This window comes from Misgurnus anguillicaudatus, chromosome 24 (genome assembly GCF_027580225.2).
Source record: "Misgurnus anguillicaudatus chromosome 24, ASM2758022v2, whole genome shotgun sequence".
Lineage (NCBI taxonomy): Eukaryota > Metazoa > Chordata > Actinopteri > Cypriniformes > Cobitidae > Misgurnus > Misgurnus anguillicaudatus.
The window spans coordinates 49,175,598-49,463,955 of NC_073360.2; the positions used below are offsets into that span (position 1 = coordinate 49,175,598).

Consider the following 288,358-nt stretch of genomic DNA (forward strand, 5'->3'; position numbering starts at 1 on the left):
TAAATAAATCACACAGTTAATATAAAAATAAACTGATGAAGTTAATTTCCTTGTAAATCTCACTGATGTGTTTCAGTAAAAAACAAACAAACTAAAATGAAAATGTCCATAAACACTAAATGATGACAGGAAGAGAAACAAATTCAATTCACTGTAGATTTGATCTGTGTGTGAACAAACTGTCTGTATCTGTTCTATACAGGTTGTATAGTTGTAATATCACAGATGAAGGTTGTGTTGCTCTGACTTCAGCTCTGAGATCAAACCCATCACACCTGACACATCTGGATCTGTCTGATAATAAACTAAAAGATTCAGGAGTGAAGCTGATCTCTGATGTACTGAAGAATCCTGACTGTAAACTGGAGATACTGTGGTAAGATCATCCTCTCTGATAGTCACACATGTACTGAGGTTTAGTTAAACATAAACTGTATGAAAAAAAACACACTAAAATGTTATCCGTAAAATAGACTTTTAATTAAGTTATCAAATTGTCAGTAATATAGACGAAGCGGGTATCCCTCTCTATTTATCCACCCTCCTTATCCCGTTGTGCCGCTTCTTGACATGAGTTTAACGACTTTTAAAAATGATGATATACACTTTTATACTAATGGTAAGGTACTTAACAATCAGAATTGACTGGCAAGCAGCTGCAGTATTTCTGTTTAATGTGGTATTGCTTTAATGTTTTCAATAAAAAGCAACCTAGTTAGATAGAGAATATGGTCTGAGAAGATCCAGCAGCTCCATAATGAGTTGTCTTGGGAGGCAATTTTTTATTTTTATTTAGCCACGTCAGGCAAAATATCAAAAGGTTTAAGGGTTGGCAAATAAAAAAAATTGTTTCGGAGTTACCGGTGTTGTGTGGAAGTCTGTTCTCTATGTTTTCCTTTAGTGTAGTGTTTTTATAGCATTTTTATCACATTATACGTTTATTCTTTATATACATTGAAAGTTTTAATGGCTACTGAGATGTATATGTGTGCATTTATGTAATGTTTCTTGACTGTTCTTGATTGTAAGTCAATTATTTTTACAGTATGAATCATATTATATGTATAATATATATTTATTATGTATGGAAACATAACAGTTTTAAAACAAACAGTAGAGAAAAAAAGAGCTATATGTTAAAAGGCATAAAACTGTCAAATATGAAATATTTAAAAAATTGTATAATAGAATACATTATATTATTGCTTTTTTGTATAACCAATTGAAATCTTTAATCTTTCTAAATAAATTATAAATGTAACGTGATGAAAACGCTATAAACATGGAGGGAACAGACTATAATGAGGAATAAACACCGGCGCCGTCTTTGATTCATTAGTTCTGATACCAAATAAAGTCAACTGCATAAATAGTCCTTTATTCATTGCAAACATATTTTATTAAGTCTTAAAATGTCCATAACATAAAATCATTGTCAGCATACCATAGTTTGACTTCTACTGCGCTGCACTGATTTCTAAAGACTGCTGCACAGTGGCGGCGATAGCGTTTTGCCCTCAAACAACGCTAAGAGAGAGCTTACGAATGGTCCAGACCAACCTTAAGAAAATGTGACTTACAGAAGATATACTTAGCGTACGAACGTTTTGGGAAACGTGCCATAGAGTTAAGAGAGAGGTTAAGAAATAGGTTAAGAACTACTTAGTGATAAGAACGTTTTGGGGATCTGGGCCCTGATCAGTAAGCAGATACATCAGCAGTCTCATGAATAATTATGATGTTGTGTTGTTAGATTTCCCCTACACACCTGACTGACTTAACCCTCTGGGGTCCGACCATTTTGGGACACTCTCAGAGGTTCTGACATGCTCTTACATTTGGTCTTTTTTCAGTTGCTTTAAAACATAATAATGGCAAGTGTCTCATACCACTGTGTTCAGCACAAACTGGGCTAAAATATTATATGAGCTACATGTATGTACATGTTTGTATTTTTGAGAGAAAAATGTTTATGCGTGGTTTTTAAAAAAGCAAAATTTTTAAGTCACTGATATAAGTCCACAAAACCCATACTAAACATGTTTTAACAAGACTTTACTAAACATAATCTAGTAGTCTAGAGTTTTTTCTTTAAAATGATGTGACAATCACCATGCCTACTTATTCACATAAAACAATGTATTCATTTAGAAATTGTAAGACACTTTTTGTTTAGACGGGCTGTATGCGAGAAGGATTGATTGACAGCTAGCAAACAAAGGCTCGCATAATGAGCTGCATAATAATGAGGCAGGAATGTGAGAATGAACTACAGTGAAGAATGTGAGGACAAATGTATACATGTTTGTTTGAGGTTTATTAAGTTAACAATATAATTAAAATAGAAATGATGGTTAGTAGGACATTTTAAGTTTATTTGGAAACATACCCTATTCCTAAAACTTTGTATAAACTAAGAAACTGATACACAACAGAGCTGTAAACTTCATGTGGCTTATGTTACCGTATAACTTTATGTCCAAAAAGTGTTTTTCCACTTCATAGTTTTGTACTGATGAGAGAGATGCAGACCTCTAAGAGAGTTATAAACAGCTGTTAGCATAAATTGTCCACAGAAATACCCTTACTTATATAACTGATGGGTAAATGTCACTGATACTAAGTTACATTCATATACTATCTTGTACATAAACTTAATCTCAGATAAACATCTGCAGCAATTAATATAAAAAGCTGTTTTCAGATGACTGTTTTCAGATGCAAATCCCCTTATCGTCTAGCTCCTGTTTTAAACGCGTTTCTGTAAGCGAGTATGAACTTTAAAAACACATCGCAAATGGATGTGCGCGAGCTCGCGTCTCCGTGTAAACAACGCGGAGCTTATAATAAACGGTGTCGCGTGTAAAGCGCAATGTATGAAAGTACCTTGCATGTAAACAATATGGAATCATTTTACAGCAAATCCCGCAGTGCAGCATCAGTCAAAGTTGCCATGACAGATACGAAAGTGAATAACTGTGTCTTAACACTGTACAACATGTAACAGATATCCGCCATTATGGGAGGTCACGCGTACTCGTTTGTAAATAAGCATGTAAACATGGAATCATATTACAGCACACACTTAAAAGATACAGCAGTTCAGGCTTACTGAAAGTTGCCACGAAGGATATAAGTGAATAACTGTGTTTAACACTGTTACAGCATGCAACAGTGAAATCCGCCATTACGTGAGATCGCGTCCGTTTGTAAACAATGCGAAACTTTTTCAATCCGAAGCGTGTAGTCTGCTAAGGTTGCTTAACGTTACTGTATGTAGGCTGAACTGCACAAGCCATGAGCATACTAAGTTACATGATAGCAAATATAAATGGTATAAATTAACTGTTAACGTTACTTACTTCTAATCCAGCAGTGCGTTCTCCATTGTTCTTCTTAGGTAACGTTAAAGATAAATGCTTCTCTTCCTCAATGTCCAGACATAAATGAAGATATTCCTCACGTGTGTGAATAAAGTTTATAATCCAAACATGCGGTAAAGTCTTTAAATCTGATCAAACTTTACGCTTTGCTTGTTATGGTTGAACAGCTCGTGTCTTCATTACCATGTCAACAGCGTGTGGGCGTGACCAAATTAAAGATAATGAAGTCAGCCAGGAAAAACGGTACTCTCTTTACTTCAATGGAGATTACATAAACTGGCAATATTTGTTTTCGATTATATTTAGCTTGTTTAAAAGTAGACATTTCAGGCTTTCTTTGGATTTGTGTATCATGCTTGTGTGACGAGTATTCACGGAGTTTCAATTGATTTTTGTAACGTGTTTTGAGAGACAGCTGGCGGAGACAGAAATGTCTGGATGGACACCCTGTTTATTTTCTTTATTTGACAAAAACACAAAGATCTGTTGTTATTGTGAATGAACACATATTAAAGAAGACCCTTTACCGTTTCAGATGATGTCAAACACGTAAGTGTATGATTATTAATGATGGAGTATTTTAAGTTGATTCTGCCATGATAAGGAAAAAACACGTCAAAACGCGGCCCCGCGTTTTTGGACCCCAGGGGGTTAAAGAGCCACACAGATCCAAAATCGAAACTAACCTTTATTGCAGTGTGTCGTGTAGCTGTCCATCAATGTAAACAACGTGGAAAGTAGTTGAACCAAAAAGTGCACGATTAATAAAGTTATTGGCTTCTAAAGCAGGGAGTCGACTCTGAATCGCTGAAACGAGTCGTTATAGGGAGTGAGTCTTCTTCCTGATATTATCCACGTCACACGAACTTATCCACGTCACATGAGATACTAATCTCCGCCTACAGCCTTGCCTGCGGGAGAAACGAAAACTATAACCCGCCCACAGCTAGCTGGTGTGTGTGAGTGTAAACATCAGCTCACGCTGTTTTCAGCTTTTGTTGTTTTCACTACCAAAGGAGACTTTTTCAAGGAGGGATATTCTAAACGTGTCTGGCTGTGAAGAATCAGTGGTTAAAATTAATTTTTAACGGAGGGATTTAGACGTTTGGCAATGCACGATGGTTCAGTACCCACTTTATTTGGAACAACATGCGTCTCCTAACCACAACCTGTAAGTATGATTATAGCTACATACTTGCTTAAATGAGTGTAAAATGTCTATAGTCGTTTTCATTGCTTGGATTAATGGTGAATGATATCGTTGTTTAAACTCTAACTTATATACTGTCAGAGTCACGATAGCAAGCGGTTTTGCTATGACCTGGTTAGTTTACATAAATGCTTAAATGAGTGTAAAATGTCTATAGTCGTTTTCATTGCTTGGATTAATGGTGAATGATATCGTTGTTTAAACTCTAACTTATATACTGTCAGAGCCACGATAGCAAGCAGTTTTGCTATGACCCGGTTAGTTTAGATAAATGCTTAAATGAGTGTAAAATTTTTAGTTTCAATCGTCGTTTGTATTGTTTGGATTAATGATGAATGATGTTGTGTGTTTAAACTGTTAATTTACTGTCAGAGAGTCACGTTAGCAAACGGCTAATGCATGCTTATTTACGGTTTTGCTATGACCCGGTTAGTTTAGATAAATGCTTAAATGAGTGTAAAATGTTAGTTTCAATCGTCGTTTTTATTGCTTGGATTAATGATGAATGATGTCTATTGATGTTGACAATGTCTTCTCAGTAAATCATGTTAGCACGAGGTCAATACATGTTGCACTGTTGTTGGTCTGTGCCACCGATCTGTGGTCTGTGAGACTGATCTGTGATCTGTGCATTGTGTGCAAAGACACTCTGTCAGTTGACCAATCAGAGCAGAGTAGGCTACTGAAAGGTGGGGTTTAGGCAGGCTGAGTCGTTGAATGGCTTCACACGAATCGTTTGGGGATCTCTGAGAAATGGGGTAATTTTAAATTTATATTTTGAGAAAATTACAGTGTTTTTTGACCTTGCATGCATTTAACCTGTTGTCCGGGACTTATAAATAGTGATAGGATGCTTAAAATTGTCATCTTACTGGCTCTTTAAGTTACATAACCATGTAGACAACACACACAAGACATTTATCCTCACCGGGTGTCCACAGAAGACAAACACCGAAGAGTCACACAACATTTTGTCCATTATATGAAAAATAAATAAAAAATTAAAAACTATGAAAAAAAATTATTCTTTGATGCATCATGATGTGGACGATTCTGAATAAATTCACAAATGTCAAGAATTGATTCTTAAAAGTTATTTTACAAAATAATAACGTGACGTTATCAGAACCAAAAGGCGGAACTCAACTGCTGGAGGGGTGCTGCACACGGACAGCTTGAGAGCGCGCACATCACGAGCACCCACAGCAGAGCTTACACGAGCAGTAGAGAAAGAAAAAACAAATACATCTACACTGTAAAAAAAATCCGTAGAAATTGCAGCTGAGTTGCCGGTAATTTACCGTAGATTTAAATTTATGTTATTTACTGGCAACATTTTGTTCAAAGTTAAATGAACATTTAACATTTACAAGTCTTTGTCTTTACAGAATAAAACTAAAAAACAGCATCAAGCAAAACATTCTGGGAAACAAAATCTGAAGCAAAAAAACAGAAAAAGGTTGATGATGATTTCTGGTTCCCAGAATGCTTTGCATGAGGCTATTATTGTATAGTTTTATTCTGTAAAGATAAAGACTTGTTAATATTTAAAATTTATTTAACTTTGAACAAACTCTTGCCAGTAAATAACATAAATGTAAATCTACGGTAAATTACCGGCAACCCAGCTGCAATACAGTAACATTGAAATTTTTACGGACTTTTTTTACAGTGTAGCCCTATTTGACTAATTCTTAACTGCAAGAAAACAAAATACATGTTGGGATGATCTTCATCTGCCTTTTCTCTGTTCAGTGAGCGTCAGGAAGAAACAGTGACTTTCATTTACAAACTCATCTGATGTACTAATAGCGTTTCCAAAAACCTGCCGCTTAATGTTTAGATCTAGATAAGAACATGAATATACTTCTGTAAAAATATGCACATCATTTGATATTCAGATGGAGGTGCTGGGTGGCTGCATTAGATAAATACAGTAATACTGCCAAAATCACTGTGTATAATGATGATGATTAGACAATACAGTTACACATCGATATGCTGGTTAACATATTAATAATATATGTTGATTCTGAATCGATTCATGAGGGTCCAAATGATTCCCACCCCTAATGAACACAAACACTTGAGGAAATAAGATCATGTGTTCAACCTGACAGACTCCAGTCAATGTCTTTGAATATGATTTAATCACGACCGAATCCTCCTCATCAGAAAGAATACAAGAGTTTATATAGGATAGATACAAGACAAAGTCACATCATTTATCTCTAATATGATTTATTCTTCATATCTGCAATTCAGAAACTCCTCTCTGTTGCCATGCAGACAAAAACTAATTTAACTTTCTTGATAACCTCAACTTTAACAAGTCATGGGGTTTAAATTAAAATCATTTAACCACACAAAGTTCCTCTATTTCAACACATTTTGTTGTCAAAAGCATACAGTACAAATGTTCAAACCTGTAAGGAAAAGACTTGTTAATTAAAATTGGTTATGATTCATTTCAATTTCCTTCACAACGTGCAACAAAACTCCTCTGTTAAAATGTCAGAAAATGTAGTTTGGTGTTTCTTTGATGAAATCTTTGCTGATATTATTGTGTATGAAGAGTTTTTCTCCTCGTCGTGTTGTTTTTATAAAGATGATTAAAAACATTGATCCATCATTGACACTGACACACACATTAATAATGTTTTTATAGATTGAGTGAAATTGATCTTTAAACACACTGTAACATCTTTAAATGGTAGATCAGAGTTATGTTATCTCCAGCTGATATTCCTCCTGTAATAGAGGAAGATTTTTACATCAAATACCTGATGAGAATTACAAGTGTGAGTCATGAACTCAATACAGATTTATGAAGAAATGTTCATGTGGTTTAGGACATCTAACACTAATAGTTAGCTGTGTGATGGATTTATTTGACATTTAAACACACAGTGTCTCAGTTACTGAGGGATTGAAAGAGGAACATTACATGAAGAGATGGAGGTTAGAGATTTGTGGACAAACTTTGTAGTTTTGTATCATTCACATAAAGTCTCTGTTCTCTACAGGTTGAAGTGTTGTGATATCACAGATGAAGGTTGTGTTGCTCTGACTTCAGCTCTGAGATCAAACCCATCACACCTGATAGAACTAGATCTGTCTTATAATTATCTCACAGATTCAGGAGTTAAGTTGATCTCTGATCTAAAAGATGATCCACATTATAAACTACAGACAGTATGGTGAGTAGAGCTCATTTAAATAAATGTTTAAAGTAAACTCATGCAGTGTCATTTAAATCCTAGAGTATAAATATTAGAAATAAATGTAAATTGATCTGCTGCTGTTATAGTCTGTGTATCCTTTAAACCCAACAAACAAAAAATATGAAGTGTACATGAACAACACTTGATGCTTTGTCAGATCAACACAATAAGAATTCAATCCAATGTCTGAGTCTGTTTACTAACTGTGATGTTGAGTTTGTTCACTCCAGGATTTAATACTGTGATCTTACTCTTCTTACACATTATATATGATGTTTGTTAATGGGGTTTGTTTGATAGGTCGACACCTCTATAGTTATACACACCTGACTAGATGTTCATCTTAAACTCTTTTTATAACAACTTGGTTTTTATTTCATGTTTTAAGCATTATTTATCAAATCATCAGAATACAGACAGAAATAACAACACAAACACAATATATACACAACAGATAAACACAAAGTACAGATGATAAATGATAGAGATGAAGATTAGAAAAAAGAAGAGAAAGTCAACTCTTAAAATCTGATGGACACTTCACACAACTCTCTGTCGAGCTTTGACATTGATGCTGTTTCTCTTTATTTCCACGACTGTCAACCTCCAGGACTTTTAAAATAAAGCATCACCTTCATTTTCTTACTGTTTGTGTGTGAACTCATAAAACTGTCAGTGTGTCATTATATTATACTACATACATATCAATACATTCATCTCTTACATTGACATCAAATATTCAGAGGAAATAGATGAAATGTGTTTTTGTATTGTTGTAGCTCATGTGTATGTGATAAACAGATTGTTGACATGTTTATTATGTTGAAGATTTCATTTCTATCACTGACTGACAGCACTAATAGTTTGTTTTTCTATCTCTTCATCTGACACTGATGATGATCTCATATCTGATTGACTTTCTCTTTCATTTTTTATTTAGGATTAATTATCAGAACGTTAAAGATGTCTGATCTTCAGTATGATCTGATGGTGAATAAGAAGACACAATAGTGACATCACTTCCTCTTAACTGTATGAGTTGATTATTCAGTACAGGATCTGATCTGTGACTTTATTCAAATCTGACTTTGAAGTGTTGGAGGTAAATCTTCATCCTAACTCAGCTTCTGTCTACACATTTCCTATAAGAGCGATTTATCAGTCAGTGTAAGAGGAGCAAGAAATCTCATAGGATCATAAACTGAAGTAAATACTGACAAGATTCCTCTTCTTCTACACTGTTGGGGTTTTTAACTTCATCTTAAACTGAAATGTGTTCAAGTTCAGCACAACATTGAAGACTCACAGCTCATTTATCTCTAAATCCAAATATTGGACGTCTTTGCTTTTGTGTTCTTCAGGATCTGACTGCAGGACTTTTTGATGATTATGTGATCAATTACAAAAAAGTTGAGACACTGAATGAAATGTAAATAAAATCACAATGCAATCATTTTTAAATCTTATAATAACAGAAAAGAAATCAAATGATTCATCTGATATTACTGATATTAATTGTGTTGTATGTCGTCCTGATTGCAGTCCTACTGATGACCGTAAAGATGAAATGAGAGTAATTTACAGTTTCAATACAGTGACATAAAGTTTAATAAAATGATAAACTTGACATTTCAGCTTTGGTCTGTCGCTGTTGATTATCTGTCAGACGCTTTCTGAACGACAGAGTCAAACTGCGCCATCTAGTGGACAAACACAAACTTTATAATAAATTTACAATAAAACACAACACATTCTATGCCTAATTCAAAATAAATGTAAAAACAAAACAGTAAATTCATACTCAGTGAACAGTACATTCGGTCATTATTATAATTTGTACAATCTTGAGGTAAAATCCTGAACTCCATCAAAGGCGTCTGAACGTCAGGTGTTGTTCAAAAATGACCGCTGAGGCGCTTTGGAGGCGAAGTTAGAAATTAATCTGCAAAGTTTTCAGGAACAGATCACAGTGAAAGAAGTGTGAGAAAACCAAACACAAATAGATGATGAACTTGAACAAAGGAGAAATCCTGTCAGAGAGAGGAAAAGTTCAGGTTATTTAAGTGATTTATGTTTGTAGTTTTCAAGGTGATGTAGCTGACATTAATTATTATTACAAACTTGTATGAAATGAACCTTAAACATACAAAGAAGCTGAAACATCAGAGAAGACAGATGAGTGAGTTAAGATTATAGATGAAGAGATGAAGTCATTAAAGGAAAGTGTAACATTTACTCTGATCAGTCTACATGAAGATAAAGAATTATTGAGGGGTAAGTGTGTCTACACTATTAAGAAAAACAGCGATGAACAGACAAATACAAAGCACAATATGATGTCAAAGGTTAAAGTCAAGAGAGAGATGTGAACCATGACGAGACTTTTACTACAACTGCCAGAATGACGAGATACTGAAACAGAAAACAGTTCAGGAAAATATGATTGTTCATCAAATGGATGTAAAGGCAGAATATTTACACGAGCCAATAGAATGACATTTATATGAAACAACCAGAGGATTACGAGGTAAAATCTCAAAGTAATACAAAACTGGTGTATAAACTGAAAAAAAGACTCACTGTATGGACAGCTGATATAATTGATAGAAGAAGTACTACAAGTTACTGCATTAACATGAACAAAAATGATCCATTAATCTCATGAAGACTAAAAGACAGTCTACTGTTACACTGTCCACATGTGAAGCTGAGTTTATGACATTAACTGTGACTGTACACGAGTGTTAGAAAACATTGATGGACTGAAATATCAATCTAGAGTTTATGAAGACAATCAGGGTGTCATAGCGTCAGAAAAAAATCCTGTAAACATGTGGACATTAAATGTCATTTTGTGAGGTCTGTGATAAAGGAGGACAGAATTAGTCTGAGATACTGTCCAACTGATGATATGATTGAAGATATACTAACAAAACCAGCAACAAACATCATGAAATTTAACTCATTTATGTTTGCTGTATGAATTTTCTTCTGTCGAAATGATCAAATAGAAATGTGAGTGTTAAGATTTATAAGTATTGTGCTCTCATTTATATTTAATTTGTTTAACTTTTATTTTTTTGAGCCAGCCAATCACATTGCAGAGTGTATGTCATGTGACCTAATCAGTGACTGAATGAATGCAGATGTTTCTGTTTAAATAAAGTACGCCAGTCAAAAAGAGAAACTGGTTGATGTGAAACAGTATTTTGTGTTGTCTGTGTAAGTTACTCTGTTAACAGTAAACTTGTATTTCTGCACTCTCACACTAACATTTTCTACAGCATACTACACTTCTTGACACTCTTGTCTGTTAATGCTGAGAAATTTGCTCGTGTCGATGGTGCCGGTCGGTGATCAGACCCACACTCTGTGTCTGAGCTGTGATACGAGACAGAGCTGTGATCAGACCTCATATCTGATCATGTGACAGTCTTTGTGTCTGTAACGTCTCTCCTTACACACTTACGTGCTACAACCTGCAGGTTAAGGACACAGGTGCTCTTTCCTATGATGTTTGACGCAGTGCACTGATACAGGCCGGATGTGCTGGTGCTGATGTTTCTCAGTGTCCCTGCATCTGATCTGAGAACAGCACCATCAGTTATCTTATACATTTCATTCATCTGTACATTCAACACACACTTTAGATTTCAGTGGAGAAAATAAAGAAACTGTGAATAATGTTTCTATTGTCTATGACACACTGCAGAATAACTGTAATAACACAAATGTCCTGTAGGTGGCAGTGGAGGCGGAGTTTTCTTTACATCTTTTAATGTTTAATGTCTGATAATGATCTTGATATTTTGTCTTTTTATTCAATGACATTTTTATGTTAGCACAATTATATTTTATCTACAATTAATCTTTTAAACTAAAAGTGTGTGTTTTCTAAGATCTCGTTGTGTTTATTAAACCAAACACTTGATAAAGTTCACACTATGATAAATACATGAATGTAAATGTAGTTCACACAAATATTAAAATATCACTTAGTCTACATTATATTAAACTCATATGACTTTATTAGGCTTACATTAAACAAAAGAGGAGTAATTTTGATTTGAGTTGAATTATTGTTAATGCTGATGTGCTCTTTGTTTCATGCAGTGAATGTAAACATATTGACTCACATTAATGATTAAGTCTCGTTTATAAATTAAATCTGTTAAATTATTAGTAATCAGATGTTTAATGTTTGTTTACTGTCAGCAGAGGGAGAAACACCTCAAACACTTCCTCATACAATAGTGACGTCACAGATGAAAGTGAAAGTAAATTGTTTCGTGTTTATCTTCCGCCATTTTAAACAGGTAGAGTTGATTTCTTAACATATCGATGATTAAAGTGATTAATATAACATGTATAAACAGCTTTACATGTATTTTGTGTGTGTAGTTGATGTAAAAGTTGTAGTATTTTGAGAAAGTGAATCCAGTCAGATTGTGATGACAGCGAGTGTTCAGGTGAGATGAGACGCTTTTCACTTCCTCATTCATAGTTTCTTTAAAGGACAGATTCACTCTTTTAAATTCAATCATTTCTTATCTTAAAATTACTGTCAACAAGTTGATCTATCAATATTTACAGTCGTGGAAAACATTAAGAGACTCCAACATTATTTTCAGTTTTCTTTACTGTTTATAAGTTTGTTTTTAAGTAAACGATAATTTATGCTATTTTTCAATAATGTTAAACATTTATTTGCAGAAAATTTAAACAAAATGGTCACAATAACAAAAAGATGTAATGGTTTTGAATATAATCAAATCAAGATTACATTAATTTTTAATCAACACAATAGTAATGTTTTCACTTGTATTTCGGGAAGAGTTTAAAGATGAATATTTAAGGAATAACTCAGATTTTTAATGACATCTTTCATGTTTCTTGCTATGAGCTCAGTCTTTTACATTGTTGTACGTTTTCATTCATAATTTATTTAAAGATTTATTAGTTTATATATATATATATTTCTTTTTTGCATTATTTATTGAAAGTTTTGCACTGTCTCTGATTCTTAATTTAATTTGTGTTAATATTGTGTTAATGTGTTAATGTTGTGTAGTTGTGTTGATGACGCAGTTGTTTCTTCAACACATTTCATTTATCTGAATTATAATGTCTGTTTATTCACTTTGATTTTAAGTTTATTTTGTGTTTGAATGTTATTTTCATTCAGTATCCGTTGTGGAGATCAGATTGATCAGATTCACCTCTGCAGCTCCATCATGGATCAAACACAAACATCAACACATGAAGATTTTTCTCCAGGATGCAGGTACTTTATATAAACACTTCATTAAATAACATTTATATTATAGGAAAATACTTAAGTGTTGTTTTTAATTATGATAAACTTCAAAACATAACAGTAAGTAAGCAATAAGGTACGAGAGGCTGTGCTGTATCGTGAATAAGTAACGGCTGACGGGCGTTGTTTAGGCACACTGCAACCCCTTCAGCCGTTACTTATTCACGATACAGCACTTGCCTCGAGTACCTTATTGCTTTTATAAAACGGTTACCACACAATATTAAAGTAAAATCATATTAGTGCAACTTTCATGAAGTTAAAACAATAAAAGCATTCCTTCCGCTAGAAAAAATAGTCCCTGACTGCGAACAACAACATGAAAGCTCAAATAAAAACAACAAACTGTTCTCAGACCTTAGCCGTTTCTCAATACCAAGTACGCCAAACTCGGACTCGTGTCCTTCGTAGTTCGAACTTGCAAGTTCAGACTCGGAAGAACGAACTCCTGATGCGAAATGCATTCTGGGAAACTTCGCTGTCGTCATAAGTCCACACAAGTCTCCTCTGATGCATCCTCGATAAAATGGGCGGATCAAGAACACATCTGGGGATTTTATGTAAACTTGCGCTTGATGCAAACTTTAAATTGGAACAGTACTTGGGCCGGGACTGATGACGTTTCACAAGTCCACAAGAACGCAAGTACAGACAAGAATGCATTTTGAGAAACGGCCTTTGTCTCATTATATGTTTATGTGTTGCTAAGGGTGTTGCTAAGGGCGCAGTGATATTAACTGTTGGGTGAAGCGGTCATAGCAGTGTTTTATCGTGAATAAAGCACACCTATTGACCAATCAGAATCAAGGATTGGAACTAACCGTTTTATAATGTAATTTAAAGTATTAAATCTGTTGTGTGTTATAGTTCAGATCATCAGAAGAGATCAGATTCAGAGTTCAGTTGTGTGTCTATGAAGAGTGATTGGTCTATGGGTCATCCATTAAAGTTTAATAATGAAGAGACAAGACCCGCACACAGGTATAAAATAACTTTACTACTATTATTGTAGTTTGACATTTTTACACTTGTTTATTTTGTGAAAGAGATTAAAAATGATTCTTTATTATCAGACATATTAATGCAGAGAGATACATCTGTGTCTTTGTATTAAAATAGTGTAATTGAATAGATCATATGAAAGGTTGTATTAGTAAGTTACATTCACAACAGTGTAAAAACTGTAGAGTTAATAAAGTCATGTAAAAAATCTAACTAATATTAAAGTGTAAAGTGATTCTTGATTCTCATTCTTGCCGTTCAGACGAATCAGAACAGAATCTGACTGTCAATCTGAGAATCAACTACAAGAATTCAATGCAAACATGAGTCCTTGTTTCAGGTAAATCATATAAGTTTTTGTTTAAACATTTTACAAACCATTATTATGTCATGTGTCTTAAGATGCAAACACAAACGTTAACTCTTTTTTACTCTTACAGGTATTTGTGTAATAATATGATATATTCATTTTTACTTTACAGTCATGAGTCTAATCTTGCTGAAGTCCTGAACACATTCAGATCAAATCTGAGGAAGAAGTTTGAGTGTTTGTATGAGGTAACATCAAATAAGAGAAACCCAACACTACTGAATGAGATCTACACAGAGCTCTACATCACAGAGAGTGAAAGTGGAGAGATCAGTAATGAACATGAGGTGAGACAGATTGAAACACAATCCAGAAGAACAACAACAGAGGAGACACCAATCAAATGTAATGACATCTTTAAACCTTTACCTGAACAAGACAAACACATCAGAAGTGTGCTGACAAAGGGAGTCGCTGGCATTGGAAAAACAGTCTCTGTACAGAAGTTCATTCTGGACTGGGCTGAAGAGAAAGAGAATCAGGACGTCCACCTCATATTTCCACTTCCTTTCAGAGAGATCAATTTGATGAAGAACAAAACACTCAGTCTTTTAGATCTTCTTCATCTTTTCTTCCCACAAACTAAAGAAATGGAAATCTTCAGTGATGAATATAAAGTGTTGTTCATCTTTGATGGTTTGGATGAGTGTCGTCTGTCTCTGGATTTTCACAGCAGTGTGAGGTTGTGTGATGTAAGTGAATCAACCTCAGTGGACGTGATGCTGACAAACCTCATCAAGGGGAATCTGTTTCCGTCTGCTCTCATCTGGATCACCTCCAGACCAGCAGCAGCTGATCTCATCCCCTCTGAGTGTGTTGATCGAGTCACAGAGGTACGAGGATTCACTGATCCACAGAAGGAGGAATACTTCAGGAAGAGAATCAGTGATCAGTGGCTGGCCAGAAGAATCATCTCACACCTGAAGTCATCCAGGAGTCTCTACATCATGTGTCACATCCCAGTCTTCTGCTGGATTTCAGTCACTGTTCTAGAGAGAATGTTGAGTGAAGCAGAGAGAAGAGAGATCCCCAAGACTCTCACTCAAATGTACACACACTTCCTGATCATTCAGACAAACATCAAACATCAGAAGGACTATGAGAAGAAAGATGAAGACATGATCTTCAAACTGGGGAAACTGGCTTTTGAGCAGCTTGTGAAAGGCAATCTGATCTTCTATGATGAAGACCTGAGAGAGTGTGACATTGATGTAGCAGAAGCATCAGTGTACTCAGGATTGTGTACTCAGATCTTCAGAGAGGAGTTTGGTTTGTATCAGGGGAAAGTTTACTGCTTTGTTCATCTCAGCATCCAGGAACATCTAGCAGCTCTTTATGCTCACATCTCCTTCACAAACAACACCACAAATGTGTTTAAATCAGTTTGGTTTTCTATAACTTTAAAACAGGATTCATTATTTGAGTTACATCATCGAGCTGTATATGAATCTTTACAGAGTAAGAATGGACATCTGGATCTTTTCCTGCGTTTTCTTCTGGGTCTTTCACTGGAGTCCAATCAGATTCTCTTACAGGATCTACTGACACAGATGAGAAGATGCTCCTACAAGAAAGAGAAAACTGTTAAGTACATTAAAGAGAAGATGAATGAGAATCTGTCTACAGAGAAATCCATCAATCTGATTCACTGTCTGAATGAACTGGGTGATGATTCACTGCTGCAGGAGATTCAACATTATGTGAAATCTTCATCAGTAGGAGACTCCAAACTCTCCTCTTCACAGTGGGCAGCTTTAGTTTTTGTGTTGTTGACGTCTGAGCAGCATTTGGATGAACTTGATCTAAATAAATTTATTGGAGATAAAAATACAGCAGATGAAGTTCTTGTGAAACTGCAGCTTGTGATTAAAGAAACTAAAAAACTCAAGTAAGTAAAACTAACAACAATCACATGACTGTCTACATATTAAAGCAACACTATGTAGTTTTCCATGTTAGATTGGCTTACGGCTCCCACATGAGGTTGAAAAGCGCAACAGTGCAATTGTGTTGCTTTAATACAATTAATTTAATTATTTTATGATTTTATTTTGAAAAAGTTCCCAACATTCTGCCAATGTAAAAGTGTCCAGTTTTCTTGACGTTCTAAGAATGTTTCTGTGTTGTCTGAACGTTAGATGAATGTTACATTCTACCATTTTCAAACGTTATGACAATGTCATGTTTTAATTTTCACACAATGTTTAAAACAACAAATGATCTACCAACTGCTACAGAATTACACTAACTTTACATTACCATAACAAATGTGTTTTATATACACAAAGTTAACACAACCAGGGAAGAACTAGCAAACAAAAAGTCAAGGGTCAAGAGTCTAACTAAAACAAACACTAATCAACACCATGGTGACTTTAAATGAAACAAACAATCAACATCTAAACCTAATAAGTGAATTGTGTTTTCTACAGCAATATTTTTACAGAACATTCCGAAATAATGTTTTATGGGGTGGTTTCACAGATAGGGAAAGCTTAAGCCAGGACTAGGCCTTAGTTTAATTATGAAAAATAAATTGTTTTAACAAACACACCTTACTAAAAACATTACTTGTGTGCATTTTAAGGCAAAACAAATGGCATTAATGTATTTTAAAATATGTCAGTGCAAGTTGTTTTCAGTTTGGACAGCTATTACATTTACTTTAGTCTAAGACTAGTCTAATCCCTGTCTGGGAAACCACCCCTATATATTTTAAAATAATAAAATGCAATGTTTCTCTATCATATGGCTGGACGATAAGGCCAAAATTTTTATCGCTGTATACTTCTTCATTTCGGCCGGTACGGTATAAATCCGATAACGGTATGCATATTAAAAAAGCCTCAGGAAAAACTGTCAAGAATGCCTGCAATGGATGTCTGAACCAAAAACAAACCTCTGAATAAAAATTGGCAAATGAAACCTTCTCCTATAAAACTATATCATATTTAAAATAAAAAAATGATAAATATATTAATGTTCACCTTTAATTCGTGTTTATCCTTCATACAAAAAAGTGATATCATTGTCCAGTAAAACAGACTTTCAGGCTTAGTTTATTAATATAAGTGCACCCTGAATGTCGTTCAGTATAAATGCTGTAATGCAGGGGTCTCAAACAGGCTTGGGGACATTTCTGAGATCGACATCTCATAGGAGGGACGAAGAGCTATTTAACATTAAAAAGCACAATTATTCATTTTACATTTATAAACTATTAAGTATTTTTTGCCACCGGGTTGTGTTTCTGTTTTGATATATTTTGGATTTATTCAGTCACATTATTGACTTTCATAGTTCCATCTGTGTTAGTCTATAGTTTTGTTCAATTTGCTATTATAGTAATATGTGGAGAAATTACAAGTCAACGTGACCCTAAAATAATTGTAGTACTTAGGGGCGGTTTCCCGGACAGGGATTAGACTAGTCCTAGACTTAAACACTTTTAAGAGATGTCCAAACTGAAAACAACTTGCACTGACATATCTTAAAATACATCAGTGCCCTTTGTTTTTTATTTTTATTATTTTTTTTTTTTTATTTTACCTTTATTTTACCAGATGAATCTCGTTGAGATGTAAAACCTCTTTTTCAAGAGAGACCTGGCCAAAATGGCAGCATAATTACAGAACAAAGTTACAACAATACACATACAAAACAAAATAAAATACGCACACAGCAAATACTATCCAAAATCCTCATAAATATATAAACAGTTAACATTGGACTACTTAAAAAATACAAGTTAATTGTACAATACGTTTAAACAACAAATTAATTTAAAAACACTGACAACTGTTTATGGCATCATTTTCAAAAACTTGCAAATGTCGTTTAAAATCATCAAGAGAAATCAATGTTTGTAATTGCAAATCAGACTGTAATATATTCCAAGTGGCTGGGGCTGCGTAACTAAAAGCCTTTTTTCCCAGCTCTGTACGGACCATTGGAACAGATAATAAATACAAATTACTGGAGCGTAAATTATAAGAGCTGATATTACATGTCATATAAGAACAAAGATACGACGGTAGCATATTCAACAAAGACTTATAAATAAAAGTAAGCCAATGTATATGCCTCCTCACTGACAATGCAGGCCAGTTTGTCAATTTGTACAAAGTACAATGATGTGTTATTGCCTTACATCCTGTCACAAATCTCAAGGCACTATGGTAAACAGTATCCAACAAGGACAAACTACGATCAGACGCCATTCTGTATAACAAATCACCATAATCAAGTGCAGTGAGAAAGGTAGCTGCAATCAATCTCCTCCTGGTTTTCCAAGAGAAACAGGCTTTATTTCTGAAATAAAAACCTATTTTTAACTTGAGCTTTCGTACCAGTCTATCAATGTGCGTCTTAAAAGAGAGCTGATCGTCAATTAATATACCCAGATATTTATACAATTTAACTTGTTCGATTGGCTCACCATGAATAGTAATAATACTTGGTAGATTATCCAAGGATTTTTTAGATTTTGAAAAAAGCATAGTCTTAGTTTTATCAACATTCAACACTAACTTTAGCTGATACAGTTGTATCTGAACAAGGTTAAAAGCAGATTGCAGATGCGAAAAAGCTTGATGTAAAGTCGCAGCCTTACAATAAATAATGGTATCATCCGCATAAAAATGGAAATTTGCCTTGGAGATGCCATCAGCCACATTATTAATATAAATAGCAAATAGAATTGGACCCAAGACTGACCCTTGTGGTACACCGCAAGATACATTCACAGTTGCTGATTTGCAATTATCAAAATAAACACACTGAGTTCTTTCTGCCAAATAATTGGCAAACCAATCAACAGCATAGTCAGTAAAACCAATATTACGTAACTTGGCCAATAAAATGCAATGGTCTACTGTATCAAATGCTTTGGCCAAGTCTATAAAAAGGGCTACACAAGAGTTTTTACAGTCCATTGCCTCAATAATGTCATTAATGACCTTCATTGCAGCAGTAGTAGTACTATGCTGTCTTCGAAACCCAGACTGCACATCAGACAAAATATGATTGGAAACTAGATAGTCCTTCAACTGTTCACTAACCAATTTTTCTAAAACCTTAGCCAAAGCTGATAATTTGGAAATTGGTCTATAATTATCCATACACGTGGGATCTCCTCCCTTTAAAAGAGGTAGTACATACGCCGATTTCCATATTATTGGTATCTCATTGCTAACCAAGGTTTGATTAAAAATAGTAGTAATTGGTTTAGCAATAAAATCAGCAGCTATTCGCAAAAAATATGGCTCTAAAGAATCAGGGCCAGGCGATTTTCTTGGGTCCAAACTCCTAAGAGCTGTTTGCACATCCACAACAGAAAAAGGCATTAAACAAAAGGCGTCTTTACTCGCCACTGATTTTGGGTGTAGAACTGAAGTAATGGAACAATTTGTTATAGATGAGTTGCTTGCATAGAACTGACGCTCAAACAAGGAACCCACTTCCACAAAGTGCTTATTAAAGCAATCTAAAATTTCAGATTTTTCTGATATAACCTCTTTGTCCTTAATAATACGTGTGGGTAAATCATTCTGACAATTTGAGGTACCAACTGATTTCAGGGCTTTCCAGAATTTTCGAGGATAATTTAGGTTTTCTGTTGTAGCTGCTAAATAAAGATCGGATTTTGCCTTTTTAATAAAAAATGTACAACGATTACGCAGCTGTCTAAAGCTGAGCCAGTCTAAATCAGTCCCAGATTGCCTGGCTTTAGCCCAGGCCTGGTTTCTCTGCCGAAGAAGATTAGCCAGCTCTGGGGTAAACCACGCATTATCACGTCCCTTTACTCTTAGCCTCTGAAAAGGAGCATGCTTGTCCACAATATTAATAAAACCATCGTAAAAATATTTCCAAGCTAGCTCCACATTATCAATAAGGGCAATTCTGTCCCAATCATAATAAGACAAGTCATGTAAAAATGCTTGCTCACAAAAGTGCCTCAAGTTCCGTTTAAAAATTATTCTTGGTTTAATCCTAGGCAGTTTTATATTTCTTACTGCAGCAATAACACAATGATTACTCACATCATTAGCAAACACTCCTACATCTGAGTATTTATGTGGTGTATTTGTTAAAAACAAGTCAATTAGAGTAGATTTGTTCAAATCTCTATTATTTGGTCTGGTGGGACTATTTATTAACTGCGTAAGATTTAAGCCATTACATTGACTTTTAAAATCATCAGACACAGAGGATAACCAATCCCAATTTAAATCTCCTACTAAAACAGTGTCACTGTGTTCAAATTCATTTAAAAGGTCTATTAATTTTGGTAAAGCATCAGCAACTGCAGAAGGGGGTCTGTAACAGCCAATAGCAGTAATATACTGACCTTTTGCTAATTCAAGATTCAATGCTAAGATCTCAAATTGTTTAACAATAGATTGAGTAAATAAAACTCTGGTAATAAATTTAGTCTTAACATAAATTGCAACACCACCCCCTTTCTTTAACCGATCACAACAAAAAACTCTATAGCCATTAATTCCAATATCCTTATCTAAAATCGAATTTTTCAGCCAGGTTTCTGAGATTACTAATACATCTGCATTTGTTTGAATAGCCCATATCCTGACCAGATCTATTTTTGGCAACAAACTACAAACATTTAGATGAATAAAACCTAAACCTGTCCTGGATTTAAAATCTTCAGGAGTACTAAGAATATTAATATTTGGACCAGCATTGGGGTGTACATTACCAGAAATCAATAATAAAATAAGAACAAGGCACTGCCTTTTTCGAGGCATAAAATGAGAGCCACTATAGCCTTTTGTAACAAAAATATGATTTAAAACAATAAAACAGTCCTTGTAATCCAAGTGAACAGTGTTAGTTCTCATTCCAGTAACTAAGAAAAGATGGTACAATTCCACAGTAGAACCAATTTCAGCGGATGTTCCACCAGTTGGGATGTTAAAATCTGTCCATACCTTTTGAGAATGAGGCACTGGTGTCTTTCCCTACCATGTATGGTCCACCGCGATCAGCAAGAAAAAGACCGCTGTTAAAAACGCCATTTATGAGCAAACGCCTCTGGGTCCCAACGAAAAACACAACAAGTAATGAAATGTACGGCCCAACAAGGCACTTCAAGATTAATCCAAATGGATCAACATACACCACAAACGGAATGCAGAAGTCGTTCCTCGTCACTGACGCGGCAATTTCACAATACCGCTTAATGAAGTTATTTCACTGCTCGATGTTTTCCCAAAAGCAGAGCAAGTTTGACCAACCACGCATAAGCAAAAGCTCTCCCCGTCCTGACGAAGCAATTCCTCGAATCTGATGTAGTTAATCCACTGCTTGATGCACTCCCAAAAGCAGATCAAGTATATTTCACGCAGATCTGAAAACCCCTCATCCGTCACCGGTAGAGAAAACCACTGTACGATGCCTCACGACCGCCCATTCATTTAGGTCTAAGCATAGACCCCATCCCGCAGTCCAAAACGAGTAAAAATAGGAATTTAGGAATTTTGAAACTTCGTAACACACTCTAAAACAGTAGTGCAATAGTACAATAGTAACTCAAACTAAACAAACAAACGTGTGTGCGTGCGTATGCGTGCTGCCATCTTGCGTGCTGCCATCTTGGATTGAAGTGGTTTACCTCACAATGCACACAGGCAATGTTTTTAGTAAGGCATGTTGGTTAAAACTAGTGATATTTCCTAATTAAACTAAGGTCTAGTCCTGGATTAAGCTATAGTCTGGTAGGAAGGGGGGGTTCACCTGCACCCGAAAGGTACAGTATTGTTCAAAATAATAGCAGTACAATGTGACTAACCAGAATAATCAAGGTTTTTAGTATATTTTTTATTGCTACGTGGCAAACAAGTTACCAGTAGGTTCAGTAGATTCTCAGAAAACAAACAAGACCCAGCATTCATGATATGCACGCTCTTAAGGCTGTGCAATTGGGCAATTAGTTGAAAGGGGTGTGTTCAAAAAAATAGCAGTGTTTACCTTTGACTGTACAAACTCAAAACTATTTTGTACAAACATTTTTTTTTCTGGGATTTAGCAATCCTGTGAATCACTAAACTAATATTTAGTTGTATGACCACAGTTTTTTAAAACTGCTTGACATCTGTGTGGCATGGAGTCAACCAACTTGTGGCACCTCTCAGCTGTTATTCCACTCCATGATTCTTTAACAACATTCCACAATTCATTCACATTTCTTGGTTTTGCTTCAGAAACAGCATTTTTCACCCCACAATTTCTCAATTGGATTAAGGTCTGGAGATTGGGCTGGCCACTCCATAACATTAATTTTGTTGGTTTGGAACCAAGACTTTGCCCGTTTACTAGTGTGTTTTGGGTCATTGTATTGTTGAAACAACCATTTCAAGGGCATGTCCTCTTCAGCATAGGGCAACATGACCTCTTCAAGTATTTTAACATATGCAAACTGATCCATGATCCCTGGTATGCGATAAATAGGCCCAACACCATAGTAGGAGAAACATGCCCATATCATGATGCTTGCACCTCCATGCTTCACTGTCTTCACTGTGTACTGTGGCTTGAATTCAGAGTTTGGGGGTCGTCTCACAAACTGCCTGTGGCCCTTGGACCCAAAAAGAACAATTTTACTCTCATCAGTCCACAAAATGTTCCTCCATTTCTCTTTAGGCCAGTTGATGTGTTCTTTGGCAAATTGTAACCTCTTCTGCACATGCCTTTTTTTTAACAGAGGGACTTTGCGGGGGATTCTTGAAAATAGATTAGCTTCACACAGACGTCTTCTAACTGTCACAGTACTTACAGGTAACTCCAGACTGTCTTTGATCATCCTGGAGGTGATCATTGGCTGAGCCTTTGCCATTCTGGTTATTCTTCTATCCATTTTGATGGTTGTCTTCCGTTTTCTTCCACGTCTCTCTGGTTTTGCTCTCCATTTTAAGGCATTGGAGATCATTTTAGCTGAACAGCCTATCATTTTTTGCACCTCTTTATAGGTTTTCCCCTCTCCAATCAACTTTTTAATCAAAGTACGCTGTTCTTCTGAACAATGTCTTGAACGACCCATTTTCCTCAGCTTTCAAATGCATGTTCAACAAGTGTTGGCTTCATCCTTAAATAGGGGCCACCTGATTCACACCTGTTTCTTCACAAAATTGATGACCTCAGTGATTGAATGCCACACTGCTATTTTTTTGAAAACACCCCTTTCAACTAATTCAACTAATTGCCCAATTGCACAGCCTTAAGAGCGTACATATCATGAATGCTGGGTCTCATCTGTTTTCTGAGAATCTACTGAACCTACTGGTAACTTGTTTGCCACGTAGCAATAAAAAATATACTAAAAACCTTGATTATTCTGGTTAGTCACATTGTACTGCTATTATTTTGAACAATACTGTATATTTTTTTAACCTTGTTTTTTGTAATCCTTAAGGTGTCTAGAAAAGGAATTTTGATGTTCCCCATGCAAATTATTGTCCCATGTGTGATTTTTTGTATCATCTTTTGTGACCGTGCTTGATATTCGGCTGTGAAAAATGTAAACTTTAAATCTACATAGAATCTGAACAATACATCCTACAGACACAATCCACCCCATTTTCTCTTAATCTTTGCATAAGGAATTGATAGATATGAGGATTGTCATGATTAGATGATGTATGGTGCATTAAAACTCAATTAAACACAAATAATTAAAAAAAATCTGTGACCTTGGATCAGTGGAACTTCTCCCCTATGGACCCTATTGATATATGTTTTCTAACTTTTGTATTTTTACAGTCTTTAGGATGTCTAAGAAGCAAATGTTGATGATCCCTACTTAAAATATTGTCACATGTTGGTCCAACTGAACATCTTCCATGATAAGGAGTTACTATTCAAACCGTTATTTTGGTATTATATTTATAGAAACAAAAGAGAAAACCACTCATATGTGACCTGATCCAGCAAAATGAGTCACAGTGACCCAAATTTCAAAATTGAGATTTTGGTATCAATTGAAAGAGGAGATCATAAGCTTTCAAATGATATCCTAGTCAAAGTCATACCTTGAATGGTTTTAAAGATATAGACATTTGAATTAAGGTTGTCTGTCCTCTTTTTCCAACTGAAAACCTGAGAAAAACACCTTTAAAGTTTTTTGCCCGTTTTTTGTAGATATCTTTCAAAATCCATTGCATTTTAAAGGGATAAACAATTTATTTTACAGCTTAGTTTGACCAAAGACATAAATACTATTACAATAAACCAAGATACAAGCTTATAAATCAAACAGAATGATGTTTATTGAAAATGTGAAGTAACAGAAAGGTTTCTGTGATGGCTGGGGTTTGAGTTAGGGGAAGGGAATAGAACATTACGTCTATGGAATGTCCCCACAAAACATGGAAACCAGAATGTTTGTTTGTGTGTGTGTGTGTGTGTGTGTGTGTGTGTGTGTGTGTGTGTGTGTGTGTGTGTGTGTGTGCGTGCGCGCGCGCGTGTTCGCGTGTACGTTTTCGCGTGTGTGCGCGCGCGCGTGCGCGAGGAATTGAGAGAGGCAGAGAGACAAGCAAAAAGAAAACAAATAATGCTTGCCTATGCAATCATATCTTTGTGTAGGTTAGTTGACAATACCAGTGGAAACAATTCAAAAATTAGTTAAATAGGAGAGGAGAGTGCTGCGAGACTGACAGGAGGATGGCTGGACCAATCGCGTGCCCCGGGGTTTCCCATTGACAAATGATCAGCGTCTATGAAGATTTCTGATTGGCTCTTAAACAACGTGTAACACCATATTTGGAGAGATAGTGACGTTTCAGGGGATACCCGAGAGATGCTCGGAGGTGACGAGAGGATTTGAGAGAAGCAATTTCCAGCGAATTTAGTAAAACTGTTTCAACTTTAATAGTCATTTAAACACCTTTACTCAATTATTTGGACCACGAAACTTTGGGAGATTATTTTTTAATGTCTGTTCTTTGAAATTAGCTAAAAATATATTTTTTGATAATTTCATTGTTTTTCCACATTATCGGCTCATATCTTAAAATAGAACGTTGCGACTTCCGACTCATTTCGCCAGAGCGGGTCACATATAGTCAAATATGTGTATATATAGGGTATAAAAAATCCCCATTAGAATAAACTGAAATAGAAAAAAGTGATTCTAATCAAAGGTCAAAAGGTCAAGGGCAATGAAGTCTATTCATCATACAGCAGGGCTGTTTCTCAATATGCGTTCTTCAGCGATCTTGCGTTCTTGTGTCCTCGCTCTACGTTATCATTAACAGTCGAAGTTCATTCCAATTCTCAAGAACGCAAGTACGGAGGACGCATGAAAATACCCGGATGTGTTCTTGATATCGAGGATGCATCGAGAGTGCAGACTTGCGCGCTGAAATCGCTTTATGCCCCAGAAGTCATTGCGGCAAAAAAATGGCGGAGGTCAGGTGACCAACAGGAAGATCGCACACATCTCAATTCTCATAAGTGCGTTCTGTGTTCTCGCGACCTTCTGAGTTCGTTCTTCCGAGGTCCCCTGGCAAGTTCAATCTCCACAAGGACGCAAGTCCGTTCTTTGCGTTCTTGGAATTGAGAAACAGCCCAGGTCTTCATAATCGATCTCTTGCTCCTTGTCGTCTTCACCATCTCCATCCATCTCCTCGACTGTTTCCTCCAGCAAGCCAGTGAGTGAAGTGGGGAAGATAGGTCCACAAGACCACACTGGTTCCAGAGTACCCTCTTCAGTCTTTTCCCAGCCTTGGCCAGAATCATGGGGCTTGGGACACCAGAATATCGGTGTGGCTGCTCTCTTGTGGATGGCCAGACGGTGGTTGACACAGTTGATGTGTGGGATCAGGAGCCCGGACAGATCCACCTTGGATCTGGTGGTAAGCGTCTCATCCTCTCCAATCATTCTTTTCAGCATGATTTTGAATGTGAAATGAACTGCTTTGCCAAGCTGAAAGTTGGTTAGGAGAACTGTGTGAATTTTTTTGCAAAAGTGACCTATGTATTGAGAAATGTGTCCTAGCATCTGTAAAAAAACTGTTATTGCCATTACATGCTACAGAATATCTGCCTTGAAAAAACTCACTTGAAGGCTGCATGGTACTTGGATTACTCTGCAGCTTTTTCAGAGACCCAACCTTCCCTTTGCCTCTAAAGGTACTTGTAAAGCTTTCCCTGTGAAGATGTAGAGGCCGAGTATTGTGCAGTAGTCTGCCCCCTTACATTCTGCCAGTTCGCTGACATTTAGGATCTGCCAAATGTCGACGTAGATGGTCAGCGGGATGGATTGGGCGTGGTGTAGGAGGATGAAGAAAATGTCTGTGTCTGCAGTCCTCACCACAGCCACCTTGTGCCCTAGTTGAGCGGCATACAGCAAGTACAGAACAACCCGGTTGTCAGTCTCTTCCTGGGTTGAATCCAACTGAGGTATCTCACATAGTCCTTCTCACATGGCCATCAGTGTGGTCCTTCGGATGAGACGTTAAACCAAGGTCCTGACTCTCTGTGGTCATTAAAAATCCCAGGATGTCTTTTGAAAAAGAGTAGGGGTGTGCCCCGGCATCCTGGCCAAACTTGCCCGTTGACCTACTAATCATCCCCCATACTAATTGGCTATATCACTCTGTCTCCTCTCCAATAATAAGCTGGTGTGTGATGGGTGTTCTGGCGCAATATGGCTGCCGTCTCATCATCCAGGTGGATGCTGCACATTGGTGGTGGTTGAGGAGAATCCCCCTTTCATATGTAAATCGCTTTGAGTGCTGCCGGAAAGCGCTATATAAATGTAACAAATTATTATTATTTGACACCATCATCTCTCTTGGATTTCTTTGTAGCAGGATTAAACTCTTCAGACTCACTATCATTTTCTTCCTTGTGTTTCTTTGACTTGGGCATGATTAGCAATGATCACCAACTAGCCAATTAGCTATTATAGTATAACAGTATTGACTTTATTTTTCCTTAATGTCTTCAAGGCAGCTTCAAACTTGGTAGGGGGTATATTTTTCAGACTCACCATCGATATCACTCTTCTCTTTTTTGAGGATGATTAGCATGCATCAATTGTAAAAAAAGAGAAGCTGGGAAGATGGGGCCAGCACTGATACAGGGTGGCACTGGATTACTCCAAACAGCTTTTTTTGTATTTTGGGCTTGCTAAGTCTGGACTTTCTGAAGGCCTTCAGAGTTATTAACTTTCGACCACACTTATTGCTCTAAGTTTCAAATTGATTCCAATCTAAATAAAAAACTTGGCACAATATTTTAATGTGGAATATGTTTATCAGACACCTGAAGCATTACAAACATATACCAGTTTGAAAAAGACATTATGTAAATGTTCTTTTTTGCTTTTTTTGGAAATCCAGGGAGGCAACCAATATAGCCAGAAAAGACATACACGTGACAATATTTCAGCTGTGGATCATCAACGTTTGTTTATTAGACATCTTACAGACTGTAAAAATACAAAAGTTAGGAGACATATATCAATAGGGTCCATAGGGGAGGAGTTCCAGTGATCCAATGTCACAATTTTATTTAAATTTTTTTGTGTTTATTGTGTTTATTTTGTGTTTATTTCTTACAAGGTGACACCCTAGCTCCCTTCCTATTTATAATCGTCATAGACTATGTATTAACACGAGCTGAACAGGAGCATGCAAGGAACACATCATCGCACGGAATCGTAACACATTTAAAAGAATCCAGCAGAAATCCAGAAGTATCACTATTTGACCTGGATTTCGCCGATGACATTGCCCTGTTTGAAAACACCCTGGATAGAGCACAGGAACAACTCACAACAACAGCACAGTGGGCCAGGAGAGTAGGCCTTCAAGTTAATATAGGCAAAACAGAAGCTATGACTAATCAAGAACATTCCAGTCTGGACATGGCAACACATAATCATCAGCACATAGAGCTAGATGGACAAACAATCAAATGGACAAAGAACTTTAAATATCTTGGATCCCATATCACCTCTAGCGAATCTGACATCAAAATCCGAAAAGGTCAAGCATGGGGGGCCTTCTGGAAGATGAAGAACGTATTCCAGTCAAGAACTATTCCAATTACACTTAAAATTAATATATTTGAATCTGCGTGTGTCTCAATCCTGCTCTATGGCTGCGAGAGCTGGATCCTTAACAGCAAACTCAGAGACCAACTTAACAGCTTTGCTACCAACTGTTACAGAATCATGCTAGGCATAAAACGTCTGGACAAGAAAAGCAATAAAGAGGTTTATGAAAGAGTCGGCCGCAACCAACTTGTCCTTCAAGTACAACAGAGGCAGTTAAGATTTGTAGGACATTCCTTAAGAAGACATGAGAGTGACTTGATCAACAAGTACGTCCTGTACACCCCACAACAGCGACACGGCAAAAGAGGTCAAGGCAGAGCGCGAAAACTATACCACCAATATATCGGGGAACTTATCAACAAGGATGTACCAGCAACAATAAGCGAACTACGAAAAGTTGCCAAAAATCGCGAGGAATGGACAAAATTAGTGACCGACTGTCAACCTACCCTGTTTGCAGCCGATTGATGATGATGATGATGTGTTTATTTGAGTTTTTTGCATTATACATCATCTAATCATGACAATCCTCATATCTATCAATTCCTCGTGCAAAGACGAAGAGGAAATGGGGTGGATTGTGTCTGTAGAATGTATTGTACAGATTCTATGTTGATTTAAAGTTTTCCTTTTTCACAGCCGAAAATCAAGCACGGACACAAAAGATGATACAAAAAATCACACATGGGACAATAATTTGCATGGGGAACATCAAAATTCCTTTTCTAGACACCTTAAGGATTACAAAAAACTAGGTTAAAAAAATATACCTTTCGGGTGCAGGTGAACCCCCCCTTCCTACCCTACTACTAATCCTGGTCCGGGAAACCCCCCCAATATGTTACATACTGTAAGAAAAATAAAAATTACTGATCTACTTGTAATTGCTTAAAAGCTAGAAAAATTATACATTTATTTCATGATCTAATCTAATATTTTTTTATACAAAGATGACGGTGTTGACATGTTATGGTTGTCACAGTAGTAGTGTCCAAAAATATGAAGAAGTTTAAGAGAAAATACCAAACATACAGGAGCTTGAGTGATCTTGAAGCATGCAGAGCTGAAGGTTTGAAAATGGGGTCCTCAGGAATGCAGTTGACCCTGTAGTTGTCTGATTTTATTGCTTTTTATAAATATCTGACGTTGGTGATGAATATTTGGGACACATTTTGAGCAATCACAAAATAATAGTAAATATTGTTCAAAACTCACTGTTTGTAGTTTTAATACATATTACAATGTACTCTTTCATGTGGTAAATATATTATTCAATTCAATTATTACTTTTGGCTTTTTTAATCAAGTTGAAATGATTATCTCTTAACCAAGGACAGCTGATTTTGTAGGCAATGGGCCAGCATATAATCATTAAATTAATAAAAAATAAAAATAAACCTATAAAAGAACCTAACATATGTGCAAAGGACCCCCTGATTATAACATTGATTCTTTTTCTTCATTAAAATAATATTAATTTCCAACAGAATTTGCACTTTTCTTAGTGGGACATGTTTTTGCCAAAGTTTCAAGAATCAGTGATTTTGATACTAGACATTTAATTATATTATACATATAACTCATAACCAGGTGACACAGCAGCATACATACTTGTACTTGCTACACTACTTTATGGCTTAAGGCTATTTTTTCTCACCAGTAATTAGGGGTCAAGCCACGAAGTGGCGTAGACACCTATTGTTTCTGTTAGTTTTCTTATTATTATTTATCTTCCTCGTTCTTCCACCCAAAAGTCAATGGCAGCCCATAGAACCGTACGTAGGAAAGTTATGAAATTTGGCACACATGTAGAGGACAGTCTCAGAAGTTACTATAGCAACAAAGGTGTGTCTGACTCAAACCCTCTAGCGCCACCAACAGTCCAAAAATCCACTAATGGTCATGCTCATAACTTCTGACCCGTGAGTCCTAGAAACTAAATTCTTGTTTCCACTGAATCCTTTGCTCATGATGATTCAATTGCACACATTGATGTCATTTGTGTCATGCAAATCTTTCCGCCATTTTGAATTTTCCGTAAAACCTACTTTTTCGAACTCCTCCTAGAGCGTTCGTCCGATTTGCATGTCCTTTGGTATGTAGCATCTAGAGACACCACAGACAAAAAGTTATCAAAAGCTTTTTGATAGACCAATGCGTTCTCATATAAATTGACAACATATATGGCGGCGAGCACGCCAAAACGGACGTGAGGCCGGATCTTCGCAACACTTTATTGTATCGACACGAAACTTGGTATATGTCATTACAGTCATGACCTGAGGGTGCCTGCAACGTTTCGTCACAGCGCCACCTAGTGGTCACGAGATTCGAAAAATGCCTATTTTTGCTTATAACTACTTCAAACTTGAGTCTAAAATCATGAAGGTGGTTTTGTTAGGTTCCTTGAGGCATGCCGAGTCAAACGATACCAAACGGTTTTCGGTCGGCCATTTTGGGTGTCGGCCATTTTGAATTTTCTCCTTAAGTTCAGTATTTCACAAACAGAATGGCGTATCGCTACGAAATTTGGCATGGTTCATCAGTGACATGTTCTGAGCGCACTTATAAATCTTTAGGACAGCGCCACCTAGTGGTCAGGATATGTAAATAAATTGTTTAAAATCTTTATATCATTTGATTAAATTGCCACTATGACATAAGACTTCACTCTATTGATTCCTTGGCTCATGCTGAGTCCGACTGTACCAAATATGTCAAAAGCTTTTCGGTAGACCTATCCGTTGTCGTATAACGCATCAAAGAATGAGAGGGCGAGCACGCCAAAATGTGTTTGAGCCTGTATCTTCGCAAAACTTTTGCGTATTAATATGAGACTTGGTATATGTCATAACAGTAATGACCTGAGGGTGCATGCAACATTTCATCACACTGCCCCCTACTGGTCACGAGATATAAAAAAAATCTTTTTTTGCTTATATCTACTGCAAACTTGAATGTAAAATTATGAGATTGGTCTTGTTAGATTTCGTGAGGCATGCCGAGTCAAACGATACCAAATGGTTTTTGGTCGGCCATTTTGTGTGTCGGCCATTTTGAATTTTTTCTTTAAGTTCAAGTATTTCAGAAACGCAATTGCGTATTGTTATGAAACTTGGTATGGTTCATCAGCAACATGTTCTGGGAGGACTTGTAAACTTTTCGGTGCCCCCTAGTGGTCAAGAGATTTGAAGCTATATCTCTGCATCTCTTTATCGTATTTACACCAAATTTGGTGGGTGTCATCACAATCAAGACCTGAGTCACAATTAATTATTTGGTCAGTGCCCCCTAGTGGTCAAGTCATTTAAGGCTATATCTCCGTATCGCTTTATTGTATTTACACTAAATTTGGTATGTGTCATCACAGTCATGACCTGAGGCACCATCTATTCTTTCGGCACAGTGCCACCTAGTGGTCTCAAGATACGAAAAAATTGTTTTTTTTTCATAAAACTAATGCAAACTTAGATCTTAAATCATGACAGTCATCACGTATGAATCATTTTTTGCCATGTTTGGCTTGACCCCGGTATCGCTGCTTGCAGCTATATTTTAGTTTGTGTTTATTACATCTCCTGTTCTCCCTCTCTATATGATGTCGTCATTGGAAGCTGTGACTTGATGCAAACTAACCCCACACCTCCTTCTCATACTTCTGAGTGACTGACAGCTCTTCTCTGAGCAAACACTCCAAAGTCCCGAATAGATTAATTGATCGCATGGTGGTGTCAATGATATGATTTGACACGAGGTACAGATGAGCGAATTTAAATCCGCATTCCATTTGCTTGTCGTCCTGGAGATTGCGGCTCATGGTTGCTTGAAGGACAAGTTCAGTATTTTACACGTAAAGCCCTGTTTTCAGATTGTGTATGATGAAATAAAACGGTTTTAACTGAAATTTGGACATATGATGCTGGCCCGAGAATTTTCGGGGTGTTTGTGTTTCACCTCCCACCTCTACAATGGCTGTATAGGTGCACTGAAACAATCCTTCCTAAAATGCATTAAACTTTCGTTTACAAAGACGTGAAACTCAGCGAGTGGTCAGGGGTGTTCACTGATATGCTCAAACAAAAATCGCTGCAAAAGATGCTTTCCAACAGCTGTTTTATCGTAGTTATTGTCCAACTCCATTGACTTGTATTAGATGTGCTGTGAGGTATTACTCCGCTGCCGGAAACGTTGTTTCTATTCTTGCAATTGTCAAAGGTGGATTATCACCATCAACTGGGCTGGAGTGTCTATTATTCAAGCTTTCAACGGAAGAATATACGGGTGTGAGGCATTTGAAAAAATAGGCCCACAAGTTAACAACGAATGCTAAAACAGCTGTTGGAAAGCATCTTTTGCAGCGATTTTTGTGGGAGCATATCAGTGAACACCCCTGACCATTTGCTGAGTTTCACGTCTTTGTAAATGAAAGTTTAATGCATTTTAGGAAGGATTGTTCCAGTGCACCTATACAGCTAGGGCTGAAACGATTCATCGAGTTACTCGATTTACTCGATTCAAAAAATTCCTCGAGGCAAAAATTCTGCCTCGAAGCCTCGTTAAATTCCTATGACGCGCACTACACGCGCCGAGATCTGATTCACATGGACCGTTGTTCAATGTTCAGGAATCACATCATAGCGCGTGGTACATTTTGAATTTAGTTGGCGCGATTGCGGAGCGAATATGTCCATACACGGCAGAGAGAGAATGTTTAAAGTTTGGGATCATTACATTCAGCATCTGAACCGAAAACATCCACTGCTGTTTCACCAAGCGTCGATGAAACAAGGTAACAGCTTTCGCTGATTTTAATCCCATACTGTATTTGTAGCGATGTCGTTATGCGGTTTGACTAGATATGATGTTTAGCTTTGATGTTTTCGTATTCACGTTCAATTGCTTAAAAAAGAACCCCTTCACAAACACGCATGCACTTTACAGGTGTGTGTACCAAAAAAAAACGCTCCACAGTGCAATCATTTATGGGCAACTTGTAATCTGACATATTTTGTTGCATAATAATAATCTCTGTCTTATTGGAGTTTAGCAAAAGGAAGTTATTCTCTCTTACGCGAGTCAGACTGATCGCGCAATGCATCACATATGCTTAAACTTTTATGTAGCCAGTAGCCACGCAACAATAATTTCAGCATGCATTCACTGTATACAGCGGGATGTGATGTCGTAACGCGTTTTTTTTCGAACGGATTCTTAACCTAAAATGCACCGCAATGCAAGTGATGCAAACCAAATGCAGCGTTCTATTGAAAAGGAATGTATGTTTTTCTGCCGTACCAAAATGCAATGAAGCTACTGAACGTCTGACTGGGGTGTCACTCTTCCTCAAGCACAGCACGCGTGCACACAGAAACACAGGTGCACGTGCGCGCGCACACACACAGGTTGTTACCATAGCAAATAGGCTCACCCCAGAAATGATATATTACATGTTAGTAGCCTAATCGTAAATGCTGCAGGTGTAGAAATGTACGTAAACCAGATATTTACTTTGATGTCAGTGCTAGATTACAGCATGAACCCTGATATGCATATTAATAAATTAAAGTGCTTAATTGTTGGCACTGGCACTTATAAACTTTGAAATTAATAGGCTTATTTTTTGGAGCCAAATACCTCTGGGTTTTTTTAGAAATAAAAGCCAAATGCTTGAACATTTTACAGCCACGTCATTTTCGTTATGCATTATTTGTTTGGTTGTTTAAAAACACAAACAAAATTTTTATCCGATTACTCGATTAATCGATCGATTCAGTGCTAGATTAATCGATTACAAAAAGAATCGATAGCTGCAGCCCTATATACAGCCATTGTAGAGGTGGGGGGTGATACAATAAACACCCGAAAGTTTTCGGGCCAGCATCATATGTCAAAATTTCAGTCAAAACCGTTCTATTTCATCATAAACAATCTGAAAACAGGCCTTTAAGTGTAAAATACCAAACTTGTCCTTTAACTACAAGACACCACACGTTTAAGATGGAAGTAGCCCTTTGACCTGTGTTTAACATGCGTTTTTACATGTGACATGTGAACGGCCACAGGACGCCGTAATAAGGGTGTCACGATTTCGATTTTATATCGAAATCGATCGAAATTAAGTCACAGCTTCGAACTTCGAATTAAAAAATGGGATCGTCGATGCTGCCACGCCCCCATGTCACGTCCGGTCGGCTTGCCAAGCGAGGGAAAAAACTCTGAGATGCCTTTAAAAACATCTGTCCAGCGGAACACGATCATATTTTAAACACGAGGGATGCTACAACTCCTTGAAATGCATATCATAAACAGGATTACTACCTAGTGATCTGACTTTGGACAGAGTGCAGCTCTCTGCACGTGCGCGAGAGTGAGGGATGCGCAAAGATGCAGCGTGTTTTAACAAAAGGAATAGTTTGCCTCAGCTCGCATGAAACACATTAAACTGAACAAATACATAAGGATTACTACTTAAGTTTAGACTTCGGACGGATGCGTGAGCACGTGCACGTGAAACAGAGAGAAGCGCAGCTGCTTATGATGCTGGATTTATTTCAGATGCTATGAGTCCAAGACACACGCATAGTCCAAGACACACGCATTAAGTCCATGTGCGTGCAAGAAGGAATCCTCTCTCCACAAGCTCTCGCGTTAAGTGAAGCCCACAAACCCCCATGCGAGTTGTGCAATGTGCATGTCAATGTTAAACTATAATAATAATAAATAATGGCATATAATTTTTGTCTTAAAAAAAAAAAATTTTAAATCGAGAATCGGATCGAATCGTGGCCTTAGAATCGAAAATGTAATCGAATCGAGGATTTGGAGAATTGTGACACCCCTACGCCGTAATGTATCGAATTATCGGAAATGTGTTTAGAAACCATATCACTGTTATCGAAAAATATTATACTGCGAGATATATTGATATTGAATTATTGTCCAGTCCTACTCTATCATTTACATAACAAGCAAATAAGTCTATAAAACAGTTGTTGTTTTAAACATTGTGTGAACATTAAAACATGACATTGACATAACGTTTGAAAATGGTAGAATGTAACATTCATCTAACGTTCAGACAACCCAAAAACATTCTTATAACATCAAGAAAACTGAACACTTTTTATGTTGGCAGAACATTTTTGGGAACTTTCAGGGAACGTTCTTAGAACTTTTCTCTGTTAGCTGAGAGTCAGACAAGATCTTGTCCATTATGAACACAAACACTTGAGGAAATAAGATCAAGTATTCAGTGTGAGTCATGAACTCAATACAGATTTATGAAGAAATGTTCATGTGGTTTAGGACATCTAACACTAATAGTCAGCTGTGTGATGGATTTATTTGACATTTAAACACACAGTTTCTCAGTTACTGAGGGATTGAAAGAGGAACATTACATGAAGAGATGGAGGTTACAGATTTGTGTTTGTAGTTTTGGATAATTCACATAAAGTCTCTGTTCTTTACAGGTTGTGGAGGTGTGATATCACAGATGAAGGTTGTGTTGCTCTGACTTCAGCTCTGAGATCAAACCCATCACACCTGAGAGATCTGGATCTGTCTTATAATAATCTCACAGATTCAGGAGTGAAGCTGATCTCTGATGTACTGAAGAATCCTGACTGTAAACTGAAGCTACTGAGGTAAGATTGTGATCTGATGTTTAGACAGAAATCACATATATATTATAGTGAGACTATATAGAGATCATAACATCTGTAATGGATTTATAGACACTAGTCAACATTGAAAGTGGATCATAAAAGTTAATCTTAGGGTGTTTTCAGACCTGTAGATTGATTGCTTTGTTTTGAAAACGGGGGTTAAATGGCTACAATGTTGGTTCAGTTCGCATACACAAGGCAATATTTCCAAATGAACCAGACTTTGTTAATACAAGTCATGTGTATGTAAACGTTCCTTTAATTGCTCAGAGTGCATCTGTTTATTTTCTGTGATTCTACTTAAATTGTCTGTCAGGATTAGAGCCCGAAGCCATTTGTTTTGAGAATAATGGCTGGCTGATGAAGTTATTGGCTGACTAGCCGGCTCAGCCAAAACCTAAATGACTGCTGCAGCCAAACTTTTCATAGCTGCAAATGACTGAAGCTGCCACTACATGTCTACAGATGTATATGTTATACTGATTAACTAGATCTCAATCTTTCCAGGTAAGGCATAAAAAAAAAAGTTTGGTTCCGGTTGGTTGTCAGTTTAGGTCATGGGTCGGTAGGGAATTTTTTTTTTATTTTTATTTTTTTTTACAGTGGCAGCAAGGGATAGGTAGGAAATTGTTAAATATTTAAATTGAATAGCGGATATATTTGAGGTGACTTTGGCCATATTGCGTGTTTGTCTCACGCAGCGCAGAGCCACGGATCTCCACGGATTATCTCTTTTTAATTGTGTGTGTGTGTGTGTGAGAGAGAGAGAGAGAGAGAGAGAAAGAGAGAGAGAGAGAGAGCAGTAAATGCAGCTGAACGAATACACTGCGTGTTTTAAAGTAAAAAAATAAATAAATAACGAAACGCAATATGTGGAGGCCGGTGTTGAATCTGTCTGTATGATATGAAAAATATCTTACGTGAGCCTGTGGCTAAAGTATAAAAGTGGAACTCTTTGTAGCATAATCAGGGCTTGACATTAACTTTTTTGCTCACCAGCCAAAGTGGCTAGTTGTTTTTCAAAGGTACTAGCCAAAGTTAAATTGTATATGATTAAATTTGACTTTGGCATCCTAAAATTACTTTAATTCGAGCAAATTTACTTGCTAAATTAGATGCAGACTGGATTTCAAATGCAGTCTGACTACCCGAATTAAGACAACATTTAGCTGGTATATAGCTGGTATATCAGTATAGATCATATAAGATGCATGAAAAACATGCTAGTAATTAAGGCATAAATAGATTAACTTTGAATTAATATATTAAAAGTAGAACAGGGGTGTAGAAGAAACACTAATTCTAAACTGAAAAGATAAACACAAAACCCATCGACAACCACTTTAAATATTTATTAACAACAGCAGTAAATACTGTCAAGATATGTACATTAATTTTACTGTCATGCAGATGTATTTTATAAGCTAAATGGTTTCTGATAAAAGGGATTTAAGACTTTTAATGACAAATGTCGGGAGGGCATTATTGTTACATTAAAATGATGCGCGAACCTCTCGATGGCGGGTTTCTTTTGATTTCGTGTGCATTCAGATGCGCTGAATTTCTCTTCGCTCTTGCCCTGAGAGTGTGCACGCAATTTATATCTAATTAATCACTTCCATGCAATTGTTTTATCTTTCCCGAAGTGTGTATGCGCTCAGACTGCGTCCTCTTGTGCATTCGCAAATCCATCAGCTCTCGCGCGCTCTCTGGAAGGTGATTATTTGGTCCGCAACGCCCCGCTGATCGCGTGCGCGTCTCTCAACAGATCTCTGTGCGTTGCTCTGGGTGCAGAATGCTCATGGAAGTTGTAGTTTCCCAGTGTCGCATTGCGTATTGTTTATCATGTCGCATAACTTTTAAGAAAACAGACCCGCCTTACGGCCGAAATCTTACCCGCGTTTGGCGGTGTTAATGTCAAGCCCTGGTCATAATACCATAAATTCAAATATTATAATTCACTTACTGCCAGCAAAAATTAGCCTTGGTTTGTCCTCTCTGGAAGAGAAAAGCCCACTTGCATATCGTTGTTCAGCTCGTCTTTTTTTGTCTGTAATTTACAACTTTCGGCGGGGCAAAAGATCACGTTGCTGTGCACGAAACAGCATCTCGAATGCACACCAAAAATTACCACTTTACCAGTGCTTTTGTAAGTGGCGACAACGATCTGTGAACTATTGTGTTAACGACTGTGTAGCTGCCCTGCTGGAAAAACCAGCTTGACCAGCTCAAGCTGGTCAACCAGCTTGACCAGCTCAAGCTGTGTTTTGGAACATGGTAGCTGATCTAAAACCAGCATTTGCTGGTAGCTGGTGGCTCAGCTGGTCCTCCAGCTTGACCAGCTCAAGCTATGTTTTGGAACATGGTAGCTGGTCTAAAACCAGCATTTGCTGGTAGCTGGTGGCTCAGCTGGTCCTTCAGATTGACCAGCTTGCTACACCAGCTAAAGCCAGGCTGGGAGACCAGCTAAAACCAGCTTAAGGTGGTAAGCTGGTTTTTGCTGGTCTCCCAGCCTGGCTTTAGCTGGTGTAGCAAGCTGGTTATTTTCAGTAGTAAACCATATGATAAAACAATGAAGCATGGACATGCATTCAAGATAAATGTATTTATTTATAAATTAACATATATTAATTATTTGATGTATAAGGTAATGAAATATTAGCTATATATATAGCTAAATTATATATTTATACACAACTAACATTGTAATGTTAGTATTAATATTGTCTATATCTTTTTTTTATGAATCTTAAGTGTTACATAAGTGTTGATTTAACTCAAATGAATTAAAGTTACATATCAGAAAAACATTAGTATAAACAAAAATGACAGAAAAGGGTGAAATTATTACAGTTTATTGAACAATCATTTATTTTACAAATTTTTTTTAGACATAAAACAAAAGTGAGCTGTTCAGTCCAAATTCACATTAAAACTAATATTAGATTTACACAGTCCTTATGAAATATATCAAGTATTCCTTTATGACTTTAATAGACTGTCCAAACAGGAATATCTTAAAACAAAATCAGTGTACTGTCCCTTAATCCAAACAACATTTAAACATTAAGACATACACTTTTTCCATGTATTTTCCAAATTAACGTTACACATGGTCACATTTGTCTACGCCAAGCAGTGAGAAAACTCAAATATTATATTTTCACTGACAAAACTGTGGTGTACTTACAGCATGATGAGTAAATAAATAGGTCCACTTGTAGTAACATTTCTTTAGTTTTTGACGGTTGGTAGATGAAAGTCAGTCAGCCTCCTCAATGGTAAAGACGCGTTCGTACTTACCTGTGAGAAAACACACAAATATGAAGTAATTTTTCACTTACATAACTGTGGTGAAATCACAACAAAATAAATGAATGAATAAACGTGGTAATGTTACCTTTAAAAGGTCTTATATGATTGTTTGGTTGAGAACAGACAGTCAGTTAACGTTAGTACTGAGAGAGAAACACACAAATATGAATTCATTTTTCACTTAAATAACTCTGGTGTACTCGCAACAAAATAAACGAATGAATAAACGTGGTAACATGATTTTAAAGTTTAAAGATGCTTTTAAAAAGTTGAAAGAGTTTACCTGTTAGCTGTCTGTGTCCTGGCTGCTGTTGCTCTGACTGTGAAACTCCGTGTGAGATGTGGGGGAGGGGCGCGTGTCATAATTAAAGCCATTATTTACTTCAGGTGTGTGAGAGAGGGAGAATGTGTGATTCTGGTATTCAGTTTAAGTTCATTTTTTAATGTAGTTCTTATTCGGTTTAAGTTATGGTTAATCATTTGCAGTTTTTTAGTTCATATCACAGTTTTTATTAAGTGAAATTAACTTTTTAAAAAACAAAAACTTAAATAAACTCATTTTGTTTAGTGACTTACACTGTTGGGTTTTACAGTGTAGCAGAGCAAACAGAAATAAGTTACAGTAACAGAATTATTAAACTTATTTTTTGTTGCTGTCTTGACTTTTTAAAACTTTTTTTTTCCTTTTGTTGATGTCTTGAATCTGGGATCACATCTTACTTGGTGAAATCACGGCGACCTATTATATATGGTGGGGATATGGACAGCTTGCTGAGATGGTGGGGTCCTGCACGAGCTGGTGGACCACAATATATTGTAACATATTAAAAGTTGCCTGTTTATTCTGCATGTTTTGTTTTGACCTATGGCTATATATACATATATTCTATATGGTGGTGGTGGACGTGATTTCACCAAGTAAGATGTGATCCTGGATCAAAACCATTGTTGGTCCGGGATCAACATTTTCATTAACCAATCAGATTGCAGGCATAAGATTAGTGTGCATGTTAGATTTTGGTTTAGGATTGGGTTAGGGGCTTTTAAGAAATACTCCTCAAACTATTATTTTACACTAATTTGAGGGCTTAAAAATGTTTAGGGTTTGAGTTAAGGGTAGCTTGGGGTATCTTTGATTAAAACGTTGATCCAGGATCAACAAAAAATGTTAATCCGGGATCACATCTTACATCTTGGCGACCTATTATATATGGTGGGGACATGGACCAGCTTGGGTGTGCTGGTGGGGACCAGGTCGAGCTGGTGGGCCAGCTTGCTGAGCTGGTGGACCAGCTTGCTGAGCTGGTGGGGACCTGTTCGAGCTGGTGGACCAGCTTGCTGAGCTGGTGGACCAGCTTTCTGAGCTGGTGGGGACCTGTTCGAGCTGGTGGACCAGCTTGGCTGAGCTGGTGGACCAGCTAATGACCAGCTTGGACCAGCTAATGTCCAGCTTGGACCAGCTGATGACCAGCTTGGACCAGCTAATGACCAGCTTGGACCAGCTAATGACCAGCTTGGACCAGCTTAAACCAGCTACCAGCTTAAGCTGGTATTAGCTGTTTTTTCCAGCAGGGTGCTTTGTTTGTTGCTGGAGGACGCGTGCTTTACAAAAACGGTGTTGTACTAAAAGGTAAATTATAGTTCGCCTCAAATTTTTTTTTATTTGTGTATTTATTTAATGTGTATTATTTCTTCCCCAAGCTCATAAAATAAATTTGGGTCGCACATAAATTGGCAGGGTCGGTCGGAAACCGGAACCAAACAAATTTTTTTTTAGGCCTAATGAGAAAATGAGACTGAGAAAAACTGTAATATAAACACACACTGTTATCAGTATTATTTTGGATAAAGTTTTGCACATTTCACTTTAATGTACACTGAATCATGCGTCGTGAATTAGCAATGTGGAAACGATGGTTTGTTACTGCAGTTATATCACGTTCAGTGCTATAAATCTCTCCGTTCCAGAATATTTGGTTCATAACATCAATCTTTGATTCAGGTTTGTGCAACCGTGCCCTGAAGATTTAACAAAAGTCTGGGTAGGTCTAAGTTAACTCTTTCCCCGCCATTGACGAGATATCTCGTCAATTAAGAGAAAACGCTTCCCCGCCAATGACGAGATTTTCCGTCTTTCTGCAATACCGCTATTATCCGCAACTTTTTAAACCCGGAAGTATTGCCCTATGGCAAGCTGCTGCATGTCCGTGTCTGTTTTAAAGATTGCTCTGAATGGGATCTCTATGAAAAGTCCGTCACAAACATGGAATTATCTCTGCTTTTTGCTCAAAATGTGGTGTTTTTACAGAAACCTACCCATATTCAAAAGCTGATTACAAAAGAACTCCTCAAGGTAGGATGAAACGTTTTTTTTTGTTTGAAAGCAGAGGGTCTGTTCTTTCATTTGGTATATTGTATGTTTATATATCTGAAGGAGAACATTTTCTGGAAGGCATTAAACTTTGGTGAAAATCATGAAAAACGCTGGCGCTGGCTGGCAACTTTTTTTAAAAATGCCTCCGGAGGTCGCATTTTTACGCTGCATACGTCATCAAGACTGTCTTATTTCAAAATATTAACAATTATAAAGTTTATTCTTAGTTAATCGTAAATTGTTGTAATATGCATATGGCTTGCGAATGTAATGCTCAGTTAACTTAAATAAACCAGGCTTGATGACGTATGCAGCCTGCATATACGACCTCCACAGGCTGCAGTCTTTGGATTGAGAAACGGCCAGCTGTGTATCATAGCAACGAGCGAGCACAAGACTGTGCTGTTATGAAACCAGTCGGAAAATAGATCTTGTGTATTGCTTTATATATTTTGTGTGTGTATGTCTCTAGTTGATAGAATTATTATTTGATGCAAATAATTTTAGCTGGCTCAGCCAAACTTTATCAGCTCAATTTGGCTTAGGAAATTATTGGCTGGCGGCAGCTGAACTTCTAAATGGTGGAAATGGCGGCAGCTTCGGGGTCTAGTCAGGATGGACAGAGAGCAGCTTTACGTGATTATTGTGTGGCTTTTTTTTAAGTGTGGTTATATTACTTCATTTGTTTAAGTAGGAATAAAAAATTGGGTGGGACAACATTCTTACCATGAATCTATGTGGAGAAGAACAATTAAAATCTGATATTAATAGGAACAGGTGTACTTTCGTGTTAAATGGTGTTGACATGCTCACCAGAATTCATCTACAAAAAGCTATCAGGTATGTTCATGGTTAATTAAGCAATTCATGAGTACCAAAGACGTCACTTCTGCCATGCCCGCCACCATATTTGTGTCCGTCTTGGCAGCGAACACATATCTAATGCACTAAATGGTCACATTTATTAGTTTAATTGAGGGCTTACCAGAGACAAAATAATGATTGTACAATCTGGATTTAGATGTCGGCTGCCAGTCAGTCCCTCCAGTTGTTCGCAATCGCCGAAGAGTGCAAAATCAACAAAATTTTGAATTTTTGTGATTCTGCATTTTTTGTCATATTCTGTATTAAATATTTCCAGAAATTAAAACTGTCTCATAAAAATAAATAAAATATAATATCTGTCATTATAAATCGAGTAGACAACTTGGTGAATATTTTTGGCTTTAATTTACTAACGTAAATAAACAATCCCTCTGATAGCACGCTGTATCCTGTTACCATAACAGCCCTGCACCCCACAGTTAACAGTGAATCACATCTTCTGAGTACACATAAAAACATTATCTCTACTATATTTCTGAAGTTTAATGGTAAAATATAATGTATTATCTGGTGAAACAATATCAAAATGTATTACAGTGTATTGTTTTGTAGTTCTTAAAATAAGCAGTGATGTATTTGTGGTGCCCCCGACCCACCTCACAAATGATCATGCAAGAATCCACTTAATAATTTAAAAGATTTTGTAAGAATGAGCAATTATTACATTTCACAAGGAAACTATCAATATAAACATGTCACTTTTGTAGAACTGAACACAAAAAACAACTCTTTAGGGTGTTTTCACATATACACTGTTTAGGTCGGCCCAAATGACGTGTCGCTCCGAGTACGGTGCGTATGGGTCAGTGTGAACACAACAGCCGCACTCGGGTGCGCACTAAACGGCCGCTCCGAGACCGCTCTAACCAGGTGGTCTCGGAGCGGCTGTTGCCGAACTCTGGGGCGACCCACCTGTGGTGTGAACACTGCCGGACCTCGGACCGAACCAAATACAGGAAGTTCTCCACATGTTTGAGCCACTGGGCTTCCGTTGTGACGTGAGCCGGGTGTTATATTGTGGGTTAACAACAAACAAGCCAATCCTGGTCCGTTGCATAGAGATTCGCTGTCTCCTTTACGTTTGAGCTGATGATTTTATAAATGCATAGCTGTCCTCCACACACAACTAGTGACATTACAGGCTTTTTAGCAAACGGCTCCGTGAGAAAGGTTTTAATAGAACAGCTACGCAATTTCGCGTTAAAGCAAAGAAACTTCACAAAGACGTGCATCGTTTATCTCCACATCTTGATAGCTGCGCTCTCTCTGTCAGGCTGGTTGTCGTGGAAACGTGGGGGTGGTCATGAGACGGTAAGAGCTGTCAGAGACCAATGACAGCGCTGACCGTTGTCACATGGTGTACGGTGCGGCATTTCAAGTAAAGTAAAAAATATGTATATGTGAACACGGACCGCACTAACTGAAAAATGATACAATGTATTTTGGTGCGCTCCGAGGCCGCACCACGGTGCGCACCAACATATGTGAAAACAGCCTGAATCTGACATATAACAACATCTGTAGTTAATGTGCAACTACTCAGTTGTGTAATGCTACATTGCTTGTACTGAACAACACAAACAAAACAATTGCAGTAATATTATGCAGAAATTCTCATACTATTTACAATTGCACTTTTTGGGATTTTGACCAAGCAAACTGGCATATGATGTCTTCAAAATCTATGTCCCTAACCAGTTCAGATTCAATGACAAGCAGGGAAAGTGCAGAAAGACGTTTCTGTGTCATTGTTGTCCAAAGTTCATTTTCACTCGCTTTAGAGTAGATAAAGACCTCTCTCCTTCACAGTTAGATACTGACAAAGTTAAATACAGTATACAGTAAGTGCAACAAAAATATTAGGAAATGTTGTCTTTACTTCATTCTGATCAACAATTTACAGCAGCTCTGCGGGTGAGATCTTGTCTTTGCTAAAATGTTTGAACTGAATCAATTCATCAGTCAAAGTTTTATTTTGGTCCACTGGAGAAGTGATGACAGTTTATCAGCCCTTATGCACAATTCACTTTCTGTACAGTCCTTACAAAAGAGAACACCAAAAAGATCATAGACCTCTTTGTAAGCATTAATACGTTTAGTCAGGCATGATTAAGTCTGTCCAAAATGACATAATATGCCTCGATCTTAAATCTCTGACTTACATCAGTAAATAATACTTCATCTTCATCAGATGACTCATCCGCAAACCACTTTCGTTTGTGGTAAACATCATATTGATAAGTCTGAGTAACACAGAAAGCACGAGCAGATTCATCTACCTCAACAAACTGCTCTCGTAGTGTCAACATAAAAGTGTAATGACTGCAATAGTTCAACAGCAGTGAATAAGTCCATGTTGTCTTTTTGCAGATGAACGCTTGTTGCCTTAAATCTGCTTAACACCCGGTTCCACAGTGTAGTCATTATTGTCGTTTCCACATTATTTATCTTACCAGCGAGTGCGGCAGCATTACGTCTTGTGTCTGCTTTTTCATTGCAATCTGAAGCAATTTTTGCAAGCCCTTTTCTAATTGCATTGTAGTTGACAATTTGACAAGTCCAACCCCAAGTCTCGCACCATTTTTAGTAGACACTCAGCAAGGCTTGCACCTGTGTGGCTATGGATTGGCTCAAATCCAAGGAATCTTTTTAACTTCTCTTCCCTCAGCATTAAAGCAACACCAAAGAGTTTTTTTTACCTTAAAATAATGCTTCCAAAACAGTTTCAGTGGTTCATCCACTCTAAACAGGGTGAACAGCACTTTCACATTCGCTTTGCAGCCCTCTATTGGCCAAAACCGCACTAAAGAAGTTTCCAACCGTCGGGTAGCGGTCCTGTAGTCCGAGTGAATACTACAAAAACTTGCTTTACGGCAGACCTACAATCCAATCAGACCCAGCTATGCCTCAGTATTTATGACAGTGGGTAATGGACAATTACGCTTCTAACCTGTAGGGGGAGCAAAGAGCCAAAACTCTTTGGTGTTGCTTTAACAAATCTAAAGATAGCCTAAATGTCAACTGATCAACATGGGAGAGGTCTGGTCTTGGCCTCGATATTTGTTTTGCTCGGTTTATTAAAGCAAGCATGTTACGTCAGTGATCTGCACTCTTTTCGTGGTCGGATATCCTCTCAGGATGTTTCCAGTCACAGAAGCCTGTAATAAATGTATGATTTTGTGAGGAGAAAAGTTTGCATGAATAGAAATAAACCAATCCAGGTGACGGGGAGTACAGTAGCCATTCCTTAGGAACAATTAAAGGGATACTTCACCGATTTAGCATTCAGCTTTGTATCTGTAGAAACCCGGCAGTATTACTGAATGACCATGTTTCCCTCCCTCATTTCCCCCTGAGAGGAGAGATATCTGCATTTTGGTTCTGCAAAAAAGTCCTCCGATGATGTAATATGACGATTTTTGCATCATCGGAGGACTTTTTTGCAGAACCAAAATGCAGATATCTCTCCTCTCAGGGGGAAATGAGGGAGGGAAACATGGTCATTCAGTAATACTGCCGGGTTTCTACAGATACAAAGCTGAATGCTAAATCGGTGAAGTATCCCTTTAAGTTGTTTTGGGGACGAGACTGTAATAATTCATTTATAAGAGAACGTGTTCTTCCCCCATTCCACAATCACATACAGATGTTGGATATTTGGCAGCCTGATTCTGATAGACTGCAGCTCCACGTTGTTTACTCTTCCTTCACTTTTTCTGTGATGAACCCCCACAAGGCCAGATCACCAGGAACAGCAAACCGTCGATTGTTCGTTTCATCATCCACCTCAGTCTGGGAGCTCAGAACAGAGCATAAATTTACATCATCATTAGTGCTGCTAACAGACTGCTCAGCACCAGCGTGAAAAAAACTGCATATTTGTGGGATTTTGTGTAAAGTGGCTTAATGTACTTTTTTTGGCTATGCCACTTAGCTGCTGCCGATCATTTTCCAAAAAGCTGTTGTGCACGTCACGTTCACTTAGTAGATGAACAACTTACGTCTTAAAGAGCAAGTACTTTTGTAATTTTATAAAATATTTTTTTTGCTGGTATCAGTTGGTGTCTCTAAGACTTTGGTGCCCCTGGGCACTCACCCAGTTTGCCCATATGGTTAATCTGCTCCTGAAAATATGTTGCTGGGACACAAAAGAAAGTCTGCTGTCCATAACATCTCAGCGGGAACAAACGTCCACATGCAGAACTGTGATCTTTCAGGCTTTGACAGTAACATACGCTCATAATTAAGTCAAAATGTCCATTGGCATTTATAAATGTATATAAAAAGGTTTTGTGTAAATTGTAAAGTTTAGGAAAAAAGTGTTTTAGGACGTCTGAATCCATTACTGTAGGCTTGTAAGTATAAGTGACAGCTGTAACTTATATGTTACTATTCATTAATATTAGGCAAGCATTTCTGTTATCTTAGTGGTCACTTCTGATTGAAGGCAATCCTTTATTCAGCTGATTTAACTCCTTTGGAATTGAGTACAAGTGTAATTCGGGGTTCCTCTAACGACTGTTGTTACCGGCAACCAGGGGCGCCGTAAGGGGGGGGGTGATTCTAAGGGCACATGAAATTTTTGGGGCCTCAGCCAAGGACTGTGCCGCACACACAATCCCTTAAGCTGAGCCCTCATATCTCTGCCCCGTCTTTACTCTGCGTTTTAGCACGTTCTTTAATCCACGGTCTCACAATGCGCGTGAACTTCACAAGAAAGCAAGGTGTGTGTATTTAATGCTAATTTCTATGATATCTGCATATGTGCACTTCATTACTATAAATGCAGTTTACACAATGTGACGCTGGAGCAATACAATGCAGTTTTCTTTCCACTGTAAAGTCTTCACTCTGTTCACCCCAGTTTAAAAAAAACACAAGGGGATTTACGTTCCCTGTTTTGTGTTCTGATTCTAACGCGAAGTCAGCCCTTATAAGCTGTTTTAATCAACGTAGCCCGTATAACCTAATTAACATAAACTAGAAATGCTAGCGGTTACACACTCCAATGTTTTGTAACGCAATATGCCAAGGAAGGATTTTTAGGCAGTCAAGAATCGAGTTGACTGTGATAAAACAGAAATGAAACGAAGGCTAAACTAGTCCAGTTATGTATATTAAAGCTTCTCACCTTGCAACAGCTTTAAGAAATCAATCTGTCGTAATCTGTTATAGTTGTTGTAGTTTGTTAGAGAGATGGAGACGTTTATCTACAGTTGTCCTTCATTTCATTTTAGAGTCCTGCTGATTAATAAACAGTCTGAAGAATCATTTACGTTAAGAGTATAGCTGTTTTCTTAAGTTCACAGTTTTAACGATCTGTTGTTATTTTTGATTTAGTGTAGCTGCTGGTGTGTGAAACCTGTTCTTCACCTTATAAATAATGCTAATAATTATAATACAAGCTTTGGTCAAGCATTTTTGACCCAGTCTTATTTGAGGCATAAGGTAACTGTATAGAAAAGATGCATTGTTGTTGTTCGCCATTTTTAAATGTTACAATGTCAATGATGTGTGTAACAGCTCAAGTATACAGTATGTCACTGAGACTGCCTGTGAACACAGCCGGATTAACGCAAAGGCAAACTAGGCACGTGCGCCTAGGGCCCGATTGGCGGGATGGAGCCCAGACAGAGGGGGACATTTTTTTTTTACAAATGTCCCATCTACAATTTCGTCGCTGTCGGGCGGAATCCTATTATCTTCAAAACCATTATATTTCAGGAAATTAAAAAAACGCCGTATTTTTTAAGTTATTAAACATTGTATCGTTAAAGACGAGCTTTATGACTCGGGAGCAGGGAGATGTGAACTTATGCTGTCATTGATAAGAATGGTACGGACACAGACGTCGCCGCTGCCAGCAGTGTTCAACAAATACTGCGGTCACATTGAGCCTTGTGACAAGAGACGATGCCTCAATAGTTAACCAAAGCCGACTGTAGTTGCATACAATCTTACTAAACTCGATTTTAAAGGTTTACGATCTTTAAGTGATGCAATACAAAACACGATGAGCGGACTATGCTTGTCACGGTAGGAAATCCAATGTTTCCTCCGTGTCATGTTTTGTGTTTGTGTTTGTACTCACGTTGTATCCATGTGCTCGTTTGATTAAGTGTTGTCACCTGTGTAGTGATTAACTCGCTCCAGCTGATCCTCATCACCCATCAGCTACAAATACTCACTCATCTCTCTTCCTGTTGTCAGATCCTCATTCATGTTCCAGCCTTACCACTTGGATTATCGTCTCTCGTCTTCGTGTGCTCAGATCAGTGTTTCGTGTTGTCGTCTCCGTGTGAGTGTTTGGGTCCGTTCCTGGTTTCATCCATTGGCCATCATCACACTCTTCACCGACTTCACGCTTCAACACTCTTCACGCCACCGTACACCTTCAATCACCATTGCCAACATCCTGAACTTAGTCACATACTCTGTTGTTTCACTGTGTTTACCATATTTTACAATAAACCTGTTCTGATCGCCTGTACTTGCTTCCTCCTCTCTATTGTGTCGTAACAGAAGGATCTGACCATCATGGAAGCAGCAGGCGATCGCTCCCCATCTCATCTAGAAGAATTTTTACAGAGAGCTGTGGGCCGTATGGATCGCCAGGACAAGGCGATAGATGAGATGGGTCAAGCCTTTCAAGCAATGGTGACGAAGGTTTCCGAGCTCGCCCTTCAGGCTCAACAACAACATCTACCGCCACCCACTGCGCCCCCCACGCCACCCACACCGCCGATCGCCACCGGGGGTATTCCCCAGTCCGAACCACGCCTTCCGATTCCGGAGAAGTATGCGGGTGAGCCGAAATTTTGTTGATCATTTCTCTCTCATTATTCTTTGCATTTCGCATTGCAGCCCCGCACGTTCACCACCGAGGAGATGAAGGTGGTGTTCGTGCTCTCCTTGCTTACGGGGAAGGCTGCCCTCTGGGGGACGGCGGTGTGGGAGAACCACGACAGCTGCTGTGCTTCGTTCCACGCCCTCTCGGAGGAGATGAAACGGGTCTTCGACCGCTCCGTCGCCGGGAGGGAGGCAGCCAGACTGTTAGCGGATCTGCGTCAGGAGGAGAGGTCCGTGTCCGATTATTCCATTGAGTTCCGCACCCTGGCGGCGGAGTGTAGGTGGAACGAAGAGGCGCAGTGGGATCATTTCCTGCATGGGTTAGCTGACCGTATCCAACAGGAGATTCGCGCCGTTGAGCTCCCCACTTCACTTAATGGTTTGATCGACCTTACCATCCGTATTGACAACCGTCTCGACCAAGCTGCCAGACGGAGGGGGAGAACGACTCGCACGACCGGTTCGGAGGTTCAGCACCTGCGGTCGGAGGTTGCGGTCAGCCCACCTGGAGATCTTGAACCCATGCAGGGGGGGGCGAGCCCGGCTCTCCTGGGAGGAGAGGATCAGGCGGAGATCCCTTGGACTGTGTTTATACTGTGGCAGCCCAGAACATCACATCCAGCGCTGTCCAGTAAAAGTTCAAGCCCGATAGTAAATCTGAGGCTACTATTGGGTGGGATCTCTGCCAGGAAGACCTCATCAACATTGACACTCCTTCCGGTGAGACTACGGTGGTCCAACCACACACTGGATCAGCACGCTTTGGTGGATTCTGGGGCCGAGGGTAGCTTTATGGACATCAACTTTGCAAGTAAGATCAACATTCCTCTCACACCCCTCAGACACCCCATTGCACCTTTTGCACTTGATGGACACAAATTACCAGTTATTACTCAGACCACCGTTCCTGTTTCCCTCATCACATCTGGCAATCATACGGAGAAGATGTCATTTCTCATCACAGACTCACCTCAGACTCCCATTGTTCTCGGTCACACTTGGCTCCATAAACACAACCCCAGGATCGATTGGCGTCTCGGATCTGTTGTTAGCTGGAGCGAGGAGTGTCATTTGTCTTGTCTTTAGTCTGCTGGTGTTAATGTTTCTGAGTCTGTGTTTCAGGGGGAAGCAGATTTGACTAACGTGCCCGCGGAGTACCACGACCTGAAGGAGGTTTTCAGTAAGTCGCGGGCTGATTCTCTTCCTCGTCATCGTCCCTATGACTGTGCGATTGAGTTATTGCCAGGTACCTCTCCGCCTAAGGGCAAGTTATATTCCTTGTCTATTCCAGAGACGGCGGCCATGGAGAAATATATATCCAGTTCTCTAGCAACGGGGTTCATTCGCCCTTCCTCTTCTCCAGCGGGGGCGGGGTTCTTTTTTGTGGGGAAGAAGGACGGATCCTTGCGACCTTGTATTGACTACCGAGGGTTGAACAACATAACGGTAAAGAATACTTATCCTTTGCCGCTTATGTCTTCAGCTTTTGAGAGGTTGCAGGGAGCGTCCGTTTTCACTAAATTGGACTTACGTTACGCTTATCATTTGGTCCGCATTAGGGAGGGGGACAAATGGAAGACTGCATTTAACACCCCTAGAGGCCATTTTGAGTACAGCGTGATGCCTTTCGGGCTATCTAACTCGCCGGCAGTCTTCCAAGCACTCGTTAATGACGTGTTGCGAGACATGGTCGATCAGTTCATATATGTTTACCTGGATGACATATTGATTTTTTCTTCGTCTCTCCAGGAACACGTGCAACACGTACGACGAGTGCTTCTGCGGTTGCTAGAGAATGGATTGTTTGTCAAGGCGGAGAAATGCGTTTTTCATGCACAGTCTGTTTCTTTTCTAGGACACATTTCGACTGAGGGTGTTCGCATGGATCCTGAGAAGGTTAAGGCTGTGGTAGATTGGCCATCCCCAGAGTCTCGCAAGGCCCTGCAGAGATTTCTGGGGTTCGCCACTTTTTATCGGCGTTTCATTCGCAATTTCAGCCAACTAGCCGCACCTCTGACCGCTTTGACCTCCCCTAGTTTGACGTTCAGGTGGTCAGACACAGCTGAGGCTGCGTTTGCCAAACTGAAAAGCTGCTTTGTTTCAGCTCCTATTCTTGTCACCCCTGATCGCTCACGTCAATTCATAGTGGAGGTTGACGCGTCAGAGGTGGGGGTAGGAGCAGTGTTATCCCAGCGCGCATCCTCAGATGGAAAGGTGCATCCTTGCGCGTATTATTCTCACCGTTTATCTCCTGCGGAAGTTAATTATGACATTGGCAATCGGGAGTTGTTGGCCGTCAAATTGGCACTGGAAGAATGGCGTCACTGGCTTGAAGGGTCGGGTGTACCTTTCATTGTATGGACGGCCCATAAAAATCTCGAATACATTAGAACTGCCAAAAGACTTAACTCCAGGCAGGCTCGGTGGGCATTATTTTTCGGTCGTTTCGATTTTACACTTTCTTACCGGCCGGGTTCCAAAAACATCAAACCCGATGCTTTATCCCGTCTTTTTGAGCGTTCCGATCGTACTGCTACTCCCGAGCCCATTTTACCGGAGACCATCATTATCTCCGCGCTCAGATGGGAGGTCGAATCGAAGGTTTTGACTGCCTTAGAAGGGGTAACGCCCCCGGCTCGTTGTCCACCGAACCGTTTGTTTGTGCTGGAGGGATTACGGTCAGACGTTCTTCAGTGGGGTCATTGTTCTAGTGTTGCTTGTCACCCAGGGGTTAGTAGAACTAAATTTCTAGTCAAGCAACGATTTTGGTGGCCTGGTATGGCTCGTGATATCCACGACTTCGTCTTGGCTTGCTCGGTTTGTGCTGTTGGTAAGACTTCCAATCGACCTCCAGATGGGTTACTCTTACCGCTGTCTGTCCCTTCGAGACCCTGGTCCCACATCTCGCTAGATTTCATTACCGCCCTCCCACCCTCTAAGGGTAATACGGTGATTTTAACCGTAGTGGACCGGTTCTCGAAGGCGGCTCATTTCATCCCCTTGCCCAAATTACCGTCAGCCAAGGAAACAGCGGTAACTGTCATTGACCACGTCTTCTGTATACATGGCCTTCCGACAGACGTGGTCTCTGACAGGGGTCCCCAGTTTGTGTCCAAATTTTGGCGAGAGTTTTGTAAATTGTTAGGGGCGACTGTTAGTCTTTCATCCGGGTTCCATCCCCAGAGCAATGGTCAAACCGAGTGAGCCAATCAGGATGTCGAAAGGGCTTTGCGGTGTTTGGCTTCCAACAATCCTTCATCCTGGTGTCAACAACTCTCAATTGTGGAGTACGCACACAATTCTCTGCCAGTGTCATCTACGGGCATGTCTCCATTTAAGTGTAGTTTAGGGTACCAACCACCTAATTTTGTCAGTAATGAATCCGAGGTGTCGGTCCCCTCCGCTAACGCACTAGTCCAGAGGTGTCACCGCACCTGGACCAGAGCTCATAGAGCTCTGCTCCAGGCAAGATCGCGCACCAAGGCTAAGGCCGATCGCCACCGGTCGAAGCCTCCCCGTTACGTCGTCGGTCAAAGAGTGTGGCTTTCAACCCAGAACATTCCGATGCGTTCCGTTTCGAATAAGCTTGCTCCCAAATTTATTGGCCCGTTTTCTGTTACCAAAATCATTAATCCGGTAACAGTGCGTCTTAGCCTTCCACCGGCGTACAGGAGGGTTCATCCCGTGTTTCATGTTTCCAAAATTAAACCGGTGATTTTTTCCCGTCTTAATCCGCCTGCCCCGGTCCCCCCCCCGCCTCGTATCGTTAATGGGGAGACCACATATTTGGTTAATCGTATTCTGGACTCTAGACGGAGGGGACGCGGTTTTCAGTACTTGGTGGATTGGGAAGGTTACAATCCGGAGGAGAGAAGGTGGGTTCCTGCTCGGGACATACTGGATCACCGCCTTATTGATGATTACAATCTTCAGGTAAAGCAGGCTGGGAACGCCAAGGGGCGTTCCTAGGGGAGGGGGTACTGTCACGGTAGGAAATCCAATGTTTCCTCCGTGTCATGTTTTGTGTTTGTAGTCACGTTGTATCCATGTGCTCGTTTGATTAAGTGTTGTCACCTGTGTAGTGATTAACTCGCTCCAGCTGATCCTCATCACCCATCAGCTACAAATACTCACTCATCTCTCTTCCTGTTGTCAGATCCTCATTTCATGTTCCAGCCTTACCACTTGGATTATCGTCTCTCGTCTTCGTGTGCTCAGATCAGTGTTTCGTGTTGTCGTCTCCGTGTGAGTGTTTGGGTCCGTTCCTGGTTTCATCCATTGGCCATCATCACACTCTTCACCGACTTCACGCTTCAACGCTCTTCACGCCACCGTAGACCTTCGATCACCATTGCCAACATCCTGGACTTAGTCACATACTCTGTTGTTTCACTGTGTTTACCATATTTTACAGTAAACCTGTTCTGATCGCCTGCACTTGCTTCCTCCTCTTTATTGTGTCGTAACAATGCTGTCTAATAAGTGGAAATGAATCTGCTCGCAAACTACCTTCGTGGCTCACAGGCTTGCTTCTGCACAGAAGCATTACAGCTATCGAGTTTTAATAAATGTACTTAAACCTAACTATTTTTACTTTTTAGTGCCTAACAAACAGAAGTTTTATATTAATCAAACAGCCATTTTATCTCCAATAAATAAAACTTTTACTTGTGTTTTACATGCACAAAATAATTTAATGGTGGTATCCAAAACATTCAATTTAATTAAAGTATTATATTAGATACATTTTAAAACTTCAATGCATGTATGATAAGCCTATGATACGTAAATATTTAAAATACATCAATAACTGATATCATAGGTTAACACAGATAAAATCATAGTTAAGTCTTTCTTTATTAAGCGCATTACTGAGTGTATTTGTGTTTGTGAGTTTATGACTGTTGTTGTCTGAGGTGGTGACTCGGATGGGGACGCCAGTCATCAGAATGGTTGATTTTCAAGTTCATCGTTACACTCTGTACATGACAGAGTTCCTTTAAGTACACAGACATGGTTGCTGCAAAAAAATAAATAAATAAAGGACAAACGATCATTTCCCTACGTTATATAAGGCATGTTTGCGTATAATAATGAGGCAAAAAAACCAGTTAGCTTGCATAATAATTCATGACTGCAATGGCAGAACTAGCGGGGTCAAGATTTTTTTTCTTTAAGCCCCAGTAATCACGTTAGATATCTCACCAAACATGATAACAAAACCAATGGATAGTGGCTAACTAAGTCAAATGCAAGCAATATTGCTTTAAATTCACTTCACAAACGTGAATAGCGATACATTACACTTTAGCACTACCATTACTTCGAGATAAAACTGTTATACATAACAGGCTTGTGCACAATTCAGAATTTCAGAATTGACCTCCATTCAATTCATGAATTTGAATTTGAATTGAATTGACTCCGCCCTAAAGGAAGTTTAATTTGAATTGGAATTGGAATGACAGGAAGTGGAATTAAATTCATGGCAATTCAAAGAAATTCCACAGTCACACAACAGAAAGAATCTCACATACATTCAGTGTTAGGAAAGTTACTTTGGAAAATTGTTTGGCAACCATTTTAAATTCTTGGTTAAAGTAAAGCATTCTGGGAAATGAAGTCATGTTCCATCGTGTTCCAAAAAATTACAATTACAAAAAAATCTTACTTAATTATTTGTTATGTGACTAGAGTTTTTAACATTAATTGCTGGGGGGGAACATTTCCTGTTAATGTAATCTGTTCAGTAGTTCAAACTAATATAATTTATAGAATATGTAATGCTATCATATCTGACATATACTGTAAAGCTTCATTTTTAACACCTCACTTACTGTATAATATGTATATGAATTTCTTTGAATTTCTATTGAATTGCAATTCTGCTTCCTTTAATTCAAATTCGAATTGTTATTCTAGATCCTGTTTTTGACATCAATTCAAATTCAATTCAAATTCAAGAATTGAATTGGAATTTAGGAGTCATTCTCAATTCAATTCTGAATTGTGCACAAGCCTGATACATAATATAAAAAACTGTTATTATATAATTCATATAACTAAAACATAAATAACCAGTGTTTTGAGGACATTTACCTCAGTGGTAATAAATGAATACAAAGGCTAAACTAGTCCAGTTATTAAAGCTTCTCACCTTGCAACAGCTTTAAGAAATCAATCTGTTGTAATCTGTTATAGTTGTTGTAGTTTGTTAGAGAGATGGAGATGTTTATCTACAGTTCTCCTTCATTTCATTTTAGAGTCCTGTTGATTAATAAACAGTATGAAGAATCATTTACTTTAAGAGTATAGCTGTTTTCTCGAGTTCACGTTAATGATCTGTTGTCATTTTTGCTTTAGTGTAGCTGCTGGTGCGTGAAACTTGTTCTTCGCCTTATAAATAATGCTAATAATTATAATACAAGCTTTGGTCAAGCATTTTTGACCCAGTCTTATTTGAGGCATAAGGTAACTGTATAGAAAAGATGCATTGTTGTTGTTCGCCATTTTTAAATGTTATAATGTTATTGGTGTGTGTAACAGCTCAAGTACACAGTATGTCACTGAGACGGTCTCTGAAAATCAGACTAAAGCCTCAAATCTTATTGTGAGATAAAAGCATCACAGTTTTATTTCAAGCATTAATTTCGCTATGATTTCAATTGCTGACATGACATTACTCAGTCAATATTAAATATATCAAGTTCATATTTTCACAAAATGTTCTTTACATTATGTAGGATGATTTTATGTGGAAAACAGTAAATCACAAATAAATACATCATCTGGGTTTTTACAGGCATGGTCACAATTATCTTTAATCTATGTTTAATAATGTTGCATTTTCTCTGATTATTTGATTAATTTACTGTATTTTTCAATTACATTTACATTGCGCAAGAAATTATCTTAGCTGCAGACATTGTAAGTATCTATAAATACTGTTAATTGTGGTCAAAACAATAGCAAAATAAATAGTTCTGTATTATTAAATTGCAGACAAAGATTTTGAATAACTACAGTAGGTTGGATTGTATGTTTGTTGCGAAATGGGTATGGTGGGGGCCCGACCTCATATTCTTTCATAGGGCCCAAAATTGCTAGCGCACCCCTGCCGCCAACAGCACAACATATCCTGGGAAAATTGTAATCTTGTTGTGAACCTCTTGGGAGTGTTTTATTGATCTTCATCTGGTAGTTGTGTCTGCTGTGACCATGTTCACATATGACTAAACAAACTGAACCAAGGAGAACAAGCAGCAGGTTCTGAAACATAGACTCAGGTCTGAAAACACCCTAAGATGTCCTCAGACAAGTATTGTTCAAAATTCAAAGACAACATTTATACAAAGTTATGGTCCACTTTAAATGTTAAATAGTTTATTTTAATTTAATCTCAGTAATGTATTTGATAACTGAAGCTGATTTTATTCAACATTCATCACAACACTTTAACTCTTACTGAAAGTCACAAACATAAAACATTAAAATTGAATTATGAACAAAAGTAAAAAACAAAAATCATTCAGAAATAAAAACATAAGTTAAAATGTTGTGATGTCTGATGAGAGAAATCTGATTTCATTACTGTATAAAAAATAAATCACACAGTTAATATAAACATAAACTGATGAAGTTAATTTACTTGTAAATCTCACTGATGTGATTCAGTAAAACAAACACACATAAATGAAACTAAAATGAAAATGTTCATAAACACTAAATGATGACAGGAAGAGAAAAAATTAAACTCACTGTAGATTTGATCTGTGTGTGAACAAACTGTGTGTCTCTGTTCTCTACAGGTTGTTTAATTGTAATATCACAGATGAAGGTTGTGTTGCTCTGACTTCAGCTCTGAGATCAAACCCATCACACCTGAGAGATCTGAATCTGTCTAATAATAAACTAAGAGATTCAGGAGTGAAGCTGATCTCTGATGTACTGAAGAATCCTGACTGTAAACTGGAGATACTGAGGTGAGATCATCTCTCTGATAGTCACACATGTACTGAGGTTTAGTTAAACATAAACTGTATGAAAAAAACACACTAAAATGTAAAGTATATGGGCCCGGTTCCCCGATAACGTTAACTCTTAGCACGCTAAGAAGACTCAAAAAGATATATCTTACCAAAGTTGTTGATGTTCCTAAGTGTGTTCCCCGAGGTGTCTCTTAGGAAGCTTCTTAACACGCTGCCTCTAAGTTCAGCGTAACAAAGTCGCTGTCCCAAGTGAAGGTGCTGAATTATTTGCGATCGATCGCTCAGGGATCGATTTTCTACTTCACGCAAAGGTGCATTACAATGTTAAGAAAGACAACACGTTATATACAAATGGAACATTACTCAAATTATTCCAGTCACATTTATTTTAACATAGTTTAAGTTATCCGTAAAAGAGACTAATAATTAAGTGTCAAATTGTCAGTAATATAGACGAAGCGGGTATCCCTCTCTAATCATCCACCCTCCTTATCCCGTTGTGCCACTTGTGCCGTTTCTTGACATGGGTTTAACGACTTTTAAAAATGATGATATACACTTTTATACTAATGGTAAGGTACTTAATCAGAATTGATTGGCAAGCAGCTGCAGTTACTTCTGTTTAATGCGGTATTGCTTACCATTAATGTTTTCAATAAAAAGCAACTTAGTTAGATAGAGAATATGGTCTAAGAAGATCCAGCAGCTCCATAATGAGTTGTCTTGGGAGGCAATTTTTTTTTAATTTAGCGACGTCAGGCAAAATGTCAAAAGGTTTAAGGGTAGCCGAATAAAACAAATTGTTTCGGAGTTACCGTGTCAGGAACTGGAGACATGGACGAATGAACCCATACGCAAACGATATCGGGGAGTGAACACTGAACATTTAATAACAAAGAACAAGAAAACAAAAGCCCACGTGGGGGCAAAACTACATACAACATGAAATACACTGACATAACATGATTTACAAGACTAGATGAAAAACTAAACCGAATGAACAATGAGCACAGCTTGACATGACAGGAATGAACACAATGAACCAGCGCCAGACAAGAGACAAGAGGAGATTAAATAGGGAAACTAAACGAGGGCAACACAGGTGCAAGGGATGAACTAATAATGAATAATTAACAGGGAGAACAAGGGGGCGGGGCCTAGAGACGGGACACCAGAGGCCATGCCACACTTAACAAGGCATGAACCTCCACATGAAACAAGAGACTGTCAGAACTCTGCCACCACAATAAAACATAAATATAAAACAGACTCTCGTGGCAGAATCCTGACATACCGGTGTTGTGTGGAAGTCTGTTCCCTATGTTTCCCTTTAGTGTAGTGTTTTTATAGCGTTTTATCACATTATACGTTTATTCTTTATATACATTGAAAGTTTTAATGGCTACTGAGATGTATATGTGTGCATTTATGTAATGTATCTTGACTGTTCTTGATTGTAAGTCAATTATTTTTACAGTATGAATCATATTATATGTATAATATATATTTATCATGTATGGAAACATAACAGTTTTAACACAAACAGTACAGAAAAAAGAGCTATATGTTTAAAGGCATAAAACTGTCAAATATGAAATATTTAAAAAATTGTATAATAGAATACATGATATTATTGATTTTTAGTATAACCAATTGAAATCTTTAATCTTTCTAAATAAATTATAAATGTAATGTGATGAAAACGCTGTAAACATAGAGGGAACAGACTTCAATGAGGAACAAACACCGGCGCCGTCTTTGATTCATTAGTTCTGATACCAAATAAAGTCAACTGCATAAATAGTCCTGTATCCATTGCAAACATATTTTATTATAAGTCTTAAAATGTCCATAACATAAAATCATTGTCAGCATACCATAGTTTGACGTGTACTGCGCTGTGCTGATTTATAAAGACTGCTGCACAGTGGCGGCGATAGTGTTTTGTGCTCAAACAAAAGCTAAGAGAGAGCTTATGAATGGTCCAGACCAACCTTACGAAAGTGTGACTTACAGAAGATATACTTAGCGTACAAACTTTTGGGAATCGTGCCATAGAGTTAAGAGAGAGGTTAAGAAATAGGTTAAGAACTACTAAGCGATAAGAACGTTTTGGGGAACTGGGCCCTGATCAGTAAACAGATACATCAGCAGTCTCATGAATAATTATGATGTTGTGTTGTTAGATTTCCCCTACACACCTGACTGACTTAAGTTACATAACCGTGTAGACAACACACACAAGACATTTATCCCCACAGAAGACAAACACCGAAGAGTCACACAACATTTTGTCCGTTATATGAAAAATGAAAAAAAATGAAAAACTATGAAAAAAACATTATTCTTTGATGCATCATGATGTGGACGATTCTGAATCAATTCACAAATGTCAAGAATTGATTCTTAAAAGTTATTTTACAAAATAATAACATGCCAAAAGGCTGAACTCAACTGCTGGAGGGGTGCTGCACACGGACAGCTTGAGAGCGCGCACCGCATGAGCACCCACAGCGGAGCTTACACGAGCAATAGAGAAAGAAAAAACAAATACATCTAGCCCTATTTGACTGCAAGAAAACAAAATACATGTTGGGATGATCTTCATCTGCCTTTTCTCTGTTCAGTGAGCATCAGGAAGAAACAGCGCCTTTCATTTACAAACTCATCTGATGTGCTTATAGTGTTTCCAAAAACCTGCCGCTAAATGTTTAGATCTAGATAAGAACATGAATATACTTCTGTAAAAATATGCACATCATTTGATATTCAGACGGAGGCGCTGGATGCGCTGCATTAAATAAATACATTAATACTGCCAAAATCACTGTGTATAATGATGATGATTAGATGATATGTCAGTTACAGTTACATATCGATATGACAGTTAACATATTAATTAAATATGTCGATTCTGAATCGATTCATGAGGGTCCAAACGATTCCCACCCCTAATGAACACAAACACTTGAGGAAATAAGATCATGTGTTCAACCTGACAGACTCCAGTCAGTGTCTTTGAATATGATTTAATCACGGTCGAATCGTCCTCATCAGAAAGAATACAAGAGTTTATATACGATAGATACATGACAAAGTCACATCATTTATCTCTAATATGATTTATTCTTCATATCTGCAATTCAGAAACTCCTCTCTGTTACCATGCATACAAAAACAAATTTAACTTTCTTGATGATCTCAGCTTTAACAAGTCATGGGGGTTTAAATTGAAATCATTTAACCACACTTACTTCCTCTATTTCAACACATTTTGTTGTCAAAAGCACACAGTACAAATGTTCAAACCTGTATGTCAGAAAATGTAGTTTGGTGTTTCTTTGATGAAATCTTTGCTGATATTATTGTGTATGAAGAGTTTTTCTCCTCGTCATGTTGTTTTTATAAAGATGATTAAAAACATTGATCCATCATTGACACTGACACACACATTAATAATGTTTTTATAGATTGAGTGAAATTGATCTTTAAACACTGTAACATCTTTAAATGTAAGATCAGAGTTATGTTATCTCCAGCTGATATTCCTCCTGTAATAGAGGAAGATTTTTACATCAAATACCTGATGAGAATTACAAGTGTGAGTCATGAACTCAATACAGATTTATGAAGAAATGTTCATGTGGTTTAGGACATCTAACACTAATAGTCGGCTGTGTGATGGATTTATTTGACATTTAAACACACAGTGTGTCAGTTACTGAGGGATTGAAAGAGGAACATTACATGAAGAGATGGAGGTTAGAGATTTGTGAAAAAAACTTTTCACCCTTCACATAAAGTCTCTGTTCTCTACAGGTTGTGTTATTGTGATATCACAGATGAAGGTTGTGTTGCTCTGACTTCAGCTCTGAGATCAAACCCATCACACCTGAGAGAACTGAATCTGTCTGGAAATAATCTTACAGATTCAGGAGTGAAGCTGATCTCTGATCTAAAAGATGATCCACATTATAAACTACAGACAGTATGGTGAGTAGAGCTCATTTAAATAAATGTTTAAAGTAAACTCATGCAGTGTAATTTAAATCCTAGAATATAAATATTAGAAATAAAAGTAAATTGATCTGCTGCTGTTATAGGCTGTGTATCCTTTAAACCCAACAAACAGAAAATATGAAGTGTACATGAACAACACTTGATGCTTTGTCAGATCAACACAATAAGAATTCAATCCAATGTCTGAGTCTGTTTACTAACTGTGATGTTGAGTTTGTTCACTCCAGGGGCCTATACCATGAAGCCGGTTTAGTTGGTTAGCCAGCTTTGTTTAGGATTAGTTTGTGCAAATCCTGGGTTTTGGGTACCATGAAAATAGTTTGTACCAACAAGGCCTGAACATTGGCTTGGTTTTGTCAACCTGAAACTAATCCTGTAACCCTGAGTTTGTTTAACCATTTTCATGGTACGGGCCCCAGGATTTAATACTGTGATCTTACTCTTCTTACACATTATATATGATGTTTGTTAATGGGGTTTGTTTGATAGGCCGACACCTCTATAGTTATGCACACTTGACTAGATGTTCATCTTAAACTCTTTTTATAACAACTTGGTTTTTATTTCATGTTTTAAGCATTATTTATCAAATCATCAGAATACACACAGAAATAACAACACAAACACAATATATACACAACAGATAAACACAAAGTACAGATAATAAATGATAGAGATGAAGATTAGAAAAAAGAAGAGAAAGTCAACTCTTAAAATCTGATGGACACTTCACACAACTCTCTGTCGAGCTTTGACATTGATGCTGTTTCTCTTTATTTACACGACTGTCAACCTCCAGGACTTTTAAAATAAAGCATCACCTTCATTTTCTTACTGTTTGTGTGTGAACTCATAAAACTGTCAGTGTGTCATTATATTATACTACATACATATCAATACATTCATCTCTTACATTGACATCAAATATTCAGAGGAAATAGATGAAATGTGTTTTTGTATTGTTGTAGCTCATGTGTATGTGATAAACAGATTGTTGTCATGTTTATTATGTTGAAGATTTCATTTCTATCACTGACTGACAGCACTAATAGTTTGTTTTTCTATCTCTTCATCTGACACTGATGATGATCTCATATCTGATTGACTTTCTCTTTCATTATTATTCAGGACCCATGCGCAGAGACTGTAAACATGTAAAGATGTTTGATCTTCAGTATGATTTGATGGTGAATAAGAAGACACAATAGTGACATCACTTCCTCTTAACCGTATGAGTTGATTATTCAGTACAGGATCTGATCTGTGACTTTATTCAAATCTGACTTTGAAGTGTTGGAGGTAAATCTTCATCTTAACTCAGCTTCTGTCTACACATTTCCTATAAGAGCGATTTATCAGTCAGTGTAAGAGGAGCAAGAAATCTCATAGGATCATAAACTGAAGTAAATACTGACAAGATTCCTCTTCTTCAACACTGTTGGGGTTTTTAACTTCATCTTAAACTGAAATGTGTTCAAGTTCAGCATAACATTGAAGACTCGCAGCTCATTTATCTCTAAATCCAAATATTGGACGTCTTTCCTTTTGTGTTCCTCAGGATCTGACTGCAGGACTTTTTGATGATTATGTGATCAGTTTGAAAACATTGAAATCAGATTTGTCTCAGAGAAGAGCATTTCTGGATCTTGTTTTCATTGGGCTTCTTCTTTCCATGATAAAGCTTTAAGCAGCATTTGTGGATGATAAAGTGAATTGTGTTAACAGACAGTGATTTCTGGAGGTGTTTCTGATCTCATGCAGTGATTTTCAGGACTGAATCAGGTCTGTGTTTCATTCAGTGAGGACATCACAGACATCTAATATTGATTTTACTCCCTCACACACAGAGATTGTTTGAATATTTTGATGATATTATTAGTAGATCAGTGTCCTCCCTTCATAATGTTTTAAAACACCTGATTCAACTCATCAGACTCCTTCCAGAATGATTGAAATGTCTCCATAATGAAAACATCAACAAGATCATGAGTTCAATCTGCTGTTTTATCTTTTTTGTACTCTGTTGTATTTGTCTTTTGTATTTGTTGAGATAATAAAAGTTTATTTTGAATCTACTGTATCCTGTTGTGTGTCATATCTCAGTGTTTGGATCTTTGTGCTTTGATCTGAGATGAATCTTATGAACAGATCTGAGAACAGTTTTTTTTGTTTGAACAGATTTTAGATGTCAATCTGATCTTCTGCTAATGGAGTAAATGATGAAGAGAGACGTCAGTCAACATAATGTACAGAGACTGATCATACAGTGTGTGTGGCTTTGGATTATTTATTATGTGATAATCATATTTTGATAGTGATGTAATATTACAGCTGATGTTACAGTGACATTAATTCTGATTTAATCTTTCATCAGGCTGTCAAACATTTGTTGTTTGCTTTCTCAAATGGGTTTTTGCGCCTCTATGGGTGAATGAGAGAACTGCAGGGCGTTTGTCAGATTAAATTCAACAGAAGTGTAAAGTGATTTACTAGAAGATCTTCTGCAGAAACATCCTTCATGTTCACACAAACACATCTAATAATGCACAACTAGACCATCTTCCTCTTGATTTAACTTTTGAAGACACATTACATTTTATAACACAAGAACCGAGTGCTCAGAAAAGTCCTCTTTGTTTAATGATGTCAGAATTGATAAACCAATCATGACCCTGTTGGTCTTCAGTGATCATTACAGGAATGAGATTCTTCTGCTTATACATAAATATAAAATCTGAAGTCACAATAAAAGTTACTTTATTGTTGTTAAAACAGATTTTGTGATCTTTCAGAATGATCAGCGTCTGTAAGTAAAAATAATAACAGCACTGAAGAATGACATCACTGAGTGATTATCATAGTAAACAACTGCTTATGTCTTATCTGAATGTAAAAAATGTTTTGCATTTGGTCTTAAAGCCTAATAAACAGTACATGTTGAAGTCATTAAAGTTAATTAAATTATATACTGTATAATGCATGCAGGGCAAGAGGAATATTTATCTAATGTGGAGTAATGTGAAGTAATCAGCAATTATAGATTCATAGATTCAATTATAGATTTTTTAATAATTACACATCGTTTTCTTTCATGGGATATGGACCCCTAACGAAGCCTTGGCCCCATTTATAAAATGTATTACTGATGTTGTATTTCAGTATGTTAAGTGTATAATGAGTGTGTGTATATTGTGTAATAATAATAATAATAATAATACACTTTATTAAGGACACTCTCTCTGTCCAAACACAGCAACAACAAATACACACACAAAGACATAACTCCACAGTCACTTATATACATATAAACTAAAACACCAATGATTCCACATCTTTGAAAAACCTGACTGAACTCTGTGCCAGATTCATTAATGTTAAAATAATACTGTTAGAAGAGTCTGATAACCTAAACATACATTTATTAGTGATGTGCATCTTTGTCATTTTTTCATATCGATTAATCCATAGATCTGAAAAACGAGTACTCGATTAACTGGGGGCGGGGCATATACGTCATGGTGAAAATGAAAATATTTTGATTAAAAACACTCAAATAAAACTTTTTTTTTTAAGAATTTTGAAGAAACTATGACAGAACAAAGAACACATACTAGATTATTAATGAGTTAAATGTTTTTAGCAGAAACCTGAAGTGATGAAGTGAACCTAAAGGGTTAATAAACACAAAGTTTCTATATGAGGCACTCTACATAATATTAAACCTTATAAACAACATAAATGTATTATAACATGCATATATATATCTGTACAAAATGCAAGACTTATGCTATTATTTTAGTGATTAGCGTCGTGTCGTCCTCTTACCTGTTCTCAGTCAAAATGTAATGCTCGTGGCTCTTTGGTATCTTGTCATATGAATTCACAGATAGTTAGGGCCGGTGTAGCAGCCGATCCTGTTCCCCTCGGAATGTCTGTTCCCCTTGTCGCTTTTTGTACACCCAGCTGTTTTTTCTGAATATTTATTTTATACTTTTAATTGTTTTAAGCTGTATTAGGTTGTAGAAACTCTGTAAATATGCTATACCATACTAAAAAATTCAAAACAAAAAAAAAAACACGCAGATATTTAGGTACCTGCGCCTGCGCTGTCGGCAGAAACGCTTTATCGACTGGAAGGGGGAGCACAAATTCCGAGGGGAACGGGATCGGCTGCTACACCGGGCACTCAGTAATGTCACCTCCTCAACCTTCTACGTCTTCTTTCCTCCACACTAAATGGATTCAGACTTAACTGTATATCTCTCACCATTTCTCTGGTCAACCGTAAACCATTTAAACGACATCTTTCAAACATCATTCTGTAAACATGCAAACGTCCCGAACCCTCAAGTTTCCTGGCAATGAACCTGACAACACGTTCACGGTCGCTATATTGTCTTTGACGATACATTTGTAAACTTGACAGCCTCCTTCTCAAATGTCGAAAACTTATGTGAAAATTGTCAATCACAGACAGACACAAAGCAATTTCAGCTTAAGTGAGTCCCTGATCAAAATAGTAACGAACTTGTTTATCCATGCTGATTTCGCTTTTGTCACCTTCCAAACAGCAAAGATGTTCTGAGTAATGAGTAGGTTTTTATCAACTTGTTATCTCGAGATCACAAGAAAATTAAGTTGTGATGAAGAGAAAACAAACAAGCAAAAATAATAATAGTGACTAATGGCCTCTCTCTGCTTCCGCAGTTTGTGCTCTTTCATGAAGGAGAAAACCTCACACATTAACATTGAGAGGAAACTCTAAGTATGAGTTAATATTTGTGTGCATTTGATTGTTTGTTGTTGTTTTCAAGGTTTAATGATTGACTTCTGATTTCAGGTTTAAATGTTTATCTGATCAAAGTGTTTTTAAATGTTTTTTTTTTTACATTTTATTACATTTCTCTAAAATCTACATTAATTCATCTGTAGTTCATTTCTCCTCTGTTTTTATAATCTTGAGAGTGAGAATAAATCATGTCTGAAAAGACACAATTATCTAAAATAAAATAAACTTAACACAAAAATAATGAAAAATCACTTACATTACATCAAACCCATATGACTTTACTCCTTTAGTGGAAGAAAAGAGGAGAAATGTAGATTTCAGTTTAATCATTGTTGATGTTGATGTTGTTTCATGAGTGAAAGTAAACACACAAATGTTAAAGCAATACATTAATGATTTCTCCTCGTTTATAAGTTAAATCTGTTAAATTAGTTGTAATAATGTTTGTATAATATAACGCTGTAATGCTCGTTTACTACCAGCAGAGGGAGAAAAACATCACGCGATTGGTCGTCTTGTCGGTGACGTCACAGGCTTAAAGTGAAAGTAAAAGTATCTTCCGCCATTTTAAACATGTAGGATGAATTCCTAACATACCGATCATCAAACGGATTAATATAATGTTTATAAAAGCAGATTCAGGTATTGTCTCGTGTGTAGTTCATGTTAAAGCTGGAGGATTTAGAGGAGGTGAATCCAGACAGATTGTAAGTTCAGGTGTCATCATGAGACGCTTTCCACTAAAGGACCGATTTATTATTTGATATATTTGATGTTTTTTTATAATAATTTCAGCGGTCTTTATTGAATGTTTTGCGCTGTCTCTGACTCTTGACGATATTAATGTTAACATTGTGTTCATGTGAGGAAGGGTGTTCACCTACATCACTGTCTGGTCAGTTACACGGATGTAAACAACAGCATGGATTGCATAGTTAAAGTAGTGTTCAAGATGTTACCTAATAATTTATGATAGGTTATTATAGTTTTGCTTAAACTAAAAAATAAACTTAAATTTAACGCAAAAAATGATATTAAAATTTAAATTTTAATATCATTTTCAATTTTGCGTTTCATGAATGGTTAGTTTTATTTTAGTTTTTATTTTGCAAACACATTTAGTTTTTATTTTATTTAGTTTCAGTTATAGTTTTAGTAATTCTAGTTTAGCAGCTAGACTGTCTGTTGTATTTATCAGTTAACTGATGTTGCTGTCCGCCTCAGCTAACCTCACATGCATAAAGCGCCATCTACAGGTAAATGTATTATACAGCTTGTTTGGTTTTAAAATAAACCACGTTTTCGAGATGGGTATAAACGGAGGTCGGAGCCCGCTGCAAATGGGTGGGTAAGCAGCAAGTGGGTGGAGCTTTACCCGCAAGTGGGCTGTACAAACTTCCAGAGGATTTTGATTGGTTTATTTATATCACCTGTAGCAGCTATTGGTTTATGCTCCTCAGTTGGCGGCGCTAATGCGTAAGTTTTGTAGCGATCGATCAGAAAACAAAGAAGAAAACCGCTTTCACATGTCAGCGTGTCGTTGAAATGAAGGGGTAAGCTTGCTGTACAGTTTTTAGTTTTGTAAAAAAGCATTATAAGTTCTATGAATTATGAAGCATTATGAAGAAGACCATTTTATAATGCCGTTTGTACGCTGTTTTTAGTCTTGATGTATTAAAAAAATAAGGGTAAAGTGCATCCAGATACATTTCTGTAGTTTTTTATTAGCACACAAATTACAAAATCTGTAACGTGGATGACAAAATCTTTTCTGCATTCCATTTCTCCAATTTGCTCTCCAGATTATGGATTCTGAAGACCATAATTATAAGGTATTGTGGCTGTGTAATTTTTGTACGTTTTAGGACTGCATTGATTTTCAAATTGTAAATGTCTTAAACGTTTTGTAAATGGATTTGATATTAAAATAACATTACAACTCCTAATTTAATTGTACAATGCATGCAATTATTTTAAAACTTTTCATTTTTAAAAGTTTTCATTGTAGTTAATGCCTTTTTCTGCGTAATCCATAATGTAATGTAATGTAATGTAATGTAATTGAAACATTTGTTTTTTTTAATATCATAATTATTTTATAAAATGTATTACTCATAACAATCAGTGAAATAAATGTGAAACGCATGTTATTGTGTTTTAGGTTCACTTATCAGTGAAAGATATTTTTTGATGTTCCACATGACTCACAGCTTCTGCTATAATGTATAAAGTTCTTAATTTACAAGTTGTTGTGTGTTTATCACATCAATTAATAATTTATGGTGTGTCTGATTTCATTGCTAGGACAACTTTGCGTACTCCACATTAGATGCAGAGAGAATTTTGTTTCTACCAGAAAGACTCGAAGATAGGTTAAGAATTGATATGCGTTTATTTAACAGTAGTTAGCAACCAAGGTTGGAATGTAACACAGTATAATTCTTTGGCGTAGGCCCCGACCATAGTTCAAATCCGGGGGTCACAGATTCTTCCGGTTCCTGTCTGAAGATGAAGACAGGCCAGAATCTAATCCCCCTCAAGTATGGACGGAACCGACCTGGTGATGGTGGTAGGGAGGGTGGGTTGTAAATGCTGGCATCAGTATCTGCGAACGCAAAGACAGATGAGTACAAGCCTTATATACTCTCAGGGTGATTGATTGCGCCTTGTGAAATGAATGACGTAACTTTCAAGTTTCCTGGTAGAACCTCTGCTACGCTACGCTAAGCTAACATTTCTACCAGAAAGACTCGAAGATAGGTTAAGAATTGATATGCGTTTATTTAACAGTAGTTAGCAACCAAGGTTGGAATGTAACACAGTATAATTCTTTGGCGTAGGCCCCGACCATAGTTCAAATCCGGGGGTCACGGATTCTTGCGGTTCCTGTCTGAAGATGAAGACAGGCCAGAATCTAATCCCCAAAAATTGATCACGATGATCGGTACCCACCAGTGTTTCTTTGAGGCTCCTGAAACAGATAAGAGAAATTGTTATCTACTGACATTGACGTATGCCGTAAGAGGCCATGGGATTGCTGCTTAGGCCATAGAAGGCAGCAATATGCCAGAGAGAGATAGGCTGGAGAGATAGGCTGAAAGATAGGCCGCGTAGGCCGTAGAAGGCAACGATATGCCTAGTTGGAAAAAGCCGCATAGGCTTTAGAAGGCAACGATATGCCAGACAGAGATAGGCCGCGTAGGCCATAGAAAACAACGATATGCCTAGTGAGAAAAAGCCGCTTGGGCCTTTGAAAGGCAACGATATGCCAGAGAAATAGGCCGCGTAGGCCATAGAAGGCAACAATATGCCAGATTGAGATAGGCTGGAGAGAGGCTGGAGAAGTAGGCCGCGTAGGCCGTAGAAGGCAACAATATGCCTAGTGGGAAAAAGCCGCGTAGGCTTTAGAAGGCAACGATATGCCAGACAGAGATAGGCCGCGTAGGCCATAGAAAGCAACGATATGCCTAGTGAGAAAAGGCCGCGTAGGCCTTTGGAAGGCAACGTTATGCCAGAGAAATAGGCCGCGTAGGCCATAGAAGGCAACGGTATGCCAGATAGAGATAGGCCGCAAAGGCCATAGAAGGCAACGATATGCCAGATAGAGATAGGCCGCGTAGGCCATAGAAGGCAACGATATGCCGAGTGAGAAAGGCCGCATGGCCATAGAAGGCAACGATATGCCGTGTTGAGAGAGGCTGTGTAGGCCATGAAGGGCAAAGATATGCCAGGGTTAGATAGGCCGCATAGGCCGTAGAAGGCAACGATATGCCCAGTAGGAAAAGCCAACAGGTTAGCTTGCAATAAGATTCACCACCACCAGTATTGACAAAAGGTACATACCATTAACATGTCCATAAATGTCGAACGTAATATCAGCAGTAGAGGATATCCGTAGAAGGCTGCCACGTTAGGCTTGATAGCAGAGGGGCCGCGTAGGCCGCAGAAGGCAACGTTATGCCAGAGTGAGAAATGATGTTAATGGCAAAGGCCATGATTTAGCATGGTTAAATACACCACCACCACTAGGTTGCTCCCTAAATATACCTTGATTACTGCTTGCCGATATTGAATTGACCGTCATAGTGGTTTCCTGCACACAGTGAAATAAGGAGCTCGGCTCCTGATGAAGAGACACAATTGATGTATACATGCTTTTATATTGTCATTATAAAAGTAGGGAGAAGATTAGATGGTTACAAACAAATCTGACTGATGCTAAAGATTGCACGGTGTCACTGTCATGTCTTGGGTTTCCCCAGTCTTGTACTCTTTATTTGAAGTTCTGTAAGTCATCCATGTCTGTAGTTCTTGTAGTTCGTTGGTCCTTGTTCTAGATTGTTTTCCCAGGTGTGTCTTGATATCTTGTTTACCCACATGAATATATAGTCCTTGTGTTTCAGTTGTCCTTTGTCAAGTATAGCTTGCCGTCATTACTTTTTAGTCCTGTATTCTGGTCTTCATTCTGGTTCTGCTTTGTGCACTTTGGGTTTTTAAGAATTAAGCCATTGCATTTGGATCCGTTGCCTTGTCTTGCCTGCTTCGCCATGACTCACAGATGATTATAAAATTCTCTGTTTACGATGTAAATTAAAACCCCCAAAAACTGAGGCGCGGTATCAGTAGGGTTGTGCAGTTGATAGATGGACGTACCGAAAGTAATAGCCTTCTAGATGAAAGTTTACAGCTTAAACTTTGACTAACCATAATAGCATGATTAAACATGACATTTTTGTGCTAATAGTCTTACATGATATGCACTTAAGAAGTTCTGAATTATTTGTTGAATGAAGATCCTCTGCCACACTGGCGTTCCATAAACGATCGAAGTCCGCACCATACACGACGCGTACGTGAAACGTGACAAACTGAGTGCACGCGGCAAGTGTGCATGCCAAATACTAACGAAAGCTCATTTCTTGTACATGTAGCAATTATGCATGTTCAAATCCTTGCAGCCGTTTGTAATAAGAGTTCCTGGAAGTCGATAAGGAGGCCTGATGGTAATGCAGGCACTGAAAATAAAGCACTTATAGAACTGCATGTCCGTAGTCTGAGTAAAAACATGTATATAGTTTTAAAATAGCTTGCCTCATGTATGCAGCCGCGCTGTTATAATGTTTTAAATCCTAGCAGCTGGTGTAATGTGGTTATATGGAAAGTTGATGCATGTTTCGCTATTTTCTTAAGGATGCAAAGTAAGTAGATTGTACGCTTCTAATTCCAGACAAAGTTCCTTGTAAAGTTATCATTTAGAATCACAACTGCATGATTTTTGGCCTTCCCAAACGAAAGATTTCCATCGTGAAACAATCATCGCGATTTCCATGATCGTGGCTCTTCGTCGGTGGTACAGTATCGTACGGTGGGAAAAGTTCAAAGACGTACGTTTTCCTGGTCTTGCGTCCAAGATAGCCTACAACAGCTTTCTGACAGTGTCAGAAATTCAGCATGATCACCGCACAATGCGTTTGCTGCTATAATCTTGTCAGAGTAAAAAAAAATCCTGTGGTATATTCCAGGCTTTAAACAAAACATTGAATTAAATTAGAAACAAGTTATTTCAGATGCATTCCAATTCTCCAGTCATGTTGGAATTCATTAAAACAGCATATGACGATTAGAATTAAAGAGTTGAAACACATAAGATAATCGAACACCACTATATTCGAACATAACACCACTCGAAGAAATATTTAGACATTATTTCCATTGGGTTCCATGCTAAAACAAGAAGGAATTGTGTTTGTATTCTGTATAGCTGGTGGCACCACCATTTCGGGCGAAACATATGTTGCCAACGCTCAACAGCACTTTAAATAGGAATTACATGATGTGATTTAAAGCTAGCAGTCACATTACATCTTCAAACCAGTATCCAGACATCCGCTGTAGCCTACCCATACGCATATTCTGTGTTCCTGCGTCGCAAATAAAGCACAATGCACTTAATGGTTTAAACTGATGCATCCTGTTGTATTCTTGAAGAGGCAAGGCGCGCATTTTTCAACTTTAGGTGAGGTCTACTGCATACAAACAAACTCAACATGAGGGTTTACAGGCTCAACTTTGTTGAGACATCCACAGAATGCACACCGATCAAAACAACGGCAAGCCCTCAGGAATAACACCAATGCACGTTTTAATTGTATTAAATACACCACACAACATCAGCTCCGTCTCCATATTGCGCTGTAAGACATAGTCATTGCTATCTTTCGGTTGTAAAAGCATGTACTGTGCACTATCAGCCAATCCAGCATAATGAATAAGAGAGCTTACCTTAGGAGAAGATAATCCAAATAAATAGATGGGATGTTCAACGCAACCGAGCTCGGATAAGAAGTTGACTGAGATCTGGAATAAAGTCTCATTGGAAAAGTACAGTTAAAAGTTGATGCATTCTCGTACTTTATACATATGCATAAATAACTGAAGATCTTAAAGCACAAAGCTTTAGATGGAAACATTTATGCTGAACCCCGTGCTCAATAAAATTGACAATATGCATTACTGTTGCCATTCGACCACACACACACTTACGATTTGCTCAGCAACAAAATGTGTGCTTGAAAACTTTACGCTGTATGACCAGGATTTATTCTCCAATGATATATTAATGGTGTATCCTACCATAAGATTTAAAGTTCGTAAAATAGCGTATCCCCGTATCCTTAAAGTCTGTAATTAGGGTCAGGTGAGTGAAGATCTAACGTGAATATTTGCATTTGATATGAACAGTTTGCATGAATACTGTTAGGCATTAAGCAACTTGCATTGTAGTACCGTAGCAGGTATAGGACGTTGCAAGAACCTGTTACATGAATAAATAGTACCTTATATTATTGATGTGTTAGGGAAACACTGAAAGGGGCAGTTCAGATGAAGCTCGTATACTTTGCGCATTCCTTATTCCAATGAAACACGCGAACATTAGACCGCGTCATTTGCCTGTTTGCAGCATGTCATGCATTGCATACACGCGGTATTTAATGTGTGAAATTTTCGCGAGCAATAGTCTCTTCATCCAAGTCGATTCCATGTCTTTGCTTCACAAAACATTCCGTACGGTTTAAAACCAATAATAAGCGGAGCATTTGGTATTGTAGATGAAAGACAAAGATCCTGTGATGAGGGAGATATCAACCTTCAGCATTCTTCCAAAGCCGCCACGGCGACTGCCAGCGTGCAGGTGCAGCGCTTCGCCAATCAATGATGATTACTGACATCTGCTGCGGGCGTTCAGAGTGTGCGACAGTCAATTAATATTATGGTTACACTTTACAGATCATCCAGATGTTCTTGCACTGTTCATAAAAGAAACGGCCTGTGGTATCCTTCCCTGTGTACTGCAGGGTTACACACTTTTAAGGAAGCTTGAAGACTTCCCTTTTTAGTCTTTAACCTTCTGTGAGAGCTCCTCGCGATGGTGCAGGTGAAACGAAACGAGATGAGAAAATCCCAGGAAAACAGTTCGAATGCCCGATAAAATCACTCATCATTTGAATCGGCGTGTTACAGGTAACAACGCTTTAGTGTACATATGCACTGAACATCGAGCGTGTAAATGCTGGCATCAGTATCTGCGAACGCAAAGACAGATGAGTACAAGCCTTATATACTCTCAGGGTGATTGATTGCGCCTTGTGAAATGAATGACGTAACTTTCAAGTTTCCTGGTAGAACCTCTGCTACGCTACGCTAAGCTAACATTTCCCACCGCCAGCCCAACAGGCACTCTCTCTCTCTCAGTAGAAGATATGAAAATGAAACTGATATACTTTAAGAAGAAGGAGATTCGGATGAAACTTCATGGAAGTACGCTGAGTGAATACTGGAGAAGCAAACGTATTCCACAGGGTCTACGTATCCAAAAAGCGCCTACAATCGGTAAAGATAATGAAGATTTCAATAAAAAATGGTGCGAGATTCTGAATAAATGCTCCATGGATTTAATGCTTTTAATTATTGAAGAGGTTACTAGACAGAAAGAGGACATTGAAAAAGACATTGTAAAACAAGAAACACTGATGAAAGAAAAATTGGATGTGGATTTCACTCATATCTGTGACTCTATCAAACACACATTGAAAGAATTTGAAGACAATCTTTTGACCATTAAACTGAAGAAATACAGGAGGGACGCCCACGATTACCAGACGGGCAAGGTGTATAAATGGTTTGCTGAAGAAGAGACCCCACGAGATTCAGCGAGGGGACATCATAGACAACAGTTTGGCTTTACATCGGATAGTGACTTCCCTAGTGACTCCGATTCCTCCCGTAGCATTCATCGCTCCCAAACACGTCAGTTTTCAAAAAACGATCCTTGGAGCAAGGGGAGAAAATCACGGAAAAACAAAATAGGAAACCAAGGAAGACGAGGAGAGGACAAAAGAAACGGATCGGAGATGGGACCAGTGACACGCCAACAGGCCAGAGTCCGGTCGTGAACCTCTCTGACAAGGTACTTACTCCTCAACATTTTGCGGCCCTAAGCAAGGGACTAAGTTTTGTTCCAACAAGCCATACAAACTGTTTTGAGATTAAGACTGATCTGTTCCTTTTCTTTAGAAGGATAAAATTGAGACATATGTTTGGGTCTATGAATGAAAATCAGAGTCTAACTGAACCTAATTTTAAACCTAAAAGTACTTTTGTACCCCATGTTAACCATCCCTCTATCGATACATTTTGTAGAGTTGTTGAAAAAGAGATCTTTGAGAAGTTACAGACAATGCCTTACTCCCATCAGTTAAATTTATGTCAGGATGAAAGAAATGCCATTCAGGAACTGGCTAAAGATACTGATATTATTATTAAACCTGCAGATAAGGGAGGAGCTATTGTAATCCTCAATACAACTGATTATGTTACAGAAGCATATCGTCAACTGAATGACGAAACATTTTATAGGAAGCTTAAGGGTGATCCCACTGTTGATTTTCAAAAAATAATTGGGGAACTGACGACCCAGGCTTTAGAATTAAATTGGATAACCAAAGAGGAATTTAGTTACCTCAATAGACAACATCCGGTTATTCCAGTATTCTATATGCTTCCAAAAATACACAAAAGCTTTATCAAACCTAAGGGTAGACCCATAGTGGCGAGTAATGAGTCATTGCTGGAGCCATTATCAAACTTTGTGGATTATTTCATTAAACCTTTTGTGAAGGATTTACCTGCTTATGTACAAGATTCCACTGATGTGATAAACAAAATCTCTGAACTCCGGGATCTCCCTTCTAATACTATCCTAGCTACGTTTGATGTCGAAAGCCTGTACACCAATATTTCTCATGAACGAGGTATTACAGCTCTTGAGTATTATTTACAGTATCGTTTAGAGGACACAAATCCTCCTAACACTTTTATCTGTGATTTGGCTGCGCTAATCCTCAGATTAAATTTCTTTGCCTTCCATCAGGGAGAATATTATCTCCAAATTAAAGGTACTAGTATGGGGAGTACTTTTGCACCCAGCTATGCTAACCTGTATGTTGGATTGTTTGAACAACAGTTCATTTTTAATGAGGATAGAAACCCATTTTTCAGTAAAAGCATCAGATACTTCAGATATTTAGATGATGTCCTATGTGTTTTTAAAGGGTCTCATGATGAGTTGAACGAATTTACCTCTTACCTGAATGGGATGAGTCCAGATCTTAAATTTACTATGGAATTTGACTCCAAACGTGTACATTTTTTAGACATGTGGATTAAACTGGAAAATGGGAGATTGACTACAACTCTTTATCGAAAAGAGACTGACCGAAATTCATTTCTTTTGGCTAGTAGCTCACACCCTTACAACCTAAAAAATGGTTTACCTAAGAGCCAATTCTATAGATTGAGACGGATTTGTCATTCGATTGAAGAGTTTGAAGAAAATGCTATAGATATGAAACAAAGATTCTTAGATAGGGGATATTCTACTAAGAGTATTGATGAGGCTTATAATATTGCCCTCCTTACACCACGTTCACAACTTCTAAAGAAGAGTGTTAAAAAAGAAAAAAAATTCTCTGTGTCTTGCATTACAACTTATACCCCTAGATCTTTTATCATTAAAAACACTATTATGAAGTACTGGCACCTTATAGCTGATGATGATTCTCTTCAAGACAAGTTTAAGGATCCACCTCTATTTGTATCTAGACGTGGCCCTAACCTCCGTAACAAGCTGGTTAGAGCATGTATGAGATCAGTTCCTTCCCAAACACTTTTAGCACCTCTTAGAGATGGGAACTATCCATGTGGTAATTGTGCTCAGTGCAATAATACACATAAGACCTGTCATTTTAAACACCCTAGATCCGGCAAGAGTTATGGAGTTAAGGGCTTCATCACATGTAAAACTAAAAATGTTATTTAGATTTTGAAATGCCCTTGTGACATGGTATACGTGGGAAAGACCACGCGGTGTTTAAAACAGAGAATTAGTGAACATAAAAGTTCTATTAGACGTGCTGATCCTAATTACCCTGTGGCCTGCCATTTCACTGAGTATGCTCATGCAGTTTCTTCTTTACGTTTCCAGGGAATTGAACAGATTAAATTACCTAGAGGTGGCAACATTGATAAAGTGTTATGTCAAAGGGAATTGTACTGGATTCATACGCTGGACACTTTACATCCCAAAGGTTTAAATGTGGATTTTGATATGAGTGTTATGTTATAGTTGAAGTTGTATATAAAACCAGTTTGAGTCTTGAATACTGCAATTTATGAAGTGTGTTACTGATGTTTGTGCAGTTTTCTTGTACTTATTGAGTATGTATGTATTCTTATATTTTTCTGTATGTTTCTTTCTTTACATTTCTTTTGTGAATTGATGTCTTTTTCACTATGGGGAGATTGTGGTGTTGATTACAGAAGTAAAAACTACAACTCCCAATACTGAACTACAACTCTCCCACATGACTTTCACAGGTGCGGCAATCATTTTTGATTGTCTTGATGTGTCTGAACATGGTTAAGAGATGTGCCACATTTGTTGTTTGTATACCCTGAAGATGGTCTTTTGACCGAAAGCTTGGTTATTAAAACCTGCTGCTAAGGATCTAAGTGTGCAGACGTCTTTATTTTCATTGACAGGTTCACTTATCAGTGAAAGATATTTTTTGATGTTCCACATGACTCACAGCTTCTGCTATAATGTATAAAGTTCTTAATTTACAAGTTGTTGTGTGTTTATCACATCAATTAATAATTTATGGTGTGTCTGATTTCATTGCTAGGACAATGCAGGACAAAGGCTGTCAAATAACTGTGGAGTGTTTGTCTTGATGGCAAGTAAGTACTGTAAATGAGGAACATCGAGATGTAATCAATTGCTGTTACCCATTTAACTTTTTTTGGTGTGTCTTTGCATATTATAGTATGCACTGTATGTTATTCTGGGACAGAAGTTTGACTTCACTGAAGTAAGTATTTTTGTAGCTATATGCATTTTAATATAATTGAAAATTGTACTCATTCATTACTTTATGTACACAGCTAAACATGAAGAACATAGGAAAATGGTGGTGTGCCATCTTGCTTGAAAATTAAGTAAGTGTGAAAAAATTAGCTGTACTTTTAACGTAGTGTTTTAAGAAACTCTTAAAGAAGTGAAGAAATCTTGTTCAGTCTGTAAACTGTTTTGGGAAGACATGGAACGGAATGATTTAGTGACTCGCTCATAACACTATTTCAGTAAAAATATATTCTGCAGACACTTTGAGTGAAAAGAGTGTTTCAGTGATGATAAAAATCAGCAGGTGTAAACACTACTTGCTCTATCAAACTCCTTTAATAGCTGTTCTTAATACTATTAGGGGTTGGCAAGATTTTGAAATGTTTTTGTATTCAAATGTTGTTGTATTCATTGGTGAATAATTTAAAATTGGACCATTAACTAGATTTTTTTCTATATTTACAAAAGTCTTTACTGTAATTTGTAATCAATGTAATGCATCCTTGCATTTAATTAATTTTGATATTGAACTTGTTCTATTTCTTACTTTGTTTGTTTTTGTTGCATGATAATCAAATTGTGCAAGACATGGGAGAAAGAGAAAATGAGCTGTTGTAGCTGGTATTGTCAGCTTTTTATATTTTGCTGATATTTTTTGTCAAATAAAAAATTAATGGATAATTTTATCACGTTTTAATTCTAATTCTCTTTCAGAAGAAGAAGAAGAATGCTCTGCACTCCCTGAAACCTACGGGAAGAAAAAAACTGAATTGCATATGAAAGTAAGAACTTTGATATAAAACAAAGTACATATACTTTGCTGGGTTTCAAATTATGTAACTATAATATTGGTCATCTAATTTTAATTTACTTCATTTCAGCAGACCAAACCCCAGTTGTGCCCTTTGTTTTTAGCAAGGTATGCATAATCAATTGCAATGATGATTTAAAATGTGTATCATAGAACAATTTTAATACACTTATATTTTTCTTTAAGGATGAGCTGTTAAAAGATGATGACCCTCCATCAAGCTTTATCTTCAAGGTAGTTGAATGTTATAAAATGTGCTTTTTTTTAAAAATGTAACGGCCTGTGCTAAATTTTCAGTTATCAGGATCGTTGTTGAAGAACATAGTTGTTCTTCAAGAAGAAGATGCTGCCTACACGACACTGTCATTGTCTTGCTCAAGGTTCAGGGACATAGTTGGTGATGACAAGTTCAAGAATCAGGCACACTTCTTATGGCTAGAAAGTAAATATTGACATTAAAAAATAAAATGCATAACAAGAACATCATTGATAATGTTATGTGATTTTTTTTCACCTCAGGTGTTACATGCTGGAAAAAAGACATCTCACTACAAACAGCTCTTCTGGAAGATGTACTCATTCTCCACTTGTTTGGAGTGTGGGTTTGAGTACAAATGCTGCACACCTGGTACTTTTTGTGTAAATTGGTGATGAATAAACTAGTTGTTAGTCTAAAGGAAAACGTCTCGGTTACGGATGTAACCCTCGTTCCCTGAAGGTCGCTTAGAGAGACCAATCTGCTTCGAATACTACTAAAACGCCAATGAACTTGGCATTGAGATATTTGCATAATGCTGGCGCCGCCCCGCCAGGTGCGCATATAAGGCGCACGTGCAAATAGGGAAATCAGCTTCTGTTCGCTGAGAAAGCCGGAAGGTGACCGGCCTAAACAGCAGGTGGCAGCACCTGTGGCGACGGGACGTGACGTCTCCGTTCCCTCCTTCAGGGAACGAGGGTTACATCCGTAACCGAGACGTTCCCTTTCAGTCGGTCACTACGACGTCACGTCGTGACCGACGAATTGGGAAACCCTACTAAAACGCCACTAGGGGCTGACCTCTTCCAGTGTCTGCATAAAGCCCTCCGGTTCCACTTAAGGATAGGAGAATTAGGTTTTAAGGCAGAAGGCCGGGCACTAGATGTTCCTTTAACCCACAGTAGTGCCAGCGACTGGGAAGCGCCCTAACTGAGCGGTATAGGGACGCTGCGGAAGCCACCGCCCCGTTAAGGGCTAATGGTGGACGAAAGTCAACCGTAGTTGAGGTAAAAATGACAGCCGTGGCTGTGTAAGCAAAGCAGTGCTCTGCTAAGGGAAACGTGGGCTGGTAGGATTAACCCCACGGAATAATACTCACAAAGGAACCCGTTGGGACACAATGTGGGGCCCTGGCCAAACACGTAGGTTCGTAAGAATACAACTAGTGAAAGGCTGACAGCCAATGCTCCGCAACAAAGGCTGTCAAGGCAGTGGAGAGAGCAAATCAAACCATTACGCATTTTTGCTCTGTTAGCCTTCCATACTGAAACTCAATTTGGAGCCTCAGTCGGAGGCTGTAAGCCGACTTGCGAGTCTGCTCTCCGTGTCCTCCCTGGTGAGGACAGAACACGAGAGGATACAGGCTCGATACGAACATTGTAGAATCTAATGAACGTATTAGGTGTCGCCCAACCAGCAGCTCTACAGATGTCTGTTAGCGAGGAACCACGAGCTAATGCCCAAGATGAGGCAACACTCCGAGTGGAGTGCGCTCTCAAATTAAGGGGCAAGGAATGCCCTGCAAATTATAAACCAGGGCGATAGTATCAACTATCCAATGAGACATCCTACGCTTAGTGACAGCTTTCCCTTTCTGCTGGCCACCATAACAAACAAAGAGCTGGTCTGAGGTCCTGAAGCTTTGCGTGCGGACCACGTAGAATCGCAGTGCGCGTACGGGGCACAACAAAGCCTCGGTTGGGTTTGCCTGCTCCAAAGGCAACGCTTGCAAGCTCACCACCTTATCTCTGAAGGGAGTGGTGGGAACTTTGGGCACGTAGCCTGGTCTGGGTCTTCAGTGAGACAGCAGGACCAAACTAAAGGCACGAATCGTCAACAGAGAATGCATGTAAATCTCCTACTCTCTTCATGGAGGCCAATGCTAGCAGGGTCAGAGTTTTCATTGATAAAAACTTCAGACTCGCAAACTGCAAAGGCTAAATCGGAGACCTGAAGGCTTCAGCACCATGGACAGGTCTCAGGAAAAAAGAGGGAGGGCGCGAGGGGTTTAGCCTGCGAGCGCCTCTTTAAAATGTAATAATTAAATCATGCTGGCCAACTGATCTGCCGTAGATAAGTGAGTGATGAGCAGAAATAGCGGCGATATCAATTTTAATGGCGGAGGGACAGCCTACCATCTAACCCATGTTAAAGATATAAAGCATAATGTTAAAGGGCATTCTCTGGGTCCTCGCGTTGCGAAGAGCACCGGGTGACGAAAAGGTTTCATTAAGCGCGTAAGCCCGTCCTGTGGACGGTGCTCGAACCGCGTCGATGGTGTTAGATACCGCTTGCGATAAATCACCTAAACCTTGCGCGCGCTCAACGACCGTACATGGATATCCACAGGTCGGGGCGCGAGTGCCAAATGTGCCCCTTCCTAAGAAAGAAAGTCCTTCCTCAGGGGAATCCGCCAGGGAGGGCTGTCGCGAGGAGCATTAACTATGAACCAATTCTTGGTCGTCCAGTACGGACGATTAATAAAAGGCTCTCCTCGTCCTGCCTGACTTTGCACAGTGTCTGCGCAATAAAGCTCACTGGAAGGAATGCGTATTTACGCACCCCCCGCGGTCAGCTGTGTGCCAACGCATCCACGCCGAGGCTGCCCTCGGTTAGTGAATAAAATAGGCGACAGTGGGTATCGTCCGGCGACGCAAACAGATCTATCTACGCACAACCGAACCGCCTTAACGGTAAATAACGCAACAGTCGCAAAGTTATCGGTGTCGACAAATACATCCTTCCCTCGCATCTCCATAGCGGAGCGTACAAGTCCCAGATATACAGCGCACCGCTCGCGGCAGTTGGGGTGCTATGCACACCCCAGACTGCAGGCCCGTCATACGTGGCTGAACATCCCGTGCTTAGGGCATCGCATGCTACAGAATGCCAGGAGACCCCTCAGAGGCATATCTTGTTCTATCAGAAATGCTGGGTCTACTACGGGGAAATTTAAATGACACGCAGGTGTAGTGTTTACACAATGTATGCCGGTGCGCCACGCTCTCCTCGAGACTCGATCGTAAAGCCAACGCTGAAGCGGTCTCATATGACGCAGCTCGAACAGTGTCACGGCTGCAGCATGCTGTCATATGTCCAGGAGCTTCTGAAATTGTATCAGAGGGACCGCGTACTTCCCTCGAATTAAACCGAGGCAAGTCAGAACTGACTAGTTGCGCGCTCTTGTAAAACACGCCAATTAGTTGATCGAGTCTAATTCCATACTGAGAAAAAGGATCCTCTGCATGGGGCAAAGTTGCTCTTTCCCAGTCGACCTGATGACTTAAACGAGCGAGATGCCGAAGCATTAACTCTCTGTGTTCGCGCACGTCTGCCAAGAACGGGCTATTATAAGTCAACGTAAATAAAGCAGAATGCGAACAACGCTCTCTCTCTGATATTTTAATGCCGTGACTAACACTTTCATGGAGACACGGAGAGAGAGAGACAGCTCGAATGGTGTACTTAATATTAATATGCCCACCCCACGACGCAGAGCGAAAAAACGGTCTAAGGCGAGGGGAGATGGACACAAAAGTACACGTCTTACAGGTCTAAAGCTGCAACCGATCTGAATATTGAAATACGAGCCTCGGCGTTATCATCCAAAAGACCACCTCCGTAGAGCCGGGCGTAAATCAAATCGATCGTAACCCACCGCGTATTTCGGGTACTATGAGATAAAGGCTGGAAAAACCCTATCATCATATCATCATCTCGGTAAGAGGGACCGGCTCGATAATCCTTCGCCAGCAGGACATCGACTTATGCACGCAGTACATGTGCATCGGATACTTTCACTATAGTGAAACGAAAGCCCGAGAATTTCGGGGTTGAGCCGGTAATTGTATTTCGTAACCGAGGCGGATCGTGCGTAAAACCCAACGAAACGGGCTGGGAACTGAAGCCAAGCACCCAGGCACCGTACGAGGAGAATTAACGACACTACCGGTGTACCCGCGGCGGGGCAGCGAGGCGGGACAGGCGGGACTGCCGGTGCGTCTGCCGTGACAGCATAAGCATCTACAGTATGTGTGTGTGTGACACTGACCTGAGCCCGCTGAGGGAAACGGTCGTCCGGTCTCCTCAGCTGAGGACGCAGACTCCGACGGGTTTGCTGGTGGTCCGGTCTCCTGAGTGGAGGGCTCGGACTCCTCAGAACACCCGCTGGCGATAGAGGAGAGGTAGGGTGAGCTGGTGTGTGCCCGCTCACGGCTCTCTCGATCCTCTGGAGACCTGGAGAGGGAAGAGGAATGCACTCTGTGTGTGGTTAGTGGGCACCGGCTAAACAGCCGGTGGAACATATGCAAACCAAGAATTTTCCACCCGACCCTCTATCGGGGGAAGGAGCGAATCACCGTCTCCTGAAGAGTGATCCTCTGCCAATCCAGGTCGCCCGCTTACTGGCCACTTAAACTCCCGATCTCACGGGAAGCGGCTAAGCGGGCGGGGCGAGCTGCTGACGACCGGTTCCCCCCGCGCTGCCGAGATGGGGTCCGAAAAGGGGAACGGAGGTGGTCGCCGCAGGACGCCGACGGCGAGAGGCAGACTGAGGAACCGGCGTGGTGGTTTTTACCAAGGGCAGCTCTCCTTCGCCGGGGCATGACCACAGAGATCGCCTCAGTCTGCGCAGCGGAGCTGTACGACTCCACGGCCTCGCCGAAGAGGCCGGTCTGTGAGACAGGAGCATTCAAGAAGTTGTTCTCGCCTGCGTCCGTCAGCCAGACACAGCCAAAGGTGGCGATCTTGAACCACTGTCGTGAACATCGCACGACTGAAGGTCGCGGCCTCCCTCGTAATCCTTGGTGAACCCGTAGCAACGTTATTGCGTGCAGGGCTGAAGCCGCCTCTCCGCATGCCTGACGGACAGCGCCCGTAACCGGACGACTATCTACAAACACGGGAGGGAAGGGTTGGGTGGTCCCTCCAGGAACGCAGCTGCATCGCAACCCCCCGCTCCACTGAAGGGTCCCTGCCCTTAGCGGCTCCATTGGTGAGGGAGGTGAGGGGTGAAAGCTGAAGCTGAACGGCCGGATGGCCGCAAACCACGTCAGCTCTACGTGCCGTCGGGAAGAAAGGCACAGGAGCAGAGGACCGAGGGGCCCGAGCAGCTCCGAAATACCAATCACGTGGGCGGTACGGTTCGGGCGGAGAGGGGTTAACCCCTCCAACTCAACCGTTACCGCCGCTCGAGCGGGCACGGCCGCCATCTCCGGAACGACTCCACTTCGGAGGAAAATTGGACACCCCTCTGATGCTGCAGAAGTGAACGGGACCAGAAGGAGGTCCAATGGATTCGGCAGACATCGTAGAACACGACTCTGCCGTCTCCACCGGAACCTCAACCGGCTGAGGATGAAAGGCCGGTAGGTGGAGGACGCGCCCTCCGTCCTCCTCAGCGTAGTGATGCGAAGAGCGTCATGCGAGCGCTTGACAGTCGCACCATGGCGGTGTCAGCACTGCAAAGACGCGGACAGCATTCCCGTAGAAACGTCAGTCGTCTCCGCAATCCAAGAGGGTTATGCTCTCACAGAGAGAACAAAAACTCTCCACGAGCGCAGCCCCAGAGTGCTTGATGCCCAAGCATGAAGACAGCGCTCGTGACCGTAACTGGAACCCTTATACCTCTCACATCCAAGATCGCACGGACGAAAAGCAATCCTGAAAAGGACGCTGATCTCCGAATATACGAGAGAGTGGCTGTCTTTAAAAAGACACAGAGCTCTCACGTATCACTCTTTTAGGGAAATCACTCTTTAGGTGCTCAGCTGATGATGCGCACAGGGAAAGGCAACGCACACACTAAACTCAAAACAAAAAATATGCAGAGCAGTGGAATACTGCGAGCGTCCGCTGTGTTAGTACTGCTTGTCAATCAACTTCAGCAACCGTTCCCCGAAGAGCAGATAGTAGCTTCTCAGTCAGATAAAGCCGGCTTTCGAAGCGAAAAAAGCTGATTTCCCTATTTGCACGTGCGCCTTATATGCGCACCTGGCGGGGCGGCGCCAGCATTATGCAAATATCTCAATGCCAAGTTCATTGGCGTTTTAGTAGTATTCGAAGCAGATTGGTCTCTCTAAGCGAGCTCCCAATTCGTCGGTCACGACGTGACGTCGTAGTGACCGACTGAAAGGGAACTAAAAATCTAATTTACTTATATCATCCCTTGGAGTTTAAAAGTTCTGGACACCATTCAATTGACCTACAGAACTGAGAAATTATTCCTAATGTTTGTAAATGTTCACTGTCAACTATAAACCCTAGTTCTTATTGTGCTTCTTGTGTATCCATCAGGTTATGCTGGGAAGGGAAAGCGAGGTGAACTCCAGGGCATTTATTCAAAAACCTTCCACCCTGGATTTTGCAGATTTGACTGCATGCAGATCAGTTCTAATGAGCTGATATAGTTTCCTTACAAAGACTAAAAATAATAAAATAAAATAAACACTTTTGCAATCAATTCTGAGTGACTTGTACATGATTTTATTCATTGAAAAAATAATTTAAATGTAATATATGTGTAACACATTCAGAAAAACATTAGTCTGCTATTTAAAAAAAATGCAGTAAAGATGGATGGTAACTTTATTTTACATTAGCCACATGTTTTTCATGTATTTACACATTCACTTAACTAAGTCCAGTTGCATCACATTTTAATATGTTAATTTACTTGATATTGATATATGGAGTTTCAGAAATGTGCTTGAATAAGGCCTACAGCCTGATGAATTTAAACCGCCATAACTTTAAGTGTAAAAAAGGTGTAAAAACGTGACCTCATCATTGACAGTGAGTGGTATTGGACGCACACAATAATAACAAAGCTGTAAGAAATCAGACCATGATGAGGAACGTGATATTTGATCGTTTATTTTCATTACTGTCGCTACTTCCTGTCATTCTCATTCCCCGCCGTCCCATTTGCGGCGTAAACTCCTCCTACTTGCACATTTCTGAAACACCTCCCACTTGCGGCGTAAGCTCCTCCCACTTGCAGTCTCCGGGCTGCAGCGATACATACATGACGTTTTCCGCCACGGGATGAGAGCTTATTAAAGGGATAGTTCACCAAAAAATGAAAATTCTGTCATCATTTTCTCATCCTCATGTTGATCTAAACCTGTATTACTTAGTTTTTTCTGAACACAAAAGAAGATATTTTGAGAAATGATGGTAAACACACAGCAGATAGTCACCATTGACTTCCATAGTAGGAATAAAAAATATGATGGAATTTAATGGGTACCGTCAACTGTGTGCTTTCCATCATTTATCAAAAAATTTTCTACATCGTTTATCACAATACTTCCAAAATATTTCTTCCCTACTATGAAAGTCAATGGACACTATAAGCTGTGTGTTTAACATCATTTCTCAAAATATCTACTTTTGTGTTTATCAAAAAAATAAATTCACACAGGTTCAAAACAACACGAAGACGAGCAAATGATGACAGAATTTTAATTTTTGGGTGAACTATCACTTTAATTACAAAGACGAATACTTCTTTTGATAATTATTATTTTATTTTAGTTAGTTTTTCAATAACTGTTGCTAGTTTACTTTAGTTTTATTTTTGTCATTTATTATGAATTTGACATTTTATACCAGCTAACGAAAATGTTATTAGTCTTAGTATCAGTTTTCGTTTAAGTAAATAACCGTGTAATAATATGCACTCATATTGATATTATGTTGCTGTTTGTAAAATACTTTGTTTAAAAATCTGATTTCATAATCGACTTTAATAGTACAAGATTTACACATTTGTTTGTAAAATGTTACTTCTATTAGTTATTTCTTAAGTGGCCCTATATTCACGATGTCCGGATAAGAAATAACACTTGTGGGTTGTCCTCTGACAGTTTTTTGCACTCTTCTCCTTCATTTGTTATAACTTTTGGCAGTCTGTAGTACTCCAAATGTTTTTCCTGGTCCAACCAAATAGTACAGCCCAAAACATGACAGTAATTGACCATTTTCAGCAGCAAAAGTAAGGTCCGTTCGGTTCAATGACATTGTTTACGCCTCGTATCGCAAATAAGGCTGACTTCCAAATTAATGATGTGCCGTGAATCTATTGTGTAGTTGTGTTGATGACGCAGTTGTTTCTTCAACACTAAGGATTCATTTATCTATATTATAATGTCTATTTATTCACTTTGATTTTAAGTTTATTTTGTGTCTGAATGTTATTTTCATTCAGTATCAGTTGTGGAGATCAGATTGATCAGATTCACCTCTGCAGCTCCATCATGGATCAAACACAAACATCAACACATGAAGATTTTTCTCCAGGATGCAGGTACTTTATAGAAACACTTTTTTAAATAGCATTTATATTATAGGAAAATACTTAAGTGTTGTTTTTAATTATGTTCATCTTCACAAAAATAGCAGTAATGTATTTTATTAAATCTGTTTATGTGTTATAGTTCAGATCATCAGAAGAGATCAGATCCAGAGTTCAGTTGTGTGTCTATGAAGAGTGATGCGTCTATGCCTGAGCCAATAAAGTTTAAGAATGAATCAACATCTCCTGCTGTCAGGTATAAAACACTGTGAAACATGATTATAGCTTTTATATGATGATGTGTTTTGTTAAAGAGATGATAAATTATTCTTGTGATTGTGTTTAGTAAATGTTATCTTCATTATTATACAGCACATGTTCACATAGAGAGACACATCTGTACAAACACTCAGTTACAGTCTTTATATATAAAATAGTGTAAATGAAAAGATCATAAGTGCTTTTTATTAACAAATGAGTTTTATAAATATGCGTATTAGGCCTGTTTATCAGATAGAATCTGTCGATACGGTATATATCCTGATACAATGGTTATGGTAGGATAAGATCATCTGATACTGTAAGTGGGGTGATATACTGGGATATTTCCTATTTTAGGGAATAGAATAGGATATAACTTTAGGAAAACTGTCATCAAGAACACATCGCCATATGCAAACCTTAGCAAAAAATATTGAAAGGTCCCGTTCTTTCTGTGTTTTTAAAAGCTATGATTGTGTTTAAAGTGCGCAATATAATTTGTTCATGTTTAATAAAAGGTGGTATTTTTACAAAATTTACTGATCTGTATAGCGCTGTTTTCACTGTCCTAAAAACAGGCTGATGTCTTTCTTGTTCTATGAAGTCCCTCCTTCAGAAATACATAATGAGTTCTGATTGTGTAGCTTGTTTAGTGTGTTGAGAATGACGTATTCCTGTGGGCGGAGTTTAGTCAAAAACTGTTCTAGTGACGTCATTAAAGCAGGAAGTAGAGGATTGTAGTCCAAACCGGCCGTTCACTGTAGGCTTTGAAAGAGGATTTCTGTTAAAGAAAATAAATCGCCTGGCAGTGAACTTTCAACTTTATCATTTTACAAGTATTATTTATACACTAACAGCAACATTACACACTAACTAAGGTTTGAAAAACAGGATCAGGAAGAACGTGACCTTTAACTTATTGTTTTAATTTGCTCCAGAGGGAGTTAACAACAACCAGCTCAAACCCGTATAATACTGAACAGTTTGACCCGGACCCGTGCAGAACCAAAAATGCCATAAATGTTATTCCCAAACCCTAGCTGGATCAAATCGGCACATTTTCTACAGCACATTGCTGTTAAATCAGTAAAACAAGTTATAAAAATAAAACATTGTCTTCTCTCAGCATTCTTATTATAAATTGCCTGACATTGATGCATACAATCCATATTCATATTATTATTATCTTTAAGAGCTTAATCCACTCATTATTCCAGATTATAACATCTACTGTACGTGCTGTCACTGTGACGGGTAACTTTTTTATCTTGACTAAGTTTTTATTAAAAGGACTGTTTGACTGTAATGATTGCTCGTTCAGTGCAATGGGCTTGACATTAGCATTGTTTACTTGTTAACATCTCTGTGCTGTCTAAGCAAACATTTTTAAATACGGTTAATTCATAAAAAATGGGAGAAAGAAAGTGTAGCGTGTGATCGTGACATTCAAAACAAGAGACTGTTGTCATAGAAACTGAAGGAGCGCATGAGTCTGGAGATCGGTTAGTGCTGACTGATTTTGATATGGACTACCGGCACATCCGGGAACCTGACTGTCAATTTCGGCACAGCCCCTTTTTGGGGGAAAACAAACTAGACTTCCCATAGACCTCTATACAAAATAGGAGGACAAAGCTACTTAAGAAATCGCTCAGATTAAACATGTTGAGTAATTATATGTTTTTATATTAACCAAATTAAATCTGTTAATGTATCTTTCACGCTCTATGACAGGCATGGTGGACATATAATAACTTGACATGTTTAATCTGAGTGATTTATTCAGTTATTTACGCCTGCTGGCTGTGAACGAACATTGCTTTGTTCTGCTATTTTATATGGAAGTCAAGGCAAGGCAAAGCAAGGCAAGGCAAGTTTATTTGTATAGCACATTTCAAACACAGAGGTCATTCAAAGTGCTTTTCATAGAAATGAGAAAACAAAAAATCAAATATACATGAATTTTAAATATCAATTAAAAGAAAATAAATGTGATTTTAATAAAAACTGTTTAAATGTGTGAAAAAGAATAAAACAGGAGTAAAAGTATTAAACAATTAAAAATAAGAATAAAAACAAGAGAAATAGAAAATAATTAAAATAGTGCATATATAATATAGTGCAATCAGTTCGGACGCAGCATAGTGCTCATTCAGTAAATGCATAGCTAAACAGATGTGTTTTGAGTCTGGATTTGAATGTGACTACTGTTGGAGCACATCTGATCTCCTCTGCAAGCTGGTTCCAGCTGCGACTGGCATAATAGTTAAAAGCTGACTCTCCTTGCTTTGAGTGAACCCTTGGTATTTCTAGCTGATGTGATCCTAATGATCTGAGTGATCTTTTGGGTTAATATTCAATGAGCATATCAACAATGTATTGAGGTCCTAGTCCACTGAGTGATTTATATACCATTAATAATACTTTAAAATCAATCCTAAATGTAACTGGTAGCCAGTGTAGAGACCTGAGGACCGGTGTGATATGGTCATATTTTCTGGTTCTGCTCAGAATCCTGGCAGCAGCGTTCTGAATGAGCTGGAGCTGTCTAATGGTCTTTTTGGGAAGGCCAGTGAGGAGGCCATTACAATAATCCACCCTGCTGGTGATGAAAGCATGCACAAGTTTCTCTAAGTCTTGTCTGGAAACAAAGCATCTAATTCTTGCGATATTTTTGAGATGATAGTATGCTGATTTAGTTTTAGCTTTGACATGACTACTGAAACTAAGGTCAGACTCCAGAATCACACCAAGATTCCTGACTTGATTTTTAGTTGTTTGACCCCTAGCGTCAAGGTATGCATTCACCTTGAGAACTTCATCTTTGTTTCCAAACGCAATGACTTCAGTTTTCTCTTTGTTTAACTGAAGAAAGTTTTGGCACATCCAACTGTTAACTTCATCAATGCATTTGCACAGGGAGTCAGTGGGGCTGTAGTCGTTAGGGGATAGAGCTAAGTAGATCTGAGTGTCGTCTGCATAACTGTGATAGGCAATTTTGTTCTCTCTCATTATTTGGCTTAGTGGGAGCATATACAGGTTGAACAGGAGTGGCGCAAGAATTGAGCCTTGCGGGACTCCGCATGTCATGGATGTCCACTCTGATTTATGGCCACCAATACTTACATAATAACCTCTCCCTTCTAAGTATGACTTGAACCATTTCAGGACCACCCCAGAAAGCCCGACCCAGTTTTCCAGCCTGTCAAGAAGTATGTTGTGATCGACAGTGTCAAAAGCAGCACTGAGGTCGAGTAGCACCAGCACTGATAGTTTGCCTGTGTCTGTATTGAGGCGAATATCATTTATTATCTTTATGAGCGCTGTCTCTGTACTGTGGTGTGGTCTGAAACCAGATTGAAAAATGTCAAAGTAACCATTAGAAATTAAGAATTTGTTCAGCTGATTGAAAACAACTTTTTCAATGATCTTGCCTATGAAAGGAAGATTTGAGATAGGTCTGTAGTTGCTCAATACAGTGTTATCTAGGTTGCTCTTTTTCAGGAGGGGCTTAAAAACTGCAGTTTTAAGGGACTTTGGAAAAGTGCCAGAGTTAAGTGATGAATTTACCACTTTTAGGAGATCTGCTTCTAAACAGTTAAAGACACTTTTGAAAAAAGATGTTAGGAGTGTGTCAAGGGCGCAGGTTGATGTTTTAAGATGCTGTACTGTTTCTTCCAAAATTTTACCATCAACTGCTTCGAACTCACTACATTTGCTGTCTGAGAGCATTTCACTTGGAATGTGACTTGGGGGGGGGTTGTTAGTCTCTCTATAGTAGCAAAAAGAGTGCGTGTGTTATTTATGTTTTTGTTTATAATATTTGAAAAGAAAGTCTGTCTAGCTTTTCCTAGTTCCACACTGAAAGCACGAAGGCTGTCTTTATAGATATTATAATGGACTACAAGTTTTGTCTTCCGCCACATGCGCTCAGCTTTTCTGCATTGTCTCTTCATATTCTGCACCTCTGTTGAGTTTCTCCAAGGTGATTTTTGCCTGCCATTCTTCTTCCTGACTTTTACAGGAGCAATAGCATCGATTGCACTCTTAACTTTCAAATTAAAGGAATCAAGGAGAAAATCAACAGAGTCTGCAGATATGCTTGGTGTTAAAGATATAGCCTTCATAAATAGCACACTGGTGTTCTCATTTAAGCATCTCTTTTTGACAGACACAGATCTAGTTTCAATAGTAGGAGAGATTAATATATCAAAGAAAATACAGAAATGATCAGACAGTGCTACATCCTTAATAACAATTGATGAAATGTTTACACCCTTACTGATAATTAAATCTAGAGTGTGTCCACGATTGTGTGTGGGTCCATGTACATGTTGAGTCAGATCAAAAGTATTTAAAACAGCTGTGACATCTTTTGTCATAATGCTTTCTGGCTTATCTATGTGAATGTTAAAATCTCCAGCAATAGCAAAACAGTCAAACTCTGAGGAAATCATTGATAACAGTTCTGTAAAGTCCTCAACAAATGCTGGAGAGTATTTTGGGGGCCTGTAAATAATGATCAGTAGAATGCGTGGGGTACCTTTCAACACAATACCTAGATGTTCAAAAGATGGGTAATTCCCAAGTGACACTTGTTTACATTGATAGACATCTTTAAAAAGAGCAGCTAGACCTCCCCCTCTCCTATCAGTTCTGCAGAAACTCATATAAGTAAAGTTAGGAGGGGCTGTTTCATTAAGGACTGTTGCACTGTAGCTTTCTTCTAGCCATGTTTCATTTAGAAACATAAAATCCAGGTTGTTCGTGGCTATTAAGTCGCTGACTAGAAGTGATTTGTTTCTAAGTGAACAGATATTTAAAAGTGCTAACTTAACAGTACAATTTTTTTCCCTAACAGAGATCTTAGTTTGACAAGTCACAGGCAGCAGATTAGATTGATTTGCCACACGATTTGATCTAGCCTTACACTTTCTATCATGTACTAAAACAGAAATAGAGAAAGATATAGGCACACTGAGTTCCTGCTTTTGTAAACATTTGATAAAAGTATTAGTATTTTCATAGCAGGAACCCGACACACATCACTGAGAGCCGTTATCAGTTGTTTTTGGTTCACCTACAGTAGATAATAATAATAATAATACCTTAAATTTATATAGCGCTTTTCTCAGTACTCAAAGCGCTTTACATATGAACGGGGGAATCTCCTCAACCACCACCAATGTGCAGCATCCACCTGGATGATGCGACGGCAGCCATATAGTGGAGAGGAGACCGAGTGATATAGCCAATTAGTATGAGGGATGATTAGTAGGCCAATGGGCAAGTTTGGCCAGGATGCCGGGGCACACCCCTACTCTTTTCGAAGGACATCCTGGGATTTTTAATGACCACAGAGAGTCAGGACCTCGGTTTAACGTCTCATCCGAAGGACGGTGCTTTTTGTGTTTTTTTTTTTTTTTTTTTTTTTTTTTTTTTTGGGGGGGGGATGGAGGAGGGTGTGTGCCTTGGCGTTGTGTCAGAGACCAAAGAGCTCTCACAGGAGTTCAGTTTATCAGAAGGGATCAGATCAGTTCAGCTGTGTTTCTATAAAGGGTGATGTGTCTATGAATCCAGCATTGTACTTTAATAATGGATTCACATCTCCTGCTCTCGGGTATAAAAACACAACATGTGATTATACAGGGCTCTAGAATGCAACCTAATTACTCAATAGTGTGACTTAAAAAATCTCAGGTCGCACCGGTGCAACCAGCCATTCAAAGGAAAAAGAGTCTCCGCAATTTTGCAAGTCTCTCTGTGGTTCAACAACAGACACACATTAGGCCCATGTTGTGGTCTAAACCAATCAGAGATAATGAAAGGCGGACCCCTCCCCTATTGGCTGAAGTCCACATATTCCTGTATTTGTGTGTACGTTTGAATAATGCGTGTGTGCTGAAGTCAGACAGAGGTCAGTAGCCCAGGCCTGTCAGATAAACAAAGTGGATGTAGCCGCCGATGATGAGAGAAGATCAAAAGAACGATTGACAACTTTTTTGTTTAGAATGTTAAGTTAAGGACTGACCTGTCTGAAGATCATAACCAATGCTCAGACATGGACCAGTCAACCTCCCGCCATATCAGCCCTGGTCCGAAGATGACTTGAGTAATGAGCCACATACAATCGAGGCTGAGACGGTTCTTATGTAAAATTGTCGCATGCGCCCAATTTATAGAAAAAAGCCAGGAGCGCTGTTTTTATTATAATCCTATACCATCCCTTATTCTAAACTTTTCTGCGTTTGCTGTATCCTGATTACTGCCCTGCCAGACTCTTAAATAGAGAAATAAATTAATCCATGATTTGCGTTGTTTACTCATTTATAAATTATTCCCCATCCTAATTTTCCCCAAGGGTTAAGTTTCATGCACAAATAGCATTAAAATCTATAGAACATGATGATTACGTCTTTCTTTAGTGAAAAATAATGAAATAAATAACCCTACACAAAATGTGTTTCACTTAAATAATTAGCAAATTAACAAAACGATTTCAAAAGTAGCCTAGCTTATTGAGTTTGTTATTTTTTGTGACACGCTCCAAAACCGATGCAGCACAAAACAATGTTTTTTTTCTATTTTAAAAGTACAATGTTTTGTTATTATTAGGGATGTCCCGATCCGATCACATGATCGGAAATCGGCCCCGATCACGTGGTTTCAGACTCGATCGGAATCGGACGTTACCTCCCGATCAGGACTCGGATACATATGCAGGGTTTAAAATCCATCAAGGTTTCGCTCTGCTCCGCGCCAGTGTACGCGCTGCGCTGGTGCGTGTGAACTGATGAGAAGAGGCTTGTTCGAATTCATGCGGCGCCACAAGAACCGGCAGCCGGATGACGTCAGAGTTTCGCGAGAGCGATTTAAAAGCAAACTCTTCCATATGATTTCGCGGGTCACTCTCGCGGTAGTTTGACGTCACCCGGCTGTCGATTGTTGCGGCGCCGCATGAAGTCGAACAAGCCTATTGACGTGCTTTCAAATTCATTCATAGGCTTCACACTCGTGCGTGCAAGGAACCCACTACAAAACCGGGTTTTTACCGCTCATTTAAACGACGCGTTGATCGTTTTTGTCACCATGTGCTCAGACGCAGCTCCGCGTCTCACTCAGAACCTCAAGAACGCGCATTCGCGCAGGATCATTTGACAGATGAGAGATAGAGAGAGAGGTAAGAATGGTCCCCATGTCGAAAAAACGTAATAGAAGTCTAGAAACAAAGTATTAAAGTATGTATAGCCATGTCACTCATCTCATTACAATATGTTAACTAGGTAACTGGATACAACTTATTGTATAGTTTAATAAAATAATGTATTTTGATTATACTAATCAATTGCGACCAAACTATAGGTATTTTATAACTAACTGCTGACCAGCTTAGGGAATCTCTATGGCTAATTTATAAGACAAATTGCTGAGTAGCTCAGTATGTTGTTTTTCTTGTTAATTGAGTCTTTTTGGGTAGCCTATCTGATGCCTAGAATTAGTCAAGGAGGTTGATTCTTATAACTTCCTTAAAAGTTTGATCAATTGTGTCAGACTCATAGATTTGCATAATTTAAAGTTCAGGTTTTAAAGTTTGGGTCAACATGTGGCACAGCTTTAAAACTGAAACTTATAAAATGCTATCAGAGGTACAAAATTTCATTAAAACACACCAGTGGCTTTGCTGTCATCAGGATTAAACATGTTACCCCTCGAACCCTCCCTCGAGCCTTCCCACAAAACAAATGCCAATTTAACCCCTCTATATATACTATATATATTCTCATTATTTTTTAACACATCTGTAGTTATGCGCTGGCACAGAGTTAGACTCTTTTGACTCCACACAGAAACAGCAATGCGTGCGGCATGACATAAGGAACATGCTGGTTCTGTTTTTCGCTCTTTTTTAATTCTCTTTTTATGTATTAAAGAAGTATCGGACCGGGACTCGGTATCGGCAGATACTCAAAATCAAATGACTCGGACTCGGACTCGAGGGCAAAAAAACCTGATCGGGACATCCCTAGTTATTATTGTGAGTGTACACAAAAAGTTCACCATTTACAGTTTTGAATGTTGTTTTACTTTTATCTGCATGACCATAATTTAAGGTAATTTAAGGTGCAAGCTCATCTTGCGTATCACCGGCGCGGGTTTACGGAGGGCAGGGTGACAAGAAAGAGACATTAAGGTTTTTATTTAACATATTACTTACATTTTTGGACATCCCTTTGGAATCACTGCACTCATATCATCAAATTATGAGGTAATTCTACATTTAAATAAGTGCAGTGCTTATGAGTCCTCAAACACTGCTGACCGCTCAGCTGTCAATCTGCCGACACTCACAAAGTTTCACATTAAATGATAAGATATTTGTCCAATCCTAACCCTGTGCTTATTTCTGTTCACGCTCTTTCTGAAGATTGTAAAAGGTTTCTACTTACTGCCTCTACTGATTTGTGGTGTGGCTGCGTCATCTTTGTCAAACTTTGTTAAAAATATCTTCGGTCGTGTTCAACAGAACAAACACATTTATACAGGTTTATAACAACATGAGAGTGAGAAAATGATGACAGGTTTGGGTGAACTTTAAATATGATGCGGTCAAAAATTTGGGTACAACTAACTTTTGCAAAAACTTTATATGATGATGTGTTTTGTAAAAACTTTATATGATGATGTGTTTTGTAAAAGAGATGATAAATGATTTTTGTGATTGTGTTTAGTAAATGTTATCTTCATTATTATACAGCACATGTTCACATAAAGAGACACACATCTGTACAAACACTCATTTAAATTGTTTAACTGGATTATTGTTGTGTGTTATAGTTCAGATCATCAGAAGAGATCAGATCCAGAGTTCAGTTGTGTGTCTATGAAGAGTGATGTGTCTATGGATCCACCATTGAACTTTAATAATGGATTCAGATCTCCTGCTGTCAGGTATAAAACACTGTGAAACATGATTATAGCTTTTATATGATGATGTGTTTTGTTAAAGAGATGATAAATTATTCTTCTGATTGTGTTTAGTAAATGTTATCTTCATTATTATACAGCACATGTTCATATAGAGGGACACATCTGTGCAAGTTCTCTGTTTAACTGGATTATTGTTGTGTGTTATAGTTCAGTTTATCAGAAGAGATCAGATCCAGAGTTCAGTTGTGTGTCTATGAAGAGTGATGTGTCTATGGCTCAACCATATAACTTTAATAATGGATTCACATATCCTGCTGTCAGGTATAAAACACTGTGAAACATGATTATAGCTTTTATATGATGATGTGTTTTGTTAAAGAGATGATAAATTATTCTTCTGATTGTGTTTAGTAAATGTTATCTTCATTATTATACAGCACATGTTCATATAGAGGGACACATCTGTGCAAGTTCTCTGTTTAACTGGATTATTGTTGTGTGTTATAGTTCAGTTTATCAGAAGAGATCAGATCCAGAGTTCAGTTGTGTGTCTAAGAAGAGTGATGTTTCTATGAAACAACCAATACACTTTAAGAATGGCTTCACATCTCCTGCTGTCAGGTATAAAACACTCTGAAACATGATTATAGCTTTTATATGATGATGTGTTTTGTTACAGAGTAGATAAATTATTCTTGTGATTGTGTTTAGTAAATGTTATCTTCATTATTATACAGCACATGTTCACATAGAGACACACATCTGTACAAACACTCATTTAAATTGTTTAACTGGATTATTGTTGTGTGTTATAGTTCAGATCATCAGAAGAGATCAGATCCAGAGTTCAGTTGTTTGACTATGAAGAGTGATCAGTCTATGGCTCAACCATATAACTTTAATAATGGATTCAGATCTCCTGCTGTCAGGTATAAAACACTCTGAAACATGTGATTATGGCTTTTATATGATGATGTGTTTTGTTAAAGAGATGATAAATTATTCTTGTGATTGTGTTTAGTAAATGTTTTCTTCATTATTATACAGCACATGTTCACATAGAGACACACATCTGTACAAGTTCTCTGTTAAATTGTTTAACTGGATTATTGTTGTGTGTTATAGTTCAGATCATCAGAAGAGATCAGATCCAGAGTTCAGTTGTGTGTCTATGAAGAGTGATGCGTCTATGGAGCTGCCAATAACCTTTAAGAGTGGCTTCACATCTCCTGCTGTCAGGTATAAAACACTAGCTACGTTTACATGGACACATTTTGCCTCCATCGGATTAAAATCCTTCCGATTAATAAATCCTATCATAGCGTTTACATGAACACTTAATAATGTGATCGGATTGATGTGCGTGTTTATATGGCACAAGATTTACATCAGATTTGATCATTTGACATGCGCACATTGCACAAATATAGTTCCCTTTCAGTCGGTCACTACGACGTCACGTCGTGACCGACGAATTGGGAACTCGCTTAGAGAGACCAATCTGCTTCGAATACTACTAAAACGCCAATGAACTTGGCATTGAGATATTTGCATAATGCTGCCGCCGCCCCGCCAGGTGCGTATATGAGGAGCACGTGCAAATAGGGAAATCAGCTTTTTATCGCTTCGAAAGCCGGCAGTATCTGCTACTGAGAAGCTACTTTACTCTGTTGGGATCGATTGCGGAAGTTGGTTGGACTGGCAGTACAACAGCGGACGCTTCGCAGTATTCCACAGGCTCTACATCTTTTTTGTTTTGAGTTTAGTGTGTGCGTTGCCTTTCCCTGTGCGCATCATCAACTGAGCATCTGAGTGAATTTCCCTAAAAGAGTGATACGAGAGAGCTTTGTGCCTTGTTAAAGGCAGCCACTCTCTCGTATATCCGGAGATTAGCGTCCTTTTCAGGATGGCTTTTCGTCCGTGCGATCTTGGATGCGGGAAATATATGGGTCCGAAGGACGGTCACGAGCGTTGTCTTTCGTGCTTGGGCATCGAGCACGCAGAGGCAGCGTTTGCTGGGGGTAAGTGTTCTCACTGCGAGAACATGTCCCTTGTGGATTTGCGGAGACGGTTGTCTTTCCTCCGGGAAAAACGCAACCCACGTCCAGCGAGTTCTGAACGCCGCCACGGAGCGGCCGTGAAGCTCTCGAAGGACGATCTCCGCATCACTGTGCTGAGCCGGTCGGGGGATTCGTCCTCCGGCTCTCAGCCTCCTCATCCACAGCCGGTTGATGTGCCGATGGAAACTTCAGAGTCGTGTTCTACGATGTCTGTAGGATCTGTCGTGCCTCCCTCCGGGTCCACGGAGAACGCAGCATCCGAGGGTGGGCCCTCTCCCTCTGATGACCCTGACGTCCTCCCCCCTTCCGGACGGGTCGTGACGCCGGAGTTTGATCCAGAGATGGTGGCCGTGCTCTCTCGAGCGGCGGAGACCGTAGGGTTAGGGTGGGTTCACCCCCCTCAGCCTGAACCGTCCCGCCTGGATGATTGGTTCTTTGGAGCTGCCCGGGTTTCACAACCCTCTCCGCCGGTACCTTTCTTCCCCGAGGTGCACGAGGAGCTGACTAGAACCTGGAGGTCGCCGTTTTCTACCCGATTACGGCCGTTTCAGCCCTACCCCCTCACCTCCCTCACCGATGGAGCCGCTAAGGGTTATACGGGGATCCCCCCCGTGGAGCGTGCGGTCGTGATGCAGCTGTGTCCGGCCACCGCTCCCTCCTGGAAGGACCGCCCAACCCTCCCCTCCCGTGCTTGCAGACAGTCTTCCGGTTTAACGGGGGCTGCCTACCAGGCATGCGGAGAGGCGGCTTCAGCCCTGCACGCTATGACGTTGCTGCAGGTCCATCAGGCTAAGGCCTTGAGAGATCTGCACGAGGGAGGACACGACTCGCCTGTGCTTTCAGAGCTCCGGGCCACTACGGATCTGGCCCTCCACGCTACGAAGGTCACAGCGCAGGCGATTGGTCGTGCGATGTCCACGATGGTGGTCCAGGAACGCCATCTGTGGCTCTGTCTGACGGACATGTCGGATGCGGAGAAGAACAAGTTCTTGGACGCTCCCGTGTCCCAGGCGGGCCTTTTCGGTGAGTCGGTGGAGTCGTTTGCCCAGCAGTTCTCCGCCGCCCAGAAGCAGACGGAGGCGATCGCTCAGATCATGCCCCGGCGCAAGCGACCTGCATCTCGCCCTCCAGCGCCGGCGGCCCCGTCTGCTCCTCGCCGAGGGCGCCCTCCGGCGGCTTCCTCCGCCCCCCCCCCCCCCGCTAGAACGTCTTCTAGACCACGGAGGGGGAACAGTCGTCGGCAGCCCGCCCCGCCCGCCCCACCCGCTTCCCGTGGCAAACGGAAATCGAAGCGGCCCTGAGACGGGCGACCTGGAGTTGGATGGGATCACTCAGCGGGAGACGGTGATGGCACCACTCCTTCCACCGGTAGAGGGCCGGGTGGAAAATCTTTGGTTTCGTTTTGTTTCTGTTCCGCCGGCTTCCCAGCCGGCACCCACAAAACCACAAAAAGAGTGCATTCCTATTCCTCCTCCAGGTCTCCAGAGGATCGAGAGAGATGTGAGCGGGCAGTCAGATGCTCTTCCTCCCTCTCCTCTATCGCCAGCGGGTGTTCTGAGGAGTTCGAGTTCTCCGCTACGGAGACCGGACCACCAGCAACCCCTTCGGAGTCCGCGTCCTCCGCTGAGGAGGCCGGACGACCGTCTCCCTCAGCGGGCTTAGGTCAGTGTCACACACACACATACTGTAGATGCTTATGCTGTCACGGCAGACGCACCGGCAGTCCCACCTGTCTCGCTTCGCTGCCCCGCCGCGGGTACACCGGTTGTGCCGTTAATTCCTCTCGTACGGTCCCTGGGGGCTTGGCTTCAGCTTCCCAGTCCGTCTCGTTGGGTTTTACGCACGATCTGCCTCGGTTACGAAATTCAATTCAATCGGCACACTCCCAAATTCTCGGGCGTACGTTTCACCACGGTGAAAGCATCCAATGCACATGTACTGCGTGCAGAGGTCGAAGTCCTGCTGGCGAAGGACGCGATCGAGCCGATCCCTCTTACCGAGATGAGATCGGGTTTTTACAGCCCGTATTTCATAGTACCCAAGAAAGGCGGCAGGTTACGACCGATTTTGGATTTGCGTGTCCTGAACAAATCTCTTCAGAAGAGGTCTTTCAGGATGATTACACCGAAGCAAATTTTCAGTGCGATACGCCCCCGAGATTGGTTTGCAGCGATAGACCTGAAAGACGCGTATTTTCATGTGTCCATTCTCCCTCGTCACAGACCGTTTCTCCGGTTTGCGTTCGAGGGTCGGGCATATCAATACAAAGTTTTACCGTTCGGGCTGTCTCTCTCTCCCCGTGTGTTCACGAAAGTAGTGGAGGCGGCGTTAAAGCCCCTCAGAGAGAGCGGTGTTCGCATTTTGGCTTACCTCGACGATTGGCTTATAATAGCGCATTCTCGGCGGACGCTGTGCGAACACAGAGATCTAACACTTCAACATCTCGCCCGTTTGGGTCTTCGGGTCAACTGGGAAAAGAGCAAACTCTGCCCCACGCAGAGGATCTCTTTTCTCGGTATGGAACTGGACTCGATCGATTTATCGGCGCGTTTGACAGAAGAGCGCGTCCAATCAATTCTGACTTGCCTCGGTTCATTCCGAGGGAAGAATGTGGTCCCTCTGAAACAATTTCAGAGACTCCTGGGGCGTATGGCGGCAGCAGCGGCCGTGACACCGCTCGGACTGCTCCATATGAGACCGCTTCAGCGTTGGCTTCACGATCGAGTCCCGAGGAGAGCGTGGCGCACCGGCATCCATCGTGTAACCATTACACCTGCGTGTCGCCTAACATTCCCCCCGTGGTCAGACCATGAGACAGGTCTCCCGGCATGCTGTTGTCCACACAGATGCCTCCGACACGGGCTGGGGAGCCACGTACGACGAGCTCACGGCTTCGGGGGTGTGGACAGCACCCCAGTTGCATTGGCATATCAATTGCCGCGAGTTATGGGCAGTATATCTGGGACTCGTACGCTTCGCTACGGAGCTGCGAGGGAAGGATGTACTAGTGCGCTCAGACAACACTGCGACTGTAGCGTATATCAACCGTCAAGGCGGTTTGCGCTCTCGTCACCTGTCGCATCTCGCTCGTCATCTCCTCCTTTGGAGTCAGAAGCATCTGAGGTCCCTTCGTGCCATTTACATCCCGGGCTCGCTCAATACAGCGGCAGACGCGCTTTCCCGAGCGTCGCGCCCCGGCGAATGGCGACTCCACCCCCAGACGGTCCAGCTGATTTGGAGGAAGTTCGGTCGTGCGCAGATAGACCTATTTGCGTCACCGGACGATACCCATTGTCGCCTGTTTTATTCACTAACCGAGGGCAGCCTCGGCGTGGATGCGTTGGCACACAGCTGGCCGCGGGGCATGCGCAAATACGCATTCCCCCCAGTGAGTCTAATAGCACAGACTCTGTGCAAAGTCAGGCAGGACGAGGAGAGCCTTTTAATGATCGCCCCATATTGGACGACCAGGAATTGGTTTCCGGAACTAATGTTCCTCGCAACAGCCCCTCCCTGGCGGATTCCCCTGAGGAAGGACCTTCTTTCTCAAGGAGGGGGCACATTATGGCACCCGCGCCCCGACCTGTGGAATCTCCACGTTTGGTCGTTGAGCGCGCGCAAGGTTTAAGTGATTTACCCCAGGCGGTATCTAACACAATCGACGCGGCACGAGCTCCGTCTACGAGACGGGCTTACGCGTTTAAATGGAACCTTTTCGTCACTTGGTGCTCTTCGCAACGCGAGGACCCCAGAGAATGCCCTATTAACATCGTGCTTTCATATCTTCAACATAGGTTAGATGTTAGGCTGTCACCCTCCACTATTAAAGTTGATATCGCCGCTATATCTGCGCATCACTCACTTATTAACGGCAGATCAGTGGGCCAGCATGATTTGGTTATTAGATTTTTAAGAGGCGCTCGCAGGCTAAACCCCTCGTGCCCCCCTTCTATTCCTCCCTGGGACTTGTCCATGGTGCTGAAAGCGCTTCAAAGTCCTCCTTTCGAGCCTTTGCAGTCTGTGAGTCTGAAGCTTTTATCAATGAAAGCTCTGACCCTACTAGCATTGGCCTCAGTGAAAAGAATAGGAGATTTACATGCATTCTCTGTTGACGATTCGTGCCTTCAGTTTGGTCCTGCTGTCTCGAGCATGACTTTGAGACCCAGACCAGGTTACGTGCCCAAAGTTCCCACCACTCCCTTCAGAGATCAGGTGGTGAGCTTGCAAGCATTGCCTTTGGAGCAGGCAAACCCAACCGAGGCTTTGTTGTGCCCCGTACGCGCACTGTGATTCTACGTGGACCGCCTGCAAAGCTTCAGGACCTCGGACCAGCTCTTTGTTTGTTATGGTGGTCAGCAGAAAGGGAAAGCTGTCACTAAGCAGAGGATGTCTCATTGGATAGTTGATACTATCGCCCTGGCTTATAATTTGCAGGGCATTCCTTGCCCCTTTAATTTGAGAGCGCACTTCACTCGGAGTGTTGCCTCATCTTGGGCTTTAGCTCGTGGTTCCTCGCTAACAGACATCTGCAGAGCTGCTGGTTGGGCGACACCTAATACGTTCATTAGATTTTACAATGTTCGTATCGAGCCTGTATCCTCTCGTGTTCTTTCCTCTCCAGGGAGGGCACGGAGAGCAGACTCACAAGTCGGCTTGCAGCCTCCAACTGAGGCTCCAAATTGAGTTTCAGTATGGAAGGCTAACAGAGCAAAAATGCGTAATGGTTTGATTTGCTCTCTCCACTGCCTTGACAGCCTTTGTTGCGGAGCATTGGCTGTCAGCCTTTCACTAGTTGTATTCTTACGAACCTACGTGTTTGGCCAGGGCCCCACATTGTGTCCCAATGGGTTCCTTTGTGAGTATTATTCCGTGGGGTTAATCCTACCAGCCCACGTTTCCCTTAGCAGAGCACTGCTTTGCTTACACAGCCACGGCTGTCATTTTTACCTCAACTACGGTTGACTTTCGCCCACCATTAGCCCTTAACGGGGCGGTGGCTTCCGCAGCGTCCCTATACCGCTCAGATAGGGCGCTTTCCAGTCGCTAGCACTACTGTGGGGTTAAAGGAACATCTAGTGCCTGGCCTTCTGCCTTATCTTTCTCCATTTCCCGAGGGAACTTGGAGGGTTTTTGCAGACACTGGAAGAGGTCAGCCCCTAGTGGCATTTTGGTAGGGATTCCCAATTCGTCGGTCACGACGTGACGTCGTAGTGACCGACTGAAAGGGAACGTCTCGGTTACGGATGTAACCCTCGTTCCCTGAAGGAGGGAACGGAGACGTCACGTCCCGTCGCCACAGGTGCTGCCACCTGCTGTTTAGGCCGGTCACCTTCCGGCTTTCTCAGCGAACAGAAGCTGATTTCCCTATTTGCACGTGCTCCTTATATACGCACCTGGCGGGGCGGCGCCAGCATTATGCAAATATCTCAATGCCAAGTTCATTGGCGTTTTAGTAGTATTCGAAGCAGATTGGTCTCTCTAAGCGAGTTCCCAATTCGTCGGTCACGACGTGACATCTCCGTTCCCTCCTTCAGGGAACGAGGGTTACATCCGTAACCGAGACGTTTCACGCTGTTTCAAGATTTGCTTTGTGCCTCTGATTATAAAGCAGCAGCAAAACACCCATTCACGTGTGCCCAAAAAGCGTATTTTACATCACGCGTGCTGCAGGGACCGTTCGCGAGAGCGAGTCCAAACACACGCGTTTGTGGATCAGATAATTAATCATGGACTGACCGGACAACGCTGTCTTGTATCACTTTATGGGGAATTGGACGGACAATAGGAACAAAATTAACAAGGAAATCACTTCTTGTGACTTCCTTCAGCAAAACAAACTCGAGTTATTTGCGTCACATGTCATTACGGCAATTCTACGTCATTGCACGTGTGAATATGCTCAACACTCCCGTCCTGTAGGTGGCGGAAATGCACCTTTCAGTGCGTTTGCCAACCGCCATTAAAAAAAGAAAAGATGGCACATGCGCAGAGCCTCCCAGTTTCAGTTATCCATCCGATCAAGTGTATACATGTCATTTTGAGCGGATTACAAACAGTATAAACCACCCCTAACAAGCGGATTAGATTTTTAATCAGATTGGCACTTTTTAGTCCGATTGAGGTGTTTACATGGAGCATTTTTATTCAGATTGATCATTTAAACGGATTACAAATGTCCATGTAAACGCAGCTACTGTGAAACATGATTATAGCTTTTATATGATGATGTGTTTTGTTAAAGAGATGATAAATAATTCTTGTGATTGTAGTAAATGTTATCTTCATTATTATACATAGAGAGACACATCTGTACAAACACTCAGTTACAGTCTTTATATTAAAATAGTGTAAATGAAAAAGTCATACGAAAGTTTTTATTAGCAGGTTACATGCAAAGTAAGGATGGGCATTTTACAGTAATATAATAATCGAATATTTTTAATATTTAAATTACGTTTTTATGTATTTTTAATAGGTGTGTCAGGATTCTCCAAATTAGGGATGGGCACCGGACTCTGTACTTTTATAGGCACCGACCGAATTGCGTCGGTACTACCGAGTATCGATTCACATAAAATCAATCGGTGCTCAATTTCGGTACCTGAGAGAACACGTCAGAGTGCCGCATGAGTCTGGTACATAGCGATAGTGTGTGTGTGTGTGTGTGCGCGCGCGCGCGAGAGAGAGAGATCATGTGGGAAGTGAGTCCCCTTTGCAACTTGCTCAATGGCGAACAGAAAGCGCTCTAACCTGTGGTTACATTTCACAAAGGATGATGCAGACAATGCTACCTGCAATATTTGTAACAGTAAGGCAGGCAGTGGTAATACATTTAACCTGAGGAAGCACTTATTTAAACACAATGTGCACGCTTCTTGTGCTGTAAGTAAACATACTGCACATTGTTTTGTACATGAATATGTTGGAGCTTTCTGATTTTTCAGCGTAATTAATGAAATAAGATCGCGCAACTTTCACGCGCTCGCAAAATGAAACTACGCGGAGGTCGGCCGCTTTAGTTTTATCAATGAAAGGCTAAAGATAGCGCTGTAAACTGTGTTCACGGTAAAAGTCAGAAACGACGTAAAACTTTGTGCTCAGAACCACAGCTTACATAAATAGGCGAAGAGAAGGCGGTCTGTGTGGCTGTTCGGACACATTCAATCAACCACATACGGACCAAATGCCAATGCTGGCCAGCTTGGCAAAAAGTATCTCTGTGTCCTCTTCTACATCCTCGGAGCGAGTGTTCTCTACAGCAGGGGCACAGTGAGCGTGGGGCGGGCACGGCTTTTACCTGAGAAAGTTGACATGCTGATTTTTCTAAAAAAACAACTGCTAGTTTTGTTTTCTACATAAAAGTATACTTACAGTATATGTTGCTTTTATGACGTTTATGTTCTTTGATCATTTGTCTTACTTATATATTTTATTTATATGTAAGATATATGCCCTGGATGTTGTAGGGATTTTTTTTTTAAAGATTGTGTGTATTATTGAACATTTCAAAATAAATAACAAAATGTTAAAAATGAGAGGTTTGGGCTTATTATGGCCACACAGTAAAATCATCAGTGTTAAATCAACACTGCTGGTGTATGTATGGGGACCACCAGGTCTGGTGTTACTCATATAAACACCAGCAGTGTTGATTTAACACTACTGATTTTGCTGTGCACTGAAATTCACTTAAGTCAGAGTAAAGTACCGAAAAAGGTACAGATGGGTACCGGTATCGAATTCCAGGTACCGGTATCGGAACCGGTAAAAATGTGAACGGTACCCAACCCTACTCCAAATCCTCAATTCAATTACATTTTTGATTCTAAGGTCACAGTTCAATTCAACCGGTTGCTATGCCATTTTTAGACTATACTTTTATGAAATATAATATCTGACCTTGAACCCATTTAGTCGTGCTGCCAGTGTAAACATACGGTACACACACAAACCTAATAAAATAAAACTTCCTGTCAGTACTTTGCACCTTAAAAACGTGCTTTTATTACCGTGAGACTTTACCCCAATAAGTCGTGTTTAAATGCTGTTTTCATAACTCTTAAAGCAACACCAAAGAGTTTTTTTTTTACCTTAAAATAACGTTTCCAAAGAAGTTTCAGTGGTTCATCCACTCAAAACAGGGTGAATGGCACTTTCACATTCGCTTTGCAGCCCTCTATTGGCTAAACTGCACTAAAGAAGTCTCCAACCGTCGGTTAGTGGTCCTGTAGTTTGAGTGAAAACTACAAAAACTTGCTTTACGGCAGACCTACAATCCAATCAGAGCCAGCTATGCTGCAGTATTTACGACAGTGGTAATGAACAGTTACGCTTCTAACCTGTAGGGGGAGCAAAGAGCAAATAGTCTTTAGTGTTGCTTTAAGCAACTGAAATAAGTTGTTGTGAAACTTAAACTTAAACAGATCTCAGTTCAGAGAAACGACCGGTCCTGTCACAGACGCTGTTCTGCTGTGCACGCGTGCCATGTTCTGATAGAGTTCAGCTGAAGGTGGGAGGCGTTTGGTGTTTTTTGTTTCTGATGTAAAGAGCAGCTTGTGTGGTGTCTCCTGCATCTGCCATGCCATCCTTTAACTGGCTGTAGCTAATGAAGTTAGAGGAGGTTGACTCGCAGTACTCAACACGTGTGTTTTTTTCAGCTTGGCAAGCCAACCGGACGTGACATGTGGGCGTGCAATATCGATGATTCCATTTTTTTTAAATTTGAATTTCGAGGTTATGACTTAATTTCGATCAATTTCGAAAACCGTGACACATTTCACCGGTAGATACATTATTCTTCATTGAAAGTGGGTCATATTTGTAGTTGAAATGCAACAAAAATTTTGGTACCTATTTGAGCGAGAAAAGACAGAATGTGATTTTAGGGCGCATTTGTATGAAAAACTACAACTCCCACAATGCACAGCTCTGCAAGCTACTCCCACTCATCCAGAACAGTGCTCAACTGTGTGCTATTGTGTACATACATGCCACTATGTTAGTATAAGAAAGACAATAGAAACACTCACTTTAGAGTCAGACGTTCGTTTATCCCTGCAGGCTTTGGCTGTCGCTTCCAGTTTAGGATTCTGAAATATGTATCCAGGACACAGCTGTCCATATATGGTACAAAGCTTGGGTGGTTGGTTTACCACATAAAATAATTGTGTCATAGGAGCAGGCTTCACTCAGTTTCTTATTTATTTTTGAGAGTGCTTGGCCAAACCTGTAATAATCCCAAAGAAGACAATCCCGCAAAATACTTTTAGTCAGGGGTGCCACAAACGTGTCCACCGCACAATTTTACTCCACAGACGCACTGGCTCGTGAGCTGAAAACGCGTTTGTGAAACAAACAAAACACGTACCTCTCTTCCCCAGGACCATTCACCACACAAACGTTCATATCCTGATCTAATGCAGATATTTCACACAGAAGGCACACAGCGAGACTACTGGCCCTACTAGTCCGTCCAAGTTCGCCCCAGTCCAGGCTCCTCTACGCAGCAGAGGCCGAGGCTGCGCCCCCCTCCCGGGCTTTTGGCCGCAACTCTTCGCTGTATTGTATTGTATTGAAGTCTGGCTCGCTTCTTTTATTATTCCCATCTTTTTTTCTCATCGTTTTTTTTTCACAATACATTTTACAGTGTGTTCTACCAAGTTGAGGAGTGAAGCAGAGCATCATTAGACCCAAACGCAGGTCGTTTGTGAGGCGTCTGGTTCTGACGTTCATGTCAATAAGTGTAACGAAAGCTACTTATTTTAAAGTCAAAATATTTAAAGTGTATAGTATAACTATTGTTTAACATATTTTATACTTACTTTTATACTTATGTATATAACTCAAAAATACCCAGATAAAAATGAACCATGCTTTTACTATAGTAAAAATGTAGTAACCATGTTTCTTTCGTTGGACTAATAAAGTTAACATTTATACAGCCACAGTATTACTGCAAATACGCAAGAGGGTCAGTGTGGTTAAGCTCCTCCCTCCCGCACCCAATGGGTTGTGGGCAATATTAGCCGTTAGAGTGTGCATTGATCTGCACTTCGAATTCTAACCGGAAATAGACCATCCGGGTATCTTTGGGATACTCATTTCAACATACTACGATTTGGGATGTACTAATTATAGTTTCGAATACTATTTAGGACGGATAGTATGCAAATTAGGACTCAGCACCTGTATTTTCGTAAGTCCCACCCACTGATCTGTAATAGGTCTGTAGCGAAAATGACGATTTTTACAACATTGAAAGAAGGAAGTGCAACATTGAAATCTATATTTCTCCCGTCTCAGGGGAAACTGAGGGAATGATGCACTGAATATTCTGAATATATGTGTTTTTAAGTTGAAACATTGTTTTCATTCTTTAAAAAATGGCCTGCATAAAAATAACATTAAAACCTCACACAAAGCAAATGCTGATTCAAATCCTTGGTGTTTCAAGTCGGTCGTTAGTACGAATTCAGTTCTGTTTGATCTTACAGAAACTCCAAGCGAAGTTCAAAGTTTAAGGACTTGACATAAAGTACACTATCATCATTTAAACAGACTCCAAACACAAAATAAGAGCCTGGGGTGAATGAGAAAAACATAACAGACTGCACAGTCAGCATATGAATATCTTCTTTATTTATTTTGACATGTTTTTGTGAAGAAAGACAGCCATATTTAAAGAGTAACTAAACCCCAAACCAACTTTTTTTAGTTAATGATCTGTAAGAATGATGCTTTATTAGTGCTGTTCATTGATTTTAGTAACTCTTTTGACATTTGGATATAAAGTGTTTCAATACTACAATATATGGGGTAAAAACGTCTGAGTGCTGCCCTCTTCAGGTTGAACGGTGGCTACTGCAGTTGAATTTTCCTATTGGATGTTGGGTCCAAAAAATGACTCGTGACATAAGCAGGTTTAAGCTCACCACGCCCTTGTTACGATCTTACCACACACTTGGTACGAGCTTAGTTCGTCCCCTCTATCTCTGTTGGGATCTGCCCACTTTTCTTGCATTTTTCAAATATTGCCAGTGGGTGGAGTCAGACTCTGACCAGGGGTTTAGTTACGCTTTAATCTACCTGCTCCGGTTGAAAGTTCTTCATTGTACAATAATGTCAGCTGCAGGGAAAACTCTGCTTTGTGCTTATTCAGCAAGAACTAAGAACAGACATTTCTAACATAATAAATTAATTTCACATTATTTTACAAATAACCAGGGCTGCGTTCCCCGAAACCTTCTTAGCTCTTTGTCGTTCTTAAGTTGTACCTTAAGCTGTACCTTATCGTTAATACGTGTTTCCCGAACCGTTCTTAGTTATGTATGTAAGGACCCACCCACTGGCCCAATGACGGAATCCAATGGTGTGGTGAAGGGATCACGTGTTATTTCCGTCTGAAGCGCTTCTAGAAGAATAATTCCAAATCAGGGTTAAATTAATTTTTTTGACCTCTGTGTTTAAATTATAATCTGACTCCAATTTAATATAGTAAGAATTTAGTACATTATTCCAATTATCTGTTGATCATAATTTAGATATCTGATTATTTATAAATTCCTGTAGTCTTAGTTATTCGTTCATTAGGGACCCGATATCGCACAGTATATATGTTGGCCGTTGCGTATATCTCACGGACACAAAATTGCCAGTTCTGATCCTAGTCAGAGGTTGCCGGGTAAACTAATATTTTTATGTCTGGCCACCCCATACTTGCTCCGATCATAAAAATAGTTACTTTAGTCACGATCATGCAACTTGATAAGTCAGGTGATGTGCTCCATGCTCCATTCAACATCAAAACACCAGTGTGATCATATCCTGACATACTTATTTTGCGGTAATACCAGACTCCTAATCTATTGGAAATAATCATTTCTGAAAGAATTAAAATAAATCAATACAATTTCTGAATAATTTAGATGAAACAAATGTAACAATTTATTATACCAGGCAGGTTCCAGCTTAAAGAACATCAATTAAAGAATATCATACAGAATATGATTCAATTCCAATTAATTAAAATGATCAACAGTTGCAAAAGTTACAAAGTCATGCCTGGCAATAGACACTCGGACTACAAAGTACTTCCATCGTGGATATAATACACCCAAAATGGTGTAGGAAGATTCTTGTTAAAGATTTCTTCCATGATGTCTCAATACACACATAGTGTGGGAGCTTCTGGGTACAGAATGCCTCCCAGAACATTTAGTCAGGCCACCTTTTATATACAGCTTGAGACAAAGACATTGTAAAACTACAAAATCCAGTTTGACCCGTGGCAAGTGATACTTCAGAGCACCTGATCAAACTAGACAGAAGTATCTTTGCAAAACGCCACCTCCACAAGAAATTCATTTTCTATACTAAGTTCTAAAACCTTGATCCATCTTATCTTATACTTAGATAAGAAATGAGACCTTTTTACTCATCGCACCATGACCTTTAAAATAATACTAAACATGAATATAAAATTACAATCTTAGAATCACATAATATTACGGTTAACAACACCACCTGAGGTTTAATTTTTTTACAGTGTCTCTTCATAAATAAACTTAAAGTTTATTATATACCTGCTGTACTACAAGTATCCCTTCTGTAAGTCATACGTTTGGAAGGTTGGTCTGGAGCACTCTTATGCTGCGTTTACACCAACCGCGTTTCAGGCATCAAAATTGCGTCTACCGTGCCTAGTTTGCCGCTTGAACAGTTTGAATGCATTTGCGCGTGTAGATGCGCAGAAAAAGCAAGCATTTGACGCCCGTCAGAGGCAAGATCCGCTTCTTGTGGGAGGGACAAGTGCTATGCGGTTGTCTGTTTGCAAGATGACTGATGTTGATTGTGCATTTATCGAGAGAATTACCAGTTTGTATTTGGTCACCTTACTATAGGGGGAAAATAAACGGCATAGGTCGATAAACGTCACGTGACTCAAAAGTGAAATGTATATTACAACTTACCAGGTTGCCCAAAGTCCTCACTGACACTCTTCCAAGCGAGGTCTTTTTTATTCCTGTCTCCTCTATAGAAATAAGAACTTGTGTCATATAACTCCGGGTGACTGCTTACGGACAATATCAAGTAGGGATGCACCGAATATTCGGCCACCGAAAATATTCGGTCGAAAATGGCCCAAAAGAGCATTTTCGGGTTTCGGACGAAAGACTTTTATCAGCGAAACAATACGGCCGAAACATTGTGATGAGGCAAACAGAAACCGCGACCACCTGCTTGTCTGAAGCAACATGTAAGCGGTGTGGATGAATTTAACCGCAAAAAGGCGCTCAAGTGAGCAGTTGTCTGTACGCACAGAGGCACATGCGGTTGGGTGTGTCCGGTCCAGATGTGATCATCACACAGTATGCCCTTCAAAGATCAGAACTCTTCATGTGTGAACTTAAGAGAGAGTCGCGCAAATGTGTCTCATACTCTAGTCCATTAACATACATTTGCCGAATAAAGCAATGAAAAACAACGTAATGTTTATATGCTGCGCTGTTTGGGATTCGCCCTCTCTCTCTGTGTTCGTGCGCGTTTAAGTGCCACAGCAGCAAGCAGCCTCCTTTGCGAAATTGTGGTTTAAAAGTGAATATTTTTTATTTTTCTTGCCAAAAATGACAATCGCTTCGCTAGATGAGACCCTTATGCCTCGTTTGAGATTGTTTAAAGTCCTTTGAAACTGCAATTTTAAACTGCATTAAAGGGATGGTTAATATCCAAAAATGAAAATTATTTCATTTACGCACTCTCATGTTGTTACAAACCTGTATTTATTTCTTTGTTCTGATAAACACAAAGGAAGATATTTTGAGAAATGTTTGTAACCAATTGTATTCTTTTTTCCTACTATGGAAGTGAATGGGGTTCATGATCAGTTATGCGGGTTTGTAACAACATGAGAGTGAGTAAATGATGACAGAGTTTTCATTTTTTTGGGTGAACTATCCCTTTAAAACTGTAAAGTGTTGGTGTCCATTGAAGTCCATTAAAATGAGAAAAATCCTGGAACGTTTTCCTAAAAAAACAAAAACAAAGACTGAACAAAGAAAGACATCAACATTTTGGATGACATGGGGGTGAGTAAATTATCTGGATTTTAAGAAAATGGACTAATCCTTTAATAAATAAATTACTCAGTAAGAGGTTTGTTTCGCTTTCTTAAAGTTAAATATATATTATTGGAACAAAAAAGAAAGAACAGAAAGATTTATTGAATGAGGCCGGTAATAAAAAACAGCAATATACCGGTCGACCACTAGATTTGATACCTTATTGCTGACTGTGCAAAGTTGTAAGCTTAATTTAACAACACTTCACAAAGACGGATCTATTATATAATAAATATTCTCTGATTCGTTTTGTTCTTCGTGTCTGTATTGGTTAGCTTTGCATTAACAAAATAAATTAGGCTATATAACAGGAAGCTAACAAATCTCTCATGATGTGGTGATGTGGTGGAGCAGCAAATCTAAATAACACGCAAGCCGGTTGACAAAAACAACCGGGTGTAAAACTCTAAATACTTCAATTAGTCTGCGATCTTTATTGCCAAAACAATCAGAAATACATACAAATTAATTTTCATGTATAATTTACATAAAATTCTGTAAAAGACAGTACAGGTGAAGTGAAAAAGCCCTGTGGTGCCACATTAACTCTCTCCCCGCCAGTGGTTTTTTAAAAGTTGCCAGACAGCACCAGCATTTTTAATGATTTTCACAAAAGTTTAATGCCTTCCAGAAAATGTTCTTCTTTAAACATATAAACATACAATATATCAAATGAAAGAACAGACCCTCTGCTTTAAAAACAAAATGTTGAATCCTACCTCCATTACTTCTCTTTATATCACCTCTCAAATATGTGTGTGTGGGTTTCATCAAAAATAAAAAATTGAGCAAAAAGTTGAGATAATGGCATTTTCTGAAAGGTCAGATTCAGAGCGATCATCAAAAAGTGCTGCGTCTGAACTGTTTGGGAGGAGGGGTTCTTTCTGGTTGCACAAGTTGGGTAGGAGAGATATGGTGGATAATAGTGGTATTGTGGACTGCCGGAAAAACTCGTCATTGGCAGGGACGCGATTTCTCTTTATTGACGAGTTAACTTGCCAATGGTGGCGAAAGAGTTAAAAACAAATATCCAAGTCACATTTTTTCCATTCAAATTATAATTGCAGATTGAATATTTAACCATTTGTGAACATCCCTAATACACAGCAGTGTAAAAACTGTAAAGGTAATAATGTTACATAAAAATTCCACTAATAATAAAGTGTAAAGAAATTCTTGATTCTCATTCTTGCCATCCAGACGAATAACAGAACCTGACTGTAAGAGGAGGAAGATTGAACAATCTGATAATCAACTACAAGACTTCAATGAAAACATGAGTCCTCATTTCAGGTGAATTATAGGATTTTACTTTATTTAGTAGTAAATGTTAGTAAATGTTGACCTTTTCTATTCTGCCTGAATGTAACATTTTACAAACCATTAAAGGTCCTGTGTCTTATGATACAAACATTTTGTTCTGTACATTTTTACTCTTACAGGTATTTGTGTAATAATCTGATATATTAATTATTATTTTACAGTCATGACTCTGATCTTACTGAAGTCCTGAACACATTCAGATCAAATCTGAGGAAGAAGTTTGAGTGTTTGTATGAGGTAACATCAAATAAGAGAAACCCAACACTACTGAATGAGATCTACACAGAGCTCTACATCACAGAGAGTGAAAGTGGAGAGATCAGTAATGAACATGAGGTGAGACAGATTGAGACACAATCCAGAAGAACAACAACAGAGGAGACACCAATCAAATGTAATGACATCTTTAAACCTTTACCTGAACAAGACAAACACATCAGAAGTGTGCTGACAAAGGGAGTCGCTGGCATTGGAAAAACAGTCTCTGTACAGAAGTTCATTCTGGACTGGGCTGAAGAGAAAGAGAATCAGGACGTCCACCTCATATTTCCACTTCCTTTCAGAGAGATCAATTTGATGAAGAACAAAACACTCAGTCTTTTAGATCTTCTTCATCTTTTCTTCCCACAAACAAAAGAAATGGAAATCTTCAGTGATGAATATAAAGTGTTGTTCATCTTTGATGGTTTGGATGAGTGTCGTCTGTCTCTGGATTTTCACAGCAGTGTGAGGTTGTGTGATGTAAGTGAATCAACCTCAGTGGACGTGATGCTGACAAACCTCATCAAGGGGAATCTGTTTCCCTCTGCTCTCATCTGGATCACCTCCAGACCAGCAGCAGCTGATCTCATCCCCTCTGAGTGTGTTGATCGAGTCACAGAGGTACGAGGCTTCACTGATCCACAGAAGGAGGAATACTTCAGGAAGAGAATCAGTGATGAGAGTCTGTCTGATCAAATCATCTCACACCTGAAGTCATCCAGGAGTCTCTACATCATGTGTCACATCCCAGTCTTCTGCTGGATTTCAGTCACTGTTCTAGAGAGAATATTCAGTGAAGCAGAGAGAAGAGAGATCCCCAAGACTCTCACTCAAATGTACACACACTTCCTGATCATTCAGACAAACATCAAACATCAGAAGGACTATGAGAAGAAAGATGAAGACATGATCTTCAAACTGGGGAAACTGGCTTTTGAGCAGCTTGTGAAAGGCAATCTGATCTTCTATGATGAAGACCTGAGAGAGTGTGGCATTGATGTAGCAGAAGCATCAGTGTACTCAGGATTGTGTACTCAGATCTTCAGAGAGGAGTTTGGTTTGTATCAGGGGAAAGTTTACTGCTTTGTTCATCTCAGCATCCAGGAACATCTAGCAGCTCTTTATGCTCACATCTCCTTCACAAACAACAACAGATATGTGTTTGATCAAATTACTGAACTAGATCAGTTTTCAGAATGTCCGGACATATTGAAATGTATATCATCAGAACAGGATTCATTATCTGAGTTACATCAGCGAGCTGTAGATGAATCTTTACAGAGTAAGAATGGACATCTGGATCTTTTCCTGCGTTTTCTTCTGGGTCTTTCACTGGAGTCCAATCAGATTCTCTTACAGGATCTACTGACACAGATGAGAAGATGCTCCTACAAGAAAGAGAAAACTGTTGAGTACATTAAACAGAAGATGAATGAGAATCTGTCTCCAGAGAAATCCATCAATCTGATTCACTGTCTGAATGAACTGGGTGATGATTCACTGCTGCAGGAGATTCAACATTATGTGAGATCTTCATCAGTAGGAAAGACCAAACTCTCCTCTTCACAGTGGGCAGCTTTAGTTTTTGTGTTGTTGATGTCTGAGCAGCATTTGGATAAACTTAATATATATGAATTTATTGGAGATAAAAATACAGCAGATGAAGTTCTTGTGAGACTGCAGCTTGTGATTAAAGAAACCAAAAAACTTCAGTAAGTAAAACTAACAACAATCACATGACTGTTTACATATTAAAGCAACACTATGTAGTTTTCCATGTAAGATTGGCTTACGGCTCCCACAGGAGTCTAAAAAACGCAACAGTACAATTGTGTTGCTATAATACAATTAAATTAATTATTTTATGATTTTATTTTGAACTCTTACTTTGGAAGAATCTTTTCTAACAAAAGTCATTTTCTTAATGTTGTACATAAATCAGCAGTCAATCTCAAAAAAGTTCCCATCATTCTGCCAATATAAAAAGTGTCCAGTTTTCTTGACCTTCTAAGAACGTTTCTGTTTTGTCTGAACGTTAGATGAATGTTAGATTCTACCATTTTCAAACATTATGACGATGTCATGTTTTAATTTTCACACAATGTTTAAAACAACAACTTATCTACCAACTGCTACAGAATAGGGATCGACCAATATGGATTTTTTTTGTGCCGATGCCGATACCCATTTTTTTCCATCAGCCTTAGCCGATGACCAATACAGGCTGCCGATTTTCTTTAGCAGATATTTGGAGCCGATACTGCTTTTTCTCATTCAGTTTACATCATAAAAATGACACAATGATAAAACCAAATGTTACAACTCTTAATTTAAAAAAAGGAACATTTATTTATGAACTATATTTAACAAATAGTAAAAACAGGTGAGGTCGAACAAGTAAGAAAATTCAGTGCTGCTTAAAATACATAAATAAAATAATAATTACACTATTGCACACAGTAGCAGCAACCAAGCAGCATAACAAGGTGAACACTGTACTTTATCCATGAAAGTAACCAACTATTTACAACCTATTTAATGCTTAGGTCTAAATTTTAGTGCACTTAACTTAAAGGGCCATTTCACCGATAGGAACATTAATCTTTATGGAAAGTGAGTCATATTTGTAGTCAAAATGTAACATAAATGTAGAATTTTGTGCCTATTTGACAGAGAAAAGACAAAATGTGACTTTAGAGCACATTTGTATGAAAAACTACAACTGCCACTATGCACCACAATGCACAGCACTGCAAGCCACTCCCATTAATCGGAACACGGCTCAGACATGCTATTATGTACATAAATGCCACGTTAGTAAAACAAAGAAAATAGCCATCACCACTGTGTCTGACTGACACCAATCATGATTTACTTTTAAACGTGATGTTACATTGTGGTACACACAATAAAACTCTGGTCTGGTGTGTAGCAAAGTCTTATTCAAACAGTAACGTGCAGTTTCAGATCCGCAGTACAAATGTCTTTTCAAGTAGTAAAAAAAGGGTATGCATTTTAAATGTTTATTTAGTTTTACCAATTTTTTTTTGTCTCTTGTTTACTGTAATTACATTTGTGTTATTATTGGCCTCACTGCTCTCACAATATAGACATATAAAACACCGCTCAGATATGCTATTGTGTATATAAATGCCACCTTAGAATAACAAAGAAAATAGAAACACTTACTTTAGTTAGACGTCCATTTATCACTGCATCCTCCACACAAACGCGTCCCCTGCACAATATCTCCACAGACTTGGAGCTTGTGCTCATAAACCGAAACACGTCTTTGAAATAAGCACGCGACCAGAAACAATCACGAACAAACGTTCATATCCTTATCTGATCCAGAAATGTTAAACCGAAAGCAAACGGCGGGAGTCCGTCCAAGCTTATATTCTCCGCAGCGTGTCTGCTCGTAAACCGAAACATGTCCGTGAAATAAACATTCCAAACGCGCGCAAAGTTCCTCTCTTGCCTAGAAACCTTCACCAAACAAACGTCCATATCCTTATCTGATGCAGAAATGTAATAAAGCAGGCACACAGCGAGAATACAGGCAGCAGTCTGTCCAAGCTTCTCTACGCAGCAGAGGCCGATGGTTGCTGCGTCTTCACCGGGCTCCTCTACCCAGCCGACGCCCAGGCTCCGGCTTCTCCTCGGGCTTCTGATCTGCCTCAGCTCTTTGCAGTATTGTGGCTCATAAAGGGGCAATGAACAGCGGATTAGAGCATCACGCTTGTAAAATCACCCTCTTCCATGTAATATTGATTACCTTCCACTGTTATTGTAACATGAATTCTGGCTCGCTCCACAACTTCTGTTTAGCTTAGCTTAGCATAAAGATGGCGGCTGATCGTTTTTTTCCCGTCTGTGTTCGTATATTTTCGTAAGTCCCACCCACTTATCTGTAATTGGTCTGAAGCGTGAGTGGGTCCCACCCATAGCCCCCACCTTGGAAAAATGAGGAATGAGTGTCTGTAGTCTTTCACACTCAATAGAGATACAGGATTTCCTTCTTTCAATGACGCAAAATGACGAAGTGCCTCACTGAAATCAGTATTTCTCCCCTCTCATGGGAAACTGAGGGAATGATGCACGACCATTCAAAAACATGACTGGGGTTCTAATGGTACAAAGCTTAATGCAAATGGGTGAAGTTTCCCTTTAATCTCTTGTAGAGCAAATGTCTTTCATAAGAAGACAAGGAAAATGTAAACAGCAATACTGATCAAAATACAACTTAAAAAGAATTCTGAATAACATACGCATTGCCCCACTTCTGTACCTCACACACCCTAGGGCCCTATAATAAATGCGAGGGCCTATAATAAATGCGAGGGATAGTTATTTTGCCTCAGCTCGCTTGAAACGCATAAAACTGAACAAATACATGAGGATTTGTGTTCGGACTTCAGTCAGATAGTAGAGTGCGTGCACGTGAGAGAGACATGGATGAGAGAGTGCATGTATCTTAGCGCTCCCAGTGAACGGAAATGTTGACAAAACTTACAAAATAACACTTCTTCGGTCACATAAGTCATGTGGGAACTTCTCGGAACTCAGTGCTTAGGGTCGAATTTCTTCATTTTTTTCGCTGACAAAATTCCGCAAAACTCTGCGTTAACAACCATAAACCTATGCAACCATGAACTGCGCTCTCTACAATGACGAGGAACTATCAGCAATGGATATTGATTTTTAGCCTTTTACTACTACATATATTTATGGAGATGAGAATTAAAAACCCACCCTGTCCAGCTATGATCAGCTGTCCGGCTGATCACATGACCTGCGTTCGCTTGCGGCATTAATAGGTGTGTTCGACTTCATGCGGCGCTGCGCAGACCGATCGGCGGCTGACTTGAAGCAGTGCATTCCGGTTAGTATTTTTGTCCGACTTAAGCTGGCGCTGCAGGTACGTGACTGTGTCATATGGTTTTTAAGTACCGCGAGAGCGTTTCGAGACTAGCCACCTGAGTTAGCCAGCGCAGTTCGCGAAGAGGAGCTGCACCGGCTGTAATGACGACACAGCTGTTTCACGATTGGTCGGATTCACCACATGACAACAATCACGTGTATTTCGCGTTTATTTTCACACCCTCAGTTGCACAAATGCTCACAAATCTGTATTTTTATAACAGTTAAAGCTATTTTCATGTAGTCGCGATGTTATATTGTGTCATCTTCCTCAAAATAAAATGAATAAAAAACGGAGACCCCAGTACATTGGTATTTAAATAATATAATAATAATAATAATGGCTTTTATTTATAATGCACTTTACATTTTTAAGAAAATCTCAAAGTGCTACAATAAAATCACAAAGGTGCTACAAAAGACATATTGAAGAAGGTCATAAAACACACAATTTATACAAACAGTAGTTAATAAAAACGATGATTAAAAAGTAATGAAACATTTAAACATTAAAAGGTTTCTTAAAAAGGTATGTTTTAAGATCCTTTTTAAAAATCTCAGTCCTTTGCAGTGTTGGGGAAAGTTACTTTTAACAGTAATGCAGTACACTATTAAGTTACTCCCCAAAACAGTAACTAATTGCATTACTTAGTTACTTTTCATGGAAAGTAATGCTTACGTTACTTTTAGTTACTTTTGCGTTACTTTTTCGTGGCTAAAGCTTGATCTCTTTCAGGCCTTGCAGGTGTTTTTATGACTGAAAAGTTCTGCATTCAGAAATTGCATATTTCATCACAAAAATGTTTAGCTCTGGCTTGCCATCTCAGTTTCTGACTCAAACTGTTTCCACACAGGCACAGAGAGTGCATACGTTTAGTTTAATTCAGTAAATATTTTTTAATCAAATTAATTAAACTAAAAAAGTAACTTGAGTTACTTTTTTGAAAAAGTAACTCAAATATTAATGTGTACATTTAAAAAGTAATGCGTTACTTTACTCGTTACTTCAGAAAAGTAATATTATTACGTAACTCAAGTTACTTGTAATGCGTTACCCCCAACACTGGTCCTTTGTGGGGCCCTCAAGTATTCGGGAAGAGCATTCCATAGGTTGGGAGCAGCAGCACAGAATGCTCTATCACCAATGGTGCGAGTCCTAGTCCTTGGGGGAAGGAGACGATGTGTGTTTGTGGAGCATAGGGAACGTGCTGGGATCTGTTGTGTAAGTAATTCTTGCAGGTAACTGGGGGCTTTTCCATGAATACAGTAATGTGTGAGGAGGGAAACCTTGTATTCAATCCGTGCTGAAATAGGGAGCCAATGTAATGATTGTAGAACTGGTGTGATGTGTTCGTATTTGCGTACTTTCATCAGGATCCGAGCTGCAGTGTTCTGAATGTTCTGAAGTTTTTTAATGCTCTTTACCGGGATCCCGATGAGAAGAGCATTACAATAATCAAGTCGTGAAGAAACAAATGCATGGACAAGTTTTTCTGCATCCCGTGTAGTTAATGTGGGCCGGAGTCTGGCAATATTTCTGAGGTGATGAAATGATGTCTTGCAAAGTTGCTTAATATGAGATTCAAATGATAAATGAGGATCAAACCTGACACCAAGATTTGAGACTGAAGATTTTAGTGGTATGACTTGGCCAGAAAAGGTAATGCAGGTTATGGTAGATGTTCTTATCTGATGTGGAGAGCCAATGAGGAGTGCTTCTGTCTTTGAACTATTTAACTGAAGAAAATTTTGATTCATCCATGTGCTTATTTCCTCTAGACAGGCAGTGATCATGGATGGTGATGAGTGATTGTCCATTTTTATGTACAGTTGTGTATCGTCAGCATAACAGTGGAATGAAATTCCAAGATGACGAATGACTGTTCCAAGAGGAAGCATGTACAGAGTAAATAAAATGGGTCCAAGAACTGAACCCTGAGGAACCCCACACCGAACAGCATGAGTAGAGGACCTCGAGTTTCCCATGGCCACAAATTCAGACCTGTCTGTGAGGTAGGACTCAAACCAGCGCAAAACATTATTATCAAGTCCAACAGAGTGATGTAGCTGGTTAAGAAGGATGTTGTGATCAATGGTATCAAATGCTGCTGAGAGATCCAGGAGGATAAGGAGTGATGGTGAGCCAGCATCAGCTGTCATCAGCAGATCATTTGTGACTCTCACTAGGGCTGTTTCTGTGCTATGGGCAGAGCGAAAGCCAGACTGAAACTTTTCATAGATATGGTTGTATTGCAGATGATCCTGAAGGTAACTAGCAACTACTTTTTCTAGCACCTTTGAAATGAATGGCAGGTTGGATATGGGCCTGTAATTTGCAGGGGATTTAGGATCAAGATTGGGTTTCTTGAGTAGTGGTTTAATTATAGCAGTTTTGAGAGTGTGGGGGCATGACCAGACTCCAAGGATTGCTGTATAATCATTGTGATGTGTGGACAGAGATGGGCATAAATACATGGAAATGTATTTCAAATACAAATACAAAATACTGTGTCGAAAAATGTATTTAAATACAAATACAAAATACTGTGAGGAAAAATGTATTTAAATACAAATACAGTATTTTGTATTTTGAAAATACACAAAATACATGTGAAATTGGTGATTCTGTGCAAGTATCCCTATTAGACTGAAATCTATCTGGGTCTATTTCTGAATGCCAAAAAGCATTTAGATGTGTGCAACTACTTAGAAACTTTCATTTTATTTTACGTACCTCTTGCTTTCCCCTGCCCTGTAAAAAATAAAAAACTAGAAAAAAAACTTGGTAACACTTTACTTGAAGGGGTGTGCACAAGACTGACCTGACACCCTCACAATCACAACACGACACGCGTCACGAACACGAAGAAGACTCCATGCACATCCATGACAACTGCCATTAAGTGTCATTTACTCAATCATGTAACCCCTAATGCAAAGATGACATTGTTTGAGATATCTTTGTTATGACAACTTGACACATAAACCAATACAACACAACTTGTTATAAATTATAAACAATAATTATCAAACTTAAGAAACTTTTGTGGTTTAACATTACATTAAACCATGATTTAAATGGCATTAAGTGTTAATACTATGTCAAATATTATTAATACTCGGTCAAATAAACATTATGAACTGAAGAATATAAGAAGAGTATTAACACTTAATGACATTTTAATGACAAATTATATTTGTATCACTGGTAAAAAGTGGTCAGTTATGTTAAAAATGACATAATTGAACAAATGACACTTAATGACAGTTGTCATAAACATCCATAAAATCTCCTTCATATTCATGACGTGTCATGTCATGATTATGAATGTGTCATGTCAGCCTTATGAACACCCCTTCAAGTAAAGTGATGTTTTATAAAAACATCATAAAAACTTTTTCATTTGTCGTCAAAATGACCCACAACCTAATCAGTTTATATGTTAAGAAATCCATGCATTTACAAACGTCTCACGAGACAAATTATTCGGCAAACTAATTCCTCTCATTGCTGCTTTTTGATGGTTTTGAGAACAATTACTCACGAGTCGGCCTCTGTCATTTCACAGAATTATACAATGGAAAGCACGTCAAGCATAAAAGCCTTTTAGGTTTACACAGTTTTTCAATATTTTACTATGTTCTTACCTGATGAATTAATACATGCCTATCTTTTTTCAATACTGTATGTGCACTTAATCTTTGCACAGCATGTCATGAATGTGTTAGCATTTAGCCTAGTCCCATTTATTCCTTAGGATCCAAACAGGATTGAATTTAGAAGCCACCAAACACTTCCATGTTTTCCTTATTTAAAGACTGTTACATAGTTACACAAGTAAGTATGGTGGCACAAAATAAAACGTGATTTTAAAGTGAATAAAAAATGAGAACTATATTCTATGGCGGAAGAGCACTTAGTTTGCAGCACTTCAACCTCTGGCGCAGTAACATCATCATCACTCCTGTGAAGATGTTACTGCGCACTGAGGTCGAAATGCTGCAAACTATGTGCTATTTCTCCATGCATTGAAAAAAGATAGTTATGTATTAATTTGTCTAAGTTGAGGTAAGAACATAGTAAAATATAAAAAAAATTGTGGTTTTCAAAAGTGTAGACCAATTTGTCAGCGTTCCACACTCTGTCTCAGTCGTGCAATGTGCAAGTGCAACTGTAGCGTGCAACTGCCTGCCAACGTGCAAGTGTGAATTTGAATTTCCTTTTGCGACAGTTATAACACAAATCACATCACACCCAATAACTCAATCGCCTTTGCTTTATTTCCCACTCCAACATTTCAATTATTGCCCACTAAAAGCTGCACAGATATATTTGCTTACCTGAACTCTGGTGTCTGGTCTGAACTAGTTGATGCATGAAAACAGCACCCTCACTGGTTGACTGGCTCAAAGTATTTTGAGTATTTTAAAAATACAAAAATACTCATCTTAAATGTATTTAAATACAAATTACATTTCATTTTTTTCAAAGGCTTTAAAATACAAAATACAAAATACTATTTTGTATTTCAAATACGTATTTTAAATACATGTATTTGAAATACTGCCCATCCCTGTGTGTGGACTAAAAGAAGAGATGTTTGATTTTATCAGTGCTGTAGGGAAGGGGTCAAGGGCACAGCTGGAGGGTCTCATTCCTCTAATAATGTCCTCAACCTGAGATTGTGCAACTTCTGGAAAACTGCCCCACCGCCTTGTAATTCCAGACTGCGGTCCGGCAGTTAGAAGAGGTGGAGGGGAGTGCACAGCAAGAGATGAACGAATCTTGGCTATCTTTGTCCTAAAAAAAGCCATAAATTCGTTACAATCTTCATCTGAAGATCCTGTGAGCGGAGCAGTTTGCGGTTTGAGAAGATGGTTTATGGTGGAGAATAACTGTTTGGAGTTTCCATGACTGTTTTGAATGATGCGTGAATAATGTTCAGACAGTGCAGCTTTGATGAGTTTTGAGTATGATTTTTGGTGATCACGATAAGCCAGTTTGTGAACTGTAAGCCCAGATGCTGTATACTGTCGCTCCAAGGCTCGTCCAGCTGCCTTCATTTTCCGCAGGTCACTTGTGTACCATGGTGCCGAGCATGCAAACGAAATTGTTCTAACCTTAATGGGTGCATAATGATCCAAAAGGCTGCTCAGAGTGTTATTGTAGACTTCCACGGATTCAGTGACTGATGATGTATTTGCAAATTTCTGATTTTGGAGGCTTAGAGTCAGGTTTTCTGAGTTTATGTTTTTTAGGTTTCTAAAGCGCATTATACGCTTTGGTTTGGTATAAGAGCACAGAAAAGGCAGCTCCATGGAAATGATCTTATGGTCAGACACACCCAGATCATACACAGTTGGTGGACCAAGAGAGGCAGATTCTGTAATCACCAAGTCGAGAGTGTTCCCCTTAATATGTGTAGGGACATCTACATGTTGTATGAGGTTTAGGCATTCCAGTAGCTGTAAAAATTCAGAGGCAAAGTGACAAGTAGGGTTGTTGACATGTATATTAAAATCTCCAAGTATTAGTATATTTGAAGAAGTTGTACAAAAAGTTAAAAGAAAATTGTATAACTCTGAGATGAAGCCTGTGTTTGTTTTGGGAGGTCTATAAATTAATAATATTGTCATTGGGAAGGGGGGCTTGCAACTAAATGCAAGACATTCAAAGGAGGACAACTCTGGAATTGTCAAAGGGGACAGCTCTAGGTGACTATGGTAAATCACAGCTAGGCCGCCACCCCGTCCTGTGCACCGCGCTTTTTGAAGATATCAATATCCAGGGGGGCAGGTCTCATTTAGAACAGAATAAACATCTGGTTGTTGCCAGGTTTCTGTGAGACACATTATGTCCAGTTTTTTTCCCTGAATATGATCATGTATAATGCACAATTTATTTGTTAGAGATTGTGTATTGAACAGTTCAATTTTAATGTTTGATGAGGGCGTACACTTTCGTACTGGCCGAAGTACAGTCTGATCCACCACGCGTTTCCTATCCAGGCCTGTGTGAGGCGCTGTGCTATTAATCCACAGGGAGTCAGTGTTCCGATGACGTGGAACAGTTGCGACAGTGCGCACAGCTGTCCAAACAGAGGGAATGACGTTTCCAGATCGGGAGTAAACAAGCCTTTGCCGAGAACCTCTATGGATATAACGAGGTCGACGTAAGAGTCCAAGTTCTTTGATGCGTGACATACACGGAGGAGTATAGTGATAGTTGTATTGCAGCAGTTTGTTGGCGGTGTACATCATTTTGCCTGTCACATGAGCTTCGCGGCTGTTGCTAGCCGTTAGCCAATGCCTCCAAGGCAATACAGTGAGCAAAAGAAACAAGCTCAGCATTCAAAGTCTTTCATAGAGTGACTAAAGAGTTTCAGGCCAGTATAGTGAGGACATCCAAATCAACAGTAGCCGTGTCCAGTTGACTAACGTTACACAGCCAGCCGCTAGCACTTTGCTCGTATCCGCTGATATCCAGCCGGTAGCATCCAGCCGGTAGCATCCAGGTGAGTAAAATCGGCACAACAGATACTGTTACAGATACTGTTACTGTTAGTATTAAACTTAAAATTATAAATTTATAGAAATGGAGTGGAGTGGAGAAGCGGCGAACAGACAGCGCCTGCGTCCTCTCCCTAAGTGTCTGTTCTACTTGTCGCCAATTCATGTTCAATTCAGCTTCTTTGATCTATGACATGACTATTTCTTTGGAGTGTCATAGCAGATCAATTGTCAGATGCTGGCCAACAACTCACCAGGCCTATATGCTTATGTTGAACTTTATTCTTGTAAAAACAGATGCTGTAAGCCTCTTCAGTTCCACTCATGCTCATACACGGACATTCAAAACAGTATAATTCACTTTTTATGTAGTTTACATCTTACAAATCATGTTTAATGTGATTAAGCAAGCAAACGGCACGTGATCAGCCATGCCTGACGTAAATGCAGCAAACTACGGGAACCACAGCGTGTCCGACTTCACGTCTCCGTTTACAGCTCCTCCCCACCTGCACGCGCCTAATCTCGCAGATCGGTTACATCCAGCCACAGCCGATGTCGAACACACCTATTAGCACGCGTCTCGTCCAAACGTCAGACTGGTGGTCGCTGAATAAAACTCCTACAAATACCACGGAATCACGGAACAACGTCAGCATTATTTAAAGGGGCGGTGAATTTGTCGATTTTATTGTTTTATACTGTTGTCTGATGTCTACTTATGATGTTGATGATGTTGATGATGATGCGTGGTTTTTACATTCAAAAACATCAAAAGCAATAAGTAATAGGCTATTTTGTAACATGGATTAGTGGCTCTCTGGAGAAATGGTTCGTTTGAAGGGGCGGGCCGCATTGAAGACCTGAACGTAAACACCCACTGCTATGATTGGACAGCTTCATTCCCCGTCATTACACGTGGGGAAATGTTTTAAAAACATTAATGTGATAAAAATAGCAGCCGAACACAAATATGTTTGAGCCACAAAAGATTCTGGGTGCTAAAGATGATACACAAAAATGACAATACGTATATTAAAGTAGAAACAAAACTCGACGTGACTAAATAACCGTATCAAACACAGTAAGCGTGCATCAGAATCTAAACTGCGACTAATAAATCCTTATCAATAATTTTGTATATTTCTATTGTGCTTGTGAGGTTGCCTTTACATTCACGTAATGCTAAATACCACAGTTATATGATAAAAATAAGCTTTGTTGAGTGTTTGACCTTTCAAACACAACTCGCCTACATTACCGTATACAACACAGTAAACAGGCATCAGAATCTAAACTGCGGCTGATAAATCCTTCCTTATAACTAACTTAGTATATTTCTACCTTTAAATTACAGCCGTATTGTTAAGTGTTGTACCTTTATTAATCGTTTAATGTTTTTAGTAGGGATGCACCGATACCACTTTTTCCATCTCCGATCCGATTCCGATACCTGAATTCTGAGTATCGGCCGATTCCGATACCTGCCGATCCGATACTACTGTATTTTTCTTGAGCAATTTAAATTACACCCAGACACACACACAGACACACGCACACTATATATAAATGTGTATAGTGCTTTCTGCTAAATCTAGCATAATATAATTATATAATATATCATTATAATGTTAAGGTAAAAACCAATAATTTAAAATGATTTACAAGTTACAAGAACATTAGTAATTATTAACCATGGCAGTGTTTAGGAGAAAATAAAATAGGTACGTGTGATCAAATAAGTATGCTAAATATATTTTCCTTAATTGCACAAAAAGTCACAGTAAAAAAGCTTTAGTGTGCAGATGGTTATTTTGGGAATTATGCACTTAACCGGACCTTTTATGCACATTTCGGGTGCAGAATTGATGCGCCTAAATCATATTGAGTGCGCATTCTGCGCAATACTGTGCTTCCTGGGTGCAGCATTGATGCTCTAGAAGCGTCCTCACACTCACATGGGATTCCTCGCAATGGAAAGTTACGTTCATAACTATTAAAACACAAAGAGATTTGATGCATCGTGTGCTCAGCACATACTGAATTGCATCCATCCAACAGCTTACTGAGACTTTATAAAATAAGATCTTTAATAAAGCCTAACGTTACAATTATTGTGTGTGTGTGTGTTGAATGACGCGTTTTCATCCATCCGCTTCTCATCAGTGGATTAACTCAGTTTGCAAGTAAGTTACAGTGTTTCTGTGAACATTAAATGTGCATTTGTTCCTTCACATGAAGCTATTGAGTGTAAGTTGACTTTGATTATAGTCCATAAAAACGTTTATGGTGCTTTTATAATACTTTGTCGTTTTAATCGCTTGTCAGTGACAACCATGGGTAACGTGCAGTATCGGAATTGGATCGGTCCTGTTAGTCCGATATCCGATCCAGCAAAAAAATACCGGATCGGCCCCGATACCGATCCAGAATATCGGATCGGTGCATCCCTAGTTTTTAGTAAATTAAAACAGTCAAACAAACGTGTTTAGACACGGATGTTACAACAGGACATATCAAGCAATTTCTTTTAACAAAGCAATAGTGAAACGCAGTAACTTAAATAAAGTAAAATTTCTTACTGTGTATACTGCAGCTGTGTCATTGTTGTCAGATCCAATATAAGTGGTGCTTTTAATCACAGTCTCTCTGCAAATCCAGCATCGACTTCTTTACAAATGAATCAGTGTACACAACTTTAACAAACACTCCCAACATGAGCTGGAACTTCTTCAAAAGCAAACATTATCCACGCATATTGCTAATGTTATGTTCCAAGTCTCCGAATTGAAGTATTTAGCTTCTGTGTTGTTCCCACGCGGTTCTTCCACAACCGAAAATGCGTTTCCATGGTATCATAACAGATCACGGCGTCAAAAAAAAAGTCTTTCAGAATAAAAATTATTTAAAAAGTCATTTTGGTTACATTTGTCAATCTTTAAAGACATGTTTACTTGTTGAGACACACGTGTGTCACGCGAAGCTGTGGGCGGGGCTACAAAAGTAGACGTGTCCTTTTGGTTATGGGGAGGTGTTTCAATTCTACTTTGACGTCATAGATTTCCGAATTCCACACTGGAGTGTTTAGCTGGCTTGGTGCCAAAAACGGTTATATTTCAGTAGCACGGACATTTTCAGTTCTGAAACTTGCAGGATGATGACCTCTTATATAACAAATTATCAAGTTAAAATTGAGTTTTTGATTCACCGCTCCTTTAATCTTATGACCAGTGTTCGTAACAGCTGCGTATGCATACGGTTAGCCTAAAAGCTATTTGAAGCTCCATAAATACAATGGCAAGCAGTTTTATAGGCATTCGCGTTTTCCATTTGGACCACCAAACTTTCTTAGCTATGGTTGCACGCACATATAGAGCACTGTGTTAACACTTTCAAAGTATATGGCAATATTAAAAGATGCTTTGAAGTTTAAAACTTACCAGAGCAGGCTTGCAGCGCTCCGCTCTGCTAGTGGGGGGAGGGGCAATGCACGGGCTGAAGGCAGCGTCTCCAGCAACAAAGAGCTGCCTGTGGACACCTGTCTGTAATTAATGCCGCGTATCGGCTGATGTCAATACATTTAAAACCTGCTAAAATCGGCCCGATGTATTGGCCGGCCGATGTATCGGTCGATCACTACTACAGAATTACACTAACTTTACATTACCATAACAAATGTGTTTTATATACACAAAGTTAACACAACCAGGGAAGAACTAGCAAACAAAAAGTCAAGGGTCAAGAGTCCAACTAAAACAAACACTAATCAACACCATGATGACTTTAAATGAAACAAATCATCAACATCTAAGTGAATTGTGTTTTCTACAGCAATATTTTTACAGAACATTCAGAAATAATGTTTTATGGGGTGGTTTCCCAGACAGGGATTATCATAAGCCAGGACTAGGCCTTAGTTTAATTATGAAATATATATTGTTTTAACAAACACACCTTACTAAAAACATTACTTTTTGCATTTTAAGGCCAAACAAAGGGCATTGATGTATTTTAAAATATGTCAGTGCAAGTTGTTTTCAGTTTGGACAGCTATTACATTTACTTTAGTCTAGGACTAGTCTAATCCCTGTCTGGGAAACCACCCCTATAAATTTTAAAATAATAAAATGCAATGTTTCTCTATCATCAGTGTTGGGGCTAGTTACTCAAAAAAGTAATATATTACGTATTACATATTACTCTCAAAAATAGTAATGCCTTACTTTACTTTATTACTCCCTGGAGAAAGTAACTAGTTATATTACTAGTTATATTACTAGTTACATTTTTTTTCTGGACAAGAATGTTTATTTGTGCAAACCACGGCCAAGAAAATGCTGGCTTCCTTACCCGCTACCGGACGCGGGGCACAGCGTTCGGAGAAACATTAAAGAGTGTGCACTTAACCGTCAAGTTATTTTCCTTCCATTGAACATAATAAAATAATGACTGAATCTCCACCCGTCGAAACTAGCTTTCTGTTGCTGGGAACCTTCCTCTGAAAAAGAGCTTGCCGTTGTTGACGCTTCAATTTTCCCGATCTGTCTTTGAGTGTGCCGCTGCCGCTCTGTGCTGCTGGCTGCCGGGTGTCGACCAATCGGTGATGGTAAATGATACCTCATGCCAAACTTAGACCAATCACTGTTCCATTCACGCCCTCCTGCCCTTCCCTTTTGTTCTCTGTGTTTTGTGCCTTGTGTGATGAAGGTGCTACTGGCGAATGTAACTCAAGTAACTAGCTTGGGAAAACTGTAATAATATTACCATTTTCAGACGGGTAATGTCTTACACTACTAGTTACTGAAAAAAGTAATATTATTACAGTAACTAGTTACTTTGTAACTAGTTACACCCAACACTGTCTATCATATGGCTGGACGATATGGCCAAATTTTTTTGCATGATATACTTCTCCATTTCGGGCTATGGTATAAAGCCGATAACGGTATGCATATTACAAAAGCCTCAAGAAAAACAGCCAAGAATGCCTGCAATGGATGTCTGAACCATAAACAAACCTCTGAAAAAAAAATTGGACAATGAAACCTTCTCCTATAAAACTATATCATATTTAAAATAAAAAAGAGATAAATATATTAATGTTCACCTTTAATTTGTGTTTATCCTTCATACAAAAAAGTGATATCACTGTCCAGTAAAACAGACTTTCAGGCTCAGTTTAATAATATTATAAGTGCCCCCTGAATGTCGTTCAGTAATAAATGCTGTAATGCAGGGCTCTCAAACTCAAACAGGCTTGGGAACATTTCTGAGATCGACATCTCATAGGAGGGACAAAGAGCTATTTTAACATTAAAAAGCACAATTATTCATTTTACATTTATAAACTATTAAGTATTTTTTGCCACCGGGTTGTGTTTCTGTTTTGATATATTATGGATTTATTCTGTCACAGTATTGACTTTCGTAGTTCCATCTGTGTTAGTCTATAGTTTTGATCAATTTGCTATTATAGTAATATGTGGAGAAAATATAAGTCAATGTGACCCTAAAATAATTGTAGTATTTAATGTTACATACTGTAAGAAAAATAAAAATTACTGATCTACTTGTAATTGCTTAGCAAGCTAGATAGTGAAAAATTATAAATTTATTTCATGATAATCAAATATTTTTTATACAAAGATGACGGTGTTGACATGTTATGGTTGTCACAGTAGCAGTGTCCAAAAATATGAAGAAGTTTAAGAGAAAATATCAAAGATACAGGAGCTTGAGTGATCTTGAAACATGCAGAAGAGCTGAAGGTTTGAAAATGGGGTCCTCAGGAATGCAGTTGACCCTGTAGTTATCTGATTTTATTGCTTTTTATAAATATCTGACGGTGGTGACGAATATGTGGGACACATTTTAAGCAATCACAAAATAATAGTAAATATTGTTCAATACTCACTGTTTGTAGTTTTTAATGCATATTACAATGTACTCTTTCATGTGGTAAATATATTATTCAATTCAATTATTACTTTTGGCTTTTTTAATCAATTTGAAATGATTATCTCTTAACCGAGGACAGCTGATTTTGTAGGCAATGGGCCAGCATATAATCATTAAATTAATAAAAAATGAAAATAAACCTATAAAAGAACCTTACATTTGTGCAAAGGACCCCCTGATTATAACATTGATTCTTTTTCTTCATGAAAATTTTATTAATTTCCAACAGAATTTTTCTTAGTGGGACATGTTTTTGCCAAAGTTTCAAGAATCAGTGATTTGATACTAGACATTTAATTATATTTTATATATATATATATATATATATATATATATATATATATATATATATATATATATATATATAACTCATAACCAGGTGACACATGCAGCAGCATACATACTTGTATCTTTTCTCCTCATCTTTATTATTTTCTAACATTGGCACTTCCCACCTCTATAATGGGTTTATAGGTGCACTGGAACAATCCTAAAATGCATTAAACTTTCATTTACAAAGACGTGAAAGTCACCGAGTGGTCAGGGGTGTTTACTGGTATGCTCACACAAAAATCACTGCAAAAGATGCTTTCCAACAGCTGTTTTATCGTAGTTTTTGTCCAACTCCATTGACTTGTATTAGATGTGCTGTGAGGTACGGTATTACTCCACCGCCGGGAACTTTGTTTCTATTCTTGCAATTGGCAATGGCGGAGTAGCGCCACCAACTGGGCTGGAGTGTCTATTATTCAAGCTCTCAATGGAAGAATATACGGATGTGAGACGTTTGGAAAAACAGGTCCACAAGTTTACAACGACTGTTTAAAACACCTGTTGGAAAGCATCTTTTGCAACGATTTTTATGTGAGCATATCAGTACACACCTGACCGCTCGGTGAGTTTTACGTCTTTGTGGACGAAGGTTTGGTGCATTTTGGGAAGGATTGTTCCAGTGCACCTATAGACCCATTGTGGAGGTGGGGGGTGATACAATAAACACCCAAAAGTTTTCGGGCCAGCATCATATGTCCAAATTTCAGTCAAAACCGTTCTATTTCATCATAAACAATCTGAAAACAGGCCTTTAAGTGTAAAATACTGATCTTGTCCTTTAACTACAAGACACCACACGTTTAATAGGGAAGTAGCCCCTTGACCCGTGTTTAACATGCGTTTTTACATGTGACATGTGAACGGCCACAGGACGCCGTGATGTATCGAAATATCGGAAATGTGTTTAGAAACCATATCACTGTTATCAAAAAATATTATTCTGCGAGATATATTGATCTTGAATTATTGTCCAGTCCTACTCTATCATTTACATAACAAGCAAATAAGTCTATAAAACATTTGTTGTTTTAAACATTGTGTGAACATTAAAACATGACATTGACATAATGTTTGAAAATGGTAGAATCTAACATTCATCTAACGTTCAGACATCCAAGAAACATTCTTATAACATCAAGAAAACTGAACACTTTTTATGTTGGCAGAACGTTTTTGGGAACTTTCAGGGAACGTTCTTAGAACTTTTCTCTATTAGCTGAGAGTCAGACAATATCTTGTCCATTATGAACACAAACACTTGAGGAAATAAGATCAAGTATTCAGTGTGAGTCATGAACTCAATACAGATTTATGAAGAAATGTTCATGTGGTTTAGGACATCTAACACTAATAGTCAGCTGTGTGATGGATTTATTTGACATTTAAACACACAGTGTCTCAGTTACTGAGGGATTGAAAGAGGAACATTACATGAAGAGATGGAGGTTAGAGATTTGTGTTTGTAGTTTTGCATAATTCACATAAAGTCTCTGTTCTCTTTACAGGTTGATCAGTTGTGATATCACAGATGAAGGTTGTGTTGCTCTGACTTCAGCTCTGAGATCAAACCCATCACACCTGAGAGAACTGAATCTGTCTGAGAATAATCTCACAGATTCAGGAGTGAAGCTGATCTCTGATGTACTGAAGAATCCTGACTGTAAACTGAAGATACTGAGTTAAGATTGTGATTTGATGTTCAGAAAGAAATCACATATAGATTTTAGTGAGACTATATAGAGATCATAACATCTGTTATGGATTTATAGACACTAGTCAACATTAAAAGTGGATCATAAAAGTAAATCTTAGGGTGTTTTCAGACCTGTAGATCGATTGCTTTGTTTTGAAATCGGGGGTTTAATGGCTACAATGTTGGTTCAGTTCGCATACACAAGACAATGGGCTCTATCTTACACCCGGCGCAATGCAGCGCAATGCGCGACGCAAGTGTCTTTCGCTAGTTTCCACCCTAATTTTCACGTTTAGCGCCGCGTTGTGTAAATAGCAAATGCATTTGCGCCCCCTTTGCGCCCATGGGCGTTCTGGTCTGAAAAACGAGGTGTGTTCAGGCGCATTGTTGGCGCGTTGCTATTTTGAGGCAACTAAAATAGACTACGCCATTGACCAACAAAAACCTGCTCTAAAGTCTAAAGTCAATGACGCAATATGTTTTATGTTATTTAAAGAGCGCATTAGTAATATGCGCCTATAAACGGGAGGACAACGCGGGTTTGCTTATCACAAAGTACATAAATGCGCAGCAGCACAAAAATGCTTTTAAATATGAAAGATTAAAGGATTGAATTTAAGAGATTATTATTGAGTCTCTTGGACATATTTTAAATGAGGACTGATTATGAGACGTTAGAAGGCGCAAAGAGCTGCTTTACCTGCAGCCTGATAAGTAAATAAATGCTTTGCTTTAAACAAATGCGTCTGTTTTTAAATGTTTTTTTTTTAATGCTACCTCACGGATTTATTGTATATCATGTACCTGTGGATATGGCGGGATGAGAAACATTTGTAAGTAATGCTTAAAAAACTCTTTGCTAAAAAAAACCGCTGTCCAAAGTGCTGAAACGTGAGGAGAGCCGTTTGTAAATTATTTATCTCCTGTTTGTTACAAATAAATTATTTTTAGAGTACAAACCTTATCTTACATACTTGTAAATTATTTTTTGATGATATTGGATAGCTACACATTTAAAGCAATTGCAAGCCTGCTTTTTACTTCCATGACTAAAAGAAAACGGGTTTTAAAGGTTTTAATAAAAAAATAACAATTTCAATACAAGTGAAAAACAACACAATTATTTAACATTAATCTTAAACTGCGGATCTTCTACCTCCGCTTAGTTTTTCAGTTTACAAAGTCCGTCATCTATATAGGGATTAGACATAGCGCCAGCGCAACTTGCTTTTAAAGGGAATGAGAGCTGTGACTCTCATTGGTTTACTGCACGTTACGCCCAAAATACTCCCATTACAATAGGACCTACCCTTTTCGACCATGCGCTCGGCGCAAAAACGATTTTTCCCGTCGTTAAATTAGCAAAAGTGGATTCGGACACGCCCATTTAGACGTTGCGCTGTGCGCTTTAGACAATGCGCTTAGATCGTTAAAATAGGGCCCAATATTTCCAAATGAAGCAGACTTTGTTAATACAAGTCATGTGTGTGTAAACTTTCCTTTAATTGCTCAGAGTGCATCTGTTTATTTTCTGTGATTCTGCTTAAATTGTCTGTCAGGATTAGAGCCCGAAGCCATTTGTTTTGAGAATAATGGCTGGCTGATGAAGTTATTGGCTGGCTTGCCGGCTCAGCCAAAACCTAAATGACTGCTGCAGCCAAACTTTTCATAGCTGCAAATGACTGAAGCTGCCACTTACATGTCTACAGATGTATATGTTATACTGATTAACTAGATCTCAATCTTTCCAGGTAATGAGAAAATGAGACTGAGAAAAACTGTAATATAAACACACACTGTTATCAGTATTATTTTGGACAAAGTTTTGCACATTTCACTTCAATGTACACTGAATCATGCGTCGTGAATTAGCAATGTGGAAACGATGGTTTGTTGTGTGAAACCTGTTATTCACCTTATAAATAATGCAAATAATTATAATAGTATGTCACTGAGACGGTCTCTGAAAATCAAACTAAAGCCTCAAATCTTTTTGTGAGATAAAAGCATCACAGTTTAATTTCAAGCATTAATTTCACTATGATTTCAATCACTGACATGACATTACTCAGTCAATATTAAATATATCAAGTTCATATTTTCATAAAATGTTCTTTACATTATGTAGGATGATTTTATGTGGAAAACAGTAAATGACAAAGAAATACTTCAGCTGGGTTTTCACAGGCATGGTCACAATTATCTTTAATCTATGTTTAATAATGTTGCATTTTCTCTGATTATTTGATTACTGTACTGTATTTTTCAATTACATTTACATTGCACAATAAAATATCTTAGCTGCAGACATTGTAAGTATCTATAAATACTGTTTATTGTGGTCAAAACAATAGCAAAAGAAATAGTTCTGTATTATTAATTGCAGACAAAGATTTTGAATAGCTACAGTAGGTTGGATTGTATGTTTGGTGCGAAATGGGTATGGTGGGGGCCCGACCTCATATTCGTTCAAAGGGCCCAAAATTGCTAGCGCACCCCTGCCACAAACAGCACAACATATCCCGGGCATATTGTCATGTTGTTGTGAACCTCTTGTGAGTGTTTTATTGATCTTCATCTGGTAGTTGTGTCTGCTGTGATCATAGACTAAAGCAGTCCGCCCCTGCCGTGTTCACATATGACTAAACAAACTGTACCAAGGAGAAAAAGCAGCAGGTTTGGAAACAAGTTCAGGTCTGAAAATACCCTAAGATGTCCTCAGACAAGTATTGTTCAAAATTCAAAGACAGCATTTCTAAAAAGTTTTGGTCCACTTTAAATGTTGAATAGTGTATTTTAATTTAATCTCAGTAATGTATTTGATAACTGAAGCTGATTTTATTCAACATTCATCACAACACTTTAACTCTTACTGAAAGTCACAAACATAAAACATTAAAGTTGAATTATGAACAAAAGTAAAAAACAAAAATCATTCAGAAATAAAAATATAAGATTTAGTGATGTCTGATGAGAGAAATCTGATTTCATTACTGTATAAAAAAATAAATCACACAGTTAATATAAACATAAACTGATGAAGTTCATTTCCTTGTAAATCTCACTGATGTGTTTCAGTAAAACACAAACACACATAAATAAAACTAAAATGAAAATGTCAATGAACACTAAATGATGACAGAAAAAGAAACAAATTCAACTCACTGTAGATTTGATCTGTGTGTGAACAAACTGTGTGTCTCTGTTCTCTACAGGTTGAGTGGTTGTAATATCACAGATGAAGGTTGTGTTGCTCTGACTTCAGCTCTGAGATCAAACCCATCACACCTGACACATCTGGATCTGTCTTATAATAAACTAAGAGATTCAGGAGTGAAGCTGATCTCTGATGTACTGAAGAATTCTGACTGTAAACTGGAGATACTGTGGTAAGATCATCTCTCTGATAGTCACACATGTACTGAGGTTTAGTTAAACATAAACTGTATGAAAAAAACACACTAAAATGTAAAGTTTCTGGGCCCGGTTCCCTGATAACGTTCACTCTTAGCGCGCTAAGAAGACTCAAAAAGATATATCTTACCAAAGTTGTTTATGTTCCTAAGTGTGTTCCCCGAAGTGTCTCTTAGGAAGCTTCTTAACACGCTGCCTCTAAGTTCGGCATAACAATGTCGCTGTCCCAAGTGAAGGTGCTGAATTATTTGCGATCGATCGCTCAGGGATCGATTTTCCACTTCACGCAAAGGTGCATTACAATGTTAAGAAAGACAACACGTTATATACAAATGGAACATTACTCAGATTATTCCAGTAACATTTATTTTAACATGGTTTAAGTTATCAGTAAAGTAGACTAATAATTAATTTATCAAATTGTCAGTAATATAGACGAAGTGGGTATCCCTCTCTAATCATCCACCCTCATTATCCCGTTGTGCCACTTGTGCCACTTCTTGACATGGGTTTAACGACTTTTAAAAATGATGATATACACTTTTATACTAATGGTAAGGTACCTAACAATCAGAATTGATTGGCAAGCAGCTGCAGTTACTTCTGTTTAATGCGGTATTGCTTACCATTAATGTTTTCAATAAAAAGCAACCTAGTTAGATAGAGAATATGGTCTGAGAAGATCCAGCAGCTCCATAATGAGTTGTCTTGGGAGGCGATTTTTTTTTTTTAGCCACGTCAGGCAAAATGTCAAAAGGTTTAAGGGTTGACGAATAAAAAAATTGTTTCGGAGTTACCGGTGTTGTGTGGAAGTCTGTTCCCTATGTTTCCCTTTAGTGTAGTGTTTTTATAGCGTTTTTATCACATTATACGTTTATTCTTTTCATACATTGAAAGTTTTAATGGCTACTGAGATGTATATGTGTGCATTTATGTAATGTATCTTGACTGTTCTTGATTGTAAGTCAATTATTTTTACAGTATGAATCATATTATATGTATAATATATATTTTTTATGTAACAGTAGAGAAAAAAGAGCTATATGTTAAAAGACATAAAACTGTCAAATATGAAATATTAAAAAAAAATTATAATAGAATACATGATATTATTGCTTTTTAGTATAACCAATTGAAATCTTTAATCTTTCTAAATAAATTATAAATGTAACGTGATGAAAACGCTATAAACATAGAGGGAACAGACTTCAATGAGGAACAAACACCGGCGCCGTCTTTGATTCATTAGTTATAATGATATAAAGTCAACTACATAAATAGTCCTGTATCCATTGCAAACATATTTTATTATAAGTCTTAAAATGTCCATAACATAAAATCATTGTCAGCATACCATAGTTTGACTTGTACTGCGCTGTGCTGATTTATAAAGACTGCTGCACAGTGGCGGCGATAGTGTTTTGTGCTCAAACAAAAGCTAAGAGAGAGCTTACGAATGGTCCAGACCAACCTTACGAAAGTGTGACTTACAGAAGATATACTTAGCGTACAAACGTTTTGGGAATTGTGCCATAGAGTTAAGAGAGAGGTTAAAAAATAGGTTAAGAACTACTTAGCGATAAGAGCGTTTTGGGGAACTGGGCCCTGATCAGTAAGCAGATACATCAGCAGTCTCATGAATAATTATGATGTTGTGTTGTTAGATTTCCCCTACACACCTGACTGACTTAAGTTACATAACCGTGTAGACAACACACATAAGACATTTATCCTCACCGGGTGTCCACAGAAGACAAACACTGAAGAGTCACACAACATTTTGTCCATTATCTGAAAAATGAAAAAAATGAAAAACTATGAAAAATGTTTTATTCTTTGATGCATTATGATGTGGACGATTCTGAATCAATTCCCAAATGTCAAGAATTTATTTTTAAAAGTTATTTTACAAAATAATAAAGTGACGTTATCAGAACCAAAAGGCTGAACTCAACTGCTGGAGGGGTGCTGCACACGGACAGCTTGAGAGTGCGACCACACGAGCACCCACAGCAGAGCTTACACAAGCAGTAGAGAAAGAAAAAACAAATACATCTAGCCCTATTTGACTAATTCTACTCTGCAAGAAAACAAAATACATGTTGAATGATCTTCATCTGCCTTTTCTCTGTTCAGTGAGCGTCAGGAAGAAACAGCGCCTTTCATTTACGGACTCATCTGATGTGCTAATAGCGTTTCCAAAAACCTACCGCTAAATATTTAGATATAGATAAGAACATGAATATACTTCTGTAAAAATATGCACATCATTTATTATTCAGACGGAGGCGCTGGGTGCGCTGCATTAGATAAATACAGTAATACTGCCAAAATCACTGTGTATAATGATGATGATTAGATGATATGTCAGTTACAGTTACATATCGATATACCGGTTAACATATTAATTATATATGTAGATTCTGAATCAATTCATGAGGGTCGAAACGATTCCCACCCCTAATGAACACAAACACTTGAGGAAATAAGATCATGTGTTCAACCTGACAGACTCCAGTCAATGTCTTTGAATATGATTTAATCACGAACGAATCCTCCTCATCAGAAAGAATAAAAGAGTTTATATAAGATAGATACATGACAAAGTCACATCATTTATCTCTAATATGATTTATTCTTCATATCTGCAATTCAGAAACTCCTCTCTGTTACCATGCAGACAAAACCAAATTTCTTGATGACCTCAGCTTTAACAAGTCATGGGGTTTAAATTGAAATCATTTAACCACATATACTTCCTCTATTTCAACACATTTAGTTGTCAAAATCATACAGTACAAATGTTCAAACCTGTAAGAAAAAGACATGTTTAGTTATAATTAGTTATGATTCATTTCAATTTCCTTCACAACGTGCAACAAAACTCCTCTGTTAAAATGTCAGAAAATGTAGTTTTGTGTTTCTTTGATGAAATCTTTGCTGATATTATTGTGTATGAAGAGTTTTTCTCATCGTCGTGTTGTTTTTATAAAGATGATTAAAAACATTCATCCATCATTGACACTGCCCACTGCCCAAAGTGACGTCGGAATGACGTCTTTTTCATGTAATTTTTGGACGTCCGAATTCGGTACATAAAAGGGGTTGTTTTGTAATGCCAGGCGACGTCTTTTTTTCGACGTCTTCTGCACCTCTAAATGTTTACATGCTTAGGACCTCCGTGTAAGAAAAAAAAAACATGAAAAAAGCGAAATGAAATGATTGTCTCCGCACTTCACCTATCCATCGCAACACCGAACACTTCAGTCATTTCCTGCCGGCTGTGGGATTCAAACCACCGATCTCTGGGTTACAAGCAAGTCTCGCTAACCACTCGGCCATTTTGTATATAAGGCATACTTATTGCATTCATAACACGAACGCAACATTATGAGAATAGGTGAGAATATTTTCATTTTAAATTGTTAGTATATGGTCATATATTTTAATATAACGAACTACGCATTTAATTACAGATTTTTAATTGTACATTTAGATGCATTTGTATATAATTCAAGAAAGCAGAAAAAACAGTACTGTATAAATAATATAGACTATCCGTAAGTATTGATCATGTTGGTAACGTAGACTCACTGTGTTCCGTACACAACGATGTTTCGTACAGACGACCTTTAACTGCCAATAACTCAATAAATAATTTGAGATCACACACAAAATTTATATCTGTGTCATCCTCATTTCCCCACCTTTCATCCACGATCAGGAAAGAGAACCTCATGCAAACTGTTTCAGTGATTATTTAGTAAGTCTGCAGGGTGCGCATCTTGTGTTTGAAAACGGCCGGTGGGCAGGCTTACGCTAACAAACTGCAGCTTCGGGGGGAGACAAGTGGGGCAGCAAAAATGTGGATTTTGGTTTAATTTATGCTTCACACTGTATTTACGTTTTTATAAATTGAATGATATTTATCACAAACTGTTAAATATATTACCTTTTGTTGAAAAAAATATTTGAAATTGGAACATTTAATTTTTTTAAGTCAGTAGCGTCCGATGACTGTATAAAGCAGTGCTTCTCAATTATTTTCTGTCACGCCCCCCCTAGGAAGAGGTAAACATTTCGCGCGCCCCCCCCCCCCAACTCTCCGCCGCGACTGTAAATAGTATAATTTGCCTATAAAATTACACATCTGCAAAAATTGTATCCTTATTAACATTAAAGAAAACACAAAAAGAAAACACAAAAAAAGAAATATCGATCAACTTACAACAAAGAATAACTTTATTAACATTGTTTTTTAGTCTGTAACAGAAAAGACTTAAAATGCATCAATTTGCCTGAAATAAAAAAATCAATCCTTATTTAAAGTATAATATTTTTTGACCATTTGATACTGAAAAATTAAATATAATTAATAAATAACACAAGCAGTTTACAGCGTGATTGGGGTGTAATGTCTTTAAAAATCACTTCCTGAAAAAGTATTTTCCCTGGGGTCTCGCGCGCCCCCCCTGGTGTCGCTTCGAGCCCCCCCTGGGGGTCCCGCCCCACTATTTGAGAAGCACTGGTATAAAGCCAGTCGGATAGCACGTCTGTCGTTAGTCTACGTTACAATAATGCTGATGTTTGTAAATAAAACATTTTTTATAGGCCTAATCATGTAATATACACATAGGCCTGTCATAGACGTCCAAATGACCTCCAAAGAATTACCCAGTTCAAACGTCAAATGTTGCCCGTAAATATGACGTCCAAGTAGGGTCATCGTTGGACCAAATAGTGGACCTAGTTTGGACGTCGAATAGATGTCCAGAATTGGTCATGGACCGACGGACCCAATATAGACACGATCTGCACGTCTATTCGACGTCCTGTGTTTAGAGGGTGACACACACATTAATAATGTTTTTTATAGATTGAGTGAAATTGATCTTTAAACACTGTAACATCTTTAAATGTAAGATCAGAGTTATGTTATCTCCAGCTGATATTCCTCCTGTAATAGAGGAAGATTTTTACATCAAATACCTGATGAGAATTACTGAAGAACTTTTCTCTATTAGCTGAGAGTCAGACAATATCTTGTCCATTATGAACACAAACACTTGAGGAAATAAGATCAAGTATTCAGTGTGAGTCATGAACTCAATACAGATTTATGAAGAAATGTTCATGTGGTTTATCTAACACTAATAGTCAGCTGTGTGATGGATTTATTTGACACACAGTGTCTCAGTTACTGAGGGATTGAAAGAGGAACATTACATGAAGAGATGGAGGTTACAGATTTGTGTTTGTAGTTTTGTATAATTCACATAAAGTCTCTGTTCTCTACAGGTTGAGTGATTGTGATATCACAGATGAAGGTTGTGTTGCTCTGACTTCAGCTCTGAGATCAAACCCATCACACCTGAGAGAACTGGATCTGTCTTATAATAAACTCACAGATTCAGGAGTGAAGCTGATCTCTGATCTTAAAGATGATCCACATTATAAACTACAGACAGTACGGTGAGTAGAGCTCACTTAAATAAATGTTTAAAGTAAACTCATGCAGTGTCATTTAAATCCTAGAATATAAATATTAGAAATAAATGTAAATTGATCTGCTGCTGTTATAGGCTGTGTATCCTTTAAACCCAACAAACAGAAAATATGAAGTGTACATGAACAACACTTGATGCTTTGTCATATAAACACAATAAGAATTCAATCCAATGTCTAAGTCTGTTTACTAACTGTGATGTTGAGTTTGTTCACTCCAGGATTTAATACTGTGATCTTACTCTTCTTACACATTATATATGATGTTTGTTAATGGGGTTTGTTTGATAGGCCGACACCTCTATAGTTATGCACACTTGACTAGATGTTCATCTTAAACTCTTTTTATAACAACTTATAACAACAGAATACAGACAGAAATAACAACACAAACACAATATATACACAACAGATAAACACAAAGTACAGATGATAAATGATAGAGATGAAGATTAGAAAAAAGAAGAGAAAGTCAACTCTTAAAATCTGATGGACACTTCACACAACTCTCTGTCGAGCTTTGACATTGATGCTGTTTCTCTTTATTTACACGACTGTCAACCTCCAGGACTTTAAAAATAAAGCATCACCTTCATTTTCTTACTGTTTGTGTGTGAACTCATAAAACTGTCAGTGTGTCATTATATTATACTACATACATATCAATACATTCATCTCTTACATTGACATCAAATATTCAGAGGAAATAGATGAAATGTGTTTTTGTATTGTTGTAGCTCATGTGTATGTGATAAACAGATTGTTGACATGTTTATTATGTTGAAGATTTCATTTCTATCACTGACTGACAGCACTAATAGTTTGTTTTTCTGTCTCTTCATCTGACACTGATGATGATCTCATATCTGATTGACTTTCTCTTTCAGTCTTTGGTCTAACACACCATGGTAAAGATGTCTGTCTGATCTTCAGTATGATCTGATGGTGAATAAGAAGACACAATAGTGACATCACTTCCTCTTAACCGTATGAGTTGATTATTCAGTACAGGATCTGATCTGTGACTTTATCCAAATCTGACTTTGAAGTGTTGGGGGTAAATCTTCATCTTAACTCAACTTCTGTCTACACATTTCCTATAAGAGCGATTTATCAGTCAGTGTAAGAGGAGCAAGAAATCTCATAGGATCATAAAGTGAAGTAAATACTGACAAGATTCCTCTTCTTCTACACTGTTGGGGTTTTTAACTTCATCTTAAACTGAAATGTGTTCAAGTTCAGCACAACATTGAAGACTCGCAGCTCATTTATCTCTAAATCCAAATATTGGACGTCTTTGCTTTTGTGTTCTTCAGGATCTGACTGCAGGACTTTTTGATGATTATCTGATCAATTACAAAAAGGTTGAGACACTGAATGAAATGTAAATAAAATCACAAAGTTTAATAAAATGATAAAGTTGACATTTCAGCTTTGGTCTATCGCTGTTGATTATCTGTCAGACGCTTTCTGAACGGCAGAGTCAAACTGCGCCATCTAGTGGACAAACACAAACTTTATAATAAATGTACAATAAAACACAACACATTCTATGCCTAATTCAAAATAAATGTAAACACAAAACAGTAAATTCATACTCAGTGAACAGTACATTAGGTCATTATTATAATTTGTACAATCTTGAGGTAAAATCTGTGCATAACAAACTGTACTATTTACACACAATAGACAATGAATGTGATGATCAATGTAAAAAATGTTATGACTTGCAGACGTGTTCTAATATATAATTGATAGAAGAAGTACTACAAGTTACTGCATTAACATGAACAAAAATGATCCATTAATCTCATTGAAGACTAAAAGACAGCCTACTGTTAACCTGTCCACATGTGAAGCTGAGTTTCATTAAAGGAATACTTCACCGATTTAGCATTCAGCTTTGTATCAGTAGAAACCTGGCAGTATTTCTGAATGACAGTGTTTCTCTCCCTCATGTCCCCGTGAGAGGAGAGATATCTGTATTCTGGTTGTGTAAAAAAGTCCTCCGATGACGCAAAATGACGATTTTTGCGCCATCCGAGGAGTTTTTGGCCAGAGGCAAATAAGGGTTGGACTGCGAGTCCATTCGGAAAAGCCCGAATCAAAACGAGAGTCAGCCATCTTTAAAGCTCACGTAACACAAGCTGTTTCTGCATTTCTGATGTTAATCTGGAGTACCTATAGAGTAGTGTTACATCCTTTATATCTCTGAAGAGTCTTTAGTTTAATCAGATTTATAAAAGAAAGATTATCTTTACAGAATCTTTCCGATAACGTACGAAAAAATGAAGAAGGAGGAGTTATACCGCAGAGGAGCGAGTATGAGTCATGCAACACTATACAACACTGTTTTAACTTATGATTCACTACATGTTCCTGTCATTTATATAATATGCACGTGACTATTTCCAACATAAGACAGAAGTTTTACTTACCGCGTGCAACTCGTCATGACCCGGTTGGGAAAATCCACCGCATCAAACACACACGCAAAACTCCACTGCTAATCCGGATAATAAACTATATCCATTGTTTCCATAAGGTTGGATGTCTTCTCCTTACATCCAAAAACACACTTATTTTTTCGTGCCATTGTTGACTTTTGAAATTAAACAAAGCTGAGTGGCGTGATAAGCTGTTAACAGCTCTAGCGTCTACCGCTGATTGACGGGTGGGCGGGGTTTTCCAGTGGAAGTCCATGTCACAAGCCAGGGGCTGGCTGCTAATTTTTAAGCCACGCCCCTTCTCAACTTCCACCTCGAGGAGGTCCCCAAAACCAACCCAATGACCAGACAACAACGAGGACAGGTAAGTGTAAAATAATTCTTTATTTATTTAAATATTTAAAATGCAAAGGGGAAATGGGGAAAGGGAGTTAAAATTAATATCGGGCCCTGCCCTCCAGGGGGCCACGGCCGAGTGAGTGACCAGGGGGGGGGTAACGTTGAGGAACGGGCTCCCGCCTCTGGTTCCTTCTGCCCGTGGCGCCCTCCTCTCCCTTCCTGGAGGCAGAACAAAAATACAATGAGTGTTGGTATTGGTTTTTCCTGTCTGCGTACCTGTATTGCGCTCGCGGCACTCCACCGCCTGACCTCGCACAACTCTCTGTCGTCGACTCACTCTCCTTTCCTTCTCTCTCTCCACAGGCCGTAACTGGGACACAGAGGACACGATTAATCTGACGGGATGACTCTCACCTCTTTGCTGGCTACAACCCTTGGTAAATGCAGTCTCTCTCACGGCTCGTTCTCTCAATGCTCACTCCTGTTCTCTCTCTCTCCACAGACGGCAGCTGGGGCACAGGGACACGGTGGGTCTAGCTCGAATGGCTCTCTCGCCTCTTCGCTGGCTGCAGCTCTTGGTAGGTGCAGGTTTCTCCGCGGCTCGTTTTCTTGGCGCTCGCGCTTGTTCTCTCTCTCTCTCCACAGACGGCAGCTGGGAAACAAAGACACAGTGAATCTGACTCAAAAGGCTCTCTCACCTCTTCTCGTCGTACTGTAAGCACGTGGTTTCCAATGGTGGCTCCTCTCAGGTCAATATGCACGACACGCTCTTCACCTCTGTTGATCACAGACTTAGCAGGTTGGTATACACTTTACAGGGTGGCGAACTTACGACAGCTGGCGTCCACAGTGTGTCAGCTAGACAATAATTCCTATATGACGCCGGGGACAAACCCTCTCGGCGAGCTCGTTGGTCTGCAGAGGGGCGAGAACGTCACACCGTCACACCGGGTCGAGCGCTGCCCTTTCCTCGGTACCCATTGGGCGATCGAACACTGGACAGGGGCACCCTTTTGTAGAGACCTCGGGGCGACGGATCTCCTTCGCCTCTAGCTCTGCGACGATGAAATTACACAGGTAAGGTAGCAATATTATTGGTCATACTCACACACCGCCAACTCTACAGTTCTTCACCACCACTCAATAAAGTCCGCCGAGCGTTCGGCTGCGAAATCACTCCAGGATGCCACTCTGTTATTCGAACCTGAAGCACACTCACAGCATAATTATCTACAAGTTTTCTCTAGGACCGCTTGCCTCTTCGTCTTCCCTTAACGAATGAGTGGAGGCGGGGATACGTCCGACGAGACACAGCAATTTCACTGCAATACACGGCACCACTTCAAAGTGAAAATTTCTACATCCAAAGACTCACCCACCACGCTCAGTGCACACAAAAGACGCCCGTCTTCCTCCACTTCGCTCTGGGCGAAATACGGCGATGATAACACGGCCTAGTGTTGGTTTCGTCACTGTAGCTGCTTCATAAAAGGATCCTTCGGCTCACCCACCACACTGACTCAGGGGTAGGGCCGCCCTCCCTCTCTTGGAGGCACTCGAAAGATTTACAAGTCAGACATGTACAATTTGTTCCAATACACAAATGAGTTTGGTTACTCACGGCTGCCGTACTTCCCTCGTCCCACGTTTCCTTACGTTATTCCACGTCGTAAACGCTTCGGATGCACTGGCAGGGCGGTTTTCAGTCGCCAAAAACACACTTTTCCCACGGGTGTTTACTCACAGCAATACGTGTCCTCTTCCTTTGTTTCTCTTCTCCAGGTGTCAGCGTTCGTTCGTTCTTCAACCTACAAGGTTTTCCATATCTCCATCAACATACATCCATACACAAGACGAGAGAGAGACGAGTACAGCGATCGATCAGCGTATTAGGCGAGCACAACTCAGCACTTCAATACACACCAACAACGACCCCTTCGGGTGCTCCTTTTAAAAGATCCACGGCTTGCCTTCCTTTCGCCTCCTGTGGCTCTGTCCTCTTTCCGCTCGCTTCAGCGATCCCCGGATCAACAGAGCCTTCGGGCTCTTCAAAAGGTGCGTGTCTTTGTTTTGCCTTTGGCAAAGGAGCTCCCCCGTGTCAATCGCCTCTCGTGTCCATCGCTTTCCTCTTTGTGTTCCCACAGAGCTATTTAAATGCTTCATCTTCCCGCAACCTCCAATCACACTTCGTTTCTCTAATTCGTTGCACCTGTAGCGAATTTGGCTCGTTTGTTGCTATGGAGAACCAGGAAGTAAACCGGTGCATTAAAAAAATCTGTCCGGGCGGAACCTCTCCTCTCCATTTTCGGTTCCGCCTTAAGTCACCCGGTGACATCCATATAAAGAAGTGATACGTATAGAAAACCCCTGAAACGTCAGTTAGAACTGTAATCGAAAAAAACTAGCCGAAACTTGTACTAACCCTGGCGAAGTGCATTCGGCACAGAAATACTCTGTAACACGTCCAACTGCTGTTTTGACACTTTGCCTACGTTTAGCATGAGGAAACAACTCTATAACTATGTTAATAAGTCAGAATGCTTGAAATACCATTAAACCCCCCCTTTAATCTTCGCTAAGCTAAGCTAGCCTGGTCGTGCTTTGTGGAGAAAGCCGAGTAAACAAACCACGGCGGCAGATTGTAGTTTTGAAATCGGATGGCAGAAGGGGATTTTGATGACCTGTTCCTCGAATCTGATTGTCGTGGGTTACCTGTACGAGCCGCAATACGACGAGGAACAGTAACGGATGATCGAGGAACAAGAGGCTGCCTAGCAGCTGCTGTAGCCGAGGTGGTGCGAGACTTGCCTGAAAAGTCCGCTCCCCTTCTCACTCTCATAATGGGAGAGGGAGGGTGTTACTGCGCAGAGTCAAAGTACTCCCAAAAGTGCTATTACGCCATACAATATAGTTCCTCTTTTAAATCCGCTTAGAAAAGCGCTACGTTTTATTTTGTACCACCAAACTTGCTCGTATAACTACTCGTCTTAAATAGGAAAAACGTTGATGTGTTTGGTCACTTCTAACTTTATCTCTAAATGGTACCATTGAATGAATGGGGCTAAGCTAAATGCTATCGTGGCGTCGCGGCGCGCTCCGGCGCTTGCGTGCGCGCGCACAGATGGTGGAGGGATGATTCAGCGGTTCTTGGTTAGGGTAGTGGCATATTTTGATATTGAAAAAGAGTAGACTATTCCTTTAAGACTCGTTACATCCTCTGAGTGTATTAATATTCTACTGGTGCCCATATTGCAGTTTATTTCACCTAAAATTTTATAACATTCATTAAAAGTATTAGTCTCAAATCTCAAATAAAAATTATTCAGTTCATTTGCCCTATCCATTTCATTATTATCGTGCAATGGCTTCCTTAATGGTATCATGTTAGTCATTCCCTTAATTGAGTTACACAATTCCTTTGGTTTACACTTTGACAAATGTTGTTCGGTCCGTTCCTTGTATTGTCTCCTTGCAGAACTAAGTTGTTGATTAAGGTCCTTTTGTGCTGCCTTGAGTCCCATAGTGTCCCCTAAACGGTAAGCCATTTTCTTCCTTTTTATACAGTCTTTAATTCCCCTTGTTATGTAGGGTTTATTATTCGGATACATCTTGATAACCCTTTGGGGAATAACCGAGTCCACACAGAATGAAATATATGCCGTAATTGTTTCGGTGACCGCATCTATATTTACATCCTGGTAAAAGACGTCCCAATCTGTACAGAGGAAGCATCCTCTTAGCTCCTCTATACTGTCATTTGACCACGTCTTTTAATAACCTTGGTCACTGGTTTACATGTCTTAAAAACTGACCGATATATGGGGAGCAAATGAACGACATTGTGATCTGAATTACCGAGTGGGGGTCTGGTTTTGGCCACGTATGCATTTTTAACTCATTCACCGCCATTGACGAGTTATCTCGTCATTTATGAGTTCATATTTAACTAATAAATATGCCTTTTTGGACGAATTTCAAAGTGAAAGTGTAATTATCCACTAGATGGCACCAGAACGAATTTATCAAAAACAGAAATTAAAAAGATTTAATGATTGATTTTAACTGCCTTTATGTTTGATAGTCATTCTGAGTCTGATCTCTAACATAAATTCCTTTACAAAAACGCAATTTTTTAAGCTTTTTGCTCAAAATGTTGTATTTTTGAAGATAAATATCCATATTTCAGTGGTTAAATTAAGTAGAAAAAGTAAATATATAATGAAACGTTTTTTCCCCATTTTGTTTGTTTGTTTGTTTATTGTTTGTTTGAAAGCAGAGGGTGTGTTCTTTCATTTGATATAATTTGTATGTTTATATATTTATAGAAGAAAATTTTTCCTGCAAGGAATTTTGTGAAAATTTTGTTAAAATCACAAAAATGCAGGTGGGCAACTTTTCTCAAAAAGGCTGGCGGTGAATGAGTTAATGTTACCATAGCACTTATCAAGAATGTTATTTTCAGGACATCAGACGTAGATATCCAGCTACTCACGAATAATATAGCGGCTATAAAGAAACGGATGAAGTTCTGGATGAGCGATGAGTGTGAATTGTTTATGTTTTTTAATAAAAAGTTCAAATTCACATTGATTGTGGTTCATGTTATTGTTGCTACATTAGAATATTTGCCTAAAGAAACAGTGGCAGTCAATTTGAGGAGAGCATTCTTGCATTTTAAAGTTTAAGTCTAAATTGTGTAACAAACATAATATTTAGCTTTATTTTTAACCCAAATGATTTTGTAAAGTAAGTAATGACCGCTAAATCACAGTAACAGTAATCATTGCGCCTCTACAAGTCTATAATGTATAACTTTGGTGTACAAAAGACAGGGTTAGATGAAGAAATGTATTTTTTATTATTCACAAAGGAAAAATATTGTGTCACCAGTGAAAAGCACACATTAAAATAAACAAGGACATAATTTACATCTAAAAATGTCCTGCACAAAATATAAACAAAATAATAATTATGTGTGTGTATATACACACAGTATATAATAATATAAATATAAAGACAGAGTGATGGCAGAATCTGATTAGACACAGCATTAGAACTCAGGTAAGAGGTGATTGTTATTATTAATAGAAAGTGTCAGTCTCAGAAGCGACTTTTGAAATAAGTCGTGTCAGCCTCCTTTGATGGTTTAGGAACTGGTGCAATGTTGGGTGGCAGCGCAGGCTGTGGCAGGGCAAGTGAGGACGTTGGCACTTTGAACACAATGTTTGGACTGAGTCTTTTCAATGGCCTTCTGGATGAGTTCGTCTACAAACTGTGTGGTGTGTGGTATGAAGCTTTTCTTCAAGACCCACTGCTTGGATCTCTTGCAGAAAATAGTAGTATAAATAATATTGATGTAGTGTATAAACAGAATATATTATAACAAAAACACAATAAATATTCATATTCAGCAAGAACCATATAGATAAGATATGTACAGCTATGGGCAGTGTGGTACCATTGTAGTGCAGGAACTAACATTATAAGAGTAGTAATATAATATTATGTTTAATATATGGTGTAGATTGGACTTCCACCGGCATTTCAGTACCTGCATGAAAATATGATTATCAATAAGTCTAGAAAAAAAGTTTTTCCTAAAAAGAAACAAATTAGAATCAAATGTCTTACCTCGCCGTCCCCCTTGCACAGGAAAACCACATATGATTTATGACAGACCTATGAAAGATAATACAATTAGTAACTTTTAACCTTGCAATGGACTGAAATATCAATCTAGAGTTTATGAAGACAATCAGGGTGTCATAGCGTCAGCAAAAAATCCTGTAAACATGTGGACATTAAATGTCATTTTGTGAGGTCTGTGATAAAGGAGGACAGAATTAGTCTGAGATACTGTCCAACTGATGATATGATTGAAGATATACTAACAAAACCAGCAACAAAGACCCAATTGGCCCAACGTCGAAGTCCAATGCGTGGTGAAGGTAACACGTGTTCTTTCCTTCCATAGCGCTTCTAGAAGAATAATTCCATTTATTTAATTTATTCCTTTGACCTCTGTGGTTAAATTATAATCTGACTCCAATTTAATACAGTAATAATTTAGTGTATTATACCAATTATCTGTTGATCATAATTTAGATATTGATTATTTACAAATTCCCATAGTCTTAGTTATTCGTTCATTAGGGACCCGATATCGCACAGAGTATACGTCGGCCGTTGCGTATATCTCACGGACACAAAATTGCCAGTCTGACCTTTGTCAGAGGTTGCCGGGTAAACTAATATTTTATGTCTGGCCGCCCCATGCCTGCTCCGATCATAAAAAAGTTACTTTAGTCACGATCATGCAACTTGCTAAGTCAGGTGATAGACATAAATCTGAGAGTCCTGGTGAACGTGCCCCATGCTCCATTCAACATCAAAACACCAGTGTGATCAATATCCTGGCATACTTATTTTGCGGTAATATCAGACTCCTTCTAATCTACTGGAAATAATAATTTCTGAAAGAATTAGAATAAATCAATACAATTTGGAAGAATTTAAAATGAATAACAATTTATTATACCAGGCAGGTTCCAGCTTAAAGAATATCATACAGAATATGATTCAATTACAATTAAAATGATCAACAGTTGCAACAGTTACAAAGTCATACCTGGCAATAGACACTCTGGCTACAGAGTACTTCTATCATTAATATAATACACCCAAATGGTGTAGGAAGACTCTTGTTAAAGATTTCTTCCATGATGTTTTAATACGCACACAAAGTGTGGGAACTCTTAGTTACAGGATGCCTCCATAAAGTTTGAATACACACAGAGTGTGGGAGCTTCTGGGTACAGAATGGCTCCCAGAACATTTTGCCAGGCCACCTTTTATACACAGCTTGAGAAAGCTACCAAAATCTAGTTTGACCTGTACCAAGTGAAACTAAAGAACACCTGGTCAAAATCTAGTTTGACCTGTGCCAAGTGACACTAAAGAGCACCTGGTAAAACTAGCCAGGAGTATCTTGGCAACTGGTCAAACTAGCCAGAAATATCAAGGCAAAACCCCACTTCTACAAGAAATGCATCTTCTATCCAAAGTTCTAAAACCTTAATCCATCTGATCTTAGACTTATAGAAATGAGACCTTTTTACCCATCGCACCATGACCTTTAAAATGAAACCAAACATGAATATAAAATTACAATCTTAGAACCACATAATTTATATACATCATATATTTCAGCAGAAACTCAGTGATATGAGCCTTAAGGCTAACGGTGCAAAAGCCTTTGTGATGAAGAGATTAGCACCAAGAGTTTCATGTCTGTAACCAGTTCCACCTAAGAGTCAAATTTGGGTTAGCAACACCACCTGAGGTTTAATTGTTTTATAGTGTCTCTTCATAAATAAACTTAAAGTTGATTATATACCAGCTGTACTACAAATTTCTCCCCTGGCCCTTTTGGGGCAATTGAAAAATAGTCCCTAAAGGCCATTGCTGGTCGTATTCAAATCCTCGTGCGTTTTTTCTTTTATTGCAACAGTCTCTGTATGGCGGGCACTTGTAGAGGACTCGGGGTGAAATCAGTGTTGGCAGATGTCCGTAAAGAGTGAATTGTGGACCTGAAATAGCAGCATTGAATCAAAGAAAGCATAAACACAAGTCCACTGCCAATCACACCCCCATGAAAAATCCAGTCCCACCAAGTGTACACATACTGTGCAGAGCGAATAGATGAACTTGACACATTTTTTGCTGTTCCTTTGGCCAGGTTTGTTTCTACCTGAGCCTGGTTTAGATGATACTCAGTCTGTTGAAACGTCTGTTGCACCAAATTCATGGTGTCAGTCAATGACTGTACTGTGCTCGTTGAAAGTGTCTCCCCACCACGGAAAGACATGTGTCTAGCGGGATCCTCCCTAGGATATTTCTCTGACATTTTGAAAAGTCCTCTGTTACCTATTGGCAGAAGGTAGTTTTTTGTAGAATAGTCAGACCTCCATAGGTGAAGGAATTCCTCACACTGAGAATGTACCACTGTATGTGGGACATTTTAAGAACATCAAACACATGATCATGCAATGGCTGAACACTGAAGAACTTGACCTTCATTGGACGAAAATGGTTGTGAAAGATTACACAAACAAATGACATTATTAGATGTTTCATAATAGTAGGTGCGAATGGTAAAAGGTCTTATTTCTCTTTTCAAAGTAATTTATCCCATAAGGTAACAAATGAATTCAACCCATTTAAATACCAATTTCTTCTCTATTATGCATCTCTTATATTGAGTGGAATTTTGATATAATCTGTGTATTTTAAAGGAATAGTGGCAAAAGTTTTTAACTGGCATATTTACCAGTGGTATACATCATTAAAGCATATAAAACAATAGCATTCAAATATAATACAAATAAATGTACTAAAATACAGATATTTATACTAAGGTATATATAATATGATATATCTATATGATATATGACTATGTTTTAGTAACCATATTATTAGTTCAGAACACTGAAAAGCAAGTTAACCATGTAAATCTAAAATTTCAGTAAAGCAAATAAAAAATACATAGAAAACTTTACACAAACAGATTTTGACTTTCTTATTTAACCATTCACACCATTCACAAATTCTGTACATATACATTGGCAAAGTCACAATCAATGGTTAGGTGTCTGATTGAGTATCATGTGGTTGATCAATAGAAGTGCACTTCAGATCTAACCATTTTTAAAGTTTGGAATGTCATAAGACATGTTTGCAACCACGTCAAATGGCTTAATTCTTCACTTATCTTATTCTCAAATAGGTCTTATTTAGAGTTTTCAGGTAGAGTTTCTACCTTTTATTTATACAATCAGAGACAAAAACCTTAATTTGTGACTATAACCATGCATATGTTCTACGTACACTGTAATATTTCACGTAGTTCAAAAGGAAAATGCAAACATAGTTTTTATACCAAAAATAAAATTAGCATCATGAGTAGATCTTTGATTTCCTATGTGTGATATGCTAATTGGTTTTGTATGACAAACTTTAGAGTTTGGATTCTTAGTCATTAATCATACATATGTGTGATGTTTTCAGCCTGGATAGTTTTAAAACTTATACCAGGTAACAGTGTTATGTTGTTGCAATGGTGAAAATATGTGCATTAAATGTTCATGCCTGGGAGTGGGTGGATTCTAACTTAAAGTAATCTGTGTTGCACAATTTTAGTTCCGATGCTACATCGGGAGGTCATATAATGAATATAGTAGTTTATTGCTGTGAGATGTGTATGACCCCTTAAAGCATTATCACACCCACCTCCTGCATTTCAGGCTTCTGCCTGTATTTGGGCTCAGATACATCTCTAGTATCTGGACTCTTAAGGAGTCATAATAATCCACCTGAAAGGAAAGATGTTAAGATAACAGACAAAGAAACATTCATTTCTAAACTTTTGAGCAATTTGCATTAAGACATGGCATCATTTTTAGTTTACAATGATGTCACTACCACACAGCTGTCAATGACAGCATTAGGTTGTAAATTCTTCCTGTTAAGAAGATTTGTATCATTACTTTTGCAAATTAATTTCAGAGGCCAGATTAAGTTGGGAATTTTCTGTTATATTTGACTATGTTGTTTCAGTCTGAGTGTGTATAACACCATAAACTGCACTTGCATTTAAACTGTGAGCATAAGAAGTCCCATTTTTGCTGGGAAAATTTTCTGGATTAACTTTAGATTTAATCTTAAACTTAAATGACTTTATTCTGAGTTGTTCTCAGTACAGTCAGCTCACATGTTTAACTGCTGTGATGTCTGTTTATGGTACACACTTTTAAACTTTTTACACCTTTGTGACCTGTAGGACTGTAATTCCTGATGATTTAACATTTCCCACAGTTTTAAACAACTATAAAAGTAAATTGACTAATCAGATTCAGTTAAAGTTGATGTTTCAAACTTATAAAAGAGTTGTTTGGTTTGCTATCTTGTGCCATAATATTTTCCGTGTTCCTGCAAAGCAAAAAACAAAGCAAAACAAACAAGCAACCAGTAAAAGCATACACATACCCCCGTTTTGGCACAAGATAGTGGACCAAATAAATCTGAATCTAAATATTCCCCGGGCCTTTTTGTGGGTCTTAATCATATAAGTTTGAAATGCATTCAATGCATAATTTTTCACCATATTAGGCCTGTCTGGCCATTACAATCTAATGAATATTATAATGTGATTATAATATAAATTACATTATATTAAAAATAATATTCATTAAAATAATTTTATTTTATTACTGGTCTCGAGGGCTTCAAGAATGATAGTAAATTTGCAACATTGAGAACATGTTTCTGTGCATTAACATGTTCACTAACAACACAGCTCACGGTTGTGAATATAAAATTAATCAAGGAATAGGGTGTAAAAACACAAACTTTTGCTTTAAATGTTAAGACATACAGAAATATTAAAAGACTTTTAGCTCTGACCGATTTAATATAAACAGGAATTCTGTATTCATGCAGTGATTTAGGACTCAGCTATAAGCTCTATTTTTATGACTTTCACAAACTTTAGACAATTAGACAACAAATTGCTCTTTAACAATTTCCACAATCTCATAGAGAAACAAAGACTCAGCTTCGATAATGTCCAGAAAACTGGGTTACATTGTTTATTTAACAATTAATAATAGTCATCATAAAGAAAAGACTAAGTCTAACATTTTTAACAGTGCTGACTATACAGTGTGTATGTACTACTGTATGTATGATGTTAATTAAAGACTTAAATGGCACTTTGATTGATTCACAGAAGATAATGATGCATTTTATTTGTTAAATCTTATCTAAACATCTCACTTGAAACAAGGAGAACCACACATATTTTTTGAGAGGGGGGTTAAGCCCTTTTACTCTCAGTGGTGATTCTATCTCAGTGAGATAAGATCACATGTGTTTTATTGACCATTGTAAGAACAGTTTCATCATTATCTTTCTGTGCATCAGTTAAAGCTTTAGCTCAATTTGCCTTATATCACTATTGGGGAATCCTGCAATAATTTAAAAGTTTTAAGATTTACTTTTTCCATTCTACACTTATCCAAACCTGAGTGTTTGAAGAAGTTTTATTTTAATCCCAATCTACATTAATATGATGAATATGAGTTTACCATTATAATCACACGTAATTTGTTTACTATGAAGTTATGCAGGTCATGTGTTATGTTGTGTGGATCAGGAGTTTGTTTGCCATGGGATTGCTATTGGAACCCAGCTGTGTGTCTTCATGTTTCAGGGCACAAAGGATTTTAGTATTAGCAAATAGCCAAGGGTCAAATAGGTCAAGGAAAGGAGACACTGGTCTGGTCTGGGGACTGTCATGTGATTCTTCAAGTTACAAGCCTGAACAGAAACATATTGTTAAAGCATATGGAGGGGAGGGACAAAGACCCTATATATTTACCAAGCCTGGCTGAGAGCTTCAGACTGATTTGGAGAATGTCCCCAGAACTTCACTCGGGTTCTGGGGAGATTCATCAGGCAGGCTCGGCTTATTATTTTGTCCGGAAAATAAAAGTCTATCTCTTGAAATCGGAACCTAAGACTGAAGATTGTTTTATTTGAGGAAAAGGAAAACCACAACATTTGGTGCCGAAACCCGGGATAGAAAAGAGCTGGACAGTCACACCACCTGGGCGAACCTGACGAGCAACACAAACAACGTATGGCCATAAGGTAAGCACTTTTTGCTTATTAAATTAGGTTTGTGTTGTTTGGCAGACTTTGCTCAACGTGGTGAGAAATTTAAGCTCTTCTAAATTTAAGAACCATAGATGTGAACTGGGTTTTGATTTCAAGGGTACAATCTAATTAAGGCATGCATGCATGAATCTGTGTTAATTACTTTGGCTTTGATGATCATGGTGAATTGAAACAGATTTAAGTTAAGAGAACGCGTAAGAGTTTTGTATGCAAGGTTGCATATGCTGCGTCTATCGGGAAAAAGGATGGCGTAGAGGTTTAAATAAAAGAGAACGCGTAAGAGTTTTGTATGCAAGGTTGCATATGCTGCGTCTATCGGGGAAAAGGATGACGTAGAGGTTTAAGTAAAAGAGAACGCGTAAGAGTTTTGTATGCAAGGTTGCATATGCTGCGTCTATCGGGGAAAAGGATGACGTAGAGGTTTAAGTAAAAGAGAACGCGTAAGAGTTTTGTATGCAAGGTTGCATATGCTGCGTCTATCGGGGAAAAGGATGACGTAGAGGTTTAAGTAAAAGAGAACGCGTAAGAGTTTTGTATGCAAGGTTGCATATGCTGCGTCTATCGGGGAAAAGGATGACGTAGAGGTTTAAGTTAAGAGAACGGATAAGAGTTTTGTATGCAAGGTTGCATATGCTGCGTCTGTCAGTAAGTGGATGACGTAGAGGTTTAAGTTAAGAGAACGGATAAAAGTTTAAATCGTTATGTGAATTAACGATTGGTTATTTGTTGAATGATTTGTGTTTGAGTGTGTATGTATGCAGCTGCATAATGTGTGTTAGTGAGAGAAATGTGAACGTGAATCTGGTAAACCAGGGAGAGGCTTTCCCTTGGGCAGTTGGGCTGTTAAGGGGGGTATATCCTGTGAGTATAGGGTAAATTACTATGTTAGAGTGTGGAAGAATGAGCCCTAAAAAAAAATAAAATAAATAAATAAATAAATAAATGCTAATGGGTTACTACTGAAAAATGGTTGGGTTAACAATTTGGTTTATCTGTTATCAAACATACATTTGAAATGTAAGGTTTGGTAAAAATAATTGACACCAGATGGGACATCAAAAAGAGCACAGAACCAGAGACCACAGCTGGCTTTCTCAATGGACAATGCAATCAGGTGGCCACCTACAGAGATGAGCAGTTTTGCTTGTTTAAAGATTGTATTGTTCACCTGAGATGGCTCGGGGTGGTCAAATCACAAGTGCTGGTCAAATCTCAAATGCTCTTCCAAATTTAAGAATAAAAAGGGGAAATTAAAGATTACGAGATTAAATTATAAGAATAAAGGGTTTCATTTTCAAAAGGAATGTGTGCTAGGACAGATGATGGTTTGTTGTGTGAATGAGTTTTATTGTTTTATTTTTGTCGTTGAGTGGCTTGGATAAAGATTTAATGTTAAGTTGAGAAAAAGAAGTTTCGTGAACCTGAGTGTTACCGTGTCGGGGCAGACACGTTGGGGTTCGGAGAGAAGAGTTAGTCCTGCAGGTCAGGTACGGTCTATGTGTTATTTGTTTTGTTGTTTTGGAAGGCCCGGGCTGATGAAAGATATTGTTTTTGTTTTATTTGTCATGTCGGATTGGTAAATTGTGTAAGTGAATCTTTTCCATGTCGACTGAAGTGTAGTGGAAAGATGAATTTGGACAGGTAGTCTAGATAGAGTTGTTTTATTTTATTTGTGTGAGAATGCAATGTGTCTGTGCTAGAAAGAGTCTGTGTGTGTGAATGTATGAGATGGAAAGAGTGGGGGCTGAGTGAGCAGTGGGTGTGTCTTTCTTCTGTTGCTCTGTAGAGAGCACAGAGAGGTGTTGTGTTACAGGAGTGAAGATTGTTTAAAACTATTAAAAAAAGGGAGATAAAGTTTGAAAATAGGAGTAAGAGTATGAATAAGAGACAGTTGTAAATGCTGGGTATTAAAAATTAGATTTGAAGACATTGTGGTTCTGAGGTATTGTAGCCAAAAATATTAGTTATTACAGTGTAGTATAAAGCTAATTCTAGAAATTAAATAATTCGTTTAAATGATTGATTAAAATAAAAAAAATGTGCTCAATAGGAAAAGATTGCTAGTCCAAAAAAGGACAGATGTTGGTGAAGGTATTTGATTCTATTTGACGAAACACTACAAAATATTATAAAGGAAATTTTATTTTAAAGACACATTGGAAATCTAAGTAACAATTTGGGGAATATATAAATTGGATAAATAAAAACAATAAGTTTGTGAAGTGGTTAAATGAGAAATAATTATAAAATATAAGGTGTGTTATATTGCAAAGAAAAGATTATGGCAGTCATATTAATGAAAAAATAAGGATTAAACAATTGTTGTGTGGAGAATTAGAAAATAAAATAATTGGAGTTCAAATGAGGAAACATTTGATGTGGCATTGTGTGAGGAGAAATACAATTAAATAAAAATATAAACTAATGAAAGATAAGAGGAGATAATTAACAGACAAAGAAATGCTCAAAGGGAGAAAGAGAGAGAGAGAGAGAGAGAGAGATAGAAAGGGAGGGGGAAAGCCATAGCTCGAGGGAATTGTGAGATTAAAATCTAGCAGGAAGACAGAAGTAAAGCTTTGAAAGAAAAACAACAAATTAGAGAAAAAAAAGAGACCAAGTTATTAAAGGTGGAAATAAAGAGAAAAATAAAAAGGACAGGAAAATTATTAAAAGGTGAATGACACAGATAAATTATACAAAGATAAATTATTACAAAATGAAGAGGAGTCTTCATCTGATGATTGAAGGTGGTCACAAAATAAATTTTATTTTAAATCAAAAGGCAATATTTTGCATGGGTCAAGCTGAAACATTGAGGGGCTGATCATTCCCATCCTTTGACATTCAAGAAAAGAATAAAAGCTGGCAAGAAACAGACAATGAAAAACTGTGTGCAACAAAGTGTTGGAGGAGCAAAGAGGACTATATGAAGCAGTGAAGGGGGGCACTGCGCTGACAATTACAAAGACAAACACCAAAAAGACTGAATCCAGAAGGAGACCCACAAAGACAATAATGTTCTTGGAGACAAGAGAACAACTGGACTACACTTTGTCATCTATCACATCAGCCTTTGAGTGAAGGAGGAAAAGAGTGAAAGCAGCCGTCCAATGTTTGGTTTGTAATTATAGGGACACAAACAATCTTTAGGGGAAAATCAGCTAGACAAATTTAAAGGCTGATCAAGAACTTATGTTGTTAGGTGTGACTACCTTTTCTGAAATCAAATCAGACTCCTATTAATCTGACAGGAAGAAATGCATAATGAAAATTGGGGGGGGGGTTTGAATTTGATATCTACAGAGGAAGTTAGAACTCCAATGATGGTACTAAGCTAAAAAGCAAATATAAATGGCATAGAACAGCTATGGCAGAAAGGAAAATAAAATAGATAAAAGAAATAAATTGAAAAAACACCATAGGATACTATAAAAGGTAAACAAGAAAAAGCTGTGAGAATAGAAAAAGAAATAACTAATTATTGTAACAAACATACGATTTAAGGAAATAAATCTAAATTGTATCTAGTCACGATTTAAGAGCAATTAATGACAAGAAAAGATTGATGATCCAAAAAATTACATACATCTCCATTTGATAAACATTTTTACTGTGAATTATGATTTGCATAAGAAGTAGATACTTGCATTTACGTATTTAATTATAAGGGGAAATATTATACAGGTTTAGAATGGATGAACTACTATTACAACATGCGGAAAGTTAATTTGGTTGATTAATGCTAAAAAGTTGATAAAATGATTGGTTGTTATTGAGTTATAGGGACACAGGAGAACAGTTGATTTGCCAGCATGGGCAAACAGATGTGTAAGCTAAAAAGGGTCTCAGAGTGTCAGGAGATCTTTTTAGATTGTATAAAAGTGAAAAATCTCAGTCATAAATATTATTATCATAGATGTACATGGGGCGAATAAGTGGAATGAAAATGAATTATTTGATTCATGAGAAGAATAAGGATTTTGAGTTGAGATAAGAAGGGAAAAATTGATGTGACGGATAAGAGAGAAGAAAAATTTGACTATCATCTATAATCACAAAGGATGGTGGATAAAAAGGTATAGAAAAGGAATAATCATCAAAGCCATACTTAACAAAATGTGTGAAAATACTAATCATAACAGAACTTATGTTTTACCTAAACTAACAAACGTACATCTTTAACACTGCATGAAATATTCGCCGATAGACCTATGCGTATTGTAAAAACATCTGGAATTAAGTGTTATATGAACAAACTAATTGTCTATGTATTGAGTTATTTGTGTACAGAAAAAGCTGAAAGGAGTGGAGGAGGAGATGAGAAACATGACTCCTTGTGCGAGATGATCTAGCTTATCTGAGGGTCGAGAGGTCGGAGGAGGCCAAACACGGCCACAGGGCGCCTAACTGGGGGAGACAAGATGAGACCAGCTCCAGAATGTCCAAGTGGGAGGAGCAGCCACTGTATAGCAGAGCTCGTAGGAAGGAGAGAAGGAGAAAGAATGCCAATGATATGAAAGAAGAAACATCAAAACCAAATCAAAGTTAAAGCAATTCAAGTATACCGACGGATGGAGAGCAAAGTTTTGAACACCGAGAGGAAAAAGTGAAAAAGAGAAATTGTCAAAAGAAATTGAATTGAAAAAAAACAAAACTAATTACTACAGAAGATTTGCATTGCTACAGTCAATTAAAAAATGAAGCTGATTACTACAGAAGATTTGCATTGCTACAGTCAATTAAACTTCATGGCGATGGACTTTTGCCTTAAACGAGGCACAGTGAAAGATCTGCAATAATTTCAAAGGAACAGACTCTGAAAGAGAGACTGAAAACATAGGGACATTGAGCAGAGAACATAGGGTGGACATTTTGTGGGAAACATCCCAAAGATGGCAATGATACAAATGGGGAATATTTAAAGTTAAGGAAATATGCTCACAAGGTTGCTTTTTATGCTTTAAGCTAAACCAGCTTTTAATAAGGTGATAACAATTTAAAGTCCACATGAATAGGGTGATAAATTCAACAAGAATTCTTATGGGTTACGAGAAAAACTTTAAGGTTAACTTATCTGGATAATATTTAGGTCTTTTGGGAAATTCTGAGTTTAAAAATACATCTTATAGGCCACAATTTGGAAATTTGTGTCAATGGTAGTAAATAACACTAAAAATAAAAAAGGAATGATAGATATTTCAGAATGGTACAGTAAAATTCTGAATGGTACAGTAAGATTACAATCAAGAAAATATAAGCCTTATGGAATTATAGACTTAAGAAAATTAAATAGGAAATGTTTTATAACAAGAATTTTGAATGAATCAACTAAGAAACCTCTAGATCTATTATGAAGACATCAAAAAGTATAACTTAAGGTGTAAAAGTGAGAAGAGAAATGCTATTAGAAGAATAATATAATCAAATCAGAGCAACATATACAATGAAGGTATTGGAAGATCAAATAATATCGATTGGAGAATTATTTTGGATTGGTAGAAAAAGAAAATGCTTGACCTCATTAGGAGGGAGAGAAAAAGTACTTAAATATGATGGAGACAAGAAATCACTACAAAAGAAGGGTATTTAGAATCCTTATAAAAGGATGAACACAACAATTAATCATCAATTATATGTAGATTCTGTTGATCAACCAAATGGATACCAAATTAGATTAAGGCATGGGATTAAGCTAAATAAGGAACTTAATAAAGTTTTGTCAGAATAAGAATACAGAACAAATAAATTATGTACAGTACTACAATCAAAAAGTAGATTATTAAGTTTACAAATAAGGCATTAATTTATATCTTAGGATAACAACTAGATGCAGCCATTAGAAATACATGATAACATATACTGAATCAATTTTAATTAAAGGTTAGTGGTTAAATGAGGCGTAGGTGTCTGGTTAGAGAACCAAATGAAAGTTAAAATATGATGGAAAAATTTACTTGAAATCAACAAGAATGTTATCAGGAATTACGTTACAAGACAGTAATGAATTTACAAATAGTAAACGAGAATTCAAGCACCTCTGATGAGGATGGAAAAAATTAATTTAAATTGTGATCAAGAATTATTATGGATGATTTACTTAGTTGTATTATGGGTTATTTCCATTTACTAGTTTTATTTGAATTAATTACATTTATGCGTGTAATATGCAATCTTTAATTAGTTTATTATTGGTTATTTACATTTAATTGTTTTATTTGGAGTAATTTTACTTTCATTTGTGTTGCAATCTTTACTTAGTATATTAGTGGTTCACATTTTATTGTGTTATTCGAGTTAATCTACATTTATTTGTGTTTTTGATGCCATCTTTACCTAGTTTTATTATTGGTTATTGCTCTTTACTTTGTTTATTTGAATTAACTTACATTTATACTTGTTTATTATACTTAATTTTTGAGTTTTTATGCTTCAATTCAGTATCAATTAGTTATATTTACTTGTTTTGAATTTGAACATTGAATCTATAACATTTAATTTGTGTTTATTATGCATACTTTACTTTTGTTTTATTATTTTTTACTTGGATTCATTAACGTTGACTTTACATTTACGATGCTTTATCATATACTCTACATAGCTAAAACGATAACTGTAAGCGTAGAACCAATTGCGCACAAACTGTTTAGGGCTTAAGTACTTTTACTTTTACATTCAAGTCAAAATGAGAATGGAAAGATGTTTGTCTTATTGTCCATAGTTCGAAGTGCAGTGGCATAATTTAGTAATTGGTAAGGTATAGTGGCTTTCTTTAGCCACAAGATATTAATAATTGAAACGCTGAATTATGAAACTGCACTCCGGATTAAAATAAACAGGAAAGGTGAGGCTAAATTAAGCCTCAGAGCGGGGATTATGAAGAAGTTTTATTTTAATCCCAATCTACATTAATATGATGAATATGAGTTTACCATTATAATCACACGCAATTTGTTTACTATGAAGTTATGCAGGTCATGTGTTATGTTGTGTGGATCAGGAGTTTGTTTGCCATGGGATTGCTATTGGAACCCAGCTGTGTGTATTCATGTTTCAGGGCACAAAGGATTTTAGTATTAGCAAATAGCCAAGGGTCAAATAGGTCAAGGAAAGGAGACACTGGTCTGGTCTGGGGACTGTCATGTGATTCTTCAAGTTACAAGCCTGAACAGAAACATATTGTTAAAGTATATGGAGGGGAGGGACAAAGACAATATATATTTACCAAGCCTGGCTCAGAGAGGCAGACTGGTTTGAAGATTGCTCCCAGGCCGGCCTGACTGGTCCTGGGAGATTCATCAGGCAGGCTCGGCTTATTTTTTTGTCCGGAAAATAAAAGTCTATCTCTTGAAATCAGAACCTAAGACTGAAGATTGTTTCATTTGAGGAAAAGGAAAACCACAACACTACATCTTTTCTCGTGTAGTGGAAGTGTTTTGTGCAGCATTTAGTGGAAATGGGAAAGGATTTTGGGTGCACGAGGAAGCATATGGACCAACTCCGCTTCACTTCTGTAACCGCCCCCGTTTCTCCGCTTTCCGCACGTCTCCTACTGAAAAAGAACTAAACACTCGCGGTTGCCGCATATCGTGTGAAACGGTGTCGTATGATATCAAAGCATCGCGAGAGCAAACTACTCCGCATGCTTTCTATTCGCTCTCGTGGTACTTTTATAGGTGTGTTCGACATCGGCTGTGGCTGGATGTAACCGATTAGCGAGATTAGCCGAGTGCAGGCGGGGAGGAGCTGAAAACGGAGACGTGAAGTCGGACGCGCTGTGGTTCCAGTAGTTTGCGGCATTTACTTCAAGCATGGCTGATCACGTGCCGTTTGCTTGCTAAATCGCATTAAACATGATTTGTAAGATGTAAACTATATAAAAAGTGAATTATACTGTTCCGGATATGAGCATGAGTGGAACTGAAGAGGCTTACAGCATCTGTTTTTACAATAATAAAGTTCAACATAAGCATATATTATTTAAATACCAATGTAGTGGGGTCTACGTTTTTTATCCATTTTATTTTGATGAAGATGACACAATATAACATCGCGACTACATGAAAATAGCTTTAACTGTTATAAAAATACAGATTTGTGAGCATTTGTGGAACTGAGGGTGTGAAAATAAACACGAAATACACGTGATTGTTGTCATGTGGTGAATCCGACCAATCGTGAAACAGCTGTGTCGTCATTACAGCCAGTGCAGCTCCTCTTCGCGAACTGCGCTGGCTAACTCAGGCGGCTGATCTCGAACCGCTCTCGCGGTACTTAAAAACCATATGACACAGTCACGTGCCTGCAGCGCCAGCTGAAGTCGGACAAAAATACTAACCGGAATGCACTGCTTCAAGTCAGCCACCGATCGGTCTGCGCAGCGCCGCATGAAGTCGAACACACCTTATGTCTTGATTGATCTGCGCAGCATCAATAACACACGTGATCATTTGCAGTCAGGTGACGGGAGCTTGGATATGCTAGGATGGCTAAAAAGACTAAATAACGTTATAACATTTCGTCTTGTCTCGTTTTGGTCAACGAAAATGAAGAGACATTTTAGCTTAGTTTTTATTTTGTAAACCACTTTAGTCTCGTTTTTTTTCGTCAACAATATTGCATTATACATTTTATTATAGTTGTTACAGATTATAACATCTAAATGTAATACAGTCACTTAGGTGCTGACTACTATCCATTTGCAACCACCAAAGAATGCTCGGTTAAAACATTTATGATTATTTGTCTTTTTGATGAGATGTGCACACACCACTCTTTAGAAATTGAACATTTTAATCTTCATGTCTTGCATATCTTGTGTTGATCAGAACAGGTGTGTATGGTTCTAGTTTAAAGAAACAAATAATACTGTATAAACATATGCATGTAATACAATTACAAATAATTAACACTTAAACTATCAATTAAGTTTAACAATAGAACCAATCAACATTTATTTTAGTAAAAGCAATGCGATAAGTACAACTTTACTCTATTTCCAAAGTATAAAGATATAAAATGCACAAATATTGACTAAATACAACAACTTACTCTTTGATGCACGCAAACACAACATGAAATCAACAAGATGATGCAAATAATCATTTACATGCAATCAGATTGTCACCAGCACAACATCCTTCCATACCAAAATATGTCACATGTGGCTCAACGGAGATGACATCATCAGAGGTCCTTAGCTGGGTCATAATAAAGCAGGAGTGGGGAACCCTGGGTCCTGGAGGGCCACTGTCCTGCATAGTTTAGTTCCAACCCTAATCAAACACACCTGAATTTAATTTCCAAGTGATCCTGAAGACTTTAATTAGATTTTTCAGGTGTGTTTAATTAGGGTTGGAACAAAACTCTGCATGACAGTGGCCCTCCAGGACCAGGGTTCCCCACCCCGTAATAAAGGCTAGTAATAATGCCTGACTTAATTACCATCTCAAGAAAAATGTTATTGAATGTCCACTACATGGTGCTATAAGCATATACAGCTGGCCCTCAATTTACTACAATAGTCATCGTCACATGACCAGCATTTTCGTTGCGTCTCTTCTCGTTTTCGTCACATGAAAACGGTTCGTTGACGACTATATTTAGTCATACTTTTCGTTGAAGAAAGCAACACTAATGAAGACAGGAAGTTGTGACAGGGTGATGTTTATCTCCTCTTCTTTTAACAACAGTCTGTATACATCTGGGAACTGAGGAGAGCCGTTGATGAACTTTTATGAGAGGAATGTTGTCCCATTCATGTCTGATACTGGATTCTAGCTGTTCTGAGTTTTCTTTGTTGTATTTTTCACCTCAAATGTTTGTCAGATGGTTTTCAGATCTGGACTGTGCTCAGGACTCTTCTACTATAAACTCATGCTGTTGTAATAGATGCAGTATGAAGTTTATCAATGTCTTACTGAAATAGACAAAGACAGATGAAAGCAGATGTTGCTCTTTCAGTATTGATGAGGTCTTTCCAGATGTGAAAGACCTCAAAGACTGATAACAATACAGATGATCTCTCTCCTCTTTAGTTTCCAAACTTTGATTTGTCTGATCACAGAACAGTTTTGTCTCAGTCCATTTGAAATCAATCATTTCTGGATCTTGTTTTCATTGGGCTTCTTCTTTGCATGATAAAGCTTTAAGCAACATTTGTGAATGATAAAGTGAATTGTGTTAACAGACAGTGATTTCTGGAGGTGTTTCTGATCTCATGCAGTGATTTTCAGGACTGAATCAGGTCTGTGTTTCATTCAGTGAGGACATCACAGACATCTAATATTGATTTTACTCCCTCACACACAGAGATTGTTTGAATATTTTGATGATATTATTAGTAGATCAGTGTCCTCCCTTCATAATGTTTTAAAACACCTGATTCAACTCATCAGACTCCTTCCAGAATGATTGAAATGTCTCCATAATGAAAACATCAACAAGATGATGAGTTGAATCTGCTGTTTTATCTCCTTTGTACTCTGTTGTATTTGTTTTTTGTAAGATAATTACAGCATTTATTTATGTTAGTTAATATCAGTTAATACATAACCTGATGCTTTTCTCCACTGTTAGTTTGCATTTACAAATGTTAACCAAACGTTTGACTTTATAAATGTTTTAAACATTAATATTAACTAAATACTGCAGATGTATTGTTCATTTTTTTATAAAATAAATATTGAAATATTCAGTAAACAGAAGATTGATTTAATTGATGTTTGACGCAGTGCACTGATACAGGCCGGATGTGCTGGTGCTGATGTTTCTCAGTGTCCCTGCATCTGATCTGAGAACAGCACCATCAGTTATCTTATACATTTCATTCATCTGCACATTCAACACACACTTTAGATTTCAGTGGAGAAAATAAAGAAACTGTGAATAATGTTTCTATTGTCTATGACACACTGCAGAATAACTGTAATAACACAAATGTCCTGTAGGTGGCAGTGGAAGCTGAGTTTTCTTTACATCTTTTAATGTTTAATGTCTGATAATTATACTGAAAAGTAAAGTTTTCAATCATACTGATATTTCAGATGTTATTACTGTACTATAGGTATACATGGACATTCATATTTACTCTGCTTTTATTCACCTTATTCCGCCACGCCCCTTTTTAATTCTTCGCTCTTCCGCATTTTGTCAACAGACTTCCGCTGCTAATATGGCACAGTGCATTCGGTAGTTAGTTTGGTGGTTAGAAGATTGTTTGTAGTTCACTATAACTTTAGCGAAATGACAAATATCGCTACTGCTGTAAATGTTTTAAATTAGGAGCTCGGTTAAAACTTCATACGACGCTCGGATAGTCTTATATTGTCCCATCAATCGTCTCGTGGTTAGACGATATGAAGCGGCCACGGCAAGTAACCTGGCATATTTAATTACCTCGTCCTCTCAGGAGTTGATGGAGCAGCATTGAAAATTATTAAAGTACTTATGCCTACCAATATTTACACAGTGATTTCGTCTTTTTTAAAGCAAATGTGTGCACCTTAGCCAGTCCAATAACTATTTCGTTTTTATGTGGTACCACGATAGAATTCATTTGCAAACTTGCCAACACTTATTCCTTCAAATCAGGAGACTTAAATCCTTTTAAGTGGAATCTAAAGCTCACATATGGTTTAAGAAATTCCTTACAGATCATATCTGATCACATTGTAGGCTAAAGGTTTATATAACTGCATGACAGGTAACATCTGATCACATAGTAAAGGTTTAATATAACTGCATGGCAGGTAACATCTGATCACATTGTGAAGGTTTAATATAAATGCACGGCATCATATCACATTGTAAAGGTTTAATATAACTGCATGGCAGGTAACATCTGATCACATTGTAAAGGTTTAATATAAATGCACAACAGCTCACATTGTAAATGTTTATATCACTGCATGACATCTGATCACATATGAAGGTTTAATGTAACTTTACAACATGTAAAATCATGTCACATTGTAAAGGTTTATAAAAATAACTATGGACTAAGAAACAGCTAACTTTTCAGCAAGACCACCCTGCAATTAATTAAGACACAGCTTTATCTGAGTCATCAGGAGCTGATCCCAAGTGTTTATCTGGAAGCTGTTGGTGTATGTACTGGTAAAGTGCTTGGCGACTGTGTAATGGATGCAATATCAACCCTGTGTAAAGCTGAACCAAAGATGGTTGTTTCTCAGCAGAGATATGTACATTTGTGCCAGCTCAACACATTGAAGCAGTTTCTCGGACAGGGTTTACAGGACTAGGCCTTAATTATATTAGGACATTTTAGTTTTTACAAACAAACCCTACAAAAAAACAAGACTGGTGCGCATCGTGTGACAAAACAATGGCACTCGTTGAGGTATGTGAGTACAAGGTGTTTTTAAATTATTGTAGCTCAAATATGCATTTTAGCCTGGGACCAGCATAAGCCCTGTCAGGGAAACCGCACCAGTGTTTTCCCATATCAGATGTAGGTTGCTTCAGGTTGAGTTGTGATTTTAAAGTGTAGTTGTGGTCAGAGACGGATGGATCCTCCCATTGTGTTTCTGCATCACAGTTTAGGAACATGTTGATTGTATCATCCTCACAGTTGTCCACTGCATCACTACACATCAATGCACCTGTGAAAACAATATAACCATAAACAGTTTTATGTTAGTATTTAAAAGAAACTTGCATCATGAGAATTAATATATAAATGGCGCCCATACTTAAACAACAGAGAGAGAGATGCATTAAAAAGAGACAGTAACATTATACACACAACCAATAACTTCAGTGTTAAATAATACGTCGTTTAATAGGTCATTATCAATATCTGAATGAGAAATTAACTGACATTCTAGCATCTGAAATCTCAGTAACTTGTGGGAATCACGTGGGCTACTGTAAGAATGCAATGTACTATAATATCTCGTTGTACTATCGTAAATATACAAATATAGGTGGACAATTAAAACCATTCAAATAGTTGCATTTTATAAACTAACGTTACTGATCTTAAGTGTATTTGTAGAACATACTTCACAAATCTAACTTTAGGCGAACGAGCACAAAGTTAGCTAAGATAGCTTACTTGAAACTGGCCACCTTTTCAACACCCGGCGTGGTTTAAAGTTACCGGAACATCGTAGTCGAACCATTACTTGGGATAAGGGTGTTCCTCAGTTGGCTTAAAATTGGTAAGAAAGAAACATAAAGGCGCTCGAGTGAGCTTTTTAAGCTTAACGCGTCGCCTTCAGTCACTGCCTCAGCTGCTCATCGTCTATGCGGCCGGAAGAACGTTGACAAAATGAGCGAAATGGCGCCGCCCTTGTTGTCGTGAAAAATAAGGTGAATAGATCAGTGTCAAGGATACTAAATATGGAGGTCTAAATGCCATAGATTTTGACTCTATAAATGGAACCCCAAAAATTAAGTGGTTGAAATCCTGCTTAAACAGTAATAGTTTCTGGTTATCCCCAGAGAACTATTCAAAAAATTAGAATTTTTACTTAGATGTGATTACAAGGTTCAACGCCTGCCAGTCAAATTATCTAATTTCCACCAGCAAGTACTGTTGTATTGGAAAATTTTATACAATCACAATTTTTCACCCCATAACACACCAATATGGAATAACAGATATATTACTGTTAAAAACAAATCAATATATGATAATGTCTGGATGGAAAAAGGTATTTGGTCTGTTTGTCATCTATTAGACAATAGTGGTTGTATTATGTCATATGAAAGTTTCTGTCGGAAATATGATTTCAATTGTAATAGGTCTACATTCAAATCCATATCAAAAGCGATACCCAATACTGTTATTTGTCTTATCAAGGGAATCCTTTCTTATTCCATTCCTGTTACCCCATATCTTCCATTGCTGTTAATAGAAGGTTGTAATTTTAAAGAAATGTCTATATCTAACAAAACTATAAGAACTATTTTTGACAACATTTCTTATCCTCTTGTAATGTACAGAAACTCAATTCTACAAAATTTTGAAAAAGAAATTGTCATTTTGTTACGTACAAATAACCTTAAATTTCCCTTGTCTCCCAAAGTAAAGAGATTCATTTTAAAATATTAAATGGTGTTTATCCATCAAGTGAATTTATACAAAAAAGATTCAGAATTGTAACAAACAAATGTGTATTTTGTGATGATAATGAAACCACTGAACATTTATTTTACTACTGTGTCAATGTTGACAAACTTTGGCTGGATGTTTATGACTGGCTTCACCAAAAAATACCTCATCTGGAAAGATTTTCCTCACAGGACATCATATATGGATTGATTCTGGACAATAAGAATAATGAATACTTGATTAATAATTTACTCATGCTGGTAAAATTCTATATACACAAATCTAAATATATGAACGTTAAACCTACATTTCAGGCATTTCACAATGATTTTGTTTTCTTTACCAAAGCCCTTACTATTATGCAGAATAAAAATTGCACTAAACTTTTCTCCATTATTAAGAAATATGATTTAGATCAAAAGCCCTAGCTCTTAATTTTGATGTTGTTTATTTATTAGTTGTATTGTTTTTGTTTTGTTCTATTTTGTTTTCCTTTTACTTGAAGTATGCGCCTGTTCCCTACAATGTAATGTGAAGATATATTGTATATTGAACTCTGGTGCCTTGTTGTTTGTACATGTATATTTTGAATAAAAAATAAATAAAAAAATAAAAAAAAGGAATCTTATATCCGTAAACATGCAAAAACCACAACTGCATCTATCTATCCACACGTTGAAGTACAAAAAGGGACTTCTTTGCAAAGTGACATAAATGCACAACTTGAATCATCTCAGCCTATACAGCAACATGCATCAAAACCCAGAATAACTGCTTCAGTAAATCCTAGAGATACACTGAAAATACTTCAAAAGCAACAGGAAATGACAGAGTTACTTTTACTGCAACCAAAGTCTCAACATTTGCCACCACGTGAGATTCCGGTGTTTGAAGGGGATCCTTTACAATTCAGTTTGTTCACAAAAGCTTTTAAATATTGTGTCGAGGAGAAAACAAGCAAAGGTGACTGTTTGTATTTCCTTGAAAGATACACAAGAGGGCGCCCAAGAGAAATTGTACGAAGTTGTATGAATATGGCACCTGAAAGGGGTTATGATACAGCTAAAGCCGTGCTTAAACAGCAATTTGGAGAAGACTATCTTGTTTCTGCTGCATATATGGAAAAGGTGCTTGGATGGCCCATGATCAAGTATGAGGATATCACAGCTGTTCAGGAGTATGCTCTAGCTTGCACTGGGCATTTTTGTATTTATTATTGAACAAGAATATTTCATGGCCCTTACAGGCCTTGTTCCTCATAACAGTTTGAAATAAACGTGTTCAGATCCTCCAGATATTCGAAAACAAATCCATCTGGAGAAAGGCAGGCTCCATCACCTCTCCAAGGAATATCTTGCGGTGACTCTCTACCCAGGACCATGCTGGACCAATGTTCCTTATGAACTTCCACTTTATGTTCTTTCTGTAATCCTGTAATAAAAAATAAATAAAGGTTTATTTGTGGAGCATGCAGCTACAGAGGGAGCTGAAGATGTCGCAAGTGCTTCTGTCATAAAGCATTTGGCATTTCCTTGCGTACTGCAGTCTGGCTGCAGTTCAAACAGTAAAAATGGGATGTGGTCCTGCACAGTTCAGTTCTTTTTTTTAGATAAAGTAACCTGTAAGAATGTATCAACAAATTTATCAACACTACAGACTGTAAACGTTAATAACGTGCATGTGTGAAGTTCAACTAGGCATATCAAGCTGTATGTGCATAAACTACACAAATGACTCACAGTTTTTAAGTTATCAATGTTTTACATTTTAACAATTTCTCAAAACAAGCTACCATTAAGTTTTATTTCACTTTGGCTTGACAGATATCTGATACGTAAAGTTAACAGCAGCAAAAGAGGTTACGTGCACCACAGTACAATCCTTGTGAATATATTGATCGTGTGATTTTATCAAGCATAAATATATGTATTAATATAAATAAATTCTGGAATTACATTAGGCTTTCAAACCAAATACTTTTACTTACCGACGTGGTAAACAACTTTAGTACTTCAACTTCGTGCTTTCTCTCTTCTTCGGGAAGCACCAACATAAGGTACATTATCGCCATCTACTGTGTTGGAGTGAGATGTGAATGGACGTGGTAACTGACGTCACGCCTGGATGTGGGCGGGGTTGAATGTCCACCGCAGGCTGCAGCGAGAGGCTACTCGATTGCGCTAACATCTGCAAGAATGTTCCAGCACCTGTTTGGGTTTGGCCATGCAGAAGTAGATTTTCAAAAAAAAACATGAACAACATGTTTTAAACCAGAACAAACAGTATGAAAGTTTGTTTACTGTTGAAAATCACTGAGAAATAAATGTGTACTTAAATAAACCTGAAGACTAGTTATCTTTAGTTATCTAATAATATTTTGATCAATGTTAATGTTTTAAGACTTTCTCAGAAGAAACCAATTTAATTAAAATGGGCATATCTGTGAATAAAGAGGTTGAAGAATAAAATAAAAGAAAAAAACGAAAGTAAAACAGTGTGTGGATCACGCGATATTCTCTCTCAGTGGGTGTGTTCTACTGCGGCGCTGCACAGACAGTTTAGGTGTGTTCGACATCGGCTGTGGCTGGATGTAACCGATCGGCGAGATTAGCCGCGTGCAGGTGGGGAGGAGCTGAAAACGGAGACGTGAAGTCGGACGCGCTGCGCTTCCCGTAATTTGCGGCATTTACGTCAGGCATGGCTGATCACGTGCCGTATGCTTGCTTTATCGCAATAAACATGATTTGTAAGATGTAAACTACATAAAAAGTGAATTATACTGTTTTAAATGTCCGTGTATGAGCATGAGTGGAACTGAAGATCCTTACATCATCTGGTTTTACAATAATAAAGTTCAAAATAAGCATAAATTATTTAAATACCAATGAAGTGGGGTCTACGTTTTTTCATTTCTATTTCCATTTTATTTTGATGAAGATGACACAATATAACATCGCGACTGTGGAATAATCTATGCGGTGAAACTGCATAATGTTTAAGGCACTGTGAACTTCCTGTACTGTTGGGGCACTAGGGGGCATAGTTGGGACAGATAAATAAAACCACATGTTGATACCCTGAGAGCTGGTGTGTATGTGTGTGCTAACTGAGCTACTAAAAGTAGATAATACGACATGGTGTCAGAAGTGGGATCTTCTAGGTAGTTTGCGGAAGAAGTTTGCTTCAGGCAGGTGAAGTTTATTAGTGTCGTCAGGTCGCAAGCATGGATCAAGCGGCAAGAGAACGACGCGCTCCAGGTGATGCAGCTGCCGGGGGCAGAGAGCCGCCCGCACCGGGCCCGTGTGCTACGTTTAGCATCCAGCCACCAGAGCCATTTAACTTCTCCAAACCCCAGGACTGGGAAAGATGGATTCGACGATTCGAACGTTTCACGTCAGGCCAGTAATCTCCACACTTCTTCGCAAGACAACCAGATAAACACACTAATGTACTGCATGGGCGATGAAGCGGACGACATCTTAAAAGGGCTGAACTTGATGGACGACAACATGCAGAGTTACGACGCAGTGAAGGAGGGTTTTCACGCGTTTTTCATCGTCAAGAAAAATGTGATCTACGAAAGAGCACGTTTTAACATGCGGAAACAGGGTGAAAATGAACCTGTTGACACTTTTGTGACTGCACTTTACTCTTTGGCTGAGCACTGCAAATATGGGCCATTACACGACAAGCTCATCAGAGACAGGTTAGTCATTGGTTTAAACTATATACGTCTGTCTGAACGGATGCAGTTAGATAAGGATCTAACGCTGGAAAAAGCGATTGATATGGCAAGACAGAGCGAAGCTGTGAAGCAGCAGCAAAGTAACCTGCGTGGTGAATGTGTTACTAGCAAAGCATCGGGCTCTGTAGATAGAGTCATAAACAAAAACAAGACATTTCAAAGCAGGCAGAAAGTAAAGAGTTACCACGGTGCAAATGAGAAATATAAACAGTCTCAGTCAAGATGTCACAAGTGTGGGAAAAGCCCATCTCATCCAAAAAAAGCCCATCTCATCCTGGGACCTGGATGTGCACCTCTCAGCGTCGTTGGGGTATCCAACATACGCCTTCAGAAAGGTGAAAAGCATACATTGGAGGAAGTGTATGTTGTTAAGAGCTTACACTCGCCACTACTAGGCAGGCCAGCTATAACCAAGCTGGGTCTTGTTACGCGTGTTGATGGCCTAAGTATGGATACGCTGCAAAATAATTATCCAATACTGTGCAGTGGCCTTGGCATGTTACAGCGGCCATACACCATTAAACTGAGCCCGGGAGCAGTACCATTCTCCCTTAAAACACCACAACGCATTCCTCTACCGCTCATGCCCAAAGTTAAAAATGAACTGCAACGCATGGAGAAGATGGGGGTTATAAGTAGGGTGGAAGAACTCACACAGTGGTGTGCAGGCATTGTTGTTGTGCCGAAAAAGTCTGGAGACCCGAGAATCTGTGTTGATTTAACAAAGCTCAATGAATCAGTGCAAAGGGAAAAATTCATTCTACCATCCGTGGAACAGACCCTCGGACTACTGGCAGGAGCTAGACTTTTTAGCAAGCTTGATGCTAACATGGGGTTTTGGCAAATCCCTCTAGCTGAAGAGTCGGCTAAGCTAACGACCTTCATCACCCCGTTTGGACGGTACTTCTTCAACCGTCTACCCTTCGGTATCGCATCAGCGCCAGAACACTTCCAAAATCGCATGGTTACCGAAGTCACTGAGGGCCTAGATGGGGTGGTCTGCCATATGGATGACATACTAGTGTGGGGGCGCTCTCAGGAAGAGCACGACACGCGCCTTCATGCTGTGCTTCAGAAGATGGAACAGGCAGGTATTACCCTCAATGTAGACAAATGTTCCCTGTCACAAAAGAAAGTCAAGTTTCTCGGACACATTATTTCGGACTCTGGGGTACAGCCCAACCCAGCTAAGACAGCAGCGGTCCAAGAAATGCCAGAGCCAACTACTGTCACCGAGCTAAGGAGTTTCTTAGGTATGGTCAATCAGCTGGGAAAATTCATCCCACACTTAGCGGAAAAAGACAAACCTCTCAGAGATCTCCTATCGAAAAGAAACTGTTGGGTCTGGGGGGAAGCTCAGGCCACAGCTTTCAGAGAGCTAAAAGAAAACTTGACATCTGCACCAGTGCTGGCCTTGTATGATGCAAACAAGCCAATCAAAGTTTCCGCGGACGCATCATCGTACGGATTGGGTGCTGTCCTGCTGCAACAGGAAAACAATGATTGGAGACCCGTCGCCTATGCATCACGGTCCCTTACTCCTGTTGAGCAAAGATATGCACAGGTAGAAAAAGAAGCCCTGGGGCTGACCTGGGCATGTGAGAGATTTCGTGACTTTTTGATTGGACAATATTTTGAGATGGAAACAGATCATAAACCCCTGTTGAGTCTCTTAGGGGCCCAAGAACTGGACATTTTACCTCCCCGTATCCAACGTTTTCGCATGAGACTGATGCGTTACTCATACAAAATCTCTCATGTTCCAGGAAAGAGCCTCTGGACTGCAGATGTGTTGTCACGCGCTCCGCTGCCTGCTACCAAAGACAACACTAATGAGGAGCTTATGGAAAGCACCAACATCTACGTGGACAACATCGTAGAACACTTACCCGCCAGTCAGTCATTCCTAGACAACCTAAGAGAACACCTCAAAACCGACAGCGTGTGCTCAAATGTTATGAGAATGTGTCAAGATGGGTGGCCTGAGAGTAGTCGGTGTACAGGACCTGAAAAACTCTATTGGTCTGAACGAGCTTACCTGTCAGTACACGACGGCCTTCTTCTAAAAGGTACCAGACTTGTTATTCCTTCTGTAATGAGAAACAATGTCCTCGCTAGGTTGCATGAAGGGCACCAAGGTGTAGCTAAATGCAGGGAACGTGCGCGTCAAAGTGTGTGGTGGCCAGGACTGAGTCAGCAATTAAATGAGCTAGTTCTGAAATGTCATGCTTGTATCAAAGAGCACATCAACCATACCGAGCCATTAATTCCAACAAACCTACCTGAGAGGCCCTGGCAAAAGTTAGGAATGGATCTGTTTGTCCTGAAAGGGAAAACATATCTTTTAGTTGTGGACTATTATTAACGGTATGTTGAGGTGGCAAATCTTTCACTTACCAGCTCTGCAGACATCACCACACACCTGAAATCTATCTTCGCACGCCACGGCATCCCAGAAACCTTAATTAGCAATAATGGTCCACAGTTCTCATCCAGTACCTTTTCTGATTTCGCAACAAGCTATGGATTCAAACACGTCACTAGCAGTCCAAAGCATCCGTGCAGCAATGGGGAGGCGGAGCGTGCTGTACAGACGGTAAAGAACCTCCTTAAAAAAGCACAAGATCCTTATCTTGCATTGTTGTCATACAGATCAACTCCTCTTCAGAATGGGTACAGCCCAGCTCAGATGCTCATAGGACGCCGTCTTCGCACTACAGTGCCAATCCTTCCAAAGTTGCTAGACCCTGAGACGCCTGATAGTATCACTATTAGTGGTAGAGAGAGAGAAAAAAGATGTACAGACATGAGACATTTCAATAAACGGCATCGTGTACATGATCTAAGCAACCTCTCGCCAGGTGATCAGGTGTGGGTCACAGACCAAAAGGTGTCTGGAACTGTGGTTGAAAAACATCATACACCACGGTCTTACCAAGTGGATGTTCCCCATGCAACAATTCGCAGGAACCGTCATCTCCTCATTCCTATGGATGTAAAGAAGGGTGATTGTGACACCCTGATTGATTCACAGGTGACAGAGAACAATGATGTGCCACAAACAGCGCTTACACCTAACACATCTCCTGTTTGTTCAAAAGGATCAATAATGAAAACCAGATCTGGGAGGCCAGTCATAAAACCTAAAAGGCTAGATTTATAGTTAATCTGGGTTTATAGAGTTTTATACAGTGTTCACAGTTTTTCAGAATGGTTACATTTACTACAGAGATAATGTGGGAGATGTTGATGTTATGCTGTGACAAAGATAACTGTAGATTTATGTGTTACATGTGTTTACAGTGTTGGTAACCTGAAATATTTTGTTTGCAGGAAATGTTATATAAATGTACAAGATACTGTTTTCAATTCATTGTTGAATCGTACCCTGAGTATGTAGTGTTCTGAGTTTTGTGTTCCAGCAAACTTTAGCGTCTTTTATTTTGAAAGAGATTTAATTTGAAGACATTTAATTATTTTTGTAATGTCATACGTTTTTCTTATCCATCCATCTTATTTTCATTCTTCATTTTTTTATATTATACAAGGAAAAAATTTACTTTGTGAAAAATAAATAGTTTAAGTTTGAGTGACGTCACTTAGTGGCGCTGTCGCGTCCAGTGTTGCCAACTTGGCGACTTTGTCGCTAGATTTAGCGACTTTTCAGACCCCTTTAGCGACTTATTTTCAAAAAAGCGACTAGCGACAAATCTAGCGACTTTTTTTGGCGTTGTTGGAGACTTTTGGAGACTTTTTACGTGACATTCACTCTTCTCAATGAGCAGCTACCGCTGCTTCTGTGGGCTCCACCCCCGTCCCAAAGCATTCACAGGCGGTCTAGTCCTCGCACAGCAGAGCAGAGTCTCTCCCAGCTGCAGTCAGGGCAGGAGAAGTGGTTATCTATCCGCGTCCAGACGGCATAATCGTGCATGCGGGAAGCCGGAGCAGGTGGATCCCGCGATGGCTTACATAAATGGCGAGATGTAAATGTAAAATGGTCTTTGAATAAAATGAATGACTGTACATAAAATAAATGTACTTGAGGGAGCTGAGCAGCAGCACATTTAGAACAGACAAACTGTACGGAGCTGACGCGTTAATGGGCTATTTACCTACAAAACAACGTTTCCCATCATTTATCAGTGTATGTTTTGAAACTGGACTGTTTGGCCATATAAACATGAACATACACACATTTCGTTTTATGAGAACATAAGCAGTTAAACAAAGAAAACATTTTCAAGCATTCATGTGTATTAAAATAAAATTTTTGACAGTTCAGAGAGAAATAGAAGCGTGAAATAATGTAGTAAGCCAATGTCGTAAAAATGCAAATGCAACGTGATGACGTCATTGTTATGCAAATGACGCAATGACGTAATCTAGTGACATTTAGCGACTTTCCAAGCAAGCTTTAGCTACTTTCCATTGAAAATAGTTGGCAACACTGGTCGCGTCCGACTCTCTCAGTTCTACATGTGACTGGAGAGAGTCAGGTTGGTGTTTTTGCATCTCTGTATAACGATTGAAAAAATTGGAAGAATGGTGAAAAATATGAGTCAGTAGCAAGGTTAAATGTGGTAGAAAGAGGGATTGAGTGCATATATTTGATTTTCTGTGAAGAAGCAGATGCAGTTAGCAAGTTTTTCAAACGAGTGGCCTTAATATGTTTGTTTAATGTTGCCGCCCGCACGCTAATTTGGAGTGCGAGTTTTTCCTTTTAATATCAGTTTTAAATACAAAATTTTGGTGGATTGAGTCTGTAGAAGTGATATGTTGTCTATTTAATTTAAGTTGAATGTGTGTAATTTTTATTTAAATAGTATTTTGTGTATATTTAGGCAACTGAGGCCCAAATTGAGTTTGCAGTCACTGTGTTAATGGAGGACACGGATTAATCTGTTTTGTCTCACATCCTTCAGATAGACTTTTGGTGAGAGGAGGTGTGTGTGATCCCGTGTCTTTTGTTTATTAAACTGCAGGTATGTAAATCAACAAACCACTATACGATCACATAACTGAGTGAAATTGGTTAAATATAGTCTGATGATAAATGTGTTTCCATTTAAGTGTAATGTTAATGTAAAGGAAAAGTGTACATGTTGAATTTATTTTATTTTGTTATATAATTCTTGTTTATGTATATTTGTGTAAGAATTGTAATGAGTGACCAAAGAGAAGAATCAAACTTTATTATGGAGACTCGCAGTTCTACATGTGACTGGAGAGAGTCAGATAGACTGTTGGTGAGAGGATGTGTGTGTGATCCCGTGTCTTTTGTTTATTAAACTGCAGACGTGGTTCACCAAAGAGCTTGGAGTCGGTGTGTCATTTGTGGTGCTGGTTGAAATCCGCTACAAATTTGGTGCCGTGACCCGGATTTCAATAGATCAGCCATTGCAGATCGCCGGTGGAGACCATCGCTAACACCTTCTACGACAAGATCTTTGGAGAATAGATAAGCAGTACAATTTAAAACATGGACAATCATAGTTTTGCACACACTAGAACACAAGAGACATTGCTGAATGCAAATGTTGGAAATGTTGATGTTACCCCTGTGAATACTGTTCCAATGTTACAGAGAACTTCTACTGGGTTGGGGCGGGGTGTTCTGTTGAATGGTATGTTAGAGCAGAGCATGATATCTAGCCCAGTAGGTCCCTCTATGCAAAATGTCAGCCACACAGGCCAGGTTAGGTCTAGTCATGACTCACCTGTTACTTATAGTGAAAGACATGGTGCTACAGTAAGTGACCAACCAAATCAGTGGCAAACAATGGCAGACCTAATGAAGCAGCTAGGTAATGAGATAGGTAGCCAAATAGCTGCTAGCTTGTCATCGACAGGGCAAAATGTCCAGAGAGACAATACGAATGCTCAGCAGTCTTCAGCACAACCCCCTGACTGGTCAAATCTCAACCTAGTTATCAGACACCAAGATGTAAAAGAACCTCCAGCATTCAGAGGCGACAAAAGCGATAGATGCACCATTGATGAATGGGAGGAGTTAATGCAGACCTATCTAAATAAGAAAGGACTTGGTGTGCCAGAACAAGTTCAGGAGATTCTCGATAGATTGATGGGCCGTGCTAAAGATGTTGTAAGAACGTGCATTCGTAACAATCCCCTGATTAATGTGACTAGAGACCCACATGTTATCTTCTCTATTTTGAGACAACACTTTAGAGATGCAGTCTCATCCACTACTCCGCTGAGAGATTTTTATGAAACCTTGCCCAGACGGTCAGAGAGTGGCTTAGATTACTGGATCAGACTTAATAAGGCTGTAGACCTGGCAAACGAGTGCCTGAAAAGACAAGGAAAGAGAATTGAAGACCCTGGTCATGAGGTTACAATGATGTTTGTCCGACACTGTCCAGAACCAACCTTGTATGCAGCCCTTCGGAGTAAACCACTAGAGACCTGGACTGCTAATGAAGTGCAAGCACTGATAGACAGTCATCATATGGATAAGCATTTAGCCAATGTGGAGAGAGCACAAAGGGTTGAAGAGAAGCCTTCTGGTGCTTGGTGTATGACATAGCAGCAGGTTGCCGACAGTAGTCAGTCCAGTGGTCTAGATTCAGCTCTCCTTGGTAGGGCAGTGTCTCTTCTAGAGCAGCTTATCATCTCACAGAAGGAAAGCATGCAAAAAGCAGAGCATGTAAAAACCCCATCTGGAGAAGCAGTTTTATGTTCAGGCACCTGTAGAGTTTGTAAAGCTTCTGATCACACAACAAAGACACACTGCTTTAAAGAGGGCCTGTGTTTCAAATGTTTCGAGACTGGGCACAGAGGCTTTGAGTGCCCCAAACAAAAGCCAATGAAACCAGAAACAAACAGAAGTTCCTCTGCCCCTGAGCGCCCTTTAAACTAGAAAGCTCACCCTGTAAGGGCAACAGTGTGAGCGCTGATAAACTAAAGCCCCCAGAGAATCCAGTTAATGTCCATTTTAACTTAGTTGACAGTCTGACTCCAAAGGTAAACAGTGAAAAAGAAATAAGTACCTTTAAGACTAGTTCCTGTTCACTTAGAGAACCAACTTACAAGAAAGTTAGTGACGAGGATGAACTGTTTCAAGTTCCAGTATTAGTTGAGGGACAAGTAGAACTCCAAGCCCTTATAGACAGTGGATCTGTAACCTGTACATTGAGTGAAACAGCTGAACGCACACTTCAGGACCACAAGATTATCTGTGACAGGGTGAGAAAACCCACAACAAAAGTACTCACTGGATGCGGAGGCAGCCAGGCTAAGACAAAATGTACCTATGAACTAAATGTTGATCTGCTTGGATGTAAGATGACAGTCAACTTTTTAGTTGTCCCAGGCCAAGATGATGACATGATCGTAGGCTCCAATGTTCTAAGACACGTGACGCAACAAGCAAAGAGAACAAAATGGTACTGGGAGAATATTTCCCAGCCTGTTAAGGAAAACAGTCATGATCCCCTTCTCGGTCTGCTTTCCAATGTTGACCGTTGGCACGGAGAAAAGATCCCAAAAAGAGTTGGCACTGTAATGTTAAAACAATGTGTGACACTGGAGCCACAGCATGAGCATCTGATATGGGGCAGGCTAAAAGAAGAGGTCCCTCTGTCTGTTGGGAGTACAGTGATGGTAGAGCCCTCAGCTTCTCATTCTGCACCAAGAAACATCATGATTGCTCGTACTGTGTGCCCGCTGTGGGGTGACAGATGGATTCCCATGAAGGTGATAAACATGCTGGATCGTCCTATTGTACTTCGTCGGAATGCAAAGATTGCTCAAGTGCATCCGTGTCTTGCCCTTGAAGAGTTACAGCTAACAGAGGACATAAAGCATGAGCCAAGACCGGTCCCTCAGAATGTTCACAAAGAAAGTGAGATGTTGCAAACTGACTTCAGAGTTAAGTTGAGAGAGTTGGGACTGAATGAAATCGATATTGACTCCTGTGAAGTTAATGATTTTTGGAAAAGACAATTGGTTGACCTCATTGTGAAGTATGAGAGCACTTTCTCCCGTGATAAGCTAGACTGTGGTGAGGTCAAAAACACTGTCCACAGGATACATCTGAAAGATGAGAAGCCTTTCCGCCTTCCCTACAGGAGAGTCCCGCCAGCTCAATACCAAAAATTGAGACAGACACTAAATGAAATGGAGGAGCGCTGTATCATCCGGAAGTCAAACAGTGAATGGGCCTCACCTTTAGTTTTAGTCTGGAAACCCTCTGGGGAATTACGAGTGTGCAAAGACTTCAGGTGGCTCAACCAAAGAACAGAAAAAGACGCATACCCACTGCCCCACCAAGCTGACGCTCTTGCCTCCTTGGGAGGGAACTGTTATTTCAGTACCATGGATTTAACATCGGGTTTTTATAATATCCCAATCCATGAGGAAGATTGTAAATACACAGCCTGCACTACCCCGGTCGGCCTATATGAATACAACAGAATGGCTCAGGGCTTGTGCAATAGTCCAGCAACGTTCTCTCGCATGATGACTTCAATCTTTGGGGACCAGAACTTTCTTTCCCTCCTTTGTTACTTGGATGACTTGCTGGTGTTTGGAAAGACGGAGAAAGAGGCACTCGACCGCCTTGAAGTGGTGTTTTCTCGTCTCAAAGATCACAACCTCAAATTGTCTCCAAAGAAATGTTACTTTCTTAGAAAAACTGTCAAGTTCCTGGGACATATTGTATCAGAGAGTGGCATCACAACTGACCGAGCAAAAGTGTCTGCAATCAGTGATCTCAGAGTGGTGGAGCTGATGGAAGAAGATGGAAAGACTCCCTCACCGACAAAAATCAAATCTTTTCTTGGAATGGCAAACTATTATTCACATTTCATTGAGAGTTTTTCATCATTAGCCAAACCTCTGTATAAACTGACTGCTGGACAAAAGATCAAAGGTGGAAAAGTTGGCCCCAGAGCTGTCAAACCCAAGCGTCTGAAACCTGAAGATTGGACTGCAGAGTGTGATTTAGCTGTGGAAAAAATTAAACATGCACTTGTTAACACAGTTACTTTGGCTCACCCAGACTTTCAGAGACCTTTCTTCTTGTCCACGGATGCGTCTATGGATGGACTAGGTGCGGTTCTGAGTCAAACACCTGAGGGAGAGAAAAAACCGAGACCTGTGGCATTTGCAAGTAAGTCCCTGTCAAGAGCTCAGTCCCGTTACCCCGCCCATAGATTAGAGTTCTATGCTTTAAAATGGGCAGTCTGTGATAAATTTGCCCATTGGCTGAAGGGGACTAAGTTCACACTATTAACAGACAACAATCCTCTGACATATATTATGTCAAAACCAAAGTTAGATGCCTGTGAACAAAGATGGGTGTCTAAGCTAGCGCCTTTTGACTTTGACTTGAAATACATACCTGGCACTCAGAATGTTCCTGCTGATCTGTTAAGTCGACGCCCCTTTGCAAAAACTCTGGAAGTCTGTGAAGCTCTTAAGGGTGAAGCTCAACTTGTAACATCCGAAGCAGTTCAAGAAGCTTTCCGGTTGTCAGTGAATGTACTCCAGAAGTGTAACAGTAGTGTTCAGAGTGTTGAAGCTGGGAGTTTGCACCAGATTGAAAATGAGGGAGTGAAAGCTATTTTAGAGTCCTGCCTTGACTGGGAATCCACCAGACCAGTTCGTGGTGCTCAGCTTTCCCACTGCACTCACAGTTTAATTCAAGGAGGTGTGGATGCACTCCCTGTCTTTTCACTGGAGGAAATTCGGGTAAAACAGAGAACAGATTCCACTCTTGCACGTGTTATATTCTTTGTTGATAGAAAAAGGAGACCATCACGAAGAGAGAGAGACAATGAAACCGCATCAGTACTGAGAATGCTGAAACATTGGGAAAAACTAGTGATCAGAGACTGTGTTCTGTATCGCAGGTCAAAGGATAGGGTAGGAAAAGTCAGGTACCAACTAGTTCTTCCTGCTTCGCTTCGAAGTGCTGCTCTGAAAGGAACTCACGATGATGCCGGTCATCAAGGGCAAAGTAGGACTCTTCACTTAGTACGGCAGAGGTTTTTCTGGTCTGGAATGGACACAGATGTCAAAAAGTATGTTTCACACTGTAAACGCTGTGTCGTTGGAAAGACTCCAGAACCTGAAGCCAGAGCACCACTGGAGTCCATCAAAACGAGTGCACCATTAGAACTTGTGTGTATCGATTTCTGGTCTGCAGAGGGGAGACATGGAGAGAATGTTGATGTTCTTGTAATAACGGACCATTTTACGAAATTGGCCCATGCGTTCCCCTGCCCGAACCAAACAGCAAAAGTGGTAGCTCAGAAGCTGTGGAATCAGTTTTTCTGTATATATGGCTTCCCACAAAGAATACATTCTGACAAAGGAGCAAATTTCGAAAGCCGACTGATTGCAGAGTTGCTACAAGTTTCTGGTGTCCGTAAGTCCCATACTACTCCGTATCACCCGATGGGTAATGGGCAAACAGAAAGATTCAACCGTACTCTTGGGAGCATGATCCGTTCTTTGCCTCCACGATCAAAAGAGAGATGACCCCAAGTGATACAGACACTCACATTTTCATATAATTGCACCACTCATGAAACTACGGGATTTGCACCCTTCTACTTGATGTTCGGTAGAGTACCGAGGCTGCCCGTAGATATCATGTTTGGAAATGCCCTGAAGAATGATGAGATACAGACTTACGATGAGTATGTGGACTATCTTCAGAAAGATTTCAGAGAAGCTGTAAAAATTGCTCAAGAAAGTACAACTGAAGCCCAAAGGAAGCAGGCGAGAGAGTATAACAAGAGATCCAGAGGTGTGGCTTTAGAAATTGGAGACCGTGTCCTTCTGGTTAACAAGAAAGAGAGAGGAAAAGGAAAGTTAGCTGATGTGTGGGATTCTGTAGTTCATGTGATAACTTGGAAAGATCCAACAGTGCACATCTATAGGGTAGAAGACCCAGCTACAAAGAAAAGTAGAGTAGTTCACCGTAACTTTCTCTTACCTGTCAACTTCCTTCCCTTGGAGAAACCAGAAGCCAATACTACCGTGTTCTCCACAATCTCTGAGGAAGAAACATATGAGATGAAAGACCAAAAGCACAAGTCTATGTTCAGTTCTGAAAGAGAATCTAGGAGTGGCAGGATTGCTGCCTGGATATTGGAAAGCCGAGGCCCAAAAGAGTCTCAACCTGTTAAGACGCATTCTGTTCATGGACAAAGCACTAGACAAGCCACAGAGATTGACACATTGTCTTCAGCAGATCATACAAGAGACCGTGACCCTTTGGTAGTAAATAGTGGAAGCAACCACAGTGACTTTCCTTGTGGCAGTTGTGATATTGATGATGTCAGTCTAAATGGCCAGAATACAGATGATGGGAGCAGTGTGACTAATTCATACTCAACTGGAATGAGTATTGAAGAAGAAATGGTTGAAGAGTCTGTGACCAGTCATAGTGTTCAAACAGAACTTAATACTGTCCCAAGTGAAGCCAGTTCTGAAAGTAGATCAGACAGTAGTCACAAGTTTAAAGTTCCAAGTAGTAAAACTAAAGTCACAAAGAAACTGTCCCCAAGAAAAGTAAGTGTGTCAGACACTGTTTTGAAACCAAATGAAGGTAGTGTGAGAACTAGATCTGGTAGATTAGTAAAGCCTGTTAAAAGACTTCTTGAGTGTATGAGCATGGTAATAAGTGAGCCACATACTACTGATCCTTTAGCAGAATTGCTCAGAATCCTTTCCAGTCTTGTTGGATGTTAAATTTCATTGTATAGTGTTATGGAATTACATTTGTGTCAAATTAAACGAACGCAACTTTTGCAAAAACAAACAAAAATATACATTGATAAAAGAAAAAAACTATCTGAAAATAAAAACAATCAACTAACTAGCAGAAAAATTAACATCATCTTTAAATGTACTGCATTCTTTGTTTATAGTTTTACAAGTTTCACTTTCACAAAACATAGTTTTGAATGTGCTGCAAATGTTTTCGTTTTCACTTTCCAAGTTTTTGTTTGCGATTCGCAAATTTACGTTCTCCATTTTGACACAAACCTCTCGTGAGGGGCGGGCTTAACAGCGGTTCGCTCTTATTGGCTTGTGAGATTTTGATTGACAGCTCATTGAACCGGAACAGAAGGTGGCGGTAGTGCACCAATAAGCTGGATCCCAACCGCTGTTAAAAATAACAAGAAGAAGACGATCGGACGCTGTTTATCAGCGGAGCTGCAAGTAGTCTAAACAAACGGTAATAAGAGTATATTAAAGAACATTATTGATAATACACGGATATTTTACACGTCAGCAGAGGAATTACAATAGTTCAAGATGAGTAATCGAGAGCCTCACGGTCCGGAGCACCAACACCATCCTCCTCGGCCGGACAATCGAGGCAACCTTACCTGAGGTAAGTTAAGTTTTTAATAATTATCAAAATAAATAGAATAATCCCACTGCAAGATTTATTCATGTGTGAAGGCTGCAACAGTTGTGTTAAACTGTATATGAATGGTATTGCATTTCTCAAAGCAGAGCAAAGATCGTTATGTAACAGACCCATTTGTTCCATATAGTCTACTTTGGCACATTTAGGCTTAGAATGGATATGTGAAACGCAAAGATAATGATCTTTCTTTAATTGTGGTTAGGCAAACAATTCTATCTTTATTATTGTCCATAAAAAACAAATGTAAGATTTTAGCCTAATTCCGCTTTTCTTTTTATATTACTTATCAGGACCAAAGAGTGTAATTTCTCCAGGTAGGCACTGAACCATCTCATGTTGTTCTCTGTATATAAAATACCAATTTAAAGGGGCTTTGGTAAACTTTTAGTTTTTTTTAGTTTATGTTTTTATTAGATTTGAAATGTAACGAGTTCAGCATAGAATTCATGTTAGCTATTTCTACAAGAACAAGCGTGAGAACATATTTTGCAGCGAATGTTTAGTTAAAATCAATTTTAATTCAAATCAATTAATCTTTAATGCACGTTTACAATAGCACTGTGCTACATAAGGTTAAAATGAAGCCTTGAAAGGGGTAGTCATGTTTGCTGTTACTGGTGGGACAGAAAGCTCTCTTTGAAAAGATAACATTTTAAAGATCTTTACTTGTGTTCAGAAGATGAACCAAAGTCTTAAGGGTTTGGAACGACATGATGGTGAGTAAATGACGACAGAATTGTCTTATTTAGGCGTATTAGCAGCACTCTAAATATGCATATCTGCACCACATCTGGTATTATTCAGCCTACCTGCCCTTAATGTAGGAATGCCACTAATTTGGTTTCCATAATACTTCACATGATGATTTACTATGGACAGACATTGCTTTTTTATAAGCTACGATTTGACCATATTTTCTCTTTTTTTTTTTTTTAGAATTGAGCCTCTATGGTGTGATGTTTGGTCAGCTGTCTCTTGTACTATGAAGAACTGCAATGGAAGAAGAGACAGTGCTTGATTCGGCAGGTGAACTGCACCTATTTTGTAAGACCAGATTTCATTTTAGAATATTTATCAAGAATGAATGTTTCATTTTTCCTCTTTTATTTTTATTCATAATTCTAGCCAGGTAGATGGCATGACATTAAACTCTTAATAAACAACAACAACAAAAAAACACTGTAATAATACATCCTTCCCCCCAAACTATTTTGCAAAGTCATTACTCATTATCATAGTAAGTAGTGTGCTATCCCCTTCCCCTTAAAGCAAATGTGGTCTCAAGATTCATCCAATGCCATGTGTAAATAGGGCTTATGTTACATGAGATTGAAATGACATTAACTAAATATCAGGATTTTTATTCTTGACATTCATGTACTTGCATATATTTACTTTGGCATTATGTAATTATGTGTCCTTAGAAATGTATCAAACTAAATTTGGTTAGCATTATAACACATTGTTTCTTTTGCAGATGGTGGAGCAACTTTTTCAAGAGGAAATTGTTGACAATATCACAGACTCACAGAGGATGATGGTGTGGTCGTGGTGCCAGAGATCTATTGTCCTTTGTCAGACCAAAAGCCTTTGATATCACCATTGAATGTCTAGGAGTTATACCAACAGACACTTGATGTCATCCAAAGACTCTGCTCCATTTAAATTGTAAAAGTCATTTTCAGGTTTGAAAGATGCAGAAGTTGGTTCACAGCTGTACCTTTCCTTTAAAACAATTTCCCACCTGTAATCACAATGGAGACACATCTCTGACTGCTGGGCTTTCCCTCTTATTGTGTTCGGATTCATATGCATCTGCAGGGTTATTCATGGCAACACTTTATAGCGTTGTGCTGGTAATTTATCTTTATATATCATGCCTTCTCACTACATGTCAGCCTGTGCTTTACATATCTGAGAGTCAACGCAGCTAAACATGAAGGACAAATGCAATGCAAGACGTTATGCATGTTATATATCGGCATATGGATGATTAGATTAGAAACAGCTTTCTGTTGGTGTGTTTAAACATCACATGACATAGAAAATGAACTGTCCTCCATTTTCCTCCTTAGATTTAATTTGTACTTTAGACGTCAATGGGTACACTCTCATGTGTGCTTACCATCATTTATCAAAATATCTTCTCAGCAGAATAAAGAAACTTAAATAGGTTTACAACAACATGAGTCTGAGTAAATAATAACAGAATTTTCATTTTTGTGTGAACTATCCCTTTAAGACTCTGTAAACCATTCAGATGCATGTAAAATCATTAACAACTGTTAAACAGCATCTATAAATGATAAAAAAGACATTACTATTGGGAGACACATTGTGTCTAGACATTTGAGTTCATTTCAACTGACACTCTGTAAAAGTAAGTAAGTAAGCATCATGTTGCACTGCTGTTTCCATTCTTTCTTTAAATTCATTTGCTTGGCCTTCGATGCATGCATGTGTGATCAAACTCAGTTATTTTGAAGATGTATTGCCTGTCAACCACTGCATCACTCGTGGGACAGAAAGTGCTGCCTCGTCCTGAGTTTCGCCGTCTAGGGCAGTAAAATAAACAATAAGCATTTAATGACATCACTACATATAGCACAATAGTCATTCAACACTAATACTCTAAAATGTATAACTTGTTTGTAACTAATTGTTGCTTTAGAAAACCGCAAATTTACAGACAAGGTTAACATAAGAACCCTGAAATTTTAAAGCTGGTCACCCTGTGCACGGCTAACAGCAAAAACCTCCTCAGCAGCACATCAATAAAACTTTCAGTGGGATTATTCTATTTATTTTGATAATTATTAAAAACTTAACTTACCTCAGGTAAGGTTGCCTCGATTGTCCGGCCGAGAAGGATGGTGTTGTTGCTCCGGACCGTGAGCCTCCCGATTACTCATCTTGAACTATTGTTATTCCTCTGCTGACGTGTAAAATATCCGTGTTTTATCATTAAATTAATATACTCTTATTACCGTTTGTTTAGACTACTTGCAGCTCCGCTGATAAACTGCGTCCGATCGTCTTCTTCTTGTTATTTTTAACAGCGGTTGGCATCCAGCTTATTGGTGCACTACTGCCACCTTCTGTTCCGGGGTTCCGGTTCAATGAGCTGTCAATCAAAATCTCACAAGCCAATAAGAGCGAACCGCTGTTAAGCCCGCCCCTCACGAGAGGTTTGTGTCAAAATGGAGAACGTAAATTTGCGAAGCGCAAACGAAAACTTGGAAAGTGAAAACGAAAACATTTGCAGCACATTCAAAACTATGTTTAGTGAAAGTGAAACTTGTAAAACTATAAACAAAGAATGCAGTATATTTAAAGATGATGTTAATTTTTTTGCTAGTTAGTTGATTGTTTTTATTTTCAGATATTTTTTTTTCTTTTATCAATGTATATTTTTGTTTGTTTTTGCAAAAGTTGCGTGCGTTTAATTTGACACAAATGTAATTCCATAACTTTAGCGTCTTTTATTTTGAAAGAGATTTAATTTGAAGACATTTAATTATTTTTGTAATGTCATACGTTTTTCTTATCCATCCATCTTATTTTCATTCTTCATTTTTTTATATTATACAAGGAAAAAATTTACTTTGTGAAAAATAAATAGTTTAAGTTTGAGTGACGTCACTTAGTGGCGCTGTCGCGTCCGACTCTCTCAGTTCTACATGTGACTGGAGAGAGTCAGGTTGGTGTTTTTGCATCTCTGTATAACGATTGATAAAAATGTAAAAATGGTTAAAAATATGAGTCAATATCAATGTTAAAAGTGTTAAAAAGATGGATTGTACGGACGGCCACCGTATTACGGTGGCCGTCAGGGGTCACTGCCTTGCAATGAAAGAAAACACATGCAAATAGAAAAAACACCAGCAAATCAAGAAAACATCTTCATCAGTTTGACAACACATGCGCTGCAGATATCGCAACACATCCAAATACAGAAACGCGTTGCAAATATCACAACACGACCAAAAACAGAAACGCGTTCCAAATCTCACAACACATCCAAATACAGAAACGCGTTGCAAATTCTTACAACACGACCAAAAACAGAAACGCGTTCCAAATCTCACAACACAACGGAAGTGTTTCAGGGGGGTCACAAAAAGTGATGCACCGGTCTGAGAAGTGTTTTCGGTTTACATTCAATTCGTCCGTGGAGCTTTTGTGAGTTTACATCGATCAAATGTAAGTTTTTCTTGTTTATTTTAATATCCTAATTGCATATTTTTTTAGCCTTTCTATTATTATTAGCCTATAGACTCAAATAACTTGACGAAATACATAATAAACTGTGAAACGTTGTGTTAGCTGGCTTAGTTACACAAATGTCACTAGATAGTGTTCTAAGAGGACAATAAATACCACATTCTTCATTAAAACAAGTAAAAATAACGTGTGTGTGTGTGTGTGTGTGTGTACACGTGTGTTTCTATGGGAGGTTTTTGTGCTAATAATAGCTTATTGAATGTCTAACCAAACGTCTTGTGTGTGCGTGTGTTTTATTTTCAGGCAGCAAACACACTGTTCACAACCACATACAACAGTGCCAATTCAAGTTGTTTTTCACACTTTATCCACACATTCATCAGTTCCACATCATCTCCCCTACTAATGTCTGAAACTTGTTCAATCTACATTGTGTGCCATGTGATTCCACGAATAGTTAACATAATTATTCTGTATTTTGTCTTTTTATTCTTCTAGGAAAGCTAAAGGACCTGCTATTACATTGAGAGCATCCTGAGCAGATGCAGTGTGATATGGTAGCATGATAGAAATTAACTGCAAGAGCCTGTAGAGAGGGATAAAGTCTACTGAGAGGAACACCACTGCCTTCCTTTTCACATTTGACAAACTAACGCACCAAAATTAACCAGGGTTTTGTTAGGTAGCTTTAAATTTGAGCTTGGGGCTTGTGTCAGACTGGTCTATCATTGTATCTATTCCAGAGCAAGATTTCTACTGCAAACTAAATAAAAATTAAATTGCATTAAAAAAACATTTGTTTACTAGCTTAAAACAACATAACAAATAACACGTTTTCTAATTGTAACACAATTTTAAGTTAAAGTTAAGCATCAGGGCCATAATTTGTATTTTTCATTAGTAACAGCTTATGTTTTGTAGCTCAACTTCTGACAGTTTTGGATGCTGGTAGGTGATAATCTGGTCATACAGATTTACAATGTTAATGTTAATCTGAGAATGGTGATTATTTGTAATTATTTCTCTTGATTCTTTGTAGACCACTGCATTGTATTTCATATCATATCAGCTGCATATGAAGATGCATAAATTGGATTGACATTAAACATCTTGTTCAAAGATTCCTCTCCTGATTTTCTTACTGGAATCTGCTCCATATTTAGCCACCTCAACCAGCTAAACCTTAAATGTAGTGAAGCTAACTACAACCAGAACATCAATCTTATCGCTTTGACATGTACTGTATGACTTTTATTTGAATGAATAATACAGTTACTATAACATCTTACAATGTTGATACTTCTTTTTAGTTCCTGCTTAGAACTTCTCGTATAGGACAATGCTGTTAAAAAACTTTGTTTACTACAAATACCATGGCTATATGCAAATACAGTAACAAAACTGTTTCTTTTCTATCATCCTTGGTAGGTTATTTTCTATTTTTATCAAATTACTTACATTTTAAGATTATAAATCTTGCTGTTTCCTTTTCTTCCCTAAAATGAAAGAGTGTTTTTAAAGGAATCAAAGAAATTATTTTAAATATTCTCTCTTAAATATGCAAATGAAAAATGCATTTGAAGTTTAAAGCCTTTATTTTCATATGTATAGATACCTGTACAATGACATTCTTCCTTTTTATTGCCACATTACATTAAACTGTGGTTGACATTAAAATAATAAACTAGAAAGAAACCTGTTATACAATATAATGTTGTCTGTGCAGTGTAAGTGTGACATGCTTGCCAAGTATGCAGCGCATACTCAAAAATGTGACCTCTGCATTTAACCCATCCCAGTAAATGGTGAACACACATGGAGCAGTGGGCAGCTATTCCTTCAGTGCCCGGGGAGCAATTGGGTTTAATGTGCCTTGTTCAAGGACATCACAGTCGCAACCTGCCGGCAGAGACGGAAACTGGAACTGGCAACTTTCGGGTTACAAGTCCAACCCTCTAACCACTAGGCTATGACTATGGGTATCAAAACCTGCAGTATTAAACTAATGTTTGTTTAGAGATTAAAATAATGACAGTGATATTGGGGTCAATTAATGTTTTTGACATATTGAACACTGAGGGCTGCTGGATAAAACGGTTCCTCAATCTTTACGTCCTGTAGCTTACACTTCTGTATGTATTGCCAGAGGATGTAGGTGGAAACAGTTTGGTATAAGTGGGCATTTTAACAATGGAACCGGCTCCTTTCTGTACTGTGTTCCTCTCAGTAGACTTTATCCCTCTCTACAGGCTCTTGCAGTTCATTTAAATCATGCTACCATATCACACTATGCATCTGGTCAGGATTCCCTCAATGTTAAAACAGGTCCTCTAGCTTTCCTAGAAGAATAAAAAGACAAAATACAGAATAATTATGTTAACTATTCGTAAAATCACATAGCACACAATATAAAATAAACAAGTTTGAGACATAATAAAAGAGATGATATAAAACTGATAAATGTGTAAATAAAATATGAAAAACAACTTGAATTAACACTATTGTATATAGTTATAAACAGTATGTTTGCTGCCTGAAAATAAAACACACACACACACACAAGACGTTTGGTTAGACGTTCAATAAGCTATTATTAGCACAAAAACCTCCCATGGAGACACACGTGTACACACACACACACACGTTATTTTTACTTGTTTTAATGAAGAATGTGGTATTTATTGTCCTCCTAGAACACTATCTAGTGACATTTGTGTAACTAAGCCAGCTAACACAACGTTTCACAGTTTATTATGTATTTCGTCAAGTTATTTGAGTCTATAGGCTAATAATAATAGAAAGGCTAAAAAAATATGCAATTAGGATATTAAAATAAACAAGAAAAACTTACATTTGATCGATGTAAACTCACAAAAGCTCCACGGACGAATTGAATGTAAACCGAAAACACTTCTCAGACCGGTGCATCACTTTTTGTGACCCCCCTGAGGCACTTCCGTTGTGTTGTGAGATTTGGAACGCGTTTCTGTTTTTGGTCGTGTTGTAAGAATTTGCAACGCGTTTCTGTATTTGGATGTGTTGTGAGATTTGGAACGCGTTTCTGTATTTGGATGTGTTGTGATATTTGCAGCGCGTTTCTGTATTTGGATGTGTTGCGATGTCTGCAGCGCATGTGTTGTCGAACTGGTGAGGATGTTTTCTTGATTTGCTGGTGTTTTTTCTGTTTGCATGTGTTTTCTTTCATTGCAGGGCGGTGACCCCTGACGGCCACCGTATTGAGTGTATATATTTGATTTTCTGTGAAGAATCAGATGCATTTAGCAAGTTTTACAAACGAGTGGCCTTAATATGTTTGTTTAATGTTGCCGCCCGCACGCTAATTTGGAGTGCGAGTTTTTCCTTTTAATATCAGTTTTAAATACAAAATTTTGGTGGATTGAGTCTGTAGAAGTGATATGTTGTCTATTTAATTTAAGTTGAATGTGTGTAATTTTTATTTAAATAGTATTTTGTGTATATTTAGGCAACTGAGGCCCAAATTGAGTTTGCAGTCACTGTGTTAATGGAGGACACGGATTAATCTGTTTTGGCTCACATCCTTCAGATAGACTGTTGGTGAGAGGATGTGTGTGTGATCCCGTGTCTTTTGTTTATTAAACTGCAGGTATGTAAATCAACAAACCACTATACGATCACATTACTGAGTGAAATTGACTAAATATTGTCTGATGATAAATGTGTTTCCTGTTAAGTGTAATGTTAATGTAAAGGAAAAGTGTACATGTTGAATTCATTTTATTTTGTTTTATAATTTTTGTTTATGTATATTTGTGTAAGAATTGTAATGAGTGACCAAAGAGAAGAATCGAACTTTATTATGGAGACTCTCAGTTCTACATGTGACTGGAGAGAGTCAGATAGACTGTTGGTGAGAGGATGTGTGTGTGATCCCGTGTCTTTTGTTTATTAAACTGCAGACGTGGTTCACCAAAGAGCTTGGAGTCGGTGTGTCATTTGTGGTGCTGGTTGAAATCCGCTACAAGTATATGTTGCTAACAGTAAGATGTCAATGCAATGATTGTTTTCTTCTTTGTTAAAAAGGGAGATGTGGAATAATCTATGCGGTGAAACTGCATAATGTTTAAGGCACTGTGAACTTCCTGTACTGTTGGGGCACTAGGGGGCATAGTTGGGACAGATAAATAAAACCACATGTTGATACCCTGAGAGCTGGTGTGTATGTGTGTGCTAACTGAGCTACTAAAAGTAGATAATACGACAGCGACTACATGAAAATAGCTTTAACTGTTATAAAAATACAGATTTGTGAGCATTTGTGGAACTGAGGGCGTGAAAATAAGCACGAAACACATGTGATTGTTGTCATGTGGTGAATCCGACCAATGGTGAAACAGCTGTGTCGTCATTACAGCCCGTGCAGCTCCTCTTCGCGAACTGCGCTGGCTAACTCAGGCGGCTGATCTCGAACCGCTCTCGCGGTACTTAAAAACCATATGACACAGTCACGTGCCTGCAGCGCCAGCTGAAGTCGGACAAAAATACTGAAATACCAGAATGCACTGCTTCAAGTCAGCCGCCGATCGGTCTGCGCAGCGCCGCATGAAGTCGAACACACCTTTTGACATCAAGTATCGCGAGAGCAGAGTATCCGTATTCTTTAATTCTAATTTTTTATTATGCATTAATAACTTGTACAGAACAAGACAATATATGAATTATAGTACACAATATCGTGGGTTACATTCAGGGTGCGATTTGTGAAAAAAACAGAGGGGGGGATGCCCCCACAGGCGTCGACCTCGGCGACGGTGGGCACCCACCATATTTCGTCATGAGTTATTTTGTACCCACCACTAGTTTTTACTTTTTTTACTGTTTTCAGTGGTTATGAAGAGCAATATGAGAAAGAAATGTGGTAATCATTGTCTGACCTAACAAAAATCCATTATAATATTATTATTATTTTTTTATATATTTGTAATTTAAATATTTCTAATATTCAGAAATGCGCTCTCCGCTCACGAGCTCTGATCGGAACAAACCCGAACCTCACTGTCTGCTGAACTTGCGCAGAAACATCAAAATATAACCAGCTTTTTAAAATGGTTTTAAAACTTAACATTTAGACTATTTTAGCGCAAATTATGAGCTTATTGACGATTTTTTATAATTCTTGACATGCGTCTCTGTCCACACACAGCACATTTCAAAACATTTTAATTCATAAAAATAAATAATGAGAACATGAACTCATCACTGCATTTGCAGGAATTGTAAAATCTTTTTTCTTATTAACTCATTGAGCAGCCTAACGCAATATTTTTATTCTAATAGCTTATCTTTCCCCACACATATGAACTGTGATCATGCACAACGAAAAACGCGTAAGAATTAAATCTTGAATGGCAAAACTGTATGGCACAATGTAGTGTCAACTTAAACATAAATATGAACAATGTCTTGATTGCAAAGTTAAACCATTACAGTAGAAACAGTTTTACTGCTGCTTTTAAAGTAATAATATTAACTTTACACCGCATTGCGGAGCTACAGTGAAATGATAGAAAAGACAGATGCATTATGTGTTAGTCACTTAGCCTCATTTGCGCAAACTGGACGCGCCCTCGCCTCATCTGCGTGTAACTTCGGCCATTCTCAGTGGTGTGACTGGGACACTAACTCTGCTTGTCATCATAAACAGATAATCAGATTGTGATGTTTATTCCCGCTTTATTAATATGCGGATGAATATGCTGCCTTCCACCGTTTCGACACACAGCTCCATAACCATCTCGCATGTGTTGATAGGCTACTCGTGAGGTGTAACCGGGTCTGTAACCAATCAGATAGCGCCGTGGGCGGGACATTGAGCAAGTCTGCAGAGTGGTGAATACTGCGCGCGGCAGCTGTATCAGAGCCAGCCAAAGCAGCGCATTTTAAAAACAAAATTGACTTTAATCAAACCACGGATCAGTGATAAGTTTTGTGATCCGTCTCGCCACAAGTGTAGTAGCACTGATCACTTTGAGGGGGGGATAAATTTATCCCCACCAGGGATAAAAATAATTAAGCAGAGGCAGGGATGCATTGACCAGAAAGGGGGAAATCCCACGCATCCCCCCCGGCAAATCGCACCCTGGTTACATTAACATAAAGAAAGTTAAGCTAGCTTAAAGAATTGACACCACTGTAGAGTCCTACAGAGTCGTAGAAATGTAAAGATAGATATATTTTAACAAAATTTGAAAAGTCAACCCAAAATATTTTGCAATATATACATTTCCAAAATAAATGAACGATTCATCAACCTGATGACAAAGGTGCACAAGGGGAAGATATTATTATTAAATTTAGCAAAATTATAACTGTGTAGCAATTGTGAATAATTTTAACTTATATTTTTTATATATTTTTTCTGAAGGAGCCAGAAATCATCCCATAATATATCATCAAATTTGTGCTCCAAAAGCTCTGAATTGAGCACATTTTTTTTGTCTACTGAAAGGATTTCGATCAACAAATGGATTAATGTTGTCAAATATAAGTGAAGAGCATAAAGGACCTTTAGGGCCATGGGGTTGACTAAAGGTTTCATACAATCAGGAGTTGCCCTCAAAACAATGGCATATTCTCTTGGAGGGACTGGAAAAGAGAATTCTTGCATAAAATGTTCATAAGAGAGCAAGACACCCCTCTCCACTAACAGTTGACTCACTGAAAGTATATTTTTATCAAACTAGATTTAAAAAATAGACTCATTTTTATATATACTATTTTGATTATCCCATAATTCCTTTCATATCCCATGGTGAAAACCATCTTTTAGGAACTCTACATATTCTTCATATCCTTTTGACACCCTCAGAGACCCTAAAGTGACCTACATCTACTTCCCAAAATTCCAGTCCAAATCATTACTCTGCCACCTCTCCCTAATGTTAGTCTTGTTTAAAGTGGCTATTCACCAACAATCCAGAATGACATTCATTTACATTATTCAGTGTATTGTGGCATGTCAAAACAGTTTAAATGTCTTTATGTATTGTGAACTCACAGCAAATGCTTCATTTTTGCAAGCTTTGGTTGGGGTTAAAATACAGCTTTATGCACTGAAGTATCCCAAATTGAGAGGTTCTTGGGTTTCAAAAAGACACCAGCAGGTTTAAATACATGTTTGCTTCTTAACGGTGGCTTTTTTATTGCTCCCTCTCCTAACAGTTTCCTTAAAAAGCCTTTATGTAGTCAAATCCTTCTGAACTGTGAATCACTCATAAATCTTATAATAGTTTAATGATTTCTGTTTAGGTCCACCAAATATAAATTGTTATAAGAAATACATTGCTTTCTTAAGATAATGCACACTTTTTTGTCTTTAAAAATATCTTTTTTTCATACCCATATTGTAGGAGAACTACAACTTGTTTAATAATTTGAAACAGCATATTTTTCAAAGTATTAAAGTATCTTTTGACATTTTTATTTCATTTAAATATAATAACATCCACACTGTCATATAAGTATTGAGGGTAAAAAATAATTAGTAAACTTACTGACTGTCAGGGACGTCGTTAGGCCTATTTTAGGGGGGCTGAAGCTGTTCCTAAGCCCCCCTAAATGATTATAAGAACAACAGTAAAATTTGATTTATCAAAAACCGTATCCTCATTAATATTTAGACTCAACAAATGTTATATATCCAGCTACAAAAAAACATCTGACAAGTCGGACAGAATACGCTAGATGTAGAACGTCAAGTGACCAAACCGGAAAACGGCGATCGCTTCCGGTTGCCTGTATTAGTGAGGGGTCGTTCGCGAACGAGCAGCTCTAAGAGCTGATTCTTTGTAGCGAACGAGCAGAGCCGAATCTTCAGACGCATACAGGGGAGCCGAGCCAGAAGAGCCGAATCTATGAAAAGAGCCGGACTGCCATCACTAAAATGTAGGGGTGACCTCGACTAAGGATTTACATATTCGAATCAGAATTGTTGAATCTTTTCATTGTCGACCGATAGTCCAAGCAGCACACATAAACAACTTTCTGATAAAGTGACCAAAACTGTATTTGAAGTGATGAACGAAGACAAAACTGACGATGCATTTATATATTTTTGAGGTAAAATGTAAGGCAACATTTGTTTAATTATTCATAACATTTTAAAGCCACGATCTACAGAACATCACACAAATTTTTTTTTTACTAAACCTAAAAATATACCTCAAAGGTGATCCTGCCTTGGAAACCCTGGCTACAATTCAGTGTTTTTATTTAATTTGGAGATTTAGCGCTTCAAAGCAGTCATGACCCAAAAAAACGACAAATGAGAAATGACAAATAATTTGTGATTGTTACTGCAAATGATAAAAACTAAGCTATATATACAATTCAATAAACGTTAATGTATAACAAGAAAAACACTGAAATGAATGATTATAGATACTACGCGTATTCTTTAACACAGAAATACCTGCTTGCTTGCTTTGACTTTGATGATCTCTGTATTCACTTTAGATACAAAAAAGACCTGATGATATTATTTATTTCAGGAATCTCTTTGCTATCATTTGAAAGTGAACACCGACCTTAATATTAAATCACAAGAAAGACAGTCGTGTCAGGCATAAATATGGTTCGGTGCAGATATTTTCCGTTTCATCACCGAAATTTAAAGAAACTGCTTACCTGTTTTGTAGTTTAACTTTTGACAAGATAACCATGCTTTAAATACATTTTAAAAACCTATACCCGTCGAAAAACATCCGTTTTTTAATGTTTAGTTTGATGAACTCCTAAATATGAGACGCAGATCACCTAGCGCGTTCGCCTAAATTGCATGCGCATTGCGCAAGCATGGCCAGCACGCAATAGAGCAACATCGATACAACGAAAAGCAATCCAAAATGTACACACTTAAATTAGATCAGAATTTACGTTTATAATAAATTTTTTTTTTTTAATAAAATAAGGTCAGAAGTAACAAAGTGCAGAACAAATGTGCAAAATGCCTCAAGTGCACGGAAACAAAACACAAGTCAAATAGATAAATCAGATAACCCAGAGTGATTTATAAATAAAATAAAATAAAGAAATTATTAAAAGAACGAAAGTATAGCCAGAATTGCCAGCTTTGTCTTTTAAATGTAGAAACAAAAAGGCAATGGTTTAGGAACCTCTTTTTAGACGTGTAGGCCTGTCACAGGGATTGTTGGATTTATTAACGCATTTTAAAAATATTTATCGAAAGTTGCTACTTCACATATTATTTGCAGGATTATAATAATATGCTGTATATTAATATATTGGGAGAAAGCTGTTATATGTGAAATCAGATAATGTGTGCACCCATATGGCCAAAATTGAAGGATCCTCATTTCATAACACATCTGCGACGATTCGACTGTGAGATTGGTAGTCGAATCAGGCTTCTCCTATCGATGCATCGAATCTTCGACTATTCGGGGTCACCCCTACTAAAATGTAGAGCCAGCGCTTGAGCCGAAAGAGCCGAATCTATGGAAAGAGCCGGACTGCCCATCACTAATACACACGCTAGTACGCACGCTAATGGTGAAATAAAGATTGGTAAGTGTCGTGATACGGAGGAGTGAAATTGTAAGTTGTTTTTAATTACCTGCTGGCTGCTTACCTTTAGCTACGTTTTCTTGAGGTAAAGGAATGGGAATATTTTGGTTTGCTATGTCATGAAAAACTTTAGTCTTGCACAAGCAAAATACAAGAAATTGTTAACTTAGCAATCTAATCACAACTCTTTATTCTTTGCCAACAATATAGGCCTAATAATCTTTAAAATAAAATATCTCTAAAATAAAATATCTCTAAAAGAGGCATATTCAACAGTATCAATCCCCATAGAATGTTGTTGTCACTGAAAACTAAATGTCATCATAGGGTCCCTGTTAATGCAATACTGTTGTATCCTTCAATTCATTGAGCAGATGAGATGGATATTAGAAAATATTTTAGGAGAGAGAAAGAGAAGCAGCTGCAGGAGATTGGCAGGCCAGTTGATTCTGAGGGAGCCGGTGTGATTGAGGTCAGTAATGGTCTATAGGTCTAAGGGTTGTTTTTCTTTTCTTTTCTTGAATTTCTTATAACAATAAGCATTTGTTGGCAGGTCTAGGCACTATGCATAACATACACTACATTTTTTTTCATTATATTTAATATGCTAGCTATATTCTAACTAGGCCTGAGACTATTTTAATCATATAATGTGATAAATTAAGTATTAAATACGTAGATGTTACCTAAAAGTAGGCTAAAGATGAGTAAATGCCCACACTCTCCACAGATACACATGTGAAACAAAAATGAAAGCAGTCATACAGTACATATTATACAGTAATCATTACTCCAAATCTTTTATTCCTTCCGCCATCAGGTTATTGTATTTATACAGTAGCCACTTTAAAAAGGATCCATATCAATAGCTTACCTGGTAAAATACTGCCTTTTTGTTGTTGATTTATATTATACATTGTATTCATTTGGCAGAATAAATCATCTTTAATTGAGAAATGCTCAAACCTGTGTGTTGTCAAATATCACTATGACTTTAAAACTCTAGTTCTTGGGTTAAACTGTATGCAAGTCAAACAAAATTGCACTCTGATTGAACCTATCCACCATAGCATTCTGTGTGTGGACAACTTAATATAGAAATTACCTATAGTATGCTATTACTTTATCATACAGTTACAAAAGCATACAGATAGCATTTAAGTCATTGCTTATAGAATAACTAATCAGGAGCAAAGTCTGGCCTAAATTCCCCCATGCAGCTTTGATGTGTCTAAAAGCTAACATTACAGTAACTTTTATTTAACAGAGTAGAAATGGAAGAGGAGGATATGTCTGTCATGTTTTACTTGTTAACATCTTGGTTTCTTGACTGGATGTTGACATAATTGTAGCTCAGTCAGATGTGAGTGCAAAAATTTTGCAAACACAAGTTACAAATACTCTGTGGGCTGAGCCCCCCCTGTCTTCCAATCCTAGTGACGTCCTGCTGACTGTATTGGAAAAATGAACAAAAATGGCATGTGCATAATCATTTTGAACGCAGTGTAGTGCAGCTTATTAAAATGAATGAGGAATTATAGCATAAATTGGATTTTGGCAATGCCAGTGATTTTGTTCATCGCATTCATTTGTCAGACAGTCGACCTTTTAGGCTCCCATACCCACTGGGCAATGTGACGTTGCAGTGTATATATATATATATATATGTTGCCCCCTCATTTGAAGATGGGACCCCCCAAAAATAAAATTCTAGCTACGCCCTGGTATAAAGTGAAAGTCATGCAAGCATAAAGACACAAATCCTGGGCAATTGTCACTGTGGGAATTGAACCAGCAACCTCTGGGTTACAAACAAGTCTCTCTAACCACTAGACCACCAATATCTTAAATAGAAGACAATTATTACATCAGTCTTAGGTGACCCTATACACTTTTTACAATAAATTTGTTAATTTGTGTTTTTTTCATGTTAAATTGTTAGTACGGTCATATACTCTTTTAATATAACAAACTAATTACAGATTTTTTAATTAAAAATATAGATGAATTTGTATGTAATTCAAGAAAACCGTATAAATAAAATACTGTATAAATAATATAGGTTATTTATATGTATTAATCCTGTTGATACAACAATGTTGATTTTTTTTTAAATAAACACATACAGTATATGCCTAATCATGCAATACATATAGGCCTGTCATAGATGTCCAAATGACGTCCCAAAAAATTACCCAGGTCAAAGGTCAAATGTTGACCGTAAGTATGACGTCCAAGTAGGGTCATGGTTGGATGTCCAAATAGTGGACCTAGTTTGGATATCGAATAGATCCAGAATTGGTCCTTGTGTCCTCACTCTATGTCATCATTAACCGTCGAAATTCAATTCCAATTCTCAAGAACGCAAGTACAGAGGACGCATGTAAATACCTGGATGTGTTCCTCAGAGTCCAAACTTTGATGACATTAGGGACCCTTGACGCGAGTCCAAGAAGGTGCACCGAAGTCGTATTTGGGACAGACTCGAGCGTCATGCCAGAAATAGGAAGTTGCCCATCAGTGTGAACTCCTCCTTTTCGTCGTCTGATTGGTTTGATTTATCTTTCGCCAGGACTTCTGGGTTGGTAAAGTGCGCAAAGCCTGCTGCCTTCCAGAAAATGTTCTTCTTCAAATATATAAACATACAATATACCAAATAAAAGAACAGACCCTCTGCTTTCAAAAAAAAAAAAAAAAAAAAACGTTTCATCCTACCTTCAGTGGTTCTTTTGTAATCAGCTTTTGAAAATGAGTAGGTTTCTGCAAAAACACCACATTTTGAGCAAAAAGCAGAGATAATTCAATTTTTGTGACTGACTTTTCATAGAGATCCCATTCAGAGCGATCTTTAAACAGACACGGACATGCAGCAGCTTGCCATAGGGCAATACTTCCGGGTTTAAAAAGTTGCCACCTCGTGGATAATAGCGGTATTGCGGAAAGACGGAAAAACTCGTCATTGGCGGGGAAGCGTTTTCTCTTGATTGACAAGATATCTCGTCAATGGCGGGGAAAGAGTTAACACAACTTGTTTTTTTTTATATTATGGCATGAAATTATGTCGTTATTATCTGTTAGCATGAAGATACGGTATACCAAGTTACTTAAGCGACATGCAGCACTTTTATATAATGGCTCCAGAACACTTTGTAAAGATGTTTAACTTGTGTAGTGTGAACTGCACAGTTCGGACCGATGTTTAAAAGTCATGTAGTCTGTACGAGCCGTCCATGTTTTCTGTTTACGTTCCACTACAAAAATGCCTGGAACACTTTGAAGTAGGAGCTAGGACACTTTAGGAAGGATAATATAAGGAATGGCCCCGCTGGAAGCATTTCAAGGGCCTGGAGTGTGCTAGCCAGTCTCCAGACCTGAGCCCAATAAAAAATCTACGAAGGGAGCTGAAACTCTGTGTTGCCCTGCAAGAGCCCCAAAACCTGAAGGATCTGGAGAAGACCTGCTGCAGTGTGTGCAAACCTGGTGATTGTAAACAAAGGTTTCTGTACCAAATATTAAATTAGATTTTTCTGTATCAAATACTTCTTTCATGCCATAAAGTGGAAATAAATTATTTGAAATTTATACAATGTGATTTTCTGGATTTTTTTAGATTATGTCTCTCAAATATGAGTTGTACCTACAATAAAAATTACAGATCTCTTCATTCTTTGTAAGTGGGAATACTTGAAAAATCAGCAGTGTATCAAATACTTGTTCTCCCCACTGTATAGACACCCAAATGAAAGGTATGATAGCAATTCAAACCACCAAAAATTCTCAAAAAACTTTTAAACATTTTGTACAGCTTTAAACACATTTACCAAACAATGTTTTTTTATCAACCCAACAAAAGCTAGTTCTACACAACTAACTTAAAATAACCCAATCTAGCCTATAAGGTTATAACTTTTTTGTGATTAACTTTAATTTACATTTTTGCTACTTTCATTTTCAAAACTTTAAACTCACTGCATCTGTAACTCGATCAGTCATTTATTCAAACCTGTTATTTTACATTCCTTAAACTGTAAATGTATCATAAGTTTTGACATGTGATAATAACTTGCTGTGATTTGATGAGCAAGAATGATCTTTTAAAATCTTTTAATACATGACATACAGTTTAAATGATTTGATATCCCAAAAGCTTTTACTGTAATATCTTTTGACCAGAATAATCTAAAGATGATTTATCCACATGGGAAAGAATTCCGAAGAATAAATCAGATCTCATATATACTGCAGTTTAAATAATCCTGGTTGTTTTTAACACATGTCTGGATAAATATTGAACAGTTTGGTTAAAATTAAACCAATGCTACAGTGCAAAACATTTTTCTTAACCAAATAAATCTTTTTCTTATGTGTCCTGATAAACCAGTTTGAGTTGTTGTCCTGAGTTCACTGGAAATTTTCAAGAAACACACTCCCACATTCTTTATGTAAATGAAAAGTAAAGGAAATTTTAGTTGCAGTGCTTCACAAGACTGAAGATCTACAAACAACATTATTAAGGTAAGTTAGTAAATATTAGATCTGGAATACTAACTTAAATTTAATCAGATTTATTATACTATTTATTATATGCATGTCTTTATATCTTATGGAGCATCTTTAGCTTGAGTATACATTTTCATGCTATAGATTGACAAACTTATGCAACATCAAAACATTTATTTTCATTCAGAGCTGTATTCATTTTTGACTCTTGTATTGTATTGTAATCAACATTAATATATTGTAATACACATTACTCTAAACTCAAAACTATGGGTGGGAGGTGATCTCTTGTGTTGTTCCAGGTTGTGTAATTCTTTACATTTTCATATAGGAATGCTCCATTTTTTTTGATTGTTCTAATAAATTATTCAAAACATCTTTTTAACGAAGCTTTTAACTTATAATGTTATAGTTCCTGTTGCCATTGTTTATTGTGCTGTCATTATGGGGTAGTGTTGTTTCTTTTTATTGTTGCTTTTACTGTTGTAGCGCCTTAATTGTAAGAAAGGCACAATACAAATAAAATGTATTAATAGTAAGTTTATTCATCAAATGAAATAAAATGATGACATATACGGCTGACAAATGAGCCCTCGCAACACAATCTCATCTTAATTCGTTTGTATTTTACAAGGTGTTTAAATCGCATGAATGTTTTACGACAACATTTGTACAATTTTGTAAGATTTGCTTTTGCCCTGTGCCGTTTAAGGGGGTTAGGGGTGTGATATCATTGTTTTTAAAATAATTGTACATTTTGTATACCTCGCAAAATACTTCCTGTGAGATCAGGACTCCGGAGGAAACAACATATATAAATGAGAGCTGGACAGGCCTTGCACACAATTTTAAATAAAACACTTGATTACGTTAGTGCAAACTTACTCAATTTCTTAAGCTTAAGTTAAATACGAAGAATATTATTTTGAAATGAGTAATAATTTAAGAAAAATAACTGTCTTTCTCAAATATATTTATTGAAAGTGTTTAGGGGTGTGACGATCTCAAGTGTGCATTCTTACAATAACAAAACAAATCAATAACATAATGTTCCAATTAGCAAAGTATTCATTTTTAATTTGATTTAAGACTATTATTATTAAGACCTGCCACGCTATTATTAGGATATGATGACATATTAGTACCTGATTTAGGATTTTGATTACTCAATTTACTAAATTTTAGTTTTTTTTACAACTTTAAATTTGACACAATATATAGGCCTAAAGTATAAAAATATCTTCATCATAAATTAAATAATTAATTCAAGTTTGGGCAGAGTATTACAGTAAAGGTTCATGGCCATTTACAAGTGATTTTTCGGTAGTTTTAAAGCACAATGTGAGTGTATTGACCAGTGAGTGTAGTACCAAAAAGGGTTCTGCTATTGTTACAAGCTGAAGAACCCTTATTTGGTACTATTTAGAACCATTTTTCTTCAGAGTGTTGTTGAAAATGCCTGAAAAAGTTGAAACAGCGCCATCTGCTGTTTTGGATTGCATAGTCACATTTATACGAAACTCATGGTTACATTTGTGAATCTCTGCTACAAAACACTGTACATATTTGTAACACCTCTGCATTTTCTCTCAAATAGCTTTTTGTATTTGCAAAGCGTTTTCTGTTTGTTTGAAAGTCGAGTTTTTCCTTTGCAAAGCAGATTGATTTTGTTAGCAAAATGCTGGATTTGTTTGTATAATTCGCTCTCTAACATCGATGTATTTACATTTAAATACACAAAGTGACTGAATTTGTTCAGTCTGATGGTTTACTATAGTAAATGATTTTTAACAAAAAATCTTTAAGAAAAATATTAGTATATTCTTAATTTAGCAAATTAGCAAGTAGGGTGTGATTAATCTGAAAATATATTTAAGTACAGCTTTTTAACATTTAAGTACAGAAGAGTTTTTATTTAAATTTTGGGCACATTTATATTTAATTATTAATCTTATTTACGTTTTTATTTACTTGTAAGCACAGTGCAGTGTTAATTTTTAAACTCTGTAATGGTTGGCTGACAATAATAAATATTTATATAAGGAATAAAAATAAAAAATATTCTTATAGTAGGAATAATACTTTGTTTTTGAATTGTGTAAGCTTTGAATTTTGAGGCCTACTTCACTTCTGGATTTTTATGTTGGTTAAATAATGGTGGTACTTGGAGACCCAAATATTTTCCGAGGTGGTACTTGGTGTAAAAAGTTTGAGAACCACTGACTTACTCCATTCATATCAGAATGTCTGATTGTGTCTGATTGTCTTCTGTTTAAGGTCATTAATATTGTCTGGATCAGACTCAACAGATCAGATCAGAGTTTCTGTGATTGATCAGAATATAAATGTTCAATCTGAAATGGCTCGTAGTTTCGAATCAAAGTGTTTCTCATTTTCAGTATAAGAATATATTAAAATGTATGCATTTTATTTGACTTTATTTTTTGTGTATTTGTAAAAAAAAATTTTTTTAAACATTTTAAACCAAATCTTGTATGATGTTCTCAAAATCAAAAGTATGAGTAAAGCTCAATGAGCTTTAACCAAAAATTGTTAGCTTGGAGGTCAAGACTTATAAACTCTCTATGATTTATAAACAATTTCTAATTAAAGCAGAACATTAATGTGTTAATGTGTCATCAGATTTAATCAGAGTCTGTGGTGTTGATCAGATTCATCAGTGGAGATCAGACTGTGACTGAATGATTCATGGCTGATTCACAAACATTAACAGATGGAGATGATTCTTCAAGAGTCAGTTATTATTAATAAAGTCTGTATTTACATAAACATTTAGTTTACATGTACAATACTTTTATTAAAAGGAACTGTTTAATTTAAAATGTAATTGGTTATATTAAAAGTTTTAAGAAACGGTAATTATTACAGGATATAAACATCATCAGCATGTTTTTATTATGTATGACTAATAAATGAAAGAATGGTTTACTTGAAGAAGAATGTTAAGCTACTGTATAATAACAGCCTCATGAAAAGCATTCTGGGAACCAGAAATCCTCATCAACCTTTTTCAGTTTTTTACTTCAGATTTTGGTTCCCAGAATGCTTTGCATGAGGCTGTTATTTTAGTTTTATTCTGTGAAGAAAAAGACTTGTTAATGTTTATTTAATTTTAAACAAACTGTTGCCAGTTCATAACATACATTTAAATCTACAGTAAGTTACTGGCAAACAGAAACTATCTTCTTTAAAAAGTGACCATATGTGGCACAATTTTGGTTTACACTTAGATTAGTGATTGCTGACTGTGCCATATCTTTGCCAAAATTTACCCCAGATATGTTTTAAGATAAGAGGGCAAAATGTGTTGCAACATATGTAGGACACTGTAGACTCGCACAAAGAAAAGCTAGTGCTTATTGTGCCAAATCTGGTCATGATATATATGTTTTATAATATGTGGGCCACATAATATCTGGGCTACTTTAGGCTCACACCCAAATTAGCTAGTGCTTACAATCGTTGACAAAACTGGCCAAGCTATGTTTTATAAGTGGGTCACATTTGCTACATTATAACAGGACCACACCCACAATACACTTCGAAAATGCTGAGTTAGGTCAAAAAAGGACAAACCCATCTGTTGGGTTAAATTAACCCAGAAAATGTTCATATTTGACCCAACACTGGGTTGAAACAAACCAGCATAGGTTAAATTACAATCCAAGGGGCAGCATTGGCCCACATTGATCCAACACTGGGATAAAATACCCTTAACATTTTTTTTAGAATAGCTAGTGCTTACTGTGACATATCTTTGCCGGAACTGACACACCTTTGTTTTAAAATAAATGAGTCATATTTTCCATTTCATACATATCTGGGCCACTTTAGGCTCACAATCATATTAGCTAGCTTAGGCTCATAGCTTAGGCTTCAAAATATGTCTTCGTTGCATCATGTGAACCATATGCATCATGCTTCTTGTCAAAATACGTGTCTGCCGCGTCAAAAGGGTTCATAATAAAAGAGACGCTCAACATTCACAAAATACTCACAAGACAATCAACTCTGATTACACATGAAATTAAGCGAGGATCTGGCACTTTTATCATTAACCCTTTAAAGGCGCCTTGCAGCAGACACTTATTTTAACAAAGAAACATGATGCACATGATAATTCACATGACGCACCGAACACGTATTTTGACGGGCTAAATACATGTTGTGATGAGCTTCGCATACAATTTTACTTTAATCTAGAAGGTAATGATTGAAACATACAGTTGTGCTTTAGTCAGAGATCAGATATCAACTAACTGTAAACACATTAGAGGTTATGAACAGAAAGCTGACAGTATTAACGCATGGATTTATGTATCTCATTATGTCTTTTTAAATGTACTTCTTTAATTTATGTAACATCTGTTTACAGTTCTTATTTTCCACTTGATGAAGTTCAAAAGTTCAGATCAAAACTAAAAGAGAAGTATGAGCGTTTGTGTGAGGGAACATCAAATAAGAGAAACCCAACACTACTGAATGAGATCTACACAGAGCTCTACATCACAGAGAGTGAAAGTGGAGAGATCAGTAATGAACATGAAGTGAGACAGATTGAGACACAATCCAGAAGAACAACAACAGAGGAGACACCAATCAAATGTAATGACATCTTTAAACCTTTACCTGAACAAGACAAACACATCAGAAGTGTGCTGACAAAGGGAGTCGCTGGCATTGGAAAAACAGTCTCTGTACAGAAGTTCATTCTGGACTGGGCTGAAGAGAAAGAGAATCAGGACGTCCACCTCATATTTCCACTTCCTTTCAGAGAGATCAATTTGATGAAGAACAAAACACTCAGTCTTTTAGATCTTCTTCATCTTTTCTTCCCACAAACAAAAGAAATGGAAATCTCCAGTGATAAATATAAAGTGTTGTTCATCTTTGATGGTTTGGATGAGTGTCGTCTGTCTCTGGATTTTAAAAGTAAAAAGAAGTTGTGTGATGTACGTAAATCAACCTCAGTGGACGTGATGCTGACAAACCTCATCAAGGGGAATCTGTTTCCCTCTGCTCTCATCTGGATCACCTCCAGACCAGCAGCAGCTGATCTCATCCCCTCTGAGTGTGTTGATCGAGTCACAGAGGTACGAGGATTCACTGATCCACAGAAGGAGGAATACTTCAGGAAGAGAATCAGTGATGAGAGTCTGTCTGATCAAATCATCTCACACCTGAAGTCATCCAGGAGTCTCTACATCATGTGTCACATCCCAGTCTTCTGCTGGATTTCAGTCACTGTTCTAGAGAGAATGTTGAGTGAAGCAGAGAGAAGAGAGATCCCCAAGACTCTCACTCAAATGTACACACACTTCCTGATCATTCAGACAAACATCAAACATCAGAAGGACTATGAGAAGAAAGATGAAGACATGATCTTCAAACTGGGGAAACTGGCTTTTGAGCAGCTTGTGAAAGGTAATCTGATCTTCTATGATGAAGACCTGAGAGAGTGTGACATTGATGTAGCAGAAGCATCAGTGTACTCAGGATTGTGTACTCAGATCTTCAGAGAGGAGTTTGGTTTGTATCAGGGGAAAGTTTACTGCTTTGTTCATCTCAGCATCCAGGAACATCTAGCAGCTCTTTATGCTCACATCTTCTTCACAAACTACAACACAAATGTGTTTGATAAAAGTCCTAATGCAGGTCGCTTTTCTAAGTTTTTGAGAATAAAAATAATCAATAATAAATTAAGAGAAGAGAATTTATTCCTTTATTTGCATCATCGAGCTGTAGATAAATCTTTAGAGAGTAAGAATGGACATCTGGATCTTTTCCTGCGTTTTCTTCTGGGTCTTTCACTAGAGTCCAATCAGATTCTCTTACAGGATCTACTGACACAGATGAGAAGATGCTCCTACAAAAATGAGAAAATTGCCATGTACATTAAACAAAAGATCAGGAAGAATCTGTCTCCAGAGAAATCCATCAATCTGATTCACTGCCTGAATGAACTGGATGATGATTCACTGCTGCAGGAGATTCAACGTTATGTGAAATATGGATCAGTAGGATGGACCAAACTCTCCTCTTCACAGTGGGCAGCTTTAGTTTTTGTGTTGTTGACGTCTGAGAAGAATTTGGATGAACTTGATATAAAACCATTTATTGGGGACGAAAATACAGCAGATGAAGTTCTTGTGAAACTGCTGCCTGTGATTAAAGAAACCAAAAAACTCAAGTAAGTAAAACTAACAACAATTACATGACTGTTTACATATTAAAGCAACACTATGTAGTTTTTCATGTAAGATTGGCTTACAGCTCACACATGTGGTTGAAAAGCGCAACAGTGCCTGGTATCAGACACTCTTCTGCAGGTAGGGGAGGGGCGGGGCTGTGTTCTCCGACCCGATCACGTGACTTACGATTGTGGTTGTAGCAGCTAGGAGGCTAATCAGGTTGCAGTAGAATTCATACAGGAGTTGTTCTATCACTGAAATAATTTTAGAGACATTATTTTAAGGTCGAAAAAAATAGTGTTGCTTTAATACATTTAATAAATTATTTTATGATTTTATTTTGAATTCTTACTTTGGGAGAATCTTTTCCAAATCAGCAGTCAGTCTCAAAAGCAGAACTTTTAGGGGTGATCTCTCAGACAGGACTTAAGTCAAGATGTCGTAACATAAAACAGCTGCAATAATGTTAGGCGTACAGAATGAGATGACTGAGACTCAGAGAATGAATTAAAACTTTAATTATAAAACTAGAAATCAACAGACAGACAACAAAACAAACTAAATACATCAGAGAACATCAATGGGAAAAACTGAGAGAGCTTATATGGTGTATAGATGATGATGATGATGATGATGATGATGATGATGGCTGGCTAGGGTTGCTACCCATGTCTGATAAAAAAACCTGGACAATCAATTAATATTCTATTTGTTAATCTTTGTTATACAGCTATTCAAGGTTTATTCATGTAAATTCACAGTGCATTAACTATATTAACAAGATTTAAATAATGTATTATTAACATTAACAAAGATTTAAAGGATTGCTTTATAAGTGCAGTTCATTATTAGTTCCCTTTCAGTCGGTCACTACAACGTCACGTCGTGACCGACGAATTGGGAACCGCTTCGCGGGTGACCTATCTACTTTGAGAACTATAAGAAACGCCAATGAACTTGGCATGCAGGTATTTGCATAATGCCGGCGCCGCCCCGCCAGGTGAGTATAAAAGCCGCAGGTGCATAATACCAAATCAGCTTTATTGCTTCGAAGCCGGCAGACATCTGCTCTCGAGAAGCTGTTTAACTGATCTTCGTAGATCCTGTCTCTAAGAGGGAAAAGAAAAAGATCTCAGCTTGCTGAAGTTGGTTGGGCAAAGACACCTCAGCGGAGGCTCACAGTGTTTTTTCTCCACCCTTTCTCTCTCTCAAATTCAAATTTCAAATTCAAATTCAAATTGCTTTATTGACATGACATACTTCAGTACATATTGTCAAAGCATTACACAAAACAACATAAAACATAACATACATACATTTATACATACATATAATTATACAAATAAATACAATGTTTAATGTGGATGTGTCACTCAGTCCCTCTGAGTTTGTGGCAGTTATAAATATAAAGTGCCACTAAAGAAGCAGTAGGTCCTTCACCAAGTAAGATTTTTAACTTATCATTTTCACCAATTGACAGAAACTCAGGAATAATCTCCTGTATTTGATTGTACAGTGAATCTCTTAAAGATTGATATTTATTACATTGGAGAAGGAAATGTTCTTCTGTCTCAACTTCTCCTGATGTGCATTCATTACATAAACGCTCTTCTTTAGGTAACCAGGTCTTTTTATGTCTACCTATTTCTATGGCCAGCTGGTGGTCACTAAGTCTGTATTTAGTTAGTAAACTTCTGTGATTTATGTTTCTGACTGTGACCAGATATTCAGCCAGACCATACTCTCTATTTAGTCTTAGATAGCATTGGAGACGACTTTGACCTTTTGTTTGTTCTTCCAAGTATTGTATGTATGTCTGTTTCTCTCTGGACATTATTTCTTTCACTCCTCCAGGATTATAAGGTCTTGTGATGTTGAAGGTTTGGTTTGTGAGTTCTGACACCATTAAACAAAGAGGACTTTTCTGAGCACTCAGTTCTTGAGCTTTAAGAGCTTTAAAATGTAATGTGTCTTCAGAACTAGATTTTAAATGAATCCAGGGGCCTCATTTATAAAAGTGCGACGTAGGAACTGTCCTACATTTCATCTAAGACCATTTCTGAAATGATCGTAAGTGTGATTCAGAGAAAAGGAGCTTACGCACAAAAAAACGTGCGTACGCCTCTTTTCCAGATGTGCGGTTTATAAATCACAAATTATCTTAAAATTGTGCGCAGCTGAATGCTTTTAGAACTCCGCCTTGTAAACGCCCCTAATTTAATTCATTGGCATTGTAACGTATGCTCTTAAATGAAGTGAGTGAGAAGTGAATCCATGTGCAAAAGGTGTTTATTAGTAAAATCCCAAAAGGGCCAGCAGGACCTCTTGGCAAGGCGGGGCAGTTCATAAGAGGTCCTGGGTCATGAGGCCAGGATGGTCCAGGGTCGTGGGACCAGCATGGTCCCGGATCATGAGGCAGATGTGGGCCCGGGTCATGGGGCAGGTGTGGGCCCGGGTCATGGGGCAGGTGTGGGCCCGGGTCATGGGGCAGGTGTGGGCCCGGGTCATGGGGCAGGTGTGGGCCCGGGTCATGGGGCAGGTGTGGGCCCGGGTCATGGGGCAGGTGTGGGCCCGGGTCATGGGGCAGGCTAGGACCTGGGTCATGGGGCAGGCTAGGACCTGGGTCATGGGGCAGACATGGGGCTATATCATAGGGCAGGAATAGACCTTGAACACAAGGAAAGGAAGGGTCCGAGCACACTTCGGCCTCCGCCTTGGTGTCCTCTGCCTCCTTCCTGTGTCCAGGTACTACCCCCCCCAAAAAAAAACTTGGGAAAACTTCCACAGTCCAAGGTGGCGATGTCCCAGATGGTGAATCAGATGAGTTCTTTGAGCCAGGTGAATCAGATGAGCCAAGTGAGCCAGACGAATCAGATGAATCAGGTGAGTGAGATGAATCAGATGAATCAGACGGGACAAGTGAGTCGGGCAGGACAGACGAATCAAGTGAGTCGGCCAGGACAGACGAATCAGATGAGTCAGGCAGGACAGACGAATCAGGCAGGACAGACGAATCAGGTGAGTCGGGCAGATCAGATGAGTCGGGCAGATCAGATGAGTCGGGCAGATCAGATGAGTCGGGCAGATCAGATGAGTCGGGCAGATCAGATGAGTCGGGCAGATCAGATGAGTCGGGCAGATCAGATGAGTCGGGCAGATCAGATGAGTCGGGCAGATCAGATGAGTCGGGCAGATCAGATGAGTCGGGCAGATCAGATGAATCAAAGGAGTCGATTGAATCAGAGCAGTCGGATGAATCAGATGAATCGGATGAATCGGATGAGTCGGATGAACCGGATGAATCAGGCAGGTCAGATGAGTCCAGGGGTTCGGGTACAGGGCCTTGAGATACACAGGGGACAAACGAGCAGCAGGCAGACCAAACGCACCACAATGCAACGGCAAATTCATAAAGTACATAGTCTATGAGACATACCTCAGCGGTAGATACAGGCATGGCGGCCATCATAACGGCAGGTGCAGGGTGAATATTAGCTCTCCTAAGTGCAGGTGTGGTGGTGATGATGGCCCTCTGAATAACAGGTGCTGGGATGACGGTGGTTTCCATATAAACAGGTGCAGGTGCAGACACAGACAGGATGGCGGCCATTTTGGAAACAGGCAGGGTGGCGGCCATTTTATGAACAGGCATGGTATTTTCAGTTTTGGGCAGAACGGGCAGATCATGACGTGGTGTGTTATGTGCGCTCACCGGAGGTGTATCCCCAACACCCACAGTGAACGGTGAACCACATAACAACAGTGCAAAGTCAATGTACTCCTCAAGTGACCAAGCATCCATATCCCGTGGCATCAGTAAACGCAAATGTTCATCCAGGGCATTATAAAACAGACTTTTGAGTGTAGTATTGTCAAAATGTACCTGATAACTTAAATCCAAAAAGTCCTGAACATAATCCTCAATGCGGCGGTGGTTTTGACGAAGTGCAAGCAGAGTGAAGATGGGTTTCATGGTGCTGGTGGGAAATTACTGTCCTTTGCTGGATTCTGGTGAGGCTGTATATTCTGTAACGTATGCTCTTAAATGAAGTGAGTGAGAAGTGAATCCATGAGCAAAAGGTGTTTATTAGTAAAATCCCAAAAGGGCCAGCAACCAAGTCCAAACAGGGTAAATCCAATACACGTAATCCAAATAACAGGCGAGAGGTCAAGGCAGGCAGAGTCACAATCATATATCCAAATAAACAGGCGATAGATCAAGGCAGGCGGCAGACAGGCAATAATCCAATAAACAGGCGTGGGTCAAATAACAGGTTGATGCAGATACAAAATACAGGATAACAGATAACAGATCAGGTAACAGAACAAACAGGTAACGGGCTGGGCATACGAGTGTAATATACAGCAGCTAACAGGTGAACAGGAAGTGACTTATATACAGAAACAAACAGGAAGTGTGAAGCGTAACATGGCATGATGAGTTTCAAAATAAAAGTCCAAACAGAGCAGAGAATCAAAATACAAGAACAAATAACAAAAATACACAAAATACAAGAAAATACAAGACAAAACCTTACAAGCATATAAATATTACATCTTCAAAGGCCAAATTTTCTGACTGCTACAATGGCGAGTGGTAAGAAAACATATTTGTTGTGGTTTGCTTAAGTTTTTAACATTTCTAAATTCTAACATGGAAACTTTATTGACATCACTCAAGTTAAGGCGATTATTAGTGGATCTTTCAATTCACGGGTTTCATTTAAATATAGTTTTACACGTAGGCTAAACATATATTATATATTATATTTGTGTCTTTAAAGTTTTGTTTCAGTTTACCATGCCTCCTGCGCGGCGGTGTTAAAATAAGATATTTTCGACTTTAAAATTCAAAGATCGTATCTTAAACTGTCGGAATATATTCCATATGGGTTCATTTGGATTTACAGATGTTTAACATTAAAATCGATGCATGGGAATAATTTGTATACATTTTTGAAATACCCATCACTCTTAAATGTCGCATGTCCCTTGGATACATCGAGGCTTCACAATTTAGTTCCTTTCACGTCGTTTTAATCATTAAATTCGATCGGGTTTACTCTCATTCAATAAAGCACATGGTCTGTAACATTTACATGTGCCTTAAACACTGCGAAACAATTTTGCTATATTTTTAAATATTTTTTGAAAAGATGACAAACTAGAAAATCGTTTTCTGAACCTATAGCTTGGGCGCCAGCTTTTTGCATTAGAATAGGCTTACATTTTAAAATATCAAAATAGGCCAACATATTTTGTTTTAAAATATATTCTAAAACCTGGTTAAATTATTTTGGAGTAGCCTAGTAGGCCTTCTGTTTTTACGTTTCTATTCTGAATAAACAAACAGCGTAGTTTACATGCTTCGTCCTTGTTGCATTAGCTCATTAAGATAATTCTAAACAGATTTCTGTAATTCAAACAACTCTGAATTGTAGTTGAGAACGTCACGGCGCACTGTTAAAACATTGTCGGTAATGTATCGGTCGGGCTGGGCTCGGACACAACGTGCAGGGGCTTCGGTTATGTTTTTTTGTGCCCGATCTAAGCTCTAATACAGATGATGTTGACGCTGTAAAAGTTTCGAATATTTATTTATTTTTTATAAAACATATTCAACACTTTTTTTACATTAGCCAGGGGATGAAAGAGAAAAATAATTAAATTAAAACATGGAAATGCTGACATACATTAATACATTTAGCAGCTTTCTTGTTTATCAGATTATTAATAGATTTTAGGTAGCCTATTGCTTAACTTCTAATAAAAAAATACGGAATAATGGTTTATAATCACCATATTTACATTTATTTATAATAAACGTTGCAAACAAAAGTAACACATTAATCAAATAATATTTCTTATGTAATAAGATATCATAAGAGAAAAAAACTAATTAAATATTTTCCAAAGTCTTAAGAAAAATATATGAATTCTAACAAAAGAGCACAAATCTAACCATTTTTTTTCTTTTTTGAATAAGGACAACTCCAAAACAAATGAAAAAATGTTTCTGCATGTTGACCACAAAAGGTACAAAACAAAAAGTTTTGAATATGCCTACCTGCAATACTGCAATATTGCCACAAGGAAACGTGCGTACGTCAAGTCGGAACCTGACGTGGAGGTAAGTACTTTTCCACGTCAAAGACAAGTTTTATAAATCTGAGTGTTTGAGTGGATTTGAGCGTACGCACGGTCTTAGATCAAATCTGTGCGTAAAAACGCTTTATAAATGAGGCCCCAGAACTTTAAAACTCTTTTCTTAGTTGTTAAATTTAGAGGAAGACGGCCCAGTTCTGCTCGACAAGCGTTGTTAGGTGTGTTCACAGAAAAAAGGATGTTTCTGCAGAACTCAACATGAAGACCTTCTAATGGATGTTTATCCCAAACCTCCTGACTAAGGTTACTCACCGGACCCCAGACCTCACTGCCATATAAAGCTATAGGCAATATTACACTATCAAAGATCTTTGTCCAGATTCTGATTGGGATGGTTATTTTAAATAGTCTCATACGTATGGCATGCATTGCTCTGCGGGCTTTCAAAAGTAAAGTTTTAATGGCCAAATTGAAATTTCCAGAGGAAGTTAAGACCAGACCAAGGTAATTATATTGTGAGGTGTGTTGGAGTTTGGTGGTGTTCAAAGTACATATGTGTTTATGTTCCAGGTTTCTGTGTTTTTTCTGAAATATCATAATCTTAGTTTTTGTATGTTGACTTCTAGGGTCCAGTCTTGGCAGTATTTGTTTAGGATGTCTAATTTATTCTGAAGACCCTCTGGAGTGTTTGATAGAATTACTAAGTCATCTGCGTATAATAACAATTTGACTTCAGTGTCATATAGTTGTAGTCCTGGACTTTCAGATTGGTCCAGTCGATCTGCCAATTCATTAATAAAGATGTTAAATAAGGTTGGACTAAGACAACAGCCCTGTTTTACCCCTCGCTGTTGGGAGAAATATTCTGTTCTTTTCTGTCCAATCTTTACTGCACATTTATTTTGGTTATACATGTTTTTAATTAAGTGATATACTTTACCCCCTATACCACTTTGAATTATTTTATAAAATAATCCTTTATGCCAGATTGAATCAAAGACCTTTTTAAAATCTACAAAGTATGCAAATATCTTGCCCTCTTTTTTATTGTGTACATGCTGATTTATTAATGTGTGCAGTGTATGAATATGATCAGTGGTTCGGTGTTTAGGAAGGAAGCCAATTTGAGATTTACTGATGACATTGTGTTCTTTTAAGAATGAAGAAACCCTTGAGTTGATAATAGAACAGAAGACTTTTCCCAGGTTACTGCTAACACAGATTCCTCTGTAGTTATTTGGATCTGTTTTGTCTCCACTTTTAAAGATCAGAGAGATGAGGCCTGTATTCCAGACTTCCAGAAAAACACCCAAACTCAAAATTATGTTAAAAAGTTTCAGGAGTGCATGCTGAAGTTCAGGAGAGCTGGTTTTTAGCATCTCATTTCTTATATTGTCAGGACCACAGGATTTATTGGATTTAAGGGATTTTAGTTTTTCACTTAATTTCTGGAGGGTTATTGGATAATCAAGAGGATTTTGGTTGTTTTTGACACATGACTCAAGAGCATTTAATTTTTCAAGGATGTTTAATTGATAAGGATTATTTTAAAGGGGCAGTCTGATGGGAATAGAGGCTTTCAAAATAATTTTTCCAAATTTGACTGTAAGGTGCCACCCACTAGCCCAACGACGGATGAAAGTGGAGTGGGTGAAGGGGTCTCGTGTTCGTTCCTTCCTCAGCGCTTCTAGAAGAATAATTCCATATCATGATTAAATTAATTTCTTTGATCTCTGTGTTTAAATTATAATCTGACTCCAATTTAATATACTAAGAATTTTGTGCATTATTCTAATAATCTGTTGATCATAATTTAGATGTTTGATTATTTATAAATTCCCATAGTCTTAATTATTCGTTCATTAGGGACCCGATATCGCACAGGATATACGCCGGCCGTTTGCGTACATCTCACGGACACAAAATTGCCAGTTCTGATCTTAGTCAGAGGTTGCCGGGTAAACTAATATTTTTATGTCTGGCCGCCCCATGCTTGCTCCGATCATAAAAATAGTTACTTTAGTCACGATCATGCAACTTGCTAAGGCAGGTGATAAACATAAATCTGAGAGTCCTGGTGAATGTGCTACCTGCTCCATTCAACATCAAAACACCAGTGTGATAATATCATGACATACTTATTTTGCGGTAATATCAGACTCCTTCTAATCTACTGGAAATAATAATTTCTGAAAGAATTAAAATAAATCAATACAATTTCTGAAGAATTCAGATGAATCAAATGTAACAATTTATTATACCAGGCAGGTTTCAGCTTCAAACATAAATTAAACAATATCATACAGAATTTGATTCAATTCCAATTAATTAAAATGATCAACAGTTGCAAAAGTTACAAAGTCATACCTGGCAATAGACACTCTGGCTACAGAGTACTTCCATCATGAATATAATATACCCAAAATGGTGTAAGAAGATTCTGTTAAAGATTTCTCCCATAATGTTTGAATACACACACACAAAGTGTGGGGAAGTTTCTTACTAAAGAATACTTCCATAATGTCTGAATACACACACCCAAAGTGTGGGGAAGATTCTTGCTAAAGAATACTTCCATTAGTCTCTTGCCAAGCCACCTTATATACACAGAATGAGACAAAGAATAGTAATATCTCAAATCAGGATTTGGTTGGTCGGTTCTCGTGACCTGAAGGAGCACCAAATGGGACTGTTAACCATCTGTAATCTAGATCTCCTCATGAGTTGACACCCATCACAGGAGTACAGATTATGTCTTAAGTTTTAAACTTTGATATACTTTCTCTTAGCATTATAGAAATTAGACCTTTTTAACCATCGCACCATGACCTTTAAAACAACACCAAACATGAAGATGAAACCTTTGTAGCATCACAACATATGATATATCCAATGTTACATGTGTTTAGTATATTTCCAGTAACCAAAACCTTAAAGGAGAAGAGAGAGGGAGTGAAATACAGATCAGTTCCTGTGTATCCGTGACCCCTGTGGAGAGAGACAACACGTCTCTCAAAAATAGACACAGAATGTGTTTTTTATTGTTTTATGGTCCAGCTCCAAAACCAAAACTTGTCCACCTGTCCTACATCTCCTCCCCTGACCCCCTTGGGTCACTGTCAGAGTACCCAAGGGGTCATTTTGGGTGGACTTCTTGGGTCTCCATACGTCCTTTGTAAATGTAACAGTCTTTTCAAAATGAACACCTGTAATGTTAAACAATGCCTGCAGATATCAAAGCAGGAACTTAACTGTGATGAACAGGTGTCTGTGATGGACAGAATCTCTGTGGTTCTCGTAGTTAGATAATCTCCCAAATGGATCTGGTTGAAATTTGTTGTACAAAGTCCATTGTGTCAGCCAAACGCATGTGCTCTGTTCATGGAAGCTGTCTCCTCTCAACATTTAGAAGCATCTGTCTCTAATGGGGTCCTCCCCTGGATATTTTCCTGACCTTTTGAACAGTCCTTTGTTACCTATTGGCAGAAGGTATTTTTTTTTTTTGATAGAAAAGTCAGACCTCCGTAGGTGAAGGAATTCCTCACACTGAGAATGTACCACTGTATGAGAGGGAATTGGAATATAATACACATGACCATGAAATGACTGAACACTGATGAACTTGACTTTCCTTGGAAGGAAATAGTTGTGAATGATTACAATAACACATGACATTATTAGATGTTTCATGATATTGGTGCGAATGGTAAATAAGGTCTCCTTTCCTTTTTCAAAATAATTTGTCCCAAAAGGTGATCCCATTACCAAACTCTTCACTACTATGCATATTGAACATAGAGTGGAATTTTGATATAATCTGTGTATTTTAAAGGGAGAGTGGCAAAAGTTATTTTAACTAGCATATTTACCAGTGGTATACATCATTAAAGCATATAATAACAATACCATTCAAATATAATACAAATAAATGTAAATTATATGTATATAAAATACAGATATTTATACTAAAGTATATATAATATGATATATTTATAATTTTAATAATAATAGAATTATTCAAAACCTTGAAATGCAAGTTAACCATGTATATCTAAGAATTCAATTAAGTACTTAAAACATACCTAGACAACTTAAACTTTAAATCAAGATTTCAATGAAGTAACTTAAAACATACCCAGACAACTTAAACTTAAATCAAATAATTTCTGAATTTCTTATTTATCCATTGTCAATAATTCTTTGCATGTTGTCAAATAATTCTGTACATATATGTTGGTTTAGTCACATTCAATGGTAAGGTGTCTGATTTATGTGATTGATCAGTAGAAGTGCCAGCACTTCAAATATAACCATTTTGTAAAGTTTGAAATTTTTAGACATGTCTGCAGCCATGCTAGCCATTTCATTCTTCACTTACTTATTTTAATCTGAAATAGGTCTTATGTAATCAATTAATAGTTCTTATTTTACCTGTATTTGTACAATCAGAGACAAAACAATTGATGTGTGACTATAACCATACATATGTTCCATGCACACTGAAATGTTTCATGTAGTTCAAGAGAAAATTGACCCAATAGTTTATATTACCATGAAATTAAAATCATAAGTTGACCTTTAATTTTCTCTCCTATGTGTGAGATGCTAAATGGGTTTGCATGTATGACAAACTCTAGAGTTTGGATTCTAAGTCATTTATCATACATATGTGTGATGTTTTAAGCCTGGATAGTTTTAAAACTTATACCAGGTTGCAGTATTATGTTGTTGCAATGGTGAAAATATGTGCATTATATGTTCATGCCTGGAAGTGGGTGGATTCTAACCTAAAGTAATCTGTGTTGCACAATTTTAGTTCCGATGCTACATCGGGAGGTCATATAATGAATATAGTAGTTAATTACTGTGAGATGTGTATGACCCCTCAAAGCATTATCACACCCACCTCCTGCATTTTAGGTTTGTGCCTGTATTTGGGTTCAGACACATCTCTAGTGTCAGGACTCTTAAGGAGTCATAGTAATCCACCTGAAAGGAAAAAAGTTAAGATAACAGACAAAGAAACATTAATTTCTAAAATTTTGGGCAATTTGCATTAAGACATGGCATCATCTTTAGTTTAAAATGATGTCACTACCACACATCTGTCAATGACAGCAATGCATTAGGGTGTAAATTCTTCTTGATAAGAAGATTTGTATCATTACTTTCTGCAAATTAATTTCAGAGGCCAGATTAAGTTGGGAATTTTCTGTTATGTTTGACTATGTTGTTTCAGTCTGAGTGTGTATAGCACCATAAACTGCACTTGCATTTAAACTGTGAGCATAAGAAGTCCCAGTTTTGCTGGGGAAATTTTTGGATTAACTTTAATTTTAATCTTAAATTTAAATGGCTTTACTCTGAGTTGTTCTCAGTACCGTCAGCTCACATGTTTAACTGCTGTGATGTCTGTTTATGGTACACACTATTAAACTTTTCAATCTCTATGACCTGTAGGACTGTAATTTCTGATGATTTAACATTTCCCACAGTTTCAATCAACTATCAAAGTACATTGACTGATCAGATTCAGTTTAAATTGATGTTTCAAATTTATAAAAGAGTTGTTTGGTTTGCTATCTTGTGCCATAATATTATCAGTGTTCCTGCAAAGCAAAAAACAAAGCCAAACAACAACAAACATAACAATAAACAACAACAAACAAACAACAATAACAACAAAACGAACAAGCAAAAACATACACATACCCCCGTTTTGGCACGAGATAGTGGTCCAAATAAATCTGAATCTAAATATTCCCTGGGCCTTTTTGTGGGTCTTAATCATGTAAGTTTGAAATGCATGTAATGCATCATTTTTCACCATATTAGGCCTGTCTGGCCATTATAATATAATATATATTATAATGTAATTATAATATAAATTACATTATATTAAAAATAATATTAATTAAAATAAATGTTATAACTGGTCTCAAGGGCTTCTAGAATGATGGTACTTTTGCAAAATTGAGAACACATTTCTGTGAATTGACCCTGCAGTAGCATTAACAGGTCCACTAACAGCAACAACTCTTTGTTGTTTTTAGGATGCAATGCATCGCAGCACATACTGGGTACAGAGCTTAACTCATTGCTCAGCTGGGGTTTTTTGTGACCCTCTGGAATTGGGCACAATTTTCTCATGTTTTTAGCTGAGGTCTCATTAAGTCTTATTTAGATGTTATTCTATTTGAATATGAAAAGTAATCAATGAATAGGACGTAAGGCACAAATTTTGTTATAGATTTTAAAGTCATAAACTTTTAGCCTGAAGACATACAGAAGTCCAAAAACACTTTTACTAGCTCCCACTGATTCACTTTAAACAAGAATTCTGTATTCCTGCTGTGATGTCAGGACTCAGCTATAAGCTCTATTTTTATGACTTTCACAATCTTTAGACAATTAGACAACAAATTGCTCTTTACAATTACCACAATCTCATAGAGAAACAAAGACTCAGCTTCAACAATCTCTAGACAACTGGACTAAATTGTTTATTTGACAATTCCCATAATCTCATAAAGAAAGGACTAAGCCTAGAACTTTTAACACCGCTGTACTGTATATCATGTTGTTAATCATTGCCTTAAATCACTTTGATTGATTCACAGAAAATAATGATGTATTTCATTTGTTACAACCAAGCTAAAATATTTCCCTTGAAACAAGGAGAAACAGCAGATCTTTTCTGAGAGGGTCTCAGTGGTGAAACTTTCTCAGTGAGATAAGATCACAGGTGTTTTATTGACCATTTTAGCAGTTTCATCATTATCTTGCTGTGCATCAATCAAAGCTTTAGCTCAATGTACCTTATTTACACCATGAGAAATCCTGCATTAATTAAGGAATTGTAACAAAACTTCCTAGTTCCATTTTATCTACACTTATCTCCCTATTTGCTTAATATCCAACATTTAGTTCCACTCTGCATGCACTGAACCTCTAACCCCAACAATGCTGCCTTCAATCATTTACACTTCCATCTCTCCTTCATTCTCCATAATTACAATGATCTCCTTAACTCATCATGTATAGTATGTAAACTGTATAGTTAGCTGCCTTTCTGATCCTATAAAGATTAATATGAACATTTGCTCTTGTCATATCAATCATATAAACCTGAAATTCACTTCTCATATGCAAACACCTTAACTTACACTGTAGTTTAAACACCATCCCTTTAATTAAGTTAATTCTTGCTCTGAAGGAGTTTGTTCCTTTCAATGTTGCACATGTGCTATGAACAACATAAAATCTCATACAGGGAGTTTAAATGTAGTTATTACTGTATTAATTCAATGTTAACCCTTATTTGAGAACCAGAATAAAATTTGGAAGATGTTAATCCATTTTAAATTTATCTTTTGTGCTTTAACCAACAAAAGATCTTTAATTTGCTAACAAAGGGAATTTATTCTCATTTACACTGCTGTTGTCACGCTGTGTATTTCCATTAACAGAGTTATTATCGCCTGTTTTGCGCAGGTTTGTTTACATACATGGACGCATTGACTTGGGCACGGAGTTTTGTCATCCGACTGGATTTTTATTATTCACGGATATTCTAATACTTTATGGTTTTCCGATATAATTGCGAGATCGTTCCACGAAGCAAATAGATAATCGCCACGGCGATGTTTCCACTTTTAGACTCAAATTTACGACTTTGCGTAATGTACCACGATAACATTTAGTCATTAGTCCATGTAATATTCACTCCTACTGAGTGTAAACACAGGAGATGATGTTTGATTCGAAGCGCGAGTAAATATATTATTTCTTTATCCGCAATATTATTATTTCTCTGACAGCTGTGTTGTTATTCTAATGTTCATGCCTAACCGAATTTCACCGGACTTTCAATGGGAGTTTACCGTCCCATTCTACAACATACGGGTGCGTTTATGTTCACCCTCAACATTTCTAATAGGCAAATAAAATCAACTTACCAACACAGCTGCAGACAGAAAAGTAGACGTTTAAACCTCCTATTTTGCGATGAATGGAATACTCTGTTATGGTTGAAATGTCGCGCTGGAAAGCTTCCTGGAGTACCACGTCACTTGTTCGGGTGGACTACGTCATCACGTCCCGTGGTATACGTCATCACGTCGGGATCACCAAGCTGTAAGGTGCCACCCACTAGCCCAACGACGGATGAAAGTGGAGTGGGTGAAGGGGACTCGTGTTCGTTCCTTCCTCAGCGCTTCTAGAAGAATAATTCCATATCATGATTAAATTAATTTCTTTGATCTCTGTGTTTAAATTATAATCTGACTCCAATTTAATATACTAAGAATTTTGTGCATTATTCCAATTATCTGTTGATCATAATTTAGATGTTTGATTATTTATAAATTCCCATAGTCTTAATTATTCGTTCATTAGGGACCCGATATCGCACAGGATATACGCCGGCCGTTTGCGTACATCTCACGGACACAAAATTGCCAGTTCTGATCTTAGTCAGAGGTTGCCGGGTAAACTAATATTTTTATGTCTGGCCGCCCCATGCTTGCTCCGATCATAAAAATAGTTACTTTAGTCACGATCATGCAACTTGCTAAGGCAGGTGATAAACATAAATCTGAGAGTCCTGGTGAATGTGCTACCTGCTCCATTCAACATCAAAACACCAGTGTGATAATATCATGACATACTTATTTTGCGGTAATATCAGACTCCTTCTAATCTACTGGTCATAACAATTTCTGAAATAATTAAAATAAATCAATACAATTTCTGAAGAATTCAGATGAATCAAATGTAACAATTTATTATACCAGGCAGGTTTCAGCTTCAAACATAAATTAAACAATATCATACAGAATTTGATTCAATTCCAATTAATTAAAATGATCAACAGTTGCAAAAGTTACAAAGTCATACCTGGCAATAGACACTCTGGCTACAGAGTACTTCCATCATGAATATAATATACCCAAAATGGTGTAAGAAGATTCTGTTAAAGATTTCTCCCATAATGTTTGAATACACACACACAAAGTGTGGGGAAGTTTCTTGCTAAAGAATACTTCCATAATGTCTGAATACACACACCCAAAGTGTGGGGAAGATTCTTGCTAAAGAATACTTCCCAGAGTCTCTTGCCAAGCCACCTTATATACACAGAACGAGACAAAGAATAACAACATCTCAAATCAGGATTTGGTTGGTCGGTTCTCGTGACCTAAAGGAGCACCAAATGGGACTGTTAACCATCTGTAATCTAGATCTCCTCATGAGTTGACACCCATCACAGGAGTACAGATTATGTCTTAAGTTTTAAACTTTGATATACTTTCTCTTAACATTATAGAAATTAGACCTTTTTAACCATCGCACCATCACCTTTAAAACAACACTAAACATGAAGATGAAACCTTTGTAGCATCACAACATATGATATATCCAATGTTACATGTGTTTAGTATATTTCCAGTAACCAAAACCTTAAAGGAGAAGAGAGAGGGGGTGAAATACAGATCAGTTCCTGTGTATCCGTGACCCCTGTGGAGAGAGACAACACGTCTCTCAAAAATAGACACAGAATGTGTTTTTTATTGTTTTATGGTCCAGCTCCAAAACCAAAACTTGTCCACCTGTCCTACATGACCGTCTTGTATGGCCGGTTCTTGAGGCTTTTGGGTGTCTAGACTATTCCACATGCTCCAGAATTCACTTTGATCAATAGTGTTTTCAATCCTCTGAAGAGTTTTGTTATAATAATCCAGTTTCTTTTGTCTCAGTGTGTTTTTGTATCGTTTCAGTGTTTCTGAGTATTTTAATCGTAATTCTGAGTTTTTTGGATCTTTGTGTTTTTGGTTTGAAACGGATCATAGCTCTTGTCTCATTGTTTTACAGTCATGGTCAAACCATTTTTCTGAAAGTTTTTGTTTGGCTTTTGACTTTTGTTTATATGATGTAATTTTATTTAAATTGGCTTTTCTTGCTATGTTCTCAAAAATGTAATTAATTTGTTTAATTGCAAGATCAATTTCCTTTTGAGTATTTTCATAGGATGAGTTGATAAATTATATTAGTGAATTAACTATTTCATTTGACCTCAATGCTTCAGTGTAAGTTTCAGCAGTCCTATGAGTCCATTTATATGCTTTGTTAAGTTTATATAAATTAGTTGGCTTTTTAGTTCTTTTTCATCTTTAATTATAACATTGATCTGGTTGTGATCAGACAGGGGTGATTGAGCTTGGATGGTAAATGAACTGAAGTGGGAGGGGTTTATATTAAATATTGCATAATCAACAACACTGTTCCCCAGATTTGAACTATAAGTAAATTGTCCACATGAGTCTCCTTTGATTCTGCCATTCAAAATGTAAAGCCCCAAATTTTGACAGAGGTTGGTTATTTCTTTACCATTTCTATTGACTATAGTATCCTGGTTCATTCTTCTAGGTAAATAATTAAATAAATCATGGGGTATTTGAGTGAACATATGTTTATCTCCCGAATTATCAATGTAGTAAAATTCTGAACCAGTTCTAGCATTTAAATCTCCACAAAGTAATATTTTCCCCATAGTCTGAAATTGATAAACTTCTTTTTGTAATGTATGAAAAATTTCATCATCATGATATGGGGAGTCTGCTGGAGGAATATAAATACCACAGATAAATAAATGTTCATTCAGTATTCCCAAGCCCTTATCCAATTTTAACCATATGTGGTTTGTGCCCTGTTGTACTGGTGTTATAAAAGAGGCAAGAGCAGTTTTTATCCATATAACTAAACCTCCAGAATCTCTGCCACAATGTATTGTGTTAAGTTTCCAGGAAGCAGTGGCGGAACTAGAATTTTTTTAATGGGGTAGCCAGGGGGTGGCCAAAGCCACTTTAGGGGGTCTATAGTCCATAAAAGAAAATGACGTATAACCATGTGTCAAGAATGCATAAATGAATCTTTTGATCGCATTAGATGTAAACATAATAAGGGTGAATTTTAAATCTTTCTACTGTATTTCTTACATCTCATTTACTGTCTGTTAAAGGGATTCACCCAAAAATGAAAATTCTGTCATCATTTACTCACCCTTATGTTGTTCTAAACCTGTATTTTATTTTAATAAACACAAAAGAAGATATTTTGATAAATGATGGTAAGCACACAATTAATGGTATATCCATTGAATTCCATTATGTTGTTTTTATTCCTACTATGGAAGTCAATGGTTAACAGCTGTGTGCATACCATCATTTATCAAAATATCTTCTTTTGTGTTCATCAGAAAAAAGAAATTCGTACAGGTTTAGAACAACATAAGGATGTAAAATGATGACAGAATTTTCATTTTGTGAACTATCCCTTTAATGAAGCAAAAGATCAGGAAAGCTAAACTCCATGATAAACCTTAAACTTACTTCAAATAGCAGAGCTCAACACAAAGGATGTTTCGATTAATCTTTATTTACGAAGATACAGAAGATGCAAAAGTTTTGATATTTAATTAACTTAAATGACAGAGAGACTTCAACAGGTTAGGCTAAGACCGAATGCAATAAAATTTTTATTCGTTTAAGAGGTACAGTAACCAAATGTTTAGTATGAAAATCACCAAGACAGCTATTTTGACATATGAGCATTTCTCCGTTTAAGCCAAAAAGACGCGAACATGAAGTCATTTAAGCTCTGGCTGTGCACGCGCACTATCGGATATGCGCGTCGCGCTTTCAAGTTCAATGTGGCAATCCAGTCGAATTAACAATCATACAGTAGCCTATAAAGATCACGTCAAGAATGAAAACATGGTGCTGGGTTTTGTTGTAAAAAGAATTGGCAATCTTAGACTTTATTCAGTCCACAAGACAATTACCACACTTCCAGCATATGGTGAAATCATGTAGTATTAGCAAAATGTACGACTTCACTTACATCATTTTAAAGAGATTCCAAGCATTATGTAGACATGACATTTATCTTCTGATGGTATGAAAAGTATTCGTTAAGTTACAGTAATTTTTCTGACGCGTTTTTAAAAAGACGTCACTGATGGAGAGATAACAGAACGCGCATTATGTATATTTTCTTAATTTTGTGAAAAGCACAACATTCAGTTTTTATAGACACACACAAAATGACACTTTAACGTTTTAAATGATGTATAAATCATTTCTGTATGTCCAAAATCAGCAGAGTAATCCAAGTCTCTTTCCGCAGTGATTGAAAAATAAAGAGTTTGCGCCGCGACCGTAGGGTTATTCATAATGTTTGTTTTTAACAATGTGCTGCGCTGCCGCACGTCGAAAATAAACATAGCGATTAAGTGAAAGTAGCGCATTAAATTTGGACACCCCTCTGGCTCCGCCACTGCCAGGAAGGTACTATAATCTCAGAATAACCTGCGGGACATTGAGTGGACACATCCGATCGACACCAAGTTTCTGTTAGTATCAATATATCGACATTTCCAATGTTATCCAAAAAATCTGAGTTTGTGCTTTTTAACCCAAAAGTTTTAGAGCACAAACCCTGAATATTCCAAAAGCTAATATTTAACATTTTTACGTTTTAAGTATTAAGTGATTAAAATACTGCTGTTTATCTGAAGGTAAAAACTAACAACTTCTAGTACAAAATAATAAACAAAACAAAACAATAAAAGTAAATAAATAACTATTATTTAAAAGATTATGCATTTCAAATGTTGACATATTGAGTCAACTAAATGATCAAATGTGCATTTCTAATTAAACATTTTGTTGCACAGAAGATTTAGCAAATGTTTAATTTCTCCCACATCAGCAGAATTAAGTTCATGGGCTGATGATGAGGAGGCCTGCTGTTGCGATAATACCTGGGCGTAGCTCAGTTTCTGCTGGGTCGGCCCAGGTGGAGGACGCCGATTGCAGCTCTGAGTTTGCTGGTTTGTCTCAGGTTGAGGACGGTGGACATAGCTCAGTTTCTGCTGGGTCGGCCCAGTTTGAAGACAGTGGGCGTAGCTTAGATTCTGTGAGTTCGACTCTGGTGGAGGACACTGTGCATGGCTCAGAATCTGTTGGGTCGGCCCAGATTGAGGACGATGGACGTAGCTCAGATTCTGAAGGGTCGACTCAGGTGGAGGACACTGTGCGTGGCTCAGAATTTGTTGGGTCAGCTTAGGTTGAGGACAGTGGATGTAGCTCAGTGTCTGCTGGGTTGGCCCAGCTGGAGGATGATGGACGTTGCTCAGTTTCTGCTGGGTCAGCCCAGGTTGAGGACGGTGAACATAGCTTGTTTTCTGCTGGATCAGCCCAGTTTGAGGAGGGTGGATGTAGCTCATATTCTGTAGGGACTCCTCTGGTGGAGGACACTGGGCATGGCTCAGAGTCTGATGAGTTGGCTCAGATCTTGGATGGTGGACGTAGCTCAGTGTCTGCTGGTTCGGCACAGGTGGAGGGTGCTGGGGACGGGCTTCAGCATAGGGTTGTCTCCCTTATTGTCTCCGAGTCCATCTTGAAGGCATGTGTTGTCTGTGGGGGATTTGTGATGGTTTTGTCTGAGAAGGTTCTGAAGGAACAAGTGGTTGCATTCTGATATCATTTCCTGTTCCTCTATAGCCAGGTGTGGGTGAACGCCCATAAGCAACATCTTTGATAGATTTGGCAAATATCTTAATGCCATCTTGGTTCAAATGAAGACCATCATACAGGTGCCAGAGTCTTATAGAGCTATGATGAACTATATGTACATTGGGCAGACTGGAGCAGGTGCGATGGATCTCCTCATTGATCTCTTCGATTACAGATGGAGGTAAGTCGTGTCGTGGGAGCAAAGTGGAGATCAGCACACGTGTAGTGGGAAATGTTTGTGAGGCTTTCTCTGCCATCTCATACATAGCCTGGGCTGTTCCTTCTTTTAAACTGTGAAGGTAATTTGTACCTGTATGAATGATGATATACTGAGGTTTTCCAAGTTCATCTGTAGAGAGCAGTTCACGAGCACGGTCTGTGTTTCTGCAGCGGAGAGCTAAAACTCTCTGTCTGGGGAAAAATTTCCTGGGATTTAGGTTTTTACCGTTTGAGTCCATCATCAGAACTACTGAAGCCTGAGCTGTCTCTGATAATCTTTGGATGGGGGGCTGCATATCGGTGGTCTCATTAACATGGCTGTTTTCTGTGTCTGTTGTTATTGTGTTGTGTGATGTCATTTCCTCGTGCAGTTCATCATCTTCTGTGCTGTTGTTAGTAGGTTCACTTTCTTTGTCTTTTTGTTGTTCTTTTTAGCTTTTCATTTAGCTCTTCAATATTTCTCTCAAGATTTCTTTCTCTCTGTGTTGTGTCCTCTTTCATTTTTGTAATTTCAGCCCTAAGATTGATGTTGCTGTTTTGCAGATCTTTAATCTCAGCCATAAGATTTTTTAAAGTAAATTCATCTGGGCGACAGAGAATGAGCTGTTTTAATTCCGACACCTCCATTTCTAAGAGAGTGATTTTCTCAGGGAGACATTGCAGATAAGTGGATGTGTTTGTGACCATCACTTCATCAAAAGGAGCAGAAGATATGTTGACAGAAGAACACGGCATTGGTTCATTCTCTTCTTCAGATACCTCCTCAACATTATTCAATAAGACAAAAATTGAAATCCGCACACTGAACTCACAAAAATATTGATTTATTAAATCGAAGTGACGTTTCGGGCTACCACCGAAGTCAGACTTCAACAATAAAAACATTTCAGCTCATACATATACCCACTATGGGTCACCTGACTAGTCACATGACAAAGGTGATTTGACACACCCCCTGTGAATACAAAGATATCAGTCAAAAAAATATATATCAAAAAAATTACACACACATTTCTCTGTATATACATCCACATACAACAGTCAAAATCGAGGTTGTGCCATCATACCAATGTAAACAATGATTAAAAACTAGTACACCACGGCAATCCTTCACTCTTACAAAACAGCTAAGTCAAAGTAACCACAAAATGATTGAATAAATAGATACCTACATGTATACATGTGTACAAAGATCTTTAAGCTATCTACAAATATATATGTATACACATAGTAGTTTCGAGAGCTCTTCACCTTAGCAGAAATATAGATCATAAAGCATACATAAGAAATCACAAATAATATAAATATACTCTCTACCCAGAGCCATCTAATACTGATAGACCTACCCATGCACCCCATCTCCCATGAAGAAGTAATAAGTGAAATATTCACCTAGATCTATAACTATAGTCCTTTACTAATAGCAATCCACAAATACATGTCAAAAAATATATATTAATCAATTAGACCCTCACATAGTCCACACATTCAATCAGAGGAATGGTCGCAGATCAAACTCCTCATTCATTCCTTTTGGAAAAAGTGTATCTAAGGTGTATATCCAAAAGGCTTCTCGTCTTAAAAGTAAGGAATTAATATCACCCCCTCTTGGAGGTGTTTTTACTACCTCAATTCCACAATATCTGAGAGAAGCCAAATTTTGTGAGCTTTGAGTGAAATGAACAGCAACAGGGCTTTTTGGATCACAATTTCTGATGTTGGATCGATGTTCAGAAATTCTAGTCTTTAAGGGTCTCGTAGTCTTTCCTATGTATGCACGACCACATGGGCATTTCAACATGTAAATTACATTATATGTGTGACATGTGATAGTACCTTTGATGTCAAAAGACTTGCCTGTGTGTGGATGGTTGAAAGTAATTGCCCGGAGGGGCCTCCTGTTAGAAGTGGGGAGAGGTCAAAGATGGAAGATGGGCTCGAACTAAGCCATTACGCAGATTGGGGGGTCTCTTGAAGACTACTCTGGGGGGTGATGTGAAAACTTTTAAACCAGGGTCAGATTGTATAATATGCCAATGTTTATTAACAATCTCTGAAATCTGATTTCCAATAGGGGAATACTGTACAATACAGTTCACCTTAGAAATAGAATTTTGGACTTTAGTGCGTTGAAGACATTCATCCCGAGAGACCTGTTCATAACGACACCGTGCATCTTCGATCCATTCTGGTTTATATAGTCTTTGCTTGAGACGCTTCTCCAGATCTGTAGCTTGAACTTGAAAATCCTGATCTTTGCTACATATGCGACGTATACGACTAAATTGTGCCATAGGAAGGCCCCTCTTCAGGGCTATGGGATGAAAAGACTCACCATGTAGGATCGAATTCCTATCTGTGCTTTTTCTGTAGAGTGTAGAGCCCAATGTGTTCCTTTCCTTGTAGACAAGAATGTCCAGAAAATTCATCTCATGTGCACTCTGTTCTATAGTGAATCTGAGAGATTGTGCATTAGAATTCATAAAGTTGTGAAAATCACTCAATTCTTCTGCAGACCCCTTCCAAATGAAAAAAATGTCATCTATATATCTCTTCCAATGAGAGATCTTGTGAAGAAATGGATTCCGCTGTTCATTGAAAATGACCTGATGTTCAAAGTGTCCACAATATAATGAGGCAAAACTCGGGGCCATTTTTGAACCCATGCTCGTGCCTGATATCTGTAGATAATAATCTGAGCCGGAAAGGAAAAAATTAGATTTCAGTACAATCTCAATAAGCTCTACAATGCAACTCGTACTGGGTCTGCAAATTGGTCGTAAATTGAGAAAAAACTCAGATGCTCTTAGGCCACCTTCAAAGGGTACATTGGTGTACAAGGACTCAATGTCCATGGTCACAAGTAAACAAGGTTCATCCGTTAGTTCAATAGACTTCAATAATTTCAAGAAATCCATAGAGTCTTTCACGTACGATGGTAGGTTAATCACCAAAGGTTGTAAAAAATAATCCACAAAAGCTGAAATATTTTCAGTGAGAGAACCTATAGCGGCCACAATTGGGCGGCCCATCGGTATGTCTCTGTAACTTTTATGAATCTTCAGTAATGTATACAAAACTGGTGTGACTGGAAACTTGATAGTCATAAACGTGTGTTCCGGTTTAGAAATGTCCCCTGACTCAAGAAAATCATCAAGTTTTTTATGAATAGTTGTCAGGACTCTGCCTTGAAGTCTTGTTAAATTTGTATTTTGTCATGGTGGCAGAGTTCTGGCAGTCCCTGGCCTTGTGTGGAGGTTCATGCCTAGTTTTTGTGTTTGGCATGTACCTCCGGTGTCTTGTCATTTGTCCCCGCTCCCTTGTCTTCCTGCTTAGTGTTAATTATTACTTATTCCCATCACCTGTTCCCGCTCGTTATCTTGTTTGGTTTTCTCTATTTAATGTCAGTGTTTCTTTTGTTCTGTGCAGGATCATTGTGTTGTGTCGTGTTACTCGTGTAGTTATACAAGTCAGAGTCAAGTCAAGTCAAGTCAAGTCAAGTCAAGTCAAGTTTAGTGTTATCTGTCAGTGTTTCATGTTTTGTACCCCATTGTGGGTTTTTGTTTTGTCAATAAAGTGTTTTCTGTTTTCCCCGACATCGTCTGCATTTGGGTTCATTCGTCCGCTATTCCTCACAGAATGATCCTGCCAACACTGAACCCAGCGACGGTGTCGGGGTCCATCGCATCATCTCCTGTCTCGCTTCTGCTGCCCATTGTAGTGGGTCCAGTTCCATCCTGGCTGACGGACCAGGAACGCTCAGCACTCTTTGCTGAGCTCTGGAGAGCCACCGCCATGCCCGATCCGGTTTTCAGGAGGGCTGTCGCCTGGATCCGTCCGTTTCTTGGATTGGCTGCCGTTGGGTTTGAGCTGGCTCACGGGATGGCTGAGTCTGCGCAGTCCGTGTCACCCACCGAGTCCGCGCAACCGACCCAGCCTGCACAACCCGTGCAGCCGTCAGCGCAGTCCGCGCAGCCAGAGCCGGAGCCCGCGCAGTCGACCCAGCCCGCGCAGCCCGCGCAGTCGACCCAGCCCGCGCAGCCCGCGGCGTCGACCCAGCCCGCGCAGCCCGCGGCGTCGACCCAGCCCGCGCAGCCCGCGGCGTCGACCCAGCCCGCGCAGCCCGCGGCGTCGACCCAGCCCGCGCAGCCCGCGGCGTCGACCCAGCCCGCGCAGCCCGCGGCGTCGACCCAGCCCGCGCAGCCCGCGCAGTCGACCCAGCCCGCGCAGCCCGCGCAGTCGACCCAGCCCGCGCAGCCCGCGCAGTCGACCCAGCCCGCGCAGCCCGCGCAGTCGACCCAGCCCGCGCAGCCCGCGCAGTCGACCCAGCCCGCGCAGCCCGCGCAGTCGACCCAGCCCGCGCAGCCCGCGCAGTCGACCCAGCCCGCGCAGCCCGCGCAGTCGACCCAGCCCGCGCAGCCCGCGCAGTCGACCCAGCCCGCGCAGCCCGCGCAGTCGACCCAGCCCGCGCAGTCATTGACTGAACGGACTAAATCAGTGAGGTCTGCTTGGCCTTTGCTGCGTCCTCGCCCCAAACCCCCATGGACTGTCCTGTTTTGAGTATTTTGTGGACTTCAGTGTGTTTGAGTTTTGTTTTTAGCACCTTTTGTTAAGTTTTAGTCTGATGTCTTCTAGTCTTGTCATGTTTATTATCTGTCATGTTTTCTTGTCTTGTGTGTTCCCTTTTTGGACGCCAGGTGGCGTCCTTTGAGAGAGGGCTACTGTCAGGACTCTGCCTTGAAGTCTTGTTAAATTTGTATTTTGTCATGGTGGCAGAGTTCTGGCAGTCCCTGGCCTTGTGTGGAGGTTCATGCCTAGTTTTTGTGTTTGGCATGTACCTCCGGTGTCTTGTCATTTGTCCCCGCTCCCTCGTTCTCCTGCTTATTGTTAATTATTACTTATTCCCATCACCTGTTCCCGCTCGTTATCTTGTTTGGTTTTCTCTATTTAATGTCAGTGTTTCTTTTGTTCTGTGCAGGATCATTGTGTTGTGTCGTGTTACTCGTGTAGTTATACAAGTCAGAGTCAGAGTCAAGGTCAAGTCAAGTTTAGTGTTATCTGTCAGTGTTTCATGTTTTGTACCCCATTGTGGGTTTTTGTTTTGTCAAATAAAGTGTTTTCTGTTTTCCCCGACATCGTCTGCATTTGGGTTCATTCGTCCGCTATTCCTCACAATAGTCTATTTGAATTCCTGTGTAGGATTATGACTCAATTTTCGGTAAAACGTGGTATTGTTTAATTGTCTTTGAATTTCACTGTCATACGCAGTTCTGTCCATTATGACAAGCCTTTTGGATATACACCTTAGATACACTTTTTCCAAAAGGAATGAATGAGGAGTTTGATCTGCGACCATTCCTCTGATTGAATGTGTGGACTATGTGAGGGTCTAATTGATTAATATATTTTTTTTGACATGTATTTGTAGATTGCTATTAGTAAAGGACTATAGTTATAGATCTAGGTGAATATTTCACTTATTACTTCTTCATGGGAGATGGGGTGCATGGGTAGGTCTATCAGTATTAGATGGCTCTGGGTATAGAGTATATTTATATTATTTGTGATTTCTTATGTATGCTTTATGATCTATATTTCTGCTAAGGTGAAGAGCTCTCGAAACTACTATGTGTATACATATATATTTGTAGATAGCTTAAAGATCTTTGTACACATGTATACATGTAGGTATCTATTTATTCAATCATTTTGTGGTTACTTTGACTTAGCTGTTTTGTAAGAGTGAAGGATTGCCGTGATGTACTAGTTTTTAATCATTGTTTACATTTGTATGATGGCACAAACTCGATTTTGACTGTTGTATGTGGATGTATATACAGAGAAATGTGTGTGTATTTTTTTGATATATATTTTTTTGACTGATATCTTTGTATTCACAGGGGGTGTGTCAAATCACCTTTGTCATGTGACTAGTCAGGTGACCCATAGTGGGTATATGTATGAGCTGAAATGTTTTTATTGTTGAAGTCTGAAGAAGGGTGGTAGCCCGAAACGTCACTTCGATTTAATAAATTAATATTTTTTGTGAGTTCAGTGTGCGGATTTCAATTTTTGTCTTATTGAGTTGTATTTTCTGGATTCCGGCACCTGCCAGTGTTTGGATGTGCGCGTCTCTCTCTTCAATACCTCCTCAACATTACTCTGGGTTTCAATCTCAACTCTCTCTTTAATGTGAGGAAATGCATCTTCAAAAGCCTGTAGACTTGCTTCATTTCCTTGAATTAAAATCATTCCACTGTTGTAAAGATTAATGGATTGGTAATGGGATGAGTGATCAGCTGATTCATAAATGCAGATCTGACTGCCTTTACAGATCCCTTTCTTCTTACCCACACAGCAGGAGACTCCTATGCGGATCCGCGTTCAAGTTGCCAAACCCGCGTGACTGTCACATTCGTTTTGGAGCCGCGCAGAGGATCAGCTCCGCCTCCGGCAGCGCGGTAAATTCTACTGTCATACAGCGGATCCTGAACGGACCCATGTCGGATCCTCGGACGCGCCTTTACTGAACGGTTAAACAATGCACACCTGTCAATCGAGATTTTCTTGCTGGGACACGGTTCAGCTGAACCCTCTTTTGAGTAAGTATTGATTTATTGATATAATTGTGCCAGTAAACATTGTTTTTTAATTATACTAATGAATGGAATGACGTTGATATTAGGAAAACTTTAGCATGTACACTCGTGGATAATGATTTAGCCCTAGCTGTGCATTATTAAGTTTACATGTTGGCAATTTTGGTGTAGTGTATCTGCCATCTTCTTTATAATGAAAATTAATCTTTGGCAATTTACTCATTGTTTGACTCGGTTCAGACTCACGGTCAGACTGCAAGATGCCATGTGACCTAATCAGTGACTAAATGAATGCAGGTGTCAGTCAGTGACTAAATGAATGCAGGTGTCAGTCAGAGCGACTGTGTGGTTGGTAAAGACAATCTTCTCGTCTGTTATTTTGAGCGTCTGTTAATAGGGTGATTTAACCAGAGGTGTGTAACGAATTCCCTTTACAGTTTGGGTAACTAGTACTTTTAAAGTGATTTTTAAGGATACATTTACTCAAGGACATTTCTAGTGAGAAAACTGTACTTTTACTTCATTCTGTGGCATTACTATGATAAGCATACTTGACTTTGGATGCTACATACCATATCTGTCTGTTTGATTACAGGTGCTGTGTTCAACCTGGCAACAGATCGGGCAACGAGGAGACGTGTAATGGGAGAAATGATTAAATAATAATAAAAACATTTTTGTTGAACAACTTGTCTTTCTCCAGTTATTCATTGTCAGATGTTTTAGCTGTGCATAGTGCAGCATTTCATTGAAGTTGTAGCCTAATAGATCAAGTATTTTATGTTTGCATTGACCTATAAAGCACTAAATTAGGTTTTGACCACAAAAATATCATTTTTTAAAAAAAACAGAATATGCTATAACTGTCCATAAATGTAAATGGCAATTTTATATTTCCATTGAGTAGTAATTACTTTTGTACATTAAATTGATATCTTTTAGTGAAACTTTTCTGTTAGGCCTATTTACAATATTGTTAGGTTAAAAATAAAGACAATGCAGATTTAAGGTTCTATATTGCTGCATTGGCCAGGCCTAGTGATAGTTTTGGTTTTATCCTAGTTTATCCTATTTTATCCTACAGAACAGAAGGGATTTTGAATTAAAAGTGAGATAAACAGGTCCAAAACGGACCCGGTCCTGATAGCAATAAGCTCCGGAGCGGATTCGTAACGGAACCGCTCCGGAGTCAGTAGCTCCGGTCTGCATCCGTTGCGGATCCGTCCCGAAGCTTATTTCAGACTTTTAATGAGTCAGTTGCGGGTCCGCGGCGGATATATGAATGAATTTGCGCCACGGATGCGGAGCGGATACAGCGCGAGGCCACGGCGGGTCCGCGATCCGCCTTCATTGCGGATCCGTCCCTGCGCGCAAGTGGACGCCGACACGAGTCCGTTTTGCGGGTCCGTTCCGGAAGCCGCGAGAACTCCGCGACTGATGCGCCACGGAGTCCTTTTGCTGTGTGGGTAGTGTAAGGAAAATAATTATTAATGATGTTTTTCCATATTTGTGATCTGTTTGTGTACAGGATGAGATTGGTCTTTTTCTCTTGAGATGTCAGGTCTGCATAAAGACATTCTGGGTTATCTTGTAGCAGTGCGTGTTTAAACGCTTTTCTTTTCTCCGCTTTGATGTCGGCAGGATAAATGATCTCCATGGTAACCGCTGAATGCGTCCGTTATTGACCGTTATTCTTTATAATGTAAACAATAATAAATAATAAAAAATAAAATGTAAAACTAATTCTTGTTCAGGAAATGACTTATTATATCTTATCTTGATAGATGAGATATTTCAGCGCTGTGTTGTTTGATCAGTGAGTTGCGCTGTTTCCGTCTATCCATCTATATTGACGAGTGCCGGCGCTCCGCTGCTGATCTCCGCCAAAGCGCTTAAATGACTAAAACGGCTAAAACTTATAATGTCTTTTTTTCTTTCCTTTTTGCTTGTAGCAGTTTTAAACACAGGTTTTCATAAGTTTTCAAAGTTTTACCTTGAATAACAGCAGTAAATTATATTAATTATTGGGAGCTCATATTCAGTGCGTCTGATCAGAACGCTCTCTCTCTCTCTCTCTCTTAATTTAGGACTTGAGTTCGAGTGAGTGCGTTGCCTCTCCCTGTGTGTTTCACCAGCTCGCACAAAAGAGTGATTTCCCTAAAAGAGCAGCACGTTTGAGCTTTGTGTCTTTTTAAAGACAGCCACTCATTCGTGTCACGGTCGGGGTCGTCTTGTTAAAGATGGATTTCCGTCCAAGCTCCGTTTCTGGATGCAGTGTGTTCATCGCCCCCCGGGATGGCCACGAGCGTTGTCTTTCATGTTTGGTGCTCCAGCGCGCAGAGGCAGCGTTGCATGATAGTTCATGCTCCGTCTGCTAGGGCATGACTATGGCGGATTTGCGGAGACGGGTGTCGTTCCTCCGACAACGACCCCCGCCTTCCAAGTCTGGTGCTGCTAAGGGCGCAGTCACCAGACTTGCCAAGGATTACCTCCGTATAACGGTGCCGGGTCGGTCTGCTGGTTCGTCCAGTAGCTCCCAGCGCCCTGATCCGTTGCCAGCGGAGGTCCCGATGGAGACGAGCGGCCCGTGTTCTACGGTGTCCTTGCGCTCTGTCGAGCCTCCACCCGACGCGATGTCCACCATAACGTCGGAGGGGGGGTTGTCAGCCTCGGATCCGGATCCGCTCCCGCCTTCGGGTCGGGTTGCGGGTCCTGCATTTGACCCCGAGATGGCAGCCATGCTCGCTCGGGCGGCGGCGTCGGGCGGCTTCGAGTGGACTGAACCTCCCCAACCTGAACCGTCCCGCCTCGATGATTGGTACTTCGGGTGTGCCAGGGCTTCTCAGTCCTCGCCCCCGGTGCCCTTCTTCCCCGAGGTGCATGAAGAGCTGACACGGTCGTGGAAAACCCCGTTTTCCGCCCGGAACCGGCCGTTTCAGGCTTCACCCCTCACCTCTCTCAAGGGTGGAGATGCCAGGGGGTATACTGGTATCCCGTCAGTGGAGCGGCCGGTCGCGATGCAGTTGTGTCCGGCCGGTGTTGCTTCCTCCTGGCGAGACCAGCCTACTCTCCCCTCGCCAGGCTAAGGCTCTGAGGGACCTGCACGCGGGAGGTCACGATTTGGCGGAGTTCTCCCGTCGGGCGTGCGATGTCTACCCTGGTAGTCCAGGAACGCCATCTCTGGCTGTGTCATCTCTGGCGGACATGAAGGATGCTCATAAGACCCGGCTCCTGAATGCTCCGGTTTCCCAGACCGGCCTGTTCGGCGAGACGGTCGAGGAGTTTGACCAGCAATTCTCCGCAGCCAAGAAGCGGACTGAGGCCATCGCTCAGATCATGCCACGTCGGAAGCGTCCTGCGCCTGCCCCGTCCACGTCGGCGCCTCAGCCTGCTCCTCGCCGAGGGCGGCCTAGAGATGGAGGGGATCGCTCTTTGGGAGATGGTGAAGGCACCACTCCCCCCACCGGAGGAGGGCCGGTTGGGGAATCCTTTGTGTCATTTTTCTGTTCCGCCTACTTTTCAGTCGGCACCCACAAATTCACAGAAAGAGCAAATTCCACTTACATCTCTAGGTCTTCAGATGAGCGCCGGAGACGCGAGCGGGCTCATAACCCCCCCTCGTTCTCCAACTCATCAGAGGAGTACGAGAGCGACGCACGGGCTTATAACCCCACCGCGCTCTCCAACTTCTCAGGTGGTAGGAGACAGTTACGGGCTCATAACCCATTGTCTTCCTCCTCCTTTGCCAGAGGGTGCATCGAGTGGCATGAGGTGTCTTCAGCAGAGCCTCCCTTACTCACCCACCCAGCAGCGGACTCAGGTGAGTGTTACCATACACAACACTGCTGTCGGTGCGGCCATTACGCACACACCGGCGATCACCTCCGTTGCGCCCGCCGCGGGTACACCGATCGTGTCTTTAGTCCCTCTCGCACGGTATCTGGGGGCATGGGAACATCTTCCCAGCCCGTCGCATTGGCTTTTACGCACGATTCGTCTCGGCTATGCGATCCAATTTGCCCGGCGTCCCCCCAAATTCTCCGGCGTTCGTTTCACTGCGCTGAGAGCTGCCGATGCGCACGTCCTCCGTGCGGAGATCGCTGTCTTATTGGCGAAGGACGCGATCGAGCCGGTCCCTCCAGTCGAGATGAGGTCGGGGTTTTACAGCCCTTACTTTATTGTACCCAAGAAAAGCGCCGGCTTGCGACCGATCCTGGACCTGCGTTCGCTGAACCGTGCACTTCACAGAATGCCGTTCAAGATGCTGACGCCCAAGCGCATTTTCCATGCATTCGTCCAAATGATTGGTTCGCATCCATCGACCTGAAGGACGCGTACTTCCACGTATTGATTCTCTTCCCCGACACAGGCCGTTTCACCGCTTTGCATTCGAGGGGCGAGCATACCAGTACAAAGTCCTCCCATTCGGGCTCTCTCTGTCGCCCCGTGTATTCACCAAAGTAGTGGAGGGGGCTTTCTCGCGTATCTAGACAATTGGCTAATAATAGCTCAAACGCGTCAGACGCTATGCGATCACAGAGATTTAACTTTAAAACACCTTGCTCGTCTGGGTCTTCGGGTCAACTGGGAAAAGAGCAAGCTTTGCCCCGTGCAGAGAATCTCTTTTCTCGGGATGGAACTGGACTCGATCAATTTGACAGCTGAATACATTCAAGAGCAAGAGTGCGGTCCCGCTGAAACAATTTCAGAAGCTCCTGGGGCATATGGCAGCAGCTTCGGCTGTGACTCAGCTCGGGCTGCTTCATATGCGACCGCTTCAGCATTGGCTTCACGATCGAGTCCCGAGGAGAGCGTGGTTGTGCGGCATTCATCGTGTTATCATTACACCTGCGTGTCGTCGCACTTTCACTCCGTGGTCAGACCGTGCGTTTCTCCGAGCCAGTGTGCCTCTGAGACAGGTCTCCAGGCATGCAATAGTATGCACAGATGCTTCGGACACGGGGTGGGGGGCCACGTACAATGGGCTTGCGGCTTCGGGGGTCTGGACGGCACCCCAGCTGCATTGGCACATAAATTGCCGAGAAATGTGGGCTGTATATCTTGCGCTCGTCCGTTTCAGCAACAGGTTACGGGGCAAAGACGTATTAGTTCGCACAGACAACACTGCGACCGTGGCGTACATCAATCGTCAAGGCGGTTTACGCTCGCGTCACCTGTCGCATCTCGCCCGTCACTTCCTCACTTGGAGTCAGAAGAATTTGAGGTCTCTTCGTGCCATTTACATTCTGGGCATGCTCAATGTAGAGGCAGATGCGCTCTTTTGGCCTGCGCGTCCCGGCGAATGGCGGCTCCACCCCATAGCGGTTCAGCAGATTTGAAGACGTTTCGGCAAAGCGCAGACCCATTGTCGCCTGTTCTATTCACTAGCCGACGACTCGCTCGACGTGGATGCATTGGCACACAGCTGGCCGCGAAACATGCGCAAATACGCGTTCCCTCCGGTGAGCCTCATTGCGCAAACCCTATGCAAAATCCGGGAGGACGAGGAGAGCGTGCTGTTGGTGGCACCGTATTGGACAACCAGTAGTTGGTTTCCAGAACTCTCTCTCCTCGCGACAGCCCCTCCTTGGAAGATTCCCCTGACGGGGCACAGAGGATTTGAGTGATTTACCGCAAGAGCTATCTAACACTATTGCTGCAGCGCGAGCGCCGTCTACGAGACAGGCTTACGCGCTTAAATGGAACCTGTTTGTCGACTGGTGTTCTTCCCAAAGTGAAAAACCCCGAGAATGCCCAATTAGTGTTGTGCTTTTATATCTCCAACATCGTTTGGAGAATAGGCTGTCACCATCCACTATTAAGGTCGATATTGCTGCGATATCAGCTCACCATTCACCCGTAAACGGTAGGACAGTGGGTCAGCACGACCTGGTCATTAGATTTCTCAGAGGTGCTCGAAGGCTTAATCCTTCGCGTCCTCCCTCTATTCCTCCTTGGGACCTGTCCTTGGTGCTGAAATCACTCCAGGAAGCCCCATTTGAGCCTCTGCATAGTGTGAGTGTTAAATTTCTTACTATGAAGACGTTAACTCTCCTTGCTTTGGCTCCTGTTAAGAGGATAGGGGATATTCATGCATTTTCGGTCGATGATTCGTGCCTTCAGTTCGAGCCAGCTACATTCAGCGTAACACTGAGACGCCGGCCCGGCTTCGTGCCCAAAGTTCCCACAACTCCTTTCAGAGATGGTATCCACTCGGGTTCTTTATACTAACTAGTTAAGAATGCCGAGGGTCGGCTTGGAGCCTCTATTTTGGTGCTGCACATTTGCACCATTATGGAAGGCCGTCGAGGCAAAAACGTCACAAAAACTGTTTTTGGCTCTCCTCCACTGCCCTGATAGCCGATGTTGCGGAGCATCCGCTGTCAACCTATCACTGATGTATTCTCTGTAATCCTGTGTAGGCTAGGCGTCCACATTTGTCCCCTACGTGGGGTTCATTTGTGTATATAGTCCGTGGGGTTCTAATCCTCCACGTTTTTCCTTAGCAGAGCCTGCTCTGCATCTCTCTGCATACCAAACTTTTCAGAGACTTTTTTGAGCAACCTGTTGGTTGTTTCATATATTTCATGTCATCCATTTAACCTTCTTAGGGGATGGCTTCCTCAGTGTACTAGCTTCGCTCAGTTTAGACGCTTCCCCAGTTCGCTGGTTCACTATCGTGGGTTAAGGATCAGGTAGTGACCGGCCTTCTGCATTTTCGCCTTAGGTTCCGCCCCTTATGTGGAGGGCGGAGGGCTTTTGCAGGCACTGGAAGGGTTCAGCTGCAGTGGCGTTTTGGTAGGGATTCCCAATTCGTCGGTCACGACGTGACGTCGTAGTGGCCGACTGAAAGGGAACGTCTCGGTTACGTATGTAACCCTCGTTCCCTGAAGGAAGGGAACGGAGACGTCACGTCCCGTCGCCACAGTTTGCTGTTCCATTGCTGTTTTCAGGCCGGGCACTGTTGCTCGGCTTCTCAGCAATAATATAGCTGATTTGGTATTATGCACCTGCGGCTTATATACGCACCTGGCGGGGCGGCGCCGGCATTATGCAAATACCTGCATGCCAAGTTCATTGCCGTTTCTTATAGTTCTCGAAGTAGATAGGTCACCCGCGAAGCAGTTCCCAATTCGTCGGTCACGACGTGACGTCTCCATTCCCTTCCTTCAGGGAACGAGGGTTACATACGTAACCGAGACGTTCATGTTAACTAATCTAGTAAACTAATGAACCGTATTGTAAAGTGTTACCCAATTGTTTGTTAATTATATTAAAATATGTAAATCACTTTTACAATTTATATAAGCTGCTTATACTATTTATGTTAACTGTTTATTTATATTTCATTTAAACAGGTCCAAATAGCAACTAGCCGGCCTGAAAAATGCACATGAACTCACCTCAACATGTATTTTACAATCATTTAACCCCCCATGGCCATGGGCAATGCTAAAGTCACTGTTACAAACTGTACACAAGATTTTCATTGTTTTTAACTCTTATAAGAAAGGGGTAAACTTTCGTGTAGTCTGGCGTAAAATGTGTCTTATATTTTCGCTTTTGGGGCGCTCCTGTTTTTAGATAATTCGGTTCGGGAGAAGAGATAAAAGCATGCCCACACTGACAATTGATTGGTTGATTTACCAAAACAGGCCAATCAGGATGCTCTCTGTCTTACATGCGCTTAATGAGGCACACACAGACGCAAGGTCTCCCTCTTTACGTGCGCGCTAAATTACATATTCACATAGCTTTTCAAAAATCAGGACATTCAGTGTCCCCGGAGAATTGAAAAAAAAGAAGGACAATCCCGGTAAAACTGGGACGGGTGACAACCTTATGGCTGGCAGGTGAAGATGATGACAAACATGAAACAGATGAGGGAGCGTTGAGGATGATGGGTAATGCAGTCCAGAGGTAACTGATGAAAACAGGAAAAGTGCAGGAGAATGGGCAGGGAGTGAAAACTGACAGATCTGTAAATATATCAGTACCATTGTTTTGTCACAAGATGCCAGTAATGTTTTTGTGAAGTGTGTTTGTAAAAACTACTTTAATCTCCTAGATAATTCTAATCCTGGCTTTATCTAACCTTGTCTGGGAAACCACCCCATAGTGTCAATACACAAAAGCTTTCAAAAGTTTTCAGTTCATGTTCTGTGACTGTGTTTATTTACATTTACATTTATATTTTGTCATTTAGCAGACGCTTTTGTCCAAAGCGACTTACAAGTGAGGTAAACAATAAAAGCAATTATGGCAACACAAGAACAGCAATACATAAGTGCACTGGAAATAGTCTCATCAAGTCTAACACAGTATACATAGCCAAGGGTTCCCTTTCACGAATTGGGAACGCGTCTCACGGGACCAATCTACTTCGAGAAACTTTAAATACGCCAATGAACTTGTCATGCAGATATTTGCATCTGCCGGCGCCGCCCCGCCGCTCGGGTATTTAACGAGAGGCAGGTGCAGAAATCAAATCAGCTTTTTACGCTTCGAAAGCTGGCAGCAATCTTCTCACGAGAAGCTCTCTCTTTACTCTTTAACCGGATAGATCTCTTTGCTTTGTTGGTCGAGCGAAGGCCCTTCAGCGAAGCCTACGAGTGTTCCACCTGTCACGGTCGGCTCGCAAACTGTGACAAAGAAGGAGACAACGCGTGAGGTAAGGATGAAAGAATGAATTACATTTATTAAAGTAAATAATAAAACAGTGATAAACGTTAAAGCAAACAACTAAACAGGAACTAGGACGGCACAGGAAGCGAGGGGAGCGAGCGACGTCACTCAAAAGAGAACTGCTTATATCCGCTGGCGCCAGCATCCACACAGGTGTAAGTCCTCACAATCATGACGTCACACTCGAACACCGTCCTGCAAAACAAGACAAAACAACATACCAACACTTTGACTCGCACTGGGGTCATAACACACCTCTATATCTTTTTTCTTTTTTCTATTTTTTGGAGTGTGCGTGTAGCTATTTCCCTGTGTGCTGCATCAACATCTAAGCACATAAAAGAGTGATTTCCTCTAAAAGAGTGTGCAATGTTTTGCGTCTTTTTTAAGACAGCATTCACTTGCCTGAGTCGGGAGCATCTTTTAAACATGTCTTTCCGGCCGTGTTCGACTTCTGGATGCGGCAAATACATAGGTCCTCGCGATGGACACGATCGTTGCGTCTCGTGCCTTGGCATACAGCACGCAGAGGTGTCGTTCGTGGGAGGTACATGCCCCACTTGTGAGGGCATGACTCTCGCTGATCAGCGGGGTCGGGTGTAGTTCCTCCGGGATGCTCGCCTCCGGTGCCTAGTGCCCCTAAGAAGGTGGCTGTGAAGCTCTGGAGAGATGACATTCGCATCACGGTGCTGGGTAAGTCAGCTGGTTTGTCCAGTGGCCCCCAGCACCCTGATCAGCAACCAGTTGAGGTGCCGATGGAGACGGAAAATACGTGTTCTACGTTAACTCTGTCCTCTGTCGGTCCTCCCGGGGATTCAGTGTCTGTCGTAGCATCGGAGGGGGGGGCTGTCATCCTCGGACACCAACACGGACCCACTCCCGCCTTCAGGTAGGGTAGGGGCTCCCGTTTTCGACCCCGAGATGGCAGCAATGCTCGCTCGGGCCGCGGAGACGGTCGGTGTGGAGTGGAGAGCTGTTGCATCCGTGCAGCTCTCTCCACCTGTACCATTCTTTCCCGAAGTGCATGAGGAACTGACTCGGTCGTGGGGAACCCCGTTCTCCTCCCGGAACGGTCCGTTTCAGCCCTCACCCCTCGCCTCCCTTGATGGTGGGGCTGCAAAGGGGTATGTTGGTATCCCGACGGTGGAGCGTTCGGTGGCGATGCAACTGTGTCCCACCGGTGCGCCTCACTGGAAGGAAAGTTGCGGAGGGCGCACTGCAGCCCCTGAGAGAGAGCTGTGTTCGCATTTTGGCATATCTCGACGATTGGCTCATAATAGCTCGTCTATGCTGTGCACACACATAGATCGTGTACTCAAACACCTCTCCCGTCTTGGTCTTCAGGTCAACTGGGAAAAGAGCAAACTTTGCCCTACGCAGAGGATCTCTTTTCTCGGCATGGAATTGGATTTGGTCGGTTTAACAGCACGTCTCACAGAAGCGCGTGTTCAGTCAATTCTGACCTGCCTCAAATATGAGACCACTTCAGCGTTGGCTTCACGACCGAGTCCTGAGGAGAACGTGGCGCACCGGCTTTCACCGTATCATAATTACACCCGAAATGCTGTCTCACATTCACCCCGTGGTCAGACCCAGCATTTCTCAGGGCAGGGGTGCCACTGAGACAGGTCTCCAGGCATGCTATTGTTTGCACAGATGCCTCCACCACGGGATGGGGACCCACATACGACGGGCTTGTAGCTTTGGGGGTCTGGTTGTCACCACAGTAACATTGGCACATAGACTGCCTTGAGCTGTGGACTGTATATCTTGCGCTCGTCCATTTCATCAACAAGATTCTAGGCAAAGATGTATTAGTGCGCACCGACAACATGATTTGGAGACTTTTCGGCAGAGCACAGATAGAACTGTTTGCTTCTCCAGAGACAACCCATTGTCGCCTGTTTTATTAATTGACCGAGGGAACACTCGGTGTGGATGCACTGGCACACAGCTGGCCGAGGGGTCTGCGCAAATTCGCATTCCCCCAGTAAGCCTTATTGTGCAGACACTGTGCAAAGTCAGGGAGGATGAGGAGCGCATTGTATAAGTTGCGCCATACTGGGCGACCAGACATTGGTTTCCAGAGCTCACTCTCCTCGCGACAGCCCCTCCGTGGCGGATTCCCCTGAGGAAGGACCTTCTTTCTCAATGAGGGGGCACATTATGGCACACGCGCCACGATCTGTAGAACCTCCATGTGTGGTCTCTGGACGGAACGAGGGTTACATACGTAACCGAGATGTTTGTTAGTAATTTTTTTTATAGAAAGAAAGATAGTAAGTCTGTTATTAGGAAGTGAGGTAATGGCAGAAGAGATGGGTTTTTAGCCGAGTCTTAAAGACAACCACAGTGTCAGCAGATCGTGTCATTTACATTATTACAGGTTGAGTGGTTGTAATATCACAAATGAAGGTTGGGTTGCTCTGACTTCAGCTCTGAGATCAAACCCATCACACCTGAGATATCTGACTCTGTCTGATAATAAACTCACAGATTCAGGAGTGAAGCTGATCTCTGATCTACTGAAGAATCATGACTGTAAACTGGAGATACTGAAGTAAGATCATCTCTCTGATAGTCACATGTGTCAGAGATGGGGACTCGAGTTTGAGACTCGGACTCGAGTCGCACACACAGTGACTTCAGACTCGACTTGAGACTCGACCCTCAAAGACTTCAGACTCGACTCGGACTCGAGCCGCGCGACTCGTAAACAATGTTTATTTTTAGGAAACGTCTGATGAGCTCGCTGTCATAGCTCCCTCCGTTACCTACAACCTGCCCATGACGTAACACGTGACGTATCTGCTCCGCGCGCACGGCCGCGAACATACATGAATGCACCGGCCGCTGCTGTGGCATTCATCCGAAGCTTTGGGTAGTGTTGTGACGGATCCGCGGTTCGGCTGGCATGCGATTTGCGGATTAATATGCAATTTAAATAGGGTAAGTTTATCACTGTTTCTAAGGCTTGCAATTGTTTAAATGGTTAAACAATTTAACCGCAAAAAGGCGCTCAAGTGAGCAGATTTCTGTACGCACATGCGGTTAAGTGTGTCCGGTCCAGCTCCAGAGTTGCGCTACTTTGTGTCATACTGTAGTGTAGTCCATCAACATACATTTGCTGAATAGAGCAATGAAAAACAACGTAACGTTTTTATGTGAAGCGACTGCTGCATCTTCTTCCTGAAGCGCTCCGCCTGTGTTTGATCAAGCGTTTAGTGCCCTCAGTAGTGTACATACAGAGAGAAGTGTTTCAAAAGTTAAGCCAACATAAAATCAATCTTTTCTGGACAAGGCACATACATACACGCAAAATGATCTCACAGTATTCTTTTTCTAATAAAACATTTTTGTTTATGTCTTAAGAAACCAGTCAGAAACCAGTCTGGGCTTATTTGTTCTTAACCCTCTGGGGTCGGACCCTTTTTGGACACTGTCAGAGGTTCTGACATGCTCTCACATTTGGTCTTTTTTCAGTGGCTTTAAAACACATTAATGGCTAATATCACATAACACTGTATTCAGCACAAACTGTGCTATAATAATATGTAAGTTAAATGTAGGTACATGTTTGTATTTTTAAGTTAATGATGTTTATGCGTGGTTAGTAAAAAAATCAAAACAAAAAGTTGCTGAAATAAGGCCAAGGAACACATCCTAAACATTTGTGAACAAGCAAAAAAGTTATCTACTCTTGTAGAGTAGAGAATTTGCTACAAAAAGATGTAAAAACCATTTTACCCACTCATTCACATGATACAATACATTGATTTAACTTTTGTAAGACACTTTTTGCTGTGTAAAGGCAATATGCAAGGGAGGGTCAATGGTCATGAATATTGATGTGTTTCACACCTGAGGAGACCCAACCCCTTAATGGCTCAGTGAGGAATGTTGGGACAAAAGAATGAATGTGGGGAGACTTAAATAGAAAATCTTTTGCTTGTAGTTAAAAAAAAACAGGTTACAATAAAATACAAAAAACTTAAGACTTTATTTTTATCTGAAATTAGTAATAAAAGAGTCTTATAGGGTTGCAAAAAATGCTAAAAACATGAACAATACAATAGAGTTAAGAAGCTTTATTGTAATTATAAATAAAAGAAGCTTCATTGTAATTATAAACAATAAAGTAACAATATGTATACATATAACAATATTTTATATGACCAGTACAATATGGCTCTAATTAAAAGAAAATTATTCTAAATGTCAGCTGTGAATGTACAGTTTGGTGTGCTTCTAAAAATACTTATATAAAAATACAATATAACAATATAAAAAATAAGATATAAATTTGTAAACCATCTGTAAATCTTTGAGAATGGAGTTAAATGTTGTCGTGCCATTGTTCAAAACAGTTCCTATTTAACTGAACACACAATGGAACATTACATGTTTTGCATTTCCAAGGTGTGTCCTGTCTTTTACCATGCACTGTCTTGCAGCGCACACAGTTCCGGCGACCAACAGTGGCAGTATTGCTTACATCTGAGGTCAGCTGAGCTACTGGAACTGGCACATGGGTACTCATTGTCTGTTTTGGTTCTGCTCTATGTGTTATGCCACAGAGCTCTACAACGAGCTGTTCCATGAACTGTTTGTGGGTCATGTTACCACATAGCTCCTTGTGCACAATGAAGGCATTGGTGGCAGCAATGTCCAAGAAGTGTAAAAAGATCTTCCTGTACCACTTCATTGTCTTGTGCTGTGCAGTGTAGTACTGTATCATCTGATCTGAAAGGTCAACACCCCCCATGTGTTGATTGTAGGCAGTCACAGGTGCAGGACATGGAAATGTCTTTGTGCTCCATGCATCTTGTGATTTTACCCTCCTCTGCACTGTCTCTTCTGTATAAGCAGGGTGTATTGTTGAACAGACAGATACCTCTCGTGTGTCCATCCACTTAACAAACAGTAGAGGTCCATTCCGAATCCATCTGATTGAGCCCCTGGGAGATTGCTTTGAGAGTGCATTTGTTGCATCCCGTGGGCATTCCTTTCTAAAGTCTCTGTAAGTCCCACAAGCACCAAACTTCATGGCAAACATGTCTGCCAGGAGCTTTGGGCTTGTGTAAAAATTGTCCATGTACACATGGTACCCAGAGCCTAGAGTTTTACAGTCCAAAAGAGACGTCACAGCATCATATGAAAGTCCATGGCCTGTGGGAAAGTTATTTTTCCCGGTGTACACTGAAAAGTCCACAGTATATCCATTTGAAGAATCTGCAAGCACAAACAATTTGAAGCCCCACTTGGTTGGTTTAGCTTTCATGTACTGTGTCATTCCTGTGTTTGCTTTGCATGCCACCATTCTTTCATCCACAGCCAAGTTTCTTTTAGGATGATAGAGGTTTATACAAGCTTGACGAATAGTGTCCATAAGAGGCTTGACCCTGAAAAGACGGTCATGTTCGGCTGTGCCCCTTTTCCTGTCATTTACTTTGTCGTCTTCTGGGTGACTCATGTGCACATTCCATGAAATGGTGCGGTATCTCTCTCTTGACATTACTGTGGCAGGAAAAGGCACAGAGAAAACATCGTCCTGTCTCCAGTAGTCCCTGATGGAGATCAACTTTACCATGGCCAAATAAAATAGTAGTCCAATGTAGCGGTACATCTCAGTGACGCTGACATCTTTCCATTTATACTTGGAACCCTTTGCTTTTGCCCTGGCAGCCTGAGCGTTGGTGTTATGGCAAAGAGTTGAAACTGCATTCTCAGGAAAAAACATTTTGAAGAGACTCAGGGGTGTGTGTGCGTCTGCAGGACTCAGCTGTGGTCCAGGTTCCCGTGCAGGAAAGAAACGCAAAGTGTGTGGAACCACATCAATATCAGTCTCTGTTTTCCATGACAGAACGGACCTGCTGCTGCTTGCCTGGATGTTGATCTTGACTCTCTTTGCAACAGGGGCCTTATCACTGTCAGTGTTAGATCTGTAAATAAATAAATAAATGGTTTGGGTTAGAAAAATTTAAAATTTAAAACAAAATATAAAATAAAAATATTACTCAGTATTTTACTGTAGTAGTGACACTTTAATAAACTGTACTTACACATTAGTCTCAGTTGCTTTGAGAACTGAAGCAGACCTATGGCGTTTATGAGTACCGGGTAAAAGTGAAAGTGATGCAGCAACATTCCTAAAAAAAAAAAAAACAAATCATCATCATGTATTTTCCAAAGCACTAAAGCAGCACATTACTAATACTAATATAGTACACGCATAACAGAAACATTGGTAAATGTGGCTTACATTGGATGAATATCGGTCGCGTTGCTGTGTGATCTCGTGCGAGGAAATGAAAGCGAAAGTGTTGCAGCCATATTCCTAAAAAAAACTAAATTAGTATCATCGTGTATTTTCCAAAGTACTAAGCAACAAATCAGTAATACTAATATAGTGCAGGCATAACAGAAAAATGGGTACATGTTGACGTACTCTTTATTGTTCCCAGTTGCGCAGCTGCGTGCCCTCGTGCGAGTACCAGACGAAGTTGGTGTTGCAGACACATTCCTGAAAACATATCTTAATTAATATAATGTATTTTCAAAGTACAAAGCAACACATCAGTATTACTAATATTGAGAACTTTTTTTAATAATGTATTCTGCACAGTAACAAAAGCAATAACTAAGGCAGTAAAGAGCTGAGATAAGATTGGGCACAGAGATGCGCTGTATATGTTTGTTAACGGGCCATTACCGGACATATTTATGGCTAAACATTAACACATTACATATCTCCGGGCATATTTACAGCACATCAATACTAGGCTACATCGAAACATTTACACCCGAACAGATACATGCATATTTGCGCATGATGAACATTTACTGTTATCATATAAGCAACATGTCAGTAATACAAATATTGTGAATGCATAAAAGAAAAAAAAAAGGTTACATGTGGACGTACCCTTTCTTGTTCTCAATTGCGCTTCTGTGTGCCCTCCCAATGCGAGTATCAAACGAAGGTGAAAGTGATGCAGCAACATTCCTAAAAAATCAATCATAGTTTTATGCATAAAAAAAATCAAGCAACACATCAGTAATACTAATATTGAGAACACAAAAGCCGGTAAATGTAACTTACACTTTATGAATTTCGGGTTCGTTTCTGGATGCCCCCGTGCGAGTAAATGACGGCGAAGCCACATTACTAAAAAAAAAAACATTATTTGTATCATGTATTTTCGGAAAATACAGATATGTTTACTTTATATATATACATAAAACATTATTACCATCTTGTACTTTCCAAAATACTAAGCAAAACATCAGTAATAGTCTACTAATGAAACAGAAAATCCCGCAAATGTGACTTACCCTTTATGAATGTCCGTCGCATTTCTGCAGATGCCCGCTGAAGAGGACAATGATGCAGCATTCCTACAAAAGTTTTTAATAATTAATATCATGTATTCTCCACAGTAACAAACTTATAAAGCAATACTAAGGTGGTAAAGCATAGTTGAGATAACATAATTTGGCACAGAGACGCGCTGTATATCTTTGTTAATGGGCCATTACCGGACATATTTATGGCTAAACATTAACACATTACATATCTCCGGACACATTTACAGCACATCGATACTACATCGATACATTTACACCCGAACAGATAGCTGTAAATGAGCCCGGAGATATCATGCGTTAAACAGTATGATTGTATGGTGTAATGTAAATATACAATATATCATAAAACAATATCACTACTTAGAATATATTTTGACTAGTGTTTATGCCTCAACAAGTCTTGTTTACGCGGCACAATGTTACACCCGAGCAAATAATCGTGTAATTGATAAGTCGGCATGAACACTGTAGTTATATTAGTGATATTGCTTTATAACATATTCACATTACACTAATCAGCATACTGTTTAATGTAAGAACTATCATTTTAATGTAGCCTAAATACAAGTTGCCATTTACGAGACGTTTCTATAAAGTCATTATGAATATCTGCGTGCAAATAGTCAGTATACAGTATATAAACAAGTTTACATCACACAACATTTCAACAAATGTATGTAAAACTTACTCTTCAGAAATTATATCCTCAGCTGGATCAAGTCGCTCTTCAAAATACAAACGTTCATCGTCGGAGTCCTGCTCTTCGTCTGAAGAAACGGTGAACTCTTCCTCGCTGTCCAGGAGCATCTGTAGAGCTTCCTCACCTGTAAAGCGTGTCATCTTCCCAGCGCGTTGATAAATGAATGAAACTGTCAAAACTCGCTGGTTCTTAAAGCATTGTTTGGGGGCGTTGACCTTGTTTGCATAGCCCGCATCAGGTAATTTCCATATGAATGGCGCGCACAAGGTAGGTGGGATTGTTTAATTTTTAGCAATTTTTAGCGCTAATGAGGTCGAGCCAGAAAAACTGTACCTCTCTTTACTTACATGTCGATTACACAAACAGACAATGATTTCTTCAGATTTTAATTACATCATGTAAAAGACATTTCAGGCTTTCTTTAGACATATGTATCATGTTCGTGTGACAAGTATTGGCGGAGTTATCAGTTCATGTTTGTAACGTGTTTGAGGAAGATGGTCAATGAGACAGAGATGTCTGAATGCACTCCCTGTTTATTTTCTTTATTTGCCAAAAGAACACGGTTTTGTTGTTATTATGAAGGCACTCACATTAAAGTAGAGACTTCACAGTTTCGAATGATGTATTACATGTATGTGTATGATTATGAATGACAGAGTATTTTAAGTGGATGTCACAGGAAACAGGAAAAAATGCGTCAAAACGCGGCCCCGCGTTTTTGGACCCCAGGGGGTTAAATACTCGTCCTAGAATGTTTATGCGATTGACACCAAAAGTGGTCAACATGATGCCAAGACATAGTAGATGATAAATTGCGAAGGGATTTTTGATATCTCAAACGTTGTTCCCATGACAACGCGTTAAACTTTACTTTCATTTTAAAGGCATATTTAAGCCCTTCAGTTGCATGCAGTGAACTTTTCAATACTCCTTCTAGGATATTCATGCGATTGACACCAAACGTGGTCAACATGATGCCGAGACATTGGAGATGATAAATAGTGAAGGTATTTTTGATATCTCAAACGCTGTTCCCATGGCAACGCGTCAAACTTTTTACTTTCATTTTAAAGGCTTATTTAAGCCTGACAGTCGCATGCAATGTTCTTTTTAATACTCCTTCTAGGGAAATAATGCAATTCACACCAGAAGTTGTCAACATGATGCTGAGACATTGTAGACGCTAAATTGCGAAGGAATTTTTGACATCTCTAACGCTGTTCCCATGGCAACGTGTCAAACTTTACTTTTATGTCAGGCATATTTAAGGCTCTTGGTGTGCTTAGATTAACTTTAAATTTGGCACACACATCAGATTTGTCGGCTGTTAAGTGTTGACAAAAATGTCAGATAAAGGCGTGTCTATTTAGTGGCTCACTAGCGCCCCCGTTTGTCTAAAATGTGGGGTTTCTTTTACCTACAGTACCTAAATGGGTCAGTAGCAGCATGATATTTACCCACTTGATGCACTTGCCCACCGTGCATCGTTTTCTCGGAGGCACCGTGTAGCGGTAAACAAACGTGCGAGGGCCCGCCATCGCTGCTTGCAGCTATATTTTTATTATTATTATTTTTTTTTTCAACACTTTTGGACATTTTGGGGGCCTTAACATACTCGAAAACTCTTGAAATTTTGCACAGACGTCAGAGTCCTCCGTGATCGCAGAAAGCCAAAGGCTGGAACACGGGCGTGGCACGGGGGCTCTGTAGCGCCCCCTGTAATGCAAAAACAAACAGGAGCGCGCAGATCGGGCAAACATGTATGCATATGTACGAAAGTTGGTACACGTATAGATCTCATCGACCCGAACAACTTTCGCACTCTAACCTATTAGCTCCGCCCAACAGGAAGTCGGCCATTTTGGATTGTTTAAAACATGCATGCGGTGAACTTTTGAATACTCCTCCGAGGGAATACATGGGATTGACACCAAACGTGGAGATCAAGATGTCGAGACATTGTACTTGCTAAATTGCGAAGGGATTTTTGATATCTCGAACGGTTCTGACATGGCAAGGCGACGAAGTTGTGGCGAAATCAGAGAAACAGGAAGTGTCTAATATCTAAGGCAAAAAATGTCTTATTGTGATGCCAAGCGGGGTGTTTGTTCGTCTGAAGATTCCGATCGCATCGATGTGCCTATTGTGAGTCTTAGGTATAGCGCCACCACCAGGCGCCAGGAAGTGTGGCAGTCACAAAAGGTGGATTTTTTACAGTTCCATGCGATGTTCTTTTAAATACTCCTCCTAGGATTTTCATTCGATTGACACCAAAAGTGGTCAACATGATGCCGAGACATTGTAGATAATAAATTGCGAAGGGATTGTTGATATCTCGAACGCTGTTGCCATGGCAACGCATCAAAGTTTACTATAATTTCAGGCATATTTAAGGCTCTTGGCGTGCTTAGATTATCTTCAAATTTGGCACACATATCAGAGTTGTCGATTGTTAAGTGTGGACAAACATGTCAGACATAGGCGTGTCTCTTAAGTCGCTCACTAGTGCCCCCGTTTGTTGAAAATGTGGGGTTTGTTTTACCTACAGTACCCAAATGGGTCAGTAACAACATCAAATAGCCCACTGATATTTACCCACTTGATGCACTTGCCCACCGTGCATCGTTTTCTCGGACGCACAGTGTAGCGGTAAATAAACGTGCGAGGGCCCGCCATCGCTGCTTGCAGCTATATATTTTTTTTTATTATTTTTTTTTTACGTTTCGGGGCAATTTGGGGGCCTTAACATAGTCAAAAACCTTTGAAATTTTGCACAGACGTCAGAGTCGTTGGCCATCAGGTCCGGGCAAAGGCCGGACCACGGGCGTGGCAAGGGAGCTCTGTAGCGCCCCCTGTAATTCAAAAACAAACATTGGGGCACAGATCGGGCAAAAATGTACGCACATGTACGAGAGTTGGTACACATATAGATCTCATCGACCCGAACAACTTTTGCCCTCTAACATTTAAGCTCGGCCCAACAGGAAGTCGGCTATTTTGGATTGTTCAAAAAATGCATGCGGTGAACTTTTGAATACTCCTTCTAGGGGATTCATGGGATTGACACCAAACGTGGTGATCATGATGTCGAGACATTGTACTTGCTAAATTGCAAGGGATTTTTGATATCTCAAACGGTTCTGCCATGGCGAAGCGACAAAGTCATTGCGAAATCAGAGAAACCGGAAGTGTCTAATATCTAAGGCAAAAAATGTCTTATTGTAATGACACGTGGGGTGTTTGTTCGGCTGAAAATTCCGATCGCACCGATGTGCCTATTGTGAGTCTCGGGTATAGTGCCACCACCAGGCGCCAGGAAGTGTGTCAGTCACAAAGCTGGATTTTTTTGACAGTTCTATCCGATGTTCTTTTAAATACTCCTTTTAGGATATTCATGCGATTGACCCCAAAAGTGGTCAACATGATGCTGAGACATTGTAGAAGAGAAATTGCGAAGGGATTTTTGATATCTCAAACTCTGTTCCCATGGCAACGTGTCAAACTTTACTTTCATTTTTACACATATTTAAGGCTGACAGTTACATGCTGTGAACTTTTGAATACTCCTCGTATGGGATTCATGCGATTGACACCAAAAGTGGTCAACATGATGCTGAGACATTGTAAATGCTAAATTGCAAAGGAATTTTTGACATCTCGAACGCTTTTCCCATGGCAACGCGTCAAACTTTACTTTAATTTCAGGCATGTTTAAGGCTCTTGGCGTGCTTAGTTGAACTTTAAATTTGGCACACACATCAGAGTTTTCGGCTGTTAAGTGTTGACAAACAGGTCAGACATAGGCGTGTCTCTTAAGTGGCTCACTAGTGCCCCTGTTTGTCTAAAATGTGGGGTTTCTTTTACCTACAGTCCCCAAATGGCTCAGAAACAAGATTAAATAGCCAACTGATATTTTACCCACTTGATGCCCTTGCCCACCGTGCATCGTTTTCTCGGACGCACCGTGTAGCGGGTAAAAAAACGTGCGAGGGCCCGCCATTGCTGCTTGCAGCTATATTTATTTTATTTTTTTCTCCGAATTCAGCGGGACTTTAGAGGGCCTAAACATACTCGAAAACTCATGAAATTTTGCACAGATGTCAAGAGTGATGAAAATTGACATGTGGTGTAGGCTTTGGAATTAGGTGTGGGAAAATGGCTCTATAGCGCCACCTACAAATTTTCAACGAAGCAGGCCTCGGACTGTGTTTGACGTACAATTACAAAATTCAGTACGCTTCTGTAGCATGACAAGACCTACAAAAAAGTCTCTTGGAGCAAAGCCGTAAGCCAAACAGGAAGTCAGCTATTCAGAGTTATTTTTGGGATTTGGGCGCAGTTTTTGTCATTTCCAGGCGTCATACTTTAACTAACTCCTCCTACAGTTTTCGTCGGATCATCTTCATATTTGGTGAGTGTCATCTTAAGGCCTTTGTGATGCTAAATTGTGAAGGATTTGACTCTACGTAAAAATTTGTGTCGGTTCTGGCCCGACAAATTTGATGTTTTTCAATGAAGTTGCTGGAACTCATGCATACAATGTCCGATCTGTCCCAAATTTCACATGATTGCTAAGAGTCCTGACCTGAACACATCTACATAACAATTTTCATTTATAGCCATAGCACCACCAGCTGGCAACCTGAAGGAACATGTTTTAGTGCACTTTCAAATATTGAATGAAGCAGCCCTTGGACTGTGTTTAACTTACATGTACGAATTTCGGTATGCTCATGTATTATTACAAGCCCTACAAAAAAGTATCTTGGAGCAACGCCCTACACCAAACAGGAAGTCAGCTATTTTGAATTATTTCTCAGATTTTGGCTCAGTTTTTCTCATTTCCAGCAGTCATACTTTAACTAACTCCTCCTACAGTTTTCGTCGGATCATCATCATATTTGGCGAGTCTCATCTTAAGGCCTTTGTGATGCTAAATTGCGAAGGATTTGATTCTATATTAAAATTATATAATATCTGTTTCGGCCAGCCAAATTTGATGTTTCGCTATGAACAGGAAGTTGCTGGAACTCAGGCATACAGTGTCCGATCTGTCCCAAACTTCACATGATTGCTAAGAGTCCTGACCTGAACACATCTACATGTCAATAGTCACTTATGGTTATAGCGCCACCAGCTGGCAACAGGAAGTGACATGTTTACAATGATTATGCAATGTCTGATCTGTCCCAAACTTCACATGATTAATAAGAGTCCTGGACTGAACACATCTACATGTCAATAGTCACTTATGGTTATAGCGCCACCAGCTGGCAACAGGAAGTGACATGTTTACACTGATTATGCAATGTCCGATCTTTCCCTAACTTCACATGATTAATAAGAGTCCTGAACTGAACACATCTATATGTCAATAGTCACCAGTGTTGGGCAAGTTACTGAAAATTAGTAATTAGTTACAGTTACTAGTTACTTCTTTTAAAAGTAACTGAATTACTCTACCAGTTACTGTATATCAAAAGTAATTAGTTACTTAGAAAAGTAACTTTTAAGTTACTTTTATGTCTGTGTTTTAAATGTAAATATGAACAGTACTGAACAGTCAAACAGTAAAATGATATGGATAGGCTATTTTACACGTAAGACTCTAATATATCACATACTGTAGGAGCCTATTTGGCTTTAGATTCAACCTTTGAATGTGTTTGTTAGAAATTATCTAAATATGTAAACTTAGTTTATTTATGTATATCATTTAGACCATTTAGACAAATATTCTGCATGTTTACAAAAATATATAATGTGTTAAAATTGTGTAGTGTCTCTTTAAAAATTTGGAGACAATTGTGTCAACATGTCATATTTTCTAAAATAAATTATAATTGTTCTGATTTCATATTTATTTTAATAAGTTAGAAAGTCTCCGCTGTGTCCTGCTGACAGGCGCGATGCGCGTGCAGCAGGTGAGGCAAATTATGGGTCCTCCGAAGGTTAGACAGTCTTATTTCAGTTCTCTTCACGAACTTCTGAGCGCCTTGAAAGGCAGAGTGCTCACCTTTTATCACATGCTTAGTAGGGTGCAGCCCTTGAATTGGAACACAGCTTGTGAAGCTTGCCGCAGGGACTGCGCTCTTTGGTCATATATTGTTTGTTTTCTGTTGGATTTAAATGATACACAGGATTAAAGGAACATATTTAATCAGAAAACGGAGTAGGCTACGTGGATTGTTTTGTCGGACGAACACAGAGCGAGTGGATTGTTTTGTCAGACGGACCCAGAGCGAGTGAATTGTTTGTTCGGATACGGAGAGACTGAAACTAAAACTAAAAGCAAGCTCACACATACTATGGAGTTTTAACACGGGTGTACAGCGCAGTGTGAATATTTTAGTGGAAACAACAATCGCGGATCGTTCTCTTCCATGAAGCCGATGTAAACATCTAAGAATATATGAACATTTCTTAGATTTATTACCTTTGTGGACTACAAATGCAAGTTGATGTCATACTGCAATTGCTTGGTAAAGATAATTTACAAACATGAGACCGGATGGATTATGACTTGCACACAATTTTTAAACAAAGGTATGTTGCCCCGTTTAGATTTTTCATGTTCATTCTATATGCACTGTCAGCTATGATGAAGTGTAATGAATCATTGCACCGCCAACTACGGTCCTGCGACGTCAGATATGTCTTGTCTATTTTTTACAAAATAGAATAACGCGAGTAAAGAACTAATTTAAATTTCAGTAATTGTAATTGCGTTACTTGATTTAAAAAAATACTTTGTTACATGCTCGTTACTGCTAAAAGTAGTGGAGTTACAGTAACGCGTCACTGATAGTCACTTATGATGCCAATAGTCAGTTATGGTCATAGCACCACCAGCTGGCAACAGGAAGTAACATGTTTACAATGATAATGCAATGTCGGATTTGTCCCAAACTTCACATGATTGATAAGAGTCCTGATCTGAACACATCTTCATGTCAATAGTCACTTATAGTTATAGCGCCACCAGCTGGCAACAGGAAGTGACATATCAGATCTGCCCTACATTTTACATGATCAATAAGAGTCCTGGACTGAACACATCTACGTGCCAATATTTACATGTAGTCACTCATACTCACACACACTCACTCACTCACTCACTCTCTCTCTCTCTCTCTCATGCTATCTTACACGATGCTACCTCGCTGTCATTTGTAATTAGCAACAGGAAATGTGGCACATTATACTACACTTTTAAATGGTTCACCTATGTTTACATGCTTAAATGCCTATTTACTACTGTTCCCTTTAATTCTTATGCCACAGCGTGGCGGTGTCATGTGTGCGAGGGCCCTTCCATCACTGCTTGCAGTTTTAATTATTATAATTATTCATGAGACTGCTGATGTATCTACTTACTGATCAGATCTCTCATTGACTTTATATATCCTTTACAGTTTAGTGTGTGTTTCTTTTTCATACAGTTCATGTTTAACTGAACCTCAGTACACATGTCAGAGATGTTCACAAGTCTCTGAGCTTGAGTCCGAGTCAAGTCTGAAGTCTTTGAGCTCGAGTCCAAGTCAAGTCTGAAGTCTTTGAGCTTGAGTCCAAGTCAAGTCTGAAGTCTCTGGGCTCGAGTCCAAGTCAAGTCTCAAGTCTCGTTGTAACAAATAAAACTCTAATAACAAATAAATAAATTATAAACATTTATAAAAAGGAACATAGTTGCACATTAAGTAAGGTCTAAAATTAGCATTATGTACAGAAATTAAATTCAATGGATTATAACACTGTCTTTATTGTACAAATTAAATATTATTATTATTATTTTTGAGCAATAGAAGTGATTTTCTGTTTGTCTTGGGTTGTTTGATTAACATAAGTGACACAGACTTAAGTAGGTTAATTGAGGTTACTGTCTCTTTATTAAGGCTCTGCTCCTGGCCTTTAAAACCACCCCCTTACCTTCACTTACTTATAGAACCTTATGTACCCTCTCAATCCCTGCGATCTGCCACCGAGTGACGGCTTGTGGTGCCATCTCAAAATAGGGGGAAAAAAAAACACTAGCGCGTACCTTCTCTGGAGCTGTTCCACAACTGTGGAATGATCTGCCGGTCGTGACACGATCTGCTGACACTGTAGCTGTCTTTAAGACTCGGCTAAAAAACCCATCTCTTCCGCCAATACCTCACTTCCTAACAACGGACTTACTATCTTTCTTTCTTTAGTTACCTTTCTCTTTATCTCTTTCTCTATTTACCGTTCTCTGTATCTCTACTTATCAAAAAAAAATAATACTAACAACCCCTTGGCTATGTATATTGTGTTGGACTTGATGAGACTATTTCCAGTGCACTTATGTATTGCTGTTCTTGTGTTGCTATGATTGCTTCTATTGTTTACCTCATTTGTAAGTCGCTTTGAACAAAACCCTCTGCTAAATGACAAAATGTAAATGTAAATGTAATGCCTCATTTTAATTTTTATTTCAGTCGTTTGTTTACGTTAAGGATTATAACCTTGTCTCGTACATGCGTACAGTTGCACAGTGAATGAGTCCACAGGCTATTCTCCATATTTTCTAATGTTTGGAAGGGAAGCCAGGCTGCCAGTAGACGTGACATTCGGGGTCTCAAGTGATGGCACCTCCACAAAATCCTACTTGAGGTATGTCAAAAATATGAAAGTGAGCTCAAAGCTGCCTCTCAGCTGGCTGGGAGTATGGCAGAGAAGAAAAATGAAGGGAACAAGCAACGCTATGATCAGAGAGTTTGTTTCTGCCCATTAGATACTGGGGACAGGGTTTTGATCCGAAACTTTGGTTTACACGGGAAGCACAGGCTTGCTAATCGGTGGAAAGATACTCCTTACATCGTGGAGAGTCAACTGCCTGGTTTGCCTGTGTTTAAACTGAAGCCAGAGAGTGGACATGGATCTGAAAAGACACTTCACCGAAATCACATTCTGCTGAACGGAAGGGAAGTGCAGCTACGGCCTGAGGTCAACAAGGAGCTCCCGAAAAGAAGGAGAGCAAGCCGACAGCTCAAAGAAAAAAGAAATATAATAATCTTTGCTTACCAGCACCTGAACAGGACAGGTTGGAAGAAACATCTGACTCCGAAAATGATGAGATGGGTGTATGGCATGACTTTTATGTACCGCGAGAGTTGCCAGGATCAGAACCTCAAAAACTTGATCATGGTGAGCCTTTCGATCTGGATTTGGATCTGGCTGTGTTGACAAGTAACCCAGAAACGGATGAGGCAGCTGAAGAACCTGCTGCAGTGGAGGAGGAGGATCATTTGGTACAAAATGTGATTACAGAAGTTGGGGAACAAGGAAGAGACACTGAAATACAGACGTCAGCCGAAATAGCTGATAAACTAGACAGTGAAACAAAAAGCTCCGATAAGTCCACTCGATCTCAAAGACTAAAGAAACCTCCAACTAGGCTAACTTATGACTTGCTAGGCAAGCCAACGTCAGTGGCAGTTGGTACACATAGTGCTACCATAGTTGAGGTTATTGACACAAAAGAGGCCCCACCTCCTATGATGAGATATAAAAGTTTTCTTTACAAGTGGATAGGTTAAAGGGAATGTTAATAGTCTGCTTAACACAATCTTTTAAGGATTTTTTTTTTTGTGAGTTACGGTGTTGGACATGTCATGAGGGCAGTGTAGCACCCTGCTAAATTTATATATTGTTTATTCTGTGTTCTGTTAACAGATATAATGTATAAACTGAAATATGCCAGTTAGGCCAGGCCAGTTTAATTGTCCTTTGTACGTAAACATTTTTTTATTAATATTAAATATTAATTCATATTAGTTATTGAGTATAACGTTGTGAAATGTTGCAATATCCGCTGTTGTGAGTAACTTTTACACCCACTGTCATTTGATGTTGTATTGGGTGGTGAGGTGTCAGTTTGTTTGTTATCCAATGAGTGCCATCCAGAGAGCAGTATGGTAACCTACCGGATTATTGGGGGGGGGGCTAAGAAAAGAAACAGAGAGACCAAAGAAGCAATACACAGAGAGATGGCGAGGAGATAATTGAAAGTTTTGTACGATCGATTACATTAATGGTTATCAAAGTTAAGAATGAGGGATTGTTGTTTTCAGGGTTTTATTGTCTGTGTTTTAATCCTGGTAAAACGGGAGCGTGAGCGTTGTTTTGGAGCTGGTTAACTCGGCCATGAAAACTCTATCGAAGCAGAGGTAACGTCTTAGCATGTGTGAACTGTTACCCTAGTGAGTTATATTATAAATTAAATTCAAAATTGACATTTGTGGTCAAGAAATGGTTAAGCTCATTCGATTTTGTAAACTTTTGGCTAGTGTGCATCGGATGCTGCTGATGTTGTTGCTACAGTAAATGTGTTCAGGATTTGCGCTGTAGGCCAGAGGTGTCTGTCTTTTGCACGCGGACGAGACAAAGCTTCACGACGGGTTTCTTGATTGCGTATTTCGCCATGGGATGGAACAGTTTGGATAGACGGTCACTATAATCTTTCTGTTACCAAGGAATCGTGAGTACAGACAATATTCAGTGGAAAACATTTCAACTGAGCTCCAACAAGCGCGCCAACGCTGTGGTACCACCAAAAAGACTGAAACGTATACGTAAAAAAAGAAGAAAAAAAACGGGGGTATTGTTCAGTCATTTTATGTTAATTGTGGTGATATGTTAAAAAAAGTAGCCCATATAGTTCTGAAAATGAATATTAATACGTTTTACATTTATTATTCAAAATATGTGGCTTGATATTTAAGAGTGTGTGATTTTGTCTTATTTTTCCCCCCTCTAATAAGGGCTAAAGTGTCTAATTTACATGTGCATGTGAGTTCTATGCTCACAAGAAAAAAACAAATGAAAGCAGTATAGCTATTCAAGCTAACCAGGCCTCTCTACACTCTAGCCAGAGTTGCATGTCCTAAGTTTAGTTTTGTGTATACATTCTCATTTCAAGTTCTAGTAACCTCTCATCAATTAATTTCCTCATGCACATGATAACTCCAAAAAAAGTGAAATTGACGAAGAGAAATCTTTGCTGATATTATTGTGTATAGAGGTTTTGTCCTGAACATTGATCCATCATTGACACTGACACACACAATGTAACATCTTTAAATGTAAGATCAGAGTTATGTTATCTCCAGCTGATATTCCTCCTGTAATAGAGGAAGATTTTTACATCAAATACCTGATTACAAGTGTGTGTAACGTGGGCTGTTTACACAAACCGAGAGAGAAGGGAATCTGTGTGCAAGAAGGTTTATTGTAAAATCCCCAAAGGGCAGGCAAACAAATCCATCAAGGGCAATCCAAAAGGGTAATCCAGATAACAGGTGTAGGTCAAAATCCAAAACATCCAAAACAAGAACAGGAATACAAACAGACTAGGAACAGGAACAAGACAAAACTATGATATTGGTAATGCAGCAGTAACACATACAAGTAACATTTGCAGTGAGATGATATCCATGAACCAGATTTATAGTGCACAAACAGGAAGTACAAGGTGAAGTGAGACATGACCAGATTTCAAAATAAATACTGAAAACAAAACAGGATATCAAAATATAAGACCTGACAACAAAACAAACAGAACACAAGACAACCCCCCCCCCTCTAAAGGGCGACTCCTGGAGCCCACAACACATAAGCATAATATACAGAGTCCGTGGGTGGGCGGGTAGGCTCAGAACCTCGTGGCAAAGGCAGGGCTAGTCCAGAGGACAGAGGCGGTCCTGGGTCGTGTCGCCAGGAGGGTCCAGGGTCATGGGACAAACGTCTCCATCTGCCTCCTTCATTTGTCTGGGTACTACCCCCCCAAAAAATACTTGGGGGAGCTACAGCCGACCAGAGTACCAATGACATTGGAGACCAGGGTGGCGCTGGAGGTGCTCTAGACCTGCAGACAAATATAGTGGAAAGAGAGGCTGGCACAGGCTGGTTATGAGAACACAGGTTAGCAAGAGCAGAGTATACAAAGAGTTTAATAATGTTCATACAGAGCCAGGCAGAGAGTTCGTGATTGGCCGTCTTAGGCAGGGCAAAGAGTTCAGAGGGCAAACAGTCATTTTGGCAAGGGCAGAGAGTTTATGGAGCTTAGGAGTGACAATCTTAGATGACCTACAGGACACAGGAAAATCAGGAGTAACCATCTCAAAAACAGGCCTTATGGTTGTAACAGAAAACTCAGGAAACTTAGGCTCAGCAGATGTAGTCTGGACAATAAGCTCAGGGACTCAGATTCGGAACTTCTAACCGAAACATGAAGTGTAGGTGACTCATGTGCAGCAGATGACTCAGGTGAATTAGACTCAGTTGAACCAGACAAACCAAGCGACTCAGGTGAAACAGGCGACACAGGTGAAACAGGCGCAAAATCAATGCAAAATCAACAAAATGTTGATGCCTGGAATAGGCAACTCAGGTGAACCAGGTGAAACAGGTGACTCAGGTGAACCAGGTGAAACAGGCGACTCAGGTGAACCAGGCGGTTCAGGTAAGCCAGGCGATTCAGGTGGTTCAGGTAAGCCAGGCGATTCAGGCGGTTCCGGTAAGCCAGGTGATTCACTTTTGACTGAATGTGCAGGAGGCACAGGTTCGGACCTTCTAGTCGTGGTAGCCAGTGCAGGAGACACAGGCTCTATACCTCTGTTGTCGTAGGAACCATAGAACAGGATAAAACTAGACTTGAGGTCCTAGACGTCCGTACTGACACCATCTGAGTATCCAGCAGACTTGACCTCAATCTGCGGGATTTGGGATGAACTGGAGAGGTAGGTGAGGCAGCCATTTTGTGCAGTGGCTCGGGTGCAGGTATGAAGGCCATCTTGATAGCAGCTCTAGTCAGCTCGTGTTTGAGCTGTAGTGCTTCTCATCTACAGCTCCCACGGTGAAGGTAGAACCACTCAACAAAAGAGCAAAGTCTATGTACTTCTCCAAAGTCCAGGTTGAGGCATTATGTGGCATACACTGGCTCAAATCCACATTATTGGATATTACAAACCTCTGCTGGATTCCGGTATGGTGAAGTATTCTGCAACATGGGCTGCTTATACAAAGCGAGAGAGAAGGGAATCCATGTGCAAGAAGGTTTATTGTAAAATCCCTGAAGAGCAGTCAGACAAACCCATCAAGGGCAATACAAAAGGCTAATCCACATAACAGGCATAGGTCAAAATCCAAAACATCCAAAACAAGAACAAGAATACAAAACAGACCTGGAACAGGAACAAGACAAAACTATGATACGCTTGGTAATGCAGCAGTAACACATACAATACTACGCAGTGAGATGTTATCCATGACCAGATTTATAGTGCACAAACAGGAAGTACAAGGTGGAGTGAGACATGACCAGATTTCAAAATAAAAGAATGAAAACAGAACAGGATATCAAAATAAAAGGCCTGACAACAAAACAAACAAAACACAAGACAAAACCCTTACAGTGTGAGTCATGAACTCAATAGAGATTTATAAAGAAATGTTCATGTGATTTAGGACATCTAACACACTGGGCCCTATTTTAACGATCTGAAACGCAAGTGCGAAGCGCAAAACGCAAGTGACTTTGTGGGCAGATCTTGGGCGCTGTTGCTATTATCCCGGTGGGAGAAATAACTCTTGCGCCGGGCACAAATCAATAAGGGGTTGGTCTGAAGTAGGTTCATTATTCATAGGTGTGGTTTTGGCGTAACGTCAAATAAACCAATCAGAACGCTATCCAACATTCCCTTTAAACGCAAGGGCGCAAGTTCCATGGCGGGTTGCTATTATTATGACGGATTTACCAGGCGCACGCCAGGAGCGGTTTACAGCCGAGGAGACCCACGTTCTTGTAAGAGCAGTCAAAGACAGAGAAGTTGTTTTGTATGGGGATGGGAGAAACCCGCCCAAATCAGCGTCGGTTAAACAGGCGTGAGAGGAAATAGCCACAATTGTCTCATCAGCTGCGCCAAGCACTACAATTATGTCACGAGACGGGGGATCCCAAGCTTGCCAGCATAAATCGGGCACGCCGTATAACTACACAGGAGGGTCTCTGCAAGGGTTTGGGGGCTTTGAAATCGGACCCAAGAAACGCAAGCAAGGTCCAACCCCAAAGTGCACTTACAAATCCAGTTCACATACATTAAGGTTTCTTATGAAAACATTTTAATTATTATTTACATAAAATAAACGTAATACAGCCACACAACAAACTTATGAAAATATTTTAATCGTTATTTGCATGATAATTGTTTAACGCTGCCACACAAAATAAATAAAAACTATCACCACAATGCTCACCATTATGATTTCCCTTATCTCATGTGTTAATATTTTTTATTGTAACAATTTATGATTTGCAACAATAACTGTTGCATCTGTGTAGATTAGATAAGCAAAGTGTGTGCGCATTGTGCACGCTATACATTATGGTCAAGCATGCGCCCTTAAAATAGCATAATGAACCACGCGCAATGCGCCACTGACTTTAGACTAGTTTTTTTTGGTCAGTGGCGCAATTGTTTTTTGAAACTGCAAAATAGCATCAGGGATGGTTTGCGCCGGATTTATTTGACATTTAAACACACAGTGTCTCAGTTACTGAGGGATTGAAAGAGGAACATTACATGAAGAGATGGAGGTTAGAGATTTGTGGACAAACTTTGTAATTTTGCATAATTTACATAAAGTCTCTGTTCTCTACAGGTTGATGAAGTGTAATATCACAGATGAAGGTTGTGTTGCTCTGACTTCAGCTCTGAGATCAAACCCATCACACCTGAGAGAACTGAATCTGTCTAATAATAATCTAAGAGATTCAGGAGTGAAGCTGATCTCTGATGTACTGAAGAATCCTGACTGTAAACTGAAGATATTGTGGTAAGATTGTGATCTGATGTTCAGACAGAAATCACATATAGATTATAGTGATACTATATAGAGATCATAACATCTGTAATGGATTTATAGACACTAGTCAACATTGAAAGTGGATCATAAAAGTTCATCTTAGGGTGTTTTCAGACCTGTAAATCGATTGCTTTGTTTTGAAACCGGGGGTTAAATGGCTACAATGTTGGTTCAGTTCGCATACACAAGGCAATATTTCCAAATGAACCAAACTTTGTTAATACAAGTCATGTGTGTGTAAACTTTCCTTTAACTGCTCAGAGTGCATCTGTTTATTTTCTGTGACTGCGCTTAAATTGTCCATCAGGATGAACAGAGAACAGCTTTACAGGATTATTGTGTGGCTGTTTTTGTAAGTGCGGTTTTATTACTTCATTTGTTTAAGTAGGAATCAAAACTTAGGTGAGACAACATTCTTACCATGAACCTATGTGGAGAAGAGTAATTAAAAGCTGTTTTTAATAGAAAAAGATGCACTTTGGTGTTAAATGGTGTTGACATGCTCACCAGAATTCATCTACAAAAAGCTATCAGGTATGTTCATGGTTAATTAAGCAATTCATGCCGCCACCATATTTGTATCCATCTTGGCAGCGAACACATATCTAATGCACTAAATGGTCACATTTATTAGTTTAATTGAGGGCTTACCAGAGACAAAATACTGACTGTACAATCTGGAGTTAGATTTCCGTTGCCAGTCAGTCCCTATAGATGTTCGCAATCACAGAAGAGCGCAAAATCAACAAAATGTTGAATTTTTGGTATCCTGCATTATTTGTCATATTCTGTATTACATATTTCTAGAAATTAAAAATTTCTCATAAAAATAAATCAAATTTAATATCTGTCATTACAAATAGAGTAGACAACTTGGTGAATATTTTTATGGGGTCAGATTTGTTTCGTATTTCTGAATAAATATACTATGATCCACAAATAAATATAGAGAGTTTCATAAATATTTTTTAAATCCACAAATGCACAATAAGCGAACCATAAATATATGTTAGACATTTCATAAAAAGGAAGGAAATTCACAAATAAATAAAATGGGATTTGCAAATGAATTTTTTTTTTTATAAATATATATTTTTATTTTATTTATATGTAAATGGCTTCCTGCGCATTTGTGGATCGCTTTCTGTGCATTTGTGAATCGCTGCACACATTTGTGGATCGCTTTCTGTGCATTTGTGAATCGCTGCACACATTTGTGGATCGCTTTCTGTGCATTTGTGAATTGCTGCACTCATTTGTGGATCGTGTTCTGTGCATTTGTGGATTTGAAACATTTCTAACGTCAAGACGTGCACAAGAATCCACAAATAGGTGGACTCCGCCCACCGTCTACTCCAGCCAATCAGACAACAAGCACACTGTGCTGACCAATCGTGGCAAGATTTCCCTCCAACCAATCACATTTTGTTTTACTGTTAGGTCGGGAACACAGTTGAATTTCATCAGGCAATCTTTTGTAGGCTGCATACATCATCAAGACAGTTAATTTTCTAAAATAAGACAATTATAAAGTTGACTATTATTCTTAGTTAGTCGTTAATTGTTGTAAAATGCTTATGATTTGAGGATGTAATGCTCAGTTAACTTAAATTAACCAGACGTGATGACTTATGCAGCCTGCATATGCGACCTCCGGAGGTTCCAGCCTTCCGATGGAGGAACGGGCACTGTTGACAGTTGTCAATAATTCTTTACTAGGGATTCTCTTAATACACTTTGTGGTAAGGTATGTCAAGGTTAATATTTGTCTGGGTTTTGATCCGAAACTTTGGTTTACACGGGAAGCACAGGCTTGCTAATCGGTGGAAAGATACTCCTTACATCGTGGAGAGTCAACTGCCTGGTTTGCCTGTGTTTAAACTGAAGCCAGAGAGTGGACATGGATCTGAAAAGACACTTCACCGAAATCACATTCTGCTGAACGGAAGGGAAGTGCAGCTACGGCCTGAGGTCAACAAGGAGCTCCCGAAAAGAAGGAGAGCAAGCCGACAGCTCAAAGAAAAAAGAAATATAATAATCTTTGCTTACCAGCACCTGAACAGGACAGGTTGGAAGAAACATCTGACTCCGAAAATGATGAGATTGGTGTATGGCATGACTATTATCTACCACGAGAGTTGCCAGGATCAGAACCTCAAAACCTTGATCATGGTGAGCCTTTCAATCTGGATTTGGATCTGGCTGTGTTGACAAGTAACCCAGAAACGGATGAGGCAGCTGAAGAACCTGCTGCAGTGGAGGAGGAGGATCATTTGGTACAAAATGTGATTACAGAAGTTGGGGAAAAAGAAAGAGACACTGAAATACAAAAGTCAGCCGAAATAGCTGAGACTAGACAGTGTAACAAAAAGCTCTGATAAGACAACTCGATCTCAAAGACTAAAGAAACCCCCAACTAGGCTAACTTATGATTTGCTATGCAAGCCAACGTCAGTGGCAGTTGGTACACATAGTGCTACCGTAGTTGAGATTAGTGACACGAAAGAGGCCCCACCTCCTATTACTAGATATAAAAGTTTTCTTTACAAGTGGATAGGTTAAAGGGAATGTTAATAGTCTGCTTAACACAATCTTTTAAGGATTTTTTTTTTTTGTGAGTTACGGTGTTGGACATGTCATGAGGGCAGTGTAGCACCCTGCTAAATTTATATATTGTTTATTCTGTGTTCTGTTAACAGATATAATGTATAAACTGAAATATGCCAGTTAGGCCAGGCCAGTTTAATTGTCCTTTGTACGTAAACATTTTTTTATTAATATTAAATATTAATTCATATTAGTTATTGAGTATAACGTTGTGAAATGTTGCAATATCCGCTGTTGTGAGTAACTTTTACACCAACTGTCATTTTATTTTGTATTGGGTGGTCTGGTGTCAGTTTGTTTGTTATCCAATGAGTGCCATCCAGAGAGCAGTATTGTAACCTACCGGATTATTGGGGGGGGGGCTAAGAAAAGAAACAGAGAGACCAAAGAAGCAATACACAGAGAGATGGCGAGGAGATAATTGAAAGTTTTGTACGATCGATTACATTAATGGTTATCAAAGTTAAGAATGAGGGATTGTTGTTTTCAGGGTTTTATTGTCTGTGTTTTAATCCTGGTAAAACGGGAGCGTGAGCGTTGTTTTTGGAGCTGGTTAACTCGGCCATGAAAACTCTATCGAAGCGGAGGTAACGTCTTAGCATGTGTGAACTGTTACCCTAGTGAGTATGGACATTATAAATTAAAATGAAATTGACATTTGTTGTTAAGAAATGGTTAAGCTCATTCCATTTTGTAAACTTTTGGCTAGTGTGCATCGGATGCTGCTGATGTTGTTGCTACAGTAAATGTGTTCAGGATTTGCGCTGTAGGCCAGAGGTGTCTGTCTTTTGCACGCGGACGAGACAAAGCTTCACGACGGGTTTCTTGATTGCGTATTTCGCCATGGGATGGAACGGTTTGGATAGACGGTCACTATAATCTTTCTGTTACCAAGGAACAGTGATACAGACACACTATTCTGTGGAAAAATTTCAACTAAGCTCCAACAAGCTCGCCAACGTTGTGATACCACCAAAAAGACTGAAACGTATACGTAAAAAAAGAAGAAAAAAAAAACGGGGGTATTGTTCAGTCATTTTATGTTAATTGTGGTGATATGTTAAAAAAAGTAGCCCATATAGTTCTGAAAATGAATATTAATACGTTTTACATTTATTATTCAAAATATGTGGCTTGATATTTAAGAGTGTGTGATTTTGTCTTATTTTTCCCCCCTCTAATAAGGGCTAAAGTGTCTAATTTACATGTGCATGTGAGTTCTATGCTCACAAGAAAAAAACAAATGAAAGCAGTATAGCTATTCAAGCTAACCAGGCCTCTCTACACTCTAGCCAGAGTTGCATGTCCTAAGTTTAGTTTTGTGTATACATTCTCATTTCAAGTTCTAGTAACCTCTCATCAATTAATTTCCTCATGCACATGATAACTCCAAAAAAAGTGAAATTGACGAAGAGAAATCTTTGCTGATATTATTGTGTATAGAGGTTTTGTCCTGAACATTGATCCATCATTGACACTGACACACACAATGTAACATCTTTAAATGTAAGATCAGAGTTATGTTATCTCCAGCTGATATTCCTCCTGTAATAGAGGAAGATTTTTACATCAAATACCTGATTACAAGTGTGTGTAACGTGGGCTGTTTACACAAACCGAGAGAGAAGGGAATCTGTGTGCAAGAAGGTTTATTGTAAAATCCCCAAAGGGCAGGCAAACAAATCCATCAAGGGCAATCCAAAAGGGTAATCCAGATAACAGGTGTAGGTCAAAATCCAAAACATCCAAAACAAGAACAGGAATACAAACAGACTAGGAACAGGAACAAGACAAAACTATGATATTGGTAATGCAGCAGTAACACATACAAGTAACATTTGCAGTGAGATGATATCCATGAACCAGATTTATAGTGCACAAACAGGAAGTACAAGGTGAAGTGAGACATGACCAGATTTCAAAATAAATACTGAAAACAAAACAGGATATCAAAATATAAGACCTGACAACAAAACAAACAGAACACAAGACAACCCCCCCCCTCTAAAGGGCGACTCCTGGAGCCCACAACACATAAGCATAATATACAGAGTCCGTGGGTGGGCGGGTAGGCTCAGAACCTCGTGGCAAAGGCAGGGCTAGTCCAGAGGACAGAGGCGGTCCTGGGTCGTGTCGCCAGGAGGGTCCAGGGTCATGGGACAAACGTCTCCATCTGCCTCCTTCATTTGTCTGGGTACTACCCCCCCAAAAAATACTTGGGGGAGCTACAGCCGACCAGAGTACCAATGACATTGGAGACCAGGGTGGCGCTGGAGGTGCTCTAGACCTGCAGACAAATATAGTGGAAAGAGAGGCTGGCACAGGCTGGTTATGAGAACACAGGTTAGCAAGAGCAGAGTATACAAAGAGTTTAATAATCAGAGATGGGCATAAATACATGGAAATGTATTTCAAATACAAATACAAAATACTGTGTCGAAAAATGTATTTAAATACAAATACAAAATAGTGTGAGGAAAAATGTATTTAAATACAAATACAGTATTTTGTATTTTGAAAATACACAAAATACATGTGAAATTGGTGATTCTGTGCAAGTATCCCTATTAGACTGAAATCTATCTGGGTCTATTTCTGAATGCCAAAAAGCATTTAGATGTGTGCAACTACTTAGAAACTTTCATTTTATTTTACGTACCTCTTGCTTTCCCCTGCCCTGTAAAAAATAAAAAACTAGAAAAAAAACTTGGTAACACTTTACTTGAAGGGGTGTGCACAAGACTGACATGACACCCTCACAATCACAACATGACACGTGTCACGAACACGAAGAAGACCCTATGCACATCCATGACAACTGCCATTAAGTGTCATTTACTCAATTATGTAATTTTTAATGCAAAGATGACATTGTTTGAGATATCTTTGTTATGGCAACTTGACACATAAACCAATACAACACAACTTGTTATAAATTATAAACAATAATTATCAAACTTAAGAAACTTTTGTGGTTTAACATTACATTAAACCATGATTTAAATGGCATTAAGTGTTAATACTATGTCAAATATTATTAATACTCGGTCAAATAAACATTATGAACTGAAGAATATAAGAAGAGTATTAACACTTAATGACATTTTAATGACAAATTATATTTGTATCACTGGTAAAAAGTGGTCAGTTATGTTAAAAATGACATAATTGAACAAATGACACTTAATGACAGTTGTCATAAACATCCATAAAATCTCCTTCATATTCATGACGTGTCATGTCATGATTATGAATGTGTCATGTCAGCCTTATGAACACCCCTTCAAGTAAAGTGATGTTTTATAAAAACATCATAAAAACTTTTTCATTTGTCGTCAAAATGACCCACAACCTAATCAGTTTATATGTTAAGAAATCCATGCATTTACAAACGTCTCACGAGACAAATTATTCGGCAAACTAATTCCTCTCATTGCTGCTTTTTGATGGTTTTGAGAACAATTACTCACGAGTCGGCCTCTGTCATTTCACAGAATTATACAATGGAAAGCACGTCAAGCATAAAAGCCTTTTAGGTTTACACAGTTTTTCAATATTTTACTATGTTCTTACCTGATGAATTAATACATGCCTATCTTTTTTCAATACTGTATGTGCACTTAATCTTTGCACAGCATGTCATGAATGTGTTAGCATTTAGCCTAGTCCCATTTATTCCTTAGGATCCAAACAGGATTGAATTTAGAAGCCACCAAACACTTCCATGTTTTCCTTATTTAAAGACTGTTACATAGTTACACAAGTAAGTATGGTGGCACAAAATAAAACGTGATTTTTAAGTGAATAAAAAATGATAGTAGACTATAATAGATGGCGGAAGAGCACCTAGCCCGCAGCACCCCAACCCCCGGCGCAGCAACATCACCACTCCTGTGAAGATGCCACTGCGCACTGAGGTCGAAATGCCGCAAACCATGCGCTCCTTCTCCATGCATTGAAAAAAGATAGTCATGTATCAATTTTTCTAAGTTGAGGTAAGAACATAGCAAAATATAAAAAAAACTGTGGTTTTCCTTTAAGTCAAAAGTGTAGACCAATTTGTCAGCGTTCCACACTCTGTCTCAGTCGTGCAATGTGCAAGTGCAACTGTAGCGTGCAACTGCCTGCCAACGTGCAAGTGTGAATTTGAATTTCCTTTTGCGACAGTTATAACACAAATCACATCACACCCAATAACTCAATCGCCTTTGCTTTATTTCCCACTCCAACATTTCAATTATTGCCCACTAAAAGCTGCACAGATATATTTGCTTACCTGAACTCTGGTGTCTGGTCTGAACTAGTTGATGCATGAAAACAGCACCCTCACTGGTTGACTGGCTCAAAGTATTTTGAGTATTTTAAAAATACAAAAATACTCATCTTAAATGTATTTAAATACAAATTACATTTCATTTTTTTCAAAGGCTTTAAAATACAAAATACAAAATACTATTTTGTATTTCAAATACGTATTTTAAATACATGTATTTGAAATACTGCCCATCCCTGTTAATAATGTTCATACAGAGCCAGGCAGAGAGTTCGTGATTGGCCGTCTTAGGCAGGGCAAAGAGTTCAGAGGGCAAACAGTCATTTTGGCAAGGGCAGAGAGTTTATGGAGCTTAGGAGTGACAATCTTAGATGACCTACAGGACACAGGAAAATCAGGAGTAACCATCTCAAAAACAGGCCTTATGGTTGTAACAGAAAACTCAGGAAACTTAGGCTCAGCAGATGTAGTCTGGACAATAAGCTCAGGGACTCAGATTCGGAACTTCTAACCGAAACATGAAGTGTAGGTGACTCATGTGCAGCAGATGACTCAGGTGAATTAGACTCAGTTGAACCAGACAAACCAAGCGACTCAGGTGAAACAGGCGACTCAGGTGAAACAGGCGCAAAATCAATGCAAAATCAACAAAATGTTGATGCCTGGAATAGGCAACTCAGGTGAACCAGGTGAAACAGGTGACTCAGGTGAACCAGGTGAAACAGGCGACTCAGGTGAACCAGGCGGTTCAGGTAAGCCAGGCGATTCAGGTGGTTCAGGTAAGCCAGGCGATTCAGGCGGTTCCGGTAAGCCAGGTGATTCACTTTTGACTGAATGTGCAGGAGGCACAGGTTCGGACCTTCTAGTCGTGGTAGCCAGTGCAGGAGACACAGGCTCTATACCTCTGTTGTCGTAGGAACCATAGAACAGGATAAAACTAGACTTGAGGTCCTAGACGTCCGTACTGACACCATCTGAGTATCCAGCAGACTTGACCTCATTCTGCGGGATTTGGGATGAACTGGAGAGGTAGGTGAGGCAGCCATTTTGTGCAGTGGCTCGGGTGCAGGTATGAAGGCCATCTTGATAGCAGCTCTAGTCAGCTCGTGTTTGAGCTGTAGTGCTTCTCATCTACAGCTCCCACGGTGAAGGTAGAACCACTCAACAAAAGAGCAAAGTCTATGTACTTCTCCAAAGTCCAGGTTGAGGCATTATGTGGCATACACTGGCTCAAATCCACATTATTGGATATTACAAACCTCTGCTGGATTCCGGTATGGTGAAGTATTCTGCAACATGGGCTGCTTATACAAAGCGAGAGAGAAGGGAATCCATGTGCAAGAAGGTTTATTGTAAAATCCCTGAAGAGCAGTCAGACAAACCCATCAAGGGCAATACAAAAGGCTAATCCACATAACAGGCATAGGTCAAAATCCAAAACATCCAAAACAAGAACAAGAATACAAAACAGACCTGGAACAGGAACAAGACAAAACTATGATACGCTTGGTAATGCAGCAGTAACACATACAATACTACGCAGTGAGATGTTATCCATGACCAGATTTATAGTGCACAAACAGGAAGTACAAGGTGGAGTGAGACATGACCAGATTTCAAAATAAAAGACTGAAAACAGAACATGATATCAAAATAAAAGGCCTGACAACAAAACAAACAGAACACAAGACAAAACCCTTACAGTGTGAGTCATGAACTCAATAGAGATTTATAAAGAAATGTTCATGTGATTTAGGACATCTAACACACTGGGCCCTATTTTAACGATCTGAAACGCAAGTGCGAAGCGCAAAACGCAAGTGACTTTGTGGGCAGATCTTGGGCGCTGTTGCTATTATCCCGGTGGGAGAAATAACTCTTGCGCCGGGCACAAATCAATAAGGGGTTGGTCTGAAGTAGGTTCATTATTCATAGGTGTGGTTTTGGCGTAACGTCAAATAAACCAATCAGAACGCTATCCAACATTCCCTTTAAACGCAAGGGCGCAAGTTCCATGGCGGGTTGCTATTATTATGACGGATTTACCAGGCGCACGCCAGGAGCGGTTTACAGCCGAGAAGACCGACGTTCTTGTAAGAGCAGTCAAAGACAGAGAAGTTGTTTTGTATGGGGATGGGAGAAACCCGCCCAAATCAGCGTTGGTTAAACAGGCGTGAGAGGAAATAGCCACAATTGTCTCATCAGCTGCGCCAAGCACTACAATGATGTCACGAGACGGGGGGATCCCAAGCTTGCCAGCATAAATCGGGCACGCCGTATAACTACACAGGAGGGTCTCTGCAAGGGTTTGGGGGCTTTGAAATCGGACCCAAGAAACGCAAGCAAGGTCCAACCCCAAAGTGCACTTACAAATCCAGTTCACATACATTAAGGTTTCTTATGAAAACATTTTAATTATTATTTACATAAAATAAACGTAATACAGCCACACAACAAACTTATGAAAATATTTTAATCGTTATTTGCATGATAATTGTTTAACGCTGCCACACAAAATAAATAAAAACTATCACCACAATGCTCACCATTATGATTTCCCTTATCTCATGTGTTAATATTTTTTATTGTAACAATTTATGATTTGCAACAATAACTGTTGCATCTGTGTAGATTAGATAAGCAAAGTGTGTGCGCATTGTGCACGCTATACATTATGGTCAAGCATGCGCCCTTAAAATAGCATAATGAACCACGCGCAATGCGCCACTGACTTTAGACTAGTTTTTTTTTGGTCAGTGGCGCAATTGTTTTTTGAAACTGCAAAATAGCATCAGGGATGGTTTGCGCCGGATTTATTTGACATTTAAACACACAGTGTCTCAGTTACTGAGGGATTGAAAGAGGAACATAACATGAAGAGATGGATGTTAGAAATTTGTGGACAAACTTTGTAGTTTTGCATAATTTACATAAAGTCTCTGTTCTCTACAGGTTGAAGAAGTGTAATATCACAGATGAAGGTTGTGTTGCTCTGACTTCAGCTCTGAGATCAAACCCATCACACCTGAGAGAACTGAATCTGTCTGATAATAATCTAAGAGATTCAGGAGTGAAGCTGATCTCTGATGTACTGAAGAATCCTGACTGTAAACTGAAGATACTGTGGTAAGATTGTGATCTGATGTTCAGACAGAAATCACATATAGATTATAGTGAGACTATATAGAGATCATAACATCTGTAATGGATTTATAGACACTAGTCAACATTGAAAGTGGATCATAAAAGTTAATCTTAGGGTGTTTTCAGACCTGTAAATCGATTGCTTTGTTTTGAAACCGGGGGTTAAATGGCTACAATGTTGGTTCAGTTCGCATACACAAGGCAATATTTCCAAATGAACCAAACTTTGTTAATACAAGTCATGTGTGTGTAAACTTTCCTTTAACTGCTCAGAGTGCATCTGTTTATTTTCTGTGACTGCGCTTAAATTGTCCATCAGGATGAACAGAGAGCAGCTTTACAGGATTATTGTGTGGCTGTTTTTGTAAGTGCGGTTTTATTACTTCATTTATTTAAGTAGGAATCAAAACTTAGGCGGGACAACATTCTTACAATGAACCTATGTGGAGAAGAGTAATTAAAAGCTGTTTTTAATAGAAAAAGATGCACTTTGGTGTTAAATGGTGTTGACATGCTCACCAGAATTCATCTACAAAAAGCTATCAGGTATGTTCATGGTTAATTAAGCAATTCATGCCGCCACCATATTTGTATCCATCTTGGCAGCGAACACATATCTAATGCACTAAATGGTCACATTTATTAGTTTAATTGAGGGCTTACCAGAGACAAAATACTGACTGTACAATCTGGAGTTAGATTTCCGTTGCCAGTCAGTCCCTATAGATGTTCGCAATCACAGAAGAGCGCAAAATCAACAAAATGTTGAATTTTTGGTATCCTGCATTATTTGTCATATTCTGTATTACATATTTCTAGAAATTAAAAATTTCTCATAAAAATAAATCAAATTTAATATCTGTCATTACAAATAGAGTAGACAACTTGGTGAATATTTTTATGGGGTCAGATTTGTTTCGTATTTCTGAATAAATATACTATGATCCACAAATAAATATAGAGAGTTTCATAAATATTTTTTAAATCCACAAATGCACAATAAGCGAACCATAAATATATGTTAGACATTTCATAAAAAGGAAGGAAATTCACAAATAAATAAAATGGGATTTGCAAATGAATTTTTTTTTTTATAAATATATATTTTTATTTTATTTATATGTAAATGGCTTCCTGCGCATTTGTGGATCGCTTTCTGTGCATTTGTGAATCGCTGCACACATTTGTGGATCGCTTTCTGTGCATTTGTGAATCGCTGCACACATTTGTGGATCGCTTTCTGTGCATTTGTGAATTGCTGCACTCATTTGTGGATCGTGTTCTGCGCATTTGTGGATTTGAAACATTTATAACGCCAAGACGTGCACAAGAATCCACAAATAGGGGTACTCCACCCACCGTTTACTCCAGCCAATCAGACAACAAGCACACGCATTGATCAACCGTGGAAAGATCTCCCTCCAACCCATCACATTTTGTTTTACTGTTAGGTCGGGAACACAGTTGAATTTCATCAGGCAATCTTTTGTAGGCTGCATACATCATCAAGACAGTTAATTTTCTAAAATAAGACAATTATAAAGTTGACTATTATTCTTAGTTAGTCGTTAATTGTTGTAAAATGCTTATGATTTGAGGATGTAATGCTCAGTTAACTTAAATTAACCAGACGTGATGACTTATGCAGCCTGCATATGCGACCTCCGGAGGTTCCAGCCTTCCGATGGAGGAACGGGCACTGTTGACAGTTGTCAATAATTCTTTACTAGGGATTCTCTTAATACACTTTGTGGTAAGGTATGTCAAGGTTAATATTTGTCAAATTAAATTGATTAAAACCGGTTTTAGCAGTTGTTTACTCCACACGTGGCTTTTTGGTTCCTTCTGTTGCCGTGTTGGTTTGTTTCCTGGCTGACAGTAACTAAGTTTAGCATTTTGTAAATTCTGTTAATATAGCATATAGCCTTTCTTGAAATAATCCGGCTACAATCTTAAAGACATCTTGGTTTCAATTTTGCTAATCCCTTATGTAATATCAAACTCCTGTTCTCAGGTAATTTTAATCCTTTTAAGGTTCCATTTTAATGTGAGGTGGAAATTGGAAAGGCTTGTATAGTTTGGTCTGTTCCTGATTATTTATATTATTTGTCTAAATTATCAATAGTTGAAGAACAAAATAATGTTTTATTAGATTATAATCTATAGTTTGGAAAAATACTATATAACCCATTATATTTACTATTAATTTAGTAATTTCCCTGGTTTTTGAAGCAATGCAACTTTGTAAAAAAAACACTATATAAATAAATCTGGCTTGGCTTAACTTAAAATTAAATTTACACCCCATTTAGAAATTACAGATGTGTGTGTGTGTTTGTTTACATTTAATATTTAATTTACTTAAGATAAGATATTGTGTTCTATATAAATCTGTACTACTTATTTCAGCACACTCTAACAAATGTCTGCATCTAAGCTTACACAAAGGATTAGCTTATTTATTCATTCCTTCAAATTATTGATTCATAAATAAATGAGTTCATTACACATTTCATTCATTCACTCCTGTCTACTGCAATTGCTGATTGAGAAACATGGCATTGACCTTCAGGCCTTGTTCATTAACACAGTATGACAAAAAAATTAATATCCTCTTGAACTTGAAATATGAACACAAATTCATCCTTTACTTCAGAGAATTCCCCGCTCAGGACCTTCCAGAGGGCATTTTGTTGATCATCTTTAACACCTGGTCAAGTAAAGATGCAAGTCGTAAAACATATAAAAATCACATGAAATGATATGTAGCGTCTGTCATATCCCTTTTAGGCAAACATCTACATCAGCTGAATGCACCCCCAGTCCTAAAAAACACACACAATAAAAAACAAATAACATACCAGTTGTTTGATTGCATACTTGTGTAAAAATCCATCTTACTTCTATGAATTTTACTGTTAATGACAGTAAAAGCATAAGCTTGTTCAGAGCATAAAGGGAAAATAAAAACAACACTGTAAGACTATCTAACAGCTTTGACATATTAAACCTTCTTGACATTAGATGTAGACACCACAGAAATTTCTTGTTCATTTAAAAGATACCATAATGCATAATGTGTAATTAAATGATCAGTTCTGCACACACAGCACAGAACTCTGAATGAGAGGCACAACTTGGATAGCAGAGCAGTCGTTGATGAAGCTAATGGTGAATATTGGTAGTAGTCCTTTAATGAAGCTCTGCACAGGATGAGGGTATGCTCCTTTAAGAGAGATAGACCAGAGCTGTATTTATGAGCTTGGTTGCATGGCATGTGAATGAAGATGCATGAGTGCCTGGCTATATTTGAGAGCTTAGCCAGATCATAGGCAGGTGGAGATGTGGTTTCTCTGCAACAGATAACAACAGGATTCCCAAAGTAACACTAATGCTAATAAACATACATAACATTGACAAATTAGCTACAGCTTCTCCCCTCATACGTTATCAAAATAAAATAAACAGACGTGTCTCAAATGACACATTTTACACCATTAGCAGTGTTTACACAACGTATGTAATATAACTGACATTATTACAGGATAAACACATTGATGAACAGCAAAAGAAAGTGATTTTACAGCGTAGTAGATTCACAGTTTAGCTAATAACATGTTAGCGCTATTAATAACGGAAATTTTAACATGCAAACCTAACTGTACTCACTCTAATGACGCACATGAACACACCGCGTAACAATCTGGTGCTATTGTCTCCACAACAACACGATTCATGCCTCACACAGCGAGAAACTTGTACAAAACTAGCGCTCTTCCGCCATTGCTTTGAGTGAGCGATACTCGCTGTCATAATAAAAGTCCTCCTCTGTCTGGGTCTTTTGCACAATGTTTCTAGAAAAGACTCTGTGATTAATTGAATGGAGATCGTGCCACGATTGGTCAGCACAGTGTGCTTGTTGTCTGATTGGCTGGAGTAAACGGTGGGCGGAGTCCACCTATTTGTGGATTCTTGTGCACGTCTTGACGTTAGAAATGTTTCAAATCCACAAATGCACAGAACGCGATCCACAAATGAGTGCAGAAATTCACAAATGCACAGAAAGCGATCCACAAATGTGTGCAGCGATTCACAAATGCACAGAAAGCGATCCACAAATGCGCAGGAAGCCATTCACATATAAATAAAATAAAAATATATATTTATAAAAAAAATTCATTTGTAAATCCCATTTTATTTATTTGTGAATTTCCTTCCTTTTTATGAAATGTCTAAGATATATTTATGGTTCGCTTATTGTGCATTTGTGGATTTAAAAAATATTTATGAAACTCTCTATATTTATTTGTGGATCATAGTATATTTATTCAGAAATACGAAACAAATCTGACCCCATATATTTTTGGCTTTAATTTACTAACATGAATAAACAATCCCTCTCATAGCACGCTGTATCCTGTTACCATAACAGCCCTGCACCCCACAGTTAACAGTGAATCACATCTTCTGAGTACACATAAAACCATTATCTCTACTAGATTTATGAAGTTTAATGGGAAGATATAATGCATTATTTTCATTACGATACACACATGAAAGTCCTCGTATAACCTGCTTGGCGCACCTGCTGTCTCATATGCAAGGATCTGGTGAAGCAATATCCAAATGTATTACAATGTATTGTTTTGTAGTCCTTAAAATAAGCAGTGATGTATGACCTTGTGGTGCCCCCGACCCACCTCACAAATGATCATGCAAGAATCCACTTAATAATTTATAAGATTTTGTAAGAATTAGCAATTATTACATTTCACAATGAAACTATCAATATAAACATGTCACTTTTGTAAAATTGAACACAAAAAACAACTCTGTAATCTGACATATAACAACATCTGTAGTTAATGTGCAACTACTCAGTGGTGTAATGCTACATTGCTTGAACTGAACAACACAAACAAAACAATTGCAGTGATATTATGCACAAATTCTCAAACAATTTACAATTGCACTTTTCTGGATTTTGACCAAGCAAACTGGAATATGATGTCTTCGAAATCTATGTCCCTAACCAGTTCAGATTCAATGACAAGCGGGAAAGTGCAGAAAAACGTTTCTGTGTCATTGTTGTCCTAAGTTCATTTTTCACTCGCTTTAGAGTAGATAAAGACCTCTCTCCTTCACAGTAAGATACTGACAAACAGTGTTGGGGGTAACGCATTACAAGTAACGTGCATTACGTAATAATATTACTTTGCTGAAGTAACGAGTAAAGTAACGCATTAATTTTTAAATGTACACATTAATATTTGAGTTATTTCTTTAAAAAAGTAATGCAAGTTACTTTTTAGTTTAATTCATTTGTTTAAAAAAATTATGTACTGAATTAGACTAAACATAGTCACATTATGCACTCAATGCGTACATGCCTGTGTGGGAACAGTTTGAGACAGAAACTGAGATGGCAGGCCAAAGTTCGACATTTTTGTGATGAAAGATGCAATTTCTGTATGCAGAACTTTTCAGTCAAAAAAAACACCTGCAAGGCCTGAAAAAGATCAAGCCTCAGCCAAGAAAATTAATGCAAAAGTAACTAAAAAGTAATGTAAGCATTACTTTCCATGAAAAGTAACTAAGTAACGCAATTAGTTACTTTTTTGGAGTAATTTAATATTGTAATGCATTACTTTTAAAAGTAACTTTCTCCAACACTGCTGACAAAGTAAAATACAGTATAAGTGCAACAAAAACATTAGGAAATGTCTGAACTGAATCAGTTCATCAGCCAAAGTTTTATCTAGGTCCACTTGATAAGTGGATGACAGTTTATCAGCCCTGCAATTCACTTTCTGTACAGTCCTTGCAAAAGAGAACACCAAAAAGATCATAGACCTCTTTGTAAGCATCAATACGTTTGGCAAGGCATGATTTTAGTCTGTCCAAAATTACATAATATGCCTCGACCTTAAATCTCTGACTTACATCAGTAAATAATACTTCATCCGCAAACCACTTTCTCTTTCGTTTGCAGCAAACGTCATATTAATAAGTCCGAGTTACACTGAAAGCACGAGCAGATTCATCTACCTCAGCAAACTGTTCTCGTAGTAGGGTTAGGATGTAACCCTCGTTCCCTGAAGGAAGGGAACGGAGACGTCACGTCGTGACCGACGAATTGGGAACTCGCTTAGAGAGACCAATCTGCTTCGAGTACTACTAAAACGCCAATGAACTTGGCATTGAGCTATTTGCATAATGCCGCTGCCCGGAGGAGAGTCAAATTGTGCGATCCACGTAGAGGCACAGTGCGCGTACGGGACATAATAAAGCCATGGTTGGGACTGCCTGCAGGGCTTTCAGCACCATGGAAAGGTCCCATGGAGGGATAGAGGAAGGGCGGGAAGGATGCAGCCTTCGTGCGCCTCTTAAAAACCTAATAACTAAATCGTTTATTAAAGAGTGATGTGCAGAATATTTTGAGGAAAACTAAGAAAGATTACTACAATAAATTAATAGAAACTAAGAAATCTGATGTGAGGGAAATGTGGAAAATATTGAATAAAGTAATAAAAAAATCTTCTGGCCAGTTAAGTTATCCTAAATATTTTAATATAGGAGACAAAGACAATTATAATATGATAGAGGTGGCAAATACATTCAATACATTTTTTGTCAATATTGGGAAAGAGTTGGCAGAGAATGTTCCTGACCCCAGAAGTAATCAATATGGTTATTGTTCTATTGAACGAAATGTAAATTCCATGTTCCTTTCGCCGGTAGAGGAAAGTGAGATAATTCAAATCGTTTCAAAATGTAAGAACAAAACTTCAAATGATTGTAATAATGTTGATATGGTAGTGGTGAAAAATGTTATTGATGCCATTTCAATACCTCTTACCTATATTTATAACTTATCATTTCAATCTGGTAAATTTCCTAATCAAATGAAAATAGCTAAGGTCATTCCACTTTATAAATCAGGAGATAAACATCAATTTACAAATTATAGACCGGTTTCTCTGCTTCCACAATTTTCAAAAATTCTGGAAAAACTTTTTATCACTCGTCTTGACAACTTTTTGGAAAAAAATAATATATTTAATGAATGTCAGTATGGATTTAGAGCAAAAAGGTCAACATCACTGGCATTGTTAGATTTTATAGAAGAAATATCAAGTTCAGTAGACAACAAAATGCATACTATTGGAATATTTGTTGATTTACTGAAGGCGTTTGATACCATCAATCATGAAATTTTGTTGGGAAAATTAGAGCGATATGGGATTAGAGGAAAGGTATTAAACTGGATAAGAAGTTATTTGACTCAGCGAAAGCAGTTTGTGAAGTTGGGAGATTATTGTTCTGAATGCTTGGAAATTTCTTGTGGAGTTCCACAGGGGGCGGTGCTAGGCCCGAAACTGTTTCTTATTTACATTAATGATTTATATCAAGTGTCAGAAGTATTGAAATTAGTGCTGTTTGCTGATGATACTAATATTTTTGTTCAGGCAATGATCTATAGTTGCTAGTGCAGGATACAAATAAGGAATTAGAGAAGATTAAATTATGGTTTGATACAAACAAATTATCGCTAAACTTAAAGAAAACTAAATTAATGATGTTCGGAAATGGTCGAAATAATTTGCAAATTGAAATCAAGATGAATGGAGTGGTCATTGAAAAGGTCAATGAAATAAAATTTTTAGGAGTTATTATTGACAATAAAGTGAACTGGAAACCACACATTAGTTATGTTAGGAGTAAGGTTTCAATGAGTATAGCAATAATTGGTAGAGCAAGACCATTTTTAAATCAGAAGTCTTTACATATGCTTTATTGTTCATTAGTTTTCCCATACTTTACTTATTGTGTGGAAATATGGGGAAATAATTATATGGCATCACTTCAGCCACTTGTTATTTTACAGAAGAGAGTTTTACGTATCATTCATGGGGCGTGTTATAGGGAACATACTAATATATTTTTTATGGAGTCTAAATTACTAAAATTTAAAGATTTGGTGCAGTTACAGCAAATTCTATATAGGGCAAAGTGTAATGATTTACCTCAAAACGTACAGAAATTATTTACTTGGAGAGAAGGAGGGTATGTGTTGAGAGGAAAATTAAATTTCATATTACCAATGGTACATAGTAGGAAGAAAAGTTTTTGTGTTTCCAAACAAGGGGTGAAACTGTGGAATAACCTAAATGAGAAGCTTAAGAAATGTCTAAATATAAAACAATTTAGGAAAAGATTTAAAGAAATGATTTTTGAATGTTATAAAAATATGAAATAGGAATAAGAGTTGGTTAAGCCAGATTGCCTGTTGCTAATATAATGTATAAATGCATGAAGATTATGGGTTTGTGTTGTGTAAGAAATGTAATTTATA

The 288,358-nt window shown here is 38.9% G+C and overlaps 3 protein-coding genes and 7 long non-coding RNA genes across 11 annotated transcripts; 7 read left to right on the forward strand and 3 right to left on the reverse strand.

Moving 5' to 3' along the window:
- The first annotated feature begins 207 nt into the window (after positions 1 to 207).
- LOC141361385 (uncharacterized) lies at positions 208 to 142,545 on the forward strand. The gene is made up of 3 exons (XR_012367443.1): positions 208 to 376; positions 136,880 to 137,053; positions 142,377 to 142,545. It is a non-coding gene; the product is annotated as an uncharacterized lncRNA (long non-coding RNA).
- Positions 14,397 to 16,398, forward strand: LOC141361558 (protein NLRC3-like). The gene is made up of 2 exons (XM_073863044.1): positions 14,397 to 14,476; positions 14,619 to 16,398. Exons 1-2 carry the CDS (start codon positions 14,460 to 14,462, stop codon positions 16,396 to 16,398), a joined length of 1,797 nt encoding a protein of 598 aa, XP_073719145.1. The 5' UTR covers positions 14,397 to 14,459.
- On the reverse strand, positions 39,015 to 41,137 carry LOC141361521 (uncharacterized). The gene is made up of 3 exons (XR_012367648.1): positions 39,852 to 41,137; positions 39,654 to 39,711; positions 39,015 to 39,556 (listed from the first exon to the last, which is right to left on the reverse strand). It is a non-coding gene; the product is annotated as an uncharacterized lncRNA (long non-coding RNA).
- On the forward strand, positions 67,022 to 115,963 carry LOC129439028 (protein NLRC3). The gene is made up of 5 exons (XM_073863045.1): positions 67,022 to 67,180; positions 87,211 to 87,309; positions 97,612 to 97,725; positions 113,864 to 113,956; positions 114,148 to 115,963. The coding sequence occupies exons 1-5, from the start codon at positions 67,137 to 67,139 to the stop codon at positions 115,961 to 115,963; spliced, it is 2,166 nt and encodes a 721-aa protein (XP_073719146.1). The 5' UTR covers positions 67,022 to 67,136.
- LOC141361527 (uncharacterized) lies at positions 68,055 to 78,735 on the forward strand. Of its 2 annotated transcripts, XR_012367660.1 has the most exons (6): positions 68,055 to 68,305; positions 77,717 to 77,771; positions 77,858 to 77,902; positions 77,976 to 78,029; positions 78,521 to 78,555; positions 78,649 to 78,735. It is a non-coding gene; the product is annotated as an uncharacterized lncRNA (long non-coding RNA). The 2 variants fall into 2 exon arrangements; XR_012367659.1 differs by lacking the exon at positions 68,055 to 68,305 and having other exon boundaries at positions 77,586 to 77,771.
- Positions 142,546 to 191,160: 48,615 nt separating the features above from the next.
- LOC141361420 (uncharacterized) lies at positions 191,161 to 192,684 on the forward strand. Its single transcript, XR_012367478.1, has 2 exons — positions 191,161 to 191,542; positions 192,062 to 192,684. It is a non-coding gene; the product is annotated as an uncharacterized lncRNA (long non-coding RNA).
- Positions 192,685 to 193,139: 455 nt separating this feature from the next.
- Positions 193,140 to 194,513, reverse strand: LOC129441961 (uncharacterized). The gene is made up of 2 exons (XR_008643728.2): positions 194,415 to 194,513; positions 193,140 to 193,902 (listed from the first exon to the last, which is right to left on the reverse strand). It is a non-coding gene; the product is annotated as an uncharacterized lncRNA (long non-coding RNA).
- A 6,553-nt stretch (positions 194,514 to 201,066) lies between these two features.
- On the forward strand, positions 201,067 to 202,084 carry LOC141361626 (uncharacterized). The gene is made up of 2 exons (XR_012367776.1): positions 201,067 to 201,127; positions 201,502 to 202,084. It is a non-coding gene; the product is annotated as an uncharacterized lncRNA (long non-coding RNA).
- Positions 202,085 to 202,401: 317 nt separating this feature from the next.
- Positions 202,402 to 211,842, forward strand: LOC141361728 (protein NLRC3-like). Its single transcript, XM_073863427.1, has 2 exons — positions 202,402 to 202,418; positions 210,024 to 211,842. The coding sequence occupies exons 1-2, from the start codon at positions 202,402 to 202,404 to the stop codon at positions 211,840 to 211,842; spliced, it is 1,836 nt and encodes a 611-aa protein (XP_073719528.1).
- Positions 211,843 to 220,172: 8,330 nt separating this feature from the next.
- LOC141361510 (uncharacterized) lies at positions 220,173 to 223,948 on the reverse strand. Its single transcript, XR_012367625.1, has 2 exons — positions 222,080 to 223,948; positions 220,173 to 222,026 (listed from the first exon to the last, which is right to left on the reverse strand). It is a non-coding gene; the product is annotated as an uncharacterized lncRNA (long non-coding RNA).
- Between the last annotated feature and the right edge of the window lie 64,410 nt (positions 223,949 to 288,358).

What these genes read in the sequence shown, in the direction of transcription:
- LOC129439028 (XM_073863045.1), top strand. Translation starts at nt 67,137, where the DNA reads ATGTTAAAGCTGGAGGATTTAGAGGAGGTGAATCCAGACAGATT. An exon ending in GAGGTGAATCCAGACAGATT is followed by an intron (nt 67,181 to 87,210) that starts GTAAGTTCAGGT and finishes ATTTTCATTCAG; the next exon opens with TATCAGTTGTGGAGATCAGA. An exon ending in TTCACATCTCCTGCTGTCAG is followed by an intron (nt 97,726 to 113,863) that starts GTATAAAACACT and finishes CTTGCCATCCAG; the next exon opens with ACGAATAACAGAACCTGACT.